The 288,358-nt window shown below is 47.0% G+C and overlaps 1 protein-coding gene and 1 pseudogene across 1 annotated transcript; one reads left to right on the top strand and one right to left on the bottom strand.

The window, feature by feature from the left end:
* The first annotated feature begins 106,009 nt into the window (after positions 1 to 106,009).
* MMP20 (matrix metallopeptidase 20) lies at positions 106,010 to 288,123 on the top strand. Its single transcript, XM_063950674.1, is given in 12 exon segments — positions 106,010 to 106,141; positions 123,166 to 123,228; positions 123,231 to 123,417; positions 174,675 to 174,824; positions 178,972 to 179,097; positions 179,188 to 179,293; positions 180,717 to 180,799; positions 248,940 to 249,066; positions 250,352 to 250,485; positions 252,386 to 252,542; positions 259,597 to 259,700; positions 288,023 to 288,123. Coding segments are annotated over 12 exon segments (1,470 nt in total).
* LOC135052759 (5S ribosomal RNA) lies at positions 109,832 to 109,950 on the bottom strand (annotated as a pseudogene).
* Positions 288,124 to 288,358: the final 235 nt, after the last annotated feature.

The following is a 288,358-nucleotide window of genomic DNA, read 5'->3' as shown; positions in this document are numbered from 1 at the left end:
AGGCAGAGAACGGATTAATTAAACTGGTGGTCAATGGTAACTGGTCACACTATCAGCAAGTAGTAGTACTCCAGTCCTAATATGCTCCCCAAAATTAGTAAATAGTGTCTCTAACTCTCTACTCTCTTCTCTATAAACGGAGAGGACGCCAGCCACGTCCTCTCCCTATCAATCTCAATGCACGTGTGAAAATGGCGGCGACGCGCGGCTCCTTATATAGAATCCGAGTCTCGCGATAGAATCCGAGCCTCGCGAGAATCCGACAGCGGGATGATGACGTTCGGGCGCGCTCGGGTTAACCGAGCAAGGCGGGAAGATCCGAGTCTGCCTCGGACCCGTGTAAAAAGGCTGAAGTTCGGGGGGGTTCGGATTCCGAGGAACCGAACCCGCTCATCACTATTGCAAAGTAAAGTGACTTACCGTATCCTCTGTCTTTCCTGGGGGCGTATGTGCCGCTGGACCCTGCGCCTCTTGCGGTCCGTGTTCGGGAAGGGCCACCTCTGTGAGCTCTGGGAGCGCCTCTGTAGTCTCGGGTCGAGCTGCTGGCTCCTGCAGGACGACCCTCCTGATGAAAGGGCCGCCTGGAAGGCTGAGGTCCTTTAAGGTCCGCAAAGGATTTGCGAGCTTTATAGCGGACCTTCACTCTGTCTATGAAATCGGGTCCGAAAAGGTCAGAATCTATCATATTGGGGACATCTACTGGTCTGGGTGCTAGGTTAGTTTGCCCTGCATTAGCTAGCCAGCGAGTTCTACGTGAGTTCGATATGAAATCAAATGTCTGACCAATTATTAAGGTAGCCCTACTAATAGCCTTTATGAGTGCCATTTTAGAAGCTACCATGGAATTTAGGGAGACCCCTGAGACGCCATCTTTTTCTGCTTTGTCAAGGACAAATAATAAAGGACCGGTGGCGTCTGAAACCTTAAATTGGATTTTTCTTAGCAATTTATCCATAGTGTCACTCTGGACTTTTTCCCCCACGAGTGAAGTTAAGGCCGGATCGATGTCTGGGGCAAATAGGGCCGGAATATCTGGGATGCCAGTGTGGTTACGGAGAACCATGTCATCCTCCTTAACTAATGCCGTTCTAAAGGCTAACTGGGCAAAATTGTATACTTGGGAGCGTTCGCTCAGAGCCAAGTGGGCTGAATATATTTTAGAAGGTGGCATTCTACCCGCTAAGGCTACACGGGCCATCTGCAAGTCAGTATATTCGCCTCTGCGAGAGGATGCGTGTTATGATTCCTGTACTCCAGACCGGAGGAGATCTTATGGCAGGGATCTGAGTACAGGAAAATAAGCTGGTTGTGGGAGCTGGATAGCCTAGTAACCCCTGGCGCCCTAACTCCGTTGTCTCGCCCGTGTTATCAGAAATCCCCTGCGAGACTATGGTTGCTTGAGCCCATGGCAGCCGCGTTCGAAGGGCGGATTATGTCTGCCCAACCCCGATGCCCCCGCAGGTCTTAATGGGAGACAAGGGGAAGTCCGAGACAGGGTGATAACAAGGGGCCCTCTGACTAAGCAACCAGGCCAGGGGTTACAAGCTAACTAACTAAATCAAAAGGTATGTGCGGACTAGCCGCCAGGAAAAAGGACAACCAAGGATCCACTGATCCGACACTCCTATCCGGCTCCGCCGGACACCAGAGTGGATCTGTGGAAGCGGAATCCTCCGCAAAGCTCCAGAACACAATTAAACAAAATAATAAACAGAAGCGGACAAGCCGCAACACACGGCTGCGCCGCGACTCACGAACACCACCAGATGTTAACGGTGCTCGGTCAGACTCCAGGAACAGATGGTAACTTCCGAGTACAGGATCTCTGAGGACAGGAACAACCGAAAAGACCGGGACTAGGAACTCTCTGCAGTAGACACAGGCAAACAGGAAGCTCAGGAACTAGCAGGAACCAAGCTCAGAACTCAAGCAGACTGAAAACCCAGAAATATCACCAGCGTCTGTGAACTGCAATCAGCCAGCATATAACAGAGAGGCCTAATTAATAATCCAGAGCAGCTGGCCTATTGCATGATTCCAGCTGACAAGATGCAATTAGCAGCCAGGTGAGGCTGAACACATGGAACAAGCTGCAATTACACAGACTAACCAGCGGCAGCAGACAAGAGCATACTAAAACAGAGCAACAGGAAATCCTGGCATGCAAGACAACTTAATAACATAAAATAGAAATGAACCACTACCTGTGGTTCATAACAGTATCCCCTCCTTAAGGGTGAGCTCCGAGCACCCCATGATACCCACGGGGAACATAAACAGAAGTATAACATAAAATACAGAACCAAAATGCAAAACAGGAATGAGCCACAGCCGTGGCTCATAACATTACCCCCCTCTTGAGGAGGGGTCAAAAGACCCCAAAATTCAGACTATCCAGAACAAGGGATACAAAAAAAAAAAAAACACCTGACACATTGGTCAAACAGACACGAAAACAGAAACAAGCTGCAACCACAGCTTGTAACAGTGCCCTCCCCCTGACGGTGGCCACTGGACACAAGATAAAAAAAAAAAAAAAAAAAAAAAGATTTTTTTTTTCCTTATCAAGGCAAGAGTCAAAAATTATTTCTTTTTCTTCTTCTTCTTTTTACAAAGCTCTTTAGGTCTGACCAAGGTAATTCCCCAAACATTGTCTGAACTGATGGTACCACCCAACAAGGCTGCGTTCAAATCAGAGACAGGTTTCTTACCCTTGGGAGCTGAACTTTCTGGCAAAGTACTATTATTAGAAGAAGAAGAAGTCAGAAAAGCACATCCTGCAGTCAAAACAACGGGCTGGGACTCTTGTGCCGAGTTTACAGTATTTGGTGGAATCTCAGAAGACAAGACGGGTGACTTAGAGGAACCTGAACCAATTTCTTTGGAACCATATCTTTTAATAATTGCATCACTGAATGCTGGGGGATCCTGAAGAATGGGATCTTCAGCTTTCATTAGGCTGGTCACCCACTCAAAAGGCTCTCCTTTAAAAGAATAAATAAGATAGAGCACAAGGTTCTCTGGAGTGATGCCCAGAAATGGTCTAGACAACATAATAATGTAATAGTGCTTGTAAAGCGCCAGAAATTGGGCTAAGTCCCCATCAAAGATTATGGATGTTGAGATATCAGAGTCAGGATCTGTTTCCTTCCCATCTGACTGACTGAAGTGCTTTGCTAGTATCTGGTCACTATTGACCTTACTTGAGGCTGAGACTCTCTGAACCCCACCCAGGGCAGTGACTCTCTGAACCCCACCCGGGGCAGTGAGTTTCTGAACCCCACACGGGGCAGTGACTTTCTGAACCCCACACGGGGCAGTGACTTTCTGAACCCCACACGGGGCAGTGACTTTCTGAACCCCACCCGGGGCAGTGACTTTCTGAACCCCACCCGGGGCAGTGACTTTCTGAACCCCACCCGGGGCAGTGACTTTCTGAACCCCACCCGGGGCAGTGACTTTCTGAACCCCACCCGGGGCAGTGACTTTCTGAACCCCACCCGGGGCAGTGACTCTCTGAACCCCACCTGGGGCAGTGGCCTCCGGGAACCCCGCTGGGGCAGTGGCCTCCGGGAACCCCGCTGGGGCAGTGACCTCCGGGAACCCCGCTGGGGCAGTGACCTCCGGGAACCCCGCTGGGGCAGTGGCCTCCGGGAACCCCGCTGGGGCAGTGGCCTCCGGGAACCCCGCTGGGGTCAGCACCTCGGATTCTTTTACTGGGACCGGACCGTTGGCCTCCCTGACTGGGATCGGGCCATCGGCCTCCCTCTCTGAGTCGATAATTATCGAAAGTTCTCCCGGGACTATGACTTCCGGGACTTTTGCTGAAGCCATAACGTTCAGATCCTCCACTAATGCTATGCTTCTTAAGTTCTTTCCTGGGGAAGCGACTTCTAGACCCTTCTTTGGGGCTGCGTCTCTCGAGACCCCACTTGGGGATATTACTTCAAAGATCCCTTCTGGGGTTTTGCTTCTCGAGTTCCCTTCAAGAACTATGGTTTTAGATACCCTTTCTGAGATTGCGCTTTTCAAATCCCTACCTGGGGTAACAGCTTCTGAGACCCCTTCCGGTATGGACACCTGAACTATAATATTTGATGTCCCTCTATAAGCTAGGGCATCGGGTACCGCTCCAGCACTCTGGGCATCGGGTACCGCTCCAGCACTCTGGGCATCGGGTACCGCTCCAGCACTCTGGGCATCGGGCACCGCTCCAGCACTTTGGGCATCGGGCACCGCTCCAGCACTCCGGGCATCGGGCACCGCTCCAGGACCCTGGGCATCGGGCACCGCTCCAGGACCCTGGGCATCGGGCACCACTCCAGGACCCTGGGCATCGGGCACCACTCCAGGACCCTGGGCATCGGGCACCACTCCAGGACCCTGGGCATCGGGCACCACTCCAGGACCCTGGGCATCGGGCACCACTCCAGGACCCTGGGCATCGGGCACCACTCCAGGAACCTGGGCATCGGGCACCCCTCCAGGAACCTGGGCATCGGGCACCCCTCCAGGAACCTGGGCATCGGGCACCCCTCCAGGGACTTGCAACTCCGCTTCCACAGGAACCTCAAGAGAGGAGAGAAACATTCTCTTTTGATTCCTGAATCTATAATGGGGCTCCCTTGCCCAAGGACCCCAATTATAGGACAGAGAGCTTTTTTGTGTGGGTTGTGTGACAAGTACCTCTGCCACAGTAGAGACAGGAGTAGGTCTTGTATCATGACTCAACTTGGCCAGAGGGCAAGACTCGTCACCACACTTTGGCTTGCGCAACTCACAGGTCTGCAGATAATGGCCTAAACCCCCACAATATAGGCATAAGTTTAAGTTTCTGCGACGCAGACGCTCCTCTTCTGAGAGCCTGGGCCGCAGAAAACTTTTAAACCTTTTCTCTTCAATTAAACCAGAGGATTCTCTTGTCACCATACTGTGAACAAGAGTCTCTTTAGAGATAGATGTACTCTCAACGACTTCTGGCAAAATGAGCAAGATTTTAGTCAGAAGGTTTTGCAGTTGCTTTAGGGATTGCTGCCAAACTTGTAGTCGCTCTGGTCTCAAAGCACTGAATACAGAGTTCAGGGCTTCGAGAGATGCCTGCAGGGCTTGCATAGTAGACATAGGAGGATTTAAGACAAGGCAAGACAAGACTAAATTTTGCTAAACAAATCAAGACTTTTTTTTTTTTTAATTTATTTATTTTATTTTTTTTTATTTATTTTTTTAAACACCGGACTGGATTCTAAACACCGGACTGGATTCTAAACACCGGACTGGATTCTAAACACCGGACTGGATTCTAAACACCGGACTGGAATCTGCACACTGAATTCTATACAGGACTGGATTCTAGACTAGACACTGGACTGGGCCAAAAAAGAAAAAAAAGTTTTATTTCTTTTTTGTGGTATGGCTGGTGATAATGTTATGATTCCTGTACTCCAGACCGGAGGAGATCTTATGGCAGGGATCTGAGTACAGGAAAATAAGCTGGTTGTGGGAGCTGGATAGCCTAGTAACCCCTGGCGCCCTAACTCCGTTGTCTCGCCCGTGTTATCAGAAATCCCCTGCGAGACTATGGTTGCTTGAGCCCATGGCAGCCGCGTTCGAAGGGCGGATTATGTCTGCCCAACCCCGATGCCCCCGCAGGTCTTAATGGGAGACAAGGGGAAGTCCGAGACAGGGTGATAACAAGGGGCCCTCTGACTAAGCAACCAGGCCAGGGGTTACAAGCTAACTAACTAAATCAAAAGGTATGTGCGGACTAGCCGCCAGGAAAAAGGACAACCAAGGATCCACTGATCCGACACTCCTATCCGGCTCCGCCGGACACCAGAGTGGATCTGTGGAAGCGGAATCCTCCGCAAAGCTCCAGAACACAATTAAACAAAATAATAAACAGAAGCGGACAAGCCGCAACACACGGCTGCGCCGCGACTCACGAACACCACCAGATGTTAACGGTGCTCGGTCAGACTCCAGGAACAGATGGTAACTTCCGAGTACAGGATCTCTGAGGACAGGAACAACCGAAAAGACCGGGACTAGGAACTCTCTGCAGTAGACACAGGCAAACAGGAAGCTCAGGAACTAGCAGGAACCAAGCTCAGAACTCAAGCAGACTGAAAACCCAGAAATATCACCAGCGTCTGTGAACTGCAATCAGCCAGCATATAACAGAGAGGCCTAATTAATAATCCAGAGCAGCTGGCCTATTGCATGATTCCAGCTGACAAGATGCAATTAGCAGCCAGGTGAGGCTGAACACATGGAACAAGCTGCAATTACACAGACTAACCAGCGGCAGCAGACAAGAGCATACTAAAACAGAGCAACAGGAAATCCTGGCATGCAAGACAACTTAATAACATAAAATAGAAATGAACCACTACCTGTGGTTCATAACAATGCGCTAGTCCTGGTTACTTCCTCTGATTCCCAATCTACTGGAGGGTAACCAGTTTCCCTAAATGCCCCCTAAATGTCCCCTTATGAGTACGGTCCTGTGCAGGTTGCCGATCAGTGACAGGGAATGTATGTCGGCTGTGGGCAGGAGAGGGGGGTCTGCTATGGCCCTTAGAGGTATTCCAAGCACTGGCAATACCTGGGGAAGAGATATTTTTACCTGAACAGGCATCTCTAGAAGAAACATGGGGGGTGATTCTGAGTTGTTCGCTCGTTGCCGATTTTCGCTATACTGCGATTATCCGCTAACAGCGCATGCGCAATGTTCGCAGAGCGCATGCGCTTAGTTATTTTACACAAAAGAAAGGGATTTTACTCACGGCATTACAAAGCTTTTTCATCGCTGTGGTGATCGTAGTGTGATTGACAGGAAGTGGGTGTTTCTGGGCGGAAACTGGACGTTTTATGGGAGTGTGCGGAAAAACGCAGGCGTTCGAGTTCCAAAACGCGGGAGTGGCTGGATAAACGGGGGAGTGGCTGGGCGAATGCTGGGTGTGTTTGTGACGTCAAACCAGGAACGAAAAGGACTGAGCTGGTCGCAATGGCTGAGTAAGTCTGGAGCTACTCAGAAACTGCGGGGTAATCGTTACGAGAAAATTAGCAAAGCTTTCGTTCGCAATTCTGCTATGCTAAGATACACTCCCAGTAGGCGGCGGCTTAGTGTGTGCAATGTTGCTAAAAGCAGCTAGCGAGCGAACAACTCGGAATCACCCCCATGGTCAGTGTGTTTCTTTTTACTTGTGCACTTTCTCATCACTCTGTGAGAATATGCAGGAGGAGAAGGAGTCTCAGCATTCTGACTGACTTCTCCCTCCTCAGAGCTGTCCCTGTTGTCATCCGACCTGACAGGGTTAATGATTTTCCGTCTTTTAAATATGATATCTTCATCTGAGGAAGTTGTGTCAGCAGTTTCTCCTAGGCTTTTCCTAGAAGGCTGCCTGCTTCTTTTGCTGCGCTGTGGGGACACTATCAGGGTGTCTGTAGCTGACACAGACAATGTGTCCTCCATCCTGCAGCGCTGAGGTAAAATCTGAACCTGGGGGCGGGGCCTAGCGCCTTATATGGTGCGCGCGCACGTGCCCAGCATGCGTGCGCGTGCCCGGCTGAGCGCGCGCGCTCCTGGGACGCGCGCGATGCGCGCAAATGGGTCCGGGAGCGGCCGCTACCCGCGGCTCTGTCCCCGCTTCCCCCAGGCTGTGGAAAGGTAAGTGAAAGTTTTCTTTCACTATACCTTTCCAGCGATCGTCGGGAGGCTTGCACCTAACCCACCAGCTGTTGCTAGGTGGCAAGCCTCCCGACGAACAAATATCGGTTGTAACTAGAGATGAGCGGGTTCGGTTCCTCGGAATCCGAACCCGCCCGAACTTCAGGTTTTTTTACACGGGTCCGAGCGACTCGGATCTTCCCGCCTTGCTCGGTTAACCCGAGCGCGCCCGAACCTCATCATCCCGCTGTCGGATTCTCGCGAGGCTCGGATTCTATCGCGAGACTCGGATTCTATCGCGAGACTCGGATTCTATATAAGGAGCCGCGCGTCGCCGCCATTTTCACACGTGCATTGAGATTGATAGGGAGAGGACGTGGCTGGCGTCCTCTCCGTTTATAGAGAAGAGAGTGAGACTAGAGTAGAGAGAGACACAGTATTTACTTTAGTAATTTTGGGGAGCATTAGGAGGAGTACTACTACTTGCTGAAGTGATAGTGTGACTGTATATCTGACTTGTGGGGGAGACAGTGGGGAGCAGTTAGAGTCTGAGAGCAGGAGTACATATTTTAACGTACAGTGCACACTTTTGCTGCCAGAGTGCCACACTGCCATTGTGACCACACTGACCACCAGTATATATTGTGATTGTCTGCTTAGGAGTACTACTTGCAAGTTGCTGATAGTGTGACCAGTGACCTGACCACCAGTTTAATTAATCACCACCAGTTTAATATATATATATATATATATATATATATAAAATTGTATATAATATATATATAATTGTATACCACCTACCCGTGTTTTTTTTCTTTTTCTTTCTTCTTGATACATACTACTATAGTAGCTTACTGTAGCAGTCTGCGGTGCTGCTGAGCTGACAGTGTCCAGCAGGTCCGTCATCAGTCATTACATAATAAATATATATACCTGTCCGGCTGCAGTACTAGTGATATTATATATATATATATATATATATATATATTAATTTCATCTCATTATCATCCAGTCTATATTAGCAGCAGACACAGTACGGTAGTCCACGGCTGTAGCTACCTCTGTGTCGGCAGTCGCTGGTCCATCCATAATTGTATACCACCTACCCGTGTTTTTTTTTTCTTTCTTTCTTCTTGATACATACTACTATAGTAGCTTACTGTGGCAGTCTGCGGTGCTGCTGAGCTGACAGTGTCCAGCAGGTCCGTCATCAGTCATTACATAATAAATATATATACCTGTCCGGCTGCAGTACTAGTGATATTATATATATATATATTAATTTCATCTCATTATCATCCAGTCTATATTAGCAGCAGACACAGTACGGTAGTCCACGGCTGTAGCTACCTCTGTGTCGGCAGTCGCTGGTCCATCCATAATTGTATACCACCTACCCGTGTTTTTTTTCTTTTCTTTCTTCTTGATACATACTACTATAGTAGCTTACTGTAGCAGTCTGCGGTGCTGCTGAGCTGACAGTGTCCAGCAGGTCCGTCATCAGTCATTACATAATAAATATATATACCTGTCCGGCTGCAGTACTAGTGATATTATATATATATATATATATATATATATTAATTTCATCTCATTATCATCCAGTCTATATTAGCAGCAGACACAGTACGGTAGTCCACGGCTGTAGCTACCTCTGTGTCGGCAGTCGCTGGTCCATCCATAATTGTATACCACCTACCCGTGTTTTTTTTTTTTTCTTTCTTCTTGATACATACTACTATAGTAGCTTACTGTAGCAGTCTGCGGTGCTGCTGAGCTGACAGTGTCCAGCAGGTCCGTCATCAGTCATTACATAATAAATATATATACCTGTCCGGCTGCAGTACTAGTGATATTATATATATATATATTAATTTCATCTCATTATCATCCAGTCTATATTAGCAGCAGACACAGTACGGTAGTCCACGGCTGTAGCTACCTCTGTGTCGGCAGTCGCTGGTCCATCCATAATTGTATACCACCTACCCGTGTTTTTTTTTTTCTTTCTTCTTGATACATACTACTATAGTAGCTTACTGTAGCAGTCTGCGGTGCTGCTGAGCTGACAGTGTCCAGCAGGTCCGTCATCAGTCATTACATAATAAATATATATACCTGTCCGGCTGCAGTACTAGTGATATTATATATATATATTAATTTCATCTCATTATCATCCAGTCTATATTAGCAGCAGACACAGTACGGTAGTCCACGGCTGTAGCTACCTCTGTGTCGGCAGTCGCTGGTCCATCCATAAGTATACTAGTATCCATCCATCTCCATTGTTTACCTGAGGTGCCTTTTAGTTGTGCCTATTAAAATATGGAGAACAAAAATGTTGAGGTTCCAAAATTAGGGAAAGATCAAGATCCACTTCCACCTCGTGCTGAAGCTGCTGCCACTAGTCATGGCCGAGATGATGAAATGCCAGCAACGTCATCTGCCAAGGCCGATGCCCAATGTCATAGTACAGAGCATGTAAAATCCAAAACACCAAATATCAGTAAAAAAAGGACTCCAAAATCTAAAATAAAATTGTCGGAGGAGAAGCGTAAACTTGCCAATATGCCATTTACCACACGGAGTGGCAAGGAACGGCTGAGGCCCTGGCCTATGTTCATGGCTAGTGGTTCAGCTTCACATGAGGATGGAAGCACTCAGCCTCTCGCTAGAAAAATGAAAAGACTCAAGCTGGCAAAAGCACCGCAAAGAACTGTGCGTTCTTCGAAATCCCAAATCCACAAGGAGAGTCCAATTGTGTCGGTTGCGATGCCTGACCTTCCCAACACTGGACGTGAAGAGCATGCGCCTTCCACCATTTGCAGGCCCCCTGCAAGTGCTGGAAGGAGCACCCGCAGTCCAGTTCCTGATAGTCAGATTGAAGATGTCAGTGTTGAAGTACACCAGGATGAGGAGGATATGGGTGTTGCTGGCGCTGGGGAGGAAATTGACAAGGAGGATTCTGATGGTGAGGTGGTTTGTTTAAGTCAGGCACCCGGGGAGACACCTGTTGTCCGTGGGAGGAATAGGGCCGTTAACATGCCTGGTGAAAATACCAAAAAAATCAGCTCTTCGGTGTGGAAGTATTTCAACAGAAATGCGGACAACATTTGTCAAGCCGTGTGTTGCCTTTGTCAAGCTGTAATAAGTAGGGGTAAGGACGTTAACCACCTCGGAACATCCTCCCTTATACGTCACCTGCAGCGCATTCATAATAAGTCAGTGACAAGTTCAAAAACTTTGGGCGACAGCGGAAGCAGTCCACTGACCAGTAAATCCCTTCCTCTTGTAACCAAGCTCACGCAAACCACCCCACCAACTCCCTCAGTGTCAATTTCCTCCTTCCCCAGGAATGCCAATAGTCCTGCAGGCCATGTCACTGGCAATTCTGACGAGTCCTCTCCTGCCTGGGATTCCTCCGATGCATCCTTGCGTGTAACGCCTACTGCTGCTGGCGCTGCTGTTGTTGCTGCTGGGAGTCGATGGTCATCCCAGAGGGGAAGTCGTAAGCCCACTTTTACTACTTCCACCAAGCAATTGACTGTCCAACAGTCCTTTGCGAGGAAGATGAAATATCACAGCAGTCATCCTGTTGCAAAGCGGATAACTGAGGCCTTGACAACTATGTTGGTGTTAGACGTGCGTCCGGTATCCGCAGTTAGTTCACAGGGAACTAGACAATTTCTTGAGGTAGTGTGCCCCCGTTACCAAATACCATCTAGGTTCCACTTCTCTAGGCAGGCGATACCGAGAATGTACACGGACGTCAGAAAAAGACTCACCAGTGTCCTAAAAAATGCAGTTGTACCCAATGTCCACTTAACCACGGACATGTGGACAAGTGGAGCAGGGCAGGGTCAGGACTATATGACTGTGACAGCCCACTGGGTAGATGTATGGACTCCCGCCGCAAGAACAGCAGCGGCGGCACCAGTAGCAGCATCTCGCAAACGCCAACTCTTTCCTAGGCAGGCTACGCTTTGTATCACCGGTTTCCAGAATACGCACACAGCTGAAAACCTCTTACGGCAACTGAGGAAGATCATCGCGGAATGGCTTACCCCAATTGGACTCTCCTGTGGATTTGTGGCATCGGACAACGCCAGCAATATTGTGTGTGCATTAAATATGGGCAAATTCCAGCACGTCCCATGTTTTGCACATACCTTGAATTTGGTGGTGCAGAATTATTTAAAAAACGTCAGGGGCGTGCAAGAGATGCTGTCGGTGGCCAGAAGAATTGCGGGACACTTTCGGCGTACAGGCACCACGTACAGAAGACTGGAGCACCACCAAAAACGCCTGAACCTGCCCTGCCATCATCTGAAGCAAGAAGTGGTAACGAGGTGGAATTCAACCCTATATATGCTTCAGAGGTTGGAGGAGCAGCAAAAGGCCATTCAAGCCTATACAATTGAGCACGATATAGGAGGTGGAATGTACCTGTCTCAAGCGCAGTGGAGAATGATTTCAACGTTGTGCAAGGTTCTGCAACCTTTTGAACTTGCCAGCACTGAGTCAGGTCATTCCCCTCATCAGGCTTTTGCAGAAGAAGCTGGAGGCATTGAAGGAGGAGCTAAAAGGGAGCGATTCCGCTAGGCATGTGGGACTTGTGGATGGAGCCCTTAATTCGCTTAACAAGGATTCACGGGTGGTCAATCTGTTGAAATCAGAGCACTACATTTTGGCCACCGTGCTCGATCCTAGATTTAAAACCTACCTTGGATCTCTCTTTCCGGCAGACACAAGTCTGCTGGGGTTCAAAGACCTGCTGGTGACAAAATTGTCAAGTCAAGCGGAACGCGACCTGTCAACATCTCCTCCTTCACATTCTCCCGCAACTGGGGGTGCGAGGAAAAGGCTCAGAATTCCGAGCCCACCCACTGGCGGTGATGCAGGGCAGTCTGGAGCGACTGCTGATGCTGACATCTGGTCCGGACTGAAGGACCTGACAACGATTACGGACATGTCGTCTACTGTCACTGCATATGATTCTGTCACCATTGAAAGAATGGTGGAGGATTATATGAGTGACCGCATCCAAGTAGGCACGTCAGACAGTCCGTACTTATACTGGCAGGAAAAAGAGGCAATTTGGAGGCCCTTGCACAAACTGGCTTTATTCTACCTAAGTTGCCCTCCCACAAGTGTGTACTCCGAAAGAGTGTTTAGTGCCGCCGCTCACCTTGTCAGCAATCGGCGTACGAGGTTACTTCCAGAAAATGTGGAGAAGATGATGTTCATTAAAATGAATTATAATCAATTCCTCCGTGGAGACATTGACCAGCAGCAATTGCCTCCACAAAGTACACAGGGAGCTGAGATGGTGGATTCCAGTGGGGACGAATTGATAATCTGTGAGGAGCGGGATGTACACAGTGATATATCGGAGGATGATGATGAGGTGGACATCTTGCCTCTGTAGAGCCAGTTTGTGCAAGGAGAGATTAATTGCTTCTTTTTCGGTGGGGGTCCAAACCAACCCGTCATTTCAGTCACAGTCGTGTGGCAGACCCTGTCACTGAAATGATGGGTTGGTTAAAGTGTGCATGTCCTGTTTATACAACATAAGGGTGGGTGGGAGGGCCCAAGGACAATTCCATCTTGCACCTCTTTTTTCTTTCATTTTTATTTGCGTCATGTGCTGTTTGGGGAGTGTTTTTTGGAAGGGCCATCCTGCGTGACACTGCAGTGCCACTCCTAGATGGGCCAGGTGTTTGTGTCGGCCACTAGGGTCGCTTAGCTTACTCACACAGCTACCTCATTGCGCCTCTTTTTTTCTTCTTTGCGTCATGTGCTGTTTGGGGAGTGTTTTTTGGAAGGGCCATCCTGCGTGACACTGCAGTGCCACTCCTAGATGGGCCAGGTGTTTGTGTCGGCCACTAGGGTCGCTTAGCTTACTCACACAGCTACCTCATTGCGCCTCTTTTTTTCTTTGCGTCATGTGCTGTTTGGGGAGTGTTTTTTGGAAGGGCCATCCTGCGTGACACTGCAGTGCCACTCCTAGATGGGCCAGGTGTTTGTGTCGGCCACTAGGGTCGCTTATCTTACTCACACAGCTACCTCATTGCTCCTCTTTTTTTCTTTGCGTCATGTGATGTTTGGGGAGTGTTTTTTGGAAGGGCCATCCTGCGTGACACTGCAGTGCCACTCCTAGATGGGCCCGGTGTTTGTGTCGGCCACTAGGGTCGCTTATCTTACTCACACAGCTACCTCATTGCGCCTCTTTTTTTCTTTGCGTCATGTGCTGTTTGGGGAGTATTTTTTGGAAGGGCCATCCTGCGTGACACTGCAGTGCCACTCCTAGATGGGCCAGGTGTTCGTGTCGGCCACTAGGGTCGCTTATCTTACTCACACAGCTACCTCATTGCGCCTCTTTTTTTCTTTGCGTCATGTGCTGTTTGGGGAGTGTTTTTTGGAAGGGCCATCCTGCGTGACACTGCAGTGCCACTCCTAGATGGGCCAGGTGTTTGTGTCGGCCACTAGGGTCGCTTAGCTTAGTCATCCAGCGACCTCGGTGCAAATTTTAGGACTAAAAATAATATTGTGAGGTGTGAGGTATTCAGAATAGACTGAAAATGAGTGGAAATTATGGTTTTTGAGGTTAATAATACTTTGGGATCAAAATGACCCCCAAATTCTATGATTTACGCTGTTTTTTAGTGTTTTTTTTAAAAAACACCCGAATCCAAAACACACCCGAATCCGACCAAAAAAATTCGGTGAGGTTTTGCCAAAACGCGGTCGAACCCAAAACACGGCCGCGGAACCAAACCCAAAACCAAAACACAAAACCCGAAAAATTTCAAGTGCACATCTCTAGTTGTAACATGTCTGCATTTTTGCTACAACTCCCCTTAACCACTTCCAAACATTCCTGACTTTCAGTCACTTTGCTCACTAAAAATTACTTCACATACTGTAGGTAACTTGGCGCATGCACACTGCGATTGCAATGCATGTGCAGTTATTATTATTTATTATTATACTTTATTTATATGGTGCCACAAAGGTTCCGCAGCGCGCAATTACAGAGTACATAAACAGAAAATCAATCAGAAAAACAGCAACTTACAGTTGATGACAATATTGGACAAGTACAGGGTAACTAAACATAACTACATCAGCAGATGGCACTGGAATAAGTATCAGGTGGCAGAAGACTGCTGGATTTGGTGCAGTTGAAGATTATTAAAAAAAGAATAAGCACATGAGGGCAGAGGCGTAACTAGGGTTTTCGGAGCCCAGGGCAAGATGGAAAATGGCGCCCCCCCCCAAAAAAAAAAAAACCACACACACACAAAAAGAAGCATGTGCGCGCCCCAACGGGGCGCGCCTAAAAATGGGCGTGGCCACACACCAGAAGGGTGTGGCCACGCTCCAGAAGGGGTGTGGCCACTGAAAATGGCCCACAGTGCCAGTTCCATTGCCCCACAGTGACGGATATATGCCCCACAGTGCCAGTTCCATTGCCCCACAGTGCCGGATACATGCCCCACAGTACCGGATACATTGCCCCACAGTGCCGGATACATTGCCCCACAGTGCCAGATACATGCCCCATTCAGTGCCAGTTACATTGCCCCACAGTGCCAGTTACATTGCCCCACAGTGCCGGATACATGCCCCACAGTGCCAGATACATTGCCCCACAGTGCCAGATACATGCCCCATTCAGTGCCAGTTACATTGCCCCACAGTGCCAGTTACATTGCCCCACAGTGCCAGATACATGCCCCACAGTGCCAGATACATTGCCCCACAGTGCCAGATACATGCCCCACTCAGTGCCAGATACAAGCCCCACAGTGCCAGTTACATTGCCCCACAGTGCCGGATACAATGCCCCACAGTGCCGGATACATGCCCCACAGTGCCAGATACATTGCCCCACAGTGCCAGATACATGCCCCACTCAGTGCCAGATACATGCCCCACAGTGCCAGTTACATTGCCCCACAGTGCCGGATACAATGCCCCACAGTGCCGGATACATGCCCCACAGTGCCAGATACATTGCCCCACAGTGCCAGATACATGCCCCACTCAGTGCCAGATACATGCCCCACAGTGCCAGTTACATTGCCCCACAGTGCCGGATACAATGCCCCACAGTGCCGGATACATGCCCCACAGTGCCAGATACATTGCCCCACAGTGCCAGATACATGCCCCACTCAGTGCCAGATACATGCCCCACAGTGCCAGTTACATTGCCCCACAGTGCCGGATACAATGCCCCACAGTGCCGGATACATGCCCCACAGTGCCAGATACATTGCCCCACAGTGCCAAATACATTGCCCCACAGTGCCAGATACATTGCCCCACAGTGCCAGATACATGCCCCACTCAGTGCCAGTTACATTGCCCCACAGTGCCGGATACAATGCCCCACAGTGCCGGATACATGCCCCACAGTGCCGGATACATTGCCCCACAGTGCCAGTAACATTGCCCCACAGTGCCAGATACATTGCCCCACAGTGCCAGATACATGCCCCACAGTGCCAGATACATGCCCCACAGTGCCAGTTACATGCCCCACAGTGCCAGATACATTGCCCCACAGTGCCAGTTACATGCCCCACAGTGCCGGATACATGCCCCACAGTGCCAGTTACATGCCCCACAGTGCCAGATACATTGTCCCACAGTGCCAGTTACATTGCCCCACAGTGCCAGATACATTGCCCCACAGTGCCAGTTACATTGCCCCACAGTGCCAGATACATTGCCCCACAGTGCCAGTTACATGCCCCACAGTGCCAGATACATGCCCCATTTGGTGCCAGTTACATGCCCCACAGTGCCAGATACATTGCCCCACAGTGCCAGTTACATTGCCCCACAGTGCCAGATACATTGCCCCACAGTGCCAGTTACATTGCCCCACAGTGCCAGATACATTGCCCCACAGTGCCAGTTACATTGCCCCACAGTGCCAGATACATTGCCCCACAGTGCCAGTTACATGCCCCACAGTGCCAGATACATGCCCCACAGTGCCAGGCCCCACTCAGTGCCAGTTACATGCCCCATTTGGTGCCAGTTACATGCCCCACAGTGCCAGATACATTGCCCCACAGTGCCAGTTACATTGCCCCACAGTGCCAGATACATTGCCCCACAGTGCCAGTTACATTGCCCCACAGTGCCAGATACATTGCCCCACAGTGCCAGTTACATGCCCCACAGTGCCAGATACATGCCCCACTGTGCCGCCGGACCCCCCCCCCCCCCCGTGCCGCCGGACCCCCCCGTGCCGCAGCGCCTCTCCTTCCCCTCACCGCACCAAGTCTCCGGCGGCTGTCTGGCGCCGGTTCGCTAGCCAATCAGAGCTCGCGGACCGGCAGCCAATCAGGAGCTGGTCCGCAAGCTCTGATTGGCTAACGCCGGAGACCGGACACAGCAGCGCTGCTAGTGCTGGCAGCGGCGGTGAGAGGAGGGAGAGACGCTGCGCTCTCCTCCCCTGCGCTCTCCTCCCCTCACATTTAGGGTTGACGGGGGCGAGTGGGGCATGATGCCCTTGACGCCGGCGGCGCCCCCCTCTCCTGGGCCTGCCAAGGCGCCCAGGGCACGTGCCCCACTCGCCCTACCCTAGATACGCCTCTGCATGAGGGAAGAGGGCCCTGCTCATGAGAGCTTACATTCTAAGCTTATAACTGCTCAAATGTGGGAGGAAAATAAAGACTTTTCCTTAATTAAAGCTAGAAATTTAAGCTTTGGGGGGTTTCTTTGGGTGTGGGGCTCCCACACGTCTAGTTACAGCACTGGATGTACACAAAATACTGCAGCATTCTTGGTAACATTAGCTATATTCAACTCTTGCCTGAGAAGTTACACTGCAGGGACTGCAGGTGGCACTGTTGCTAATGTGTTACTGTGCTGTCTCTCTTGCAGAATGATCTAGAATCCTCCATGCTACATACATATTGTATAGAAATTGATGCCAGATAAGAACCACTTGGCCCATCTACTCTTCCATGTACACGCATAAACTTACACACTATTGTTAATTTTGTTGGGAGCCATTTAACCTACCAGTATATTTTTGGAGTGTGGTTGGGGAGCAGAGTGCCCTGAAGAAACCCACAAAAGCAACGGGAGAATATACAAACTCCACAACATTAGGGTTGTGGTGGGAATCGAACCCATGATCTCAGTGCTGTGAGGCAGTAATGTAACAGTACACCCAGGGCCGTTTCTAGACAATTTGGCTCCCAGTGTGAGATTTCAAAATGGCGCCCCCCCCCCCCCCCCCCCATATAGCCGTAAAAAGAAAAAGCATGCGCGCGCCGAAGGCGCGCGCGCTCCCGACGAGGGTGTGTGGCCTGATTAAAATGGGTGTGGTCTCATTAAAGTGCGCGCAGCCTCGTCTGATATCATCACACCCACCACAGGGGGAAAAAAATAAAAATAAAAAAAGTCCCCTTTTTACACATTACAGCAGGCAAGTGTCCCCATATTACACAGCGCGACAGGCAGGTGTCCCCATTTTACACAGCGCGGCAGGCAGGTGTCCCCATTTTACAAAGTGCGGTAGGCAGGTATCCCCATTTTACACAGTACGGTAGGCAGGTATCCCCATTTTACACAGTACGGTAGGCAGGTATCCCCATTTTACACAGTGCGGCAGGCAGATATCACCATTTTACACAGTACGCAGGCAGGTGCCCCCATTTTACACAGTGCGGCAGGTAGGTATCCCCATTTTACACAGTGCGGCAGGCAGGTGTCCCCATTTTACACAGTCCGGCAGGCAGGTGTCCCCATTTTACACAGTCCGGCAGGCAGGTGTCCCCATTTTACACAGTGCGGCAGGCAGGTGTCCCCATTTTACACAGTGCAGCAGGCAGGTGTCCCCATTTTACACAGTGCGGCAGGCAACCCCATAGGCAGGTGTCCCCATTTTATACAGTGCGGCAGGCAACCCCATAGGCAGGTGTCCCCATTTTATACAGTGCGGCAGGCAACCCCATAGGCAGGTGTCCCCATTTTATACAGTGCGGCAGGCAACCCCATAGGCAGGTGTCCCCATTTTATACAGTGCGGCAGGCATCCCCATAGGCAGGTGTCCCCATTTTATACAGTGCGGCAGGCAACCCCATATGCAGGTGTCCCCATTTTCACAGTGCGGCAGGCAACCCCATATGCAGGTGTCCCCATTTTATACAGTGCAGCAGGCAACCCCATATGCAGGTGTCCCCATTTTATACAGTGCGGCAGGCAACCCCATATGCAGGTGTCCCCATTTTATACAGTGCGGCAGGCAACCCCATAGGCAGGTGTCCCCATTTTATACAGTGCAGCAGGCAACCCCATATGCAGGTGTCCCCATTTTATACAGTACAGCAGGCAACCCCATATGCAGGTGTCCCCATTTTATACAGTGCGGCAGGCATGTATCCCCATAGGCAGGTGTCCCCATTTTACACAGTGCGGAAGTCAGGTTTCAAGTGTGGGGGAAGGAAGAGGGAGAAAGAGAGAGAGGATACTTACATCTTCCCGCTCCTCGGTCCCGCCGCCTCACGTCCCTCGCGCCGGCCGCCTCCTCCTTCCATGCGTATCTCCTTATCTCCTCTCCCCGAGCGCTCCTGCTCGGGGGGCGGAGTTTCGCGGAATGACGCGTATGCGTCGTGACATCACGACGCAAACGCGTCATTCCGCGAAACTCCGCCCCCCGAGCAGGAGCGCTCGGGAGAGGAGATAAGGAGTCACAAAGTGCCGCGGCGGGCGCCCCGTGCGATTGCACGGGTCGTCCGCCGCTAGAAACGGCACTGAGTACACCATTCGTAAATATAAATAGATATACATAATTAATAATAAAACAAAATGCCGTTGTTCATGTCTTTTTAATATTATTATTATTATTATTGTTGTTTCTGTTGTTGTTGTTGTTATTATTATTATTAATAACAAATTCACAATCTTCAACTGAGGACTCATAACCAGACAATGATAATACTAAACCTGGTAGAGGGGGCACCATTACTGTGATTCCTATGGGTACCCTAACCCTTAAATCTACCCTGCTTGCAGCAATATACAGAAAAATATTCCTCACGTTATGCATTATGTTAATATAATAGGATTTTAATTACCTACCGGTAAATACTTTTCTCGTAGTCCGTAGAGGATGTTGGGGTCCAATTAAGTACCATGGGGTATAGATGGGTCCACTAGGAGCCATGGGCACTTTAAGAGTTTAATAGTGTGGGCTGGCTCCACCCTCTATGCCCCTCCTACCAGACTCAGTCTAGAAACGGCCCAAGGAGACGCACATACTTCGAGAGAAGGAATTACACAGATAGTGGTGAGATTCACACCAGTTCACACATAACTAAAAGGAAAGCCAAGCTAACTAACTTGGAACGATTCAGCAATGGATGAAGCACCAAATTTAACCAAGTAACAATGCAGGAATACGAAGCACTCGGCAGGCATCCTCTATGGACTACAAGAAAAGGATTTATTGGTAGGTAATTAAAATCCTATTTTCTCTTATGTCCTAGAGGATACTAGGGTCCAATTTAGTACAATGGGGATGTAGCAAAGCTCCTGGTACGGGAGGGAGAGTGCTGAGGTTCCTGCAGAACAGATTGACCAAACTTTAGGTCCTCAGAGGCCAAAGTATCAAACTTGTAGAACTTAGCAAACGTGTTCAACCCTGACCAAGTAGCTGCTCGGCAAAGCTGTAAAGCCGAGACACCCCCCGGGCAGCCGCCCAGGAAGAACCCACTTTACGAGTATAGTGGGCCTTAACCGATTTTGGACTATGCAAGCCTGCCATAGAATAAACATGCTGGATAGTAAACCTGATCCAGCAAGAAATTGTCTGCTTAGAAGAAGGACACCCAACCTTGTTGGGATCATACAGGACAAACAGGGTGTCCGACTTCCTGTGACGAGAAGTTCTCTTCACATAAATCTTCAAAGCCCTCACAACATCCAAGGACTTTGAGGTAATGGAGGAGTCAGTAGCCACTGGCACCACAATAGGTTGATCGATATGAAAAGCTGACACAACCTTTGAAAGTAACTGCTGACGCGTACGGAGCTCAGCTCTATCTTCATGGAAAATCAAATAGGGGCTCTTACATGACAGTGCCCACAGTTCAGACACACGTCTAGCAGATGCAAATGCCAACAGTGTGACCGCCTTCCAAGTAAGAAACTTAACATCCACCTTCTGTAAAGGCTCGAGCCAATCCGATTGCAGGAACTGCAGCACCACATTAAGATCCCAAGGCGCCATAGGCACAAAAGGTGGTTGGGTGTGCAGAACCCCTTTCAAGAAAGTCTGAATCTCTGGGAGAGCAGCCAATTGCTTCTGGAAGAAAATGGACAAGGTCTAAATCTGGACCTTGATGGAGCCCAAGCGTAGGCCCACATCCACACCTGCTTGCAGAAAGAGGAGAAACCATCCCAGTTGAAAATCCACCGTAGGAAACCTCTTGGATTCACACCAAGACACATACTTTTTACAAATTCAATGGTAATGTTTAGACGTTACTCCCTTCCTAGCCTGTATTAGGGTAGGAATGACCCTTGTCAGAATACCCTTCCGAGCTAAGATCTGGCGTTCAACCTCCATACCGTCAAACGTAGCCACGGTAAGTCTTGATAGGCGAACGACCCCTGTTGAAAAAGGTCCTCACGAAGAGGAAGAAGCCTCGGATCCTCCAGCAGTAATTCCAGAAGATCTGCGTACCAAGCCTTTCATGGCCAGTCTGGAGCAATGAGGATCGCCTGAACTCTTGTTCTTTTTATTAGCTTGAGAATCCTTGGGTTGAGTGGAAGTGGAGGGAACATATACACTGACTGGAACACCCATGGAGTTAGCAGGGCATCCACCGCCAGTGCTTGTTGGTCTTGTGACCTGGAACAGTACCATCGAAGCTTCTTGTTGAGGCGAGAGGCCATCATGTCTATCTGAGGGACACCCCATTGGCTTGTCACGTCTGTGAACACCTCCGGGTGGAGGCCTTATTCTCCCGGATGGAGATCGTGTCTGCTGAGGAAGTCCGCTTCCCAGTTGTCCACTCCCGGAATGAAGATCGCTGACAATGCCACTGCGTGCTTTTCTGCCCAGAGGAGGATTCTTGATACCTCTGACATTGCCGCTCTGCTCTTCGTTCCGCCCTGTCGGTTTATGTAGGACACTGCCGTTACATTGTCCGTCTGAACCTGAATGTCCTGATCTTGGAGAAGATGTGCCGCTTGTAGAAGGCCGTTGTATATGGCTCTTAGTTCCAGAATGTTTGTCGGAAGGACGGATTCCAGACTTGACCACTTTCCTTGGAAGTTTTCCTCTTGGGTGACTGCTCCCCAACCTCTGAGACTTGCATCCGTGGTTAGAAGGATCCAATTCGGAATCCCGAACCTGCGGGTCTCGAGAAGGTGAGAAGTTTGCAGCCACCAGAGGAGTGAAATTCTGGCTTTCGGCGACTGGCATATCCGCTGGTGTATGTGAAGATGTGATCCCGACCATTTGTCCAGGAGATCCTGTTGGAAGGACCGTGCATGGAATCTTAAATACTGTAGAGCCTCGTAGGAGGCTACCATCTTCCCCAGAAGGCGAATGCACTGATGAAACGATACCCGGGCTGCTTTAGGACATCCCGGACTATTGATTGGATCACCAACGCTTTCTCTACCGGTAGAAACACCCTCTGCACTTCTGTGTTGAGTATCATCCCCAGGAAGGGCAGTCTCCTTGTCGGCTCCAAATGTGACTTTGGAAGGTTCAGGATCCACCCATGATCCTGGAGTAGTCGAGTTGAGAGAGCAATGTTCTGTAACAGCTTCTCCCTGGAAGATGCTTTTATCTGCAGATCGTCCAGATATGGAATTATGTTCACTCCCCGCCTGCGGAGGAGTAGCATCATCTCTGCCATGACCTTGGTGAACACCCTCGGTGCCGTGGAGAGGCCAAATGACAGTGCCTGGAACTGATAGTGACAGTCCAGCAGCGCAAATCTGAGGTAAGGGTGAGGCGACCAGATCGGAACGTGAAGGTATGCATCCTTTATATCCAGGGATACCAGGAATTCTTCCTCCTCCAGACCTGAGATCAGCACTCTCAGAGAGTCCATCTTGAATTTGAATACCTCATGTAGGGGTTCAATGACTTTGGGTTTAAGATTGGCCTTACCGAACCGTCCAGTTTAGGTACCACAAATAGGTTTGAGTAATAACCCTTGTGTTGTAGGTGAGGTGGAACAGGAACAATGACATTTGTTTGAACCAATTTTTGATTGGCATCCTGTAGGATAGCACTTTCTGTCAGCGAAGCTGGTAAGCCTGATTTGAAGAATCTGTGAGGCTGGAGTTCTTGAAACTCCAGTCTGTACCCCTGGACAACAATATCTGTTACCCAGGGGTCTAGGCATGATGACACCCAGATGTGATTGAAATTTTTAGTCTCGCTCCCACCTGCCTGATCTCTAGGCTGGGAGGTCCACCGTCATGCAGAAGATTTTGAGGAAGCAGAACTTGGTTTCTGTTCCTGAGATCCTGTTGGTGCAGGTTTTCTGGATTTTCCCCGACCTCCCCTAAAGAAGGTGGAGGGGGGTTTGGAATTTTAAAAATTTTGTGGTCAGAAAGGACTGCAGTGTAGACGTAGGATAAGAATTCCTAGTCGGTGGTGCTGCTGAGGGAAGAAAGGTCGACTTACACGCAGTTGCCATTAGCAGTGTATAGTGATTTGAGCGTAGTCTCAATCTTCCGGTCAGCCAGCTCTTTTAAAGCGGTTGAGCCAGGGACAGGTAAAACAACCTTTTTTGACAACCTAGATACAGAAGCGTCTACTATAGGGGGGTTTTCCCACTTTTTATTGTTCTCTTCAGGGAAAGGAAAAGCAATAAGAACCCATTTTGGGATCTGGAATTTTTTCTCTGGGCTTTCCCAGGATTTTTCAAACAAAGAGTTTAACTACTTAGTTAGAAGCCGGGAAGGTAAGTGAGTATTTCTTACTTTTAGTAAAATAAGATTCCTCTACCTGTTCAGGTAGCTTCTCAGTAATATGTAAAATATCCCTAATGGCTTCAATCATTAGTTGCACCCCCTTAGCAAGTGATGCATCCCGCTCTGCATATCCCCGTCACCGTCCCCTGTATCAGAGTCGGTATCAGTGTCAGCTTGCATTATCTGGGCAAGTGTACGTTTTTGTGGGCATGTAGGGGGGGTCTTAGACGAAACAGTGGGGACTGAGTATGTCAAACCCTCCACAGATTTTCTTAAAACCTGTGTCTCTTTTTCATTATGTGACATCCTAGTTGAAATCTGGGATATCATTCCCCTTAAAGAATCCACCCACGGGGGTGCGGATTCGGAAGGCTGAGAAAGCATATTGCAGTCCTGGGTACATGGTAGAGACTCTTCAGGAGAAGATAAACACTCTGCAGCACAAGACACAGAGTCCTTAGACATGTGAGATACACACCTAAACACACTCACACAGGAAAATGTCAGACACAGTTTTCCCCCAGAGTACCTTCAGAGAGTCACAGAGTATAAGGAGCCAGCCACACAGTGCCCCTGTGGGCAGTTATTATGATAAAAGCCCGGCGCTGACTAACCAACCTTAATAGATCAACTAGCACTACCAACACACCTGTCAACTAGCACTACCCCCTGTCTATAACACCCTGGTACCGCAGAGGATAGCTAGAGTTATGTGGAGGGCAGTGCTCCCTGTCAGCGTTCTGTTCCTCAGTTCTGCAGGGAGAAAATGGCACTGGTGAGTGCTGGATCTGCTCTGAGGAGAAGCCCCGCCCCCTGTGATGATGCACGGCTTCCCGCACAAATTGTATTATACTGGCCTGAGGATCTTGTTGCTAACAGCGGGATTAGCCCCTGTTAGCTGACTGACCAGTATAGGGTATCAGCGCTGGCTCAGGATGCCCATCAAGCGCTCACAACATGTGTTGCTGAGCCTGCATTGTGCCGTCATTCCCGCCGGTGACCCGCTAGCCGTGCCGCCGGCACTGTATTCACCACTCTTCTTTCTTCTGGCTCTGTTAGGGGGTGGCGGCCATGCTGTGGGAGTGAGCGGTCACCTCGTGGGCTTGCTATCAGCACCCCCAGGAGCTCAGTGTCCTGTCAGCGGAGATAGTGAACCATTAACTTCAAGAGTTGGTTCCTACTCCCCCCCAAGTCCCACGAAGCAGGGAGGCTGTTGCCAGCAGCCTCCCTGTAACCTAATAACTCTATTAAAACAAAAAAAACTAAGAAAACTCCTAGGTGCTCCCCTAGCTGTGACCAGCTCCACCGGGCACATTTTCTAAACTGAGTCTGGTAGGAGGGGCATAGACGGAGGAGCCAGCCAACACTTTTAAACTCTTAAAGTGTCCATGGCTCCTAGTGGACCTGTCTATACCCCATGGTGCTAAATTGGACCCAGCATCCTCTAGGACGTAAGAGAAATATTATTATTATCCTTTATTCATATGGTGCCACAAGTATTCTGCAGCATTTTACAAAGTACATCAAGAAATTAATTAAAACAAGAAAACCATAACACTATAAATCAATGCAGGACAAGGATAAGGTGTATTCAGGGCCGTCTTTTCGTATGGGCTCAATGGGCTCTTGCCCAAGGGCCCCAAGAGAATAAGGGCCCTATGCTGATAGCTGAGGGTCCCCTCTTTCCAGGGGTACCAGATTTTTGAAAATCGGCCCTGGGGAACCAGAGATATCTGACTTGAAAGCAGTGGTCCCCATCCAAGCCTGTTAATTGCTCTTCCCAGCCAGATATTTCAGGTTCTGTCTGACTTTGAGTATTTCTAAGGGTATAAGCCAAAAGCCGGGACTCTCCACTTTTAGTGGACACTGGCAGCTTGTTTCTACTATGCCCAGAACCAGAGATATCAGCCTTCAAGCAGCTGGTCCCTGCTCCAGCTCCACATGCCTAATATGCAGTTTTAGATTTTCGTTGGTGAATTGCTCTGGCTCCTGAACTCTGATCTCCAAGTCCTGAACTCTGATCCCCAAATATATTTTCAGGAACTTGAGATATCTGCAGTCAAGCAAGCTGCCCTCCCACCGTAAAATGATATTAAGCCCACTCCACTAGCCACCCCTCCCCTACGTATTAAACACCCCCTACCACCCTAGAAGTCATGTACCAGGGCTTCTTCATTCAGCACAATGACCCCTTCTACAGTTTAGCCCATCTGTGCAGTAAAGGAGTAATTAGCAGAAATCACTGCTTCTGGTCCTACATGCTGAGCAGAAGATAGAACACCCCCTACTGCCTGCGGGACATCAAAGCTGCTGCTGATAGCTCCTCCCACCCCTACCGCTGGAGCATGGGTAGGGGGCCCAATGCATTGCTGTGCCCAGGGGCCTACACTGCTGTTAAGACGGCTCTGGGTGTATAACCATTTGTGCATCAGCAGTGCGGCAACAACCAAGGGTTATGTGCCTTTGTAGTTAGTATGGAGTGAATGATAATAAAAGGCGATCTATAAAGAATGGAGGCAGCCATTTTTGTGAACGAATCCAATATTTCTGAAAACTGAACTCATCAACCGCAAAGCAGCTCCGTGCAGTCACTGGTTCCTGGTGAATTATAGTCTGTATTGTCATTGTGGCATCCTTTTCACCATGTAAAATACAGATACTGTACACCTATATGTATAAAATAAAACATAATGTCCTATATAGAATGCCCTGAACTCTTATGAATATCTTTACATTGTAATGCTAACTTTTATATGCTACATCCTGTTAGAATTTACTAAGAGAAATCTCTAAGAACAGCCAGTACCATGCCTCCCAACTGTCCCGATTTTGGCGGGACAGTCCCGTTTTTCACGGACTGTCCCGCTGTCCCACCCAAAGGCTTCAGTGTCCCGCAGTGAGGGGGGGGGGCAGTTGGGAGACCCTCTCTCACGCTGCTCTGCTTGGCGTGCGCACAGCGTCTATTAACTTGCAGAGAGTGACAGGGGGCGTGGCCAGCAGCTCACAGAGCACTATCCATAGTAACAAAAACAGGGGCATAGGCCACGCCCCCTTATCACATGGCCATGCCCCTAATTTCAGCAGTGCGCCTCAGACGCGTGAATATATCCCTCCTCAGACAGTTGGAAAGTTGGGAGGTATGCAGTACTACAGGTGGGACAACCCTCATCTTTGCTGCTAGTCATGGCATTTGCGAAACAATGGATGTGACTGACGTGCCTTGCAACGCATATGCACCCATGATCTATAAGGTCACATGGTGTGTATGCTCCCACAAACGGGTCGCACATGGATGCAGCAAATCGCAATTACGATGTGCACGCACGTGTAACCCATTCGCGGGTGCATTGAGGGTGGATACATCTCTACATGTACAGAACCAAGTAATGAGAAAGCACAGGGCATTATCCTCATAGTAGAATACTGAATTTATTGTAATGTCCTAAAAAAGAGAAAATGCAGCAATCATGTTTAATTATAAACAAAGAAAATGAATTCCATGTGCTTCTGCCACCTAATTCATCATGCTGTATTTGTTGCTTTTACCAAAAGGTGAATTATGTTTTACAAGGTGCTTCATCGCGCCCTACGGACGCTCTTCACACCGTCGCAAGGGGCTACGCCCCCTTAACCCTTGCATGCCTTTCTCAGGTTCAATATTTGTATTATATGGAGTATTACCTGCATTCCTTTGTTAGTGGTTAAATATTGCACAATGAAAGGGCATGCGTTGGTGAAGGAGGCGCAGCCCCTTGCGACGGCGTGAACAGCACCTGCAGGGCATGATGTACAGAATGTAGCGGGTGCGACTGCGGATGGGGGAGGGTGTCTGTAGATGCTGCGGGTGGAGGAGGGGGCGGATGCGTGGGGGGGCCCGGATAGGGAAGGGTCGGGAGGTGCTACGGATGGGGGAGGGGCAGAGGAGTGGGGGCTGCAGATGGGGGAGGGGTCCAGAGGCACTGCAGGTGGGGGAGGGGCAGGGGTGCCATGGGTGGGAGAGGGGCAGGTGCGGGGATGTTGCGGATGGGTGAAGGGTTCCAGAGCTGCTGTGGGATGGGAAGGGGCGGGGGTGGCGGGGGTGGGGTAGGGGGTCTGGAGGCACCATGGGTGGGGGAGGAGCAGGTACAGGTGGTGCGGCAGATGGGGAAGGGGGTCTCGAAGCGCTGCAGGTGGTGGAGGGGCAGGTGTAGGGGTGCCGTGGGTGGGGGAGGAGTGGGGGGGGGAACCACGGATTGAGGAGGGTGTCTGCAGATGCTGTGGGTGGAGGGGGGGCAGGTGTGGGGGGAGACATATATGGGGGGTGGATGGTGGAGGGGGCCTGGAGGTGCTGTGGGTGGTGGAGGGGCGGGGGAGTGGGAGCCGTGGGTGGTGTAGGGGGTCTGGAGGCACTGCGTATGGGGGAGGGGTGGGGTGCCGCATGTGGTGGAGGGGAAGGTGCGGAGGTGTGGTGCATTGGGGAGGGGTCTGGAGGCGCTGCGGGGACTGTACCTGCCAAAAAGGTAGTTGGAGGGTATGCAGTAACATGGCCAGGACAGGGGTGACAGGGCCAGGACAGGGGTGACAGGGTCAGAACAGGGGTGACGGGGCCAGGACAGGGGTGACGGGGCCAGGACAGGGGTGATGGGGCCAGTACAGGGGTGATGGGGCCAGGACAGGGGCAACGGGGCCAGGACAGAAATGACAGGGACAGGATAGGGGTGACATGGCCAGGGTAGGGGCGGCAGGACCAGGACAGGGGTGACAGGGCCATTATAGGGTTGACAGGGCAAGCACAGGGGTGACAGGGCCAGGATAGGGGTAACAGGGCCAGCATAAGGGTGTCAGGGCCAGGATAAGGGTGAAATGGTCAGGATAAGGGTGAAATGGCCAGGATACGGGTGAAAGGGCCAGGATAAGGGTGACAGGGCAAGGCCAGGGGTGACAGGGCAAGGCCAGGGGTGACAGGGACATGACAGAACACAGGGCACGGGAGAGATTGGTATTAGGGACAGAACAGTGGTGACAGACAGATGTGTCTTACCGGAGTCACTGTTGCTGGCTGCTGCTGTTCCACTCCAACCTGTTGGGATCTGCTGCTGGTGGAGACTTGGCATGGCTGACTCTCTCAGGCTGGAGTCCTGCTTCCTCTGCCCGTCCGCATCCCTCCCCCCCTCCTCAGTCACACACCGCAGACCTCACACAGCTGCCAGGCACTGTGGTAAGGGGAGACTGGGAGTGACTGGTTAGTCCCCGGGAGATGCTGCGGCTGGAGGGAGGAGGGGGTCATATAGCAAGCACGCGGCGCGGACCTCGCGGCTGCCAGGCACTGTGGTAAGGGGAGACTGGGAGTGACTGGTTAGCCCCCAGGAGATGCTGCGGCTGGAGGGAGGAGGGTGTCATGGCGTGCACGCGGCGCGGGCCTCGCGGCTGCCGGGCACTGTAGTAAGGGGAGACTGGGAGTGACTGGTTAGCTCCCAGGAGACGCTGCGGCTGGAGGGAGGAGGGGGTCGGAGCCTGCAATCAGCGCGGACTTCTGCAGCGCTACCCGCCGGCTAAAGTGTGTGAAGGAGCCGGGCGCACCTCACTGCGGGTGGCAGCGCTGCAGCTAGCGGTGGGGTTGCCGGGGCTGGAGATAACAGAGGCAGTACGGAACCTGCACAGCGGCAGGTACCCTACAAAACTGCAGCTAAGAAGCGTGGAGTGTGCCAGAAAGTGACACTCCTCCGCACCAGAGAGACCCTGCTGAGTTTGCTGATGTGGGGGGTCAAGCACACAGTGAGCCGGTGCCCATCTGTCTGTACGGCATACCCCCTCACACACCCCCATACCTCCCCACTGTCCCGATTTTCGCGGGACAGTCCCATTTTTTTGGGTCTGTCCTGCTGTCCCACCCGTGGCCTGCAGTGTCCCGCGGTGAGGGGGGGTCAGTTGGGAAGCTCCTGAACTCGCTGTTCTGCTTAGCAGAACAGCGGTGAATAGATGCGCACAGCGTCTATTTAGTGGAGACAGGAGGAGAGGGGGCATCAGGGGGTACGGATTAAGTGGGGGTTCCGGCAGCAGAGCCGGTTTAAGGGGGGAGGGCCAGGGGGTACGTACCATGGGCCCCACAGTTTTAGGGGCCTCCCTGGCTGGAGTAGCTCTGTCCCAGCTCTTAAGCTCCCCGTCCTGCCAGTAACAGCAGCAGCATTGTGCTACAGCCAGCGCACGCTGCTGCGTGTTGGCAGGTCTGTGGTGTTGCAGGGAGGCAGCAGTCTCCCTGCTTTCTTCTGCCTGTGCGGGTGTGTAGGGGGGAGCGACCACCCCCTCTGGATTTACCCCTAGCTGAGGGGCCAAAATCCCATTAAAAAAAAAATCTCCGGAATTTGCATAAGGGGGCGTGGCCACGCAGCCGCGATTAGGCCACGCCCCCAACCCGCAGCAGGCACAGCAATGAGATAGGGCCCCCCTGTCTCAAGTGCCCTGGGCCCCCCGGACTCATAATCCGCCCCTGGGGGCATGCCAGCAGCTCACAGAGCGCTGGGCATGTCCCCTCACTGACGAAAACGGGGGCCCTCTGGTGAAGCCACGCCCCTTTTCGTTGGCCTCGCCCCCTTTTCGCCGCATGTGTGTCCCTCTTGCCTGAAGAAAGCTGGTAGGTATGTACCCCTGCCTGTGCCATGCCCATACCATCTGCTTCTGCTCCTAGTCTCTTATAGATTTGCCCAGATCTGTGACTCATTTGACTAACTCCGCCCAGTGTTGTGACTCCACCCAGCGTTAGCAAATGAGTCACAAAGTCACAGATCTGGGCTATTATTTAGGAGATTATGTTGACATGTAATTATGCATACATACTGTATTTATTATGTATATGTATGGAGGGGATCGGTACGTATTACCGACGGTCGGGATGCCGGCCGTCAGTATAGAGACAACGGCATCTCAGCCATCAGTATGCCGGATGTGAGCTCGGTGGCTCGCTGCGCTGGCCACAGGTTCTATTCCCACTCTATAGGTATCGTGGACACCCACGAGTGGGAATAGCCCCTGTTAGTCATGATTTCGGCTGGCGGCAACGTAACTGCATCCAATATGGAGGTCACAATTTTATTATGTCATGTTACCCAGTTTGTATCATTCGTCTTTACAGCACTGCAGAGCTTTGTGTTGTGCAATACATAAATGCTAATTATAATGCTAATAATTATTTTAACTACAAAAGTCAATTACATTTATGGGGGTATCCAATAATCTGCGATAATGCCGCTGGCGCGGATAACTGATGTTTTTCACATTTTTGATCCCCCTATCCAATTAGATCCTGCAAAAGACACCGGTTTTTCATTTGAAAAATACATAGGTCCCGCAAAAAGATGCAGACTTATGTATTTTTCATGGCATTTATCGTGGGTCTAGGGAGCACTAATCGTGGATTATTCTTCACGTGCCTGCATGATCCCTGATAAATGCTGGCAACAGGGATAAACGTGGGCTTATCGGGGCTAATTTGATAGCCGCCGGTGAACCAATTAGCCGCGGTAATTTGGATACCCCCTTGATAAGGATAAAAATACAGAATGCTCCTGTTTACTTAGGGTCCACTACTGGCATGAGAAGCTTCAGTCAGGTAAAAGCACATGAGTAGCTAAGGGTTGTAGGACAATGGTTTGGTAGGTACTCCTGCCTAAGGAATGTGAAGGGGCAGAGAACTCATGGGTCCTTTACTGACTGTGCAAAAATCCAGACATGAGAAGGACTTTTTACATCGTAATGACTATTGACGAGTGCAGCATTACACTCAACCAACCGCTGCAGGTCCACGTTGTGAGTAAATGGCAGGGAAGCCTGGTGAGGAATCAAAGTCATTTTGCTTAAGGCAATAAAAATATAAACTAATAGAATGTGAACAATTCCTTTTGTCCCTGTGTTATTCTGCAGTCTTAAAATAGTACTCCTTCTTCAAAACGTCAAACTACTGTAGCAGAGATTAGGAAACATTGGGGGTCATTCCGAGTTGATCGCTAGCTGCCGTTATTCGCAGCGCAGCGTTCAGTGTAAAAAATGGCTAATCCGCGCATGCGTATGCACCGCAATGCGCACACGCAACGTAGGGGTACAAAGAGCTTTGTGGTTTTGCACAGGTTCTAGCGACGTTTTCAGTTGCACTGTCGGCCGCAAGACGATTGACAGGAAGGGGGCGTTTCTGGGTGTCAACTGACCGTTTTCAGGGAGTGCTCAGAAAAACGCAGGCGTGCCAGGGAAAACGCAGGCATGGCTGGGCTGGTGTGTGACGTCAAAAGCCATCCCTCCAACGTTAGAATCAACGCACGCGAAGAGTAAGTTCAGGGCTGGTCTTGTTTTGCACAAAATGTTTTTGCAGGCGCTCTGCTGCACAGGCGTTCACACTTCTGCACAGCGAAAATACACTCCCCAGTGGGCGGCGACAATGCGTTTGCACGGCTGCTAAAAACTGCTAGCGAGCGATCAACTCGGAATGATCCCCATTGTTTCTCCACTAAAAACTGGCTATTATAAATTTGTTAATGCTACCTTGTATTTTAACTATGGTTTTCTTATTTACATATTCCTTATTAGACATGTTAAATGGTATGTGTCATTTTGAACTATAGATGCAGTTTTACTTTGTACTACCGTCTGATGAGGCCTGTTTGAAGCCTACACAGCACCTACATATAATTTTGCAGATAATTATTTTTAGTCTTTCCTTTCATCTTTACCATGCAAACAGTGGGGGTAATTCCAAGTTGATCGCAGCAGGAATTTAGTTAGCAATTAGGCAAAACCATGGCCCTCATTCCGAGTTGGTCGGTCGCAAGGCGAATTTAGCAGAGTTGCTCACGCTAAGCCGCCGCCTACTGGGAGTGAATCTTAGCTTCTTAAAATTGCGACCGATGTATTCGCAATATTGCGATTACAAACTACTTCGCAGTTTCAGAGTAGCTCCAGACTTACTCTGCCTGTGCGATCAGTTCCAGTGCTTGTCGTTCCTGGTTGACGTCACAAACACACCCAGCGTTCGCCCAGGCACTCCCACCGTTTCTCCAGCCACTCCTGCGTTTTTTCCGGAAACGGTAGCGTTTTCAGCCACACGCCCCTAAAACGCCGTGTTTCCGCCCAGTAACACCCATTTCCTGTCAATCACATTACGATCGCCGGAGCGAAGAAAAAGCCGTGAGTAAAAATACTTTCTTCATAGTAAAGTTACTTGGCGCAGTCGCAGTGCGAACTTTGCGCATGCGTACTAAGCGGATTTTCACTGCGATGCGATGAAAAAGAACGAGCGAACAACTCGGAATGAGGGCCCATGTGTACTGCAGGGGGCCAGATATAACATGTGCAGAGGGAGTTAGATTTGGGTGGGGTGTGCTCAATCTGCAATCTAAATTGCAGTGTAAAAATAAAGCAGCCAGTATTTACCCTGCACAGAAACAAAATAACCCACCCAAATCTAACTCTCTCTGCACATGTTATATCTGCCTCCCCTGCAGTGCACAAGGTTTTGCCCAATTGCTAACTAAATTCCTGCTGCGATCAACTTGGAATTACCCCCCGTGTTGGGAATACCCTGAGCACACACAGATAGGAGAACATGTTAATTTCAAATAGGCAGTGCCTGGAGGTAATGGAACAAACACTGTCCAATGCTGTGAAGTAAACACTAACACTGCTAAACACTGTGCCTGTGAGGGTAATACAACTCTAACAATCCATAGCACATTTAGGGGGGTATTCAGTTATGGCCATTTTTTCGCCTAGGTGAAAAAAACAGCACTTTTCATTATTTTTTAGGTAGAATGGGGATTCGCTCTATTCAATAGCAGGGCCATTTTTTCACCTTGATGAGAAATTCAGCAGGAGTGAAAAACATGTGGATTATCGAATCCACGTGTTTTCGCTCCTGCACCAGCGAAAATGTGGGCCATTTTCGTCGATTTTGTGGCATTTTTTGCCAATGCCTTTTTGCTAAATAAAAAAAGAAGTGCAAAGGGATTGGCAAAAATGTCTTAAAACGGTCGAAAACAGCCTGCAGGGGGGTGAATTCGATAGCTCCGAAATTGTCGGAGCTAATTGAATACCCCCCCTTAGAGTACATAATAGAGAATTGCTTAAAAATCTTTTGGCTCTCTGGGATAATAAGATTATTTGAAAAATAGTGCAAGTAGAACATGTGCTATAACCCATAGCAACCAGTTAGTTCACATTAGTCTGCCTCAATTAAACCAAAAAGGTGCAAACTGCTTGGTTGCTGGGCATTACAGCACATCACTGAGCATTAAGTAATTTGTATGGCCCAAAGCTATTTTGTTAGTGGTTATTGAGTGGAGACCTGTGTGAGGGAGGATGTGGTATGGTCTCCATCCATAATGTCGACATGAGAATATTGTCATGGGCATAATGTCAACATGTTTGGCATGCACATTGATCACGTTGACTTTCATCACATCGACACTAATCAAATGTTGACATGGTTAGAATGTTGACCAAACGTCCAGGGCTGGCGACAGCGGGGGGGGGGGGGGGGTAAAAAGGGGACGCCTGTACCAGGCCCAAAGGCTAAGAGGGGCCCCAAGGATACGCCATTTAGTGGCCGGCAGTGAGCCGTCTTGTCCAAATAGGGCAGCGAGCTGTAGGCGGAGTGACAGGAGCCTCTCACACACAGTGACTGTGCGGCGCCAGTGTTCACCCGCTCTTCCGGGTCCAGCTCAGTTATGGGACATAGCAGCTCCCCCTGACCAGGATTCCCATGTCCTGTGCCGGCCTCTTGTGGTGGGGTGTGAGGGCTGCATGGTACCTGCTGTGCGGTGTTCGGGTCTAGGTATTGGGGAGTGCAGCGCAGGTGAGTCTTTCCCCATGTTAAGAGAGGCTTACATATAATTCTGAGGGGGCCCCAGAGATAACACTGTACTGGGCCCCAAGATTTCTGTTGCCGGCCCTGCAAACGTCCCTGGTGGTCAAATAGTGACATAACTGGTAAGGTGGGTACAGCAGCTCCAAAATTTTCTTATGGGTCTGATGATGGTGTCCTCATGACTTCTGGAGGATCCTGCATCACTTCTAGGAATAAGTATGGCTAGTACTAACCACAAACCCTTCGCTAGTGCCCAACCATAACCTCCACTTCTACAGCCTAAACCTCCCCTTAATGTGTAACCCTAGCCCTCCCCTTCTGTAGAAAATGGTATAATGGCTGCACTAACTAGAGAAATAAGTAATATAACCGTATAAAGTATGCTGCTTTCAGTGGCGTGCGGTGAGGTCAGTGGCTGATGAGGCACTACAGCCATAATGTCCACCGAATCCTGCCGATGATCCCTACCGCCACCGAGCCAATGCCCGCTACTGCCTCTGAGCCGATGCCCGCTGCCACCACCAATGGCTTACAAACTCGCCCACCATCAACTGACCCAGCCCTCCGCCACTAATTTTCATCTCAGCCCGATGCCGCCAATGCCCGCTGCCTGCCTGCTCATCATACTTGTGATATATTGTACATTTTTATAGAAAAAAAATAAGAATTAGTGTTTGGGATTGGGAAGGGATTGGAGGAGGACATGAATGCAATTTTGTTGTCCAGGGCTTCCATTAACTTAATGGAGAAGGGTCTGAATGGGTTAAAAAAAAAAATAAAAAAAAATTTGTGAGGTCCCCCCTTCTAAGTATAACCAGCCTCAGGCTCTTTGAGATGGTCCTGGTTGTTTAAATACTGGGAAAAAATTGGACAGGGGTTCCCCGTATTTAGACAACCAGCACCGGGCTCTTCGTCCGGTCCTGGTTCCAAAAATACGGGGGACAAAAGATGTAAGGGTCACCCGTATTTTTAAAACCAGCACCGGGCTCCACTAGCCAGGGACATAATGCCACAGCCGGGGCACACATTTATGTAGGTCCCTGTGGCCGTGGCATTACCCCCCCCAACTAGTCACCCCTGGCCGGGGTTCCCTGGAGGAGTGGGGAACCCTTAGATCAAGGAGTCACCCCGCCTCCAGGCACCCAAGGGCCAGGGGTGAAGCCCGAGGCTGTCCCCCCCATCCGTGGGCGGTGGATGGGAGGCTGATAGCCATGTGTGTAAAAAAAAAAGAATATTGTTTTTTGTTGTGGAGCTACAAGGCCCAGTAAGCCTCCCCCGCTTGCTGGTACTTGGAGAACCTCAAGTACCAGCATGCGGGAAATAACGGGCCCGCTGGTACCTGTAGTTCTACAACAACAAAAATACCCAAATAAAAACAACTCACACACCGTGACAGTAAAAATGTATTTACACTTACACACTCACACATACTTACCTACATCCCACGCCGGTCACGTCCACTTGTCCAGTAGAATCCAATAGGGGTACCTGTAAAAATGAGAGACAGATTACTTACCTACATCCCACGCCGGTCACGTCCACTTGTCCAGTAGAATCCAATAGGGTAGGGGTACCTGTAAAAATGAAAATTATACTTACACACTTCAATGACCTGAGAGTGCCGCTGCTATGCACACCATCCAGATTAAAACTAAATTAAAGGAAAAAAATATGTAGGGGTCCCCCCTATTTAATGGACCAGCACCAGGCCCTAGGAGCCAGCCTGATTCTAAAAAATATGGGGGGGGGGGAATTGTATGGATCCCCCATATTTTTAGAACCAGCACCAGGCTCCTCCAGTAAGGGCCAAAGCATTCAGGCCCCCCTAACTAGTCAGCAAAGGCCAGAGGTTCCTAGTGAAGTGGGGACCCCCCAATACAGGGGTCTCCCTCACCAGGGTACCCCAGGCCTTTGCTAAAGCCCGGTGCTATCCCCCACACCCCTGGGCGGTGGGTGCAGGGTTGATAGCTTACGTAAAAAGCAATATTGTCCTTTACAATGGGACTACAAGTCCCAGCAAGCCTGCCACTCATGCTGGTACTTGGAGAACCACAAGTACCATCATGCAAGGCATTAAAGGCCCGCTGGTACCTATAGTCCCCCTGTAATGGAAATATTAAAATAAAAACACAACACTGGCTTTTTAAAATATTTTATTTATCTGCAGCTTTGCCTGGTGGGTCGGCAGCCATATAGCTCTTTTGCGCGGCCGCCGACGCACCAGGGCTTCCGCCGACTTCGCCTGGCGGGACAGCGCCCACCAGGGCTTCCGCTGTCTTCGCTTGGCGGGTCGGCGGCCATATAGCTCTTTTGCGCGGCCGCCGATGCACCAGGGCTTCCGCCAACTTCGCCTGGCGGGACAGCGCACACCAGGGCTTCCGCCGTCTTCGCCTGGCAAATCGGCGGCCATATAGCTCTTTTGCGTGGCCGCCGACCCACCAAGGCTTCCGCCAACTTCGCCTGGTGGGACAGCTCCCACCAGGGCTTCCGCCGTCTTCGCCTGGAGGGTCGGCGGCCATATAGCTCTTTTGCGCGGCCGCCGACGCACCAGGGCTTCCGCCGACTTCGCCTGGCGGGACAGCGCCCACCAGGGCTTCCACTGTCTTCGCATGGCGGGTCGGCGGCCATATAGCTCTTTTGCGCGGCCGCCGATGCACCAGGGCTTCCACCGACTTCGCCTGGCGGGACAGCGCCCACCAGGGCTTCCGCTGTCTTCGCCTGGCGGGTCGGCGGCCATATAGCTCTTTTGCGCGGCCGCCGATGCACCAGGGCTTCCGCCAACTTCGCCTGGCGGGACAGCGCCCACCAGGGCTTCCGCCATCTTCGCCTGGCAAATCGGCGGCCATATAGCTCTTTTGCGTGGCCGCCGACCCACCAAGGCTTCCGCCAACTTCGCCTGGTGGGACAGCTCCCACCAGGGCTTCCGCCGTCTTCGCCTGGCGGGTCGGCGGCCATATAGCTCTTTTGCGCGGCCGCCGACGCACCAGGGCTTCCGCCGACTTCGCCTGGCGGGACAGCGCCCACCAGGGCTTCCACTGTCTTCGCCTGGCGGGTCGGCGGCCATATAGCTCTTTTGCGCGGCCGCCGATGCACCAGGGCTTCCACCGACTTCGCCTGGCGGGACAGCACCCACCAGGGCTTCCGCCGTCTTCGCTTGGCGGGTCGGTGGCCATATAGCTCTTTTGCGTGGGCGCCGACCCACCAGGGCTTCCGCCGTCTTCACCTGGCGGGTCGGCGGCCATATAGCTCTTTTGCGTGGCCGCCGACCCACCAGGGCTTACGCCAACTTCGCCTGGCGGGACAATGCCCACCAGGGCTTCCGCCGTCTTCGCCTGGCGGGTCGGCGGCCATATAGCTATTTTGTGCGGCCGCCGACCCACCAGGGCTTCCACCGTCTTCGCCTGGGTGGCAGCAGCCTGTAAGCTCTTTCATGGCTGCTGCCCTCACCCAGGGCTCCTGACGTCTTCACCTGGATGACAGCAGCCTGTAAACTCTTACATGGCTGCTGCCCTCACCCAGGACTTCTGACGTCTTCACCTGGTGGGCGGTAGCCTTTAAGCTCTTTTGCATGGCCACCGCCCACCAGGACCTCTTCTTTCTTCGGGAGCTCTTCTCTGCTCCTACTCCGCCGACGAACTGCCTGCTCCGGCCTCATGCTGGCTTCTATAAGGCTGGCTTCTATAAGCCAGCCCTGGGGGCGGGGCGATGACACAGCGAGTCGTGATTGGCTCGCGGCGGCCATCTTGGATTTCAAAAATGGCTCTGCACAGCAGCGCCATTTTTGAAAGTGGCAAAGCCCTCAACTATGTTGCCCTAATGGCTGCAGGGACTGGATCCATGATCCAGACCTGCAGCCAAAATGCCCGCAGAGTTCCGCTGCCCGCTGCAGAAGTCCCGCCGCCGCAGTGAAGTCCTGCCGCCCGCCGCCGCTGAAGTCCCGCTGCCCGCCTCCGCCGCACAAGCCCCACCGCGGCTGCCCGCCGCCGCTGCATAACTCCCGGCTCCGCTGCCGCATAAGTCCCGCCGCCGCCGCACAAGCCACGCCACCGCTGCCCGCCACCACCCAACGCCCGCAATGTGTCTGCTCATCAAACGTGATGAGCAGGCAAATGTAATGTGATGTGTAGGGAACAAGTTTGTAATGGAGTGGGGAAGGCGGGGGGGGGGGGGGGGGACATTAATGTATAATTGATGTTCAGGGCTTTCATTAACTTAGCAGTGCCGCGATTGTGGCGCTATTAAGTTACTGAAAGACCTGGACAGTGGACAATAAGGATTAAGCAGTGGTGTGACGCTGTCTGACACTGACTGCAGAAGACACTGGCTGTCACTATCTCCTCTCTCCCTGTAACAGCAGCAGCATTGACAGTGACAGCCGCATGCAGGTCACTGTCAGTGCTGCTGCTGCATCTGCTGCTGCTGCTGCCCAATCACTGTGACAGGGGCGTGCTTTCATGGCTGAAAGCACGTCCCTGCTGCACTGCGGCACCTCAGTAGGTGCCGCTTCCAATGCTTGTTTAATGGGCTTTTACAGCCCTCTGCATGGCCACGCCCCCTGCCCGCCCCCTGCTTCCGGACATTTTCTATTAGCAGCGAGAGGCACCGTTCAAGATGCCTCCGAAATTGTTTTTTTAATGCTTAAAACAGATTAGGTTACTATAAGAAGATACTTATGATGACACAGAACATGTCATAAATATCTTCTCTGTATTCTTTTAATTCCTTTAATGACAGGGGAGGCACTGCCTCCCCTGACTGCACTGTCTCCCCTGACTGCACGTCCCTGGCTGCTTTTGGAATAAAGGGATTCCCCAATCCCCTGGAAAAGTAACTATGGGGGGTCATTCCGAGTTGTTCGCTCGCAAGTGAATTTTAGCAGATTTGCTCATGCTAAGCCGTCGCCTACTGGGAGTGAATCTTAGCATCTTAAAATTGCGAACAATGTATTCGCAATATTGCGATTACACACCTCGTAGCAGTTTCTGAGTAGCTTCAGACTTACTCGGCATCTGCGATCATTTCACTGCTTGTCGTTCCTGGTTTGACGTCATAAACACACCCAGCGTTCGCCCAGACACTCCCCCGTTTCTCCAGCCACTCCTGCGTTTTTTCCGGAAACGGTAGCGTTTTTTCCCACACGCCCATAAAACGGCCTGTTTCCACCCAGTAACACCCATTTCCTGTCAATCACATTACGATCGCCAGAACGATGAAAATGCCGTGAGTAAAATTCCTAAGTGCATAGCAAATTTACTTGGCGCAGTCGCAGTGCGGACATTGCGCATGCGCATTAAGCGGAAAATCGCTGCGATGCGAAGATTTTTACCGAGCGAACAACTCGGAATGACCCCCTATATATGGAATGGTGTGTTTTCCAGTGCAAAGACTTTTTTAGGTAACAGTGTATGAAGGATAATAAAATATATATAATATAATATAATAATGATATAATACTGGTAGGTATAAAATATTTATTAGAAGACAAATCTGATTGATATATGGTACATTGACATGAAGAAAGAGAAAAAGAAAGAAGTAGAGAGGAGAAAAAAAAACAATTACAATATAAAAATATTTTTAAAAAAATGCTTTAAAAATGAGGAATCTTCCTTGATGCTTTTCAAAAAATTGTACATCAGAAAACTTTTGGAAACACCAATATAAATTTCATAGGTGTAAATGACAGTCACAATTGTTGTATCCTGGTATTGACAATTTCTCATATAGTGGATCTTTAGAATAAGTCACTTGTCCATATTAGGTTGGTAATTAATGATAGATGGTTCCGGTATGAATGGTCGACCATGTTATGGTCGACAGTCATTAGGTTGACCACTATTGGTCGACATTGACATGGTCGACATGGACACATGGTCGATACATGAAAATGGTCGACACATGAAAGGTCGACACATGAAAAGGTCGACATGAGTTTTTTAACTTTTTTGGTGTTGTTTTTTGCGTAAAGTGACTGGGAACCCCAATTAGTGCACCGCGTTCGCTCGCCATGCTTCGGGCATGGTGCTTTCGCTCCGCTACCGCTTCGCTCGGCACAGATTACCGTTCCAATCGTAGTCCATGTGGATCGTAAAGTATGGAAAAGTTCCCCAAAAGAAAAAAAAGTTATAAAACTCATGTCGACCTAATGACTGTCGACCATAACATGGTCGACCATGTGAACGGATACCATGATAGATCGGGTACCTTGTCTCAGTCGACGGATCGGTGTTTTGCCGGCAAAACTGGTTGTCCAAATGACCTAAGTCCTCAAATATCCAAGCTCCTCTCACCAACGTTTCACCTCTGCTGCCGGTTAAACTTGTAGAATGTGGGTATTTTATATGATGTCATTTTGCACATGCCAACATGTTCAATGTTGACATTTCAACAATGTCGACATCACAACTGTTAACTTTTTGAAAATCAACATTGTAAATGTCAACATTTTGACTACATCCCATGCTCAAGAACCTTAGAATTTTATGGACAATTAATTTAAAAGAATCAGATACCAGTATAACAGGCCCTCTTTCATTAGCTAAGATTATTCAAGGCCTAAAGGAAAAACATATTTCACACAGGTACTGCAAGAGTTCTAAGTACACTCATAGGCCCTCATTCCGAGTTGTTCGCTCGCTAGCAGATTTTAGCAGCATTGCACACGCTAGGCCGCCGCCCTCTGGGAGTGTATCTTAGCTTAGCAAAATTGCGAACGAAAGATTAGCAGAATTGCGAATAGAAAATTCTTAGCAGTTTCTGAGTAGCTCGAGACTTACTCCTACATTGCGATCAGCTCAGCCCGTTTCATTCCTGGTTTGACGTCACAAACATGCCCTGCGTTCGGTCAGCCACTCCCCCGTTTCTCCAGACACTCCTGCGTTTTATTCTGGCACGCCTGTGTTTTTCCGCACACTCCCAGAAAACGCTGAGTTTCCGCCCAGAAACACCCACTTCCTGTCAATCACACTCCGATCACTTCAACGATGAAAATTCTTCGTTCGGACGTGAGTAAATCTACTAAGTTTTGTGCTAAAATACTTAGCGCATGCGCACTGCGTACCATGCGCATGCGCATTTTTGCCTTAATCGCTCCGTTGCGAAAATCGGCAACGAGCGATCAACTCGGAATGACCCCCATAATGCGTAGTATTCTGTCCCTCCTCTGCCAGCATCTCCTCCACGCCAACATTTGATTGTCTGGAGCACTGACATACAGATTGTGTATGGAGCAAGAAGGAGCAATATAGGGGTAGACGACGCCCATCAAACTGATCTCAATTTAGGAGACAAGAATTTTGAATTAGTTGACATACTAAGGTCTCCCTCTCCAAATAGGTCCAGCGATTTAATAAAAAAAGAAGAAGAGGGTCATTCTACCCCAACTTACAAGGAATCTAAAACCAGAATAGATTCTCCCCTGGGATAAAAAGACATTTCCGCTCAGGAGAAGAGGAAAGAGAGGAAGAGGAAAGCTCCCCAACAAAAGAAAAGCAATGAACAATCCACAGGAGAACCATAATCCATTTTAATACCATTTATCTCATTGCAATTAAAAATATCCATAAATTTAGATTTTTCTTTTCTCCACTAATTTACACCACTTATATGTAGGAGGTCTGCTTATTATCCCTGAACCAATGTGAATCATAACTTAATATTTAAGACACAAGGGATATCATTATTTTGCCAGCTAATTTTACTTCTTAGCTGACAGCCATTTGGCAGTTACTATATACTGTAGAACGGAATAAGAAAAACAACTGATTTAATAGGAATTTATTGAATTACTACTTAGTACTGGATTCAGCTCTGAGCAAAGGAGGGATATCTTGAGTCTAGTCCTTCACACATGTGTGAAGAAGGCTGTACCTAGAGGTGTGGCTCCCATGAGCAGGAGATGGGCCAGGGAGACAGAGAGAGAGAGAGAGAGAGAGAGAGCAGCATTTTTTCATATCCAGGTAAAGCATTATACAAGGTATACGGAAGCAATTGCAGTAAGGAATCCAGCTGAAAAATGTATAGCCATCTGTGGAATACAGAAAGTGGCATGGCTGTTTCAATGTGATGAGTGCGCAGTGGAGGAATGCCAGGTGCCTGTGGAGTGTCAACTGGAAGACGTCTATGTGCAGGAGCTCACCCAGACCAACATTTACTTTACTGCACCTTTTTACCTTCCGGACATAATAACAAACAAGCTTACCTGGAACATCAGGGTGGAGGACATCAGTTATTGAACAACTATATATATAGTAGAAGACCGGAAAATCCTGGTTAATCCCACTCGTACAGTACATACCACCAGGGATCCAAGTATTCCATTCTATGTCACCATAACAGTCGCCATGGCACTGGTATTCATGATGCTGATAATACTGGTTCTGTGTCGATATATTTATGCCACAGACATCAAGAATCCAGGTTACGGAGTGTGAAGGAGCTACGCAACTGGACCCACGGAGCTGCTATATATTAGAGATGAGCGGGTTCGGTTTCTCTGAATCCGAACCCGCCAGAACTTCATGGTTTTTTTTAACGGGTCCGAGCGACTCGGATCTTCCCGCCTTGCTCGGTTAACCCGAGCGCGCCCGAACGTCATCATGACGCTGTCGGATTCTCGCGAGGCTCGGATTCTATCGCGAGACTCGGATTCTATATAAGGAGCCGCGCGTCGCCGCCATTTTCACACGTGCATTGAGATTGATAGGGAGAGGACGTGGCTGGCGTCCTCTCCGTTTAGAATAGATTAGAGAGACACTTGATTTACTAATTTTGGGGAGCATTAGGAGTACTCAGTAGTGTACAGTGCAGAGTTTTGCTGATAGTGACCAGTGACCACCAGTTTTATTTATAATCCGTTCTCTGCCTGAAAAAAGCGATACACAGCACACAGTGACTCAGTCACATACCATATCTGTGTGCACTGCTCAGGCCAGTGTGCTGCATCATCTATTATCTATATATAATATTATATATATCTGTCTGACTGCTCAGCTCACACAGCTTATAATTGTGGGGGAGACTGGGGAGCACTACTGCAGTGCCAGTTATAGGTTATAGCAGGAGCCAGGAGTACATAATATATTATATAGTGAGTGACCACCAGACACACAGTGCAGTTTATTTAATATATCCGTTCTCTGCCTGAAAAAAGCGAAACACACAGTGACTCAGTCAGTCACATACCATATCTGTGTGCACTGCTCAGGCTCAGGCCAGTGTGCTGCATCATCTATATATATTATATATCTGTCTGACTGCTCAGCTCACACAGCTTATAATTGTGGGGGAGACTGGGGAGCACTACTGCAGTGCCAGTTATAGGTTATAGCAGGAGCCAGGAGTACATAATATTATATTAAAATTAAACAGTGCACACTTTTGCTGCAGGAGTGCCACTGCCAGTGTGACTAGTGACCAGTGACCTGACCACCAGTATATATAATATTAGTAGTATACTATCTCTTTATCAACCAGTCTATATTAGCAGCAGACACAGTACAGTGCGGTAGTTCACGGCTGTGGCTACCTCTGTGTCGGCACTCGGCAGCCCGTCCATAATTGTATATACCACCTAACCGTGGTTTTTTTTTCTTTCTTTATACATACATACTAGTTACGAGTATACTATCTCTTTATCAACCAGTCTATATATTAGCAGCAGACACAGTACAGTGCGGTAGTTCACGGCTGTGGCTACCTCTGTGTCGGCACTCGGCAGCCCGTCCATAATTGTATATACCACCTAACCGTGGTTTTTTTTTCTTTCTTTATACATACATACTAGTTACGAGTATACTATCTCTTTATCAACCAGTCTATATATTAGCAGCAGACACAGTACAGTGCGGTAGTTCACGGCTGTGGCTACCTCTGTGTCGGCACTCGGCAGCCCGTCCATAATTGTATATACCACCTAACCGTGGTTTTTTTTTCTTTCTTTATACATACATACTAGTTACGAGTATACTATCTCTTTATCAACCAGTCTATATATTAGCAGCAGACACAGTACAGTGCGGTAGTTCACGGCTGTGGCTACCTCTGTGTCGGCACTCGGCAGCCCGTCCATAATTGTATATACCACCTAACCGTGGTTTTTTTTTCTTTCTTTATACATACATACTAGTTACGAGTATACTATCTCTTTATCAACCAGTCTATATATTAGCAGCAGACACAGTACAGTGCGGTAGTTCACGGCTGTGGCTACCTCTGTGTCGGCACTCGGCAGCCCGTCCATAATTGTAAACCACCTAACCTTTTTCTTTGCATCATGTGCTGATTGGGGAGGGTTTTTTGGAAGGGACATCCTGCGTGACACTGCAGTGCCACTCCTAAATGGGCCCGGTGTTTGTGTCGGCCACTAGGGTCGCTAATCTTACTCACACAGTCAGCTACCTCATTGCGCCTCTTTTTTTCTTTGCGTCATGTGCTGTTTGGGGAGGGTTTTTTGGAAGGGACATCCTGCGTGACACTGCAGTGCCACTCCTAGATGGGCCCGGTGTTTGTGTCGGCCACTAGGGTCGCTAATCTTACTCACACAGCTACCTCATTGCGCCTCTTTTTTTCTTTGCGTCATGTGCTGTTTGGGGAGGGTTTTTTGGAAGGGACATCCTGCGTGACACTGCAGTGCCACTCCTAGATGGGCCCGGTGTTTGTGTCGGCCACTAGGGTCGCTAATCTTACTCACACAGCTACCTCATTGCGCCTCTTTTTTTCTTTGTGTCATGTGCTGTTTGGGGAGGGTTTTTTGGAAGGGCCATCCTGCGTGACACTGCAGTGCCACTCCTAGATGGGCCCGGTGTTTGTGTCGGCCACTAGGGTCGCTAATCTTACTCACACAGCTACCTCATTGCGCCTCTTTTTTTCTTTGCGTCATGTGCTGTTTGGGGAGGGTTTTTTGGAAGGGACATCCTGCGTGACACTGCAGTGCCACTCCTAGATGGGCCCGGTGTTTGTGTCGGCCACTAGGGTCGCTTATCTTACTCACACAGCGACCTCGGTGCAAATTTTAGGACTAAAAATAATATTGTGAGGTGTGAGGTATTCAGAATAGACTGAAAATGAGTGTAAATTATGGTTTTTGAGGTTAATAATACTTTGGGATCAAAATGACCCCCAAATTCTATGATTTAAGCTGTTTTTTAGTGTTTTTTGAAAAAAACACCCGAATCCAAAACACACCCGAATCCGACAAAAAAAAATTCGGTGAGGTTTTGCCAAAACGCGGTCGAACCCAAAACACGGCCGCGGAACCGAACCCAAAACCAAAACACAAAACCCGAAAAATTTCAGGCGCTCATCTCTACTATATATGCTATATTCTACCATCAGTCCTAATCAATGCACAGGACTGATGGCAGCACTCACCTTTCCTTCTCCAGACAAGCGTTTTTCCAGATTCCCCAAACAATCTGATAGGGGATTCATCAGAGAAAATGACTTTACCCCAGTCCTCAGCAGTCCAATCCCTGCACCTTTTGCAGAATATCAGTCTGTCCTTGATGTTTTCCTGGAGAGAAGTGGCGACTTTGCTGCCCTTGTCCGGAGAAGGAAAGGTGAACGCTACCATCAGTCCTGTGTCATGCCAACAGTAAAGAATCCTTAGACCATTCATGTGTGGGGTTGCTTCTCAGCCAAGGGAGTGACCTCACTTACAAATTTGCCTAAGAACACAGCCATTAATAAAGAATAATACCAAAACATCCTCCAAGAGCAACTTCTCACAACCATCCAAGAACAGTTTGGTGAGTACAATGCCTTTTCCAGAATGATGGAGCACCTTCCCATAAGGCGAAAGTGATAACTAAGTAGCTCGGGGAGCAGAACATCGAAATTTTGGGTCCATGGCCAGGAAACTCCCCAGACCTTAATCCCATTGAGAACTTGTGGTCAATACTCAAAAGGCGGGTTGACAAACAAAAAAAAACATACAAATTCTGACAAGCATTGATTAGACAAGAATGGGCGGCCATCAATCAGTAGGTGGCCCAGAAATTGATTGACAGCATGCCAGGGCGAATTGCAGAGGTCTTGAAAAAGAAGGGTCAACACTGCAAATATTCACTCTTTGTATAAACGTAACCCCTTCAGTTGTATCTGTATTATTACCATGTCACACCTCCCAGGGTGGGTTTTTAAATGAATTACCTGCTCGTTGCTAGGGGTTTCATGTGTTGGGTGTCATGTTCGTTGCCAGGGGTTTCATGCGCTGGGTGTCATGCTTGTTGTCAGGGGTTTCACGTGCTGGGTGTCATGCTCGTTGCCACAGGATCATGCTCTGAGATCCATGCTCGTTGGGGGTGTTTAGTCACTGGCAGGTGCTAGCTCGCCAGCACTGAAATCCCTCTCCCCCTCCTCCCTCTTCCCTAGTACTCCGCAACAGCATCATTCCGCGAAACTCCACTCCCCGAGCGGAGTACTAGGGAAGTTGGCGGAGAGGGAGCAGAAAGCATCCACAAAGTGCCGCTGTGGGCACCCCGTGCGATCACACGGCTCGCCCACCGCTAGAAACGGCACTGCCTGTCGGATTGGCTGGACATGCCCCGGAAATTTTCCGGGATAGCCAATATCGTTAATATTAACATAATTGTTAATGAATTTATCAGCTTCACACTCGGACAACATATTTAAATTGAATATACTGTAATATAGCAGTTTATTAAGTTAATTAATTAACCACCCAGCCCTGACCATTGACAAATTGGAATAAGGATAATTAATGTCAGGAATTTAGAGTGGTATATATAATTCGTTTGAGTTATTGAGCATACATACATTTACAACAATTAATGTGGTACACAAAATAATAAAGACAAACGGAGCAGACTTTTTTTCTTTTCTTCTCTTTATTAGAAGTTTTCACATATGTCTATTTCAAGCACAATTATTGATCGTCTGTAATTGTTTTTGGTTTTTTTAACCTCAATCTTTCACTGTCTCCAAGATATCCGCCAAGACGAATATTTTTTAATATAATATTAAAAGTGATGTTTTAATATAATACGTCTGCACCTTACCGATACAAACCCTTTTTTTTTCGTCCTTCAGTATATGAATGGTTGTCATTGGTAGCACACCCATTAAGAAAGTATAATATATCAGCAATATAAGGGGTGGCTCTTTTTGGTTCCTTGTGACCAAATATCCATTCATATAATAGTGTTCAGATAATTTTGGTTTTCCATCACAGTCAGTGTCGGCAGGTTAGTGATGGAGAAATGTCACTCCACTGGGGAAGGGGCTGATGTAAATGACTGAATATTTTCTGCAGAGGTGTAGCTAGGTGCCATGGTGCCCGGAGCAAGGGTATGTTTTGGTGCCCTCCTCCCCTGTACTGAACTTGGGCCATGGACAACATGTGGTGGTGAGGTACAGCAGCAGCTGGGCTAGACAGAAAGAAGTGTTGCAGCATCTGGGCTAGACAGAGAGAGGTGCTGCTGCAGCAGCGGAGGCAGAGAGTGGTGCTGCAGCAGCGGAGGCAGAGAGTGGTGCTGCAGCAGCGGAGGCAGAGAGAGGCGCTGCAGCAGCGGAGGCAGAGAGAGGCACTGCAGCAGCGGAGGCAGAGAGTGGTGCTGCAGCAGCAGAGGCAGAGAGTGGTGCTGCAGCAGCGGAGGCAGAGAGTGGTGCTGCATCAGCGGAGGCAGAGAGTGGTGCTGCAGCAGCGGAGGCAGAGAGTGGTGCTGCAGCAGCGGAGGCAGAGAGTGGTGCTGCAGCAGTGGAGGCAGAGAGAGGTGCTGCAGCAACGGATGCAGAGAGAGGTGCTGCAGCAACGGATGCAGAGAGAGGTGCTGCAGAAGCGGAGGCAGAGAGTGGTACTGCAGCAGCGGAGGCAGAGAGAGGTGCTGCAGCACCGGAGGCAGAGAGAGGTGCTGCAGCAGCGGAGGCAGGGAGTGGTGCTGCAGGACAGACGGAACTCTGCTGCACATCTACGAGCACACAGTTAGCCATATACAGAGGACAGACAGAGCTCCAGTATATGCTGGCTTTCAGTATCAGCTGCTGTTGCCTCTGGTCTGCCCTGTTCCCTACCTAGTCTCAAAGTGTGAGTCAGTGTGCGCACCCTCTTTTATCCCTCTCCTGCTCTGCCTGTACAGCGGTCCGCAGCACAGCGGGGGAAAGCGGCGGTGCGCCCTTTAACTTTGCCAGCACCTGGAGCTTATGCTCCACTGGAGCTACCCTCGCTACACCCCTGGGTAGATGTGGTTGATAATTACAATCATAAAGATACTGATTCCACTGAGCCTTTGTGCAAGGGTGTAGCTACCATAGGTGCAGCGAGTGCAGCTGCTATGGGGCCCAGAGTTGAGAGGGGCCCACCTTCCCTGTAAAGGTTATATATATTTTTCACCATTGTGTGGATATAGGGTCCCTTACAAACTTTTGCCTGGTTATGTCCTTGGACCTGCTTATTGGGGGTCATTCCGAGTTGATCGCTCACTAGCAGTTTTTAGCAGTCGTGCAAACGCTATGCTGGGAGTGTATTTTAGCTTAGGAGAAGCGCAAACGTTTTTATCGCAGAGCGCCTGCAAAAAATATTTGTGTAGTTTCAGAGTAGCTAAAAACCTACTCAGCGCTTGCGATCACTTCAGACTATTCAGTTCCGGATTTGACGTCACACACCCGCCCAGCGTTTGCCCAGCCACGCCTGCATTTCCCTGGCACGCCTGTGTTTTTCCAAACACTCCCTGAAAACAGACAGTTGCCACCCAGAAACGCCCACTTCATGTCAATCACTCTGCGGCCAGCAGTGCGACTGAAATGCATCGCTAGACCCTGTGCAAAACTGCATCGTTCGTTGTGCCCGTACGTCGCGCGTGCACATTGCGCCGCATGCGCATGCGCAGAAATGCCGTTTTTTTAGCCTGAGCGCTGCGCTGCGAACAAATGCAGCTAGTGATCAACTCGGAATGACCACCATTGTACTGTGGTATAAAGTGAACTGGAGGGCATTATATTGATACATAATATGAACTAGGGTTCTGTAATGAGGCATACTATGAAGTGAAGGCACTATAGTATGGCATAATGTGAACTGGGGGTACTGTGAGGCATAATGTGTACTGGCAACCCTACAATGTGACATAATGTGAACTAGGATACTACTAGATTTCATAAAATAAACTAGGACATGACTATGGGGCATAACATTAACAACTGCTGCAGAGAAGTATCTCTCTAGAAGTATTCGGTCAGGTGCCCCTTCACAAATGTTGCTATGGGGTCCACAAAGTTCTGGCTACACCCCTGCCTATGTGAGTGTGTGAGTGTATGGAGGTGTGGGGGGGGGGGTGCAGTGTACCAATGCATTTGTATCACTCTGTGAAATGAGTTAAGGATACTGTGTTTAATTTGAGCAATATTGTATTTTATATATGAGGGTCTTGGGCAGGAAAATGATGTCCAAGTCTTGAGAAGAAACTCCAAATTTTTTTGTCACTAATTGGCTATTATAATAGTTTGGAAGTCATTCTGCAAATAGGACTGTCCCATTAACACATATGTTAAAATCATATTTGCCTAACCTCCTGGAAAGGTGGGCAAGTATCCCGCTTTTGCTGGCAGCCCCCCGCACTCTCCCTCGGCCGCCCACAGCAGAGAACAAGTGGGCAGTCCGATGGGGATACAATGACGCAATTTGCATCATCGTATCTCCGCCCCCCCTATACATTGCCTGTTTTCTCTGCACTGTCTGGCAGGGGCGGGGCCACGATGATGCGACTATGATGCCACAACCCAGACCGCTCACGTTACCCATCGACCACGCCCCTGGGCCGCCTACATTGCCGCCAGACACCCCCCCATTAGCCTACCACGCTACAGCCTCCAGGAGGATTGTGCAGCAAGGTAGGCACCTATGGTTAAAATATTGCAGTGAAGATCGATTAGTTTGGTCTGCAATCATACTACAAGAGTAAATATACTGAATACAAACTGAATAAAGCAATACTGTTGCACAAATTTCTTTGTATTTGTAATGGGATATTGACAAAGTTTATGAAACGCCTGTCGCTGTTTTGGTCAGTTCCCTATTTTTTTTCTAAATCTTCTTAGCCTGTTGTGGAAGTGTTTCAAATGCTATATGCAAACTTTTAAAAGTATTTCAAATAGGGTTTCTTTTTTGCGCAAAGAGAGCCATCTGGGACAGTATCATCGGTTACTCAAGAGAATTGGGCCGATATCCTATTAGCTGCCATTGCTTCTGCAGAATCCCCGATAATCAGCCCCCGGAGACCCGTTATCGGACCCGAACACATGGGTCCAAGATGTTCTCACGGATCCCATGTGTTATCGGCTGATAAGGGGTGAGTTACCGCACGGTAAAAACGGGCTGTATTAGGATAGCCCGATAGCGTTATTGGGCTAAAAAGCCCGTTATTACCATGCAGTAACTCACTGCACTTAATAGGAAATTGGCCTTAAGGGGATACCAAGGCCTAGAACATGAGATCATATACAAAGGACACATTAAACTATGGAAAATGTGAGGAGATATGTAAAAAATAGTAATTCAACAATATGGCCACATCTTCAGCCTAACATTAGTAGGAAAAAAAATTGAAAATTCTTACAGGCAATTTATTTCAGTGCAAACATTCATGAATTTGCACTGGTGCAGTACAGAAATGAGATTATCTGTAATGAGATAAAGGCATGCATGCATATTCATGGATGTCTACTCCGGGAGATACTGGAAACGAGGTCCAAGTGGCAACTATGATGACATGAATAATTCCACTTTGCCCATCATCTCCCCCACTGTGCAATTTGTGGCATCATGCATTGGAGGACTACTGTAGGTGACGATTTTGCAATTCTCTATGAATAACATCCTCCACTAATTTCATTAGGAAAGTTTGCAAAATTTGGGAGGATGGTCTTCTCGCCCGAGAATGTGGACTGATTCCCTGAAATTCAGGATTCACTGGACATTCCAGGAGAGCAGGCCAGATGAACTAGTGGAGAGGTCAGGTCTTATGAAAATCTCTGAAGTGTGGTAAGTGGCGTAAATTCGTCCCAGTTGCCCGGAGGCAAGATAAATATTGGTGCCACCTCCATATATAGGTAAATATATATATATATATATATATATATATATATATATATATATAAAGCACAACCCGAGGTACACCCATGAACTCCAAAACACTAAGCATATCATCCCAAAAAGCACTCATAACAGGACAGGTGCCAAAAGGAGCGAACTGCACTTCGGACACTTTGAGTCTGCCCTTCCACCAATTCTGAGCAGTCAGTCAGGTGTAATATAGACCCTATGAACTAGAAATAGTTGAATTTGTTGATAATGGACTGCAGTAGTGGAAATACACGGGCTCCTCAGGGCATCCTACCAGGTATCATCCAATATTGTTCCCAGGTCTATCTCCCATTGTTGCTTAAGAGATGGCACATCAGTATTACAATGCACATGCTGTAAACTGTGCAGCAAGAGCGAGATGGAAATGGAGGTACAGTAAAAATTAAATTTTTGACACGTCAAACTCTCATTGCAATTTCTGAAAATACTTAAATATTCCAGAGGAACAAAGGTGCCCCATGGATATTACTCTCCATCTCCCCCACACTTCCCTAAACTGTAACAAAGGGGTCTATTTACTAAGCCTTGGGTGGAGATAAAGTTGATGGAGATAAAGTACCAGCCAATCAGCTCCTAACTGACATTTTTCAAACCCAGCCTGTGACATGTTAGTTAGGAGCGGATTGGCTGGTACTTTGTCTCCGATGACTTTATCTCCATCCAAGGCTTAGTAAATAGACCCCAAAGAGAGTTCAGCAAGCCCGCTAGTGAGTTCCAGAGGAGTATCAGGATCCCAGCCCCTTCCTTGGAAGACATGGGAAGCCAGCAGGTTTTTCGAAGTGGAGATATTGCCTATAGCAACCAATCAGATGCTGGCTATAATCTTCAAGAAGGAGTTAGAAACATGTTAAGTAGAATCTGATTGGTTGCTATGGGCAACATCTGCACTTCTATAAACCTGTGCTTTAGAAAATATACCCCTATGAGTGGACAAGTGGTATAGTGACATCATCATCATCATCATCATCATCATCATCATCAGAAAGGACATAATCTGCATGTTCTCTAAGGATAATAAGATATCCTCCTCTGTATGATTGGCATGTTAGTAAGCCAATAACTTATCAATGCGCGATTTGCATTCAGGACAGACTATATCAGTGGTTCCCAAACTTTTTTGAGTCACAGCTCCCTAAAGTATCAGAGTTTTTTTCATGGCACCCCTAGGCCTAAAGTACGTGATACAATGACGTGATGATCACCAGAAAGGACGTAATGTAAAAGTCCTCTATATATGCAGGGTAGGGTATATGCATGGGCGGATTGGGATGCCGGAACGCCAGACCAATCCCCGTTTAGCCGGTCCCAATGTCCCCTCCGCGGCCTTCACTTTCCCCTTCCCCAGGCCGGCTGGTTGCCGTGATCGGAGCTTACCTCTGTTCGGGCAGCGCTGGGATACAGCTTCTGCGCATGTGCAGAAGTGCAAAGAGGCTCCGTTGTGCTCCGTTGCGCTACCTCCTCTCTCACTGCACAGGTGTAACCCGTGTCCACCATCATGTACAAGCTCCCCTGGACCACGCAGGGAGCGACAGGTGTGAGCTCCCAGCCTGCCCCCTGCACTCCACCACTACTACTCCCAGCCTGATACCAGCTTCCCACCAATACTACTCCCAGCCTGCCCCCTGATCTCCACCACAACTCCCAGTCTGCCCTGCACCACTACTACTCCCTTTCTGCCCCCTGCTCCTACCTCCTGTTCGGCACTTCTACTACTCCCATTCTGGTCCCTGCTTCCCACTATTACTCTCACCCAGCCTGTAGACATTGGGGGGACCATTTATAAAAAAGTATTTGCTGCTATGTCCCCGAAAACAACCATTTTCGGGGGCTAACCACAAATACTAGGTATCACCCGCAGCCTGCCCTCCGTTGTCACCTGCAGCTATATTGACCCCCGCAGCCTATAGGCTACATATCGCAGGATTACTTCCGGCAAGGTTCCACAGGAACCCTACGCCAGAAATTGCCCGTCATTGACGGGCGAATTGACGTCAGACATCCTCCCTACAAACGCTTGGACATGCCTGCGTTTTTCCAACCACTCCCTGAAAACGGTCAGTTGCCACCCACAAACTCCTTTTTCCTGTCAATCTCCTTGCGAACGGCAGTGCGAATGGATTCTTCGGAAAAACCCATCGCACAGCAACGATCTGTGCGACGCGCCAGCGCATTGCGGTGCATACGCATGCGCATTTCTGACCTGATCGCAGTACTGCAAAAAAAGCTAGCGTGCGATCAGGTCTGTTAGGTAATTCCGTTCCTTGGAGTCTAACACATCATGCCAGCATGCCTATTGCCAAATTGTAGGCCAATCCTCTAGCTTGTCAAACGTAAACGGATTCTGACATTAATAAAAAGCCTGATGTGTGAAAGTAACTTGCCAGTTAATTCCAAGCCTTTAGTTTACACAGCACGGGCAGAATGCATGATTAGCAAAACCTCAAATTTGTGTTATGGTAACGTAATCATGTTTTCAGCTGGTACATAACGTATATACAGTGTATCAATTCAAATTGACATTATATTGGGCTCTGTTAACTTGCGGCTCAGTGGTAGTTTGAAGTAGCAATCAGTCTTTATCTAATATAGTGTAAAGTTATAAATAGGAAAGGTAAATCATAGGTTTGGAGAAATAAAAGTCATATGTTTCAATTGCATAAACCAATCTAGGAGTTAGACAATTTGGTGTGAGTAAAAAAAAGGAAAGTATATATCGTCAGCAATTTACTGAGGTATAAATATAAATAAGATGGTTGATGAGCAAATGGGATAAATTGGGAAATAAAAATAATAAGAAAAGGTAAAATAAATATATATATAAATATAAAATTATAAAAATAATATAAAATGTATAATATATAATATAATATAATATTTGTAATATTAAACTGTCATGAGGTGTACTAGATGAAGAATATGATTGTAGATAAATAACATGGGCCCTCATTCCGAGTCGTTCGCTCGGTTTTTTACATCGCATCGCAGTGAAATTCCGCTTAGTGCGCATGCGCAATATTCGCACTGCGACTGCGCCAAGTATCTTTGCTATGAAGAAAGTATTTTTACTCACGGCTTTTTTATCGCTCCGGCGATCGTAATGTGATTGACAGGAAATGGGTGTTACTGGGCGGAAACACAGCGTTTTATGGGCGTGTGGCTGAAAACGCTACCGTTTCCGGAAAAAACGCAGGAGTGGCCGGAGAAACGGGGGAGTGGTTGGGCGAACGCTGGGTGTGTTTGTGACGTCAAACCAGGAACGACAAGCACTGAACTGATCGCACAGGCAGAGTAAGTGTGGAGCTACTCTAAAACTGCTAAGTAGTTTGTGATCGCAATATTGCGAATACATCGGTCGCAATTTTAAGATGCTAAGATACACTCCCAGTAGGCGGCGGCTTAGCGTGTGTAACTCTGCTAAATTCGCCTTGCGACCGATCAACTCGGAATGAGGGCCCTGGTTGTAGAGCGAAAGGGAGTATAGAGAATAAGAGGTAATTGTAATGGTGAAAGCGTTATGAGAAAGAGATGTAAGTGTGGAAGGAAGGTAATAAATAAAGGTGTCAGTGTGTTTATGCTAGGTGTATAGAAGATGAGTCTATATTTATTGAGTCGAGTGAGTTTAAGGTAAAAGGGGGTGAGGTGTCCCTTAATATAAAGTAGAGGGAAAATAATTAAACAGGGATAACTAAACAAGGGTTGGGTAAAAGGGGTTTAGTGTATAGTATATGCATAGAATAATTTGAAGATAGTTCACATTAGTATTTCAGAATAAAACCAGGGATTATGTGTAGGTGAAGAGGGAGTGAAAAGAAAAATCAATAAAATAAAATATATGTATATATATTCAAATAATATAAAAAAAAATTAAAAAAATATTGAGAAAGACTAAGACACTCACTGCAGTATAATCGAAAAGGTTATCACAAGACCGGTAGATGTTTGGGATAGCAAGTTGGAAGTCAATTAAATGTGTATTATGAAAGAGTTGAAAAGGGTATTATGTTGAATGTAGATGAAATTACAGGAAAACAGAATACTTAATAATCGCCAGTCTGTTTTCAGAGAAACAAATGCACGAGGTGTTGTCTGAGAAACAAATGCACGAGGTGTCTGAGAAACAAATGTACGAGGTGTTGTCTGAGAAACAAATGCATCAGTGTATTGTCAGAGAAACAAATGCACGAGGTGTTGTCTGAGAAACAAATGCACGAGGTGTTGTCTGAGAAACAAATGCACCAGGTGTTGTCTGAGAAACAAATGCATCAGTGTATTGTCAGAGAAACAAATGCGTCAGTGTATTGTCAGAGAAACAAATGCGTCAGTGATTTTCAGAGAAACAAATGCATCAGTGTATTGCCAGAGAATCAAATACATCAGTGTATTGTCAGAGAAACAAATTCATCAGTGTATTGTCAGAGAAACAAATGCGTCAGTGTATTGTCAGAGAAACAAATGCATCAGTGATTTTCAGAGAAACAAATGCATCAGTGTATTGCCAGAGAATCAAATACATCAGTGTATTGTCAGAGAAACAAATGCATCAGTGTATTGCCAGAGAAACAAAAGCGTCAGTGTATTGTCAGAGAAACAAATGCGTCAGTGTATTGTCAGAGAAACAAATGCGTCAGTGTATTGCCAGAGAATCAAATACATCAGTGTATTGCCAGAGAAACAAATGCATCAGTGTATTGCCAGAGAAACAAAAGCATCAGTGTATTGCCAGAGAAAAAAGCGTCAGTGTATTGTCAGAGAAACAAATGCGTCAGTGTATTGCCAGAGAAACAAAAGCGTCAGTGTATTGTCAGAGAAACAAATGCATCAGTATATTGCCAGAGAAACAAATACATAAGTGTATTGCCAGAGAAACAAATGCGTCAATGTATTGTCAGAGAAACAAATGCGTCAATGTATTGTCAGAGAAACCAATGCGTCAGTGTATTGTCAGAGAAACAAATGCGTCAGTGTATTGCCAGAGAAACAAATGCGTCAGTGTATTGCCAGAGAAACAAATGCTTAGTGTATTGTCAGAAAAACAAATGCGTCAATATATTGCCAGAAAAACTAATGCGTCAGTGCATTGCCAGAGAAACAAATGCATCAGTGTATTGCCAGAGAAATAAATGTGTCAGTGTATTGCCAGAAAAACAAATGCGTCAGTGTATTGTCAGAGAAACAAATGCATCAGTGTATTGTCAGAGAAACAAATGCATCAGTATATTGCCAGAGATACAAATACATAAGTGTATTGCCAGAGAAACAAATGCGTCAGTGTATTGTCAGAGAAACCAATGCGTCAGTGTATTGTCAGAGAAACAAATGCATCAGGGTATTGCCAGAGAAACAAATGCGTCAGTGTATTGCGAGAGAAACAAATGCTTAGTGTATTGTAAGAGAACCAAATACATAAGTGTATTGTCAGAGAAACAAATGCGTCAGTGTATTGTCAGAGAAACAAATGCGTCAGTTTATTGCCAGAGAAACAAATGCGTCAGTGTATTGTCAGAGAAACAAATGCGTCAATGTATTGTCAGTAAAAACACGTGTCAGTGTAATGCTAGAAAAACAAAAAGTTCCAGTGTGTCAAGCCGTCACAACAGCTTCATGTCAGTGGTTGTGAACTTAATAATGAAATACCAAAAAAACTGTCAAAAACGAAAGCGCACTCTAATAACCCTTTTACACCACCGCTAAAAACTCAGGTTATTGTCGTGATAACCCAGGAGCGGCTCGGTGTAAAAGTGTTTACACGGGTCTAGTTATCCGGGAATCCAACCCTGTCAGCTTGCAGAGGGTTGGTCCCGGGAAGGACCTGAGTTGCGGTACAGTGTGAACAGGTTAGCCGAGTCGATGCAACTCGGCACCCGTTCACTGCATAGAGAAGACGCAGTGCTTGGAGAATTATCTGACCTCCAAACACCGCCTCAGAACACATTGGGCTGCCTGTCTGGATGGGGTCTCGTCGAGTTGCACCCAGGAAGGACCCATGCACAAACCCCGAGTGCGACTCTGAATTTTAGCATAAAAGCGGTATTAGAAAAAGAGAAAATCTATTTTGATCAGCTGAATTTCAGAATTGTCCAAATTGATGTGCCCATCTGTAATAATGGGGGTAATTCCAAGTTGATCGCAGCAGGAAATTTTTTAGCAGTTGGGCAAAACCATGTGCACTGCAGGGGGGGCAGATATAACATTTGCAGAGAGAGTTAGATTTGGGTGGGTTATTTTATTTCTGTGCAGAGTAAATACTGGCTGCTTTATTTTTACACTGCAATTTACATTGCAGATTGAACACACCACACCCAAATCTATCTCTCTCTGCACATGTTATATCTGCCCCCCCTGCAGTGCACATGGTTTTGCCCAATTGCTAACAAACTTGAAGCTGCGATCAACTCAGAATTACCCCCAATGTTGTTTATGTCTAATTAACATACACATACATAACCAGTCCCTGTGTGCAGCATGTGGATTTCACAAGAAATATCATCAGTGTAAGCAAGAATAGCTACTGTATATTGTGTTCTAGCAAGTTCGCTGGTGTAATTACAGAGCTTTAAACACTAACATTCAGCACTTTCCACTCCTGTTTGTGATTTATATACTGATAAGTGTATCACACTTTGTAATTAGTTTAATACACAGGTGCAGAATAAAACTATGTGGCTGCAAACAGAACGAACGTCAACACTTCTACATGCTGTAGCAACTTTCACTTGATATATTGATGTGAAGAATAAACTTATGAATTGTTTGTCCTTATCAAATTAAAATAATACCATTTACAGGAACACTAGACATCAATACTTCCATTTTCTGAAATGAACCATGATTGTCCCTTACTATCAGAGATTCCACTGTGGCTGTCTTTACGTGTACAATATTTCCTGCCCATTCCATGACAGACGCCTGGGAACTCCCAGTGCCAACCATTAAGAAGCAGTCAGTAATCGGTGGGTGAATAGTTTGTATAGTTATATCGCTGATGTCAGAGTCGGCCCTAGGCATAGGCAAACTAGGCAAATGCCTAGAGCATTTGTTATGCCTAGGGGCACAAGCAGCTTCTGCTGATTAAAAATAAGAATTTACTTACCGATAATTCTATTTCTCGTAGTCCGTAGTGGATGCTGGGGACTCCGTCAGGACCATGGGGGGAATAGCGGGCTCCGCAGGAGACAGGGCACATCTAAAAAGCTTTTTAGGTCACATGGTGTGTACTGGCTCCTCCCCCTATGACCCTCCTCCAAGCCTCAGTTAGGTACTGTGCCCGGACGAGCGTACACAATAAGGAAGGATCTTGAATCCCGGGTAAGACTCATACCAGCCACACCAATCACACCGTACAACTTGTGATCTGAACCCAGTTAACAGTATGATAACAAAACGAAGTAGCCTCTGAAAAAATGGCTCACAACAATAGTAATAACCCGATTTTTGTAACAATAACTATGTACAAGCATTGCAGACAATCCGCACTTGGGATGGGCGCCCAGCATCCACTACGGACTACGAGAAATAGAATTATCGGTAAGTAAATTCTTATTTTCTCTAACGTCCTAGTGGATGCTGGGGACTCCGTCAGGACCATGGGGATTATACCAAAGCTCCCAAACGGGCGGGAGAGTGCGGATGACTCTGCAGCACCGAATGAGAGAACTCCAGGTCCTCTTTAGCCAGAGTATCAAATTTGTAAAATTTTACAAACGTGTTCTCCCCTGACCACGTAGCTGCTCGGCAAAGTTATAATGCCGAGACTCCTCGGGCAGCCGCCCAGGATGAGGCCACCTTCCTTGTGGAATGGGCATCTACATATTTCGGCTGTGGCAGGCCTGCCACAGAATGTGCAAGCTGAATTGTACTACAAATCTAGCGTGCAATAGACTGCTTAGAAGCAGGAGCACCCAGCTTGTTGGGTGCATACAATATAAACAGCAAGTCAGACTTTCTGACTCCAGCCGTCCTAACTATATATATATATATATATATTTTTAGGGCCCTGACAACGTCTAGTAACTTGGAGTCCCCCAAGTCCCCAGTAGCCGCAGGCACCACAATAGGTTGTTTCAGGTGACAACGCTGACACCCCTTTAGGAAGAAACTGGAGACGAGTCCCAGTTCTGCCCTGTTCAAATGGAAAATTCTAATATGGGCTTTTGTAAAACAAAACCGCCCATTCTTTTTGACAATCGCCTGGCCGAGGCCAGGACTAACAACATGGTCACTTTCCATGTGAGATATTGGTCAACAGCATGGTCACTTTCCATGTGAGATATTTCAAATCCACAGATTTGAGCGGTTCAAACCAATATGATTTTAAGGAATCCCAACACTATGTTGAGATCTCACGGTGCCCCTAGAGGCACAAAAGAACTGTATATGGAATACACCCTTTACAATCTGGACTTCAGGAACTGAAGTCAATTTTTTCTGGAAGAAAATCTACAGGGCCGAAATTTAAATCTTAATGAACCCCAATTTGAGGCTCAAAACACTCCTGTTTTCAGGAAGTGCAGAATCGACCTAGTTGAATTTCCTTCGTGGAGCCTTCCTGGCCTTACCCACGCAACATATTTTCACCACATGTGGTGATGACGTTGTGCGGTCACCTCCTTCCTGGCTTTGACCAAGGTAGGTATGACCTCTTATGGAATGCCTTTTTCCCTTCAGAATCCGGTATTCAACCGCCATGCCGTCAAACGCAGCCGCGGTAATTCTTGGAAAAGACATGGTACTTGCTGAAGCAAGTCCCTTCTTAGCTCCCCAGGCCCTTAGTCCTCTGTGAGCATCTCTTGAAGCTCCGGGTACCAAGTCCCTCTTGGCCCATCCGGAGCCACTAGTATAGTTCATACTCCTCTATGTCTTATAATTCTCAATACCTTGGTTATGAGAAACAGAGGAGGGAACCCATACACTGACTGGTACACCCACGGTGTTACCAGAACATCCACAGCTATCGCCTGAAGGTCTCATGACCTGGCGGAATACCTGTCCCGTTTTTCGGGCGGGACGCTATCATGTCCACCTTTGGTCTTTGCCAACGATCCACAATCATGCTGAAAAACTTCCCTATGAAGTTTTCACTCTCCCGGGTGGAGGTCATGCCTGCTGAGGAAGTCTGCTTCCCAGTCGTCCACTCCCGGAAAGAACACTGCTGACAGTGCTATCACATGATTTTCCGCCTAGCGAAAAATCCTTGCAGTTTTGTCACTGCCCTCCCGCTTCTTGTGCCGCCCTTTCTGTTTACGTGGGCGACTGCCGTGATGTTATCCCACTGGATCAATACCGGCTGACCTTGAAGCAGAGGTCTTGCTAAGTTTAGAGCCTTATAAATTTGCTCTAAGCTTATTTATGCAGAGAGAATTCTCCAGACTTAATCACACTTCCCTGGAAATTTTTTCCCTGTGTGACTGTTCTCCAGCCTCTCAGGCTGGCCTCCGTGGTCACCGGCATCCAATCCTGAATGCCAAATCTGCGGCCCTCTAGAAGATGAGCACTCTGTAATCACCACAGGAGAGACACCCTTGTCCTTGGATATAGGGTTATCCGCTGATGCATCTGAGGATGCGATCCGGACCATTTGTCCAGCAGATCCCACCGAAGAGTTCTTGCGGGAAATCTGCCGAATGGAATTGCTTCGTAATAAGCCACCATTTTTACCAGGACTCTTGTGCAATGATGCACTGACACTTTTCCTGGTTTTAGGAGGATCCCGATTAGCTCGGATAACTCCCTGGCTTTCTCCACTGGGAGAAACACGTTTTTCTGGACTGTGTCCAGAATCATCCCTATGAACAGTAGACGTGTCATCGGAAAAAGCTGCGATTTTGGAATATTTAGAATCCACTCGTGCTGACGTAGAACTACTTAAGATAGTGCTACTCCGACCTCCAACTGTTCTCTGGACCTTGCCCTTATCAGGAAAGCGTCCATGTTTCCTTTTAAGAAAAATCATCATTCCGGCCATTACCTTGGTAAAGACCCGGGGCGCCGTGGACAACCCAAACGGCAGCGTCTGAACTGATAGTGACAGTTCTGTACCAGGAACCTGAAGTACCCTTGGAGAGAAGGGCAAATTTGGACCTGTAGGTAAGCGTCCCTGATATCCAGTGACACCATATCGTCCCCTTCTTCCTGGTTCGCTATCACTGCTCTGAGTGACTCCATCTTGATTTGAACGCTTGTATGTAAGTGTTCAAATATTTCAGATCTCACCGAGCCGGTTGGCTTCAGTACCACAATATAGTGTGGAATACTACCCCCTTCCATGTTGTAAGAGGGGTACTTTGATTATCACCTGCTGGGAATACAGCCTGTGAATTGTGTGAGGGGGAGATGTCTCGAATTTCCAATGTACACCAGGGATACTACATGTAGGATCCCGGAGTTCCCTTGCGAGTGAGCCCCCTGCGTACTGAAACTCTTGAGATGACCCCCTACCGCACCTGAGTCCGCTTGTACGGCCCCAGCGTTATGCTGCGGACTTGGCAGAAGCTGTGAGGGGCTTCTGTTCCTGGGAATGGGCTGCTTGCTGCAGTCTTCTTCCCTTTCCTCTACCCCTGGGCAGATATGACTGGCCTTTGCCCGCCTGCCCCTATGGGGACGAAAGGACTGAGACTGAAAAGACTGTGTCCTTTTTTGCCGATATGTGATTCGGGGTAACAAAAAGTGGATTTTTCAGCTGTTGCCATGGCCACCAGGTCCGATGGACCGCCCCTTTATACGGCAATACTTCCACATGCCGTCTGGAATCTGCCTCACCTGACCACTGTCGTGTCTTCGTCTGGCAGATATGTAAATCACATTTACTCTTGATGCCAGAATGCAAATATCCCTCTGCGCATCACGCATATATAGAAATGCATCCTTAAAATGCTCTATAGTCAATAAAATCTTGTCCCTGTCAAGGGTATCAAAATTTTCAGTCAGGAAATCCGACCAAGCCCCCTCAGCGCTGCACATCCAGGCTGAGGCGATTGCTGGTCGTAGTATAACACCAGTATGTGTGTATATACTGTCATGATATTTTTCAGCTTCCTATCAGCTGGCTTCTTGAGGGCGGCCGTATCTAGAGACGGTAACGCCATGTTTTTATAAGCGTGTGAGCGCCTTATCCACCCTAAGGTGTGTTTCCCAACTCGCCCTTACTTCTGGCGGGAAAGGGTATACCGCCCATAACTTTCTATCGGAGGAACCCCACGTATCATCACACACTTCATTTAATTTATCTGATTCAGGCAAAACTACAAGTAGTTTATTCACACCCTACAAAATACCCTTATTTGTGGTACTTGTAGTATCAGAAATATGTAACAGCTCCTTCATTGCCCTTAACATGTAACTCGTGGCCCTAAAGGAAAATTACGTATGTTTCTTCACCGTCGACACTGGGGTCAGTGTCCATGTCTGTGTCTGTCGACCGACTGAGGTAAATGGGCGTTTTTACAAGCCCCTGACGGTGTCTGAGACGCCTGGACCGGTACTAATTTGTCCGCCGGCCATCTCATGTCGTCAACCGTCTTGCAGCGTGTTGACATTATCACGTAATTCCATAAGTAGACCATCCATTCCGGTGTCGACTCCCTAGAGAGTGACATCAACATTACAGGCAATTTGCTCCGCCTCCTCACCAACATTTTCCTCATACATGTCGACACACACGTACCGACATACAGCACACACACAGGGAATGCTCTGATAGAGGACAGGACCCACTAGCCCTTTGGGGAGACAGAGGGAGAGTTTGCCAGCACACACCAAAAGCGCTATAATGTATATAACAACCCTAGAAGGTGTTGTTTCTATATATGCGCTCTTAATATATCATTATATCGCCAATTTATGCCCCCCTTCTCTTTTAACCCTGTTTCTGTAGTGCAGTGCAGGGGAGAGTGGGAGCCTTCCTCACCAGCGGAGCTGATCAGGAAAATGGCGCTGAGTGCTGAGGAGAATAAGCTCCGCCCCCTTTTCGGCGGGCTTTTCCTCCCGGTTTTTTAATAACTGGCCTGGGTTAAAATACATACATATAGCCTTAATGGCTATATGTGATGTATTTATTTGCCAAATAGGTATTTATATTGCTGCCCAGGGCGCCCCCAGCAGCGCCCTGCACCCTCCGTGACCGTGTCAGTGAGCCGTGTGACAACAATGGCGCACAGCTGCAGTGCTGTGCGCTACCTCTCTGAAGACTGTGAAGTCTTCTGCCGCCTGTTTCCGGACCTCCGTTCCGCCGTCTTTCTTCAGCGTCTGTAAGAGGGATCGGCGGCGCGGCTCCGGGACGAACCCCAGGCTGACCTGTGTTCCGACTCCCTCTGGAGCTCAGTGTCCAGTAGCCTAAGACTTCAATCCTCCTGCACGCAGGTGAGTTGCCAGTCTCTCCCCTAAGTCCCTCGTTGCAGTGATCCTGTCGCCAGCAGGAATCACTGATTAGAAACCTAAAAAAAAACTTTACTAAATAGCTCCTTAAGAGAGCCATCCAGTTTGCACCCTTCTCGGACGGGCACAAAAACCTAACTGAGGCTTGGAGGAGGGTCATAGGGGGAGGAGCCAGTACACACCATGTGACCTAAAAAGCTTTTTAGATGTGCCCTGTCTCCTGCGGAGCCCGCTATTCCCCCCATGGTCCTGACGGAGTCCCCAGCATCCACTAGGACGTTAGAGAAATGTTATGCGACATGCCTATATTCTGTGTGTGACTGCGGCTGTATCTGCATACGAAATGCTATGTTACCGTGTATTCCTGGAATCACTGGAATGTAGCATTTCCTATGCAGATACAGCCACAATTGCACGCAGAATATAGGCATGCCACATATCATTTTATTCAGCAGAAGCTTTTTGTGCATCCTAGCCATATAGTAATGCGCATAAGACACATTTTCATCATAAAAGGTGCCCGATGCTAGCAGAGCTGCCAGCTGACTCATGCCAGGCATCTCCTTCTGCATGGCATATTGAGGCAAGATGTATGAGGACACATCTGTATCCAAGCAGAGGCAGAGGTCACAGTGTTAGTGGCCATGTGAGTGCTGTGTGTGCGGGTGGGTTGGTTGTGCAGTAGTGTTCGGCATATGTGTATGTGGCACTATGTGTGTCATGTGTATAGATACTGTACATTAATAATGTGTGGCATATGTGTAAGGAGCACTATGTGTGTCATTAAGTGTATAAGGGCATTAACAATGTGCAGCATACTGTATGTGTAAGGGCCATTATGTGTATAAGGGCATTAATAAAGGTTGGCATAATGTGCAAGTTGCATTATGTTTATAAGGACATTAATAAAGTGTGTCATATGTGTAAGGGGCATTACTGTGTGGTATTATGGGTATAAAGGCATTACTAATGTGTGGCATTATGTGTGTTAGGTGCTCTACTGTGTGGCGTAACATATAGAAAGGGCACTACTGTGTGCTCTAATGTGAATAAAGAGCAATATGGTGTGGTGTTATGTGAATAAGGAGCAATTCAATGTAATGTTAGGAAAACCATATATAAGGTAATATATGTGAGGAGTAACATATATAAGGTAAAGTGGTACTACTGTGTGAAGTTATGTGAATAAGGGACACTATCGCATGATAAAATATGAGTAAAGTTGCACTACTGTGTGGCGTAATTTGAATTGGGGGCACTATTGTGTGGCCATGCCCCTACCCAGCAAGAACACGCCCCTTTTTGAGCTGTGCGCTGAATGTGCGCACTGTTCCTCTTTAAAATATACGGGAGAGGAGCACCAAAATGAGGACTGCTATGGGTGAGGGGTGACGATGCTGGGAAAGGAGTGAAGGGTCAGAGGCGGAACTAGCGGCATGCTAGGGAGAAACAGCCCAAATCTTGCCTATGGCATCATATTGGTTAGGGCCGACTCTGGCTGATCTACTGTAGTCCAAATGGGGAAAATTTTTTAGAAATCCCAAAAGTTACTTTTAAAAAAAGCCCATCCAAAATCAGCACTTTTCTATAGCAAATCACAAGTGACCAGTGGGGGAAAAGTCTTGTCATGGAATCTAGAGACTGTATATACTTAATCCTTTTCTCAGTTTCAGGGCCTGATTCTGAGTATATATACAGTGGCATCAATGTATGAGTCTTGTGCCAGTTGGACACCTGCGTCTTTTTTCTCTCTCCAAAATTAATTTTATTGAAACAGTATAAGACAATACAATAGGATATGCACAACAGGAAAATAATCATTTAATACAAATAAAACGATAGCACTAATCCAAAAAATAAAACAACAACAAAAATAATAAAAATAATAAGGAAAGATGGAGGGAGGGAAAAGTCAAAAAGATAAAACACAGCACGATATGAATACTGAAAAAAAAGAAACAATCATGGATCAATTAAATATTTTAAAGGACAAATACAATCTTAAGGTTATAGAGCTTGTTACATAAAAAGCCAATATCAATATTTGGAGACTAAAGCAAATTTAAATTCTATTTAAATAAAGCCAGAGATAGATTGGCTGCACAAACTGTTGTCTAAGAAATAGCTCTATAGCAGTGATGCAAGTAGAAAAAAATGTCTTATAGGTACTCGTTAAAAAAAGGGTGTGGCCACATGCCACATGGGGCGTGGCCAATGAAAATGGGGGCGTGATACACATAAGGGGGAGGGGGAGATACACATATGACCCCAATAGTGCCAGATACACGTTGCCCCACAGTGCCAGATACACGTTGCCGCACATTGCCAGATATACATTGCCTCACTGTGCCAGATACACAAATGCCCCCAGAGTGCCAGATATACATTGCCTCACAGTGCCAGATACACGTTGCCGCACAGTGCCAGATATACATTGCCCCACAGTGCCAGATACACATTGCCTCACTGTGCCAGATATACATTGCCCCACAGTGCCAGATATGCATTGCCTCCCAGTGCCAGATACATGTTGCCGCACAGTGCCAGATATACATTGCCCCACAGTGCCAGATACACATTGCCTCACTGTGCCAGATACACATTGCCTCACTGTGCCAGATACACGTTTCCCCACAGTGCCAGATATACGTTGCCCCACAGTGCCAGATACACGTTGCCCCACAGTGCCAGATACACGTTGCCCCACAGTGCCAGATACACGTTGCCCCACAGTGCCAGATACACGTTGCCGCACAGTGCCAGATATACATTGCCCCACAGTGCCAGATACACATTGCCTCACTGTGCCAGATACACATTGCCTCACTGTGCCAGATACACATTGCCTCACTGTGCCAGATACACGTTGCCGCACAGTGCCAGATATACATTGCCCCACAGTGCCAGATACACATTGCTTCACTGTGCCAGATACACATTGCCTCACTGTGCCAGATACACAAATGCCCCCAGAGTGCCAGATATACATTGCCTCACAGTGCCAGATACACAAATGCCCCCACTGTGTCAGATATAAATTGCCCCCCAGTGCCAGATATGCCCCCAGTGCCAGATATGCCCCTAGTGCCAGATACAGAGATGCCCCCAGTGCCAGATACACATGTTCCCCCAGTGCCAGATATGCCCTCAGTGTCAGATATGCCCCCAGTGCCAGATACACATGTCCCCCAGTGTCAGATATGCCCCCAGTGCCAGATACACATGTCCCCAGTGTCAGATACACATGTCCCCGCAGTGCCAGATATGCCTCCAGTGCCAGATACACATGTCCCACTAGTGCCAGATATGTCCTCACTGTCAGATATGCCCCCAGTGGCAGATACACGTCCCCCGCAGTGCCAGATATGCCCCCAGTGCCAGATACATGTCCCTCTAGTGCCAGATATGCCCTCAGTGTCAGATATGCCCACAGTGCCAGATATGCCCTCAGTGTCAGATATGCCCACAGTGTCAGATATGCCCACAGTGTCAGATATGCCCACAGTGCCGGATACACATGTCCCCCCAGTGCCAGATATGCCCCCAGTGCCAGATACACATGTCCCCCAGTGCCAGATATGCCCCCAGTGCCAAATACACATGTCCCCGCAGTGCCAGATATACCCCCAGTGCCAGATACACATGTCCCCCCAGTGCCAGATATGCCCCCAGTGCCATATACACATGTCCCCCTAGTGCCAGATATGCCCCCAGTGCCAGATATGCCCCCAGTGCCAGATACACATGTCCCCCTAGTGCCAGATATGCCCCCAGTGCCAGATATGCCCCCAGTGCCAGATACACATGTCCCCCCAGTGCCAGATATGCCCCCAGTGCCAGATATGCCCCCAGTGCCAGGTATACATGCCCCCCCTTCCCCTGCTGCTCACCGCTGCTGCTGCTGTCCTGTGTGTGTCTGTGTGTGTGTGAGGGGAGCACAGCGCGCGCCTCTCCTGCCCCTCAGTCTCCGGCGGCGGTGCGGGTGTCTTCCTTCAATTCAGCGCCGATCCATGAGCCAATCAAAGCTTGCAGTCCGGTAGCCTTGGCTGCTGGTCCGCGAGCTCTGATTGGCTCACGGGCCGGCGCTGAATTGAAGGAAGCAACTGAGGGGCAGGAGAGGCGAACGCTGCCTCTCCTCCCCTCGTAGCAGCGGTGGTGAGCAGCGGAGGGAGGGAGCAGCGAGGAGCGACGGCCTGTCGGTGGTGGGTACAGGGTACCAATGGCTAAATTCTTAAGGGTACGCCGTACCCACCCGTACCTGCCCACTTGCACCACTGCTCTATAGTCACTCCACCCAAACTGTTTTACCAGTGGGTTAGTAGCTGGCAAAGAGTAAGGAATTCCAGCTGTATCAAAATCACAATGGGCTTGGACCTTAGCTTCAATGGCTTCAGTGCGTGGAATAATGTATGAACACCAATGATGAGCTACAGTATGAGGGCTTTAAGATATGTCCCATTAGATATGTCCCATTACATATCTATCTCCTGAAGCTACATTCCTGTACTGGAGATTAAATAAAGCCACAGGTGGGTCTGGGGTCACAGATATCCCTGTTGCCTGGGACATTAATATGAAGACCTGACACCACAAAGCGGATCTTTGGATATTTCCAAAATATGTGAAACAGGTATCCCACCACAGAATCAGAATCAGCTTTATTGGCCAGGTATATGTGCATATACTAGGACTTTGTCTTCGGTTTGCTATACAACAGCCAAGTAGGTAACAGATAAGCGGGGGGGGGGCAAGTAGAGTCATATATATAGGTATACCGTAGGGACACAAGTGAGTTACATGTACATGTCAGTCAATGTTCAGGAGTTCAGCAGGCAGAACGCTTGGGGAAAGAAACTTTTGAGGCTTCTGTTGAACCCGGCGGGGACGGCCCTGTAACGCCTGCCTGAAGGAAGTAAGTTAAACATGCTGTGGCTGGGGTTTAGCTGGTCCTTTACTATCTTCGTTGGCTGCTTTTTAGCTCTGGAGGGAAGGGCGGCCACAATTATCTTCTCTGCGGTTCTGACCACCTTTTTTAGCCTGCATCTGTCCCTCGCGCTGATGGAACCGTACCATACCAGTATCAAGGAGCACAGAACCAACTTCACAATTGCGGAGTAGAAGAGGAGCAGAAGCTTCTGTGGGATGTTGAACTTCCTTAGTTGCCTGAGGAAGAACAACCTCTGCTATGCTTTCCTGTCAGTGGCATCAGCGTTGGACCACTATTTAAGGTCCCAGGAGATTGTGGTCCCTAGGAACTTGAAGGAGTCCACTATCAATACCACACTGTCAACAATCGTTAGCAGAGGTACACTAGCTGACTTCTTCCTGAAGTCCACTATCATCTCGATAGTATTCAGGGGGTTTAGCTCAATGTTGTTATGGCTGCACCACTGGGCCAACCGGTCCATTTCCCGTCTATAGGCCGATTCGTCCCCGTCCTTGATGAGGCCGATGATGGTGGTGTCGTCGGCGAATTTGATGATCTTTACTGATTGCGCCTCTGAGGTGCAGTCATTTGTGTACAGGAAGAAGAGGTACCTCACCTGGCCTCAATTTTGCCAGCAGTGACTGGAGACTGAAGGCCATATTTTATGTAACCTATCAGGAGTCAAATACAGTTGATTTATAAGTTTATACAGAATTTTGCTCCGGAGAATACACTTATAGGCCCTACACAATGGCCGATACCACTGAAAGATATGAACGATCTCGTTCATTAATGAACAAGATATCGTTCATATCTTTGGATAATAATATAAGTAATGTTTATAACCCTTTTATTTGGAGTAAATAATATACAGCACAGGACACCACCACTGGACTTATGGCAGCACAAGACACCACCACTGGACTGATGCATCACAAGACAGCACCACTGGACTGGACTTTTACGGCAGTACTCCTGGACTTATATGGCAGTACCCCTGGAGTTCTACGGCAGTGTCAGACAGGATGGCACTTTAAAAAACTAGTCCCCAAACAGCACATGATGCAAAGAAGAAAAAGAGGTGCAAAATGAAATTGTCCTTGGGCCCTCCCACCCACCCTTATGTTGTATAAACAGGACATGCACACTTTAACAAACCAATCATTTCAGCTACAGGGTCTGCCACACAACTGTGGCTGAAATGACTGTTTTTTGTGGGCCCCCACCAAATAAGAAGCAATCAATCTCTCCTTGCACAAACTGGCTCTACAAAGGCAAGATGTCGACCTCATCCTCCGATTCCTCACCCCTTTCACTGTGCACATCCTCCTCCTTACAGAGTATTAATTCGTCCTCACTGGAATCCACCTTCACAGGCCCCTGTGTACTTTCTGGAGGCAATTGCTGGTAAAGGTCTGCCCGGAGGAATTTATAATTCATTTTGATGAACATCATCTTCTCCACATTTTGTGGAAGTAACCTCGTACGCCGATTGCTGACAAGGTTACCGGCTGCACTAAACACTCTTTCAGAGTACACACTGGAGGGGGGGGGGGGGGGGCAACTTAGGTAAAATAAAGCCAGTTTGTGCAAGGGCATCCAAATTGCCTCTTTTTCCTGCCAGTATACGTACAGACTGTCTGACATGCCTACTTGGATGCTGTCACTCATATAATCCTCCACCATTCTTTCAATGGTGACAGAATCATATGCAGTGACAGTAGACATGCCAGTAAACGTTAGCAGGTCCTTCAGTCCGGACTAGATGTTAGCACTCGCTCCTAACTGTCCTGCATCACCGCCAGCGGGTGGGCTCGGAAATCTTATCCTTTTCCTCGCAGCCCCAGTTGAGGGAGAAAGTGAAGGAGGAGCTGTTGACGGGTCACATTCCGCTTGAGTTGACAATTTTCTCACCAGCAGGTCTTTCAACATCTGCAGACTTGTGTCTGCCGGAAAGAGAGATACAACATAGGCTTTAAACCTAGGATCGAGCATGGTGGCCAAAATGTAGTGCTCTGATTTCAACAGATTGACCACCCTTGAATCCTGGCAAAGCGAATGAAGGGCTCCATCCACAATTCCCACATACTTTGCGGAATCGCTCCATCTTAGCTCCTCCTTCAATTTCTCCAGCTGCTTCTGCAAAAGCCTGATGAGGGGAATGACCTGACTCAAGCTGGCAGTGTCTGAACTGACTTCACGTGTGGCAAGTTTGAAGGGTTAGAGAACCTTGCACAAGATGGAAATCATTCTCCACTGTGCTTGAGTCAGGTGCATTCCCCCTCCTTTGCCTATATCGTAGGTGGATGTATAGGCTTGAATGGCCTTTTGCTGCTCCTCCATCCTCTGAAGCATATAGAGTGTTGAATTCCACCTCGTTACCACCTCTTGCTTCAGGTGATGGCAGGGCAGGTTCAGGGGTGTTTGATGGCGCTCCAGTCTTCGGCACGCGGTGGCTGAATGCCGAGAGTGGCCTGCAATTTTTCGTGCCACCGACAGCATCTCCTGCACACCCCTGTCATTTTTAAAAAAATTCTGCACCATCAAATTAATTGTATGTGCAAAACATGGGACGTGCTGGAATTTGCCCAGATGTAATGCACGCACAATATTGGTGGCTTTGTCTGATATCACAAATCCCCAGGAGAGTCTATTTGGGGTAAGCCAATGTGCGATGATGTCCCTCAGTTTCCATAAGAGGTTGTCAGCGGTGTGCCTCTTACGGAAAGCGGTGATACATAGCGTAGCCTGCCTAGGAACGAGTTGGTGTTTGCGAGATGCTGCTACTGGTGCCGCTGCTGTTGTTGCTGCGGGAGGCCATACATCCAGAGCCGGCCATAGGCATAGGCAAACTAGGCAATTGCCTAGGGCATTTGATATGCCTAGGGGCATCAGCAGCTTCTGCTGATTAAAATGATATGTGGCATGCCTATATTCTGTGTTTAGCATTTCTTATGCAGATACAGCCACAGTCTCACACAATATATAGGCATGCCGCATATCATTTTAATCAGCAGAATCTGCTTGTGCATCCTAGCCGCATAGCAATGCAAATAAGATGCATTTTCATAAAAAAAGGTGCCCGACGTTAGCATTGAAGCAAGATTTATGAGGACACATCTGTATCCAAGCAGAGGCAGAGGTCACAGTGTTATTGGTAGTGTGAGTGCTGTGTGCATGTGAGTGGGTTGGTTGTGCAGTAGTGTTCGGAATATGTGTAAGGAGCATTATGTGTGTCATGTAAAAATGCATTAATAATGTGCAAAATATGTGTAAGGGGCACTATGTGTGTCGTGTATAAGGGCATTAATAATGTGTGGCATATGTGTAACAGGGTACTACTGTATGTGTGTCATTATGTGTATAGGGGCACTAATAATGTGCAGCAAATGTGTAGGGGGCACTATGTGTGTCATTATGTGTATTAATAATGTGCGGCATATATCTAAGGGACATTATGTGTAAAAGGGCATTAATAAAGGTTGTCATAATGTGAAAGGCGCATTATGTTTATAAGTACATTAATATTGTGTAAGGGGCATTACTGTGTGGAATTATGTGTATAAATGCATTACTAATGTGTGGCATTATGTGTATAAGGTGCTCTACTATGTGACGTTGCGTATAGAAAGGGCACTACTGTGTTGTCTAATATGAATAAAGAGCAATAGGGTGTGGTGTAATGTGAATAAGGAGCAATTCAGTGTGATGTAATGTGAATAAGGGGCTCTACTGTGAGGAGTAATGTTTATAAGGTAAAGTAATACTACTGTGGGATGTAATATGAATTATGGACACTATCGCACAATCAAATGTGAATAAAGTTGCAGTACTGTGTGGCGTAATTGGAATTGGGGTTACTATTGTGTGGTCATGCCCCTTGCCAGCAAAAACACACCCCTTTTTGGGCTGTGAGCCAAATGTGCAAACTGTTCCTATTTAAAATATAGTGGGTACAAACACCAAAATAAGGACTGCTATGGGTGAGGGGTGATGGTGCTGGGAAAGAGGTGCAAGGTCAGAGGTGGAACCAGCGATGGTGCTAGGGGGCACCAGCCAAAATCTTGCCTATGGCATCATATTGGCTAGGGCCGGCTCTGCATACATCTACCCAGTGGGCTGTCACAGTCATATAGTCCTTAGTCTGCCCTGTTCCACTTGTCCACATGTTCGTGGTTTAAGTGGACACTGGGTACAACTGCATTTTGTAGGACACTGAGGACACATTTTCTGACGTCTCTGTACATTCTCGGTATCGCCTGCCTAGAGAAGTGGAACCTAGATGGGATTTGATACCGGGGACACAGTACCTCAAAAAATTCTCTACGTCCCACTGAACTAATGGCGGATACCAGATGCATGTCTAACACCAACATAGCTGTCAAGGCCTAAGTTATCCGCTTTGCAAAAGGATGACTGCTGTCATATTTCATCTTCCTCACAAAGGACTGTTGGACAGTCAACAGCTTACTGGAAGTAGTACAAGTGGTCTTTCGACTTCCCCTCTGGGATGACGATCGACTCCCAGCAGCAACAACAGCAGCGGCAGCAACAACAGGCGTACCACTCAAGGATCCTCCGGAGGAGTCCCAGTTAGGAGAGGACTCCTCAGTCTTGACAGTGACATGGCCTGCAGGACTATGGACGTTCCTGACTGAGGAGGAAGTTGACATTGAGGGAGCTGGTGGTGTGGCTTGCAGGAGCTTGGGTACAAGAGGAAGAAGGGATTTAGGTGTCATTGGACTGCTTACGCTCTTACCCAAGGTTTCACAACTTGACACTGACTTTTGATGAATGCGCTGCAGGTGACGTATAAGGGAGGATGTTCCTAGGTGGTTAACATCCTTACCCCTACTTATTACAGATTGACAGAGGCAACACACGGCTTGACACCTGTTGTCTGGATTTGTGGAGAAATAATTCCACACCGAATAGGTGGCTTTTTGGTATTTTGCCCAGGCATAACAATGGGCTTCTTCATCCCACGGAAAGCAGGTGTCTTCCCGGTGCCTCATTTAAACAAACCACATCACCATCAGAATCCTCATCGTCAACTTCCTCCTCAGTACTTGCAGAGGGCGTGCAAATGGTGGAAGGAGCCACCTCTTCCCGTCCAGTGTTGGGAAGGTCAGGCATCGCAACCGCCGACACACTTGGACTCTCCTTGGGGATTTGTGATACCATCTTAGAACACGGGAGAATGAAGGCTTCCATTGTCATGTGAAGCTGAACCACTAGTCATGTACATAGGCCAGGGCCTTAGCCGTTCCTTGTCACTCCGTGTCGTAAATGGCATATTGGCAAGTTTACGTTTCTTCTCAGACCATTTCAATTTCTTTTTTGGAGTCTTTTTACTGAACTTTGGCTTTTTGGATTCTACATGCCCTCTACTATCACATTGGGCATTGGCCTTGGCAGACGACGTTGATGGCATTTCATCGTCTATGTCATGACTAGTGGCAGCAGCTTCAGCACTAGGAGGAAGTGGTTCTTGATCTTTCCCTATTTTATCCTCCAAATTTTTGTTCTCCATTATTTTTCTGGAGTTATATAACACAATATGCGGCACAGGAGAGCTTACCCCTACACCTCACAGGGCAAACCCTGTAAAAATTATTTGGATTAAATATTAATAACCCCTTTATTTGGAGTAAATAATATACAGCACAGGACAGCACCACTGAACTTATATGGCAGCACTACTGGACTGGACTTATACGGAATTATATGGACTTATATGGAATTATACGGCAGGATCACTGTAATTATACGGCAGGATCACTGGACTTATACACCAGTACCACTGTAATTATACGGCAGGATCACTGAACTTATACGGCAGTATCAATGGACATATACGGCAGGATCAATGGACATTTACGTCAGTATCACTGGACATGTACGGCAGGATCAATGACATATACGGCAGGATCACTAGACATATACGGAAGGATCACTGGACATATACGGCAGTATCAATGGACATTTACGGCAGGATCACTGGACTTATACGCAGGATCACTGGACTTATACGGCAGGATCACTGGACATATACGGCAGTACCGCTGGACATATACGGCAGTACCGATGGACATATACAGCAGTACCACTGGACATGCAGATGTGTCCACATACATCTTTGCTATATCCCGCCATGTATGGCACAGTTTTGCATGCCATAGACTCAGAGATTTAGCCATGCCTTCTGATTTTTCTTAATTTGCTTCTATAATATGTTACTTTATACATTTTCTATTATGGCAAACAAAAATAAGATTTTAAACCTACCGGTAAATCTTTTTCTCGTAGTCCGTAGAGGATGCTGGGGACTCCGTACGGACCATGGGGATAGACGGGCTCCGCAGGAGACATGGGCACCCTAAGAAAGACTTTAGGTATGGGTGTGCACTGGCTCCTCCCTCTATGCCCCTCCTCCAGACCTCAGTTAGAGAAACTGTGCCCAGAGGAGACGGACAGTACGAGGAAAGGATTTTTGTTAAACCAAGGTCAAGATTCATACCAGCCACACCAATCACACCGTACAACTTGTGATAAACTAACCAGTTAACAGTATGAAAAAACAACATAGCATCAGTCGGAAACCGATGAAACTATAACATAACCCTTATGTAAGCAAAACTAGATACAAGTCTTGCAGAAGTAGTCCGCACTTGGGACGGGCGCCCAGCATCCTCTACGGACTACGAGAAAAAGATTTACCGGTAGGTTTAAAATCTTATTTTCTCTTACGTCCTAGAGGATGCTGGGGACTCCGTTAGGACCATGGGGATTATACCAAAGCTTCCAAACGGGCGGGAGAGTGCGGATGACTCTGCAGCACCGATTGAGCAAACAGGAGGTCCTCCTCAGCCAGGGTATCAAACTTATAGAACTTTGCAAAGGTGTTTGAACCTGACCAAGTGGCAGCTCGGCATAGTTGTAGTGCCGAGACCCCTCGGGCAGCCGCCCAAGACGAGCCCACCTTCCTAGTGGAATGGGCCTTGACCGATTTTGGTAACGGCAATCCAGCCGTAGAATGCGCCTGCTGAATCGAATCCAGCGAGCAATAGTCTGCTTTGAAGCAGGGGCGCCAACCTTGTTGGCTGCAAATAGGACAAACAGTGCTTCTATTTTCTGACTCTAGCCATTCTGGCCACGTAAATTTTCAAAGCCCTGACTACATCAAGGGACTCGGAAGCCTCCAAGTCTCGCATAGCCACAGGCAGATTGGTTTATATGAAAAGATGACACCACCTTAGGCAAGAATTGAGGACGGCTCCGCAATTCCATATGGAAAACCAGATAGGGGCTTTTATGAGACAAAGCCGCCAATTCCGACACTCGCCCAGCCGAAGCCAAGGCTAATAACATGACCACCTTCCAAGTGAGATATTTTAACTCCATTGTTTGAAGTGGTTCAAACCAGTGCGACTTAAGGAAACTCAACACCACGTTAAGGTCCCGAGGCGCCACCGGAGGTATAAAAGGAGGCTGAATATGCAGCACTCCCTTCACAAAAGTCTGTACTTCTGGGAGAGAAGCCAATTATTTTTGAAAGAAAATGGATAAGGCCAAAATCTGAACCTTAATGGAGCCTAATTTTAGGCCCAAATTCACTCCAGTCTGTAGGAAGTGAAGGAAACGGCCCAGATGGAATTCTTCCGTAGGAGCATTCCTGGCCTCACACCAAGAAACATATTTTCACCATATACGGTGATAATGTTTAGCTGTCACATCCTTCCTAGCCTTTATCAGCGTAGGAATGACCTCATCCGGAATGCCTATTTCCGCCAGGATCCTGCGTTCAACCGCCATGCCGTCAAATGCAGCCGCGGTAAGTCTTGGAACAGACAGGGCCCCTGTTGCAACAGGTCCTGTCGTAGAGGAAGAGGCCACGGATCTTCTGTGAGCCTTTCCAGCAGATCCGGATACCATGTCCTTCGTGGCCAATCTGGAACAATGAGAATTGTTCTCACTCCTCTTTTTCTTATTATTCTCAACACCTTGGGTATGAGAGGAAGAGTAGGAAACACATAGACCGACTGGAACACCTACGGTGTCACTAGGGTGTCTACAGCTACCGCCTGAGGGTCTTTTGATCTGGCGCAATACCTCTGTAGCTTTTTGTTGAGGCGGGACGCCCTCATGTCTATCTGGGGCAGTCCGAAGACTTCCTGATGAAGTCCCCACTCTCCTGGATGCAGGTCGTGTCTGCTGAGGAAGTCTGCTTCCCAGTTGTCCACTCCCGGAATGAACACTGCTGACAGTGCGCTTACATGATTTTCCGCCCAGCGAAGAATCCTGGTGGCTTCCGCCATTGCCACTCTGCTCCTTGTTCCGCCTTGGCGGTTTACATGAGCCACTGCGGTGATGTTGTCTGACTGGATCAGAACTGGTTGGTCGCGAAGTAAGGTCACCGCTTAACGTAGGGCATTGTATATGGCCCTCATTTCCAGATGTTGATGTGAAGACAAGTCTCTTGACTTGAACAAAGACCTTGGAAGTTTCTTCCCTGTGTGACTGCTCCCCAACCTCGGAGGCTCGCGTCCGTGGTCACCAGGATCCAGTCCTGAATGCCGAACCTGCGGCCTTCTAGAAGGTGAGCACTCTGCAGCCACCACAGGAGAGATACCCTGGCTCTGGGGGACAGGGTGATCAACTGATGAATTTGTAGATGTGACCCGGACCACTTGTCCAGTAGGTCCCATTGGAAAGTCCTCGCATGGAACCTGCCGAAGGGAATGGCTTCGTATGATGCCACCATCTTTCCCAGGACTCGAGTGCAGTGATGTACTGACACCTGTTTTGGCTTCAATGGGTTCCTGACTAGAGTCATGAGTTCCTGAGCTTTTTCTATCGGAAGATAAACCCTTTTCTGGTCTGTATCCAGAATCATGCCCAAGATGGTCAGACGAGTCGTAGGAACCAACTGCGACTTCGGGATATTGAGAATCCAGCCGTGTTGCAGTAACACCTTCAGTGAAAGTGAGACGCTGTTCAGCAACTGCTCTCTTGATCTCGCTTTTATGAGGAGATCGTCCAAGTACGGGATAATTGTGACACCTTGCTTGCGCAGGAGCACCATCATTTCCGCCATTACCTTGGTGAAAATCCTCTGGGCCGTGGAAAGCCCAAATGGCAACATCTGAAATTGGTAATGACAATCCTGTACCGCAAATCTCAGGTACGCCTGATGAGGTGGATAAATGGGAACATGAAGGTATGCATCCTTTATGTCCAGAGATACCATAAAATCCCCCCCATCCAGGCTGGCGATGACCGCTCTTAGCGATTCCATCTTCAACTTGAACCTTTTCAAGTATAGGTTCAGGGATTTTAAATTTAAAATGGGTCTGACCGAACCGTCCGGTTTTGGGACTACAAACAGGGTTGAGTAATATCCCCTCCCTTGTTGAAGCAGGGGATCCTTGATCACCACCTGTTCAAGATACAATTTGTGAATTGCATTTAACACTATCTCCCTTTCCGGGGGAGAAGCTGGTAGGGCTGATTTGAAAAACCAGCGAGGAGGCACCTCTTCGAATTCCAGCTTGTAACCCTGAGAAACAATTTCTATTGCCCAGGGATCCACCTGTGAGTGAACCCAGATGTGGCTGAAAACTCGAAGACGTGCCCCCACTGGGGTGGACTCCTTTAGCGGAGCCCCAGCGTCATGCGGTGGATTTTGTAGAGGCCGGGGAGGACTTCTGTTCCTGGGAACTAGCTGTGTTGTGCAGCTTTTTCCCTCTGCCCTTACCTCTGGCAAGAATGGACGCACCTCGTACTTTCTTGTTTCTTTGTGATCGAAAGGACTGCATTTGATACTGTGGCGCTTTCTTAGGCTGTGAGGGAATATAAGGCAAAAAATTTGATTTACCAGCTGTAGCTGTGGAGACCAGGTCCGAGAGACCTTCCCCATACAATTCCTCACCCTTGTAAGGTAAAACCTCCATATGCCTCTTTGAGTCGGCATCACCTGTCCATTGCCGGGTCCATAGGACTCGTCTAGCAGAAATCGACATAGCGTTGATTCTAGAACCCAGTAGACTAATGTCTCTTTGAGCATCTCTCATATATAAGACAGCATCTTTTATATGCCCTAGGGTCAATAAAATGGTATCCTTATCTAGGGTCTCAATTTCCGCTGATAAGGTATCTGTCCATGCTGCTACAGCGCTACAAACCCAGGCCGACGCAATCGCCGGTCTGAGTAAGGTACCAGAATGTGTGTAAATGGACTTCAAGGTAACCTCCTGCTTGCGGTCAGCAGGATCCCTGAGGATAGCCGTATCTTAGGATGGCAGCGCTACCTTTTTGGATAAGCGTGTCAATGCTTTGTCCACCCTAGAGGAGGATTCCCACCGTATCCTGTCCGTTGGCGGGAAAGGATACGCCATAAGAATCCTTTTGGGAATCTGCAGTTTTTTGTCTGGAGATTCCCAAGCTTTTTCACATAATTCTTCAACTCATGTGAGGGGGGAAAGGTTACCGCAGGTTTCTTTCCCTTATACATGTGTACCCTCGTGTCAGGGACAGGGGGTTCCTCTGTAATATGCAAAACATCTTTTTTTGCAATAATCATATATCGAATACATTTAGCCAATTTTGGCTGTAACTTTGCATCATCGTAGTCGACACTGGAGTCAGAATCCGTGTCGGTATCTGTGTCTACTATTTGGGATAGTGGGCGCTTTTGAGACCCCGAAGGTCCCTGCGACATAGGGACAGACATGGGTTGACTCCCTGGCTGTTCCCTAGCTTCAGCTTTGTCTAATCTTTTGTGCAATAAATTTACATTAGCACTTAAAACATTCCACATATCCATCCAGTCAGGTGTCGGCGTTGTCGACGGAGACACCACATTCATTTGCTCCCCCTCCTCCCTAGGAGAGCCTTCTACCTCAGACATGTCGACACACGCGTACCGACACACCACACACTCAGGAAATCCTCTTATCTGAAGACAGTTCCCCCACAAGGCTCTTTGGAGAGACAGAGAGAGAGTATGCCAGCACACACCCAGCGCTATATGACCCAGGAAAAAACACAATAAATATATGTTTACCCAGTAACGCTGTTTATATATATATATGCGCCAAATTATGTGTCCCCCCCTTCTTTAAAACCCTCTTTCACTGTGGAATAAGCAGGGGAAAGTCCGGGGAGCTTCCTCTCAACGCTGTGCTGTGGAGAAAATGGCGCTGGTGAGTGCTGAGGGAGAATCCCCGCCCCCTCGGCGGCGGGCATTTTGTCCCACTCAAATATACTAAAAACTGGCGGGGGCTCTTTATATATACAGTGCCCAGCTGTATATATATATATATTTTTGCCAAAGAGAGGTTCATATGCTGCCCAGGGCGCCCCCCCTGCGCCCTGCACCCTTACAGTGACTGCCGCGTGTGAGGTGTATGGGAGCAATGGCGCACAGCTTTACTGCTGTGCGTTACCTCAGTGAAGATCATGAAGTCTTCTGCCGCCTCTGAAGTCTTCTTTTCTTCTCATACTCACCCGGCTTCTATCTTCCGGCTCTGCGAGGAGGACGGCGGCGCGGCTCTGGGACGGACGGCGAGGGTGAGACCTGCGTACCGATCCCTCTGGAGTTAATGGTGTCCAGTAGCCTAAGAAGCAGAGCCTTGAAACTCACAGAAGTAGATCTGCTTCTCTCTCCTCAGTCCCACGATGCAGGGAGTCTGTTGCCAGCAGGCTCCCTGAAAATAAAAAAACCTAACAAAATACTTTCTTTCAGGAAACTCAGGAGAGCTCCCTGTAATGCACCCAGTCTCCTCTGGGCACATTATTAAACTGAGGTCTGGAGGAGGGGCATACAGGGAGGAGCCAGTGCACACCCATACCTAAAGTCTTTCTTAGGGTGCCCATGTCTCCTGCGGAGCCCGTCTATCCCCATGGTCCTTATGGAGTGCCCAGCATCCTCTAGGACGTAGGAGAAATTTAAAAAATCATCCACTCGCTACAGCAGCACAGGGACACCACCACTGGACCGGTGCAGGACAACACAGCACCACTGCAATGGACTGGACTTATACAGCAGCACTGGACATATGGCAGCAGAGGACACCACTGTGACTGGTCACTGGACTGACTGATGCACAGGACACTACCACTGGTCAGATGCAGGACAAGACAGCAACACTGTAAGGGACTTGTTATTATACAGCAGCACTGAACATATAGCAGCAGTGGACACAACCACTGTGACTGGACAGATGCAGCATAAAACACGGACACTGAGGACACTGAGGACGGAGACACGTTCTCTCTCTACACTCTCCAATGCCGGAGTGAAAATGGCGGCGACGTGCGGGTCCTTATATGGAATCCAAACCCCGCGAGAATCCGACAGCGGGATGATGACGTTTTACCTCGTTCTGATTTCCGAGTCAGGCGGGAAAACCCGAGTCTGACTCAAATCTGGGCTCGAAGCGTGAAGTCCAGTAGGGTTCGGTTCTCTGAGAACTGAACCCGCTCATCTCTAACTAAAAGCAGATTATTTTACCCACATATTAGAATTTATTCCCTTTTCCATCCTGTTCCCAAAGAAGATAAGGGACAGTATTGATTAAAACAAACAAATCAATAAATAACACAAAATTAATGACTATGAAAATTTCCATATCTTCACTCTGACATGTTCTCCACTTAAGTGTGCATCTATTGCTAATAACATCCAAACTTTACTCTTACACATACAATAATTGATTTTGTAAGAAATGTAAAAAAAGTGTGTGTGTATAATCCATATTTTTGGTGTATGTTTTTAAATGACTCTCTAAGGCCGTATTGAAGACAAGTGAAAACACAAATATTTGTCTGTCAAAATGCCAAACGTGAGGAAGACGCCTATGTGCAGGAGATCACCCAAACCAACCCAAACCAACCCAACTTTACTGCACTTTTTTCCCTTCCGGACATAATAACAAGCAAGCTTACCTGGAACACCAGGGTGGCGGACATCAGTTATTGTACAACTGTATATACAGGAGAAGACCGGAACATCCTTATTAATCCCACTCGTACAGTACATACCACCAGGGATACAAGTATTCCATTCTATGTCACCATAACATTCGCCATGGCACTGGTATTCATGATGCTGATAATACTGGTTCTATGCCTATATCGTTATGCCACAGACATCAAGGATCCAGGTTATGGAGAGTGAAGGAGTTACGCAGCTGGACTCCCGGAGCTGTTATATTTTCCTGCACTGGATGCTGTGCTGCTCAGCCTCTGTCCTCCCTCACCTGAGGCTCCAGAACCATCACTACAAGCAGGCAATGCCTCCAATAAAATTGTAGAGATGAGCGGGTTCGGTTTCTCTGAATCCGAACCCGCCAGAACTTCATGTTTTTTTTCACGGGTCCGAGCGACTCGGATCTTCCCGCCTTGCTCGGTTAACCCGAGCGCGCCCGAACGTCATCATGACGCTGTCGGATTCTCGCGAGGCTCGGATTCTATCGCGAGACTCGGATTCTATATAAGGAGCCGCGCATCGCCGCCATTTTCACACGTGCATTGAGATTGATAGGGAGAGGACGTGGCTGGCGTCCTCTCCATTTAGATTATAAGAGACTGAGAGAGATTTACTGGAGCTGACTAGGAGGAGTACTGTTACTGTAGAAGTGTAGAGACTGAGTGGAGAGAGTTTACTAGTGAGGACAGTGCAGTTTACTTTATAATCCGTTCTCTGCCTGAAAAAAGCGATACACAGCACACAGTGACTCAGTCACATACCATATCTGTGTGCACTGCTCAGGCTCAGGCCAGTGTGCTGCATCATCTATTATCTATATATAATATTATATATATCTGTCTGACTGCTCAGCTCACACAGCTTATAATTGTGGGGGAGACTGGGGAGCACTACTGCAGTGCCAGTTATAGGTTATAGCAGGAGCCAGGAGTACATAATATATTATATAGTGAGTGACCACCAGACACACAGTGCAGTTTATTTAATATATCCGTTCTCTGCCTGAAAAAAGCGATACACACAGTGACTCAGTCAGTCACATACCATATCTGTGTGCACTGCTCAGGCTCAGGCCAGTGTGCTGCATCATCTATTATCTATATATAATATATATATATCTGTCTGACTGCTCAGCTCACACAGCTTATAATTGTGGGGGAGACTGGGGAGCACTACTGCAGTGCCAGTTATAGGTTATAGCAGGAGCCAGGAGTACATAATATATTATATAGTGAGTGACCACCAGACACACAGTGCAGTTTATTTAATATATCCGTTCTCTGCCTGAAAAAAGCGATACACACAGTGACTCAGTCAGTCACATACCATATCTGTGTGCACTGCTCAGGCTCAGGCCAGTGTGCTGCATCATCTATATATATTATATATCTGTCTGACTGCTCAGCTCACACAGCTTATAATTGTGGGGGAGACTGGGGAGCACTACTGCAGTGCCAGTTATAGGTTATAGCAGGAGCCAGGAGTACATAATATTATATTAAAATTAAACAGTGCACACTTTTGCTGCAGGAGTGCCACTGCCAGTGTGACTAGTGACCAGTGACCTGACCACCAGTATATATAATATTAGTAGTATACTATCTCTTTATCAACCAGTCTATATTAGCAGCAGACACAGTACAGTGCGGTAGTTCACGGCTGTGGCTACCTCTGTGTCGGCACTCGGCAGCCCATCCATAATTGTATATACCACCTAACCGTGGTTTTTTTTTCTTTCTTTATAGTCATACTAGTTACGAGTATACTATCTCTTTATCAACCAGTCTATATTAGCAGCAGACACAGTACAGTGCGGTAGTTCACGGCTGTGGCTACCTCTGTGTCGGCACTCGGCAGCCCGTCCATAATTGTATATACCACCTAACCGTGGTTTTTTTTTCTTTCTTTATACATACATACTAGTTACGAGTATACTATCTCTTTATCAACCAGTCTATATTAGCAGCAGACACAGTACAGTGCGGTAGTTCACGGCTGTGGCTACCTCTGTGTCGGCACTCGGCAGCCCGTCCATAATTGTATATACCACCTAACCGTGGTTTTTTTTTCTTTCTTTATACATACATACTAGTTACGAGTATACTATCTCTTTATCAACCAGTCTATATATTAGCAGCAGACACAGTACAGTGCTGTAGTTCACGGCGGTGGCTACCTCTGTGTCGGCACTCGGCAGCCCGTCCATAATTGTATATACCACCTAACCGTGGTTTTTTTTTCTTTCTTTATACATACATACTAGTTACGAGTATACTATCTCTTTATCAACCAGTCTATATTAGCAGCAGACACAGTACAGTGCGGTAGTTCACGGCTGTGGCTACCTCTGTGTCGGCACTCGGCAGCCCGTCCATAATTGTATATACCACCTAACCGTGGGTTTTTTTTCTTTCTTTATACATACATACTAGTTACGAGTATACTATCTCTTTATCAACCAGTCTATATTAGCAGCAGACACAGTACAGTGCGGTAGTTCACGGCTGTGGCTACCTCTGTGTCGGCACTCGGCAGCCCGTCCATAATTGTATATACCACCTAACCGTGGTTTTTTTTTCTTTTTTTATACATACATACTAGTTACGAGTATACTATCTCTTTATCAACCAGTCTATATATTAGCAGCAGACACAGTACAGTGCGGTAGTTCACGGCTGTGGCTACCTCTGTGTCGGCACTCGGCAGCCCGTCCATAATTGTATATACCACCTAACCGTGGTTTTTTTTTCTTTCTTTATAGTCATACTAGTTACGAGTATACTATCTCTTTATCAACCAGTCTATATTAGCAGCAGACACAGTACAGTGCGGTAGTTCACGGCTGTGGCTACCTCTGTGTCGGCACTCGGCAGCCCGTCCATAATTGTATATACCACCTAACCGTGGTTTTTTTTTCTTTCTTTATACATACATACTAGTTACGAGTATACTATCTCTTTATCAACCAGTCTATATATTAGCAGCAGACACAGTACAGTGCGGTAGTTCACGGCTGTGGCTACCTCTGTGTCGGCACTCGGCAGCCCGTCCATAATTGTATATACCACCTAACCGTGGTTTTTTTTTCTTTCTTTATACATACATACTAGTTACGAGTATACTATCTCTTTATCAACCAGTCTATATATTAGCAGCAGACACAGTACAGTGCGGTAGTTCACGGCTGTGGCTACCTCTGTGTCGGCACTCGGCAGCCCGTCCATAATTGTATATACCACCTAACCGTGGTTTTTTTTTCTTTCTTTATAGTCATACTAGTTACGAGTATACTATCTCTTTATCAACCAGTCTATATTAGCAGCAGACACAGTACAGTGCGGTAGTTCACGGCTGTGGCTACCTCTGTGTCGGCACTCGGCAGCCCGTCCATAATTGTATATACCACCTAACCGTGGTTTTTTTTTCTTTCTTTATACATACATACTAGTTACGAGTATACTATCTCTTTATCAACCCGTCTATATATTAGCAGCAGACACAGTACAGTGCGGTAGTTCACGGCTGTGGCTACCTCTGTGTCGGCACTCGGCAGCCCGTCCATAATTGTATATACCACCTAACCGTGGTTTTTTTTTCTTTCTTTATACATACATACTAGTTACGAGTATACTATCTCTTTATCAACCAGTCTATATATTAGCAGCAGACACAGTACAGTGCGGTAGTTCACGGCTGTGGCTACCTCTGTGTCGGCACTCGGCAGCCCGTCCATAATTGTATACTAGTATCCAATCCATCCATCTCCATTGTTTACCTGAGGTGCCTTTTAGTTGTGCCTATTAAAATATGGAGAACAAAAATGTTGAGGTTCCAAAATTAGGGAAAGATCAAGATCCACTTCCACCTCGTGCTGAAGCTGCTGCCACTAGTCATGGCCGAGACGATGAAATGCCAGCAACGTCGTCTGCCAAGGCCGATGCCCAATGTCATAGTACAGAGCATGTCAAATCCAAAACACCAAATATCAGTAAAAAAAGGACTCCAAAACCTAAAATAAAATTGTCGGAGGAGAAGCGTAAACTTGCCAATATGCCATTTACCACACAGAGTGGCAAGGAACGGCTGAGGCCCTGGCCTATGTTCATGGCTAGTGGTTCAGCTTCACATGAGGATGGAAGCACTCAGCCTCTCGCTAGAAAAATGAAAAGACTCAAGCTGGCAAAAGCAGCACAGCAAAGAACTGTGCATTCTTCGAAATCCCAAATCCACAAGGAGAGTCCAATTGTGTCGGTTGCGATGCCTGACCTTCCCAACACTGGACGTGAAGAGCATGCGCCTTCCACCATTTGCACGCCCCCTGCAAGTGCTGGAAGGAGCACCCGCAGTCCAGTTCCTGATAGATTGAAGATGTCAGTGTTGAAGTACACCAGGATGAGGAGGATATGGGTGTTGCTGGCGCTGGGGAGGAAATTGACCAGGAGGATTCTGATGGTGAGGTGGTTTGTTTAAGTCAGGCACCCGGGGAGACACCTGTTGTCCGTGGGAGGAATATGGCCGTTGACATGCCAGGTGAAAATACCAAAAAAATCAGCTCTTCGGTGTGGAGGTATTTCACCAGAAATGCGGACAACAGGTGTCAAGCCGTGTGTTCCCTTTGTCAAGCTGTAATAAGTAGGGGTAAGGACGTTAACCACCTCGGAACATCCTCCCTTATACGTCACCTGCAGCGCATTCATAATAAGTCAGTGACAAGTTCAAAAACTTTGGGTGACAGCGGAAGCAGTCCACTGACCAGTAAATCCCTTCCTCTTGTAACCAAGCTCACGCAAACCACCCCACCAACTCCCTCAGTGTCAATTTCCTCCTTCCCCAGGAATGCCAATAGTCCTGCAGGCCATGTCACTGGCAATTCTGACGAGTCCTCTCCTGCCTGGGATTCCTCCGATGCATCCTTGCGTGTAACGCCTACTGCTGCTGGCGCTGCTGTTGTTGCCGCTGGGAGTCGATGGTCATCCCAGAGGGGAAGTCGTAAGCCCACTTGTACTACTTCCAGTAAGCAATTGACTGTTCAACAGTCCTTTGCGAGGAAGATGAAATATCACAGCAGTCATCCTACTGCAAAGCGGATAACTGAGGCCTTGACAACTATGTTGGTGTTAGACGTGCGTCCGGTATCCGCCGTTAGTTCACAGGGAACTAGACAATTTATTGAGGCAGTGTGCCCCCGTTACCAAATACCATCTAGGTTCCACTTCTCTAGGCAGGCGATACCGAGAATGTACACGGACGTCAGAAAAAGACTCACCAGTGTCCTAAAAAATGCAGTTGTACCCAATGTCCACTTAACCACGGACATGTGGACAAGTGGAGCAGGGCAGGGTCAGGACTATATGACTGTGACAGCCCACTGGGTAGATGTATGGACTCCCGCCGCAAGAACAGCAGCGGCGGCACCAGTAGCAGCATCTCGCAAACGCCAACTCTTTCCTAGGCAGGCTACGCTTTGTATCACCGCTTTCCAGAATACGCACACAGCTGAAAACCTCTTACGGCAACTGAGGAAGATCATCGCGGAATGGCTTACCCCAATTGGACTCTCCTGTGGATTTGTGGCATCGGACAACGCCAGCAATATTGTGTGTGCATTAAATATGGGCAAATTCCAGCACGTCCCATGTTTTGCACATACCTTGAATTTGGTGGTGCAGAATTTTTTAAAAAACGACAGGGGCGTGCAAGAGATGCTGTCGGTGGCCAGAAAAATTGCGGGACACTTTCGGCGTACAGGCACCACGTACAGAAGACTGGAGCACCACCAAAAACTACTGAACCTGCCCTGCCATCATCTGAAGCAAGAAGTGGTAACGAGGTGGAATTCAACCCTCTATATGCTTCAGAGGTTGGAGGAGCAGCAAAAGGCCATTCAAGCCTATACAATTGAGCACGATATAGGAGGTGGAATGCACCTGTCTCAAGTGCAGTGGAGAATGATTTCAACGTTGTGCAAGGTTCTGATGCCCTTTGAACTTGCCACACGTGAAGTCAGTTCAGACACTGCCAGCCTGAGTCAGGTCATTCCCCTCATCAGGCTTTTGCAGAAGAAGCTGGAGGCATTGAAGAAGGAGCTAAAAGGGAGCGATTCCGCTAGGCATGTGGGACTTGTGGATGCAGCCCTTAATTCGCTTAACAAGGATTCACGGGTGGTCAATCTGTTGAAATCAGAGCACTACATTTTGGCCACCGTGCTCGATCCTAGATTTAAAGCCTACCTTGGATCTCTCTTTCCGGCAGACACAAGTCTGCTGGGGTTGAAAGACCTGCTGGTGACAAAATTGTCAAGTCAAGCGGAACGCGACCTGTCAACATCTCCTCCTTCACATTCTCCCGCAACTGGGGGTGCGAGGAAAAGGCTCAGAATTCCGAGCCCACCCGCTGGCGGTGATGCAGGGCAGTCTGGAGCGACTGCTGATGCTGACATCTGGTCCGGACTGAAGGACCTGACAACGATTACGGACATGTCGTCTACTGTCACTGCATATGATTCTCTCAACATTGATAGAATGGTGGAGGATTATATGAGTGACCGCATCCAAGTAGGCACGTCACACAGTCCGTACTTATACTGGCAGGAAAAAGAGGCAATTTGGAGGCCCTTGCACAAACTGGCTTTATTCTACCTAAGTTGCCCTCCCACAAGTGTGTACTCCGAAAGAGTGTTTAGTGCCGCCGCTCACCTTGTCAGCAATCGGCGTACGAGGTTACATCCAGAAAATGTGGAGAAGATGATGTTCATTAAAATGAATTATAATCAATTCCTCCGCGGAGACATTGACCAGCAGCAATTGCCTCCACAAAGTACACAGGGAGCTGAGATGGTGGATTCCAGTGGGGACGAATTGATAATCTGTGAGGAGGGGGATGTACACGGTGATATATCGGAGGGTGAAGATGAGGTGGACATCTTGCCTCTGTAGAGCCAGTTTGTGCAAGGAGAGATTAATTGCTTCTTTTTTGGGGGGGGTCCAAACCGAAACCAACCCGTCATATCAGTCACAGTCGTGTGGCAGACCCTGTCACTGAAATGATGGGTTGGTTAAAGTGTGCATGTCCTGTTTTGTTTATACAACATAAGGGTGGGTGGGAGGGCCCAAGGACAATTCCATCTTGCACCTCTTTTTTCTTTTCTTTTTCTTTGCGTCATGTGCTGTTTGGGGAGGGTTTTTTGGAAGGGACATCCTGCGTGACACTGCAGTGCCACTCCTAGATGGGCCCGGTGTTTGTGTCGGCCACTAGGGTCGCTAATCTTACTCACACAGCTACCTCATTGCGCCTCTTTTTTTCTTTGCGTCATGTGCTGTTTGGGGAGGGTTTTTTGGAAGGGACATCCTGCGTGACACTGCAGTGCCACTCCTAGATGGGCCCGGTGTTTGTGTCGGCCACTAGGGTCGCTAATCTTACTCACACAGCTACCTCATTGCGCCTCTTTTTTTCTTTGCGTCATGTGCTGTTTGGGGAGGGTTTTTTGGAAGGGCCATCCTTCGTGACACTGCAGTGCCACTCCTAGATGGGCCCGGTGTTTGTGTCGGCCACTAGGGTCGCTAATCTTACTCACACAGCTACCTCATTGCGCCTCTTTTTTTCTTTGCGTCATGTGCTGTTTGGGGAGGGTTTTTTGGAAGGGACATCCTGCGTGACACTGCAGTGCCACTCCTAGATGGGCCCGGTGTTTGTGTCGGCCACTAGGGTCGCTTATCTTACTCACACAGCGACCTCGGTGCAAATTTTAGGACTAAAAATAATATTGTGAGGTGTGAGGTATTCAGAATAGACTGAAAATGAGTGTAAATTATGGTTTTTGAGGTTAATAATACTTTGGGATCAAAATGACCCCCAAATTCTATGATTTAAGCTGTTTTTTAGTGTTTTTTGAAAAAAAACACCCGAATCCAAAACACACCCGAATCCGACAAAAAAAATTCGGTGAGGTTTTGCCAAAACGCGTTCGAACCCAAAACACGGCCGCGGAACCGAACCCAAAACCAAAACACAAAACCCGAAAAATTTCAGGCGCTCATCTCTATAAAATTGTATTAAATATTTTGCTTTTCTCATTCAGTTCTATAGAATGTGGCTGCCAAAGGGCTGACAGTTAAGTTTCAAAGTAATGATATCCCTTGCTGAGGCGCCAGGCTTAGGGAGGAAAGAGAGTGGAAACACACATCAGAACCGAACGGGTCTCACCAAGCTGAGACGGGAGGCTGCACCAGCGCAAAAGGAGCCACTACACGCTACGCCATCTCACACGTCCAGATTTGTTGTATATTATACACCACCACTAAGAAGCTAATAACTTTCAACTTCACCCACCCAGTAATCTATATAATAATGTGATCGAAGCCACTACCCACATATCACCATCTGCAGATATAATTAAGAACTGCACCATCTAAACAGGGCTGTATTACTGCAATAGCCAGCGGTTCTATGGCACCTAATCATGTGCCATGGCAAATTACTCATCACAGGCATGCTTTTGAAGTGCAACATTCATTCATATATTATCCCTGTATGTCCTGCTTATACTGTATGCCTTGATTGTTGGTACCAAATACTGTCTATCAGTAGGGTTTGTTTTACTGTGCACAGCATTTTTTAATTTCAATTATTTGATTTTATACTGTATGTCCTTATATTAGTGATGAGCGGGTTCGGTTCCTCGGAATCCGAACCCCCCCGAACTTCACTCATTTTACACGGTTCCGAGGCGGACTCGAATCTTCCCGCCTTGCTCGGTTAACCCGAGCGCGCCCGAACGTCATCATCCCGCTGTCGGATTCTCGCGAGATTCGTATTCTATATAAGGAGCCGCGCGTCGCCGCCATTTTCACTCGTGCATTGGAGATGATAGGGAGAGGACATGTGCAGCGTTCTCTCAGTTGTGTTCAGTGTGCTGCAAATATCTGTGCTCAGTGTGCTGCAAATATCTGTGCTCACTGCTCAGTGTGCTGAAAATATCTACGTTCTCTGCCTGAAAAACGCTTCATATCTGTGCTGCATTGTAGTTTATAGTAGGAGGACAGTGCAGAATTTTGCTGACCAGTGACCACCAGTATTATATCAGTACGGTACAGTAGTCCACTGCTCTACCTACCTCTGTGTCGTCAAGTATACTATCCATCCATACCTGTGGTGCATTTAAGTTTTGCGCAGTATATATAGTAGGAGGACAGTGCATAATTTTGCTGACCACCAGTATATAATATATAGCAGTACGGTACAGTAGTCCACTGCTCTACCTACCTCTGTGTCGTCAAGTATACTATCCATCCATACCTGTGGTGCATTTTAGTTGTTGTGCGCAGTATATATAGTAGGAGGACAGTGCATAATTTTGCTGACCACCAGTATATAATATATAGCAGTACGGTACAGTAGTCCACTGCTCTACCTACCTCTGTGTCATCAAGTATACTATCCATCCATACCTGTGGTGCATTTTAGTTGTTGTGCGCAGTATATATAGTAGGAGGACAGTGCATAATTTTGCTGACCACCAGTATATAATATATAGCAGTACGGTACAGTAGTCCACTGCTCTACCTACCTCTGTGTCATCAAGTATACTATCCATCCATACCTGTGGTGCATTTTAGTTGTTGTGCGCAGTATATATAGTAGGAGGACAGTGCATAATTTTGCTGACCACCAGTATATAATATATAGCAGTACGGTACAGTAATCCACTGCTCTACCTACCTCTGTGTCGTCAAGTATACTATCCATCCATACCTGTGGTGCATTTAAGTTTTGCGCAGTATATATAGTAGGAAGACAGTGCATAATTTTGCTGACCACCAGTATATAATATATAGCAGTACGGTACAGTAGGCCATTGCTATTGATATATTACTGGCATATAATTCCACACATTAAAAAAGGGAGAACAAAAATGTGGAGGGTAAAATAGGGAAAGATCAAGATCCACTTCCACCTCGTGCTGAAGCTGCTGCCACTAGTCATGGCCGAGACGTTGAAATGCCATCAACGTCGTCTGCCAAGGCCGATGCCCAATGTCATAGTAGAGAGCATTTAAAATCCAAAAAACAAAAGTTCAGTAAAATGACCCAAAAATCAAAATTAAAAGCATCTGATGAGAAGCGTAAACTTGCCAATATGCCATTTACGACACGGAGTGGCAAGGAACGGCTGAGGCCCTGGCCTATGTTCATGGCTAATGGTTCAGATTCACATGAGGATGGAAGCACTCATCCTCTCGTTAGAAAACTGCAGTGCCACTCCTAGATGGGCCAGGTGTTTGTGTCGGCCACTTGGGTCGCTTAGCTTAACCACACAGCTACCTCATTGCACCTCTTTTTTCTTTGCATCATGTGCTGTTTGGGGACTATTTTTTAAATCTGCCATCCTGTCTGACACTGCAGTGCCACTCCTAGATGGGCCGGGTGTTTGTGTCGGCCACTTGGGTCGCTTAGCTTAGCCATCCAGCGACCTTGGTGCACCTCTTTTTCTCTTTGCATCATGTGCTGTTTGGGGACTATTTTTTGAAGTGCCATCCTGTCTGACACTGCAGTGCCACTCCTAGATGGGCCAGGTGTTTGTGTCGGCCAATTGGGTCGCTTAGCTCAGTCACACAGCGACCTTGGTGCACCTCTTTTTTTCTTTGCATCATGTGCTGTTTGGGGACTATTTTTTAAATCTGCCATCCTGTCTGACACTGCAGTGCCACTCCTAGATGGGCCAGGTGTTTGTGTCGGCCAATTGGGTCGCTTAGCTCAGTCACACAGCGACCTTGGTGCACCTCTTTTTTTCTTTGCATCATGTGCTGTTTGGGGACTATTTTTTGAAGTGCCATCCTGTCTAACACTGCAGTTCCACTCCTAGATGGGCCAGGTGTTTGTGTCGGCCACTTGGGTCGCTTAGCTTAGTCACACAGCTACCTCATGGCACCTCTTTTTTTCTTTGCATCATGTGCTGTTTGGGGACTATTTTTTAAATCTGCCATCCTGTCTGACACTGCAGTGCCACTCCTAGATGGGCCAGGTGTTTGTGTCGGCCACTTGGGTCGCTTAGCTTAGTCACACAGCGACCTTGGTGCACCTCTTTTTTTCTTTGCATCATGTGCTGTTTGGGGACTTATTTTTGAAGTGCCATCCTGTCTGACACTGCAGTGCCACTCCTAGATGGGCCAGGTGTTTGTGTCGGCCATTTGGGTCGCTTAGCTTAGTCATCCAGTGACCTCGGTGCAAATTTTAGGACTAAAAATAATATTGTGAGGTGTGAGGTGTTCAGAATAGACTGGAAATGAGTAGAAATTATGGTTATTGAGGTTAATAATACTATGGGATCAAAATGACCCCCAAATTCTATGATTTAAGCTGTTTTTGAGTTTTTTTTGTAAAAAAACACCCAAATCCAAAACACACCCGAATCCGACAAAAAAATTTCAGGGAGGTTTTGCCAAAACGCGTCCGAATCCAAAACACAGCCGCGGAACCGAATCCAAAACCAAAATACAAAACCCGAAAAATGTCCGGTGCACATCACTACCTTATATACTGTATGTGTCGCTAATTAGTTTAAAAAAGTTGACTGTTTCATATATATTTAATAAACCCCACTATACCAAATTTAAGGGTTTGAGCAGCGCTTCATGTTTGGGTGGTGCCATTCTATTTAATTTTGTGGTTCTATAATAACAATCACATGGACGCTTGCCCGGAACATCAGGGTGGTGGACATAAGTTATAGTATAACTATATATATATATATATATATATCTCCTATATAATAGCCCAGATCTGTGACTTTGTGCCTGTGTGTATAACGCATCTCTCATTGGGTTAGTGGCAGGTCTATCACACCCAGTCCATAGCTGATTGGGTGAGAAACGCCCTCCCACACAGGTTACATCCAATGGGAGGCTCTACCCTTTGCCTGCTGTGTTTTCACAGAGCAGGATTAGCAATGGGACTGATGGAGCTGCAGCTCCAGCCCCACACCCCAAAATAGACCCACTGCATCTGCAGCAACATACCCTCCAACAATTTACACTTAAAAATTGATACAAAATCGAAAAGGGGGCGTGGCCACGTGTACAGCCGCGTGGCCACGCCCCTTTTCCATTACTTCGTTTCAATGGAAGCTTGGAGAGTCAAAAATCGGTACAGACCATAAGAAAAAGACTGTACCTGCCAAAAAGGTGCAGCTGGAGGGTATGCCACTGCATCTGCAGCAAGTCTCTGCGCTGCAGATAGGGGAGAAAAAAAAACTTTTACTGCAGCGTCCTATGTCCTGCTGCCAGTCCGCCTGCCCCCTCCAGCATCAACAATCCCCACTTCCTAGCCGCAGCGCAGGTGGAACAAAAGCTGCTGCGGCCACCGGCATACATGTGTATGAAAGCGGCGCAGCGGAAGGCTTTCATAGCCCTACCTGCGCCGCATACTCTCTGAGCCCCGGAGCCTCTCTGCGCGTGATGTCACAGAAGTGCCTCCCCTTGACAGCCGCACACAGATCCCCAGAGGCCCTGACTCCGCAACACAGCACCTGGGCTGCTGGCCTGAAAGCCCCAAGATGGCTAATGTAACGGATAGAGTGGGTGATATCATGGAGGGTAATGTCTGGACGCTGAATCAATGTAAAAGGTGACAGTGCTGTGCAGTGCAGTGGGTGTGTCGTCAAGGCCGGTGCTAGGGTGTTCGGCGCTCCCCTGTAAACTATAAATTTGCACCCTCGCATACTTTACAAAGGCACAGCGCACATAGTACCCCCTGTACCAGTGACGCTTAAACATGTAACGCCTCCCTGTACCAGTGACCATACACAAGTAACACCCCCTGTAGCAGTGATGCTTACACACATAACGCCCCCTGTACCAGTGACGCTTACACACGTAACGCCCCCTGTATCAGTGCCGCTTACACACATAACGCCCCCTGTACCAGTGCCACATACACACGTAACGCCCCCTGTACCAGTGCTGCTTACACACGTAACGCCCCCTGTACCAGTGCCACCTACACACGTAACACCCCCTGTACCAGTGCTGCTTACACATGTAACGCCCCCTGTACCAGTGACGCTTACACACGTAACGCCCCCTGTACCAGTGACGCTTACACACGTAACGCCCCCTGTACCAGCGCCACCTACACACGTAACGCCCCCTGTACCAGTGCTGCTTACACATGTAACGCCCCCCTGTACCAGTGACGCTTACAGAAGAAACACCCCCTGTACCAGTGACGCTTACACACATAACGCCCCCTGTACCAGTGACGCTTACACACGTAACGCCCCCTGTACCAGTGCCACCTACACACGTAACACCCCTTGTACCAGTGCTGCTTACACATGTAACGCCCCCCTGTACCAGTGACGCTTACAGAAGAAACACCCCCTGTACCAGTGATGCTTACACACGTAATGCCCCCCTGTACCAGTGACGCTTACACACGTAACGCCCCCCTGTACCAGTGACGCTTACAGAAGTAACGCCCCCTGTACCAGTGATGCTTACACACTTAACACCTCCTGTACCAGTGACGCTTACACATGTAACGCCCCCCTGTACCAGTGCCGCTTACACACGTAACGCCCCCTGTAGCAGTGACACTTACACATGTAACGCCCCCCCGGAGCAGTGACGCTTACACACGTAACGCCCTCTGTACCAGTGCCGCTTAGACACGTAATGCCCTGTGTACCAGTGACACTTAGACACGTAACGCCCCCTGTATATGTGCCGCTTAGACACATAACGCCCCCTGTACCAGTGATGCTTACACACGTAACGCCCCCTGTACCAGTGCCACTTACACACGTAATGCCCACTGTACCAGTGCTGCTTACACACGTAACGCCCCCTGTACCAGTGCCACTTACATACGTAACGCCCCCTGTACCAGTGCCACTTACACACGTAATGCCCCCTGTACCAGTGCCACTTACACACGTAACGCCTACTGTACCAGTGACGCATACACACATTATGCCGCAGTCACACATACACAACAGACACATATATATATACAAACACACACACACATACAGCACATACATTACACACATACACAGTCACACATATATACAGTATACACAGACACTGTATATACACACACACTCACTCTCTTTCCAGACACTAGACACTTACCTAATGATGTCTGGTTGGCCGAAGCTGTAGCAGCTCATCCTCCTGCTGCAGCATGGTCCCGTCTAGCGCCGCCCCTTATTCCCATCTAGCTCCGCCCCCTTTGGCTCCCGCCTGCCTACTGAATGTCGCACAGGGGAGGGCGAGAGGAGGCTTTTTGCTGCCTGCGCCGAGGGGGAGAGGAGATTTTGTGCTGCCGGCATGTGTGACAGCAGCCAGCAGCAGCAGGGATAGCAGCAGCAGCTCAGCACAGGGATGCGGAGCAGGGAGAACGCCTCTCCTTCCTGGCGCCTCCCTGTCCTGCATCCCTTTGCTGAGCGGCTAGCGCCGGGCCTGTGTCAGTGTCACCGACACTGACACTGCACAGCACTCTCACCTTTTACATTGATTCAGCCAGTCACTCAGTTCTGCCAGCCAGTCACTATTGTTAGCGCCGGTGTCCCAACGCGCCACTTTACAGGGAAGTAGATGCACTAAATAAACTACAGCTCCCAGCAGCCCTTAGCGCCAAAGCATTCTGGCCCTTAGGGCTGCTGGGAGCTGTAGTTTATTGAGTGCATCTTCTTCCCTGTAATGCAGCGCGTTGGGACACCGGCACTAACAATAGTGACTGGCTGCTGTGCAAGTCTCCGGGAGAGCCACTGCCAAAGGGAGGACAGCAGCTTAGCCGCCCGCCCCTCCCCCACTCGCAGTACCTCCGGGCCCCATCCGCGGCACCCCCACACACCCCCTCCAGCACCCACGCTAGCTCCGGACTCCCTCCCCCACCCGCAGCAACCCCGCACCCACCCCTCCCGCCGCACCACCGCATTCACCCCTCCCCCACCCAGGGCGACGCCGCAACTGCTCCTCCCCCACCCACGGTGGCTCCAGACCCCCACCTGCGGCACCACCGCACCACCCCCTCCCCATCCTGCTGCCCCACCGCAACCGCCCCTCCCCCTCCCACGGCACCCCAGGATACCATCTGCGTCTTCCCCGCACCCACCACTCCCCCAACTACCCCATTGCAAGGGGCTTCCACCCCTTAACCATTGCACGCCCTTTGTCCATGCAATATTTAACCACTCACACAATTATGATTGGAGGTAATACTCCCATATAATAAAAATATTGCACGCCACAAGGATGTGCAAGAGTTAAGGGGGCGTAGCCCCTTACGACGGTGTGAATAGCGCCCGTAGGGCGTGATGAATCACCTAGTATATATATATATATATATATATATATATATAGTTCAGCCGAATCATGGCACTCTACGGTCTCATTCAATCAATAAAACACAGCTCCAGAAAGCTTGTAGCGACGTTTCGGCTTTTTATGTTCTGTAATGATTTTAACATGTTTGTTTTTTGGTACACATTACTCATGGGTGTTGTATGCTCTTTTCAGACTCCATGGATCTCCTAATCCTGTTGATGGATGGGACGTCTGCCGATTCTGGGGTACTGTACCGTGACACATGGACACGATCGCTGTGGACAGTACAGGAGGACCAGCGTTTCCGGCAACGTTTGTGTGTCACCATGACAACGCGCAGCGATTGGAGGCGGTGTGAGCGGAGCGGTGCACCCGGAAGTCGGAGTGCCGCGGCCGGATACGGGAGGGAGTCCGTGGCGTCGTAGAGAGAGGTAAGGGTATTTAAATTGAGCACTTATGATTGTTAAACTGTGTTGGTTATTATGCTTGACAAAGGCTATTAAAGCCGAAACGTCGCTACAAGCTTTCTGGAGCTGTGTTTTATTGATTGAATGAGACCGCAGAGTGCCATGATTCGGCTGAACTGTTTATACATTTAATGGGCACCGCGGCAGGTGATGTTGGAAGTGAGAGTGCCGGTTGCTAGCTTGTATATATATACATATATATATATATATATATATATATATATATACATATACATATATATATAGATATAGATATATATAGCAGTAGAAGAATCAGCGGCACTCCCAAGGATTTTTCAAGCAGGTAAGGTGTATTCAATCATCAAAAGTACAACTAAGTCCACGACTCTGTCCACCATAGTGTACTCTTTTGTCAAGGTGGCAGTCGGACCATCAGAGTATAACAATAAACAAAGGTCAAACAAACAGTAATACAAAGACATTACCTTTGTGTAGGCCAGTGGTCTACCTGTTTGCAGGGGTGGTCTTCTGTATACCGGCGGTCGGGCTCCCAGCGCTCAGTATACCGGCGCCGGGAGCCCGACAGCCGGCATACCGACACTCATTTTCCCTCGTGGGGGTCCACGACCCCCATAGAGGGAGAATAAAATAGTGTGGCGCGCGTAGCGCGCCACCGTGCCCGTAGCGTGGCGAGCGCAGCGAGCCCGCAAGGGGCTCATTTGCCCTCGCCACACTGTCGTAAGCCGGCGGTCGGCCTCCCGGCGCCGGTATGCTGGTCGCCGGGAGCCCGACCGCCGGCCAGCCGTAGTGAACCCGTTTGCAGACCAGGAACAGGGATGCGTGGTGGTTGGAGTGCACGTGGGCATGGTAGAGGCTAGATCCAAGTGGCCTAAGGGACCTTTTCCGTCAGGGGGAGGAGCCACGACACAAGGGGGAGGAGCTACGCCAGCGGTACAGTTGGTCTAGTATCCACACCACCAACTATTACCTTTAGTAATTAGGTGGCGAGCGAAGCGGAGCGGAGCGAGCCACCGTGCCCGAAGCGTGGCGAGCAAAGCGAGCCAGCGAGGGTACTTTTCGGGTACCTTGTTCGGCAGCAGCTCCTCCCCCTGGTGATGGGTCTCCTCCCCTAGGTACGTCAGAAGGTCCCTTCTCCCACTCCAATATAGAACCAACCCGTGGGCATGTGCCGCAGCACGGCCTGCTCAGCCTGATTGCGTCATTGCTGGGCGCCAGTGTTGCTTAGGCAAAGCATCCAAGCTCAGCACTGTCTCACAGGTCCACAGGCAGGGGATGCTCTGCACATAAAAAAAACATGTTTAAACTACAATGTGCATAATAATGCACATTTACAGTCACAGTCACTAGTGTTGTATATATCGTGCAATAGTAACTGAGAGGAAAAAACACCATATCACATACAGTAACCGTGCATAATATCATAGAAACAACAGCTATTAATATTAAGGATTAGTCAATTGTTTATCAATGATTTTCAGGCAGTCAGTGGTCACCATAAGCAATGTTCCAGTGGAACCGCTCATTCAAACCTTTAGGAGCAATGGTGTCTAGAATGTGAATCGATTTGGATTCCAGCCTCAATAGCAAACCGTCCCGATCACCTCCTTGGAGTCGCGCTGGTACATGGTCAATCAGTTGATGTTTGAAATCTGCAAAATGATGTTTAGCCTGAATCCAATGGCGTGGAACGTGTTGATCAAATGTGCCAGTTAAAAGTGCTGCTTTTAGTTAGAGATGAGCTGGTTCGGTTCTCTGTGAACCGAACCTCCCCCGAACTTCACGTCTCGAGGCCGGATCCAATGTCGGCTCTGGTTTTCCCGCCATACTCAGAAACCAGAATGAGGCAAAACGTCATCATCCCGCTGTCGGATTCTCGTGGGTTTTGGATTACATATAAGGAGCTGCGCATCGCTGCCATTTTCACTCCAGTCCCGAAGAGTGAAGCAAGAGGACGTGTCTCTCTCCTCACTGTCTGCCTGTGTGGGAAAGTGGTGTGGCGACCTGCTCTATCTTATGTGTCATTCCAGTGCTGTCTTGTGCTGCATCAGTCCAGGTTGGTGTCTTGTGCTGCATCAGTCCAGTCACAGTGGTGGTTTCCTCTGCTGCCATATGAAGAGTGCTGCTGTATAAGTCCAGTCCATTGCAGTGGTGCTGTGTTGTCCTGCATCAGTCCAGTGGTGGTGTCCCTGTGCTGCCATAAGTCCAGTCACAGTGGTGGTGTCCTCTGCTGCCATATGTCCAGTGCTGCTGTATTAAGTCCAGTCCATTGCAGTGGTGCTGTGTTGTCCTGCATCAGTCCAGTGGTGGTGTCCCTGTGCTGCCATAAGTCCAGCAACAGTGGTGGTGTTCTCTGCTGCCATATGTCCAGTGCTGCTGTATAAGTCCAGTCCATTGCAGTGGTGCTGTGTTGTCCTGCATCAGTCCAGTGGTGGTGTCCCTGTGCTGCCATAAGTCCAGTGGTGCTGCCGAATAAGTCCAGTGGTTCTGCCGTATAAGACCAGTGGTACTGCCGTATAAGTCCAGTGATACTGATGTATAAGTCCAAGTACATTGGTACTGTCGTATAAGTCCAGTGATACTGCCATATATGTCCAGTGGTACTGTCGTATAAGTCCAGTCCAGTGGTACTGCCATATAAGTCCAGTGGTACTGCCGTATAAGTCCAGTGATACTGACGTATGAGTCCAAGTCCATTGGTACTGCCGTATAAGTCCAGTGATACTGCCGCATATGTCCAGTGATATTGCCGTATAAGTCCAAGTCCATTGGTACTGCCGTATAAGTCCAGTTATACTGCCGTATAAGTCCAGTCCAGTGGTACTGCCGGATAAGTCCAGTCCAGAGGTACTGCCATATAAGTCCAGTGGTACTGCCATATAAGTCCAGTCCAGTGGTACAGCTGTATAAGTCCAGTCCAGTGGTACTGCCGTATAAGTCCAGTGGTACTGCTATATAAGTCCAGTCCAGTGGTACTGCCGTATAAGTCCAGTGGTACTGCCGTATAAGTCCAATGGCATGCCGTATAAGTCGAGTGATACTGCCGTATAAGTCCAAGTCCGTTAGTACTGCCATATAAGTCCAGTGATACTGCCGTATAAGTCCAAGTCCGTTGGTACTGCCGTATAAGTCCAGTGATACTGCCGTATAAGTCCAGTCCAGTGGTACTGCCGTATAAATCTAGTGATACTGCCGTATAAGTACAATTCTATTGGTACTGCCGTATAAGTCCAGTGATACTGCCGTATAAGTCCAGTCCAGTGGTACTGCCGGATAAGTCCAGTCCAGAGGTACTGCCGTATAAGTCCAGTGGTACTGCCATATAAGTCCAGTCCAGTGGTACAGCTGTATAAGTCCAGTCCAGTGGTACTGCCGTATAAGTCCAGTGGTACTGCTATATAAGTCCAGTCCAGTGGTACTGCCGTATAAGTCCAGTGGTACTGCCGTATAAGTCCAATAGCATGCCGTATAAGTCAAGTGATACTGCCGTATAAGTCCAAGCCCGTTGGTACTGCCATATAAGTCCAGTGATACTGCCGTATAAGTCCAAGTCCGTTGGTACTGCCGTATAAGTCCAGTGATACTGCCGTATAAGTCCAGTCCAGTGGTACTGCCGTATAAGTCTAGTGATACTGCCGTATAAGTACAATTCTATTGGTACTGCCGTATAAGTCCAGTGATACTGCCGTATAAGTCCAGTGGTACTGCCGTATAAGTCCAGTAGTACTGCCGTATAAGTCCAGTCCACTGGTGCAGCCTTATAAGTTATGGGGTACTGCCGTATAAGTCCAGTGGTGCTGTCATGTGCTTTATTTACTTAAAATAAAGGGGTTATTAATATTTAATCCAAATAATTTTTACAGGGTTTGCCCTGTGTGGTTTAGGGGTACGCTCTTCTGTGCCGCATATTGTTATATAACTCCGTCCAAATAAAAGGGTTATTATTATCCAAATTATGTTTACAGGCTTTGCCGTGTGTGTGTGTGTGTGTGTGTGTGTGTGTGTGTGTGTAGGGGTACACTCTCCTGTGCCACCAATATTGTGCGTGTATTACATCTGGGCAAATTCCAGCATGTCCCATGTTTTGCACATATAATTAATTTGGTGGTGCAGAATTTTTTGAGAAATGACGGGCATGCAGGAGATGCTGTCGGTGGCCCGAAAAATTGCGGCCCACTTTCGACATGCAGCCACTGCAGTGCCACTCCTAGAAGGGCCAGGTGTTTATGCCGCACACTTGTGTCGCTTAGCTTAGCCATCCAGCGACCTTGGTGCACCTCTTTTTTTCTTTGCATCATGTGCTGTTTGGGGACTAGTTTTTTAAGTGCCATCCTGTCTGCCACTCCAGTGCTACTCTTAGATGGGCCAGGTGTTTGTGCCGCACACCTGTGTCGCTTACAGTAGCTTAGTCATACAGCTACCTCATTCTACCTCTTTTACTTCTTTGCATGATGTGCTGTTTAGGGCCTAGTATTTTTAAGTGCCATCCTGTCTGCCACTGCAGTGCCACTCCTAGATGGGCCAGGTGTTTGTGCCGCACACTTGTGTTGCTTAACTTAGTCATACAGCTACCTCATTGCTCTTCTTTTACTTCTTTGCATGATGTGCTGTTTGGGCCCTAGTATTTGTAAGTGCCATCCTGTCTGCCACTGCAGTGCTACTCCTAGATAGGCCAGGTGTTTGTGCCGCACACTTGTGTCGCTTAGCTTAGTCATACAGCTACCTCATTGCACCTCTTTTACTTCTTTGCATGATGTGCTGTTTGGGGCCCAGTTTTTGAAAAGTGCCATCCTGTCTGCCACTGCAGTGCTACTCCTAGATGGGCAGGTGTTTGTGCCGCACACTTGTGTCGCTTAGCTTAGTCATACAGCAACCTCATTGCTCCTCTTTTACTTCTTTGCATGATGTGCTGTTTGGGGCCTAGTTTTTGAAAAGTGGCATCCTGTGTGCCACTGCAGTGCTACTCCTAGATGGGCCAGGTGTTTGTGCCGCACACTTGTGTCGCTTAGCTTAGTCATCCAGCAACCTCATTGCTCCTCTTTTAATTCTTTGCATCATGTGCTTTTTGGGGCCTAGTTTTTGAAAAGTGCCATCCTGTGTGCCCCTACAGTGCTACTCCTAGATAGGCCAGGTGTTTGTGCTGCACACTTGTGTTGCTTAGCTTAGTCATACAGCTACCTCATTGCACCTCTTTTACTTCTTTGCATGATGTGCTGTTTGGGGCCTAGTATTTTTAAGTGCCATCCTGTCTGCCACTGCAGTGCCACTCCTAGATGGGCCAGGTGTTTGTGCCACACACTTGTGTCGCTTAGCTTAGTCATACAGCTACCTCATTGCTCCTCTTTTACTTCTTTGCATGATGTGCTGTTTAGGGACCAGTTTTTGAAAAGTGCCATCCTGTCTGCCACTGCAGTGCTACTCCTAGATGGGCAGGTGTTTGTGCTGCACACTTGTGTCGCTTAGCTTAGTCATACAGCTACCTCATTGCTCCTCTTTTACTTCTTTGCATGATGTGCTGTTTGGGTCCCAGTTTTTGAAAAGTGCCATCCTGTCTGCCACTGCGGTGCTACTCCTAGATGGGCCAGGGGTTTGTGCTGCACACTTGTGTCGCTTAGCTTAGTCATCCAGCAACCTCATTGCTCCTCTTTTACTTCTTTGCATGATGTGCTGTTTGGGGCATAGTATTTTTAAGTGCCATCCTGTGTACCACTGCAGTGCCACTCCTAGATGGGCCAGGTGTTTGTGCCGCACACTTGTGTCGCTTAGCTTAGTCATACAGCTACCTCATTGCACCTCTTTTACTTGTTTGCATGATGTGCTGTTTGGGGCCCAGTTTTTGAAAAGTGCCATCCTGTCTGCCACTGCAGTGCTACTCCTAGATGGGCCAGGTGTTTGTGCTGCTTAGTTTAGTCACCCAGCAACCTCGGTGCAACTTTTAGGCCTAAAAACAATATTGTGAGGTGTTCAGAATAGACTGGAAATGAGTGGAAATTAAATGTTATTGAGGTTAATAATACCGTAGGATCAAAATTACCCCCAAATTCTATGATTTTAGCTGTTTTTATGTTTTTCAAAAATCATCCAGATCCAAAACCAAAACCCGAAAGGGTGGTTTTGGCAAAACCTATCCAGACCAAAAACATGAGCGGGGATCCAGATCCAAAACCAAAACACGAAAAGTGCCCACCACACATCTCTACTTTTAGTGCAGATCGATGAAGAGCCATTCTTGTTCATGCTGTCCTAATGATTTTACCCACATATGTGAGGCCGCATAGTCATGTGATGGTATAAATGACATGTGTCGTTTGGCACATTAAGACGTGCTTTATAGGATACACTTTGGACTGCTGTGGATGTGGGAACGTTTTACCAGTAATACTGAGTTTGCAGTCAATACATTTATAGCTGCCTGGTTGCCATTGTAAAAAGGTATCTGATTGGGTACAACTTTTTTACAAGTTCCATTCCCAGAGGAGAACTGCGGGTGCGGCGGCCGCCATGCGCGTCATGACATCATGCGACGGACCTGCTCGTACTCCCAGAGTCTGCACACACTGAGCGGGGAGGGCAGGCCCGCCATCAGGGGAGTGCTGCAGGCACAGCTGTCCCCAGTGGCAAACGCAGGATTTGCATGGGGGGGTTTCCAGAACTGGGTGGAGCCAATCACGGGGGTGGGGACTGAGGTGACCCAGTATATGCTGGGTCCGTAAAACTAGTGTGTCTGTGTGTGTGTATATATATACATATACATATCTACACATATATAGGGTTCACTATGCTATGCCGGCGGACAGGCTCCCGGCAACCAGCATAACGGCGCCGGGAGCCTGACCGCCGGCTTACCGACAGTGTGGCGAGCGCAAATGAGCTCCTTGTGGCCTCACTGCGCTCGCCACGCTACGGGCACGGTGGCGCGCTATGCGCGCCACACTATTTTATTCTTCCTCCAGGGGGGTCTTGGACCCCCACGAGTGAGAACAATTGTCGGTATGCCGGCTGTCGGGATCCCGGCGCCGGTATACTGTGCGCCGGGATCCCGTCAGTAACATACTGAAGACCACCCCATATATATACCGTGTGTGCATATATATATATATATATATATACACACACACATACATATGCACATATACATAGCATATTAAACATGTATATATATATATATATACACACACACATACAGTACACGTATATATACACATGTGTATATATCATATGTGTGTGTGTGTTTATATGTATGTATGTATATACATGTGTATATATGTATGCACATGGATATATATCTACTATAATTAAAGTAAAGTAAACTTTTATTGCACTTACAAGTGCCACCAGGAAGACAGCAGGCTGCAGAGGACGCTAGACAGCCATTAATAATACTCATGCAGCTAAAAAAAAAAAAAATTTTTTTTTTTTTTAGTGGAGGGGGGTTTCTGGGTGCTCGGAAACCCCCCCTGGGTGCGCCACTGGTCCCGGGCCCGGACTCTCTAACATCAAGGGTTGTTTTAACTCCATACATACTCCTGTGTTCTATCTGTACATAGTATATATCATTGGCAACAAATGTTCTTATTACAACTTTGAGATGTTTTAATTGTTGCAGGAACAGTAACTTGGATGGATTGAAGTGTGAGCTTGGTTGCCTAAAAGTCATACTGTTATTTGGGTTACGGTCGTTAGGTCGACACTTATTAGGTCGACCACTGAAGGTCAATAAATGCCATTAGGCCAACATGCATTAGGTTGACATGGCCGTTAGGTCGACATGTACTAGGTCGACAGGTCAAAAGGTCAACATGAGGTTTTTTTAAACAAAATAATTTTTGGGATTTTTTTTCATACTTAACGATCCACGTGGACTACAATTGGAATGGTAATCTGTGCCGAGCAAAGCGGTAGCGGAGCCGCTCACCATGCGAGGGGACACGGTGCACTAATTTGGGTTCCCCGTCACTTTACGGAGAAAACGACACCAAAAACAGTCCAAAACATCATGTCGACCTTTTGACCTGTTGACCTAGTACATGTCGACCTAATGGCCATGTCGACCTATTGCCCCTGTCGACCTAATGCATGTCGACCTTCCATGGTCGACCTAATGACTGTCGACCTAAATTGTGTCTATCTAACGAACCATACCCCTGTTATTTCACAGGTTTCCTCATAAGAGCATGTTATTATGTTACCAGCTGCAATTATTGTTTTACTTCATTATTTACCACGCTAGCTTTGTAATTATGCTGCGCATTCAGACATGAATCATCCAGTCTGCGTCTTCATAAACACGTCTTCAATATAAAAAGATGTTCTTGAGATTTTTATTTCTTTATTCCATAACTCAGTGTCCAGTGCAGATCCTGACGCTGTACCCATCCTCGGACATGGATATGAAGAGATCCGTTCTTTTCTGGATGTTATGTTCCTGGATTAATTCCTGGAAATTCTCAGCGGCAGCTCCTGCCTTCTTTGCTTTTTCCAGACCTACAAACTGGAGGGAAGTGCACACTGCAAAGGTCTGTTGTATTAGTACTTGGAAATGGGGGAATATTTTATATGAAACTTATTGTATATATCAAATAAGCTTGTTAATTCATCGAAAAAGGAATTAAAGAGTAACTCCGCCTTCAGAGAATTCTGATGCGCAGCTAGGGTCGTTTATTTTTGTTGCAATTAGTAAATACAAGAGATATGCTGTGTAGAACAATAGAATTGGAGTTCCCCTTTAAGTAATAATAATAATAATAATAATAATAATAATTATTATTATTATTATTATATCCTGCATATATTATTTGGAGTTCTTGACTAAAATTCCTCAATGATATAATAATATATCTAAATACTTTGTCATGAAATTACAGAAAATTAAAATGGTTTAACAAGTGACAATTCAAAGAAAAATATATTGTAAAGAAGTATGTATGGTTACATTATTGCATTAGATCAGTTAAACATCCCATGTTTTAAATATATTTGCTCATCCCTGTATATCTACATAATCACTTATATAATCTATATATATATATATATATAAACGGATGTATATGTGTGTGTATATATGTTCCAGCATAACTCTGGAATGCCTGGAGCAATGTACACCAAACTTGGTACACATATGACTTACAATCTGGAAAAAAATACTGTGGGGGTAAGACACCCCTAGGGGTGGTGGTAAGAAGGGGGTGACATGTAAAAATACACAGTTTTCCGGGTCACTGAGATGAATAGTGACACTCCCGATGCCGTTTCAGTCCAAGTTCAGCCCCCATCAACATGGGGGGTGAGAAGGGGTAGTGAACTAAGGGGGACATGTACTAAGCAGTGATAAAAGTGGAGAAGTGAGCCAGTGGAGAAGTTACCCATGGCAACCAATCAGCATTGACGAATCATTTATAATTTGCATACTATAAAATTATACAGAGCAGCTGATTGGTTGCAATGGGCAACTTCTCCACTGGCTCACTTCTTTACTTTTATCTCTGCTTAGAACCATAAGGACATTTGGACAGTAGCTTGCCTTTGTGACGCAGGTACCCACTAAGAAGGGATTTTTCTCTGACGTCCTAGTGGATGCTGGGAACTCCGTAAGGACCATGGGGAATAGCGGGCTCCGAAGGAGGCTGGGCACTCTAGAAAGATCTTAGACTACCTGGTGTGCACTGGCTCCTCCCACTATGACCCTCCTCCAAGCCTCAGTTAGATTTCGTGCCCGGCCGAGGTTGGATGCACACTAGGGGCTCTCCTGAGCTCTTAGAAAGTTATAGTCTTAGAATTTGTTATTTTCAGTGAGACCTGCTGGCAACAGGCTCACTGCAGCAAGGGACTAAGGGGAGAAGAAGCGAACTCGCCTGCTTGCAGCCGGATTGGGCTTCTTAGGCTACTGGACACCATTAGCTCCAGAGGGATCGACCGCAGGCCCAGCCTTGATGTTCGGTCCCGGAGCCGCGCCGCCGTCCCCCTTACAGAGCCAGAAGCAAGAAGATGGTCCGGAAAATCGGCGTCATGAAGACATCCTGTCTTCACCAAGGTAGCGCACAGCACTGCAGCTGTGCGCCATTGCTCCTCATACACACTTCACACTCCGGTCACTGAGGGTGCAGGGCGCTGGGGGGGGCGCCCTGAGGCAGCAATAAAAACACCTTGGCTGGCTAAAATACCTCAATATATAGCCCCTGGGGCTATATATGAGGTAAATACCCCTGCCAGAATCCCATAAAAAGCGGGAGAATACGCCGCGAAAAAGGGGCGGAGCCTATCTCCTCAGCACACTGGCGCCATTTTTCCCTCACAGCTCGGCTGGAAGGAAGCTCCCTGGCTCTTCCCTGCAATTCTACAGTACAGTAAGAGGGAAAAGAGAGGGGGGGCATTAAAATTGGCACTGTATACAGTATATTATATTGAAAAGCAGCTATTAGGGACATAACTCAGTTAGTCCCTGTATATATATATAGCGCTCTGGTGTGTGCTGGCATACTCTTACTCTGTCCCCCAAAGGGTTTTTGTGGGTCCTGTCCTCTGTTGGAGCATTCCCTGTGTGTGTGGAGTGTGTCGGTACGGCTGTGTCGACATGTTTGAGGAGGATAATGATGTGGAGGGGGAGCAGATGCCTTTAGCAGGGATGTCACCCCCTGGGGGTCAGACACCTGAGTGGATGGTATTATGGCAGGAAATGAGTGCACGTATAGACTCCTTACATAAAAAATTTGACGACATGCCGACTGTGGGACAGCCGAGTCTTCAGCTCGTGCCTGTCCAGGTGTCTCAAAAGTCATCAGGCGCTCTGAAACGCCCGCTATCTCAGGTGGCACAAGTAGATGTCGACACGGATACTGACACCAGTGTCGACGACGATGAGTCAAATTTAATGCCCGTTAAGGCCATTCACTGCATGATTGAGGCAATGAAAGAGGTGTTAAATATTTCTGATTTACATCCAGGTACCACAAAAAAGGGTATTATGTTTGGGGAGAAAAAACTACCTGTAGTTTTTCCCCCGTCAGATGAATTAAATGAAGTGTGTGAAGAAGCGTGGGCTTCCCCTGATAAGAAATTGGTAATTCCTAAGAAGCTACTAATGGCGTTCCCTTTCCCGCCAGAGGATAGGTTACGTTGGGAAACACCCCCGAAGGTGGATAAAGCGCTCACACGTTTGTCTAAAAAGGTGGCACTACCGTCCCAGGATACGGCCGCCCTTAAGGAACCTGTTGATAGAAAGCAGGAGGCGATCCTGAAGTCTGTATATACACACTCAGGCATTATACTCAGACCAGCTATTGCGTCAGCATGGATGTGCAGTGCTGCCGCTGCGTGGTCAGATAAACTGTCAGAAGATATTGACACGTTAGACAGAGACACGATCCTGCTAACAATTGACCATAGTTAACAGAAATTTGGTTTGGTTCCGCACAGGAAAAATGTGGTAATGATGAACATAGATTAATACACAGATTGTAGAAAACTGTTCAGGGAATGACCAACGATACTAAGTTTAAATTTAAAGATTCTTAGTGAAGACATCTAAATAATTATTTGAGTTGGTGGTGCTCCCAGAGTCAGTAATGGTTAAGCAAAGAGAAGAAAAAAGAAAGACTCTGTGTTGGGGCACGCTTAGAAATTTGAAATAAGTTTATTAAAACTTAACATTTAATTAATAACGAATAAAAGTAATGAGGAGTTTGATACAAAAAAAATGTTCAAGAACACAAAGTAAACATATATATTGACAGAAATCAGGATAAGCCTGATACAAAATTATGGGCACCTGTGGTGAAAAATATACTGAAAAACATAAAAAATTACAAAAAATGAATATTATTAAGGTGCCTGAGTTAATCAAAATTCAAAATTGGAGTAGAGGTAAATGATATGTACATATAATCACCGCAGTGATAATTGTAGGTAAGCACCTAGTCTAAAACCTCATGAGAATAGATGAGAGGCACAAAGGTTCATAATTGAAATGTCAAATGACTGAGGGTAATCACCTGGTAGAGATTCTGTTTGCTAAAAGGCTAGATCCTTATAGATAACAAAGCATTTAAGAGAAAAGTATGATTATTAAAGATACAAAAGAGCATTGATAAATAAGCCTAAAGGCAAAGCCAATTGTAGATAAATAGAAGATTTGCGGGAAAGTTGGATAAGGAATAGGTAAGTTTCAGAAGTTGCTCTAACACTTCTGCTGTTTGTGATCAGAGGTCACAATCTTACTGCACTTGATATTCCCAAGAGGTCACCCTACTAGGTACTGATCAGGCTTATCAGCGCTTAGCTTCCAAGGTCGGATGAGATTGGGCGTTGCTGCTGAAATATGGCAGTAATAAACACTAGGACACAAATGAGAGAGTGTAATGAGTAGTGAGCAACAAGGTACTTCTGCTGTCCAGTTTCTAGCGCAGATTCTCTGTTGCTGTGAGCATTGCAGAGAGTGGTCTCGCATCTGGATGAGAGGGTACTAAAAATAGAAGTGAGATATGCTCAGAATAGGGAGGAAACCCTGCCTTCTGCTGTCCACCCCGAGGCGACTCCACCCCGCCGTTTCCTAAAATCCGCCTTGCCGATTGCTCCCTCAGACAGGGAGGCGGTGCTAGCAGCGATTCACAAGCTGTATTCCCAGCAGGTGATAATCAAGGTACCCCTACTTCAACAAGGCCGGGGTTACTATTCCACACTATTTGTGGTGCCGAAACCGGACGGTTCGGTGAGACCCATTTTAAATTTGAAATCCTTGAACACATACATAAAAAAATTCAAGTTCAAGATGGAATCGCTCAGGGCGGTTATTGCAAGCCTGGACGAGGGCGATTACATGGTATCCCTGGACATCAAGGATGCTTACCTGCATGTCCCCATTTACAATTCTCACCAGGAGTACCTCAGATTTGTGGTACAGGATTGCCATTACCAATTCCAGACGCTGCCGTTTGGACTCTCCACGGCACCGAGGGTATTTACCAAGGTTATGGCGGAAATGATGATACTCCTTCGAAAAAAGGGAGTTTTAATTATCCCATACTTGGACGATCTCCTAATAAAGGCACGATCCAAGGAACAGTTGTTAGTGGGAGTAGCACTATCTCAGGAAGTGCTGAGCCAGCACGGTTGGATTCTGAATATCCCAAAGTCACAGCTGGTCCCCACGACACGTCTAATGTTCCTGGGAATGATTCTGGACACGGCCCAGAAAAAAGTGTTTCTCCCGGAGGAGAAAGCCAGGGAGTTGTCTTCTCTAGTCAGAGACCTCCTAAAACCAAAACAGGTATCGGTGCATCACTGCACGCGGGTCCTGGGAAAGATGGTAGCTTCTTACGAAGCAATTCCATTCGGCAGGTTCCATGCCAGAATTTTTCAGTGGGACCTGTTGGACAAGTGGTCCGGATCGCATCTTCAGATGCATCGTTTAATAACCCTGTCTCCACGAACCAGGGTGTCTCTTCTGTGGTGGCTGCACAGTGCTCATCTTCTGGAGGGCCGCAGATTCGGCATACAGGACTGGGTCCTGGTGACCACGGATGCCAGCCTACGAGGCTGGGGGGCAGTCACAAAGGGAAGAAATTTCCAAGGACTATGGTCAAGTCAGGAGACTGCCCTTCACATAAATATTCTGGAACTAAGGGCCATTTACAATGCCCTAAGTCAAGCAAAATCCCTGCTCCTACACCAGCCGGTGCTGATCCAGTCAGACAACATCACGGCAGTCGCCCATGTGAATCGACAGGGCGGCACAAGAAGCAGGACGGCGATGGCAGAAGCCACAAAAATTCTCCGATGGGCGGAGAATCATGTACTAGCACTGTCAGCAGTGTTCATCCCGGGAGTGGACAACTGGGAAGCAGACTTTCTCAGCAGGCACGACCTCCACCCGGGAGAGTGGGGACTTCATCCAGAAGTCTTCCAAATGATTGTAAATCAATGGGGTCGTCCACAGGTGGACATGATGGCGTCCCGCCTAAACAAAAAACTAGAGAAGTATTGCGCCAGGTCAAGAGACCCTCAGGCGATAGCTGTGGACGCTCTAGTGACACCGTGGGTGTACCGGTCAGTTTATGTGTTCCCTCCTCTACCTCTCATACCAAAGGTATTGAGAATAATAAGAAAGCGAGGAGTAAACACAATTCTCGTGGTTCCGGATTGGCCGAGAAGAGCGTGGTACCCGGAACTTCAAGAGATGATCTCAGAGGACCCGTGGTCTCTGCCGCTCAGACAGGACCTGCTGCAGCAGGGCCCCTGTCTGTTCCAAGACTTACCGCGGCTGCGTTTGACGGCATGGCGGTTGAACGCCGGATCCTGAAGGAAAAGGGCATTCCGGAGGAAGTCATTCCTACGCTTATTAAAGCCAGGAAAGAGGTCACAGCAACTCATTATCACCGCATATGGCGGAGGTATGTTGCATGGTGTGAGGCCGAAAAGGCCCCAACGGAGGAATTTCAACTAGGTCGATTTCTGCATTTCCTGCAAGCAGGAGTGAATATGGGCCTAAAACTGGGCTCCATTAAGGTACAGATCTCGGCTCTGTCAATTTTCTTTCAAAAAGAACTAGCTTCAGTACCTGAAGTTCAGACATTTGTGAAAGGAGTGCTGCATATTCAGCCCCCATTTGTGCCTCCTGTGGCACCTTGGGATCTCAACGTGATGTTGAGTTTCTTAAAATCACATTGGTTTGAGCCACTAAAAACCGTGGATCTGAAATATCTCACGTGGAAAGTGGTCATGTTATTGGCCTTGGCTTCAGCCAGGCGAGTGTCAGAGTTGGCGGCTTTATCATGTAAAAGCCCTTATCTGATTTTCCATATGGATAGGGCAGAATTGAGGACTCGTCCCCAGTTTCTCCCTAAGGTGGTGTCAGCGTTTCACCTGAACCAGCCTATTGTGGTGCCTGCGGCTACTAAGGATTTGGAGGACTCCAAGTTGCTAGACGTTGTCAGGGCCCTGAAAATATATGTTTCCAGGACGGCTGGAGTCAGAAAATCTGACTCGCTGTTTATCCTGTATGCACCCAACAAGCTGGGTGCTCCTGCTTCTAAGCAGACTATTGCTCGTTGGATTTGTAGTACAATTCAGCTTGCACATACTGTGGCAGGCCTGCCACAGCCAAAATCTGTCAATGCCCATTCCACAAGGAAGGTGGGCTCATCTTGGGCGGCTGCCCGAGGGGTCTCGGCTTTACAACTTTGCCGAGCTGCTACTTGGTCAGGGGCAAACACGTTTGCAAAATTCTATAAATTTGATACCCTGGCTGAGGAGGACCTGGAGTTCTCTCATTCGGTGCTGCAGAGTCATCCGCACTCTCCCGCCCGTTTGGAAGCTTTGGTATAATCCCCATGGTCCTTACGGAGTTCCCAGCATCCACTAGGACGTCAGAGAAAATAAGAATTTACTCACCGGTAATTCTATTTCTCGTAGTCCGTAGTGGATGCTGGGCGCCCATCCCAAGTGCGGTTTATCTGCAATACTTGTACATAGTTATTGTTAACTAAATAGGGTTATTGTTGAGCCATCTGTTGAGAGGCTCTATTGTTTCATACTGTTAACTGTGTTTCATATCACGAGTTGTACGGTGTGATTGGTGTGGCTGGTATGAGTCTTACCCGGGATTCAAAATCCTTCCTTATTGTGTACGCTCGTCCGGGCACAGTACCTAACTGAGGCTTGGAGGAGGGTCATAGTGGGAGGAGCCAGTGCACACCAGGTAGTCTAAGATCTTTCCGCTATTCCCCATGGTCCTTACGGAGTTCCCAGCATCCACTACGGACTACGAGAAATAGAATTACCGGTGAGTAAATTCTTATTTTCTAAATTCCACCCACATAGGGCTTAAAAGGAGTGAGATGATTATTGGAAATACCCCTGTCAAAGTCGAAAAATATAGCTTGCAATAGGCTTGGTGACACAAGACTCTGCAAGGTTTTCACGCTGAAGGCTAGAGCCCTGGTCCAGGTTGCGCCGGCGAAGTCATTCCCAGTGTGTAAGTTATTCTCTGTAACCAACTTATTCTCTGTTTGTATTTGCCATACTCTCTCTCTCTCTCTCTCTGTTATTTTTACGCTGTTGTATATTGTATAATTTCTGTTATTCTGTTTAGGTGTTTATGTTAGTGCTGTAGTGTATAAGCTGTAACTGTTTTCCCCTTTTACATACTAAAATCATCTAGATAAAGGTTTTGGAACCTTACAAGGTATTGTGTGTTTATCATTACATTGCTCAGGGTACTCGGAGCGTCTCAATCGCTCAAGCGGCTTTTATATAATAGAGGTTAATCAGTGTTACATTGTGTTGCATACAAGGTTTACTGTGTGTCATCCTGTGAGCGTCTGCGCCGCTCGTGTTCCTCTTGTGGGCACAGTGTCCGCTACGCTAGTAGCGTAGCATTACGGTACTCGGACCGCCTATAGCGTGCTCGATACCCAGCGTAAGCCGTGAGCGAACGTGACGCTCATGCGTCTCGACCACGGCCTAGCGCCTGCTACGCTAAGTGCGTACCCTTACGGTACCCCGTACGCCCATTGCGTACTGAGTCTCTTACCAATATATAGTGAATGTTATAAGATAAATATTTAGCTTTATCAATCCCCTCACACAGGAGCGTCATGGTACCAGCGATACCAAGTCACGGAGGGGGGAGCACACAATGATCTGTTCCTGGAAAGCTTGATAGCCAGCAACTGCTTATCTGCTGTGTGCAGGGTACCACAGTGTTGTGCAAAAATCTTTACCGTTTTACCTCAAAGGAGGAGCCCTAAGGAGAGCGAGAAGCTAAGCAAGGAGACCTAGGGCTCTTTGAAATAGATCACAGACCTTTTTTCTGGCCCATTAAATTAACTAGTTATTGGGTGTTAACACACAGAAGAATCCAGGAAAAGTTACCAGACCGTTGTGTTAACACTTAGTTTGTACCCGATAACCGCCTGTTGGAGCAGACCGAAAAAGAAATCCCTGTTAAATACAGCCTGTGGGATGCCTTCAGGGCTAATTGAATAGCCCAGAGGATCAAGTAGCATGCAGTAAATTACCACGGCTGATTGATTTTCCCCCCATACTGAAGTTGTAAAACTATCCATCCTGAACTAACGGAGTGTGCATCAGAAATACCTATTTTCCTGCTTACAGTTTAAAGCAGGTCCTTGCTAGTAGAGTCTATAGCAGGCATGTCAAACTCAAAATCCCAACGGGGGAATAAACAAGGTCTAATGGGTACATTTATTAAGCAGTGATAAGAGCGGAGAAGTGAGCCAGTGGAGAAGTTGCCCATGGCAACCAATCAGCACTGAAGTAACATCTATAATTTGCATACTATAAAATTATACAGAGCTGCTGATTGGTTGATGGGGAAACTTCTCCACTGGCTCACTTCTCCACTCTTATCACTGCTTAGTAAATGTCCCCCTTAGTCTTGTGTGGGCCACAAGAAAAAGGAAATTCTTAAATGCAATTTTGAATTTAGAAAAACCAACAATAAAGTACGTCAAGTATCGGGAAGAAAACAACTGTAACAGTGTGAGCTGGGAGCTGTGTTATTCCCCCTCATATATCACTGTTTGGTCCCCTCTCCTCTATATATTGTATAATACCACACATGCATCAGCGTGAGCTGGGAGCTGTATTATTAGTTTATTACCCTTTATATATCACTGTGTGATCCCCTCTCCTCTATATATTAATAATACCACATACAGTATTAGTGTGAGCTGGGAGCTGTGTTATTCCCCCTCATATATCACTGTTTGGTCCCCTCTCCTCTATATATAATACCACACATCAGCGTGAGCTGGGAGCTGTATTATTACCCTTTATATATCACTGTGTGATCCCCTCTCCTCTATATATTAATAATACCACATACAGTATTAGTGTGAGCTGGGAGCTGTGTTATTCCCCCTCATATTTCAATGTGCGCTCCCGTCTTCTGTATAATACATATCAGTGTGAGCTAGTAATATGTGTCACTTCCAGCCCCACTCTGTCCCTTCAGTCCAGCCACATGCCCCCTGGTATCCCCTTGTGTCCCCTCCAGCCACAAGCCCTCTGTGCCATCCCCCTCCAATTTACCTTCTTCGTTTTTTTCTATCCAGATTCCAGAAGAATTCTCCTGCAATTAGGGTAGCTGGGTAAATAGGCCAATCGGGCACACACACATACAGGACGTGACAGCTTTAGTGCTAATGGCTTTTAGCAGGCGGGATTCGGCAGAGCTTCGCAAAGGCAGCTGGGCATGCGCAGCATCTCCCCCCGTGGACATTTACCCATCTCTATCGCTATCTTCTCCCGCATGTGCAGAACTGTCTCCTATGAGGCGGCGACCATTTTGGCAGGGACACTTACAATTGTTGCTTTCAGCTTCCTCCCCTCCTGTGACAGAGTCAGATCTCGGCACGGAAAGGGGGCGGAGCAGAGCGGCAGGCGGACGGTGGCATGAGCGGCCCGGGCCCTCTCCTCTCTGTTAGAGAGGCCGGGTCCGGGACTACTGTGCCCACAGAACCCCCCCCCCCCCCCTCCCCACCCCCACCCCCCCCCCCGATGGCGGGCCTGCAGAGAGGAATAGTAATAATAACAATGATGATAATAATTATAATGATTATAACAATAATAATAATAATAATAATAATAATAATTAGAGTAGACACAGGTAGAAAATGTAAAGAAACTCAAAGGGGTGGCACCCATGAATCCCTGTTTTTTTTAATTAATGTTCTTTTTTAACATATACCATTTTTTATTGTCACAGCTTGTGTATATATTTTGTAAATGTTTATAGGTATATTTGCAAAGCTAGGCCAGTATCATATTACGCACAAAACAGAAAACATATTGTGTGAAAAAAAACAGGCTTTTATCTCGATTTTTGCCTGATGGTCATTATCAGGCTACTCACGTGAAAAACGACTCGTTCTCACACTAAAACACATAGGACCTGGGATAAGTAAACGAACCCATGTGTTTTTCGCCGTCGCAATCATGAAAACGGATTATCTATGGGGGGGGGGGGGGGCCTCTCCTGCCTCGGGCAGGTGGGAAAAAAACTCCCCAATAACTTCTGTCTTATGGGGCTAACTGGACAGCCCCAAGTGTGGTAATTAGCCACGGTAAATTACTGCAACTATTAGGATACCGGCCTTAGGGCCTAATTCAAGGTTAATTGCTGTTACAGGCCATTTCCTCAAATCCATTTTAGAGATATATATATATATATATTTATTGGATAATGTAGAATTCTGATACAGAGCAGACGGCTTCTCCGAGAGAAACACCTCGCTGGCCGAAGGAGTATACCGTGGCGGCGGTTATCGGAGAGAGTGGCTAAGTGCTATAATCTAAACCTACATGTACGTGGATATTTACATAAGTAAATTGTTACCTTTTATTATCATTCACTGGTGCGCTCTCCTTATTTTTGACATTACCTATATATATATATATATATATATATATTTGTGATATTGTATTCTGATGTCACACATGGAGTGGGCTCTGGAGGTTGTTGGTCAGTGGCGGAACTAGTGAGTGGTGGGCCCAGGTGCGACAAAATGCTTTGCCCCCCCCCCATCCCATCCAAGTCCACCCCCTCACCCCTGGAGAGGATCTGGTGAGGGGGACCTGCTCAGGGCCAGAGTAATGGATACCTAGCAACAGTGCCGTAACTAGACATTTTAGCACTGTGTGCAAGAGACGGCATCGGAGCCCCACCCCTGCATGCAAAACAGGGGCAGTGCGTGCCGTAGGCGCGCGCAAAAATACATAGGGGCGTGGCTTCGTGGGGAAGGGGTGTGGCCACAAAATAATACCAATTCATAAAACGGTGCACAGTAGTCTCCATTATTCAAATTACGCCGCACAGTAGCACCACTACACCAGGTAGAGACCCTTTTACACCTTACGGCGGACAGATTCCCCTTTTTACACATTACGGCAGACAGCGTCCCATTTTTACACATTACGGCAGACAGCATCCCCTTTTAACACATAACGGCAGACAGCATGCCCTTTTTACACATAACGGCAGACAGCGTCCCCCTTTTTACACATAACGGCAGACAGCGTCCCCCTTTTTACACATAACTGCAGACAGCGTGCCCTTGTTACACATAGCGGCAAACAGCGTGCACTTTTTACACATAACGGCAGACAGCGTGCCCTTTTTACACATTATGGCAGACAGCGTCCGCCTTTTTACACATAACGGCAGACAGCGTGCCATTGTTACACATTATGGCAGACAGCGTCCGCCTTTTTACACATAACGGCAGACAGCGTGCCATTGTTACACATTACGGCAGACAGTGTCCCCTTTTTACACATTACATTATACATTACACATTTTTACAGCTGTCACTGGGCAATGACGCACATGTGCATTGCGGGTGCTGCGCATGCGCAGTTCCGTCCCCTTCGCACGGCATCGATGAACCGCAGCGTGCGAACGGGTCGGATTTACCCCCTTTGTATGCAGAATATCTTTGTTTTGGATTTATTATTTTTCCCTTTGGTAGCTATTGTGATACCCTGTGGGGGTATCCCTGCAGCATGTCATGCAGCCTTAATGGCAGCCAGGACTGCCTGAGGGACTTTTACGTGGCAGGCACTTTTAGGGTTAAAACCCCTTCCCTGGTGCCTGTAATAGATGGGACATTAGGACCCAGGGCCGGCCGCCGGATGCCAGAAAGCGGGAAACCTTGGAATCCTGCAGGATTGGCCGCTTTTGGCGCGGAAGCAGAGAGGGGAGGACCCATTTAAAAAGAGTAGCGTTGCCGCGCTGCCAGGAGAGCTGGACTGACCTGCGTGTGGAGGGGATCGGAGGGAGCCGCCAGGAAGAGAAGGAGCCCAGCGCCGCTGACCGCTGCAGCAGTGAGTGAGGAGAGACGCTGGTGGGGAGGCAGGACCTGACGCTGCGCACCGCCGCACTGACAGCGGCTGGAGAGAGAGAGCCGGGACCCGACTACAGCCGCCGGCCTCGCTGCTGCTGGAGAGAGCCGCCGATGTCACGTTGCCGCCGGGAGCCGGGGAGGTCACACTGCCGGGAGCCGAGAGGAGGAGGAAGCAGAGCCGCCAGCCGCAGCTGAGACCCGCGAATCAACTCCGCTTGTCAGCCGTCACCCGCTCACCAGCCGCAGACATTACCCGCGGGCCGGGACCCGCCAAGGGGGAGAGCTACACTGAAGGGAGAGCCCTGCCCGGTCGGACGCTGCAGCCGTAAGTGTGGAGCCACCTGCCTGCCTGAGACTTGGGGTAAGCCAGGGGAGTACCCCACCTACTGACACTCAAGCTAGCTAAGCCTTCATTCCTCACCCATGGGCCCTGATAAGACTGAAAACTTCTGGCCTGCCCCATAGTAGCCCATGCAGAAGGGCCTATTTGTATTACCCTCAAGGATAAAGCCAGTATTAGTGCCCTAACTATTACTGAGGCACTTCATACATACCTCCCAACTGTCCCGATTTTCGCGGGACAGTCCCGTTTTTTGGGGACTGTCCCGCTGTCCCACCCGCGGGCCGCAGTGTCCCGCGGTGGAGGGGGGCAGTTGGGAGGCTCTGTCTCTCGCTGCCCTGCTTAGCAGAGCAGCGGTGAATAGATGCTGTGCGCATGCACATAGCGTCTATTCATTGGAGACAGAGGGGGCATGCCAGCAGCTCACAGAGCGCTGGGCATGCCCCTTCAGTGACAAAAACGGGGGCGTGGCTCACGAACGCGGGTCCTCCCGCGAAGCCAAGCCCCCTTTTCGTAGGCCACGCACCCTTTTCGCCGCGCGTGTGTCCCTCTTTACAGAAGGGAAAAGTTGGAAGGTATGCTTCATATCTCATGCCTCACCCCCTGAGAGGAAACCTACACTAAAGTTATCTTAAGGCTGGTACAATCTCACCACGCTGGTCCCCCTGCAGTCGGGTCATTCACATCACATGACTCTTGTAGTCCGCCTAAACAGAGAAGCTTAATAGATCTCTCCGGATTGTGTTTCAAGTTAAAGACTGTCTTTTATTCAAGGTTCTATCGCCATCTAGTGGTGTGTTAATATATACGGTCTGGACATTCCTGCACCCTCCTAGTTAAAAGGACATTTGGGATTCTTTAGAGAGCGTTTATGCTAATTATACAACTGATATGTGATAAAGGTTATCTTGATTATGCAAATGATATGTGATCACGTGTATGCTATGATGCAAATGTTATGTGATGCGCCGCAGTGTGCCTTCTGAAGCATGATTGACTCGCTAAACGACACGCGAGGTAATTAAAAGGTGGTTGTCCTTCTTGGTTAAATAAATGTGTTGTCACCGCCCATTTGCTTTTCCTTTTATCGGTGGGGTCCTCCTTGGGGTGATCATTCTTCTGCCACAGGCTTCTAAAGAAAAAAACGGGAGAAGTCCCAGAACCGCAGGCGTCGATTGAAGAAAGCAGGTACGATTGCACTCTCACACACAGGGGGCCTATCACACTATCAATATGTATAGCAATTATTTCATCAAAATTCTCAGTGCGTAAGAATGTATGGATGACTTTGCATATTGCCACTGCACAATATTTACCATAGAATAAGTGTTTACACCTGGACACCATGGGGTTTATTTACTAATATTCGTGTTTTGTCCGTTTTGAAGGGTGTTTGAACTCGAATGGTATCGGGTGCATTTTACTGCAACTTTTTGAATCCTGATACGGTCATTCACTAAGCTGCCGAGTTTTGCTCAATCGTTTTTTCCGATGTCGATGTGATTCGTAGTATCAGGCAGTGTTTTACGGTACTGATGAGTAAAACACTGCCTGAAAAAACACAAGGAAACCCAGCCGGATCTGTGAGATCCGTGCAGGGCTTCATTGTGTACCTTAAAAAATTCATTAAAGTCTTTAAAAATCTGAAAAAAATTGCGCGGGGTCCCCCCTCCTAAGCATAACCAGCCTCGGGCTCTTTGAGCCGGTCCTGGTTGAAAAAATATGGGGGGAAAAATGACAGGGGTTCCCCCACATTTAATCAACCAGCACCGGGCTCTGCGCCTGGTCCTGGTTCCAAAAATACGGGGGACAAAAAACGTAGGGGTCCCCCGTATTTCTGAAACCAGCACCGGGCTCCACTAGCTGGGGAGATAATGCCACAGCCGGGGGACTCTTTGATATCGGTCCCTGCGGCCGTGCCATTAAAACCCCAACTAGTCACCCCTGGCCGGGGTACCCTGGAGGAGTGGGGATCCCTTCAATAAAGGGGTCCCCCCCCAGCCACCCAGTTGACCTAAAGTAACCTCACCGCTGACCACAAAGTTCCCACCATTGGTTACAATGGAGCGCATAGGCGCTACATTGTATCACTGCCGTGTGCTGCCTGACAGACACTACAGGAGCACACAGCCAATCAGGAGGGTGCCACGACGTGGCGCTCCCTGATTGGCTGAAGGGACCCTCTTTGACAGGAGTCAGGGGGGGTCCTGGCAGTCGGGGAAAGGGGTCCCATGTGTAAACATGGGACCCCTTTCAGTGCGTGGTCGGCTTTGCGTTTTATTTTTTTGCCAAGTACGTGGATTATTCAAAGGCCGGATTCTTCACTGGATTATGTGAGTATAATTTTTTTCACAGGTACCCCGAGGATTCTACATGGAGAAGAGGACCGAGCCTCGTGGGAACATAGGTAAGTATGTGTGTATGTTGGTGTGCATGTATGTAATAAAGTTGTACTGTCACGGTGTGTGTGTCCTGTTTTTATTGGGGTATTTTTTTAGTAGTAGTACTACAGGTACCAGCGGGCCCGGTTTTCCACCGCATGCTGGTACTTGTGGGTCTCCAAGTACCAGCTTGCGGGGAGGCTTGCTGGGACTTGTAGTACTGCTACTAAAAACAATATTCACACTTTCACACTTGGCTATCAGCCCCCCATCCGCCGCCCTTGGATGGGGGGGACAGCCTCGGGCATCACCCCTGGCCCTTGGGTGGCTGGAGGGGGGGGGACCCCTTGATTGAAGGGGTCCCCACTCCTCCAGGGTACCCCGGCCAGGGGTGACTAGTTGGGGTTTTAATGGCACGGCCGCAGGGACCGATATCAAAGTGTCCCCCGGCTGTGGCATTATCTCCCCAGCTAGTGGAGCCCGGTGCTGGTTTCAGAAATACGGGGGACCCCTACGCTTTTTGTCCACCGTATTTTTGGAACCAGGACCAGGCGCAGAGCCCGGTGCTGGTTGATTAAATATGGGGGAACCCCTGTCATTTTCCCCCCCATATTTTTTCAACCAGGACCGGCTCAAAGAGCCCGAGGCTGGTTTTGCTTAGGAGGGGGGACCCCACGCAATTTTTATTACTGATTGAACACTAAACAGACCCTTTCCCATAGATAACCATGCACAGATCTCACTGATCCGTGCATGGTTATCCAAACTCGACTGGAAAAAGCAGGTCTATTTTTTTTGCTGCTTTTTTTAACGATTCGAAAAAAAAACAGACCCGCACTCAGAGACTAACACCCAAATACGAATGAATAGTGAATGGCCGTATTCTATGAAATAACAGCCGCGTTTGACCGATGGTCTATTCATTCGTATTTCGGAAGGCTGTCATTCAAACCATTACGAATAGACCAGACACTGCCGAGATTGGTGCTTAGTAAATTCCCGGATTGGGACTTAGAAAAACACAAATCGGCCAAACTCGGATTTTTAGTAAATACTGGCCCATGATTGCCAATTACCCAGAAAATTACAGTCAGTATATCATGCCAAAAGACATCTAGGTGGAGAACTGAGAGGGACAAATAAGTAAGATATATTCTACTACTCCAGGCTTTTTCAACCAGTGTGCCGCGACCAGTTGCAAGGTGTGCCGCGGAGCCAGAGCAGCTTCCTACACATTCAGAGTGAACTGTTGTCCCGGGCTCTTCTTAGAGGATCAGTCTTGCTCCGGCTGTGACCTATGCCTTGAAGACGCGGCGGTGTGGTATCATAGGTCACGGCCACCGCATCTCACCACCCAGCCAGCCCATCCGCCTGCATACACATCTTCTAGTTCCTGCCTGCATCCACAGCTTTCCTTGCCTACCCACATCCACACCTGCCCGACCGCCCACTGCACAGTATTCGCAGCACTCCACTATGAACAACCCCTGCCACTGAGGGACAGGGAGGAGGACAGCTGACCAGTAGGGGCTTATATATGTTATTTTTTTTCTCCTGTGGGGAACAGTAGGATTTATGTGGGGAGGATTTATGGATTTATGGGGGGGACAATGTGAATAATTCATGTGGGGAGCAATAGGATTTATGTAGGGAGCAATGTGATTGTTTTTTTCTGTGTAGGCCAATGTATGTGTGGATTTTTTTTACTACGAGGGCCAATGTGTGTTTTTTGTTTTTTTTCTGTGGGGAACTAATGGTGTTCCTTGGCAATTTTAAAATATTGTTCGGTGTTCGGCGAGTAAAAAAAGGTTGAAAATTACTGTACTACAGTTTCCATGCATGGAACCTGGATGTATACAGAATAGCCACCAATTGTACTAATGCTCCGCTATTGTTATATTTAGTCATTTTCTCCTGTTTCAAATACAATACCCTGTCGATCTTCCTGTCAATTTTAGGAATATCTGGACAAGTATTACAGCAACAAGGGCCGAATGCAGGTGGCTGAAATGGTGACTGGAGAAGTGGAGATACCTCGTTTTCAAGGAAAATAAAGAAAATGCAAGAGTTTTTTGGTCTGCAGATTACTGGAAATTTGGATTATTCAACCATGGCCATGATGAAGAAACCACGTTGCGGCATGCCAGATGTGGCAAACTATCATCTCTTTCCGGGAGAGCCCAAATGGCAAAAGAGTACTTTAACTTACAGGTGATTATTGCGAATGAGAAAAAGTTTCATGCTGTTTGTGCTGGATACTCCAGGCGAACTCTGACCTTTTATAAAGGGGCGATCATGTAGAAGGCATGGTTTAGCTGTGTACATGATTGCCTATTTAAAAAAATGTCCGAGTTGCGGCCGGCATTCCTGCACAACCGCCAAACTCGGACTTCATCACATCCCGGCCCATTTCTATTGATCTTCTCATAGTCCCAGCCAAAAGCCAAGAGCTGTGTGCTACTGCAGCGTGGAATGTGGCCATGCAGTCAAACAGAAATACATTTATCTTTATTTATATCTAAAAAAATGGGCACTCCCCTTTAAGGGTCTAATTCAGACCTGATAGAATCAGGCTGATCAGGGCCGGAGCTGACGTCACACACCCTCCCTGAAAACGCTTGAGTTTTTCCTGACACTGCCAGAAAACGGGCAGTTACCACCCCCAAACGTCCGCTTCCTGTCAGTCAACTTACCTACGCCTAGCAATAAAAAAACGCTGAATTATTTCTCCGTTTGGCCTCGCGCGTGCACACTATGATCCGTACGCATGCGCGGTCAAAGGATAATCGACCGCCATGGGAATTCGCACAATAGCAATCAGGTCTGAATCGGACCCTAAGACAATAATCTCCTGTGCCAGTATTACCACAGTAATAGAGATAAATCAGACGACACTCCAAGAATGAGAATAAAACACCACTATTAAAGCCGCTTCAGATTCCTTACACAGCCACTTGCTTACTGCGATCTGCAAATGAAGGACTAGTAGCAGTACGGAAGCTTTTAGCTTTGCGACTCTGACTCTGACTCTGAAATATGCGTCTCGCACACGTCAAGAGGTCTCCACTCTAGAATCATTCAAATCCAGACTCAAGACTCTCACCTGTACACTCAAGCGTTTCACTAATGTCCCTTTCTCTAACGTCCTAGAGGATGCTGGGGACTCTGTAAGGACCATAGGGAATAGACAGGCTCCGCAGGAGATAGAGCACTTTAAGAAAGCTTTGGATTCTGGGTGTGCACTGGCTCCTCCCTCTATGTCCCTCCTCCAGACCTCAGTTTTACACTGTGCCCAGAGGAAGATGGGCACACTGCAGGGAGCTCTCCTGAGTTCCTTGCATTAGAAAGCATTTTTGTTTGGATTTTTCTATTTTTACAGGGAGCACTGCTGGCAACAGGCTCCCTGCATCGAGGGACTGAGGAGAGAGGAGCAGACCTACTTAAATGATAGGATCTGCTTCCTCGGCTACTGGACACCATTAGCTCCAGAGGGGGTGAACACAGGTTCGTCCTGGGCGTCCACCCCAGGAGCCACGCCGCCGTTCTCCTCACAGAGCCTGAAGAACAGAAGCAAGAAGACGTCTCAGGCGGCAGAAGCCTTCAGCGGCTTCACTGAGGTAACGCACAGCACCGCAGCTGTGCGTCATTGCTCCACACACCTCACACACTCCGGTCACTGTATGGGTGCAGGGCGCAGGGGGGGGCGCCCTGGGCAGCAATAATAACACCTCAAAACATGGCAAAAAGATATAGACATGTACAGCTGGGCATTGTACATGTATATAAAAGAGCCCCCGCCATTTTTACACAAATTTGAGCGGGACCGAAGCCCGCCACCGAGGGGGCGGGGCTTCTCCCTCAGCACTCACCCATACCTCCCAACGTTTCCCTTCTGTGAAGGGGGCGTGGTCTACGAAAAGGGGGCGTGGCTTCACGGGAGGACCCGCGATCACGAGCCACGCCCCCCTTTTCATCACTGAAGGTCATGCGCACAGCGTCTATTCACTGCTGCTCTGCTAAGCAGGGCAGCGAGAGACAGAGCCTCCCAACTGCCCCCCCCCCCACCGCGGAACACTGCGGCCCGCGGGTGGGACAGCGGGACAGTCCCAAAAAAACGGGACTGTCCCGCGAAAATCGGGACAGTTGGGAGGTATGCTCACCAGCGCCATTTTTCTCTCCACAGAATGCTGAGAGGAAGCTCCCCGGACTCTCCCCTGCTTACACACGGTGAAGGGGTGTTTAAAAGAGAGGGGGGGCACATAATTGGCGGATAAGATATTATACAGCGCTGCTGGGGAAAAACATTTTGTGTTGGTCTCCAGGGTCATTGCGCTGGGGTGTGTGCTGGCATACTCTCTCTCTGTCTCTCCAAAGGGCCTTAAAGGGGATACTGTCTTCAGAAAAGAGTTTCCCTGTGTGTATGAAGTGTGTCGTTACATGTGTGTCGACATGTTTGACGAGGAAGGCTCGCTTAATGTGGAGGGGGAGTGTTTGAATGTCAGGTCGCCGTCGGCAACGCCGACACCGGACTGGGTGGATATGCTGAATGTCTTAAATGCAAATGTGAATCTCCTGCATAAAAGGTTAGACAAGGCTGAGGCTAGGGATCAGTCAGGTAGCCAGACCGTGCCTGTCCCTGTGGCGCCAGGACCTTCAGGGTCTCAAAAGCGCCCCATATCCCAGGTCGCTGACACAGATACCGACACAGATACTGACTCTAGTGTCGACTATGAGGATGCAAAATTACAGCCGAAGGTGGCAAAGGGTATTCGATACATGATTATTGCCATAAAAGAGGTTTTGCATATCACTGAGGAACCCCCTGTCCCTGACACGAGGGTTCACATGTGTAATACCCTGAAGCTATTGCACCATGGAGATCCCCTTGTGATTTTTTTTTTTTTTTACATTGTGGAACTACAAGTCCCAGAGTAGATCGTGGGCTGAACTTTATGTGACTCTGTCAGATTGGGACAGGGATTTTGCCGCCAATTCTCTGGTCCTGTCACTTCTTACCCAGCAACATAAAAAGTCTGGGAAACATGTCCCCAGCTGATTGGGTCCCCTGGGTTGTAGGGCAGAGTGACCAGGGGGTGGTCTGTTGCTGGGGCCCCGGGAGCCAGTCATCATAGAGGAGAGGGGAGGTGGAGGAGCACCAGGACCCTTAAAAGAAGCCTCACAGCACAGGAGAGAGAGACCTGGAGGAATGGGAATATGTACCTGGGGAAGTGGAGCCATGTAGTGTCCAGAGCCTGAAGACTGGAGTATGCAGCGCTGGGAGGATCGCTGCCAGAGGAGCCCTGGAGGAATGGGAAGATTACCTGGGGAAGGTGTCGCCATGTAGCCCCAGGAGCCGCCTGCCAGTGTGTGAGGACCGTCTGCGCAGAGAAGAAGCCGAGGGGAGAACCAGCGACCGGAGCACCAGTGCCAGAAGAATGCTGGAGACCCTGCCTGAGTAGAAGAGCTGGCCGCGTCAGTGCCAGCGGGGATGGAGTGCGGAGAAGAGCCGCCGCTGCTGAGAGACTGGAGCGCTGGGCCGGAGGAACCGCAGCCCGTCCAGCAGAGCAGTGATGACATCCGTCCCCTGGATTCCAAGGAGCGGCAGATGAGAAGCGCGCAGGCACCGCGAAGGACGACCCCGGGAAGAAGACCCCAGCGAGGACCCCTGGCGGCTGGAGTACGGCGAGGACCCGAGAAGACCCCAGCGTAGAGATGACGGCGCGGACCGGAGTCTGCTGCACAAGAGGAGTGAAGACCCAGAGACGGCGCGGCGGCAGCTGAAGAGGAGTAGACCGGACCGGAGACTGAGGAGGGAGACTCCAGACAGCCACGCTGAAGATGCGGAGGATCGGAGGTGGCAGAAGCGCCGCAGCGATGGGTGAGAACTTGCAAACAACCCTTCCGCTGCCAGAAACTCTGCCCCTGTTGTGCCCTCCGCTGCAAAAACTCTGCTAAGGAGAGAGAATTGACTAACATAGGAGAGGAATGGGTTAAACATCCTGTGAGGGGTGGACCTAGCTGTGAGGTAGTACAGCCTTAGGAAAGGGGGAGGGTTAAGGTATATATAGGCTGGAGTGGCCATTTTAGGTCTCTTTGCTTGCTGAAATTTCTTGTGAGTACTGCTTGGCAGATTTTCATTTAAATTCATTCGAATTTAATTTCATTCGTTTAAATTTACAAGTTTATTTAACTTGAAAGCATGGCCTCCAGCCGCCCACGCCGGTTCGCTGGCGCCCCAGCCCGTTACCTGTCTGGTGAGGCTGGCCCCGGGGCAGGGGTGCCCGGCTCCGATGTGGCCATTTCTTCCCCTGGGGCCCCTCTGAGAGCTAGGGGTACGGAGCGTAGAACCCGCTCCGCTGGGGAGATGGACGGGTCCCCCTCTACGAGAGGGCGCACTCGGCGGTCCAGGGCGGCTGGGCAGTCTGGCCACACGGAGTGGGGCGACCAACAGCCCTCACCTCCGGGGTCGGCCAGGGGTGCCGGGTACACGGGCGCCCGCGGGCGCGCGTCGGCGCGCCCTGCCGGGCGCCTTTCGGCATCCGCTCTGGTAGCTCCCGCACCCGCTCTCTTGCCGGGCCGGGTAGAGGCCTCAGGCGGGGGGCGGGAACCGGTCGGGAGAACGCTACGATCCGGGCTGGGCCTGTTGCGGTGCCCAGCACGCGATCGACCAGGAGCCTGGGCCTGCCGGCGGGTGCTCTGGGAGAGACCGCAGCTGTGGGCGCTCAGGCAGCAAGTGGTGGGGCGCGCGCACAGCGTGCGCGCGCGCCCACACGAGGCTCCGGCGGCGTCTCTCGCGCACGAGTGCGCGCAGCGGCGCCGCAGCCCTCCGTGTCCCCCCAGCCCTCTTCGTTACGGCCGGAGTCCGGCGCGACGAGGGGGGGGGGAGGAGGCCTGGCAGGGATCAACCAGGTAGTGGGGTGATCTATAACAGTGGTGCTGGGGACCCAGTACCACGGGCAATTATTTCCTCACGGCGCGGGGCCAACCCTGCTGGCGGTGCTGGCTCCGTCAGGCGGGGGGTGGGCCTCAGTGAGGGGTTAGAGCAGAGGTCAGGCATCACTCCAGGGGGGCGGGGTGGGTCCGGAAGTATACCCGTTTTTAGAGACCCTGGCGTTATTTGCCCCCCCCCCGGGGCCGGCCTGGCCGCGGGCCAGATGGGTCTGGGTTGCCTATGCCCAGCGGTGGCTCTAATCGCCGCGTGCCCCCGGCAAGGCAGTCATCAGGTGACGACGCGGCGTTACAAGGTCACGCTGAACCGCCCGGGGCGTTCGCGGCGGCCCTTGCCACGGTGGTGGCGGCATTGGGTCCGCTCGCCGCGGCCCCGGAGCTCGAGGGCGGGTCCAGGGAGGCGGCGGACGGCGCGGGCGCAGGTGCCTTTTCAGCCGCCCAGAGGGTTGCACGCGCGTGCCGGGAGCTGGGGGCGGCCGCAGCGCAGCTGCATTTACAGCCAAGGCGGGACGAGAGTTTGCAGTCACCTCGCACGCCGGCCTTAGGTCGGGCTGGGCGCACGCCATTTTTGTTGTCCGGGTCCCCTCCCCCTTTTCTGCCCACAGATGTTCAAGCGGATGCAAGGGTGTCGGAATCGGAGGACGAGGATGTTACATATGTCGCGACTGAGGAGTCTGGATCTGACCAATCTACGGCTTCAGGTGAGGCGGAGCAATGGGGGTCGGTTTCTAGTACGCCCTCGGGTTCGCGCAGCTCTTCCCCTTCCTCTTCCTCTTCTTCCTCTGCTTCCTCCTCTTCCCTTTCTTCGGCAAAGTCCGACGTCAGTAGTGCGACAAAGGCGAAGAAAAGGGCGATTAAATACGCCAAGAAGGCGGCTGGGCAACAGGAGAGGCGTAAGAGGCGAAGGCGGCTTAGCAAAGAATCTCGCAAGGCCAGGAAGCGACGCGACTTGCCAGGCATGGTCCGCTGCGAATATACCGCTGTCATGCGGGGGCTTAGGGATAGCTGCAGCAAGAGTATTCGCAGGGGGGACTACGTAGATGTCTTCGTCTTGACTAAAGACGCTAAAAAAGAGTTTAAGGCGGCAACCGCTAAGAAGGGCATAGGGGCCGAGGCGTTCCGCACGTTTGATAACTGGCTGGCGGGGTTTTGGGTTTTCGCGGCTTGCTACCTTGAAGACAGGCCAGACGAACATATGAATGTCATTCGGTACCTGCATCTCGTGCACGATATGCAACGCACGTCGGCGGGTGACGAATGGCGTAGGTATGATGAGGAATTCAGAGAGAAGCAGGACGGGTTACACGTTATGGACTTCGGTTTCAAGGACGTGGAGGTATGGCTTAAGGTCACCAGGGCCTCGCAGCAGGCCAAGGAGCCCCGGAGCGCAGGGGCGGACGGACACCGTGCTGGGCCGTCCGCCCATGCGCCCGGCGCGGACGGCGGGTCGGCCAAGCCGGGTAGGTCGGCCGTCCGGGCTGGGAAACAGCCCGCAACGAAAGGATTATGTTTCGCGTTTAACAACGCTGCATGTTCCTACGGCAAGCAGTGTCGGTTCCGTCACGCTTGCCTCCATTGCGGGGGTTCCCACCCTGCCTCCTCCTGCTTCAAGAATACTCGGCAGGGTCCCCGTTCTAAGCAATCCTACTCGAGAGGGGCACCCGGCGGGGGCGCCCCACAGGGCGCCAACGCCAATTAGGTTAAAGGCTATGAGTAAATGGTTGGATTGGTATCCGAATAGGGAGGATGCCAGGTTTTTATATGCAGGTTTTAGTTTTGGTTTCCGCTTGCCTGTTGCGAGCGATGTTACAGTTCGGGCACAGAGGAACCTCCAGTCTGCTCGGGCCTTGCCTTTAGTGTTGCGGGAAAAGGTCGATAAGGAGGTCAGGCTGGGCAGGATGGAGGGGCCGTTTGCAACACCCCCAGTGGCGGGTCTCGTCATCTCCCCGGTGGGGGTGGTCCCCAAGAAAACACCCGGTTCCTACCGACTGATCCAACACCTTTCCTACCCAGCGGGGTCCTCGGTCAACGACGCTATACCTCCGGGTCATTGCTCGGTAGTGTATCAGTCATTTGACGAGGCGCTTAATTTGGTCCGCAGCTACGGCGCTGGGGCCCTCATGGCAAAGATTGACGTCGAATCCGCTTTTCGGTTGCTACCCCTCCATCCGGACTCATTCCGTTTTATGGGTTTCCGGATTGGATCGGAATATTTCATTGACAAATGTTTGCCGATGGGATGTTCTGTTTCATGCTCGTATTTTGAACGTTTTAGCACCTTCCTGCATTGGTGCGTGGAGTCTTCGTCGGGTGGGCACGGGGTTGCCCACTACCTCGACGATTTCCTTTGTACAGGGCCGGCGGATTCGCCACGGTGCGGCAACTTGCTTTTCAGTATACGAGCTTTGTTTTGTCACTTCGGAGTGCCAGTGGCCGAGGACAAAACGGAGGGACCGGTGTCTTGCCTCTCATTTCTGGGAATCGAGATCGACACGGTGGCAGGCGAATGTCGCCTTCCTTTGGACAAAGTGGCTAAGCTTCGCAAAGCCATTGGCCAATTCATGGGTTCGCGCAAGGTTAAGCTGCGGCAGGCACAATCCTTGCTGGGCATGTTTAACTTTGCTTGTCGGGTCATCCCGATGGGCAGGGTTTTCTGCCGGAAGTTAGAAAGAGCGACCGCGGGGTGTGCTAGGCCGCACCACTTTGTACGCTTGCCCGCTGAGTTAAAAAGGGATCTGGCTGTATGGGCCTCGTTCCTGGAGGATTTCAACGGTGTGCGCATATGGCAGGCACCAACGGTCGACAGCGCCAGATTGCAGCTTTTCACCGACGCGGCAGGAGCCTCCGGTTTTGGTTGCTATCTTGAGGGATCTTGGTGCGCGGCATCATGGCCGGCGGGCTGGCACCAGGCGGGTTTGACTAAGGACCTTCTGCTCCTGGAACTCTTTCCCATCATGGTTGCGCTGGAAATCTGGGGCGAGCGGCTAGCGCATCGCCGCATCCTGTTCAGATGCGACAATCTGGGCGTGGTGCACGCGATTAACAACCAGAGGGCAAAATCGCTGGTAGTGCTTCGGGTGCTAGGGCAGTTGCTGCTTGCTTGCCTGCGCAGGAACGTGTGGTTCCGGGCACAACACGTACCGGGTTTAGAGAATGGGGTCGCTGACGCGCTATCACGAGGGCAATGGGAGAGGTTTTACTGGTTGGCTCCTGAAGCCGAGGAACAAGGTTTTCATTGTCCCGGTTATGTCTGGCAGGTCATCGAGCCGGACTGGAAGGTCTAGCACTACGTTCGGTAGCGCCATCCACGCTTAAGGCTTACAAGCAGGCATGGGGCGAATGGGAAGAATTTGCTAGAGGACGGAAGCAACGAGGTAAGAGCGGGCATCGGATGATGCTTTCTTTTATTTGGCAGCTTTATGTTTCGGGTAGGTCTAGAGCGGTGGTGTCCCGGTACTTGGCTGGCATTGCATTCTTCTGCAGAATTAAGGGTGTTCCCGATTTGACGAAAAGTGGCATTCTGCTTAAGGCTATGAAAGGATAAGCGCGCGTGGCGCCTACGCCGCCTGACAGAAGGCGGCCCATTGATGCGGCGTTGCTGCCAGGCATCATTGGGTCGGTTGGAGCCATCGCATCATCTATGTTTGAATCGCTGCTTTTTAGATTGGCGTTCTCTATGGCTTACCACGGCGCCTTTAGGATATCGGAGTTGGTAGCGCCTTCTAAGCAAACTGATTCGCGCATGCTAGTAGAGGACGTAGTGGTGAGTGGGAGGTCCTTGCTGTGCAGATTGCGACGCTCTAAGACGGACCAGGTGGGGAAGGGCCGATGGGTCACCCTGGTTCCGGCACTTGAGGAGAGCATATGCCCAGTACGGTTGGCAGTACAATATGAGGCAGTGAGGCCCGACTGTCGGGGGTCGTGGTTGCTGCACTATGACGGGCTGCCAGTAACGAAGTTCCTATTTCGGTGGATGATGGGTCGCTGTCTGACGAGCATGGGCCTTTCCCCCTCCCACTTCGGTACACACTCCTTCCGCATTGGGGCTGCTACGGCGGCAGCGGCCGCGGGTTTTTCGGGAGCCCAAATCCAGGAGGTGGGACGATGGAAGTCGTCCTGTTATAAGCGGTACATTCGCCCCGTCGCCTGAGATACTTTGCTTAAGCGTAGCTTGCATCAATAAGTTAGAGTAAGATAATGTTTTGCTTGGTGTTATGCATATGTTATGTTCGCTGTATGTTGGTTCGTTTACCCGTGTGTGATCCTACTCAGGGATTAGCCACTTGCCGCTGCGGGCGTGAGCCGGCAGCGGGGGTCTGGAGTTATTTTGCGATTTTTGCCTGACTTGACGGACTGAATTCTAATCTTTAATTCGGCTAATCTGTTCTAATCAAAGTCCCTCAGCAGGTTTTTATGCTTTCACCTCCAGCTGAGTTATTTCATGTTTTACCCCTTTTTATACCCCCCCCCCCCCCCCCCTTGTTAATTTCGTTTTGATTCTTTTGCCTTTCCCTTAATGTCTTAATGCTTTTACTTCAAATTGGCTAGGAGCTCGGGAGATCGGCTAGGCCGTGACTACTGCGACATTAGGAAACAATAAAAAAATTTTTTCTTTTGGCAGATCCTTCAGGTTAACATAATACATGCTAGGGCGTAGAATTATAGTAACACATTTTACCCCTTTTTCCTTCCATTCAGGTTGTTTCGCTGATGGCTTGTCCGTTTGGGTGGTCGGCCACTCGTATGTCTTCTGGGCAGCAAGGTTTTTGGCCTCTGATACTTCTCAGAGGTTTCCTAGAGGTCAGGGAATCAGATGGCTTGGTTGGCGAGGTATGATGTGGACAGATCTATTGAGTAGACTAGTCAGTCAGGCCAGGAAGCATGGAGTTCCCAAGGTTTTGGTTGTCCACTTAGGTGGCAACGACCTAGGGAAGAGGACTTCCTTGGAGCTACGGTGGGCCATGATACAAGATCTGGCAAAGGTGGCCGCAGCATGGACCAATTGTATATTGGTATTTTCCCTGATGGTGCCAAGGTTGAGTTGGCGAGGTGTGGAGGACGGACGCGTAATAGATGAGGCCAGGATAAAGGTGAATGGGGCGGTGGCGAAGTGGGTCTTGGCCCACGGAGGTAAAGTCGTTCGCCACCCTAAGATTCGGTTCCGAGACAAACACCTTTTTCGGCCTGATGGTGTGCATCTATCCAATGAGGGGATGATGTTTTTCCTGGAGGATCTGTTCCTAGTGTTGCAGGAGTTAGGGTAGTTTATGGTGGCGGTGCGAGGACTCTGGGATGGAGTCCTTCGCTGTTGGCGGAAAAGAACGGCAGTTTGTAGTTGTATGGTTTTTTATAGGTAGTAAGTTTCAGTGTTATATGGTTTAGGTGCACTCACCTCCATCGACTTAATGGCCGCTCGACCACCCATCCGGGAGGCAGCGGCAGGGCACCCAGGAGCGGTGGGAAGTCACTGTGGGGGTTGTGTTGACACCTATTACCGGTTTGGATAGGGTGCTGGACGGTTCCGGTCAGTTTACCAATTTAAGTTTACCAATAGTTTAATAGAGCCGTTCTTTTTTCTGCCACCATTATGCCGGCTGATTCGGCATCTTAACAAAATTTTCCCAATTACAGGTTTTGCTATGGTTAGGGTCAAATAAATAGCTAGCAATTTTTCTGCCAAAATCATGTCTCCGTGTCTTTATTTACTGGTATAGAAGGTAACTAAGGTTTACTTCAATAAAAGGGGTCCACCAAATATCACTAGGATGTTTAGGAGAGAGAATTGACTAACATAGGAGAGGAATGGGTTAAACATCCTGTGAGGGGTGGACCTAGCTGTGAGGTAGTACAGCCTTAGGAAAGGGGGAGGGTTAAGGTATATATAGGCTGGAGTGGCCATTTTAGGTCTCTTTGCTTGCTGAAATTTCTTCCCGCCCTCCCGCCCTAAGGGTAGAGGTTGTTTTGTTTGACGCGGAGTGCATTGGCGGTTAATTGATTAGCTGTTTTCATTCGTTGGCTATTTATAGGCGGAAAAGAACGGCAGTTTGTAGTTGTATGGTTTTTTATAGGTAGTAAGTTTCAGTGTTATATGGTTTAGGTGCACTCACCTCCATCGACTTAATGGCCGCTCGACCACCCATCCGGGAGGCAGCGGCAGGGCACCCAGGAGCGGTGGGAAGTCACTGTGGGGGTTGTGTTGACACCTATTACCGGTTTGGATAGGGTGCTGGACGGTTCCGGTCAGTTTACCAATTTAAGTTTACCAATAGTTTAATAGAGCCGTTCTTTTTTCTGCCACCATTATGCCGGCTGATTCGGCATCTTAACAAAATTTTCCCAATTACAGGTTTTGCTATGGTTAGGGTCAAATAAATAGCTAGCAATTTTTCTGCCAAAATCATGTCTCCGTGTCTTTATTTACTGGTATAGAAGGTAACTAAGGTTTACTTCAATAAAAGGGGTCCACCAAATATCACTAGGATGTTTATAGGGGACATAGTATTTGAAAAAAAGGTGTAGACACCCCTAAGATCCCCTGTGTCCGGTATTTAACCCCTTCCGCTGCATGAACTCTGCATTTGGGGAACATATTTACTAAGTGGGTAGGTTGCCCTTCATGAGTGCCCCGGTGAGACAATTAATAATAAAAGGGGTGGGCTCCCCTCATCACAGTACCCCCGCAAGTTTAGATAATTAGGAGTTGCGCTCCCCTCATTTGTATGTGCCCGGCTTAACCCCTTCTGCTGCAAAGACTCTGTAATCTGGGGGCAATATATTGTATTCCAGGGGAAGAGGCTCCCCACTAGTGCTGTGCCCCGCATATTTGTTTTGGAATGTTGTAAAAGGGGGTAGACTGCCCTTATATATTTGTGAATGTATTTATCTGCTATTAAGGAATGCTGGTACTGATAGTTCTTTTTATGCAAGTTCCGCCCAGCAGTGTGAAAGCTAATGTTAATGCATTTATCTGCTATTAAGGAATGCTGGTACTGATAGTTCTTTTTATGCAAGCTCCGCCCAGCAGTGTGAAAGCTAATGTTAATGCATTTATCTGCTATTAAGGAATGCTGGTACTGATAGTTCTTTTTATGCAAGCTCCGCCCAGCAGTGTGAAAGCTAATGTTAATGCATTTATCTGCTATTAAGGAATGCTGGTACTGATAGTTCTATTATTGCAAGTTCCGCCAAGCAGTGTGAAAGCTAATGTTAATGCATTTATCTGCTATTAAGGAATGCTGGTACTGATAGTTCTTTTTATGCAAGCTCCGCCCAGCAGTGTGAAAGCTAATGTTAATGCATTTATCTGCTATTAAGGAATGCTGGTACTGATAGTTCTTTTATTGCAAGTTCCGCCAAGCAGTGTGAAAGCTAATGTTAATGCATTTATCTGCTATTAAGGAATGCTGGTACTGATAGTTCTTTTTATGCATGCTCCGCCCAGCAGTGTGAAAGCTAATGTTAATGCATTTGTCTGCTATTAAGGAATGCTGGTACTGATAGTTCTTTTTATGCAAGCTCCGCCCAGCAGTGTGAAAGCTAATGTTAATGCATTTATCTGCTATTAAGGAATGCTGGTACTGATAGTTCTTTTTATGCAAGCTCCGCCCAGCAGTATGAAAGCTAATGTTAATGCATTTATCTGCTATTAAGGAATGCTGGTACTGATAGTTCTTTTTATGCAAGCTCCGCCCAGCAGTGTGAAAGCTAATGTTAATGCATTTGTCTGCTATTAAGGAATGCTGGTACTGATAGTTCTTTTTATGCAAGCTCCGCCCAGCAGTGTGAAAGCTAATGTTAATGCATTTATCTGCTATTAAGGAATGCTGGTACTGATAGTTATTTTTATGCAAGCTCCGCCCAGCAGTGTGAAAGCTAATGTTAATGCATTTATCTGCTATTAAGGAATGCTGGTACTGATAGTTCTTTTTATGCAAGCTCCGCCCAGCAGTATGAAAGCTAATGTTAATGCATTTATCTGCTATTAAGGAATGCTGGTACTGATAGTTCTTTTTTTTATGCAAGCTCCGCCCAGCAGTGTGAAAGCTAATGTTAATGCATTTATCTGCTATTAAGGAATGCTGGTACTGATAGTTCTTTTATTGCAAGCTCCGCCCAGCAGTGTGAAAGCTAATGTTAATGCATTTATCTGCTATTAAGGAATGCTGGTACTGATAGTTCTTTTTATGCAAGCTCCGCCCAGCAGTGTGAAAGCTAATGTTAATGCATTTGTCTGCTATTAAGGAATGCTGGTACTGATAGTTCTTTTTTATGCAAGCTCCGCCCAGCAGTGTGAAAGCTAATGTTAATGCATTTATCTGCTATTAAGGAATGCTGGTACTGATAGTTCTTTTTATGCAAGCTTCGCCCAGCAGTGTGAAAGCTAATGTTAATGCATTTATCTGCTATTAAGGAATGCTGGTACTGATAGTTCTTTTTTATGCAAGCTCCGCCCAGCAGTGTGAAAGCTAATGTTAATGCATTTATCCGCTACTAAGGAACGCTGGTTACCTGAGACTGTTGTTTACAAGCCATAACCAGCCTGCTTTAATTGTGCACAAGTTACCTGCTTACCTGCTACTTGTATTGATAACGCTGGTTACCTGAGACTGTCGTTTAATAGCCATAACCAGCCTGCTTTAATCGTGCACAAGTTCCTGCTTACCTGCTACCTGTATTGCTGACGCTGGTTACCTGAGACTGTCGTTTAATAGCCATAACCAGCCTGCTTTAATCGTGCACAAGTTCCTGCTTACCTGCTACTTGTATTGCTAACGCTGGTTACCTGAGACTGTTGTTTAGTAGCCATAACCAGCCTGCTTTAATTGTGCACAAGTTACCTGCTTACCTGCTACTTGTATTGCTAACGCTGGTTACCTGAGACTGTCGTTTAATAGCCATAACCAGCCGGCTTTAATCGTGCACAAGTTCCTGCTTACCTGCTACCTGTATTGCTGACGCTGGTTACCTGAGACTGTTGTTTAGTAGCCATAACCAGCCTGCTTTAATTGTGCACAAGTTCCTGCTTACCTGCTACCTGTATTGCTAACGCTGGTTACCTGAGACTGTCGTTTAATAGCCATAACCAGCCTGCTTTAATCGTGCACAAGTTCCTGCTTACCTGCTACTTGTATTGCTAACGCTGGTTACCTGAGACTGTCGTTTAATAGCCATAACCAGCCTGCTTTAATCGTGCACAAGTTCCTGCTTACCTGCTACCTGTATTGCTGACGCTGGTTACCTGAGACTGTTGTTTAGTAGCCATAACCAGCCTGCTTTAATTGTGCACAAGTTACCTGCTTACCTGCTACTTGTATTGCTAACGCTGGTTACCTGAGACTGTCGTTTAATAGCCATAACCAGCCTGCTTTAATCGTGCACAAGTTCCTGCTTACCTGCTACCTGTATTGCTGACGCTGGTTACCTGAGACTGTTGTTTAGTAGCCATAACCAGCCTGCTTTAATTGTGCACAAGTTACCTGCTGACCTGCTACTTGTATTGCTAACGCTGGTTACCTGAGACTGTCGTTTAATAGCCATAACCAGCCTGCTTTAATCGTGCACAAGTTCCTGCTTACCTGCTACCTGTATTGCTGACGCTGGTTACCTGAGACTGTTATTTAGAAGCCATAACCAGCCTGCTTCAATTGTGCGCCAGTTTCCTGTTTACCTGCCACTTGTAAATTTTGTTAGGATAATAAAATGGAGTTGGATACTATATTATGTTTGTGTTGTCATTGTGTCTGAGAGGTAAAGCAGGTCTGCCGCTCTGATCACCCGAACCTGATTCACACTAGCACCCCACAATTTAGTTCAAGTTTTCGGCACCGTAAATGTCATGTGTTTGTTTGTGGGTGGACATTACATGAATTTTGGCGTCACGAACAGGATCAGAGAATCGCAGGCGGGCCTGTGCTCCAGACACAATGACTTGTTTGCCAACAGAGCTGTACCCAGTTCAAGGCTTATGTTAACCGATGTATAATGTTTAAGTGTATACGTGAGGACACGTATAATTTTAGGGGGGAAGAATGTAATACCCTGAAGCTATTGCACCATGGAGATCCCCTTGTGATTTTTTTTTTTTTTTACATTGTGGAACTACAAGTCCCAGAGTAGATCGTGGGCTGAACTTTATGTGACTCTGTCAGATTGGGACAGGGATTTTGCCGCCAATTCTCTGGTCCTGTCACTTCTTACCCAGCAACATAAAAAGTCTGGGAAACATGTCCCCAGCTGATTGGGTCCCCTGGGTTGTAGGGCAGAGTGACCAGGGGGTGGTCTGTTGCTGGGGCCCCGGGAGCCAGTCATCATAGAGGAGAGGGGAGGTGGAGGAGCACCAGGACCCTTAAAAGAAGCCTCACAGCACAGGAGAGAGAGACCTGGAGGAATGGGAATATGTACCTGGGGAAGTGGAGCCATGTAGTGTCCAGAGCCTGAAGACTGGAGTATGCAGCGCTGGGAGGATCGCTGCCAGAGGAGCCCTGGAGGAATGGGAAGATTACCTGGGGAAGGTGTCGCCATGTAGCCCCAGGAGCCGCCTGCCAGTGTGTGAGGACCGTCTGCGCAGAGAAGAAGCCGAGGGGAGAACCAGCGACCGGAGCACCAGTGCCAGAAGAATGCCGGAGACCCTGCCTGAGGAGAAGAGCTGGCCGCGTCAGTGCCAGCGGGGATGGAGTGCGGAGAAGAGCCGCCGCTGCTGAGAGACTGGAGCGCTGGGCCGGAGGAACCGCAGCCCGTCCAGCAGAGCAGTGATGACATCCGTCCCCTGGATTCCAAGGAGCGGCAGATGAGAAGCGCGCAGGCACCGCGAAGGACGACCCCGGGAAGAAGACCCCAGCGAGGACCCCTGGCGGCTGGAGTACGGCGAGGACCCGAGAAGACCCCAGCGTAGAGATGACGGCGCGGACCGGAGTCTGCTGCACAAGAGGAGTGAAGACCCGGAGACGGCGCGGCGGCAGCTGAAGAGGAGTAGACCGGACCGGAGACTGAGGAGGGAGACTCCAGACAGCCACGCTGAAGATGCGGAGGATCGGAGGTGGCAGAAGTGCCGCAGCGATGGGTGAGAACTTGCAAACAACCCTTCCGCTGCCAGAAACTCTGCCCCTGTTGTGCCCTCCGCTGCAAAAACTCTGCTAATAGGGGACATAGTATTTGAAAAAAGGTGTAGACACCCCTAAGATCCCCTGTGTCCGGTATTTAACCCCTTCCGCTGCATGAACTCTGCATTTGGGGAACATATTTACTAAGTGGGTAGGTTGCCCTTCATGAGTGCCCCGGTGAGACAATTAATAATAAAAGGGGTGTGCTCCCCTCATCACAGTACCCCCGCAAGTTTAGATAATTAGGAGTTGCGCTCCCCTCATTTGTATGTGCCCGGCTTAACCCCTTCTGCTGCAAAGACTCTGTAATCTGGGGGCAATATATTGTATTCCAGGGGAAGAGGCTCCCCACTAGTGCTGTGCCCCGCATATTTGTTTTGGAATGTTGTAAAAGGGGGTAGACTGCCCTTATATATTTGTGAATGTATTTATCTGCTATTAAGGAATGCTGGTACTGATAGTTCTTTTTATGCAAGTTCCGCCCAGCAGTGTGAAAGCTAATGTTAATGCATTTATCTGCTATTAAGGAATGCTGGTACTGATAGTTCTTTTTATGCAAGCTCCGCCCAGCAGTGTGAAAGCTAATGTTAATGCATTTATCTGCTATTAAGGAATGCTGGTACTGATAGTTCTTTTTATGCAAGCTCCGCCCAGCAGTGTGAAAGCTAATGTTAATGCATTTATCTGCTATTAAGGAATGCTGGTACTGATAGTTCTATTATTGCAAGTTCCGCCAAGCAGTGTGAAAGCTAATGTTAATGCATTTATCTGCTATTAAGGAATGCTGGTACTGATAGTTCTTTTTATGCAAGCTCCGCCCAGCAGTGTGAAAGCTAATGTTAATGCATTTATCTGCTATTAAGGAATGCTGGTACTGATAGTTCTTTTATTGCAAGTTCCGCCAAGCAGTGTGAAAGCTAATGTTAATGCATTTATCTGCTATTAAGGAATGCTGGTACTGATAGTTCTTTTTATGCAAGCTCCGCCCAGCAGTGTGAAAGCTAATGTTAATGCATTTGTCTGCTATTAAGGAATGCTGGTACTGATAGTTCTTTTTATGCAAGCTCCGCCCAGCAGTGTGAAAGCTAATGTTAATGCATTTATCTGCTATTAAGGAATGCTGGTACTGATAGTTCTTTTTATGCAAGCTCCGCCCAGCAGTGTGAAAGCTAATGTTAATGCATTTATCTGCTATTAAGGAATGCTGGTACTGATAGTTCTTTTTATGCAAGCTCCGCCCAGCAGTGTGAAAGCTAATGTTAATGCATTTATCTGCTATTAAGGAATGCTGGTACTGATAGTTCTTTTTATGCAAGCTCCGCCCAGCAGTGTGAAAGCTAATGTTAATGCATTTGTCTGCTATTAAGGAATGCTGGTACTGATAGTTCTTTTTATGCAAGCTCCGCCCAGCAGTGTGAAAGCTAATGTTAATGCATTTATCTGCTATTAAGGAATGCTGGTACTGATAGTTATTTTTATGCAAGCTCCGCCCAGCAGTGTGAAAGCTAATGTTAATGCATTTATCTGCTATTAAGGAATGCTGGTACTGATAGTTCTGTTCATGCAAGCTCCGCCCAGCAGTATGAAAGCTAATGTTAATGCATTTATCTGCTATTAAGGAATGCTGGTACTGATAGTTCTTTTTTTTATGCAAGCTCCGCCCAGCAGTGTGAAAGCTAATGTTAATGCATTTATCTGCTATTAAGGAATGCTGGTACTGATAGTTCTTTTATTGCAAGCTCCGCCCAGCAGTGTGAAAGCTAATGTTAATGCATTTATCTGCTATTAAGGAATGCTGGTACTGATAGTTCTTTTTATGCAAGCTCCGCCCAGCAGTGTGAAAGCTAATGTTAATGCATTTGTCTGCTATTAAGGAATGCTGGTACTGATAGTTCTTTTTTATGCAAGCTCCGCCCAGCAGTGTGAAAGCTAATGTTAATGCATTTATCTGCTATTAAGGAATGCTGGTACTGATAGTTCTTTTTATGCAAGCTTCGCCCAGCAGTGTGAAAGCTAATGTTAATGCATTTATCTGCTATTAAGGAATGCTGGTACTGATAGTTCTTTTTTATGCAAGCTCCGCCCAGCAGTGTGAAAGCTAATGTTAATGCATTTATCCGCTACTAAGGAACGCTGGTTACCTGAGACTGTTGTTTACAAGCCATAACCAGCCTGCTTTAATTGTGCACAAGTTACCTGCTTACCTGCTACTTGTATTGATAACGCTGGTTACCTGAGACTGTCGTTTAATAGCCATAACCAGCCTGCTTTAATCGTGCACAAGTTCCTGCTTACCTGCTACCTGTATTGCTGACGCTGGTTACCTGAGACTGTCGTTTAATAGCCATAACCAGCCTGCTTTAATCGTGCACAAGTTCCTGCTTACCTGCTACTTGTATTGCTAACGCTGGTTACCTGAGACTGTTGTTTAGTAGCCATAACCAGCCTGCTTTAATTGTGCACAAGTTACCTGCTTACCTGCTACTTGTATTGCTAACGCTGGTTACCTGAGACTGTCGTTTAATAGCCATAACCAGCCGGCTTTAATCGTGCACAAGTTCCTGCTTACCTGCTACCTGTATTGCTGACGCTGGTTACCTGAGACTGTTGTTTAGTAGCCATAACCAGCCTGCTTTAATTGTGCACAAGTTCCTGCTTACCTGCTACCTGTATTGCTAACGCTGGTTACCTGAGACTGTCGTTTAATAGCCATAACCAGCCTGCTTTAATCGTGCACAAGTTCCTGCTTACCTGCTACTTGTATTGCTAACGCTGGTTACCTGAGACTGTCGTTTAATAGCCATAACCAGCCTGCTTTAATCGTGCACAAGTTCCTGCTTACCTGCTACCTGTATTGCTGACGCTGGTTACCTGAGACTGTTGTTTAGTAGCCATAACCAGCCTGCTTTAATTGTGCACAAGTTACCTGCTTACCTGCTACTTGTATTGCTAACGCTGGTTACCTGAGACTGTCGTTTAATAGCCATAACCAGCCTGCTTTAATCGTGCACAAGTTCCTGCTTACCTGCTACCTGTATTGCTGACGCTGGTTACCTGAGACTGTTGTTTAGTAGCCATAACCAGCCTGCTTTAATTGTGCACAAGTTACCTGCTTACCTGCTACTTGTATTGCTAACGCTGGTTACCTGAGACTGTCGTTTAATAGCCATAACCAGCCTGCTTTAATCGTGCACAAGTTCCTGCTTACCTGCTACCTGTATTGCTGACGCTGGTTACCTGAGACTGTTATTTAGAAGCCATAACCAGCCTGCTTCAATTGTACGCCAGTTTCCTGTTTACCTGCCACTTGTAAATTTTGTTAGGATAATAAAATGGAGTTGGATACTATATTATGTTTGTGTTGTCATTGTGTCTGAGAGGTAAAGCAGGTCTGCCGCTCTGATCACCCGAACCTGACTCACACTAGCACCCCACAATTTAGTTCAAGTTTTCGGCACCGTAAATGTCATGTGTTTGTTTGTGGGTGGACATTACACATGTATAAAGGGAAAAAGCCTGAGGTCACGTTTCCGTCCTCATTTGAGCTAAGCGAATTGTGCGAAAAGGCTTGGGAGTCTCCGGATAGGAGACTACATGTTCCCAAAAGGATTCTTATGGCGTATCCTTTTCCACAGAAGGATAGGATACGATGGGAATCTTCGCCTAAAGTAGACAAGGCACTGACACGCTTATCCAAGAAGGTGGCACTGCCTTCTCCGGATACTGCTTCCCTCAAGGATCCTGCTGATCGCAAGCAGGAAATTACCATGAAGCACATTTACACACATTCAGGAACTATCATTAGACCGGCCATGGCGTCGGCCTGGGTTTGTAGTGCTGTCGTGGCATGGGCAGACTCCTTATCTACGGAGATTGACACCTTAGATAGGGATACCATTCTAATGACCATTGAGCATATCAGAGATGCTGCCTTGTATATGAGGGATGCTCAGAGAGACATTTGTTTACTAAGCTCCAGAATAAACGCTATGTCTATTTCTGCTAGGCGACTCTTGTGGACCCGACAGTGGACTGGAGACGCCGACTCAAAGCGGCATATGACGTCATTGCCTTACAAGGGGGAGGAGTTGTTTGGAGAAGGCCTCTCGGACCTTGTCTCTACTGCTACGGCCGGTAAATCGAATTTTTTACCTTATGTTCCCCCGCAGCATGCTAAGAAGGTACCGCATTATCAAATGCAGTCCTGTCGTTCCAATAAAAGCAAGAAGGTACGAGGATCGTCCTTTGTTGCCAGAGGTAAAGGCAAGGGAAAAAAGCTGCACTCGGCTAGTTCCCAAGAGCAGTAGTCCTCCCCTACTTCCGCAAAGTCCACCGCATGACGCTGGGGCTTTCCGGGGGGGGGGGGGTCAGATCAAGTGGGGGCACGTATTCGTCTGTTCAGCCACGTCTGGGTTCTCTCACAGGTGGATCCCTGGGCAATAGAGATTGTTTCCCAGGGATACAGACTGGAATTCGAAGACATGCCTCCTCGCCGGTTTTTCAAATCGGCTCTGCCTGCTTCTCCGTCGGAGAGGGAGCTGGTGTTAGCTGCAATTCACAAATTGTACATTCAACAGGTGATAGTCAAAGTTCCTCATCTCCAGCAAGGAGAGGGTTATTATTCATCCCTGTTTGTGGTACCGAAACCAGACGGTTTGGTCAGACCCATTTTAAATCTAAAATCCCTGAACCTGTACTTGAAGAGGTTCAAGTTCAAAATGGAATCGCTCAGAGCGGTCATCGCCAGCCTGGAGGGAGGGGATTGGATGGTGTCCCTGGACATAAAGGATGCGTACCTTCGTGTTCCGATTTTCCCTCCTCACCAGGCGTTCCTGAGATTTGCAGTACAGGACTGTCACTACCAATTTCAGACGTTGCCGTTTGGTCTTTCCACGGCCCCGAGAACTTTCACCAAGGTAATGGCGGAAATGATGGTGCTCCTGCGCAGGCAGTGCGTCACAATTATCCCGTACTTGAACGATCTCCTCATAAAGGCGAGATCTCGGGAGAAGTTGCTGGACAGCGTGTCTCTGTCCGTGAAGACGTTGCAGACGCACGGCTGGATTCTCAATTTACCGAAATCCCAGCTAGTCCCTGCAATGCGTCTGACCTTTTTGGGCCTGATTCTAGACACAGACCAAACAAGAGTTTTTCTTCCACTGGAGAAGGCTCAGGAGCTCGTAGCTCTGGTCAGGAACCTGTTGAAGCCAAAAAAGGTTTCAGTGCATCATTGCACGAGGGTTCTGGGGAAGATGGTGGCTTCATATGAGGCCATCCCCTTGGCAGGTTCCATGCAAGGACCTTTCAATGGGACCTATTGGACAAATGGTCCGGGTCCCATCTACACATGCAAAAACGGATCACTCTGTCTCCCAGGGCCAGGGTGTCTCTCCTGTGGTGGCTGCGCAGTGCTCACCCCTTGGAGGGTCGCAGGTTCGGCATTCAGGACTGGGTCCTGGTGACCACGGACGTGAGCCTCCGAGGTTGGGGAGCTGTCGCACTAGGAAGAAATTTCCAGAGTCTCTGGTCAAGCCTAGAGACTAGTCTCCACATCAAGGTCCTGGAGTTGAGGGCCATATACAACGCCCTACGCCAAGCGGAGGAATGGCTTCGGAACAAACCGGTTCTGATTCAGTCAGACAATGTCACGTCAGTGGCTCATGTAAACCGCCAAGGCGGCACAAGGAGCAGAGTGGCCATGGCAGAGGCGACCAGGATTCTACGCTGGGTGGAAGGCCATGTAAGCGCACTATCAGCAGTGTTCATCCTGGGGGTGGACAACTGGGAGGCGGACTTTCTCAGCAGGCACGACCTGCATCCGGGAGAGTGGGGACTTCATCAAGAAGTCTTCACACAGATCACGGATCGGTGGGGACTGCCTCAGATAGACATGATGGCGTCCCGCCTCAACAAAAAGCTAATTTGGTATTGCACCAGGTCAAGAGACCCTCAGGCGGTTGCGGTAGACGCTATGGTGACACCTTGGGTGTTCAGATCGGTCTATGTGTTTCCTCCTCTACCTCTCATACCCAAGGTGTTGAGGATAATACGAATAAGAAGGGTCAGAACAATCCTCATTGTTCCAGATTGGCCAAGGAGGACTTGGTATCCGGATCTGCAAGAGTTGCTCACAGAATATCCGTGGCCTCTTCCTCTAAGGCAGGACCTGCTGCAGCAGGGGCTCTGTCTGTTCCAAGACTTACCGCGGCTGCGTTTGACGGCATGGCGGTTGAACGCCGAATCCTAGCGGAAAAAGGGATTCCGGAGGAGGTCATTCCTACCCTGATAAAGGCTAGGAAGGACGTGACGTCGAAACATTATCACCGTATATGGCGAAAATATGTTTCTTGGTGTGAGGCCAGAACTGCTCCTACAGAGGAGTTCCAGTTGGGCCGTCTGCTTCACTTCCTTCAAACGGGAGTGAATTTGGGCCTAAAATTAGGGTCCATAAAGGTTCAAATTTCGGCCTTATCCATTTTCTTTCAAAGAGAATTGGCTTCTCTTCCTGAAGTACAGACTTTTGTGAAGGGCGTGCTGCATATTCAGCCTTCCTTTGTACCTCCGGTGGCGCCTTGGGACCTTAACGTGGTATTAAGTTTCCTCAAGTCACCTTGGTTTGAGTAGAGTTGAAATACCTCACTTGGAAAGTGGTCATGTTGTTGGCCTTAGCTTCTGCAAGGCGGGTTTCGGAATTGGCGGCTTTATCATATAAAAGCCCATACCTGATTTTTCACGTGGATAGGGCAGAGTTGAGGACTCGTCCTCAATTTCTGCCCAAGGTGGTCTCATCTTTTCATATGAACCAACCTATTGTCGTGCCTGTGGCTACACGGGACTTGGAGGATTCCGAGTCCCTGGATGTGGTCAGGGCTTTGAAGATTTATGTGACCAGAACGGCTAGGATCAGGAAGACCGAAGCTCTGTTTGTTCTGTATGCGGCCAACAAGGTTGGCGCTCCTGCTTCAAAGCAGACTATTGCTCGCTGGATCTGTAACACGATTCAGCAGGCGCATTCTTCGGCAGGATTGCCATTGCCTAAATCGGTTAAGGCCCATTCCACTAGGAAGGGGGGCTCTTCTTGGGCGGCCGCCCGAGGGGTCTCGGCACTACAACTGTGCCGAGCTGCTACTTGGTCGGGGTCAAACACCTTTGCAAAGTTCTATAAATTTGATACCCTGGCTGAGGAGGACCTCCTGTTTGCTCAATCGGTGCTGCAGAGTCATCCACACTCTCCCGCCCGTTTGGGAGCTTTGGTATAATCCCCATGGTCCTTACGGAGTCCCCAGCATCCTCTAGGACGTTAGAGAAAATAAGATTTTACTTACCGGTAAATCTATTTCTCGTAGTCCGTAGAGGATGCTGGGCGCCCGTCCCAATTGCGGACCTCTTCTGCAAGACTTGTATATAGTTATTGCTTACATAAGGGTTATGTTATAGTTGATCGTGTTTGAACCGAGGCTATGTTATTGTTCATACTGTTAACTGGGTAGTTTATCACAAGTTATACGGTGTGATTGGTGTGGCTGGTATGAATCTTGCCCTTAGATTTACAAAAATCCTTTCCTCGTACTGTTCATCTCCTCAGGGCACAGTTTCTCTAACTGAGGTCTGGAGGAGGGACATAGAGGGAGGAGCCAGTGCACACCCAGAATGCAAAGCTTTCTTAAAGTGCCCTATCTCCTGCGGAGCCCGTCTATTCCCCATGGTCCTTACGGAGTCCCCAGCATCCTCTACGGACTACGAGAAATAGATTTACCGGTAAGTAAAATCTTATTTTAGTTCCTTTAGAAAATACAACCCAGATACAGTATTTAGTTCTCTTTTTTCGTCGATAAATACTCGTTTATTTTGTATCGTGAGGTTTTTAAAATGCAAATAAAAAGCATTTATAAAATATCGGGTTTTTGATCTGATAATTATAATTTCTTATCACCGATATTCACGTCAATAAGATATTATTTATTAAAGAACACATAAAGGGACACATCTCTATGGACACATTATTGATAATGTGACTATGGGCTAAATATAACAGCCAGCGGGAATCCGGAGATGCTGGACTTTGTACGAGAATGCCCTTATTTTTAAAGCGGCAATCATTTTACAAGGCAAAACCAACCTGGTTTTTGCTTTGTAAATGAGTGTCGCTTTGAAATTGCCAGGCATGCACATGCACAAAGTCCCGCACCTGTGGCTTCTCACAGGCTATTATATTAAGTGCTATAGGTGGTTTTCTAGGGCTGCAATAAGTAGTGATAGAAATCAGCCTTATTACCATAGACTGTATTGATAAATAGACCCATAGAGAGAAGGATGATGTCCGAGTAGCATTTTGTGCATGTGGTTGGTTTTAAGGTTAAATGTGACATATTACCCATGAAAAAATTGTGCAATGAGAATTTTTAGTTTTTAATTCTCACTGCATTCTCTCACAATTTTTTTATGATTTATCAGGCCACCATGGGAAAATGATCACTTCCAAAAAACTGGTATTTTTGAGAAGACAGTTTTTCTGAAAAAAGTGATAACTTACCCCTCTACAGCTAGCCCCCCCCCCCCTTCCCTGCCGGCTATGCCCTGCCCCCCCCCCCCCCCCCTTCCCTGCCGGCTATGCTCTGCCCCCCCCCCCCCCCCCCCTTCCCTGCCGGGACATCAATGAGGGTCTCCGGCTGCAGAGTTAACCCACACAATCCCGCCGGAGATCATTGCCGGTCTCCGGCTGCACCCCACTGCTCTGCAGCCACGCCCCCCCTGCGCAGGCATGTTACAGTAGCTGCAGTGGTGCCGCAACCCCCCTTCCCCAGCCGGTATGTTATTTCGGGGTCCCCCGCTGAGACATTGGCCACAGCCGCTGCCTCCCCTGCCCCCGCCGCCGGCACCTTAGATCGTTCTGCAACCGTGACCCCCTGCAGGGACATTAGACTTTGCCAAAGCTTTCGACACAGTACCACACATGCGTCTTATCTACAAGCTACAAGAAATAGGGCTAGGGAGCACAATATGCACTTGGGTCAGTAATTGGTTAGATAATAGGGAGCAGCGCATTGTGGTCAATGGATCATTTTCAAATTGGACTAAAGTACTAAGTGGTGTGCCACAAGGGCCTGTACTTGGACCACTTTTGTTCAACATTTTCATCAACGACCTAACAGTAGGTCTAGAAAGCATGGTATCAATTTTCGCAGACGATACCAAATTGTGTAAGGTTATAAATACAGAGGGGGTATGCTGAGTCTCTTCAGAATGACTTAACGAAACTGGAAGCATGGGCAGCAAAATGGAGAATGAGATTCAACACAGACAAGTGCAAGGTAATGCACTGTGGGGGCAAGACCAAAAATAACACCTACATACTATTAGGGGATTCTGTACTGGAAAAAGACTTAGGGGTTCACATAGATAACAAATTAAGCAGCAGTACCCAAAGTAGGAGTGCAGCAAAGAAGGCTAATAAGATATTAGCATGCATAAAACGGGGAATTGATGCAAGGGACGAGAGTGTTATACTCCCATTATATAAATCAATAGTGAGGCCTCATCTTGAATACTGTGTGCAATTTTAGGCACCATATTACAAAAAGGATATCCTGGAGCTAGAAAAGGTTCAGAGGCGGGTGACCAAACTAATCAAGGGCATGGAGTCGCTGGAATACGAGGAAAGGCTTGCAAGGCTAGGCATGTTTACATTGGAAAAGAGGAGACTAAGAGGAGACATGATCAACATCTACAAATATATATGGGGTCAATACACAGAGCTTGGGAGGGACCTGTTTTCTATAAGATCAGCACAGAGGACACGTGGTCACTCGCTTAGGTTAGAGGAGAGGAGTTTCCGCACATTGGGGGTGATTCCGAGTTGTTCGCTCGCTAGCTGCTTTTAGCAGCATTGCACACGCTAAGCCGCCGCCCTCTTGGAGTGTATCTTAGCTTAGCAGAATTGCGAATGAAAGATTAGCAGAATTGCGAATAGAAATTTCTTAGCAGTTTCTGAGTAGCTCGAGACTTACACATAGCGATCAGTTCAGTCAGTTTCGTTCCTGGTGTGACGTCACACACACGCCCAGCGTTCGGCCAGCCACTCCCCCGTTTCTCCAGACACTCCCGCGTTTTTCCGCACACTCCCAGAAAACGGTCAGTTTCCGCCCAGAAACACCCACTTCCTGTCAATCACACTATGATCAGCAGAACGATGAAAAAATGTTGTTACGCCATGAGTAAAATACCAAACTTTTGTGCTAATTTACTTGGCGCAGGCGCACTGCGTACATTGCGCATGCACAGTTTGCGACTAATCGCTCCGTAGCGGAAAAAAATAACGAGCGAACAACTCGGAATGACCCCCATTGAGGCGAGAAGATTTTTTCACAGTAAGGACAATTCGTGTTTGAAATTCCCTGCCTGAGAGAGCAGTAACTGCAGACTCAGTCAACACCTTTAAGAATGCGTTAGATAAATTCCTATTGGATAAAGATATTAAGGGTTATGGTGTGTAGGCACGCATTATAGTTAATATAACTAGTCCTAACATAAAAATAACTAGTCCTATAATAAGACTGCATAGGAGACCACAAATAGTTTGAACTCGATGGACAATTGTCTTTTTTCAACCTTAGTTACTATGTTACTATGTTATGTTAATATGTTACCTCCCCTTTCCCTGCCCTTCCCGCCGGCATGTTAGAACCGGGGTTTCCTGGCTGCAGACAACGCTCTGCAGCCATGGCCCCTGCAGCCGTTCACCGCTGGGACATTAGATGCTGCCTCCCCTGCCCCCGCCACTGGCATCTAAATCCCCCCCCTGCCAAGACATGGATCTTGACATAGCCACCACCCCCACCCGCCGATGGCACCACCTTAGTGCCAGGGTTGCACAAGTCTCCACCCTATTCATCCACTTACGACCACCACTAGCCCTTCCCTTGGTGCAGGAAATCTGTCTGACATCAGATGGACCTCTGTGAACTGTCACCACTGAATAGCCCTCAATTCTGTCTACAGACCAGCAACACGCCCACGGAACACAACCTACCTGTGTACGGCCCACTGCCATCCAGTAATTTTGCTCCTACAGTATTATTAACCTCAATAACAATCATTTCCACTCATTTCCTGTCTATTCTGAACAACTCACAATATTGTTTTTAGGCCTAAAAGTTGCACCGAGGTGGCTGTATGACTAAGCTAAGCGGCACAAACACCTGGCCCATCTAGGAGTGGCATTGCAGTTACAGACAGGATGGCACAAAAAGAAAACTAATCCCCAAACAGCACATGATGCAAAGAAGAAAAAGAGGAGCAATGAGGTAGCTGGATGGCAAAGCTAAACGACACAAGTGTGCGGCACAAACACCTGGCCCATCTAGGAGTGGCACTGCAGTTACAGATAGGATGGCACAAAAAAAAACTAGTTCCCTAACAGCACATGATGCAAAGAAGAAAAAGAGGTGCAGTGAGGTAGCTGGATGGCCAAGCTAAGCAACACAAGTGTGCGGCACAAACACCTGGCCCATCTAGGAGTGGCACTGCAGTTACAGACAGGATGGCACTTTAAAAAACTAGTCCCCAAACAGAACATGATGCAAAGAAGAAAAAGAGGTGCAAGATGGAGTTGTCCTTGGGCCCTCCCACCCACCCTTATATTGTATAAGCATTGCAGTTACAGACAGGATGGCACAAAAAGAAAACTAATCCCCAAACAGCACATTATGCAAAGAAGAAAAAGAGGAGCAATGAGGTAGCTGGATGGCAAAGCTAAACGACACAAGTGTGCGGCACAAACACCTGGCCCATCTAGGAGTGGCACTGCAGTTACAGATAGGATGGCACAAAAAAAACTAGTTCCCTAACAGCACATGATGCAAAGAAGAAAAAGAGGTGCAGTGAGGTAGCTGGATGGCCAAGCTAAGCAACACAAGTGTGCGGCACAAACACCTGGCCCATCTAGGAGTGGCACTGCAGTTACAGACAGTATGGCACTTTAAAAAACTAGTCCCCAAACAGTACATGATGCAAAGAAGAAAAAGAGGTGCAAGATGGAGTTGTCCTTGGGCCCTCCCACCCACCCTTATATTGTATAAACAGGACATGCACACTTTAACAAACCAATCATTTCAGCGACAGGGTCTGCCACATGACTGTGGCTGAAATGACTGGTTTGTTTGGACCCCCACCAAAAAAGAAGCAATCAATCTCTCCTTGCACAAACTGGCTCTACAGAGGCAAGATGTCCACCTCATCATCATCCTCCGATTCCTCACCCCTTTCACCGTGTACATCCTCCTTACTGAGTATTAATTCGTCCCCACTGGAATCCACCATCACAGGTTCCTGTGTACTTTCTGGAGGCAATTGCTGGTAAAGGTCTTTCCGGAAGACTTTATAATTCATTTTGATGAACATCATCTTCTCCACATTTTGTGGAAGTAACCTCCTACTCCGATTGCTGACAAGGTTACCAGCTGCACTAAACACTCTTTCGGAGTACACACTGGAGGGGGGGCAACTTAGGTAAAATAAAGCCAGTTTGTGCAAGGGCCTCCAAATTGCCTCTTTTTCCTGCCAGTATACGTACGGACTGTCTGACATGTCTACTTGGATGCTGTCACTCATATAATCCTCCACCATTCTTTCAATGGTGACAGAATCATATGCAGTGACAGTAGACATGTCAGTAATCGTTGGCAGGTCCTTCAGTCCGGACCAGATGTCGGCTTTCACTTCTGACTTCCCTGCATCACCGCCAGTGGGTGGGCTAGGAAATGTTATCCTTTTACTTGCATCCCCAGTGGCGGGAGAATTGAAGGAGGAGCTGTTGATGGGTCATGTTCCGCTTGAGTTGACAATTTACTAACCAGCAGGTCTTTGCACCTCTGCACACTTGTGTATGCTGGAAAGAGAGATACAACGTAGGCTTTAAACCTAGGTTCGAGCATGGTGGCCAAAATGTAGTGCTCTGATTTCAACTGATTGACCACCCGTGAATCCTGGCAAAGCGAAATAAGGACTCCATCCACAAGTCCCACATACTTTGCGGAATCGCTCCGTCTTAGCTCCTCCTTCAATTTATCCAGCTGCTTCTGCAAAAGCCTGATGAGGGGAATGACCTGACTCAAGCTGGCAGTGTCTGAACTGACTTCACATGTGGCAAGTTCGAAGGGTTTGAGAACCTTGCACAAGACGGAAATCATTCTCCACTGCGCTTGAGTGAGTTGCAGTACCCCTCCTTAACCTATATTGTAGGTGGATGTATAGGCTTGAATGACCTTTTGCTGCTCCTCCATCCTCTGAAGCATATAGAGTGTTGAATTCCACCTCGTTACCACCTCTTGCTTCAGTTGATGGCGGGGCAGGTTCAGGAGTGTTTGCTGGCGCTCCAGTCTTCGGCACGCAGTGGCAGAATGCCGAAAGTGGCCCGCAATTTTTCAGTCCACCGACAGCATTTTCTGCACCACCAAATTAATTGTATGTGCAAAACATGGGACGTGCTGGAATTTGCCCAGTTGTAATGCACGCACAATATTGGTGGCGTTGTCCGATATCACAAATCCCCAGGAGAGTCCAATTGGGGTAAGCCATTCTGCGATGATGTTCCTCAGTTTCCGTAAGAGGTTGTCAGCTGTGTGCCTCTTATGGAAAGCGGTGATACACAGCGTAACCTGCCTAGGAATGAGTTGGCGTTTGCAAGATGCTGCTACTGGTGCCACTGCGGGAGGCCATACATCTACCCAGTGGGCTGTTACAGTCATATAGTCCATAGTCTGCCCTGCCACTTGTCCACATGTCCGTGGTTAAGTGGACACTGGATACAACCACATTTTTTAGGACACTGGTGACTCTTTTTCTGACGTCTGTGTACATTCTCGGTATCGCCTGCCTAGAGAAGTGGAACCTAGATGGGATTTGATACCGGGGACACAGTACCTCAAACAAATCTTTAAGTGACTCTGAACTAATGGTGGATACCGTACGCACCTCTAACACCAACATAGCTGTCAAGGCCTCGGTTATCTGCTTTGCAAAAGGATGACTGCTGTCATATTTTATCTTCCTCACATAGGACTGTTGGACAGTCAATTGCTTACTGGAAGTAGTACAAGTGGTCTTCCGACTTAACCTCTGGGATGACGATCGACCCCCAGCAGCAACAACAGCAGCGGCAGCAACAGCAGGCGAACCACTCAAGGATCCTATGGAGGAATCCCGGTTTGGAGAGGACTCTTCAGTCTTGACAGTGACGTGGCCTGCAGGACTACGGACGTTCCTGACTGAGGAGGAAGTTGACGTTGAGGGAGTTGGTGGTGTGGCTTGCAGGAGCTTGGGAACAGGAGGAAGAAGGGATTTAGGTGTCAGTGTACTGCTTACGCTCTTACCCAAAGTTTCTGAACTTGACAGTGACTTCTGATGAATGCACAGCAGGTGACGTATAAGGGAGGATGTTCCTAGGTGGTTAACATCCTTAACCCTACTTATTACAGATTGACAGAGGCAACAGATAGCTTGACACCTGTTGGGGGTAATTCCAAGTTGATCGCAGCAGGATTTTTGTTAGCAGTTGGGCAAAACCATGTGAGATATAACTATACAAACTATTCACCCACCGATTACTGACTGCTTCTCAATGGTTCGCACTGGGAGTTCCCAGGCGTCTGTCATGGAATGGGCAGGTAATATTGAACACGTAAAGACAGCCACAGTAGAATCTCTGATAGTAAGGGACAAGCATGGTTCATTTCAGAAAATGGAAGTATTGATGTCTAGTGTTCCTGTAAATGGTATTATTTTAATTTGATAAGGCAAACAATTCATAAGTTTATTCTTCACATCAATATATCAAGTGAAAGTTGCTACAGCATGTAGAAGTGTTGACGCTCGTTCAGCCACATACTGTAGTTTTATTCTGCACCTGTGTATTAAACTAATTACAAAGTGTAATACACTTATCAGTATATAAATCACAAACAGGAGTGGAAAGTGCTGAATGTTAGTGTTTAAAGCTCTGTAATTACTCCAGCGAACTTGCTAGAACACAATATACAGTAGCTATTCTTGCTTACACCGATGATATTTCTTGTGAAATCCACATGCTGCACACAGGGACTGGTTGTGTATGTTACTTAGACATAAACAACATTGGGGGTAATTCTGAGTTGATCGCAGCTTCAAGTTTGTTAGCAATTGGGCAAAACCATGTGCACTGCAGGGGGGGCAGATATAACATGTGCAGAGAGAGTTTGATTTGGGTGTGGTGTGTTCAACATGCAATCTAATTTACAGTGTAAAAATAAAGAAGCCAATATTTACCCTGCACAGAAACAAAATACCCCACCCAAATCTAACTCTCTCTACACATGTTATATCTGCCTCCCCTGCAGTGCACATGGTTTTGCCCAACTGCTAAAAAATTTCCTGCTGCGATCAACTTGGAATTACCCCCGTTGTCCAGATCTGAGGAGAAATAATTCCACACCGAAGAGGTGGCTTATTTGGTAGTTTGCCCAGGCATCACAATGGGCTTCTTCATCCCAAGGACAACAGGTGTCTCCCCCGGTGCCTGACTTAAACAAACCACATCACCATCAGAATCCTCATCGTCAACTTCCTCCTCAGCGCCAGCAATACCCATATCCTCATCCTGGTGTACTTCAACAGTGACATCTTCAATTTGAATATCAGGAACTGGACTGTGGGTGCTCCTTCTAGCACCTGCAGGGGGCGTACAAATGGTGGAAGGAGCCACCTCTTCCCGTCCAGTGTTGGGAAGGTCCGGCATCACAACCGCCGACATACTTGGACTCTCCTTGGGGATTTGTGATACCATCTCAGAGCGCTCAGTTCTTTTCTGTGCTCTTTCCAGCTTAACTCTTTTAATTTTTATAGCGGCAGGATGAGGGCTTCCATCGTCATGTGAAGCTGAACCACTAGCCATGAATTTAGGCCAGGGCCTCAGCCGTTCCTTGCCACTCCGTGTCGTAAATGGCATATTAGCAAGTTTACGTTTGTCCTCAGACGATTTAAATTTCTTTTTTTTAGTTATTTTTACTGAACTTTGGCTTTTTGGATTTTACACGCCCTCTACTATCACATTGGGCATCGGTCTTGGCAGACGACGCTGATGGCATTTTTATCGTCTATGTCATGGCTAGTGGCAGCAGCTTCAGCACTAGGAGGAAGTGGTTCTTCTTGATCTTTCCCTATTTTCTCCTCAAAGTTTTTGTTCTCCATTATTTTTTGGGAGTTATATGAGACAATGGGGGTCATTCCGAGTTGTTTGCTCATTGACAATTTTCGCTATGCTGCATGCAGGGCGCATGCGCTTAGTTATTTAACTAAAAACTTAGCAGTTTTGCTGTGGATCCTGCGGCGCTTTTCAGTCGCACTGCTGATCGGTGAATGATTGACAGGAAAGGGGCGTATCTGGGTGGTAACTGAGCGTTTTCCGGGAGTGTGCTAAAAAACGCAGGCGTGTCAGGGAAAAACGCGGGAGTGTCTGGAGAAATGGGGGAGTGGCTGGCCGAACGCAAGGCGTGTTTGTGACGTCAAACCAGGAACTAAACGGACTGAGCTGATCGCAATCTGTGAGTAGGTCTGGAGCTACTCAGAAACTGCAAAGAATTATTATTAGTAGTTCTGCTACTCTTTCGTTCGCTATTCTGCTAAGTTAAGATACACTCCCAGAGGGCGGCGGCCTAGCATGTGCAATGCTGCTAAAAGCAGCTAGCGAGCGAACACTCAGAATGAGGGCCCATATGCGTCACAGGAATGACTGGAATTACTGATGACACAGGACACTACCACTGGTCTGATGCAGCCCAACAGGTTGTTAATAATAAGAATTTACTTACCGATAATTCTATTTCTCGTAGTCCGTAGTGGATGCTGGGAACTCCGTAAGGACCATGTTGAATAGCGGCTCCGCAGGAGACTGGGCACAAAAGTAAAAGCTTTAGGACTACCTGGTGTGCACTGGCTCCTCCCCCTATGACCCTCCTCCAAGCCTCAGTTAGGATACTGTGCCCGGACGAGCGTACACAATAAGGAAGGATTTTGAATCCCGGGTAAGACTCATACCAGCCACACCAATCACACCGTACAACCTGTGATCTGAACCCAGTTAACAGCATGATAACAAAGGAGCCTCTGAAAAGATGGCTCACAACAATAATAACCCGATTTTTGTAACAATAACTATGTACAAGTATTGCAGACAATCCGCACTTGGGATGGGCGCCCAGCATCCACTACGGACTACGAGAAATAGAATTATCGGTAAGTAAATTCTTATTTTCTCTGACGACCTAGTGGATGCTGGGAACTCCGTAAGGACCATGGGGATTATACCAAAGCTCCCAAACGGGCGGGAGAGTGCGGATGACTCTGCAGCACCGAATGAGAGAACTCCAGGTCCTCCTCAGCCAGGGTATCAAATTTGTATAATTTAGCAAACGTGTTTGCCCCTGACCAAGTAGCTGCTCGGCAAAGTTGTAAAGCCGAGACCCCTCGGGCAGCCGCCCAAGATGAGCCCACTTTCCTTGTGGAATGGGCTTTTACAGATTTTGGCTGTGGCAGGCCTGCCACAGAATGTGCAAGCTGAATTGTACTACAAATCCAACGAGCAATAGTCTGCTTAGAAGCAGGAGCACCCAGCTTGTCGGGTGCATACAGGATAAACAGCGAGTCAGATTTTCTGACTCCAGCCGTCCTGGAAACATATATTTTCAGGGCCCTGACTACGTCCAGCAACTTGGAGTCCTCCAAGTCCCTAGTAGCCGCAGGTACCACAATAGGCTGGTTCAAGTGAAACGCTGAAACCACCTTAGGGAGAAATTGAGGTCGAGTCCTCAATTCTGCCCTGTCCGTATGAAAAATTAGATAAGGGCTTTTATAGGATAAAGCCGCCAATTCTGAGACACGCCTGGCTGAAGCCAGGGCTAACAGCATTACCACTTTCCATGTGAGATATTTTAAGTCCACAGTGGTGAGTGGTTCAAACCAATGTGATTTTAGGAACCCCAAAACTACATTGAGATCCCAAGGTGCCACTGGAGGCACAAAAGGAGGCTGTATATGCAGTACCCCCTTGACAAACGTCTGAACTTCAGGAACTGAAGCCAGTTCTTTCTGGAAGAAAATCGACAGGGCCGAAATTTGAACCTTAATGGACCCTAATTTTAGGCCCATAGACAGTCCTAGACAATTTACAAGATGCAGAAGGGCGCACCCCGGGGTAATAGAGGTTGTCCAAATAAATTTTTTTGTGTTCAGAGATTCTCCCTTTTTAAAACAGAACAGGGTTCCTCAGAATATGAGGGGTCCCCAAGCAATGGTTACCCTAGTGTTGTGGGACAGACTGCGACAGATCCAGCAATAGTGAGAGTACCAAGGATTACCACGGCGAGAGGAGTAGCAGTACTGAGATCCCGGGAGGTATCTGTTTACCACCTCACAAACGCTATAGGGTAACCATTGCTTGGGGACCCCTCATATTCTGAGGAACCCTGTTCTGTTTTAAAAAGGGAGAATCTCTGAACACAAAAAAATGTATTTGGACAACCTCTATTACCCCGGGGTGCGCCCTTCTGCATCTTGTAAATTGTCTAGATACGTTTTTGGAAGTGGGGGTGACCACTTCGGCTGACGGTGCAGCACTGCTGACTTGGAGCGCTGGTTGGAAAACGTTTTCTAAACACCATAGACAGTCCTGTTTGCAGGAAATGCAGGAAACGACCCAGTTGAAATTCCTCTGTAGGGGCCTTCCTGGCCTCACACCACGCAACATATTTACGCCAAATACGGTGATAATGTTGCACGGTTACATCCTTCCTGGCTTTGATCAGGGTAGGGATGACTTCATCCGGAATGCCTTTTTCCTTCAGGATCCGGCGTTCAACCGCCATGCCGTCAAACGCAGCCGCGGTAAGTCTTGGAACAGACAGGGTCCCTGCTGGAGCAGGTCCTTTCTTAGAGGTAGAGGCCACGGGTCCTCCGTGAGCATCTCTTGAAGTTCCGGGTACCAAGTCCTTCTTGGCCAATCCGGAGCCACGAGTATAGTCCTTACTTCTCTCCTTCTAATGATTCTCAGTACCTTGGGTATGAGAGGCAGAGGAGGGAACACATACACTGACTGGTACACCCACGGTGTTACCAGAGCGTCCACAGCTATTGCCTGAGGGTCCCTTGACCTGGCGCAATATCTGTCTAGTTTTTTGTTGAGGCGGGACGCCATCATGTCCACCTTTGGTTTTTCCCAACGGTTCACAATCATGTGGAAGACTTCTGGGTGAAGTCCCCACTCCCCCGGGTGGAGGTCGTGTCTGCTGAGGAAGTCTGCTTCCCAGTTGTCCACTCCCGGAATGAACACTGCTGACAGTGCTATCACATGATTTTCCGCCCAGCGAAGAATCCTTGCAGCTTCTGCCATTGCCCTCCTGCTTCTTGTGCCGCCCTGTCTGTTTACGTGGGCGACTGCCGTGATGTTGTCCGACTGGATCAACACCGGCTGACACTGAAGCAGAGGCCTTGCTTGACTTAGGGCATTGTAAATGGCCCTTAGTTCCAGGATATTTATGTGAAATGACGTTTCCATGCTTGACCACAAGCCCTGGAAATTTTTTCCCTGTGTGACTGCTCCCCAGCCTCTCAGGCTGGCATCCGTGGTCACCAGGACCCAGTCCTGAATGCCGAATCTGCGGCCCTCTAGAAGATGAGCACTCTGCAACCACCACAGGAGAGACACCCTTGTCCTTGGAGACAGGGTTATCCGCTGATGCATCTGAAGATGCGATCCGGACCATTTGTCCAGCAGATCCCACTGAAAAGTTCTTGCGTGGAATCTACCGAATGGAATCGCTTCGTAAGAAGCCACCATTTTTCCCAGGACCCTTGTGCATTGATGCACTGACACTTGGCCTGGTTTTAGGAGGTTCCTGACTAGCTCGGATAACTCCCTGGCTTTCTCCTCCGGGAGAAACACCTTTTTCTGGACTGTGTCCAGAATCATCCCTAGGAACAGCAGACGTGTCGTCGGAATCAGCTGCGATTTTGGAATATTTAGAATCCACCCGTGCTGTCGTAGTACTACTTGAGATAGTGCTACTCCGACCTCTAACTGTTCCCTGGACCTTGCCCTTATCAGGAGATCGTCCAAGTAAGGGATAATTAAGACGCCTTTTCTTCGAAGAAGAATCATCATTTCGGCCATTACCTTGGTAAAGACCCGGGGTGCCGTGGACAATCCAAACGGCAACGTCTGAAACTGATAGTGACAGTTCTGTACCACAAACCTGAGGTACCCTTGGTGAGAAGGGCAAATTGGGACATGGAGGTAAGCATCCTTGATGTCCAGAGACACCATATAGTCCCCTTCTTCCAGGTTCGCTATCACTGCTCTGAGTGACTCCATCTTGAATTTGAACCTTTGTATGTAAGTGTTCAAGGATTTCAGATTTAAAATAGGTCTCACCGAGCCGTCCGGCTTCGGTACCACAAACAGCGTGGAATAATACCCCTTTCCCTGTTGTAGGAGGGGTACCTTGATTATCACCTGCTGGGAATACAGCTTGTGAATGGCATCCAATACCGCCTCCCTGTCGGAGGGAGACGTTGGTAAAGCAGACTTCAGGAACCGGCGAGGGGGAGACGTCTCGAATTCCAATTTGTACCCCTGAGATACTACCTGCAGGATCCAGGGGTCCACTTGCGAGTGAGCCCACTGCGCGCTGAAATTCTTGAGATGACCCCCCACCGTACCTGAGTCCGCTTGTAAGGCCCCAGCGTCATGCTGAGGACTTGGCAGAAGCGGGGGAGGGCTTCTGTTCCTGGGAAGAGGCTGCCTGCTGCAGTCTTTTTCCCCTTCCTCTGCCCCGGGGCAGATATGAGTGGCCTTTTGCCCGCTTGCCCTTATGGGGACAAAAGGACTGAGCCTGAAAAGACGGTGTCTTTTTCTGCTGAGAGGTGACCTGGGGTAAAAAGGTGGATTTCCCAGCCGTTGCCGTGGCCACCAGGTCCGATAGGCCGACCCCAAATAACTCCTCCCCTTTATACGGCAATACTTCCATATGCCGTTTGGAATCCGCATCACCTGACCACTGTCGCGTCCTTAACCCTCTTCTGGCAGAAATGGACAGCGCACTTACTCTTGATGCCAGAGTGCAAATATCCCTCTGTGCATCTCGCATATATAGAAATGCATCCTTTAAATGCTCTATAGTCAATAATATACTGTCCCTGTCCAGGGTATCAATATTTTCAGTCAGGGAATCCGACCAAGCCACCCCAGCACTGCACATCCAGGCTGAGGCGATTGCTGGTCGCAGTATAACACCAGTATGTGTGTATATACTTTTTAGGATATTTTCCAGCTTCCTATCAGCTGGCTCCTTGAGGGCGGCCGTATCAGGAGACGGTAACGCCACTTGTTTTGATAAGCGTGTGAGCGCCTTATCTACCCTAGGGGGTGTTTCCCAACGCGCCCTAACCTCTGGCGGGAAAGGGTATAATGCCAATAATTTTTTAGAAATTAGCAGTTTTTTATCGGGGGAAACCCACGCTTCATCACACACCTCATTTAATTCATCTGATTCAGGAAAAACTACGGGTAGTTTTTTCACACCCCACATAATACCCTTTTTTGTGGTACTTGTAGTATCAGAAATGTTCAAAACCTCCTTCATTGCCGTGATCATGTAACGTGTGGCCCTACTGGAAAATACGTTTGTTTCCTCACCGTCGACACTGGAGTCAGTGTCCGTGTCTGGGTCTGTGTCGACCATCTGAGGTAACGGGCGCTTTAGAGCCCCTGACGGTGTTTGAGACGCCTGGACAGATACTAACTGATTTGCCGGCTGTCTCATGTCGTCAACAGTCTTTTGTAAAGTGCTGACGCTATCACGTAATTCCTTCCATAAGACCATCCAGTCAGGTGTCGACTCCCTAGGGGGTGACATCACTATTACAGGCAATTGCTCCGCCTCCATACCATTTTCCTCCTCATACATGTCGACACAACGTACCGACACACAGCACACACACAGGGAATGCTCTGATAGAGGACAGGACCCCACTAGCCCTTTGGGGAGACAGAGGGAGAGTTTGCCAGCACACACCAGAGCGCTATATATATACAGGGATAACCTTATATAAGTGTTTTTCCCTTATATAGCTGCTGTATTGATTAATCTGCCAAATTAGTGCCCCCCCTCTCTTGTTTTACCCTGTTTCTGTAGTGCAGGACTGCAGGGGAGAGTCAGGGAGACGTCCTTCCAGCGGAGCTGTGAGGGAAAATGGCGCCTGTGTGCTGAGGAGATAGGCTCCGCCCCCTTCTCGGCGGCCTTTCTCCCGCTTTTTTAAGGAAAAACTGGCAGGGGTTAAATGCATCCATATAGCCCAGGAGCTATATGTGATGTATTTTTCGCCATCTAAGGTGTTTTTATTGCATCTCAGGGCGCCCCCCCCCCAGCGCCCTGCACCCTCAGTGACCGGAGTGTGAAGTGTGCTGAGAGCAATGGCGCACAGCTGCGGTGCTGTGCGCTACCTTATTGAAGACAGGACGTCTTCTGCCGCCGATTTCCCGGACCTCTTCTGTCTTCTGGCTCTGTAAGGGGGCCGGCGGCGCGGCTCTGGGACCCATCCATGGCTGGGCCTGTGATCGTCCCTCTGGAGCTAATGTCCAGTAGCCTAAGAAGCCCAATCCACTCTGCACGCAGGTGAGTTTGCTTCTTCTCCCCTTAGTCCCTCGGTGCAGTAAACCTGTTGCCAGCAGGACTCACTGAAAATAAAAAACCTATACTTAAACTTTTTCACTAAGCAGCTCAGGAGAGCCACCTAGTGTGCACCCTTCTCGTTCGGGCACAAAAATCTAACTGAGGCTTGGAGGAGGGTCATAGGGGGAGGAGCCAGTGCACACCAGGTAGTCCTAAAGCTTTTACTTTTGTGCCCAGTCTCCTGCGGAGCCGCTATTCCCCATGGTCCTTACGGAGTTCCCAGCATCCACTAGGACGTCAGAGAAAATAATATAATTGTAATTTGTTATACTGCAGCAGTGGATATATATAGCAGCAGCGTATATTGTCACTGGAATTACTGATGACACAGGACACTACCGCTGATCTGATGCAGCCTAACAGGTTGTTAATAATAATATAATTGTAATTTGTAATACTGCAGCAGTGGATATATATATAGCAGAAGCGTATATCGTCACTGGAATTACTGATGACACAGAACACTACCACTGGTCTGATGCAGCCCAACAGGTTGTTAATAATAATATCATTGTAATTTGTTATACTGCAGCAGTGGATATATATAGTTCAGCGTATATCGTCACTGGAATTACTGATGACACAGGACACTACCGCTGATCTGATGCAGCCTAACAGGTTGTTAATAATAATATAATTGTAATTTGTTATACTGCAGCAGTGGATATATATATAGCAGAAGCGTATATCGTCACTGGAATTACTGATGACACAGAACCCTACCACTGGTCTGATGCAGCCCAACAGGTTGTTAATAATAATATAATTGTAATTTGTTATACTTGAGCAGTGGATATATATACAGAGCCGGCCCTAACCAATATGATGCCCTAGGCAAGATTTTGGCTGGCGGCCCCTATCACCGCCGCTAGTTCTGCAAGAGATGCCTGGCATGAGTCAGCTGGCAGCTCTGCTAACGTTGGACGCCTTTTGTTTATGAAAATGCATCTTATTTGCATTACTATGTGGCTAGGATGCACCAGCAGCTTCTGCTGATTAAAGTGATATGCAGCATGCCTATATTCTGTGTGTGACTGCAGCTGTATCTGCATACAGAATTCTACTGTACAGTGATTTCCAGGAATACACACAGAATATAGGCTTGCCGCATATCATTTTAATCAGCAGAAGCTGCTGGTGCCCCTAAGCTTACCAAATGCCCTAGGCATTTGCCTAGTTTGCCTATGCCTAAGGCCGACTCTGTATATGTATATGTATATGTATATGTATGTATATATATATATATATATATACATAGCAGAAGCGTATATCGTCACTGGAATTACTGATGACACAGGACACTACCACTGGTCTGATGCAGCACAACAGGTTGTTAATAATAATATAATTGTAATTTGTTATACTGCAGCAGTGGATATATAGAGCAGCAGCGTATATCGTCACTGGAATTACTGATGACACAGGACACTGGATATATGGCAGCAGAGAACACCAACACTGTGAATGGCTGGACTGATACAGCACAATACACTGAGTGACTACACTGGACTGGTCTGCACAACACAGCACCACTTTACAGCTACACTGGATATACGGACTGGACTGAGCAGCACAACACTTGTCACCCCACTTTCCCGCCCCAATAAACAGAGACTGAGCACACTGAATACACGTCCTCTCACTCTCCGAGACTGGAGTGAAAATGGGCGCGACGCGCGGCTCCTTATATGGAATCCAAATCCCGTGAGAATCCGACAGCGGGATGATGACGTTTTGCCGAGTTCGGGTTTCCGAGTCAAGAGGGAAAATCCGAGCCTGACTCGGATCCGGACTCGGAAGGCAAAGTTCGGAGGGGTTCGGTTCTCTGAGAACTGAACCCACTCATCTCTAGTGTAATGTACTTTGATATTTGGATTACTGTCAATTCTTATGTCTCTGTTTACATGTGTCCTTATAAGCCCAGAAGCAGAAACCAAATAAATGTAATAAATAAAGGATCTGTGCACAGAATAGAGATCTTGCACCAGTTGTCATTTTTCCTCTGTGTTGTGTTGTGCAATTTACTGGGGTTTGTGCAACATGTGGTTATGTGGTATGGAGAAGTTATTCTCAAAATCTCCCTCATAAACAAGTAATTATTTCTAAAGATTACACTCTTCTGTTTTACCAAAACCACAACCCACAGACCCAGACATGCAACGTGAAGACTTAGAAGCTGATTCAGAGACTGGCGACTGCATGCTCGGAAATAAGTGCTGGTCTTAGCTTGCATTCAGAGTTGGCCACATTTATGCAGCTGTGCCACCCTATTCATCCACTTATGACCACCACTATCCCTTCCCTTGGTGAAGGAAATCTGTCTGACATCAGATGGACCTCTGTGTACTGTCACCACTGAATAGCCCTCAATTCTGTCTACAGACCAGCAACACGCCCAAGGAACACAACCTACAGGTGTACGGCCCACTGCCATCCAGTTAAACCTATTTGGCCACAAGTGGAGATGCAGCTGAGATCCGCTTGTACAGCTGCTATAAAAAGTTTCATCTGCAAAGCAGAATTGTGAGCACCTTTGAATCACCCTGATATTGTATATTGTAAGTCAAAGCATGGGATCATGTATTACATTGCGATACATCCCGCCCCTATTTGCACGCGTGCTGACATTTTTTCCCCTCAATATGAAGCAATCCTCACCTGCTGGGACAGCTCTTCCAATATAGAATTGTCCCAAGGAAGAATTGGTTTACAGTGTTATGAATGAGGTAGTGCCAGATTTCCCACTATACACGTGAGGCACGTGCCTAGGGGCGGCACCTGATGGGGGAGGCCCAGCAGTCTCCCCAAACCAGAGGAGCAACACAGCAGCCCCCCCCCCCCCTCCTCGTGGCAGTTTTAAGTGTGGCTGGGCTAGCAGGCCGGGCAGTCAACCCGCTGCGCTGTTGGTCACCAGCGCCGTTGCGCTGTTGGTCACCAGCGCCATTGCGCTGTTGGTCACCAGCGCCATTGCGCTGTTGGTCACCCACCCAGGCAGACTCCCGCTGCTCGCATCCCCCTGCTGCTACTCACTTCATGTTAGGCCATAAGAGCCGGGAGTAGTGGGATAGGAGCCAGCGTGGATGGCGGTGAGTCTCACACACACACACACACACACACACACACACACTCACTCTCTCTTTCTCACCTGGTACAATGTGTATAATGTGCTACCCGCTGCAATGTGTATAATGAGCTACCTGGTGCAATGTGTATAAGGGGCTACCTGGTGCAATGTGTATAAGGGACTACCTGGTGCAATGTGTATAATGGGCTACCTGGTGCAATGTGTATAAGGGGCTACCTGGTGCAATGTGTATAAGGGGCTACCTGGTGCAATGTGAATAAGGGGCTATCTGGTGCAATGTGAATAAGGGGCTACCTGGTGCAATGTGTATAAAGGGCTCTAACTGGTGTAACGTGTAAAAAATGGGCTCTGCCTGGCGTAAAATGTATAAGGGGCTCTACCTAGTGCAATATGTATAAGGGGCTCTTTCTGGTGTGTATAAGGGGTACTACTGTGTGGTGTAATGTGACTGATGGACACTATTGTGTGGTGTAATGTGAATTTGTACTATTCTGTAGCCATGCCCTTTCCTGTGGTGCTTGGGGGGGCAATATCATTGTGCCTAGGGGCGGCCAGACCCCTAAATTTGGCTCGGGAACCAGGACAGGGGTGATTTAAGAGAAGAGGGGGCCCATGTACAGTTTTCAGTCTCTTGCTGCTCTCCCTCAATGGTGCAGTTGCAAAGTAGACTCTGGCAGTGTGCCAGACTCTACTGCGCAGGTTTCCGAGAACATGACGCTCGTGCCTTGATCCTTGGGATTATTCTATTCCGCATGCACAAGTCTTCAGGAACATGGTGCCCATGTCATGTACCTGCAGATTTCTCTAGACTCTGCAGAGGTAAGTGCAAAGTATGTGTGCAGTGTGGGCCCCAATACTCTGCACCCATTATAGATACGCCCTTGACCTGAAAATCCTAACGTGGACATCCGCAAGTGTATGCGAAAAGAAGCCCATAGGTTTCTCTAGGCAACATTGTCTATTGAAAAACCAGGAGCTTGATGAATATCGGCACATCAGTCCCATAGAATTCCACAGTAGATGTCTCCAATTACCCTACAGTTGTTCTTCCATGCAGCTCTTTTGTGAGCTATGGACATATATGAGGCACCAGTGCTCAGAGTTCTAAGACGCATACCTGGGTTGTTCTTTTGCCTGTCAGGGTGGTGCCTATAAAGGTCCCTGGAAAATGTTAATCAGTCAGCATTTGTCTTGCCCTAGAGGCTCCTCCCTTAACGACACTAAGGCAGATGAGCTTTGTCGAGTGGTTTATCAATCGTTTGATGATGCTTTCAGCATGGTTCATCGTTGTGGTGTCAGGGTCTTGATATGCAAGCTGGATGTTGAATCGGCTTTCCAGCTGCTACTGCTTCACCCATCGGCTTTTCGGTTTATGCGGTTACCAATGGATTATGCCATTTCTTGTGCGTATATTGAGAGGTTTAGCTTCTTTCTTCATTGGTGCTTAGAGGCAAGATCTAAAGGCAGGGGTATTGCCCATTATTTAGATAATTTTTTTTAGAGGGTCTCACGGGTCACCAGCTTGAGCATGTCTACTGGGATTGATTTGTTTTTGGAGTTGGGTTTACCGATAGCCAGTGACAAGATGAAGAGGTTGTCTAGTCAGTTAGCATTCTTTGGAATAGATTTGAAAAAGTGGTTGATCTTTGCCAGCAGACAAAATCAAGAGGTTGCGCAATATAGTGTTATAGGGTTAGTTAGACTTATTAACTTAACCTCATCTGGGTCAGCAGAATTAAAATAGTGTTAAATGCAGATTAGTGTAAGAATTCTAAAAAAGGTTGAACTAGATGGACGTTTTGTCTTTTTTCACCTCAATAACTATGTTACTATGCAATGAGATTGTTATGGCACGGGTATCTGGTAAAGTTAGCAAGAAAATGGGGGACTCGAAATGTGCGCAGGGCAGCTTTAACTAGTGATGATTGTCTAACAGGATGTCACCACACCCCACTGAAACAAGAATTGCAGAAAAGAAGACAATCTTTCCCAGTATAAGCGCCCTAATATACAATAAAGCATAAGTAACATATATGTTCCTTATTGGTATAGATGTGTTGTTTCTTCAATATCTCAGTCGTCGGGAGTTTCAATTGTGATGATTTGGTCTCAGCAATGTTATGTAAAGACAAAAAGTAAATAAACATACAATGTGTAATATCGTTTTATATAGTCCTCTTTTTTGTTCAAAACAATCCTTGTCCCATCAAAAATGGAAGGAAACACCAAATAGAGATCTGTATGAGGCACGTACCCAAACTCACACTAGAAGCAAGTGTTCGTGCGTATAAAGGTTTCTTTATATTTCTTCACCCTTTCCGTGTAACCTTCACTAGATAGCATACAAAGAAACGCATACCTAAACTCACTTAGAGATATAAATAAATCAAGTGCATAAAGGTATCTTTTTCCTCTATGGTTATACTGTAGCAATTATGGTGCGTACCACACTCACGGGAAATGAAGCAAAGATATTCCTATCTGGGTTTCTTTTAGGATCCACAACCATCTCAGACTTGGGAACCCGACATATAGTTTGATGTCCACAGCAGTTTTTATGGGGAAATAGAAAGCAAATAAGCATGCAATGTGTAGTATAGTTTTATATGGTACGCTTTATTGTTTAAAACTGTCCTTGTCCCATCATAATAGAAGGAAAATAGATCAAGGTCTATACGAGTGTATACAAAAAAGAATAGAGTAGTCCACAAGCACTACTATAGCTAGGGAGATCTCTGCCCAAATGTTTTCTCTATCTGGATGCAGAATTATTTTCCCTTAGTGTTGTAGAATTTTTTTCCCTCCACACTTAGGTTCGCACCTTTGGACTGACCTCCAATCGGTGCGGGATGTACATCAAAAGGTTTCTTTACACTTTTTCACAGCATCTCAAATTGCATCAATTGGACATAACCACGTCCCTTGTAGGGGACACTCACCTCTACTAGGTTCCCTATGTTCCTTGAAAGGTTTCTTTAGCCGTGACACCATCCCGGTTTTCTCAGAGGTCAAAATGTCATTCACCACATCGATTGGTTGAACAAGAGGCCAAAAAACCAGATAGTAATAAAGTTCTTTCCAAAAAAGGGGATTGTTTTTATTCAAACAATTCAAACATAAAAAACAATGAAGATCCCACTGATCCTGTGTTTGTTCTGCTCTATACCCTCAGGAACCACTTGCATAAAAAATAATATCTTAAAACAATGGACCTTAATAACGGGTAAGGGCTTTGATGAACACTTACAGGCAGGGGTCAGCACAGGTACCAACGCGTTTCGGATAGGTTATCCTTCCTCAGGGCAAGGAACATAGGGAACCTATGGGCAGAGATCTCCCTAGCTATAGTAGCGCTTGTGGACTACTCTATTCTTTTTTGTATACACATGTTTGTCAAAGAGTGGTGCTCTTTGAGAGTATAGTACAAAGCTGCAACTAAGGCGCAAGTTACTCTTCTCTGTTTTTGGTTATAATACAAGGTCTATACGAGGTGCGTACCCCAACTCACACTCGAGGTAAGTATTTGTGCGTATAAAGGTTTCTTTTTACTTCTTCACCCTTTCCGTGTAACTTTCACCAAATAGTATGCAACGAGGAGCATACCTAAACTCACTTAAAGATATAGATGAGTCAAGTGTATATAGGTATCTTTTTCCTCTATTGTTACAGCAAGAAAAGTGCGTACCACACTAACGGGAAAGAAAGTGGAGATATTCCCATCTGGGTTTCTTTTGAATCCGCACCTGTCTCAGACTAAGGAACCAGGCATATATTTTGATGGTCCCAAAACAAAATGAAAAGGATATGCCACTCAATCCGTATCTTTTAAAAGTTTATTGTACAAAAATTCCCATAATTGGGATGTATAAAAAATTCAGACAGAAAAAAATCGACAACCGTCCATACAAAAAAGACCAACAAATTACTTCTTTTGAAAAAAAACATTAAAAGCATGGTCTGCACCAATATAGACGTCTTGAGGAAGGCTCCCGTTGATCCGAAACGTGTTGACAACCACTGGGCACTGTGAAACCTCTCCTTACTTCAAAAGACAGCTATTGAGGTATTTTTTATTATTACTTGCACTTTATGAAGTCCGGACCTCTATATTGGTGCAGACCATGTTTTTAATGTTTTTTTTCTAAAGAAGTAATTTGTTGGTCTTTTTTGTATGGATGGTTGTCGATTTTTTTCTGTCTGAATTTTTTTATACATCCCAAATTATGGGAATTTTTGTACAATAAACTTCTAAAAGATACGGATTGAGTGGCATATCCTTTTCATTCTGTTTTGGGACCATCAAAATATATGCCTGGTTCCTGAGTCTGAGACAGGTGCGGATTCAAAAGAAACCCAGATGGGAATATCTCCACTTTCTTTCCCGTGAGTGTGGTACGCACTTTTCTTGCTGTAACAATGGAGGAAAAAGATACCTATATACACTTGACTCATCTATATCTTTAAGTGAGTTTAGGTATACTCCTCGTTGCATACTATTTGGTGAAAGTTACACGGAAAGGGTGAAGAAGTAAAAAGAAACCTTTATACGCACAAATACTTACCTCGAGTGTGAGTTGGGGTACGCACTTCATATAGACCTTGATCTATTTTCCTTCTATTATGATGGGACAAGGACAGTTTTAAACAATAAAGCATACCATATAAAACAATACTACACATTGCATGCTTATTTGCTTTCTGTTTCCACATAAAAACTGCTGAGAATATCAACTATATGTCGGGTTCCCAAGTCTGAGACGGTTGTGGATCCTAAAGAAACCCAGATAGGAATATCTTTGCTTCATTTCCCGTGAGTGTGGTACGCACCATAATTGCTACAGTATAACCATAGAGGAAAAAGATACCTTTATGCACTTGATTTATTTATATCTCTAAGTGAGTTTAGGTATGCGTTTCTTTGCATGCTATCTAGTGAAGGTTACACGGAAAGGGTGAAGAAATATAAAGAAACCTTTATACGCACGAACACTTGCTTCTAGTGTGAGTTGGGGTACGCGCCTCATACAGATCTCTATTTGGTGTTTCCTTCCATTTTTGATGGGACAAGGACTGTTTTGAACAAAAAAGAGGACTATATAAAAAGATATTACACATTGTATGTCTATTTACTTTTTGTCTTTACATAACATTGCTGAGACCAAATCATCTCAATTGAAACTCCCGATGACTGAGAAATTGAAGAAACAACACATCTATACCAATAAGGAACATATATGTTACTTATGCTTTATTGTATATCTGGTAAAGTTACTCTGAGGCAAGCGCAGCCTCTGCTAGGCCTCTTTAATTTTGCTTGCAGGGTGATTCCCATAGGGAGGATTTTTGGCATAAAATTGGAGAGGTTGACCACTGGGGTGTGGAGATTGGGTCATTTTATCAGATTGTTGGCCGGGTGCATTGGATTTGTTAGTGCGGGAGTTTTTGTTGAGTTTTAACAGAATGCAAATTAGGGTAATGCCCCTGGTCTCCATTGTAGTAATTCAATTATTCACCAATGAGACTGAATCCCCCAGTTTTGGTGTCTTTTTGGGAGGTAGTTGGTGCATGTTGCCCTGGCTGGAGAATTTGGTCATCAAGGTTGTGACGTGGAATTTGCTGTTGATAGAGCTATTTCCATTTATCATCACCCTTGAACTGTGGGCTTTCAGGCTGGAGAACCGGTTGGTGGCTGTTTGGTACAATAATATGGGAGTGGTCCAGGCGATTAACAGGCAGAAGTCTACATCTTTGCCAGCCACTTGTTTAATCACACAAATTGTACTTCTTTGTTTGCAATTTACTGTCTCCTTCTGCGCAAACCATGTGCTGGGGTTTGACAATGGGATTTCTGACCCATCCCGATTTGATTGGGGGAGGTTTAGGAGATTGGCCACACATGCAAACCTGATTGGTGCGTTGTTCCCTGATTATATCTGGCAGGTTGTCCGCAGACATAGAGGGCTTAACCAGGCTCTGACTCCTTCAATGTATTCTACCTACATGGCCTTATGGGAGCATTGGAAGCAGTTCCTTTTGGGAAAGGAGGACAGAAGTAAGAGTTTAGAATCTTTCATTCTTGCCTTTTTATGGCGGTTGTACTCGTCGGGGAAACCGAGGGTATATGCAAACAAAGTCTTGGCAGGGATTTCGTTTTTTCTGTCAAGGGTGCTCAAAGGGTGGTGTAGAAACACTCCGACTCATCCCAACTCTATAAGAGGTTTTGATGGTCTGCTTTATCCTGGCAGTATTGTCACATGTTTGCTCGTCGCGTTATGAAGTCATTCTCTTTAGACTAGCCTTCGCCATGGCTTTTTATGGTGCATTGCGTGTGGCTGAGATTGCCGCTTCTTCTAGAATGTCAGCCTCTCCATTACTGGAATTGCTTGTCTCCGCAAGGTGCAATGTTCCAAGACTGATTAGCTAGTTGGATTCAATCGTCCGTTCCTCAGATTGTAGGATATGTCCTGTGGCTTTGGCAGCAGCTTACTTGGTACTCCATCCTAACATTCATGATGCTTGGTTTATGCATATGGATGGGTCACCGGTTACCCGCTATCAGTTTGGTTGGATTTTGAAGTGTTGCATCTCAGCACTTGGTCTGTCGCCTGTCAACTATGGAATGCTCTAGTTCTGCATTGTCACTAACCGCTGTGGCAGGGTGGGCTATGGGCAACATTCAGGTGGTTAGCAGATGGAAGTCTGGTGTGTACAAGAGATACATAAAACTTAGGTCTGGCAATTCATCCGTACTTGAGAACTAGCTACTACAGTAGCTAACTTTGGTGGGGTGCTATGAGGAATTTTTGGTTTACCACAAGTTTTCAATCCAGGCATCAAGCCGGCTGGTGGAAGTTTTGTGTTTTCGTCTTGAGTCAAGTTAGGATGCTATTCCCCATTTGTTTCACTGTGAGGGCCCTATTTCTTTTTCCTAGTACGTTAGGCCCCATTAGCCTTGTTATTGCTTTGTGCTTGGCTGTTTCGCTTTGAATTTTTATCTGCAAGTTATCTTTATTAATGTTATTTGTTCCATTTTTTGACAGGTGGTCTTTGGATAGCTCATTTATTTGGGTGCTGGGACACTCATATTTATTTGTTGGCTCTTTCAGAGATGACTGAGTTATGGAGAGTTGCCTGATCTTGCTTTTGTGCGCTGGATAGAATCTTGCTTTTGTGCGCTGGATAGAGCACCGTGAGTTATGGAGGGTGTTGGCTGAGTCAGTGGAGAGATTTGGTTACCCCCTGTTCTTAATCATCCATCTTTAGGGAAATAACCTCACCTCTCAGTCATGCTTGGATCTGCGGATATCCATTATGGGGGACTTGCTTGTTTTGATGGAACGGTGGCCTTTCTGCAGGGTGCTGTGGTCAGACATTTTGCCATGGCTGGTTTGGCACGTGGCAATCAGGTTTGGCACAGTAGGAAGGTTAATATGGTTGTGGGCAGGGCTGTAGCTGAGAGAGGTGGTGTGGTTATTGCTCATCCAGTGATTCTGTATACTGAGAGGCACCTCTTTGGTCAAGATGGGGTGCATTTGTCAGGATTTTTCGTGAGAGATCTGTTTAGGGGTCTGACGTCATGTTAGATTGGTATGGTGGCAGCTGCGGTTCCTGGAACCTTGTTGTTGGGTTCAGAATGGCCATTTACTTGGGGGGTTAGGTTTGTGCCCTGGAATGTTGCTCATGCGGTGGGGAGATGTGACGCATGAGATCAGGCAGCAGTAATGTGCTTAATTGGTCCAGGTGGGTCCTACCTTCTTGGATGCATGGGTGGCATACTAAGTTGATTCCATGGGGACAATCTGCCTCATTTAAGGTACTGGCAGTCCCTGCAAGGGTAGGACATGGGGCCCTTTTCCCTTGCAAGTTGTTTTTAATGCAAGGATGTTGAGAAGTTGGCTCATCCTTGTATTGTTGAAGGCAGTGACGTGCGGTGAGCTCAGTGGCTGGGGAGGCACTGGAAGCTACCCCCCACCACCCCCCCCCCCCCTATAGAGGGGAGAAAAAAAGTGTCCAGGGGGGATAATACCAGAGCAGGGGAGACACTCAGTGTGGGGTCCCCCTGCCATAACATTAATCAGCCCCCCAGCCAGTCAGCCCAGGGCTGGAATTCCTTGGAAAGTGGGGACCCCAAAAAATAAAAATGGGGTCCCCCCTCCCGAGCAACAACCAGCACTGGGCTGATAGCCCAGTGCTATGCCCCGCATACCTGGTGGCGGTGTGTGCGGGGTTCATTGTATGCTAATATTGTTCTTTACAGGTGACCTACAGGTCCCAGCAGGCCTGCTCCAGCATGCCGGCACTTGGAGAACCACAAGTGCCAGCATGCCTGGACATAAAGGGCCCGCTGGCACCTGTAGTCCGCCTGTAAAGAGAATATTAAAACACCACACATTTTAAAAAAAAAAAGTTTTATTAGTTAGGGTCTTCACCTGGGGGGTGGAGGCCTTTAAGCTCTTTTGCATGGCCGCTGGCTCCCCAGGGCTTCCAGCGTCTTCACCTGGTGGGCGGCGGCTGTTAGGCTCTTCTGCATAGCCTCCGCCCATCCAGAACTTCCACGGCATCTTCTATCTTCAGGAGCTCTTCACTGCTCCTCCTCCGCCGTCGGACTGATGCCGCTGCCTCGCACTGACTTATATAAGTCAGCCGGAGAGGGTGGGGCAATTATGCGGAAAGCCGTGATTGGCTCGCGGCGGCCATCTTGAATTTCAAAAATTACGCTGAGGCGCCATTTTTGAAACTGGTACCGCTCGACTGCTAAACTCTGAAAAAATGGCAGGCAGGGATCTCGGATCCCTGCCTGCAGCTAATACTATCACCTCTGCCGAGTCCTGCTGCCACCTCTGCTGCGTCCCACCGCCCCTACCTCCGCCACCTCCGCCCGCACCTCCGCCGTGCCCACACAGTGATGACAGCGGATCCAGTGACAGATCCGCCGGCAAATCACTCTGGCCTCACTGACAGGGGCGTGCTTTCATGGGTTGAAAGCACGTCCCTGTATCAAGGCGGCACTTTAGTAGGTGCCGCTTTGCCCTTGATTTTCAATGGGCTTTTACAGCCCATAGCATGGCCCCGCCTCCGCCCGCCCCCCCCCCGCTCCTGCCCCTGTCCCTTTGAAAACGGGAGGCATTACTATTGGTGCCTCCCAAACTCATTTTAAGTGTAGAAATGATTCGATTAATATAAAGGAGATATTTATGACACAGAATATGTGTCATAAATGTCTTCTTTGTATTATTTTAATCATTAATGACAGGGGAGGCACTGCCTCCCCTGACTGCACATCCCTGGTTGAAGGGTAGTTGTCCCTGGTTTTGCTTGCTATGCTTTGCTGTATCTAGGCCGTTCATCTCCTCACCACCATACCCTAGTTTAATCTTAGGTTAACTTCCCAAAAATGAAAGCTTAACCCTTTTCACAACATTTATGGTTGTACGAATGGTTATTTTATTTGGATAAGCTGAGATGTGGTGTGAATGGAGCATGGAGAGTGCCTGTCGATAGAGCGTTGAATTGGATTCCAAAAGCAAGTAACTGAAAATATCACCAAATGACAATAAATCTTTCTTCTATTTCTTCTGGGATTGCAAAATATACAACCAGCATGAGTAAACTAGAAGTTGATCAAGCTATAGATATGGGCCTAAAAGCTTGGAGTGATGCTACACCTCTACATTTTGTGAAAACAAATCAAGGGGAAGCAGACATCATGATTTCCTTTGAATCTGGAGGTATTATAGCTTTGCAAGTAGGACATGTATGTTGCTTTTCTTTCATTACAGAAGGCAGTGAAGCAATAGTAAACCTTAATGCTCCATAAGTAGTCTTAGTTAAAGGGGATCTCCAAACGGAATATTTCATGTTTATAGACTAGTCCATGTAAACTAATAAAACTTATGGTATATGTGTACCATACTCCCCGCTTCCCCCTACAGCCTGGTCCAGTGATGCGTCACTGCAATGCTCTGTGACTTCCATAAAGAGTCACCAGGGTAAGTTGTTCAGGCAAAATGCTGTTTGCACCCATTCCTTTTGCGTGCAATGCTTTATTGGGGCAGCTGATAAGCATTTACTATCTTGGCAAGAGGTGGTCTTTTTTTGGGGGTCACTTGCAATTTCAACAAAGCACAAAATCCTGTTATGATGCATCACAACTTCTGTGCTCAGGTGTACACAGGTGCAAATAGTGTCTTACTGTATGTCTATTGTGAAGGAGCATTTTTTTTTGCTTTGGTGGATGGCCAAATGGAGGAGCACTGGGGCTTTCCTTTGGATGGCGAGCTAGTTAAAACTAGGGATGAGCTGGTTCGGTTCCCTGAGAACCAAATCCCTTCGAACATCACGTCCCGATCCCGGATCCGAGCCTGGCTCGGGACTTCCCGCCAGACTCGGAAATCAGAACAAGGCAAAACATCATCATCCCGCTGTCGGATTCTCGTGGGTTTTGGATTTCATATAAGGAGCTGCGAGTCGCCGCCATTTTCACTCCAGTCCTGGAGAGTGTAGTGAGAGGACGCGTCTCCTCAGTGTCTGTGCGGGAAAGTGGTGTGGTGCGTGGGGTGGCGACCTGCTCTTTTGTGTCATTCCAGTGTGGTCTTGTGCTGCATCAGTCCAGTGGTGGTGTCTTGTGCTGCATCAGTCCCGTCACAGTGGTGGTGTCCTGTGCTGCCATAAGTCCAGTGGTGGTGTCCTGTGCTGCTGTATACGTCCAGTCCAGTGGTGCTGTGTTGTGCTGCCATAAGTCCAGGGGTGCAGCCGTATAAGTCCAGTCCAGTGGTGCAGCCGTATAAGTCCAGTCCAGGGGTGCAGCCGTATTAGTCCAGTCCAGGGGTGCAGCCATATAAGTCCAGTCCAGGGGTGCAGCCGTATAAGTCCAGTCCAGGGGTGCAGTCGTGTAAGTCCAGTCCAGGGGTGCAGCCGTATAAGTCCAGTCCAGGGGTGCAGCCGTATAAGTCCACCAATATTGCGCTTGTACTACATATGGGCAAATTCCAGCATGTCCCATGTTTTGCACATATAATTAATTTGGTGGTGCAGAATTTTTTTTAAAATGACAGGGGCATGCAGGAGATGCTGTCGGTGGTCGAAAAATTGCGGGCCACTTTCGACACTCAACCACTGCGTGCCACGCCTAGATGGGCCAGGTGTTTGTGCCGCATACTTGTGTCTCTTAGCAAAGTAATCCAGCTACCTCATTGCACCTCTTTTTCTTCTTTGCATGATGTGCTGTTTGGGGCTTAGTTTATAAAAGTGCCATCCTGTCTGCCACTGCAGTGCCACTCCTAGATGGGCCAGGTGTTTGTGCCGCACACTTGTGTCGCTTAGCAAAGTCATCCAGCTACCTCGGTGCAACCTTTCTCACAACCATGCGATGTAATCAATAATCGCACTGCGGATTGGGTGGGTTTTATCACCTCACATACTCGGATATGGATGGTGATAAATCGGTCCCTCTGTGAGATACTTAAATGGACTGAAACAAGTGGAGATAGGACAAAGTAGAAATAAATGTTTATTAGGGAAGATACATATGCAATTACCGTAAACCAAGTGTCATTTATAACATTGGTAGTCAATATACTTAGAAGAAATTCGGTGCACATAGAACTCTGTAAAACTCAATGTCTTAATGATGTTTCAGCTTTTTTTTCAGTGAAATTATAAAACTAAGGGGGACATTTACTAAGCAGTGATAAGAGCGGAGAAGTAAGCCAGTGGAGAAGTTGCACCATCAACCAATCAGCAGCTCTGTATCATTCTATAGTATGCAAATTATAGCTGTTACTTCAGTGCTGATAGGTTGCCATTGACAACTTCTCCACTGGTTCACTTATCTGCTCTTATCACTGCTTGGTAAATGTCCCCCTTAGTTATGTACCCCATACATTTGTGAGATATCAGGTACAATCCTTCGATTTCGACCGCATCTGTGAGATAAATCAAAGGATTGTATGCACATTTTAGGTACCATGCGACCCGCGGGCACGCCGGTCGAATCTCGCGTTGCAAGATATTGCTGCAGTTAATATTTATCGCATCGCAGTGCGATTGCATGTGTTTTAAAAAAACACATGCGATATATCGCACTGCGATGCCCGGGCTGCTCCCACTCGACGGTGACATGCCCATCACGTGATTACCATGCGATCTATCGCATGATAGCGTGGTAATCACTTTGGCAGTACAGGTGCGATTTCATGGCACCTGAGCTGCCGGTGCGATGCCCCGTAATGTTGCGCCGTGGGGCATCGCCACAAGTGTATGGGGGCCATAACTGTTGTTAGAATCAGCTGGGGGGGGGTTAACACCTCCCAAAATGCACTGCATACAGTATCAGTAAGCCAGGCAATCTACCAAGAACTAAGTTGTAGGGTTTCCAAAGACTTTGATCTCATAAAACAATGTTAAGGTTGGGCACATTGGAATACAAATTGATTTTTAAATCTCCACATGTGATAAACTGGATTACAATTGTACAGTACTATTTTGTGAACTGTTGGTGGGTGAGCATTTTCAAAATATTCCCTCCCCAAATTGGTTTCATGTTTGGAATAATTGTTTTGCTAAAAAGAACACAAATCCTTACCCTATAGGGAGCTTTTGTGCTGATAACATAAAATGTTTTTCCAAACGGTATATGTTCAAGATACTGACTGTCGGGATCCCAGCAGTCGGAATACCGACACCCGTCAGAACACTGACGCTGGAATCCAGAACAGGTCAAGATCCCGATGTCGGAATCCCAACAGCCAGGATGCCGAAGGCAAGTATAGCCAGGAGGGTTAGGGGTAGGCTGCGGTGTGTGTGTGTGTGGGGGGGGGTAGGGTGAGGCTGCGGGGAGGGGGGGATAAGGTTAGGCACCACCATGGGGGTTAGGGTTAGGCTGCGGATTGGGGGAGGTTAGGGTTAGGCACTAAGGAGGGAGGTTAGGCTGCAGTAAGAAAGGGTTAGAGTTAGGGGGTAGGGGGGGAATTTGAACACTTACCTTGCCCCTGTCGGGATCATGACCATCGGGATACCAACGTTGGTATTGTGACCATCAGCATCCCGTCTGCCAGGCTCGCATACCGATTCCTTATAAATTATCTTCCTAAACTTCCTTTGTCATCATTCCCTCAATACATTCGGGATATAGATGGGGGGAATAAGACTCTCCTGGCAGTGGCACTAAGGTCCGGTATGGCATATTTGGCCCTCGATCGTTCACTAAAACCTTCCAAGTGCTCCCCCCCAGGTTAAATAATTGCCCATCCCTTCTCTAGTGCCTATCCCTAACCCCTCCCCCCTGCAGTCTAACCTTAACCCTCCTGCTGGCGCCTTACCCTAACTGTTGGCATTCTGAGAATATTTCACATGCCAACATTTCAGATGTTGACATTATGAACATGTCATCATTCTGAGGTTGTTGACCTGGTGCATGTTGACGTGCTGATCCATGTCAACAATCTATTGTTGACATTGTGGTGTTGACATGAATGTTGACATGATGAATGTCTACCATGTTACCGGCTTCCTTTTCCCAATTCTCCAGGTAACTTAGAAGTTCCATCTGAAATTGGGCAGAGTTTCTCGGCCTGATGCAGAATTGAATGGGATCTGGGTTTATGTTGCTCTCGAACTGTGTGGAAAAAAATGCATTTAGTCACCTGTATGTTGCGGTGTGCCCGCCCCTGTATCCACGCTCAGTTTGATACTAATCATCATCATCATCAGTAATCCCTTACACCTACCCTACACTAGGTGAAAAAGACATGCCTGGAGTTTAATATTTGATCACTAATTGTTATCTATTATTTTAATTTATCTTTAAAACCCAAATTGTTTATGTTAAGGTGAGAACTAATTATTGTTAATTAAATCAATTCAATTGTTAATTAGATCATGGGGACTCCTACCCTTTTGATGGACCTCAAGGTACTTTGGCTCATGCGTTTGCACCAGGTGAAGGTCTCGGAAGAGACACCCACTTTGACAATGCGGAAAGGTGGTCATCAGGAACAAATGGTGTGTGTGTATAATACTCATGTTAATTATACTATGAGCTGTAAATGTTATATATAAAGTGAAGTAATGTTATTGTTGACCACATTGTAGGGTTTAATCTATTCACGGTTGCTGCTCATGAATTTGGACATGCCTTGGGGCTTGGACATTCCAGTGACCCATCGGCTTTGATGTATCCGACCTACAAATACCAGCTGTCACGATCCGGGTATCTGGACGCCATTACTTACCCTTCAGATGCCTCCTAAGGCTGGCTCAGTGTTCCAGGACCGGATCCCGCTGTTCCTGAGTTTCCACATGCAGAATGTCAGAGTGGTGATTTCATCAGCCGCGGCCTCCGCTGTGCCCGCGTGGTTAAATGTGCGCTTGTCAGTCTGGCGTCTCCTGTCTCCTGTGGCCGGCGTCGCCATTACTGTTTCAATTCCCACATGGATTACAAACCAAACTTCCCTCCAAGTGTCTGCATGGGCGCAGCCATCTTGGATTTTGTCATCTGATCATTTCCACCAATCTGCTGTCTGTATTGTTGATTTGCATAATTGCCTAGCCAACCCCTTCCTTGCTGCAGGTATAAGTAAGCTGTGCCTGAGCAAGGAAGGCGTCAGTGCTTTGGTTGTCTAACCTAGTTCCAGTTTGTCTCTCTCCTGTGGTTGTCTTCCAGGTTCCAGCTCCTGTCTCCAGACTTCAGCTATAGAGACCCGCACCTGCATTCCATCTGCGGTGTAGCCTGACTCTCCGATCCATTCTGGACTCACCTGTTTCCAGTTATCAATCACCTGCTTCCAGCCCAGCTTCCAGCAGTGTACAGCTTCTCTTAAAGGGCCGGTGTCCTTTCTGCAGTTTACCACTCTCCACCGGTATTATTATTTCACCGCTCTCAAACTCCAAACTTCATTATCAATCACCTGCTTCCAGCCCAGCTTCCAGCAGTGTACAGCTTCTCTTAAAGGGCCGGTGTCCTTTCTGCAGTTTACCACTCTCCACCGGTATTATTATTTCACCGCTCTCAAACAATCACCTGCTTCCAGCCCAGCTTCCAGCAGTGTATAGCTTCTCTTAAAGGGCCGGTGTCCTTTTCTGCAGTTTACCACTCTCCACCGGTATTATTATTTCACCGCTCTCAAACTCCAAACTTCATTATTATTTCATCGCTCTCAAGTTCGTTATTATTTAACTGGTTCCAGCCAGTATCCACTCCGTACCAACAACAGTCTGGTTCCAGCCAGTATCCACAGCAGCCGTTTTACCTTCAGCAGCCCAGCCTTTCCTGGAACATCAGCTGGTACGATCCTGGGTTCTCTCCATTGCTACAGTCAGGCCTGGTAAGGACTTTCCAACTAGAAGATTATAAGAACTGTCTCACACTACCAGTGCCTGTGGCCCTTGCCACCCTGTAGTACCCAGGAATTGTATTTATCCTCTGTTGACTTTTATGTTTCCTTTTACTGCTGCTGTGTTACGGAGTTTGTCATAATAAACATCATTGACTTTTATCCTGGTTGTCGTGGTCACGCCTTCGGGCAGTTATTCTACATGTTACTTACATGTCTAGGGGTCTGGTACAACCTCCCAGGTTCCGTTACATCTCAGCCCCTACAACTGAGGCTGCCTCCCGTCAGCTCAGTCCCTCAGTTGTGACACCAGCATCCTATTGGATTCCGCTTGCCCAATGATGACGTGAGAGGGATACAAGCATTGTATGGTATGTAAAACATATTGTTCAACTACTTCTACTAGCTACTTATTAATATAAAACACTTTGGGGTATACAGCACTCAGCCCCTTTTGGTGCTATGTGTTACTTCAATCTCGTCATGTAATTAAACTAAATAATTAATTCCTGGATGCTGTGATTGTAAACACAAATAGATAACATTTATTTTTATTGTAACACGTATTCACTGGGTAATATGTACCCCCAACAATGTTATTGGCTCTAAATGAATCTACAGTACAGCTCACTGTCCCTCTCAAGGGCTCCAAATCTTGACAGATTGCATATGGTCTTAGTTCATTTGGATATGTAAGTCCCAATTTAAAAGTGCTTCTGGTGAGTGTCCACAAACGAAATATCCAAGTGCCGCCAAATGTAGAAATATAAATTGAAATTAAAATTGTCAAAAAATATCAAAAAGGTTTCTGTGAACAGAATCGGACTGCGGCTTCTGTGGTTATTTCTCCAAGATGTTTGGAACAACCTCCCAGCCGAGTTCCTTTAAAAACTATGCAAATATACCTAGAAGAATTATTGATTTGATTTAGATTTCATTTCTGTTCATTCATTTTGTTAATTACTAAAAATAAACTATTAACACTTCTATTTTTTTAAAGTATTCTTACTTTGCAGCATGGTTTCCACACCTGTCTAAAACTTTTGCACAGTACTGTATATAGATCTGGGAGAAGGAAACCACTCCCCCTATCAGCGTAAACAAACATTAGCACAATTACAGGAAGAAATGGCTGGCATAATGTGTATGGTAAAACATCGTAGGAAACAAGCAGGAAATCCAGAATCATTGCTTCAAGAGGATTGTTAGAATCAGGCCATTACAACCTTATGCTTGTTTTGGTCCCTGCCATGTTTCTTGCCACACACAGTAGCTTTGACCCCTATGAGGTGACTAAAAGAACGAGAGGAGTTAATTATATAGACATCTCGGTGCACAATACAGGTATCATTCTGCTATAACCTTGGAACCTTGGAAGAGGCTATACTGTCTTTCCAGAGCTACCTAGCTGTAACCCAGATGGAAATACCTTGTTTGTGCATTTTCTGCAGTTCCTGGGAGGACATAAATATTTAAATATAAATATAATGGCAGAACCAGGGAGAAAAGTCCATCTTAAACCCTGCAGAACCCCTGGAGCCTGGAGAGAAGGTTTTAGTTAAGAAGTCATGAGAATGAATGTCTTTGGTATAACTGAGGAATCTCATAGCAAAATGAATAAACCTGTTCTGGTGTCAAAAACTGATGGCACAATATGATTTTGTAATGATTATCCTAAATTAAATGTCATGTACTGCAGATATTTGACATTAATCCTAATGTAGATAAATTGATAATACAGGTGAGATGTAATAGCATCTGAGATTGCCAGAGGTGTGGGTGTCCGACAATTTTTAAAGCAGCAGTCATTTGCAAGGCATGGTTTTCTCGGACGCTATTACATCTTGCTTTATATCTGGATAAAGCTAAACATCTCACTGCCCTGGACTTAACAGAACAGAAATGTACTGGGAAGTTCTCCTTTTACGTGCTCTATATATCAAGTCATTACTAGTGGCCCTGAACTACTTTATTTATTTATTTATTTGATAAGCAGATGTTAGGATATGCCTGAGCCAAGTTCGGGATTGGCAGAGATCCACTAGGTTAATTTACCTGGAGTATAGCAACTGGCAAGACAAGGGTTAATTGCAGACAGACTGGATGCAAGATGACTTGGCAAGGCTGGGGTTAATTGTATACTTTGGCTAGGTGATACTGGCAAGGCATGCAAGTGAAGACAGCAAGACTTGATTAAATCAGATAGCAAAGCATGGGTTTATTGCAGGTCAGGTTAACAGGATACTGAAATGGTTACTGCAGACAGGCTTGATGTTAGGTGCGGCGGCTCGCGCCAGCACCCGACCGTTGCTAAGCAATGGTCCTGGTGCATCACATCCGCCGTGCCTCCTCCTACTCCCCGCTCAGCGCCTGGCAACGCCAGGACGCTGAGCGCTCTGAGCCGCCAGGTCCTTGACAACGGGGACGCCACAGGCGGACTGCGTTCCCCGTTGCCAGATAAGTGATTGCACCTGTTAGTCTGTAGTCGTGCAGCAGGGCAGCTACACGACATTGTCAATTTAAGTTCTCTACAGCTACTGGTACAGACTCCTGATATATTCTCCCTCAGGGCCTTACACAGACGCTGGTGATAGCTTCCTGTGAGCTGTTCCTGCTCCTGAGAATTCCTTGTTCAGTGTGCTGTTATCTGGTCTACCCTGTTCCAAGTGGTCCTGAGTCCTGGTGTTCGGAAGCCGGTCGTGGGAGTCTTTTCAGCCCTCCAGTCGATTGAAACCGTGCCTGTCATCTCGGGGTTCTCGTGCACTTGTGGTTACTCTCCCATGTTGTGAGTAGCGGCTTCTGCCACGTCTTGCGGCCTAGGCCGCAGTATTCTTGGATTATACTTGTTGCTGGTGTTTTTGCAGAGGTTTCCGCCTTAGCTGTCCTCCCCAGTGTCACGAACCGGTCTCTCACCTTTGCGGGTTCTGGGGTTCATCCGTTGCCAGTGCGGTTGCTCGCGGTGCTGTGCGCCCGTGTGGGGACACGGCGTGATCAATGGCACAGGTAATGCAGAGTCTGGGAACTGTGAGTGCGGGGACCAAATGGCCTAAGGCACTGCGGTGTGTCTGCTGTATAGGAGGTGGCCATGTTGGAGACCAAATAGCTAATACTGAGCACTTGTGAAAACACCTGTGGACAGGTGTAAGCCAATCCCGTGCTTGTGCTGCCTTTAAGTAGGCTGGGTTTATGTCACTCTGGGCCAGTGCTTTGTTGTATCAAAGCTGTGCTCTAGCTCTGAACTCTCTCCGTGCATTCCTGTGTGATTCCCGTGGTCCAGATATCGCCTCCGTTCCCAGAGGTCCGTTTTGCAGCCTTCACTGCCAAAGATCTACCGGCTCTCCATTGTGCTATCAGTCAATTGCACACCTATTGGAAATACTTGGATTCCCAGTGTCCTGCATGAGGTTACCTTGTCTGTCTGCCTATCATACAAAGTCTGGAGGATTCCAATTCCCTCAGCTGTTCGTTTGTTCAACTCTGCATTTAACCCATTCATCACCTCGCCATCTACTACAGTTTCACAGTGATCTCCGGAACCCGCAAGTAACCCAATTCAGTACTTTTTCTATGTTGTCATTACAAGGCTAATTCCTCACAGTCTCTCAGTTAACTCTTAAAACTCCATTGCAAATTCTTACAGTTAATTCTCCATGTCTGCATTAACCAGTTAAACACAATCTGCAGTTCAGCATCAAAGCCTGTTTATATTTGGACAATTCAACATTTATTCTTCAGCTTGTTTTTGCATATGTTTCCATGAACATTTCTTTTATTTATTTCTGAGTTTTCTCTTGCATATTATTTCTGTCATTCCTGCAATACTTCAGTATAATGATGATTAACAACTAGTCATTTAACTCCTTACTGAACTGTTACTTTAATAAATATATGAAACGGAACTTCCTTCGTCCTCCCTGTTTTCTTCATACCCCAGCACCTACCCCTGTGGTTGGTTCCAGGTTAACGGATTCACAAAAACACCCGGACCTGACAGTAAGCACTGGCCACATGGATCCGTCAAGTGACCAATTCGCAGGAGGCGGTGCTACGTCAAATATCCTTTCCCGTCTGGAAAACCAGGAGTCTATACAGACACAAATAGTGCAGTTTATGCAAACTATGGCAGACCGTTTAGAGACTCTTCATACAGCAATTAAAACGTCTCAAGTCCAGATTCCAACTCCGGTTGTCCCAGTTACCACTACAGCTTCTCCTGTGATGCTGCCTACGTCCCGCTTGCAGTTACCCTCTCCGAGTAAGTTTGACGGAACTCCAAAACTTTGCAGGGGATTCCTGAATCAATGCGAGATCCAGTTCGAACTGATGTCCGCCAGTTTCCCATCAGCTCGTTCTAAGGTCGCATATATTATTGCCCTCCTCTCCGGTCAGGCTCTGGAGTGGGCATCACCATTATGGGAGAGAGGTGATCCTATCCTCTCTAATTACAAAGAGTTTGTATCTTCTTTCCGGAGAATCTTTGACGAACCCGGCAGGACCACCTCAGCATCTTTGGAGATTCTCCGTCTACGTCAAGGTTTACGTCCTGTCAATCAATATATTGTTCAGTTTCGCACGTTGTCTTCAGAGTTAAACTGGAATGAGGAGGCCCTGATCGCCGCGTTTTGGAATGGACTTTCTGAGAGAATCAAGGACGATTTAACTATCCGGGATGTGCCAACTAAACTGGATGAATTGATTTCTCTCTGTAACAAACTTGACCTACGCTACAGGGAGCGATGTTTAGAGAAATCCAGGGCAGAGCGATCCAGTCCACGTTATCATCCTAGGCCTCGACAAGATTCTTCATCACAGTCTCCGGTAACGACAGACGAACCTATGCAGATTGGGCGCTCTCGCCTCACAGAAGAGGAACGACTTCGTCGTCGACAGGGTAACCTCTGCATGTACTGTGGGTCCTCTGAACACTTAGTTAAATTCTGCAAACTCCGACCGGGAAATTCTCGCTCCTAGCTTATTCAAGAGAGGTTAAGCTAGGAGTTACTCTAGAATCACGTTCTGGGAAAGAGCCGACCTTGTCTATTCAATTAGAAGTGCCAAGTTCTACAGTGAAAGTTTCAGCTCTCCTAGATTCTGGGGCAGCCGAGAACTTCATCTCCTCAGCCTTTGTCATGCGGTCTAAAGTTCAAACCATGCCTCTGGAAGCAGCAGTTGCCGTTACAGCAGTGGATGGAAGTCGAATTCCAGATGGTATAATTACTCATCGAACCGTATGTCTCAAGATGAAAGTTGGTGTGCTCCATTCCGAATACCTCTCCTTCTACGTGATTCCCAAAGCCTCTCAAGATGTGATACTTGGTTTACCTTGGCTGCAGAAACATAACCCTCAACTTAATTGGCAAACCATGGAAGTCCTTTCATGGGGTAAATCTTGTACCAAGAACTGTTTAGCCTCAATTGTACCTCTCCGGTCAATCAGCCTTCCCGACCTACCTCCGGTGTATCAATCCTTTGCGGATGTTTTCAGTAAACAAGCAGCAGACTCTCTACCTCCTCATCGCGAATGGGACTGCCCAATTGTCCTGGTTCCGGGTAAAACACCTCCTAGGGGACGAATTTATCCGCTATCCATCCCAGAGACGCAAGCTATGTCTGATTATATACAAGAAAATCTAACCAAAGGATTTATCAGACCATCTTCTTCACCTGCAGGAGCCGGATTCTTTTTCGTTAAGAAGAAGGACGGTGGGTTACGACCATGCATAGATTACCGTGGACTCAATGAGATCACTGTGAAAAACAAGTATCCATTACCCTTAATTCCAGAATTATTTGACCGGGTAAAAGGAGCTACTGTGTTTACAAAACTGGATCTCCGAGGGGCCTACAATTTAATCCGCATCCGAGAAGGGGACGAGTGGAAGACTGCTTTTAATACCCGGGATGGGCATTACGAATACCTTGTAATGCCTTTCGGTCTTTGTAATGCACCTGCAGTTTTTCAAAGCTATGTGAATGAACTTTTTCGTGATCTTCTCTACAAGTGTCTAGTAGTGTACCTGGATGATATCCTAATATTCTCTAGGGATATAAAGTCTCACCGTCACCAAGTTAAAGAGGTACTGACACGTCTGAGGAAAAATCAACTTTATTGTAAGTTAGAGAAGTGCACTTTTGAAGTATCTTCCATACCGTTCCTTGGTTACATCATTTCTGGATCAGAGCTATGTATGGATCCCGGTAAGGTACAAGCTATCCGAGATTGGTCCACTCCTACAACTCTCAAGAGGATTCAGCGATTTCTCGGCTTTGCTAATTTCTATAGGAGATTCATTAAGAATTATTCTACGTTAGCTGCTCCCATCACAGCCCTAACTCGTAAGGGAGCAAATCCTACGAACTGGTCTTCAGAAGCAATCAAAGCCTTCTCTGATTTAAAGCAAGCCTTTGTGTCAGCCCCCATTCTTCGACAGCCTGATCTGAATCGTCCCTTTCTACTAGAGGTGGATGCATCTACAGAAGCAGTAGGAGCTGTGTTGTCACAAGTCTTTGAAGATAAAAAGGTCCATCCCTGCGGATATTTCTCCCGTAAGTTCCTCCCGGCAGAACGTAATTATGCAATCGGTGAGCAAGAGTTACTTGCCATCAAGTTGGCATTTGTGGAGTGGAGATACCTTCTAGAAGGAGCTCAACATCGCATTACAGTTTATACTGATCATAAGAATCTTCTGTATCTGCAGTCAGCTCAGTGTTTGAATCCACGACAAGCCCGATGGGCGCTTTTCTTCTCACGATTTGATTTCAAACTCACCTATCGTCCAGGGTCTCAGAACAAAAAGGCAGATGCCCTTTCCCGGTCCTTTGCTTCTTCTGAATTAAATGATGCTACCACGAATCAAGCCATTGTGAATCCTAGGTCCTTTTTAATGACTCGAACCTCTCCAGTTCCTCCGCCTGGCAAGACCTTTGTCGCCACAAGTCTTCGAAAACGGCTGCTTACCTGGGCTCACTCCTCTTCCTTCATGGGTCATCCTGGGGTTCTAAAGACTCTCAAGTTTATTCAACAGTCTTATTGGTGGCCACGTCTCAAAGCCGATGTCCAAGAGTTTATAGCAGCATGTCCTAAATGTGCCCAACATAAGAGTCCAAGAAGTTCTCCACCAGGTTTGTTACATCCACTATCCATACCCAAACAACCATGGACTCATATCTCAATGGATTTCGTGACCGATCTACCTCCATCAAAAGGGCGAAATACCATTTGGGTGATAGTGGATCGATTTTCGAAAATGACACATTTCATTCCATTAACTGGGTTACCATCAGCCCCTTTACTAGCCAGATTGTTCATCTCTGAAATCTTCAAGTTGCATGGCCTTCCTCGAGAAATTGTTTCTGATCGGGGAACACAGTTTGTGGCCAAGTTTTGGAGGTCGCTTTGTTCATCTTTAAATGTCAAGTTGAACTTTTCTTCTGCATATCATCCTCAGACAGATGGACAAACTGAGAGAGTCAACCAAGACCTTGAAACATTTCTCCGGCTATATATATCGTCCTCACAGGATGACTGGGTTGACTACCTTCCATTGGCAGAATTTGCTCATAATAATCTCTTCCATTCATCTTCAGAATCTACGCCCTTTTATATTAACTTCGGCTTTCATCCTCGTGTGCCAGAGTTTCATCCATTGCCAGCCCTAGAGGTCCCAGCGGCAGATCAAGAGCTTCAACGTCTATCTAGCATCTGGAGTTGTGTACGTAAGTCCTTGGTCAAAACTTCCGCTCGTTATAAATCTTTTGCAGATAAAAAACGTAAAGCTGTACCGAATTACAAAGTGGGAGACCAAGTTTGGATTTCTACGCGCAATCTCAAGTTCAAAGTTCCTTCTAAGAAATTTGCTCCCAGGTTTATTGGTCCATTTCCCATTGTAAAGGTACTCAACCCTGTGTCATACAAAGTCAAGCTGCCACCGTCTTTGAGAATTCCTAACGCCTTTCATACATCTTTACTGAAGCCTTTGATTCTCAATAAGTTCCGTACTACCCAGTCCAAATCTCCTAAAGTTCACTCTTTGCAGAATGAGGAATTTGAAGTTAAAGAGATTGTGGACTCACGTTCCCGATATGGACGTTTACAGTTTCTGGTCGACTGGAAGGGTTACGGCCCGGAGGAGAGATCCTGGGTTTTCTCTGAAGATGTTCATGCTCCAAGACTGGTACAGAAATACTTCTCCAAAAATCCTGACAAGGTTCAAAGGTGTTCGGAGACCACCCGTAGAAGAGGGGGTACTGTCACGAACCGGTCTCTCACCTTTGCGGGTTCTGGGGTTCATCCGTTGCCAGTGCGGTTGCTCGCGGTGCTGTGCGCCCGTGTGGGGACACGGCGTGATCAATGGCACAGGTAATGCAGAGTCTGGGAACTGTGAGTGCGGGGACCAAATGGCCTAAGGCACTGCGGTGTGTCTGCTGTATAGGAGGTGGCCATGTTGGAGACCAAATAGCTAATACTGAGCACTTGTGAAAACACCTGTGGACAGGTGTAAGCCAATCCCGTGCTTGTGCTGCCTTTAAGTAGGCTGGGTTTATGTCACTCTGGGCCAGTGCTTTGTTGTATCAAAGCTGTGCTCTAGCTCTGAACTCTCTCCGTGCATTCCTGTGTGATTCCCGTGGTCCAGATATCGCCTCCGTTCCCAGAGGTCCGTTTTGCAGCCTTCACTGCCAAAGATCTACCGGCTCTCCATTGTGCTATCAGTCAATTGCACACCTATTGGAAATACTTGGATTCCCAGTGTCCTGCATGAGGTTACCTTGTCTGTCTGCCTATCATACAAAGTCTGGAGGATTCCAATTCCCTCAGCTGTTCGTTTGTTCAACTCTGCATTTAACCCATTCATCACCTCGCCATCTACTACAGTTTCACAGTGATCTCCGGAACCCGCAAGTAACCCAATTCAGTACTTTTTCTATGTTGTCATTACAAGGATAATTCCTCACAGTCTCTCAGTTAACTCTTAAAACTCCATTGCAAATTCTTACAGTTAATTCTCCATGTCTGCATTAACCAGTTAAACACAATCTGCAGTTCAGCATCAAAGCCTGTTTATATTTGGACAATTCAACATTTATTCTTCAGCTTGTTTTTGCATATGTTTCCATGAACATTTCTTTTATTTATTTCTGAGTTTTCTCTTGCATATTATTTCTGTCATTCCTGCAATACTTCAGTATAATGATGATTAACAACTAGTCATTTAACTCCTTACTGAACTGTTACTTTAATAAATATATGAAACGGAACTTCCTTCGTCCTCCCTGTTTTCTTCATACCCCAGCACCTACCCCTGTGGTTGGTTCCAGGTTAACGGATTCACAAAAACACCCGGACCTGACACCCAGTACACGATGGTGCCGTGTAGGGTGTGGACAGTATTACTTTTGTTGTCCTTTTCCTTTGGCGGCGTGCCGCACATACGTTTAGTTTTTAGTTCTGTAGTAGCCCCTAGCTCTGAGTTTTGTTTAGTTAGAGGTCCCCTTGTTATCATCCCGTCTCAGTTTACGCCTTATCTCATATTAAGACCGGGGGGCATCGGAGTTGGGCAGACTTAATCCGCCCTTCAAACGCGGCTGCCGTGGGCCCAAGAACACATAGTCTCGCAGGCGTAGACTGACCACGGGGGTGGAACAACAAAGGTAGGGTCCTAGGGGTTACTGCTATACCTTGTCCTTATTGCAGCGTCCCGTTCCTGTGCTCGGAACTTACCCACTCACTAGCTTACGTTCTAAGCACAGAGAACGTAACATTATCAACGGCCAACACAAAAAAAAAAAAAAATCTGATTATTTTACCAGGGTGGCCTTGAAATTCGGTCCTCGTGAATCCGGCAGTGCTAGGACAGAATCCCAGCCAGCTTTTGGCCAATCAGATTCAGGAACTCACTCAGATGGTTCAGGATCTTACCCTTCGGGTGAGGTCGCAGGAAGATCTTTTACGAGCCTCCCCGGGTATGGTTCCTGAACCAAAGATGCACCTTCCTGATCGCTTTTCGGGTAACCGAAAAGATTTCTTTAATTTTAAGGAAGCCTGTAAACTTTATTTTCGTTTAAGGCCCCGGTCCTCAAGTACTGAGTCTCAGCGGGTGGGCATTGTGATGTCTCTGCTTCAAGGCGATCTACAAACCTGGGATTTTGGGTTGAAATCCGATGATGCAGCCTTGTTAACAGTAGATGCCTTCTTAAAGTCATTAGGCCTTTTGTATGATGAGCCAGATAGGGAAGCGTCGGCTGAGAACCACCTGCGTGCACTTAAATAGGGTAAAAATCCCGCAGAGGCATATTGGCCCTCATTCCGAGTTGTTCGCTCGGTATTTTTCATCGCATCGCAATGAAAATCCGCTTAGTACGCATGCGCAATGTTCGCACTGCGACTGCGCCAAGTAACTTTGCTATGTAGAAAGTAATTTTACTCACGGCTTTTTCATCGCTCCGGCGATCGTAATGTGATTGACAGGAAATGGGTGTTACTGGGCGGAAACACGGCGTTTCAGGGGCGTGTGGCTGAAAACGCTACCGTTTCCGGAAAAAACGCAGGAGTGGCCGGAGAAACGGTGGGAGTGCCTGGGCGAACGCTGGGTGTGTTTGTGACGTCAAACAGGAACGACAAGCACTGAACTGATCGCACAGGCAGAGTAAGTCTGAAGCTACTCTGAAACTGCTAAGTAGTTAGTAATCGCAATATTGCGAATACATCGGTCGCAATTTTAAGAAGCTAAGATTCACTCCCAGTAGGCGGCGGCTTAGCGTGTGTAACTCTGCTAAATTCGCCTTGCGACCGATCAACTCGGAATGAGGGCCCTTGTACAGAATTTCGCCGTTGGTCGAACGACTGTGGCTGGAATGATCCTGCCCTGCGCAGTCAGTTTCACCTCGGTCTGTCTGAAGAAATCAAGGATAGTCTCCTTCAGTATCCAGCTCCGGAGACTTTAGATAAGCTCATGGAGCTTGCTATTAAGATAGATCGTCATCTCCGAGAGCGGAGGGCTGAAAGAGGAGCTGATTTCAGGTCTAGTCCGTGTGTGTATGCTTTCCCTGAGGACGCCGAGGAGCCCATGCAAGTGGGTCTCTCCCGGCTGTCTCCAGAGGATAGAGCCAGAAGGCTAAATTCAGGGCTCTGCTTATATTGTGGTGACAAGGGACATGTTGCGCGTAACTGCCCAAATAAACAGGGAAACGCTCTGACCAAGTGAATTGTGAGGGGGTTCACTTGGGTCTGCAGTTAATTTCCTCAAATGATTCCTTGTTAATTCCTGTAAAAATCTCTTTTGGTAATCTCAGTTCATTTGTTTCAGCCTTCATTGACAGCGGAGCTGCCGGGAACTTTATGGATCTTGCTTGGGCTCAGGCTTTGTGCTAGATGCCGCGGTCCGCGGAGCCGCTCGGGCTGCTTCCGAGCGACGCTCACGGCCGCCGCACCTCTCTCCCTGCCCGCCCGGCGCCTAGCAATGCCAGGACGCCGTGCGTACTGTAGCCGCCGGGTCCCTGGCAACGCTAGGACGCCGGGCGTCCACAGCCGCTGGGTCCATAGCAACGGGGACGTCATTGGCGGACCGCGTTCCCCGTTGCCAGATAAAGATTGATTAGTTGCTCGTGCAGCAGGGCAGCTGCACGGCAACTAGTAATTAGGGTCTGGGGGCTGGTCTTGCTGGCCCTCCTGTCATTGGCCAGCAGGGCCTTTTTATGGGAGCCAGCACACTACAGCCTCGCCGGTGATAGCTTTCTGTATGCTGTTCCTGCCTTGCAACGTCTGTTCCTGGTCAGCTGTATCTGGTCGATCCTGCTCCCTGCGCTCCTGAGTCCTGGAGTTCTGAAGCCGGTCCTGGGAATCCTTCCTGTCCAAGTGAACCTGTTGCAGTCATCTGGGGGTTCTCGCTTGTTGGGGTTCTCTCCCGGTTTCGTGAGTAGTGGCTTCTGCCGCGGGTTGCGGCCTAGGCCGCTTAAGTCCTTGTGTTAATTTTGTATTGGTGGTTTTTGCGGAGGTTTCCGCTTTTCACTGTCCTCCCCGGTACACGGCGGTGCCGTGTGTGGGTGTGGACAGTGGTGTCTTTTGTTGTTCTTTTCCTTTGGCGGCGTGCCGCACATATATTTAGTTTTAGGGCAGTTAGTAGCCCCTAGCTTTCTGTTTGCTTTAGTTAGAGGTCCCCTTGTTATTATCCTGTCTCGGCTCACGCCTTGTCTCACTCTAAGACCTGGGGGCATCGGAGTTGGGCAGACCTAATCCGCCCTTCAAACGCGGCTGCCGTGGGCCCAAGAAACCATAGTCACTCAGGCGTGAACTGACCACACGGGTAAAACAATGGAGGTAGGGTGCTAGGGGCTATTCCCGTACCATCCCTTACTTCAGCGTCACGTCCTGGTGCTCTGGACTTACTACGCAACATCTCTCTAGTTCTGAGCATCAGGAACGTAACATTATCACCGGCCCAAAAAACAAAAAAAACAAAAAATATAAAGAGTTATTTGTTTTTGGTGGGCCTTGAAATTCGGCCTCATGAATCCGGCAGTATTAGGACCGAATCACAGCTAGCTTTTGGCCAACCAGATTCAGGAACTAACTCAGATGGTTCAGGATCTTACTCTTCGGGTGAGATCGCAGGAAGATCTTTTGCGAGCCTCCCCGAGTATGATTCCAGAACCAAAGATGCACCTTCCTGACCATTTTTCAGGTAACCAAAAGGATTTTTTTAATTTCAAGGAGGCTTGTAAGCTTTATTTTCATTTAAGGCCCCGATCCTCTGGTACTGAGTCTCAACGGGTCGGGATTGTGATGTCATTACTACAAGGCGATCCGCAAACCTGGGCTTTTGGGCTAAAAGCCGATGATGTTGCCTTGCTTTCTGTAGATGCTTTTTTTAAGTCCCTAGGCCTTTTGTACGATGACCCTGATAGGGAAGCGTTGGCTGAGAGCCACCTGCGTGCACTTAAGCAAGGGAAAAATCCAGCAGAGGCGTATTGTACCGAGTTTCGCCGTTGGTCGAACGACTGTGGCTTTAATGACCCAGCCCTGCGCAGTCAGTTTCGCCTCGGTTTGTCTGAAGTTATTAAAGACAGTCTCCTTCAGTACCCCGCTCCAGAGACTTTAGACAAACTCATGGAGCTTGCTATTAAAATTGATCGTCGTCTCCGGGAGCGGAGGGCTGAAAGAGGAGCTAGTTTCAGGCCTAGTCCACGTGTGTATACTTTCCCTGAGGACGTCAAGGAGCCCATGCAAATGGGTCTCTCCCGGCTGTCCCCAGAGGAAAGAACCAGAAGGCTAAATTCTGGTCTTTGCTTGTATTGTGGTGGCAAGGGACATATCGCGCGTAATTGCCCGAATAAGCAGGGAAACGCTCTGACCAAGTGAATTGTGAGGGGGTTCACTTGGGTCTGCAACTGACCTTCTCTTGATTCCTTATTAGTTCCTGTAAAAATTTCCTTTGGTAGTCTCAGTTCGTTGGTGTCGGCCTTTGTCGACCGTGGAGCTGCGGGAAATTTCATGGATCTTGGTTGGGCTCAGGCTTTGGGCGTTCCACAGATACCTTTGGATAAACATATCACCATCCACGGTTTGGATGGTGGTCCGCTTTCTAATGGGGAAATCACTCACCGCACACCTCCAGTACAACTGACAGTGGGGGCCCTACATTCGGAGAAAATGGAATTTTACCTTACCCATTGTCCGGCTGTCCCCGTAGTGTTGGGTCACCCCTGGCTTGCCTTTCATAATCCCACCATAGATTGGCGGTCTGGGGCAGTGACGTGCGGTGAGGTCAATGGCTGGGGAGGCACTGGCCAGTGTGGATGCGGAAATTATGATGCGATGAGTGAAAGAAAGAGAGACAAAGAGGGAGGGGGTGACTGGGGGATAGTGTTAGAGATCGGACAATGAAAGTGGGGCCACATAGGCCCTCATTCCGAGTTGGTCGCTGAGATTCATCGCATCGCAAATGTACGAAAACTAAGTGTCTGCGCATGCGCAAAAGCGTAAATACGCATGCGCGAGTACATACGTACGACATTAGTGCAAAAATGCCAAATTTAAACCAACACGTAAATGGCAAACGAAAACGAGGAGTGGCGGAGGCGTGGCGGAGGCGTGGCGGAGGCGTGGCGGAGGCGAGACTTCGCAATGCTCCGACATGGGCGTGAAAGTGGGCGTACAGTGTGGGAGTATGCAACTCGCAATGGGCGTGTTTTTCGCAATTATACCTTGTCGCTGTTAAATCTAACATAGGAAACCGTAGCAACCTTCACGCAGCAGCCGAGTAGGTCTGCAGTTACTCTACATTTGCGAAGTACTGTTACCAAGTGTGTATGCAGTAATTAGCTGTTAATTGGAGAGCACATTCATCTGATGGCCAATTACTAGCTAATTACTGCGCAGATGAAAGTTAGCAAATAGCAATTGTCTGAACCAACATTACATGTTTATTCTACTCACATATAAATCACACACACTGCCAAATAAGGTTGTTTTTAGTGTTAAAGTTGGTGTGTAAACATTTTTTTTTTTAATGTTTGTAAGAATAACAAATACAAACAAGTGAAATAAACATTTAAATTTAAAGCTGCAACATTTTTGCTAAAGAAACCGACACCCACATAATGCAGCATACCCTTTCATTTTGTCAGAAATGTAACATTAATTTTTGTTTATAATATTTGACAATGTTTTAAATGATGTCCTGTTGATCAATAGATAAATCTAAAAAGTGTTGTGTCAGTTTACTTAATATGGACATTAAAGTGTGGTGCAAAGCATACCTGTATTTGTTGGATGATGCAATTTTGTGGGAGAAATTGCAGATTGGTCCACAAGTGTCTATATGCTGACCTAATTTTTCTGGAACTAACATTTACCTAATGCATTACCTTGAATAAATTGCACAATTTTTATTTAATTTTTTTTTATTACTGTAGTAAGATTTCACAACATGAAAACAACATGGCTACACGTGAGTCTCACAGGCAGAGATGGACCAAGCAGCAAGCATATGGCACTGACACAAATGATAGAGCAGAACTTAGTACTCTGCAAAATTCAGCTTCTGACTAAATTATAATTTGTAATCAAAAATAATACATATTACACACCCTGCCACACAAAAATTTTGCCACAACTGAGAAAGAATTAGGATCCACCACACAAACACAACAATACATAGCACACTAGTAAGAGGAAGATGGCTCTGGTGTTTATACCCAAAAACTCACAGGCTACAATACCTCCAAACATAAATAATACATTTCACTAAGAGGGAGTTATCCATTCTGGCCACACAAGCCAACTCCAAAATAACATAGAGGCAACATGAAAAACATGGGTGCTGCCCATCTGGAGAGACATCACTTTCTTTTTTTTCTCCCCGCCTGAGGCTGTTCTTCTTGGCTTGGTCTGCGGAGCGACCTTCGTTGGGCCTGCCCAGTGGGCTGTTCTTCCTGGGCAGGGGCAGGGGAGGGAGCCGATGTGGGTGGCTCTCTGCCACTGTGGGCAAGGGAGACAGCGATGGCCTGGAGCCCTTGCAAGATGTTATTTGCAAGGCTTTGGAATGAGGAGGCAAGTTGTTCTTGGCCCTGCCTGATCTCTGCCAGACCTTGGCAGAGTTGAGCAACACCTTGCTCAACACTGGTTCGGTGCTCAGTGAGCCGGACAGCTATCTGGCTTACCTCCCGGAGGATCCCGTCTTGAAACGCATTTAGGCTCTCACCATACCTAGCGATTTCAAGCAGGATCTCCGGGATAGCAGAGGGTTGGGTGGGGGGGCCAGTAGGAACCTGCAGAGGTGGGATTTGTGGCCCCACACTGGCAGACCCACTAGGTCCCTCCACCTCAGCCTCAGCCACATAACCCTCCTGTGACTCAAACTGATCATCCCCCTGTGCTGTGTTTTGTGGCAAGCAAATAGAAGAATGTGTGGGAAAAGAGTACAATAAAAAATTAGATTTAATTTTATAAATACTGTTTAAATTGCAGACAAATACATGTGTAAACTTACCTGGCAAGTCATGTCCCGTCAGGATCTCAGGCAGGTCCGTGTCCATATTTGACACCCCTTGGGCCTCCTCATAACTGATACAGGGCATCGCCATCTCCTCCAAGTCTGTAAACTCCACAGCGACAGATGGTCCTCCCCCTGTAGCCCTTGAGGCATTCCACTCCGCAGACCTCTTTGCCTTCAGGCGGGATTTGAAGTCGGCCCACCTACATATGTATTGTGAAAGAGGGGCAAAGTAGAGTATTATTATTTGTGTATGTAAATATCTAGGACACATGTTCTGCTTCTGTTTGCTATACATAACATCACATGTCACTACATTTTTAAGACAACTTAGCACAGAAAAAGGACTGGCAAGATGCACTTACCGTCGTCTAACTTCCTGCGATGTTCTGACGACAGAGCCAACTTCATTCACAGAATGTGTGATGTCCCTCCAGATGCGATCTTTTGTAGCAGCACCCATGTTTTTGGGGCCTCTATGTACTTTGGACATGGCCTGCGTGACCAAGACACGCAACTCCCTCTTAGTGAATGCTGGCTGTCTTTTCTTACGTCTGGAGGTAGCCTGTGAGGTTTCTTCCTGCTGCTCCTCACCATCTTCCTCCTCACTAGCAGCTTCTGTCTGTTGTGTTTGTGTGGCTAATGCTGATTCCTCCTCAGTTTGTCCAGTATGTGTGTGTGGCAGGGTATCCCCACTCAATTGTTGGGGCTCAGAACCTGACATTTGCAGAGTACTAGGTCCTGCCCGTTCAGAATCCGCAGAGGCGTATTCCAACATCCGTTTCTGGCACTCTAGGCGTTTTTTCGCCAATGCCATCTGCTGCTGTGCAATGCGGTCCATCTCTGCTGTTAATTCCTCACGAGAAGCCATGTTGGAGATGACGTGTGTACGCCCAGGTGTGTGCCTATTTATACCTACGTGCGACGCGTTCATTCACACAGGTGTACAGTATGGTAATCTTGCTATTGATTGCACTGCTTATTTAAGGGCCTACTTTGCACGCTGTGAGTGTTGGTAGTTTGAAGTTTGTCGTAGTTGCAGTTTGGTTTGTTGGCCCGTGCGTGAAGGTGCTAAAGTACTTTTCTGAGTGAGTAATTGTCAAGCATACCTTTGTCCGTTTGTTCGCGTTTAGCATATAGACAGTATTGCATACTTTTTGCGAAATTCCGTTTGTGAGTATTCGTGCATTCGTCTTGTTCAATTTTCCTGTTTTTTTTTTTTTTTTTGGCTTTTGGATTATTAAATGTTTAATTTTGTAAATATATATTTTGATTGTACATTTTTAACACTAAACCTGTGCTTCAGTGTTGCTGTTGTGTGGACTAATGTTAAAATGTTGTTCTTACTGTAATTTTTGGTCTCTTGTAGGTGTCTTATTTGTGGTGACTTAAACCCGTTTTCTTTTAGTTCATTAGTGTGACCTCGAGCACTAATTGGCATTTATTTTCTTTCTTTGGAGCTGGTAAGTCCCATTTGCCTGTGTTGGTGCCTGTTTGTGTTAATGGTCTCTATGTTGTTCTTACTGTCATTTTTGGTCTCTTGTAGGTGTCTTATTTGTGGTGACTTAAACCCGTTTTCTTTTAGTTCATTAGTGTGACCTCGAACACTAATTGGCATTTATTTTCTTTCTTTGGAGCTGGTAAGTCCCATTTGCCTGTGTTGGTGCCTGTTTGTGTTAATGGTCTCTATGTTGTTCTTACTGTCATTTTTGGTCTCTTGTAGGTGTCTTATTTGTGGTGACTTAAACCCGTTTTCTTTTAGTTCATTAGTGTGACCTCGAACACTAATTGGCATTTATTTTCTTTCTTTGGAGCTGGTAAGTCCCATTTGCCTGTGTTGGTGCCTGTTTGTGTTAATGGTCTCTATGTTGTTCTTACTGTCATTTTTGGTCTCTTGTAGGTGTCTTATTTGTGGTGACTTAAACCCGTTTTCTTTTAGTTCATTAGTGTGACCTCGAACACTAATTGGCATTTATTTTCTTTCTTTGGAGCTGGTAAGTCCCATTTGCCTGTGTTGGTGCCTGTTTGTGTTAATGGTCTCTATGTTGTTCTTACTGTCATTTTTGGTCTCTTGTAGGTGTCTTATTTGTGGTGACTTAAACCCGTTTTCTTTTAGTTCATTAGTGTGACCTCGAACACTAATTGGCATTTATTTTCTTTCTTTGGAGCTGGTAAGTTCCATTTGCCTGTGTTGGTGCCTGTTTGTGTTTGTTCAAAGTGTTTTGCTTATGTTTGTCAGCCATCTTTATTATAATTAATCTTATTTTTCCCAGGATTGTTCTGCAAAGTAGTGCTGTTCTTGCCTGTACTAGCTACTAAAGGGCTAACTTTGTTTTTTAATTTTTTAGAGATGTCTAACCGATTTTTGTAAATTTATACTTAGGTGTTTGTGATGTCTTTGATAGTCTTATTATGTTTTTTTTTTTTTTTAAACAATATGTAGGTTTCACACTTTTAATTTGTGTTTATCCTTTTTTGTCTCAATTTCACATTTTCCCGGAATTGAACCCAGAAAAAATGTCTTATGCTCCTGCAGTAAGTTGACACCCCGTTTTTTTTTGGGTTTTTTTAAATTTAGTTTTTTGGCTTTGCATTTGTCTTATTCAACATATGTGTTAATCTTTTTTAAAGTGTGTGATGGCAGTGTTTGTGGCAGCAGAAGCCCTCCCACCCCAACCCACGGCAGCACTCCCACCCCAACCGCCAGCCCCACAACCACAACCGGCTCCTCATCAACCAAGGCAACGGAGGCGTGCTAGGCCACCAATTTTCCGAACCCGTGTCCTACTTTTTGGGATGCCAGATGATGTTGTTGTGCGTAGATACAGGCTGCCACCACATCTAATCCTAGACTCTCTCTCCATAATAGAGAGTGATCTGGAGTCTTCAATTCGGTATCCTACAGCAATACCACCATTGACACAATTCCTTGCTGTGTTACATTTTTTGGCTACAGGGTCTTTTCAGCATGTAGTTGGAGACCTGGTTGGCATGTCGCAGGGCCAGTTCAGTAAGGTCCTGCGGCGTGTCAGCCAGGCTTTCCTAAAGCGGGTTAAGCAATTTATTGCTATGCCTTTGGATGTTGGTGCCCTAGATGTGGTGAAGCGGCAATTTGAGGAAGGTGGTAGTCGCTTCCCACATGTTATTGGGGTTGTGGATGGCACACATGTAGCTATTCAGCCACCAAGACATAATGAAGAAATTTTTAGAAACAGGAAACTGTTTCATTCTCTGAATGTAATGGTTGTTTGTGGGCCATCCCTCCAGATCCTTTCCCTGAATGCCAAGTTTCCCGGAAACTCACATGATGCGTATGTCATTAGACAAACAGGGATATGGCACAGATTAAGATCAAGTCAACGAGCAGACATGTGGTTATTGGGTGAGTTGGCCAACATAATTTCCTGTAATTTTTACCAAATTATCGGAATATACTATTTCTAATTTTTACTTCTCATCAAACAGGAGACCGTGGATATCCTTGCACCCCCTGGCTCATGACTCCTTACCGTAATCCCAGGCCAGGACCACAGATGGCATTTAACTCCGCGCTTACTGCCACTAGACAGCTGGTGGAGCGCACAATTGGGGTCCTTAAAGGGCGGTTTCGTGTGCTCCACCGCACTGGTGGCGACATCATGTATTCGCCGGAGATGGCAAGTAAACTAGTGGTCCTGTGCGCTATACTACATAACATCGCGGTAAGGAGTAGCGTAGAGCTTCCTCAGACAGAGGAATTGCCTGATGATGAGCCAGGGGTTGTCCGTCACTTCGGTGGGGGGAGTGTTACACGGAGGGGAAGCCAAGTCAGGGCAAGCATTGTTGCAGAATATTTCAGGTATAGTGTTTTTTTATTTACTTTTACAAAATATTAAAAACCACAGTATGCTTATGTTCATTTTGTAATGCTGAAATTTGGCTTACTATTGTAAGGTCATTGTGTAATGATTTGGGTGTGTGGGAATCTCGAATTATTTTTTACAAAAATATCCGTCAACAGGTTAAGCTTACAATGTGTTCTTTGCAAATCTAATAATGTGATGTTGCTAAATAGTGTCCTTATTTGTTTTCTTTAATAAAATCCTGTTTTTTTTTAAAAACACACAAAAAAATGAAACTGAATGTTGACCACTTTGTGACTGTCCAGCTGAATTATCACACAAACTGTGGTGAGTACACAGATATGTTTTGAAATTTTAACAAAAGTGTGTGTGTGTCTGTGTCTGTGTTTGTGTTGGTGTTTTAGTTGGTTGTGTTTTTATTTCTATTCCGCGACTGCGTATTTCCGCTCGTGCGAAATTACCACTCTGCTCTTCACAGCATTGCAAAGATCAATAAAGTTATTTGAAATGACAGCATAGATTTAGGACCAATCACATGCTAACACACACTATAAATATATGCCCAAATAAGGAAAACGCCATTGCCATGATGCGTGCTGCACCTTTCACCAGGCGGGAGCTCCGCGTCCTGGTTGCGGTGATGGACCGCCGCGTAGGCCGCGTTGGGCGCTTCATCCCAAATCGTGTTAAGCGCGAGGCCTACGCGGAGGTCTGCCACCTACTGCGGTCTCGCGTCCGCAGCAGGCGGACCATCATCCAACTGGAGAGGAGATGGAGTGATCTCCGCAGGAGGACTCCAGAACTGTTGGCGGAGATCCGCCAGCAAATCAGGGAACTGCGTGCACGCAGTAAGTTACATTACATAACAGAGATTTTTAGCATAAATTTTGCTAATTTACACTAAGTGGTAGTCTGTAATTGCAACACTGAGTGAACAAATTTAATAAATATGACAGTGTGTGTGGTTAGGGCAAACAGTACTGACTGTAGCAAAGTGTAACCAAACAAGTGCATGTTGTACAGTATTAATACCCAGGCTGGAAACTGTACCAAAAAACTTGATCAGTGGTGTCTATATAATAAGGTGGCTTGAATAGTGATCTGGTGATGTTGCCTATACCAATCAATATGACTCAATGGAATAGATTCAGTAATGAGCATCCAAAAAATTTAGTGGAATCATTTTGGTTGCTGTGGCCAACATGAAGAGCTTTTAAAAATGATTTTTTAAAACAAAAAACAAGCCCTGTGTCTTTTACCTCTTTGACCTTATTTAGTAAACTGGTTTTTCATGGATTGTGGGCATGCTAGGATATGTAGTCCTTCTGAAGATGTTGATATGCAGTGTGATGATGCAGGACCAAACCTCCTTAAATTTAATTCTCTTCAGTACAGATGTGAATGAATGCCAACATGGTGTTACATTTACTAAGATGGTAGTTATCTTTAACATGGGATGTTGACCATAGCAACCAATAAGATTCTAAATTAAATTGTTATGCCCACTTTTACAAGATAACATGTTTAATTTGATTGGTTGCTATGGTCTACTTCCCATCTTAAATTGAACTCCCGTAGTAGTAAATGTACCACATGGTGTGGTTCACTTTCTTGTTAAAAAAACAAAACATTGCTGAGCAGGCTTGTGTGTTATGCTACTGATTTAGCCTTAAAGCAGCCATGATGTAGTCACTTAGGCATTAAAGCAGGCCTGTCCAAACTGCGGCCCTCATGCTGGTGAAAAAATACACATCCCAGCATGCACTGACACAGTTTTGGCATTCTCTGACCACAAAACTGTGAAAAGGCATGCTGGTATATGTAGTTTCACAACAGCTGGAGGCCAGCAGTTTTGACATGCCTGCATTTAAGTGTGCTTTGTGCCTTGCTTGGATAATAAGTAATGTAATTAAGTTATTAATGGTTCTGTTGCATCTTAATTTCAGATGTTGCAGTTGGAGATCCCACAAGTTTTGGTGGGATTATTGAGACAATGCGCCAACACCTGTTTGGATTAATGACTTGTCTAGATCAATTGCAAAAATTTGCATGAATTTGTTTAATTATAAAAAAAAATACTGTTTTCTAAATGTTAAAAAATAAAAAAAAGTTGTTTCAAGTTAACCGGGTGTTGTGCTTATTAATGCAAAAAAGGATCAGCAGATTGGCAGGCAGAAATTGTTTTACTAAAACATTACTCACATGTAACGTAAGTTTAAAAAAAAAAAAAAACAGTTAGGAGATTATAGTGTTAATAAACATGTAAACACCTTTATTCACAAACAACATCTTTAAAAAAATAAAAAATAAAAATAAAAAAAAATAAAAAATTTTATTTTACACTTTTACATGTTGATGGCCAATTATGGCAACAAAGTGTTAATCTGGTTTTTTTGGCTGACTTAATTGTTTTGGAACATTATCAATCATTACACTAATTGGATTCGTAATTGACAAGGGCTTGTGGACTTTAAAATGAAAGGGCTAATTTCACTTAATCACCAAAAAAAAACATTTTTGAGCGGTTTACCTTAAAAGTGTGCACTTTTCTGGAAAAATGAGTAAATCTACTACAACTTAGTATTTTTACGATGAAGTATGTGTTTTTGCGAAGGTTTCGCAATGCTGCGATGGTTTCGCATTACTGCGAGGTCATTTGGCGTACGCCCACTTTGTGTAATACTGCGTACGAATGTGCAAAAACACGTTGGGGGCGGATGTTCGCAAATTTCCGACACTAACGCAACTTTGCGAATATGTTGTGCGAACGAAAAACTTAGCGACCAACTCGGAATGAGGGCCATAGTGAGAGGATTGGAATAGGGGCAGAGAGAGGCGTAATATAGAGGGTGTCAAAAACAGTACAAAGACAAAGCAATCACAAAGGGAGAGGGGCAGAGATAGAGACAGGTGGAGAGACTGAAGGGGGCTGTGGCTGTGGGGTAATACAGTCAGAGACAGGACAATAAGGACGATATTTCATTGATATATTGCCCCCGACCTCCAGTCTAAAGTGACGGGAGATCACGGGGCGATATTCAATTGTCCCCTGTTATCACACATAAAGTGACTAAACCCGACTAAAGTCATGGGCGCGATTGCTAAAAGTCCTGTTTGGGCGCCCAAACAGGTAACTTTTACGCATTTCAGTGAAGGCAGTAATTATGTGGCTACTCAAAAGGGGGCGTGCCGTTCAATGTAGTTTACCACACCATATAACCCTCATACACATTATGCATCACAATAGTATGACCTCTTATACTATCTAGTACTGGTGCCCCTTTCACATTATACCACACTGTATGAGCCAAAAATCACATTATGCCACATGGTATGAGCCAAAAGTCAAATTATGCCACATGGTATGAGCCGAAATTCACATTATGCCACACGGTATGAGCAGAAATTCACATTATAGCACACGGTATGAGCCGAAATTCACATTATAGCACATGGTATGAGCCGAAATTCACATTATAGCACACGGTATGAGCCCAAAATTCACATTATGCCACAAGGTATGAGCCGAAATTCACATTATGCCACACGGTATGAGCCGAAATTCACATTATACTGTAGCACATGGTATGAGCCAAAATTTACATTATAGCACACAGAATGAGCCAAAATTCACATTATAGCACACAGTATGAGCCGAAATTCACATTATAGCACACGGTATAAGCCGAAATTCACATTAAAGCATACAAAATGAGCAGAAATTCACATTATAGCACACGGTATGAACCAAAATGCACATTATACCACATGGTATGAGCCGAAATTCACATTATAGCACACAGTATGAGCCAAAATTCAGGGAGAGTGTCAGCAGGGACATAGGGACAGGGAGAGTGACAGAGAGAGGGACAGCAAGAGCAAACAGTAGGGACTACGGAGAGAGAAAGGCAGCAGGGTAAAGTTACCTATTGAGCACGGCGGTGCGGAGGAGGCTGTGGTCTGCGATGCGGTGGATGAGGAGGAAGTGGTTGGAGCGGGGCATTGGAGATGATGCGGAGGAGGCTGTGGGAGTTGGCAGAGGTGCAGAGGAGACTGAGGGTGGCGGTGAGGAGGCTGAGGACGGTGGTGGTGCAGCGGATGAGGAGGCAGAGGGCGGCAGCAGTACAGCAGAGGAGGCTGTGGTCGGTGTCTTTGGTGCGGTTCCTATGACCACCACTTTTTCAAATCTGCCGCTGACCGGCAGCCAATCAGGAGCGACCTAGCCACACACCAAAAGCGCTCACAGTCACAGTGATGTGGATTTGAGAGGAGGGGTGAGGAGGGGCCAAACTTCTCACTTCAGGCTAGGCCACTATCTACTTGTTAAGGCCGGCAGCGGCGTACTACAATTAGTCAGCCGCACTCAGTATGGTTGATGAATGGCTGACTGTGGGCACAGTGTGAGGACAGCGCACCTCCTCTCATGCCACAGGGACGAGTAGAGCGGCATACACCTCACAGCGGAGGACATAGAGAGAGCGCGCCGCCGCTGATTGATAGGCAGGATGCCCCCCTCCCCTCGGACCCATACCCGGGTTGCTGACAGACCAGTTGAAGGCATGCCCCGGCAGACTGCCTGCGCAGTGTTTGTAGTGTGACAGCTACCTGCTCCGCCTCCGAGCAGGCACCCAGCAGCTGTCACCGTCGGTGGGGAGCGAGCAGCCTGGAATCAGCGGGAAGATGAAGCTGAGAGACTCAGAGTGAGCAGCGGATCTCAGCGGGAGGGATTTACGGGCCCCTTGGGACAAGTCGGGCCCTAGGCAACTGCTTAGGTTGCGCTGTCTATTCACTGAAGACAGGGGGGAGAAGGGGCATGCCAGCAGCTCACAGAGCGCTGGGCATGACCCCTCAGTGATGAAAATGGGGGGCGTGTCTCGCGATCGCGGCACTCCCGCGAAGCCACGCCCCCTTTCATAGGCCACGCCCCTTTTGAAAATCCGTTGCATCTTCGTTGCCCAAATGTCCCTCCTCACCTGTCACGAATGTTGGGAGGTATGCCTTACCCATCACTGCATGCTGTCACTGCTCCTAGCATCTGTTCTATGAACCTGCAGGGGGCCACCAGCAGCACTAGGTGGCCTGTCTAATCAAGGTTGTGAAATAGTGCAGTCGGGAGCGGGACCTGGACAGCTGGTGCCTCAGGGAGCCCCGGAGTACACTGCATTAGTAGGACAACACCGTAATGGTTCAAGAGGAGCTGCCAGCCGAGCCCCACCACCTGGACGGATGCCCAGGGAGGAAGCCGAGGACTGAGCATGAGCAATGAAAACCACTCAATCCAATCAGGGAGGTTCAGACAGCAGTGTGTCATGCCCCCTCTTGATCTGTCCCTGCAGCCCTGTCATTGAGGCAGAGAGAGAGGTGCCTCATTCACTCGTTATTTGCAATGGCCTTTTCTAGCCCGCGGCCGTGGCCCCGCCCCCCGCTTCATACAGTTTAATATTGTAAGTGGGAGGCAGCGCTCTCGCTGCCTCCCATCCACGTATGGCTACATTTTTTACAGAAAAAAATAGTAGAGTAATACAAAGAAGTTAGTTATAACACAGAATCTGTGTTATAAATATCTTTTTTGATTTATTCTTATCATCAGATCTGAATATGGCAGGGGAGGTACTGCCTCCCCTGCCTCCCCTGACTGCACATCCCTGGTCTGGGGAGATTTCACGATGGGGTCCCTTTTGTATTAAGGAATGTATTTCCCGTCCAGTCCGGGTTGCGGCAGTCACCCCAGAACTTATTCCTTTGGAATATCAGGACTTTGCCGATGTTTTCTCCAAGGGTAATGTGGATATTCTGCCCCCTCATCGGTCCTATGACTGCGCTATTGACTTAGTTCCCGGTGCCTCTTTGCCTAAAGGGAGACTATATGCCCTGTCTGGGCCGGAAACTACGGCAATGAATGATTATGTACAGGAGAGCCTGAAAAAAGGCTTCATTAGGCCCTCGAAATCTCCCTTGAGTGCAGGGTTCTTTTTTGTTGAGAAAAAAGATGGGTCGCTCAGATCATGTATTGATTATCGGGCTCTGAATAAAATTTCTGTTAAAAACACCTACCCCTTGCCACTGATTTCAGTACTATTTGATCAGCTCTGGACTGCCGTTATCTTTTCCAAGATCGATCTTAGAGGGGCTTACAATCTCATCCGAATAAAATCTGGGGATGAGTGGAAGACGGCTTTCAGCACACAGTCGGGACACTATGAATACCTGGTGATGCCGTTTGGGCTGTCTAATGCTCCTGCTGTATTTCAAGATCTCATTAACGACGTCCTTCGTGACTTTCTAGGAAAGTTCGTAGTCGTTTATTTAGACAACATTTTGATTTACTCTGAGTCTTTGGAACAACATATTACCCATGTGCGACTGGTCCTTCAGAAGTTACGGGAAAATCATTTGTACGCCAAACTGGAGAAATGTGATTTCCACATCACAGAAGTGTCCTTCCTGGGGTATATTATTTCTCCTAAGGGGTTTTTCATGGAACCAAAAAAACTCCAGGCCATCCTAAATTGGGCACAACCCCCAAACTTAAAAGCAATTCAGCGCTTTTTAGGGTTTGCAAATTACTATAGGCGTTTCATTCAAACCTTCTCAGATTTGGTTGCTCCTATTGTGGCATTGACTAAAAAAGGAGCGGACCCTTCCAATTGGTCGCCTGAAGCCAAGTCTGCCTTCCTGGCCTTAAAGCAGGCCTTTGTCTCAGCTCCAGTACTCAGACACCCTAACCCGGATCTCCCCTTTATTGTCGAGGTAGATGCCTCAGAAGTTGGAGTGGGGGCTATCCTTTCTCAGGAAGACCCGGAGTCTCAGGAATTACACCCATGTGCCTTCATGTCCAGAAAATTCTCCTCCGCAGAATCCAACTATGATGTTGGTAATCGAGAATTGTTGGCAGTTAAATGGGCTTTCGAGGAGTGGAGGCACTGGTTGGAAGGAGCAAGACATACCATTACGGTGTTTACTGACCACAAGAACCTGCAATATATTGAGTCAGCTAAATGGCTTAATGCTCGACAGGCACGTTGGGCGCTGTTTTTTTACTCGTTTCAGGTTTATAATCACCTTCAGGCCCGGTTCCAAGAATACAAAAGCCGATGCCCTGTCACGTTGTTTTCTTCCGGTTCACAATAACCACCCGGCTACTACCCCCATAGTCCCATCGTCTGTCATCTGGGCTGACCTCACACAGGATTTATTTACACAGCTAGTCCAGCTTCAGCAGCAGGCTCCCAAAGTCACTCCTGCAGATCGTCTCTTCATCCCTGAATTTCTGAGGGGCACTGTTCTAGCTGAGTTTCATGATAATAAGATTTCTGGTCATCCGGGTATCACTAAGACCTTGGAGTTAATCTCTCGCTCAGTGTGGTGGCCTAATCTTTCTAAAGATGTAAGGGAATTTGTCCGTTCCTGTCAAGTTTGTGCTCAGTACAAGGTATCTCGATCGTTGTCGGTCGGGCAACTCATGCCTCTAGCCGTTCCTCTCAGGCAATGGTCACATATATCCATGGATTTCGTGGTGGACATTCCTCTTTCAGCTGGGTTTCGAGTCATTTGGGTGGTAGTAGACCGTTTTAGTAAGATGGCCCACTTCATTGCTCTCCCCCGATTACCCTCTGCTCAAGGGTTGGCAGTTTTGTTTCTCCGCCATGTGTTCAGGCTCCATGGTTTACCCAGGGATATTGTCTCTGATCGGGGACCGCAATTCATCGCCCGTTTCTGGAAACATTTTTGTGCCTCATTAAATATGAAACTCTCTTTAACATCTGGGTACCATCCACATTCTAACGGACAAACTGAACGTGTTAATCAGTCGTTAAAACAGTATTTATGGCTATATTCGGCCAAACTTCAGAATGATTGGTCTGAATTTCTTCCTTTGGCCGAATTTGCCTATAATAACTCTTGTCATTCTTCCACCAAGGAGTCCCCATTCTTTTCTGTCTTGGGCTTTCATCCTAGAGCCAATTCTTTTTACCCTCATTCTCCAGTCTCCTCGTTGACCTTAACTTCCCGTCTCAGAATGATTTGGAAAAAGGTGCACCTTGCACTTAAGAAGGCTGCCTTCCGAGAAGAAAAAATTTCTGATAGGTTCCGACGCCCATGCACTTTTAAGGTGGGAGATAAGGTGTGGTTGTCAACCCGCAACATCAAGCTCCGACAACCCTCGGCTAGATTGGGACCCAAATGTATTGGACCGTTCCTTATCGTTAAGAAGGTCAACCCAGTTGCGTTCCGGCTACGCTTGCCTAAATCACTCAAAATTGGCAATACTTTTCACTGTTCCCTTCTGAAGCAGTATATTTCTTCCAGGAGTTTCCCTCGGAAGACTTCCCAGGGTAGACCTCCGGTGGATGTTCAGGGGCAACAAGAGTTCTTGGTGGAGAAAGTTTTAGATTCCAAAGTTTCTCGGGGCCGGCTTTATTTTTTGGTTCACTGGAAAGGCTATGGCCCGGAAGAAAGGTCTTGGGTCCTGGATAACAATTTACATGCCCCTAAAGTTAAGAGATTATTCTTTCAGGAATTTCCTCAGAAACCTGGCTTTAGGGGTTCTTTAACCCCTCCTCAAGGGGGGGGTACTGTTAGGTGCTGCGGTCCGCGGCGCCGCTCGGTCTGCTTCCTGCCGCACCTCTCTCCCTGCCCGCCCGGCGCCTAGCATCGCCAGGATGCCGTGCGTACTGTAGCCGCCGGGTCCCTGGCAACGCTAGGACGCCGGTCGTCCACAGCCGCTGGGTCCATAGCAACGGGGACGCCATTGGCGGACCACGTTCCCCGTTGCCAGATAAAGATTGATTAGTTTCTCGTGCAGCAGGGCAGCTGCACGGCAACTAGTAATTAGGGTCTGGGGGCCGGTCTTGCTGGCCCTCCTGTCATTGGCCAGCAGGGCCTTTTTATGGGAGCCAGCACACTACAGCCTCGCCGGTGATAGCTTCCTGTATGCTGTTCCTGCCTTGCAACGTCTGTTCCTGGTCAGCTGTATCTGGTCGATCCTGCTCCCTGCGCTCCTGAGTCCTGGAGTTCTGAAGCCGGTCCTGGGAATCCTTCCTGTCCAAGTGAACCTGTTGCAGTCATCTGGGGGTTCTCGCTTGTTGGGGTTCTCTCCCGGTTTCGTGAGTAGCGGCTTCTGCCGCGGGTTGCGGCCTAGGCCGCTTAAGTCCTTGTGTTAATTTTGTATTGGTGGTTTTTGCGGAGGTTTCGCTTTTCACTGTCCTCCCCGGTACACGGCGGTGCCGTGTGGGGGTGTGGATAGTGGTGTCTTTTGTTGTTCTTTTCCTTTGGCGGCGTGCCGCACATATATTTAGTTTTAGGGCAGTTAGTAGCCCCTAGCTTTCTGTTTGCTTTAGTTAGAGGTCCCCTTGTTATTATCCTGTCTCGGCTCACGCCTTGTCTCACTCTAAGACCTGGGGGCATCAGAGTTGGGCAGACCTAATCCGCCCTTCAAACGCGGCTGCCGTGGGCCCAAGAAACCATAGTCACTCAGGCGTGAACTGACCACACGGGTAAAACAATGGAGGTAGGGTGCTAGGGGCTATTCCCGTACCATCCCTTATTTCAGCGTCATGTCCTGGTGCTCTGGACTTACTACGCAACATCTCTCTAGTTCTGAGCATCAGGAACGTAACACTTTGGGAGTTCCGCAGCTTCAGTTAGATAGACCTATCACTATGCACGGACTAGATGATGGTCCACTCTCTAATGGGGTAATTACTCATCGGACCCCTCCAGTACAACTGACAGTGGGGGCCTTACATCCCGAAAAAATTGAGTTCTATCTCACTCATTGTCTGGCTGTGCCTGTCATCTTAGGTCACCCCTGGCTTGCCCTTCATAATCTCACCATAGATTGGCAGTCTGGGGAAATTTCCCGGTGGGATTCCTTCTGTGTTAGAGGATGTATTTCTCGTCCAGTCCGAGTCGCGGCTGCTACTCCGGAACTCATACCTTCAGTATATCAGGATTTTGCTGATGTTTTCTCTAAGGGTAACGCTGATATCCTACCACCCCACCGGTCATATGACTGCGCCATTGACCTTGTCCCTGGTGCCACTCTGCCAAAAGGGAGATACTATGCTTTATCTGGTCCTGAGACTAAGGCCATGGATGACTATTTGTTGTGCATAGACTATCGGGCCTTGAATAAGATTTCTATTAAAAACACCTACCCCTTGCCGTTGATTTCGGTGTTGTTTGATCAGCTCCGCACTGCGGTTGTTTTCTCCAAAATCGATCTCAGAGGAGCCTACAACCTCATCCGAATAAGATCTGGGGATGAGTGGAAGACGGCTTTCAGTACTCAGTCCCGACATTACGAATATCTTGTGATGCCGTTCGGACTATCTAACGCTCCTGCGGTATTTCAGGATCTTATTAACGACGTCCTCCGCGACTTTTTAGGGAAGTTTTAATTTACTCTGAGTCTCCTGAACAGCATGTTGTCCATGTGCAGCAAGTGCTTCAAAGGTTGCGGGAGAACCATTTGTATGCAAAATTGGAGAAGTGTGATTTCCACATCACTGAGGTATCCTTTTTAGGTTATATTATTTCTCCAAAAGGTTTTTTTTATGGAACCTAAGAAACTCCAGGCTATCCTAAACTGGACGCAGCCCACCAACTTGAAGGCTGTCCAGCGATTTTTTGGTTTTGCAAATTTGTATAGGCGTTTTATTCATGCATTTTCAGATTTAGTTGCTCCTATTGTGGCGTTAACAAGAAAAGGAGCTGATCCTTCCAACTGGTCGCCTCAAGTCGAGTCTGCCTTCCGGGCCCTAAAACAAGCCTTTGTCTCAGCTCCAGTTCTCAGACATCCCAACCCTGATCTTCCCCTTATTGTCGAGGTGGATACCTCAGAGATTGGAGTGGGAGCCATTCTTTCTCAGGAAGACCCCAAGTCACTGGTGTTACACCCTTGTGCCTTCATGTCCAGGAAATTCTCCTCTGCTGAATCCATTTATGATGTTGGTAATCGAGAGTTGCTGGCAGTCAAATGGGCTTTTGAGGAATGGAGGCACTGGCTTGAAGGAGCGAAGCATGCCATTACGGTGTTCACTGATCACAAGAATCTACAGTATATTGAATCAGCAAAATGGCTAAATGCTCGGCAGGCGCGCTGGGCGCTGTTTTTTACACGATTCAAGTTAATCATCACCTACAGGCCCGGTTCTAAGAATACTAAGGCCGATGTCCTGTCACGTTGTTTTCTTCCTGCTCACAATAACCACTCTTTCACAACTCCCATTGTCTCAGCGTCTGTCATCCGGGCCGGCCTCACACAGGATTTGTTCACACAACTCGTTCAGGCTCAGCAGCAGGCTCCCAGTGATAATCCTGAGTGCTTGAGAGGCAGTGTCCTCGCAGAGTTTCATGATAGTAAGGTTGCTGGTCATCCTGGTATTGCTAAAACCTTGGAGTTAATCTCTCGCTCTGTGTGGTGGCCTAATCTTTCCAAGGATGTTAGGGAATTTGTCCTTTCCTGTCAGGATTGTGCTAAGCACAAAGTGTCCCGATCCTTGCCGGTCGGGCAACTCATGCCTCTAGCAATTCCACTCAAGCCATGGTCACACATTTCCATGGATTTCATGGTGGATCTTCCTCTTTCATCCTGGTTCTGGGTAATTTGGGTAGTTGTGGACCATTTTAGCAAAATGGCCCACTTCATTCCTTTACCCCGATTATCCTCCGCTCAAGTTCTGGCAGTTCTGTTTCTCCGCCATGTCTTCAGGCTTCATGGTTTACCCGTGGATATAGTCTCTGACTGGGGTCCACAGTTTATTGCCCGTTTTTGGAGGCGTTTTTGTGCCTCGTTAAACATGAAACTCTGTTTAACGTCTGGATACCATCCGCAGTCTAACGGGCAGACTGAACGTGTGAATCAGTCACTAAAACAATATTTACGTAGTTATTCTGCCAAACTTCAGAACGATTGGTCAGATTTTCTTCTTCTGGCCAAGTTCGCCTACAATAACGCTTGCCATTCATCCACCAAGGAGTCTCCATTCTTTTCGGTCCTGGGCTTTCACCCTAGAGCCAATTCCTTTACTCCCCATTATCCAGCTTCTTCTTTGACCTTAACCTCCTGTCTCAGAGTTATTTGGAGAAAAGTATACTTTGCCCTTAAGAAGGCTGCTTTTCGGGAGAATTTTTTTTCTGATAGGTTCCGACGCCCATGCACATTTAGGGTAGGGGATGAGGTGTGGTTGTCAACCCGCAACATCAAGCTCTGACAGATTGTCACCCAGATTTATTGGACCGTTCCTTATTGTCAAAAAAGTCAATCCAGTGGCTTTTCGGCTACGGTTGCCAATGTCACTTAAAATCGGCAACACTTTCCATTGTTCTCTATTGAAGCCATATGTCCTTTTCAGGAGATTTCATCTGAAAAATTTTCAGTGTAGACCTCCGGTGGATGTTCAGGGTCAACAAGAATTCCTAGTGGAAAAGGTCTTAGATTCTAAATTTTCTCGTGGTCGGCTCTATTTTTTGGTTCATTGGAGGGGATACAGCCCAGAGGAAAGGTCTTGGGTCCTGGATAAGGATTTGCATGCCCCTAGCCTTAGGAGGTTGTTCTTTCAGGAATTTCCTCATAAACCCGGATATATGGGTTCTTTGACCCCTCCTCAAGTGGGGGGTACTGTTAGGCGCGGCGGCTCGCGCCAGCACCCGACCGTTGCTAAGCAACGGTCCCGGTGCATCACGTCCGCCGTGCCTCCTCCTGCTCCCCGCTCAGCACCTGGCAATGCCAGGACGCTGAGCGCTCTGAGCCGCCGGGTCCTTGGCAACGGGGATGCCAGAGGCGGACTGCGTTCCCCGTTGCCAGATAAGTGATTGCACCTGTTAGTCTGTAGTTGTGCAACAGGGCAGCTGCACGACATTGTCAATTTAAGGTCTCTACAGCTATAGGTACAGACTCCTGATATATTCTCCCTCAGGGCCTTACACAGACGCCGGTGATAGCTTCCTGTGAGCTGTTCCTGCTCCTGAGAATTCCTTGTTCAGTGTGCTGTTATCTGGTCTACCCTTTTCCAAGTGGTCCTGAGTCCTGGGGGTATATTTACAAAGATTCGTGTTTTTGCCGTTTTGAAGTGTGTTTGAACTCGAATGGTATCGGGTGCATTTTACTGCAACTTTTTGAATCCTGATACGATCATTCACTAAGCTGCCGACTTTTCCCAATTCGTATTTTCCGATTTCGATGTGATTCGTAATGTTAGGCAGTGTTTTACGGGAGTGATGAGTAAAACACTGCCTGACAAAACACAAGGAATCCCGGCCGGATCTGAGAGATCCATGCAGGGCTTCATTGTGTACCTTAAAAAGGTGTTTTAAGTAGTAAAAAATCCCAAAAAAATTGCGTGGGGTCCCCCCTCCTAAGCACAACCAGCCTCGGGCTCTTTGAGCCGGTCCTGGTTGACAAAATATGGAGAAAAAAATGACAGGGGTTCCCCCATATTTCATCAACCAGCACCGGGCTCTGTGCCTGGTCCTGGTTCCAAAAATATGGGGGACAAAAAGCGTAGGGGTCCCCCGTATTTTTGAAACCAGCACCGGGCTCCACTAGCCAGGTACATAATGCCACAGCCGGGGGACACTTTTATACTGGTCCCTGCGGCCCTGGAATTACATACCCAACTAGTCACCCCTGGCCGGGGTACCCTGGAGGAGTGGGAACCCCTTAAATCAAGGGGTCTCCCCCTCCAGCCACCCAAGGGCCAGGGTTGAAGCCCGAGGCTGTCCCCCCATCCAAGGGCGGCGGATGGGGGGCTGATAGCCATGTGTAAAAAATGTGAATATTGTTTTTAGTAGCAGTACTACAAGTCCCAGCAAGCCTCCCCCGCAAGCTGGTACTTGGAGAACCACAAGTACCAGCATGTGGTTGAAAACCTGGCCTGCTGGTACCTGTAGTACTACTACTAAAAAAATACCCCCAAAAAAACAGGACACACACACACCGTGAAAGTATAAGTTTATTACATACATGCACACCTCCATACATACATACTTACCTATGTTCTCACGAGGCTCGGTCCTCTTCTCCATGTAGAATCCTTGGGGGACCTGTGAAAAAAATTATACTCACATAATCCAGTGTAGATTGTGTCCAAAGTATAATCCACGTACTTGGCAAAACAAAAATCTGGAAACCCGACCACGCACTGAAAGGGGTCCCATGTTTACACATGGGACCCCTTTCCCCGACTGCCAGGACCCCCCCTGACTCCTGTCAAAGAGGGTCCCTTCAGCCAATCAGGGAGCGCCACGTCGTGGCACTCTCCTGAGTGGCTGTGTGCTCCTGTAGTGTCTGTGAGGCAGCACACGGCACAGATACAATGTAGCGCCTATGCGCTCCATTGTAGCCAATGGTGGGAACTTTGCGGTCAGTGGTTGACCAAAAGTAACCTCACCACTGACCGCAAAGTTCCCACCATTGGTTACAATGGAGCGCATAGGCGCTACATTGTATCTGTGCCGTGTGCTGCCTCACAGACACTACAGGAGCACACAGCCACTCAGGAGAGTGCCACGACGTGGCGCTCCCTGATTGGCTGAAGGGACCCTCTTTGACAAGAGTCAGGGTGGTCCTGGCAGTCGGGGAAAGGGGTCCCATGTGTAAACATGGGACCCCTTTCAGTGCGTGGTCGGGTTTCCGTTTTTTTGTTTTGCCAAGTACGTGGATTATACTTTGGACACAATCTACACTGGATTGTGTGAGTATAATTTTTTTCACAGGTCCCCCAAGGATTCTACATGGAGAAGAGGACCGAGCCTCGTGGGAACATAGGTAAGTATGTATGTTTGGAGGTGCGCATGTATGTAATAAACTTATACTTTCACGGTGTGTGTGTCCTGTTTTTTGGGGGGTATTTTTTTTGTAGTAGTACTACAGGTACCAGCGGGCCAGGTTTTCCACTGCATGCTGGTACTTGTAGTTCTCCAAGTACCAGCTTGCGGGGGAGGCTTGCTGGGACTTGTAGTACTGCTACTAAAAACAATATTCACATTGTTTACACATGGCTATCAGCCCCTCATCCGCCGCCCTTGGATGGGGGGGACAGCCTCGGGCTTCACCCCTAGGCCTTGGGTGGCTGGAGGGGGGGACCCCTTGATTTAAGGGGTTCCCACTCCTCCAGGGTACCCCGGCCAGGGGTGACTAGTTGGGTATGTAATGCCAGGGCCGCAGGGACCAGTATAAAAGTGTCCCCCGGCTGTGGCATTATGTACCTGGCTAGTGGAGCCCGGTGCTGGTTTCAAAAATACGGGGGACCCCTACGCTTTTTGTCCCCCATATTTTTGGAACCAGGACCAGGCACAGAGCCCGGTGCTGGTTGATTAAATATGGGGGAAGCCCTGTCATTTTTTCCCCCATATTTTTTCAACCAGGACCGGCTCAAAGAGCCCGAGGCTGGTTTTGCTTAGGAGGGGGGACCCCACGCAATTTTTATTACTGATTTAACACTAAACAAACCCTTTCCCATAGATAACCATGCACAGATCTCACTGATCCGTGCATGGTTATCCAAACTCGACTGGAAAAAGCAGGTCTATTTTTTTGCTGCTTTTTTAACGAATCGAAAAAAAACAGACCCGCACTTGAGCACTCAGAGACTAACACCCAAATACGAATGAATAGTGAATGCCCGTATTGTATGAAATAACAGCCGTGTTTGACCGATGGTCTATTCATTCGTATTTCTGAACTTTGATAATCAAACCATTACGAATAGTCCAAACACTGCCGAGATTGGTGCTTAGAGAATTCCCGGATTGGGACTTAGAAAAAAAAACACAAATCGGACAAACTCGAATTCTTAGTAAATTTTGGCCCTGGTGTTCGGAAGCCGGCCGTGGGAGTCTTTCCAGCCCTCCAGTCGATTGAAACCTGTGCCTGTCATCTCGGGGTTCTCGTGCACTTGTGGTTACTCTCCCGGTGTTGTGAGTAGCGGCTTCCGCTACGTCTTGTTGCCTAGGCCGCAGTATTCTTGGATTATACTTGTTCCTGGTGTTTTTGCGGAGGTTTCCGCCTTAGCTGACCTCCCCAGTACACGAAGGTGCCATGTAGGGTGTGGACAGTATTACTTTTGTTGTACTTTTCCTTTGGCGGCGTGCCGCACATACGTTTAGTTCTTAGTTCTGTAGTAGCCCCTAGCTCTGAGTTTTGTTTAGTTAGAGGTCTCCTTGTTATCATCCTGTCTCAGTTTACGCCTTGTCTCATATTAAGACCGGGGGGCATCGGAGTTGGGCAGACTTAATCTGCCCTTCAAACGCGGCTGCCGTGGGCCCAAGAACACATAGTCTCGCAGGCGTAGACTGACCACGCGAGTAGAACAACGGAGGTAGAGTCCTAGGGGTTACTGCTATACCTTGTCCTTATTGCAGCGTCACGTTCCTGTGCTCGGGACTTACCCACTCACTAGCTTACGTTCTAAGCACAGAGAACGTAACACTTGACAAGGTATGATAACTGGAAACCGATTAAATATGCACTGGTAACTGAACAATGGGAACTGAATGAAAGAGGTGAAAACTGCTGGGAGTAACCAGGTGACTGTGTGAGTGGAATAAAAGCAAAGTTCTGTCAGCTTGAGCAATAGTGACTAGGCTGTAATAACACACAAAGGCAGAATTGTAGCTTTGAGTACTGATACAGATATACAGAAATTGCTGCAGGCTTGTGAATACAGGTACGGCTGGAGTGAATAAAATTTGCTACCGACCACCAAGGACACACACAGGCTGGATGTTCACGAAACCGGAGGTCAGGATCCAATGAGGTACAGGTCGTAGGACTGGCAAGGAACCAGGACTCAGGAACAGATGTGGGGTTCAGACAGAGAAACCAGGGTTACAAGAACTGGGAACTGCACAGTATGCAGCGACAGTGTGGCAGGCTCACTAGGTGCAGAAATTTAGTAATATCACCGGCTTCAGGAACAGGGCACAATCCCTAATGAAAGGGAAAGAGACCAATCACAGGAGGAGTCGGGTAACAAAAGCATTTCAAACAGGTGTGCTACATACATAGCAGCCGACTTCCAAGTCGCTAGGAGACAGTCATAACACAAACAGGAATGAGTCACAGCGGTGACTCATAACAGCAGAGAGATATATCTTATGTAGGCTTGCAGCAATACTCTTCCAAGAAAATCAGGATGAAGAACACCTCAAAGCTATATTTACTGTAAGCCAAAAAAGAAACCACCAGCATATGGTGCCCAGTGTAATGTCGAGTCATGAGTGTAGGGTGGGAGGTATTATACATTACATATAGCATGCGATACATCCGGCCACTTACTGCATTAATAATTAGCAACGTGTGCATGTAGAATTCAGAATATTTGTCAAAGGATGGCTCTTCCAAAAAGCTGTCCTTTGCATTGTGAGGACTTCCTATATTATGACCCGTGAGTCCTAACATGCATTTTGGGTCTCCTCTGGGATTTATTCATAAAGAAGCCTATAAGATTTGCTTTACCATGCACACAAGAAATGGAGAAGTGTCCACTACTTACATGTATTAGGAATCTTGCAACATGTTTCATTGCTCAGCCGCTTCCTCTGCCCGAGGGAGCGATTGTTCAGAGAAACATTTTGCAAAATCCCAAAGAAGTGCAACTGATTCAGTTTTATTATTTTATATATATCTATATATATATATATATATATATATATATATAGATTTTTTTTTTACATTGAGTCACATTTTTAAGTGTTTATATTTATCTTGCTTTTTAGTGCCAACAGTCAAGTTAAATGTATGTTTTTTAATTAGTCATTATTTGTAATAGGAACTGACGAGTTCCAAGACATATTTGTGTCTTGTACTGTGTCATTTAAAATAAAATGAATTTCTTTCACACCTAAACTATCTTAATGGACAATTCACCTTCTCTTGTGTGCGCAGCTGACATAAAGTGAGTAAAGAAGGAGGTTGTTCATTAGAGAGACAAAGTTCTGGTCATACAGGGTACTATTTATCCACATTTAAGGTACATTTATATACTGTACACTAAAGTCAGTGCCGGAGAGAATCTTGTATTGTATATTGTCTGTGGGAGCCATTTGGGAAGCTTCCGTTTTATCTTGTCAGCTGTGCGGCCAGCCATTTCTGTTTCGACACTATATGAGTTGTGTTGATTGCCATGGACATAGTGTGTGTGTGTGTGTGTGTGTGTGTGTGTGTGTGTGTGTGTGTGTGTGTGTGTGTGTGTGTGTGTATATAGATGTATATAATATAGTTGATATGCCTGCGCTCGGGATCCCGGCAGTCAGCATGCCGACGCTGGAATCCCGAACGCTAACAATGCCGCCAAACGGAAGGCTGACCCACAGGTTCTATTCCCACTTGTGGGTGTCCACGACACCCATAGAGGGTCCTCCGTTGTTTATTGATGCAGTATAGATCCAATATCATTTGGAAAAAATAATATATAGCCACACAGATCAGTAATGATTCCTTTACCATCCATCTGGGGAACACTGCGTTTAGCCATTACATGTTAGTTAAAGGTCTAGGGGGGTAATTCAGACCTGATCGTAGATGTGCTAAATTTAGCACATCTACGATCAGTTTCACAGACATGCGGGGGGACGCCCAACACAGGGCTAGTCCACCCCGCATGTCTGGCTCTGCCCCCTCCCCCTGACCAGGTACAAAAGCATCGCACGGCAGCGATGCTTCTGTACCTGAAGAGTAGCTCCCTACCAGCGCAACTCCTGCACGCTGGCAGGGAGCTACCCATTGCTTTCCGGGTTGCAGTGGTTGCGTGTTACATCACGCAGCCACCGTGGCCCGCCCCCCACACGGTCCGGGTACGCCTGCCTTGCCCGAACCATGCCCCCAAAATGGCGGGCCAGCGCCACCGGCCCGCCCCTTCCTGCCCAGCGAACGCCTCTGCTTGTCAATCAGACAGAGGCGATCACTGGGCTAAGATGTTGATCACATCTCTGGCATGTGCCGGCACACTGTGGTGCATACACAGTTCAGACCTGATCGTCCGCCGTGCGAAAATGCACAGCAGCGATCAGGTCTGAATTAGCTCCTGGGTGTAGGAGTTTGGACTACCCTACATGTACTGGTTAGGCTGACCGCAATCTTCCCTAGAACACAGACTAAAAACATTTAGATTTTATATATATATATATATATATATATATAATGTCACTATTGAGTAAGATGACTGGTGTGCTCCTCATGGAGGGTGGTATTCATGTGACCGCCGGTCAGCTGACCGACAGTCACATGACCTCCTCCACCAGCCCGACGGGTCACTGTCCTGATGGTCAGCATGCTGACCAACAGGGACTATTTCCACTCGTGGGTGTCCATAGCCGTACTACACCCCTCATGGACGATAGTCCAGATAATCAGAAGTTATGTGAACCACACACATGGACAGTGGCGGATTTAGGGGGGGGGGCACCAAGGCACGTGCCCCCCCTGTCATTTTGAATAGATTTTTTGTATTGTCCGTGCTGCTGCGCGCACCCGCCCCCCGACATGTCCCCTGTGCGTACCTGCCCCGGGCACCCGACATGTCCCCGCCGCTGTGCGTACCTGCCCCGGGCACCCGACATGTCCCCCGCCGCTGTGCGCAGTTGCGCACCTGCCCCCGACACCCGACATGTCCCCCTGCTCTCCTGTCACCAGCTGCTGCTGCTCTGCTCACACGTGTGTTCCTCCTCCTGATTGGCTCCCTGGAGAAATGTGACATGTAGTCAGTGCAGAGGAGCCGAGCAGGAGGAGGAACTTCACAGATGCAGCCCGCCGCCGCTGGGGATCTCTACTACCGATCTCCGGCGTGGTGCTGTGCTCCCCACTGACACCACGCCGTGTACGCTGTGCAGTGAAAGTGTACTACTCACACTCTCACTCTTAGCCGCCGGCGCCGATCCTCCCCTGCCTAATAACCAAAGGGAACCTGGTGCCCGCAACGTAATGTGAAGACATCACGCCATCCGCAGTAGCTTTCTTCTCCTGTACCCTTAGGACCTGTACCCGCCGTGCGCTGTCGGCTCCTTCCAGTCCTCAGGTACCAGCCAGTGGGGCAAACCTGCTGTAAGGTATTTGCTCCAAAATAATCAATGCCCACTGCCTTGACTATAATATAATACTACAAGTGCGTGGACTGTAATATAATGCTACAAGTGCCTGTAATATAATGCTACAATGCACTTTATTATAGTCCATGCACTTGTAGAATTATATTATATCCCATGCATTGTAGCATTATATTACAGGCACTTGTAGCATTATATTACAGTCCATGCACTTGTAGTATTATAGTAAATGTGATGCCGGGAGGAAGGCATGGGCGTGCGATATTGTCAGGGAATGCTTCATTATTTAGATTATTTTGAATAGGAAAGTATGGTTTTTTGAGAATAGTATGTACAGTAACATCATGTGTATATAATATATTTTTCTTTCCTGAAACAAATGTTTTGTCCCTGTGTCTCCACCTCGGCCCCCTCCCTGTATCTCCCCCTCAGCCCCCTCACCCTCCCTGTAGCTCACCCTCAGTGTCCCTGTCCTCATCCTGTAACTCCCCCTCAGCGCCCTTACTCTTCCCCTCGCCCTCCCTGTATCTCCCCCTTAGCACTCCTACCCTCACCCTCGCTGTATCTCCCCTTCAGCGCCTTTACCCTCACCCTCCCTGTAACTCCCCCTCAGAGCACTCACCCTCTCTGTAACTATCCTCAGCGCCCTTACCCTCCCCATATTTCCCCCTCAATGCCCTTACCCTCACCCTCCTTGTAACTCTCCCTCAGCACCCTCACCCTCCTTGTATCTCACCCTCAGTAGTCAGTACCCTTACCCTCACTCTTCCTGTGACTATCACTAAGCACCCTCACCCTCCCTGTATCTCCCCCTCACCCTCCCTGTATCTCCCCCTCGGGGGGGAGTGGGGGTGACCTGGGGAGAGAGAATGGTGCTGCTGTGAGCGGTCTTTTGCTGGGGGGGGAGTGGGGGTGACCTTCCTGCTGTCAATCTTCATGCGATCGCCGCTGCGATCGCTTTCTTCTGTGTTCTTGTCGTTGCCCAGCAACGGGCGTCGCTGGGCAATAATGCGCCTGCGCATTGCGTCCGCCACGTATGCGCAGTTCCGACCCGTTCGCACGGCTGCGAAAACCAACAGCGTGCGAACGTTTCGGAATGATCCCCATAAGGTATAAGAACTAACTGTGGACCTGTACCCCCTCCAGCAGTGCATTTCGATCATAGACACACTCGATACTCACATTGAGCACTTGACCACACCCCCTCACACAATTGGTCACACGCACTGAAACTTGGCCACGCCCACTCCACTTCTAACTCCACCCCTCCTTAATAGCACAACCACTTATGGTGACCCCCTGTAATTCTTTTCTGGATCCGTCCCTGCACATGGAGTAGTAAGAAAGGCACTCACCATGGTGGTCCTTCCGAGTTGTTCGCTCGTTGCCGATTTTCTCTATATTGCGATTAGTCGCTTACTGCGCATGCGCAATGTTCGCAGAGCGCATGCGCTTAGTTATTTTACTCAAAAGTTAGGTATTTTACTCACGGCATTACGAGGATTTTTCTTCGTTCTGGTGATCGGAGTGTGATTGACAGGAAGTGGGTGTTTCTGGGCGGAAACTGGCCGTTTTATGGGTGTGTGTGAAAAAACGCTGGTATTTCTGGGAAAAACGCGGGAGTGTCTGGAGAAACGGGGGAGTGCCTGGGTGAACGCTGGGTGTGTTTGTGACGTCAAACCAGGAACGAAACTGACTGAACTGATCGCAATGTAGGAGTAAGTCTCCAGCTACTCAGAAACTGCTAAGAAATTTCTATTCGCAATTTTGCGAATCTTTCGTTCGCAATTCTGCAAAGCTAAGATTCACTCCCAGTAGGCGGCGGCTTAGCGTGTGTAATGCTGCTAAAAGCAGCTAGCGAGCGAACAACTCGGAATGAGGGCCCATATTTGGCAACAATCTACACATTTATTTTCTCATCAATGTAAAAGTTCAATCAGGGTTTCCGTATATACACCAATGTTTCGTCCAAATATAGCCCATTTTCAAGGTATGCAATCCATCGCAGAAAAGCACTAAATTCAAGACAGAGTCATAGAAGTTGGAGTTGGTGTTTTTTCTTCAAAGTGTCATCTCGGGAATTTACTAAAGTCAAATCTCAGCAGTGATGAGGGCATTCGTATTTTTTTTGAAGGCAGAGAAAAAAAATACGAATGAATACACCATCGGTCAAACACGCCTGTTATTTTATACAACTCGGTAAATTACTAAAAATTCATATTTACAATCACTGCCGACAATAGCCAAACACTGCCGTGAAAAAATACAAATCGTAAAAAAATGCAGTTTTCAAATAGACCTGCTTCAGTGGGAAGGGGTGTGAAATGGTTAAAAACAGAAAAAATAATTGCGTGGGGTCCCCCCTCCTAAGCATAACCAGCCTCTGGCTCTTTGAGCCGGTCCTGGTTGTAAAAATATGGGGGGGAAATTGACTGGGGTCCCCCCATATTTAAACAACCAGCACCGGGCTCTGCGCATGGTCCTGGTGCAAAAAATATGGGGGACAAAAAATGTAGGGGACCCCCGTATTTTTAACACTAGCACCGGGCTCCACTAGTCAGAGGGATAATGCCACAGCCGGGGGACACTTTTATCTTGATCCCTGCGGCCCTGGCATTAAATCCCCAACTAGTCACCCCTGGCCGGGGTACCCTGGAGGAGTGGGGAACCCTTAAATCAAGGGGTCCCCCCCTCCAGCCACCCAAGGACCAAGGGTGAAGCCCGAGGCTGTCCCCCCCATCCAAGGGCGGCGGATGGGAGGCTGATAGCCTTTTGTGTAAAAAAAGTATTGTTTTTTGTAGAGGCGTGCACCGGACATTTTTCGGGTTTTGTGTTTTGGTTTTGGATTCGGTTCCGCGGCCGTGTTTTGGATTCGGACGCGTTTTGGCAAAACTTCCCTGAAAATGTTTTGTCGGATTTGGGTGTGTTTTGGATTCGGGTGTTTTTTTTTTCAAAAAACCCTAAAAAACAGCTTAAATCATAGAATTTGGGGGTCATTTTGATCCCATAGTATTACTAACCTCAATAACCATAATTTCCACTAATTTCCAGTCTATTCTGAACACCTCACAATATTATTTTTAGTTCTAAAATTTGCACCAAGGTCGCTGGATGACTAAGCTAAGCGACCCAAGTGGCCGGCACAAACACCTGGCCCATCTAGGAGTGGCACTGCAGTGTCAGACAGGATGGCACTTAAAAAAATTGGCCCCAAACATCACATAATGCAAAGATAAATTAAAGAAAAAAGAGGTGCAAGATGGAATTGTCCTTGGGCCCTCCCACCCACCCTTATGTTGTATAAACAGGACATGCACACTTTAACAAACCCATCATTTCAGTGACAGGGTCTGCCACTCAACTGTGGCTGAAATGACTGGTTGGTTTGGGCCCCCACCAAAAAAGAATCAATCAATATCTCCTTGCACAAACTGGCTCTACAGAGGCAAGATGTCCACCTCCTCCTCATCCTCCGATTCCTCACCCCTTTCACTGTGTACATCCCCCTCCTCACAGATTATTAATTCGTCCCCACTGGAATCCACCATCTCAGGTCCCTGTGTACTTTCTGGTGGCAATTGCTGGTGAATGTCTCCACGGAGGAATTAATTATAATTAATTTTGATGAACATCATCTTCTCCACATTTTCTGGAAGTAACCTTGTACGCCGATTGCTAACAAGGTGACCGGCTGCACTAAACACTCTTTCGGAGTACACACTGGAGGGGGGGCAACTTAGGTAAAATAAAGCCAGTTTGTGCAAGGGCCTCCAAATTGCCTCTTTTTCCTGCCAGTATACGTACGGACTGTCTGACGTGCTTACTTGGATGCGGTCACTCATATAATCCTCCACCATTCTTTCAATGGTGACAGAATCATATGCAGTGACAGTAGACGACATGTCAGTAATCGTTGCCAGGTCCTTCAGTCCGGACCAGATGTCAGCACTTGCTCCAGACCGCCCTGCATCACCGCCAGCGGGTGGGCTCGGAATTCTTAGCCTTTTCCTCACAGCCCCAGTTGCGGGAGAATGTGAAGGAGGAGCTGTTGGCGGGTCACGTTCCGCTTGACTTGACAAGTGTCTCACCAGCAGGTCTTTGAACATGTGCAGACTTTTGTCTGCCGGAAAGAGAGATACAACGTAGGCTTTAAACCTAGGATCGAGCACGGTGGCCAAAATGTAGTGCTCTGATTTCAACAGATTTGTCCACCCGTGAATCCTCGTTAAGCGAATTAAGGGCTCCAACCACAAGTCCCACATGCCTAGCGGAATCGCTCTGTTTTAGCTCCTCCTTCAATCTCTCCAGCTTATTCTGCAAAAGCCTGATGGGGGGAATGACTTGACTCAGGCTGGCAGTGTCTGAACTGACTTCACGAGTGGCAAGTTCAAAGGGTTGCAGAACCTTGCACAACGTTGAAATCATTCTCCACTGCGCTTGAGTCAGGTGCATTCCCCCTCCTTTGCCTATATCGTAGGTAGATGTAAAGGCTTGAATGGCCTTTTGCTGCTCCTCCATCCTCTTAAGCATATAGAGGGTTGAATTCCACCTCGTTACCACCTCTTGCTTCAGATGATGGCGGGGCAGGTTCAGGAGTGTTTGCTGGTGCTCCAGTCTTCGGCACGTGGTGGCTGAATGCCGAAAGTGGCCCGCAATTCTTTGGGCCACCGACAGCATCTCTTGCACGCCCCTGTCATTTTTAAAAAAATTCTGCACCACCAAATTCAATGTATGCGCAAAACATGGGACGTGCTGGAATTTGCCCACATGTAATGCACGCACAATGGGGGTCATTCCGAGTTGTTCGCTCGTTATTTTTTTCTCGCAACGGAGCGATTAGTCGCTAATGCGCATGCGCAATGTCCGCAGTGCGACTGCGCCAAGTAAATTTGCTATGCAGTTAGGTATTTTACTCACGGCATTACGAGGTTTTTTCTTCATTCTGGTGATCGTCATGTGATTGACAGGAAGTGGGTGTTTCTGGGCGGAAACTGGCCGTTTTATGGGTGTGTGCGAAAAAAACACTACCGTTTCTGGGAAAAACGCGGGAGTGGCTGGAGAAACGGGGGAGTGTCTGGGTGAACGCTGGGTGTGTTTATGACATCAAACCAGGAACGAAACTGACTGAACTGATCGCAGATGCCGAGTAAGTCTGGAGCTACTCAGAAACTGCTAAGAAGTGTCTATTCGCAATTCTGCTAATCTTTCGTTCGCAATTTTGATAAGCTAAGATTTACTCCCAGTAGGCGGCGGCTTAGCGTGTGCAAAGCTGCTAAAAGCAGCTTGCGAGCGAACAACTCGGAATGACCCCCTATATTGGTGGCGTTGTCCGATGTCACAAAACCCCAGGAGAGTCCAATTGGGGTAAGCTATTCTGCGATGATGTTCCTCAGTTTCCGTAAGAGTTTGTCAGCTGTGTGCCTCTTATGGAAAGCGGTGATACAAAGCGTAACCTGCCTAGGAACGAGTTTGCGTTTGCGAGATGCTGCTACTGGTGCCGCCGCTGCTGTTCTTGCTGCGGGAGGCAATACATCTACCCAGTGGGCTGTCACAGTCATATAGTCCTGAGTCAGCCCTGCTCCACTTGTCCACATGTCCGTGGTTAAGTGGACATTGGGTAAAACTGCATTTTTTAGGACACTGGTGACTCTTTTTCTGACGTCTGTGTACATTCTCGGTATCGCATGCCTAGAGAAATGGAACCTAGATGGTATTTGGTACCGGGTACACAGTACCTCAATCAATTCTCTAATTCCCTGTGAATTAACGGTGGATACCGGACACACGTTTAACACCACCGCAGCTGTCAAGACCTGAGTTATCCGCTCTGCAGCAGGATGACTGCTGTAATATTTAATCTTCCTTGCAAAGGACTGTTGGACAGTCAATTGCTTACTGGAAGTAGTACAAGTGGTCTTCCGACTTCCCCTCTGGGATGACGATCGACTCCCAGCAGCAACAACAGCAGCACCAGCAGCAGTAGGCGTTACACTCAATGATGCATCGGAGGAATCCCAGGCAGGAGAGGACTCGTCAGATTTGCCATAGAGATGAGCGGGTTCGGTTCCTCTGAATCCGAACCCGCCCGAACTTCAGGTTTTTTACACGGGTCCGAGCAGGCTCGGATCTTCCCGCCTTGCTCGGCTAACCCGAGCGCGCCCGAACGTCATCATCACGCTGTCGGATTCTCGCGAGGCTCGGATTCTATCGTGAGACTCGGATTCTATATAAGGAGCCGCGCGTCGCCGCCATTTTCACACGTGCATTGAGAGTCATAGGGAGAGGACGTGGCTGGCGTCCTCTCCGTTTAGAGAAGAGAGAGACACAGTATTTTGGGGAGCATTATTAGGAGGAGTACTACTATACTGTATACTACTATACTTACTACTTGCTGAAGTGATATTTATAGATTAGATAGTGTGACTGTAAGTGTATTATCTGACTTGTGGGGGAGACACTGACAGTGGGGAGCAGTTAGAGTCTGAGAGCAGGACTCAGGAGTACATATAACGTACAGTGCACACTTTTGCTGCCAGAGTCAGTGCCACACTGCCATTGTTGTGACCACACTGACCACCAGTATAATAATATATTTTGTGATTGTCTGCTTAGGCCTCGGAGTACTAGTTGCAAGTTGCAATGTGACCTGAAGTGACCACCAGTTTAATAATCAATTTACCACCAGTTTAATATATATATATATATATAATTGTATATAATATATATATATATATATAATATTGTATACCACCTACCGATGTTTTTTTTTTTTTTCATTCTTCTTTATACATACTACTATAGTAGCTTACTGTAGCAGTCTGCGGTGCTGTGCTGACCTGACAGTGTCCAGCAGGTCCGTCATCAGTCATTACATAATAAATATATATAGTACCTGTCCGGCTGCAGTACTAGTGATATTATATTGATTTCATCTCATTATCAATAATTTATCATCCAGTCTAGACTCTATATTAGCAGCAGACACAGTACGTTAGTCCACGGCTGTAGCTACCTCTGTGTCGGCACTCGGCAGTCCATCCATAATTGTATACCACCTACCCGTGGTTTTTTTTCTTTCTTTCTTCTTTGTACATACTACTATAGAGTATAGTAGCTTACTGTAGCAGTCTGCGGTGCTGCTGAGCTGACAGTGTCCAGCAGGTCCGTCATCAGTCATCATTACCTAATAAATATATTATCTACCTGTCCGGCTGCAGTACTAGTGATATTATATATACATACATATATATATTGATTTCATCTCATTATCAATCATCCAGTCTATATTAGCAGCAGACACAGTACGTTAGTCCACGGCTGTAGCTACCTCTGTGTCGGCACTCGGCAGTCCATCCATAATTGTATACCACCTACCCGTGTTTTTTTTTTTTTTTCTTCTTTGTACATACTACTATAGTATAGTAGCTTACTGTAGCAGTCTGCGGTGCTGCTGAGCTGACAGTGTCCAGCAGGTCCGTCATCAGTCATCATTACCTAATAAATATATTATCTACCTGTCCGGCTGCAGTACTAGTGATATTATATATACATACATATATATATTGATTTCATCTCATTATCAATCATCCAGTCTATATTAGCAGCAGACACAGTACGTTAGTCCACGGCTGTAGCTACCTCTGTGTCGGCACTCGGCAGTCCATCCATAATTGTATACCACCTACCCGTGGTTTTTTTTTTCTTTCTTCTTTGTACATACTACTATAGAGTATAGTAGCTTACTGTAGCAGTCTGCGGTGCTGCTGAGCTGACAGTGTCCAGCAGGTCCGTCATCAGTCATCATTACCTAATAAATATATTATCTACCTGTCCGGCTGCAGTACTAGTGATATTATATATACATACATATATATATTGATTTCATCTCATTATCAATCATCCAGTCTATATTAGCAGCAGACACAGTACGTTAGTCCACGGCTGTAGCTACCTCTGTGTCGGCACTCGGCAGTCCATCCATAATTGTATACCACCTACCCGTGGTTTTTTTTTTTTCTTCTTTATACATACTACTATAGAGTATAGTAGCTTACTGTAGCAGTCTGCGGTGCTGCTGAGCTGACAGTGTCCAGCAGGTCCGTCATCAGTCATCATTACCTAATAAATATATTATCTACCTGTCCGGCTGCAGTACTAGTGATATTATATATACATACATATATATATTGATTTCATCTCATTATCAATCATCCAGTCTATATTAGCAGCAGACACAGTACGGTAGTCCACGGCTGTAGCTACCTCTGTGTCGGCACTCGGCAGTCCATCCATAAGTATACTAGTATCCATCCATCTCCATTGTTTACCTGAGGTGCCTTTTAGTTGTGCCTATTAAAATATGGAGAACAAAAATGTTGAGGTTCCAAAATTAGGGAAAGATCAAGATCCACTTCCACCTCGTGCTGAAGCTGCTGCCACTAGTCATGGCCGAGACGATGAAATGCCAGCAACGTCGTCTGCCAAGGCCGATGCCCAATGTCATAGTACAGAGCATGTCAAATCCAAAACACCAAATATCAGTAAAAAAAGGACTCCAAAACCTAAAATAAAATTGTCGGAGGAGAAGCGTAAACTTGCCAATATGCCATTTACCACACGGAGTGGCAAGGAACGGCTGAGGCCCTGGCCTATGTTCATGGCTAGTGGTTCAGCTTCACATGAGGATGGAAGCACTCAGCCTCTCGCTAGAAAACTGAAAAGACTCAAGCTGGCAAAAGCACCGCAAAGAACTGTGCATTCTTCGAAATCCCAAATCCACAAGGAGAGTCCAATTGTGTCGGTTGCGATGCCTGACCTTCCCAACACTGGACGTGAAGAGCATGCGCCTTCCACCATTTGCACGCCCCCTGCAAGTGCTGGAAGGAACACCCGCAGTCCAGTTCCTGATAGTCAGATTGAAGATGTCAGTGTTGAAGTACACCAGGATGAGGAGGATATGGGTGTTGCTGGCGCTGGGGAGGAAATTGACCAGGAGGATTCTGATGGTGAGGTGGTTTGTTTAAGTCAGGCACCCGGGGAGACACCTGTTGTCTGTGGGAGGAATATGGCCGTTGACATGCCTGGTGAAAATACCAAAAAAATCAGCTCTTCAGTGTGGAGGTATTTCAACAGAAAAGCGGACAACAGGTGTCAAGCCGTGTGTTGCCTTTGTCAAGCTGTAATAAGTAGGGGTAAGGACGTTAACCACCTCGGAACATCCTCCCTTATACGTCACCTGCAGCGCATTCATAATAAGTCAGTGACAAGTTCAAAAACTTTGGGTGACAGCGGAAGCAGTCCACTGACCAGTAAATCCCTTCCTCTTGTAACCAAGCTCACGCAAACCACCCCACCAACTCCCTCAGTGTCAATTTCCTCCTTCCCCAGGAATGCCAATAGTCCTGCAGGCCATGTCACTGGCAATTCTGACGATTCCTCTCCTGCCTGGGATTCCTCCGATGCATCCTTGCGTGTAACGCCTACTGCTGCTGGCGCTGCTGTTGTTGCTGCTGGGAGTCGATGGTCATCCCAGAGGGGAAGTCGGAAGACCACTTGTACTACTTCCAGTAAGCAATTGACTGTCCAACAGTCCTTTGCGAGGAAGATGAAATATCACAGCAGTCATCCTGCTGCAAAGCGGATAACTGAGGCCTTGACAACTATGTTGGTGTTAGACGTGCGTCCGGTATCCGCCGTTAGTTCACAGGGAACTACACAATTTCTTGAGGTAGTGTGCCCCCGTTACCAAATACCATCTAGGTTCCACTTCTCTAGGCAGGCGATACCGAAAATGTACACAGACCTCAGAAAAAGACTCACCAGTGTCCTAAAAAATGCAGCTGTACCCAATGTCCACTTAACCACGGACATGTGGACAAGTGGAGCAGGGCAGGGTCAGGACTATATGACTGTGACAGCCCACTGGGTAGATGTATGGACTCCCGCCGCAAGAACAGCAGCGGCGGCACCAGTAGCAGCATCTCGCAAACGCCAACTCTTTCCTAGGCAGGCTACGCTTTGTATCACCGCTTTCCAGAATACGCACACAGCTGAAAACCTCTTACGGCAACTGAGGAAGATCATCGCGGAATGGCTTACCCCAATTGGACTCTCCTGTGGATTTGTGGCATCGGACAACGCCAGCAATATTGTGTGTGCATTAAATATGGGCAAATTCCAGCACGTCCCATGTTTTGCACATACCTTGAATTTGGTGGTGCAGAATTTTTTAAAAAACGACAGGGGCGTGCAAGAGATGCTGTCGGTGGCCAGAAGAATTGCGGGACACTTTCGGCGTACAGGCACCACGTACAGAAGACTGGAGCACCACCAAAAACTACTGAACCTGCCCTGCCATCATCTGAAGCAAGAAGTGGTAACGAGGTGGAATTCAACCCTCTATATGCTTCAGAGGTTGGAGGAGCAGCAAAAGGCCATTCAAGCCTATACAATTGAGCACGATATAGGAGGTGGAATGCACCTGTCTCAAGCGCAGTGGAGAATGATTTCAACGTTGTGCAAGGTTCTGATGCCCTTTGAACTTGCCACACGTGAAGTCAGTTCAGACACTGCCAGCCTGAGTCAGGTCATTCCCCTCATCAGGCTTTTGCAGAAGAAGCTGGAGACACTGAAGGAGGAGCTAACACGGAGCGATTCCGCTAGGCATGTGGGACTTGTGGATGGAGCCCTTAATTCGCTTAACAAGGATTCACGGGTGGTCAATCTGTTGAAATCAGAGCACTACATTTTGGCCACCGTGCTCGATCCTAGATTTAAAGCCTACCTTGGATCTCTCTTTCCGGCAGACACAAGTCTGCTGGGGTTGAAAGACCTGCTGGTGAGAAAATTGTCAATTCAAGCGGAACGCGACCTGTCAACATCTCCTCCTTCACATTCTCCCGCAACTGGGGGTGCGAGGAAAAGGCTCAGAATTCCGAGCCCACCCGCTGGCGGTGATGCAGGGCAGTCTGGAGCGACTGCTGATGCTGACATCTGGTCCGGACTGAAGGACCTGACAACGATTACGGACATGTCGTCTACTGTCACTGCATATGATTCTCTCACCATTGAAAGAATGGTGGAGGATTATATGAGTGACCGCATCCAAGTAGGCACGTCACACAGTCCGTACTTATACTGGCAGGAAAAAGAGGCAATTTGGAGGCCCTTGCACAAACTGGCTTTATTCTACCTAAGTTGCCCTCCCACAAGTGTGTACTCCGAAAGAGTGTTTAGTGCCGCCGCTCACCTTGTCAGCAATCGGCGTACGAGGTTACATCCAGAAAATGTGGAGAAGATGATGTTCATTAAAATGAATTATAATCAATTCCTCCGTGGAGACATTGACCAGCAGCAATTGCCTCCACAAAGTACACAGGGAGCTGAGATGGTGGATTCCAGTGGGGACGAATTGATAATCTGTGAGGAGGGGGATGTACACGGTGATATATCGGAGGATGATGATGAGGTGGACATCTTGCCTCTGTAGAGCCAGTTTGTGCAAGGAGAGATTAATTGCTTCTTTTTTGGTGGGGGTCCAAACCAACCAGTCATTTCAGTCACAGTCGTGTGGCAGACCCTGTCACTGAAATGATGGGTTGGTTAAAGTGTGCATGTCCTGTTTATACAACATAAGGGTGGGTGGGAGGGCCCAAGGACAATTCCATCTTGCACCTCTTTTTTCTTTAATTTTTCTTTGCGTCATGTGCTGTTTGGGGAGGGTTTTTTGGAAGGGACATCCTGCGTGACACTGCAGTGTCACTCCTAGATGGGCCCGGTGTTTGTGTCGGCCACTAGGGTCACTTATCTTACTCACACAGCTACCTCATTGCGCCTCTTTTTTTCTTTGCGTCATGTGCTGTTTGGGGAGGGTTTTTTGGAAGGGACATCCTGCGTGACACTGCAGTGACACTCCTAGATGGGCCCGGTGTTTGTGTCGGCCACTAGGGTCGCTTATCTTACTCACACAGCTACCTCATTGCGCCTCTTTTTTTCTTTGCGTCATGTGCTGTTTGGGGAGGGTTTTTTGGAAGGGACATCCTGCGTGACACTGCAGTGCCACTCCTAGATGGGCCCGGTGTTTGTGTCTGCCACTAGGGTCGCTTATCTTACTCACACAGCTACCTCATTGCGCCTCTTTTTTTCTTTGCGTCATGTGCTGTTTGGGGAGGGTTTTTTGGAAGGGACATCCTGCGTGACACTGCAGTGACACTCCTAGATGGGCCCGGTGTTTGTGTCGGCCACTAGGGTCGCTTATCTTACTCACACAGCTACCTCATTGCGCCTCTTTTTTTCTTTGCGTCATGTGCTGTTTGGGGAGGGTTTTTTGGAAGGGACATCCTGCGTGACACTGCAGTGACACTCCTAGATGGGCCCGGTGTTTGTGTCGGCCACTAGGGTCGCTTATCTTACTCACACAGCTACCTCATTGCGCCTCTTTTTTTCTTTGCGTCATGTGCTGTTTGGGGAGGGTTTTTTGGAAGGGACATCCTGCGTGACACTGCAGTGACACTCCTAGATGGGCCCGGTGTTTGTGTCGGCCACTAGGGTCGCTTATCTTACTCACACAGCTACCTCATTGCGCCTCTTTTTTTCTTTGCGTCATGTGCTGTTTGGGGAGGGTTTTTTGGAAGGGACATCCTGCGTGACACTGCAGTGCCACTCCTAGATGGGCCCGGTGTTTGTGTCGGCCACTAGGGTCGCTTATCTTACTCACACAGCTACCTCATTGCGCCTCTTTTTTTCTTTGCGTCATGTGCTGTTTGGGGAGGGTTTTTTGGAAGGGACATCCTGCGTGACACTGCAGTGACACTCCTAGATGGGCCCGGTGTTTGTGTCGGCCACTAGGGTCGCTTATCTTACTCACACAGCTACCTCATTGCGCCTCTTTTTTTCTTTGCGTCATGTGCTGTTTGGGGAGGGTTTTTTGGAAGGGACATCCTGCGTGACACTGCAGTGACACTCCTAGATGGGCCCGGTGTTTGTGTCGGCCACTAGGGTCGCTTAGCTTAGTCATCCAGCGACCTAGGTGCAAATTTTAGGACTAAAAATAATATTGTGAGGTGTGAGGTATTCAGAATAGACTGAAAATGAGTGTAAATTATGGTTTTTGAGGTTAATAATACTTTGGGATCAAAATGACCCCCAAATTCTATGATTTAAGCTGTTTTTTAGTGTTTTTTGAAAAAAACACCCGAATCCAAAACACACCCGAATCCGACAAAAAAAATTCGGTGAGGTTTTGCCAAAACGCGGTTGAACCCAAAACACGGCCGCGGAACCGAACCCAAAACCAAAACACAAAACCCGAAAAATTTCCGGCGCTCATCTCTAATTTGCCAGTGACATGGCCTGCAGGACTATTGGCTTTCCTGTCTAAGGAGGAAATTGACACTGAGGGAGTTGGTGGTGTGGTTTGCATAAGCTTGGTTACAAGAGGAAGGGATTTAGTTGTCAGTGGACTGCTTCCGCTGTCACCTAAAGTTTTTGAACTTGTCAATGACTTCTGATGAATGCGCTCTAGGTGACGTATTAGGGAGGATGTTCCTAGGTGGTTAACGTCCTTACACCTACTTATTACAGCTTGACAAAGGCAACACACGGCTTGACACCTGTTGTCCGCATTTCTGTTAAAATAATTCCACACCGAAGAGGTGATTTTTTTTGTAATTTGACCAGGCATGTCAATGGCCATATTCGTCCCATGGACAACAGGTGTATCCCCGGGTGCCTGACTTAAACAAACCACCTCACCATCAGAATCCTCCTTGTCAATTTCCTCCTCTGCGCCAGCAACACCCATATCCTCATCCTGGTGTACTTCAACAGTGACATCTTCAATTTGACTATCAGGAACTGGACTGCAGATGCTCCTTCCAGCACTTGCAGGGGGCGTGCAAATGGTGGAAGGCACCACCTCTTCCCGTCCAGTGTTGGGAAGGTCAGGCATCGCAACCGACACAATTGGACTCTCCTTGGGGATTTGTGATTTAGAAGAACGTACAGTTCTTTGCTGTGCTTTTGCCAGCTTAAGTCTTTTCATTTTTCTAGCGGGAGGATGAGTGCTTCCATCCTCATGTGAATCTGTACCACTAGCCATGAACATAGGCCAGGGCCTCAGCCGTTCCTTGCCACTCCGTGTTGTAAATGGCATATTGGCAAGTTTACGCTTCTCATCAGACGCTTTTAATTTTGATTTTTGGGTAATTTTACTGAACTTTTGTTTTTTGGATTTTACATGCTCTCTACTATGACATTGGGCATCGGCCTTGGCAGATGACGTTGATGGCATTTCATCGTTTCGGCCATGACTAGTGGCAGCAGCTTCAGCACGAGGTGGAAGTGGATCTTGATCTTTCCCTATTTTACCCTCCACATTTTTGTTCTCCATTTTTTTATGTGTGGAATTATATGCCAGTAATATATCAATAGCAATGGCCTACTGTACTGTACTATATATGTATACTGTTGGTCAACAAAATGCTGCACTGTAATACTAGAAGCTATAGAAAAGTATATATATTATTGTATATATCAGTACAGAGCGGTGTAACTGTGACCCATGTGTCCTGACAAGCAGTATAGAAGCTATAGAAAAGTATATATATTATTGTATATATCAGTACAGAGCGGTGTAACTGTGACCCATGTGTCCTGACAAGCAGTATAGAAGCTATAGAAAAGTATATATATTATTGTATATATCAGTACAGAGCAGTGTAACTGTGACCCATGTGTGTCCTGACAAGCAGTATAGAGGCTATAGAAAAGTATTTAAAATTATTGTATATATCAGTACAGAGCAGTGTAACTGTGACCATGTGTCCTGACAAGCAGTATAGAGGCTATAGAAATTATTGTATATATCAGTACAGAGCGGTGTATCTGTGACCATGTGTCCTGACAAGCAGTATAGAAGCTATAGAAAAGTATATATATATTACTGTATATCAGTACAGAGCGGTGAAACTGTGACACATGTGTCCCGACAAGCAGTATAGAAGCTATAGAAAAGTATATATATTATTGTATATATCAGTACAGAGCGGTGTAACTGTGACCATGTGTCCTTACAAGCAGTATAGAAGCTATAGAAAAGTATATATTATATACTGGTGGTACCCAGTCCCCACAATGCAGCACACTGATCAGATATTTGCGGCACACTGAGCACAGATATGGAGCGTTTTCAGGCAGAGAACCAGAGGCGGAACTACCGGCAGGGCAAGCAGTGCGTTGCACTGGGCCCCGCCTCTGTCCAGGGGCCCAAGCATGTAATGAGTCAAACTGACTCATTACATGCCGCTGTGCGCTGCGGGCAACCGCTGCCCGCAGCGCACAGCCGCCCACAGAGGAGAAGAGCAGTGGCACGGACGGGGGAAGGAGGAGGACGGAGGTGAAGGAGGGAGCCGCAGCAGCACTTTGTTAATGGTGGAGGCGCTGCTGCTGCTGCCCCTCTGCTTCACTATAGGCTGTCTTCCAAGAACAGCCTATAGTGAAGCAGGGGGGCAGCAGCAGCAGCGCCTCCACCAATAACACAGCGCTGCTGCGGCTCCCTCCTCCACCTCGTCTACTGCCCGGGAATCGTCAAGCTGCACGAGGAGCCTGAGCCAGCGGAGAGGGTAAGTATGATTCTACTTTCTTTCTTTCTCTTTCTTTCTTTCTTTCTTTCTTTCTTTCTTTCTTTCTTTCTTTCTTTCTGTCTCTTTCTTTCTTTATTTCTTTCTGTCTCTTTATTTGTTGGGACTGCCTGCCGCTATGTGTAAAAATGGGGGACTGCCTACCGCAATGTGTAAAAAGGGTGGACTGCCTGCCGCTATGTGTAAAAATGGGGGACTGCCTGCCGCAATGTGTAAAAAGGAGGGACTGCCTGCCGCAATGTGTAAAAATGGGGAATCTGCCTGCCGCAATGTGTAAAAATGGGGAATCTGCCTGCGGCTATGTGTAAAAAGGGAGAATCTGCCTGCCGTATTGTGTAAAAATGGGGAATCTGCCTGCCGCAATGTGTAAAAACGGGGGACTGCCTGCCGCAACGTGTAAAAAGGGGGAATCTGCCTGCCGTAATGTGTAACAAGGGCACGCTGTCTGCCGTAATGTGTAACAAGGGCACGCTGTCTGCCGTAATGAGTAACAAGGGCACGCTGTCTGCCGTTATGTGTAACAAGGGCACGCTGTCTGCCGTTATGTGTAAAAAGTGTACGCTGTCTGCCGTAATGTGTAAAAAGGGGACGCTGTCTGCCGTAATGTGTAAAAAGGGGGACGCTGTCTGCCGTTATGTGTAAAAAGTGTACGCTGTCTGCCGCTATGTTTAACAAGGGCACGCTGTCTGCCGTTATGTGTAAAAAGTGTACGCTGTCTGCCGTAATGTGTAAAAAGTGCACGCTGTCTGCCGCTATGTGTAACAAGGGCACGCTGTCTGAGTTATGTGTAAAAAGGGGACGCTGTCTGCCGTAATGTATAAAAAGGGGGACGCTGTCTGCCGTAATGTGTAAAAAGGGGACGCTGTCTGCCGTAATGTGTAAAAAGAGGAATCTGCTCGCTGTAAGGTGTAAAAGGGTCTCTACCTGGTGTAGTGGTGCTACTGTGCGGCGTAATTTGAAGAATGGAGACTACTGTGCACCGTTTTAGGAATTGGTATTATTTTGTGGCCACACCCCTTCCCCGCGAAGCCACGCCACTATGTATTTTTGCACGCGCCTACGGCGCGCACTGCCCCTGTTTTGCATGCAGGGGTGGGGCTCCGATGCCGTTTCTTGCACACAGTGCTAAAATGTCTAGTTCGGCACTGTTGCTAGGTATCCATTTCTCTGGCCCTGAGCAGGTCCCCCTCACCAGATCCTCTCAAGGGGTGAGGGGGTGGACATGGGGGGGGGCCCAAAGCATTTTGTCGCACCTGGGCCCACCGCTTGCTAGTTCCGCCACTGCAGAGAACGTAGATATTTTCAGCACACTGAGCACAGATTATTTGCAGCACACTGAGTACAGATATTTTCAGCACACTGAGCACAAATTACGGAGCTATTCAGGGAGAGAACGCTGCCACGTCCTCTCCGTTCAATCTCCAATGCACAAGTGAAAATGGCGGCGACGCGCGGCTCCTTATATAGAATATGAATCTCGCGAGTATCTGACAGCGGGATGATGACGTTCGGGCGCGTTCTGGTTAACCGAGCAAGGCGGGAAGATCTGAGGCTGCCTCGGAACCGTGTAAAATAGGTGAAGTTCGGGGGGTTTTTGGATCCCGAGGAACCGAACCCGCTCATCTCTAGTTTTTTGTAGCAGAACTACAAGTCCCAGCAAGCCTTCCACGAAAGCTGGTACTTGGAGAACCACAAGTACCAGCATGTAAGGGGGAAATGGGCCCACTGGTACCTGTAGTTCTACTACCAAAAAAATACCCAAATCAAACAAAATACACACACCGTGATAGTACAATTTTATTAAACATACATGCACACTTACATACATACATACTTACCTATGTTGACACGAAGCACTTGGTCCTCTTGTCCAGTAGAATCCAGGGGTACCTGTAAATAAAATTATACTTACAAAAAATCTGGGGTAGATCGGTCCTCTTCTTAACAGTTATGATCCACGTACTTGGTAAAAAACAAACAAAAAAAAAAACGAAATACCCGGACCACGCACTGAAAGGGGTCCCATGTTGACACATGGAACCCCTTTCCCCGAATGTCAGGACCCCCTGTGACTGCTGTCAAAGAGGGTCCCTTCAGCCAATCAGGGAGTGCCACATCTTGGCACTCTCCTGCTTGGCTGTGCGCCCCTGAACTGTCAGTCAGGCGGCGCACTGTAGATACAATGAAGCGCAGAGGCGCTCCATTGTATCCAATGATGGGAACTTTGCGGTCTGCGGTAGACCGCGAGGTTAAGTGGGGCCAACCACAAGAGTGACCCCACTTAACCTAGCGGTCTACCGCAGACTGCAAAGTTCCCACCATTGGATACAATGGAGCGCCTCGGCGCTTCATTGTATCTACAGTGGGCCGCCTGACTGACAGTTCAGGCGCGCACAGCCAATCAGGAGAGTGCCATGACATGGCGCTCCCTGATTGGCTGAAGGGACCCTCTTTGACAGCAGTCACAGGGGGTCCCGACATTCGGGGAAAGGGGTTCCATGTGTAAACATGGGACCCCCTTCAGTGCGTGATCCGGGTATTTAGTTGTTTTTTCTTTAACCAAGTACGTGGATTATAACTGTTAAGAAGAGGACCGATCTACCCCAGATTTTTTGTAAGCATAATTTTATTTACAGGTACCTCGGGATTCTATTGGACAAGAGGACCGAGTGCTTTGTGTCAACATAGGTAAATATGTATGTATGTAAGTGTGCATGTATGTTTAATAAAACTGTACTATCACCGTGTGTGTGTTTTGTTTTTATTTAGGTATTTTATTGGTCGTAGAACTACAGGTACCAGCGGGCCGTTTTCCCTCCGCATGCTGATACTTGTGTTCTCCAAGTACCAGCTTGCGGGGAGGCTTGCTGGGACTTATAGTTCTGCTACAAAAAAACAATACTCTTTTTTACACAAAAGGCTATCAGCCTCCCATCCACCGCCCTTGGATGGGGGGGACAGCCTTGGGCTTCACCCCTGGTTTTTGGGTGGCTGGAGGAGGGGGACCCCTTGATTTAAGGGGTCCCCACACCTCCATGGTACCCCAGCCAGGGGTGACTAGTTGGGGATTTAATGCCAGGGCCGCCGGGACCAATATAAAAGTGTCCCCCGGCTGTGGCATTATCTCTCTGACTAGTGGAGCCCGGTGCTGGTGTTAAAAATACGGGGGACCCCTACGTTTTTTGTCCCCATATTTTCTGCACCAGGACCAGGCGCAGAGCCCGGTGCTGGTTGTTTAAATATAAGGGGACCCCAGTCAATTTCCCCCCCATATTTTTACAACCAGGACCGGCTCAAAGAGCCCTGCACGGATCTCACAGATCCGGCCGGGATTCATTGTGTTAAGTCCGGCAGTGTTTTACTAATCACTCCCGTAAAACACTGCCAGACATTATGAATGACATCGGCATCAGAAAAAACTAAAATGCAGAATACGATAGTTTAGTAAATGAGTCATTAAAAAAACAAAAAGTTGCAAATTCACACATTCGATGTCATTCATGTTTAATCTCCCTCCAAATCCCGTCAATTACGAATCTTAGTAAATATATCCCATAGACCATTTACATCGGTTAGGCAGCTACTACTCAGGGTTACCCCTGGGGAAGTCTAGAGGAGAGGACATAAACGCATTGGGTATTTGCTGTATGCTGACTTTTAGAAAAGCTGTTTTTTACCTTCTCTATTGTACGAGCATTCATTTGACCTTTGAAGCTCTGAGGCCGTAAACTAGATCACACTGATCGTAGTGTGATTGACAGGAAGTGGGTGTTTCTGGGTGGAAACTGGCCGTTTTATGGGAGTGTGCGGAAAAACGCAGGCGTTCGAGTTGCAAAACGCAGGAGTGGCTGGAGAAACGGGGGAGTAGCTGGGCGAACGCTGGGTGTGTTTGTGACGTCAAACCAGGAACGAAAAAGACTGAGCTGGTCGCAATGGCTGAGTAAGTCTGGAGCTACTCAGAAACTGCGGGGTAATCATTACGATAAAATTAGCGAAGCTTTCGTTAGCAACTCTGCTATGCTAAGATACACTCCCAGTAGGCGGGGGATTAGCGTGTGCAATGCTGCTAAAAGCAGCTAACGAGCGAACAACTCGGAATCACCCCCTTAGCCCTTTTTACACATACTGTATGGTGTTGTTACTATTTTATAGCACTAGGAGGCACCCTTGTTTTCTTATTACTTTTTATTTATTTATATATATATATATATATATATATATATATACCATGGAAAGTTCCAAAGAATTTGGAAGGTGCACTCTCACAAATAAATAATCATGGATACTTCCTCATAAAATCACCAATTGCTTTTATTGTCGACGTTTCGGTCTGAACACGTCCCAGCACTGAACTAGGTAATACAGTGTACCAATCGCGATGATCTACAAACAGCCATAAATAGAGTAAGCAATCATATTGATCGTCGCGATTGGTACACTGTATTACCTAGTTCAGTGCTGGGACGTGTTCAGCATTGCGTCCTGGTTGCTTAGCAACAGGGCAGCGACGTGTTTCCGAACACTTCCGGTTGCTGAACCGCATGGAACCGCACGGAAGTTAGCCGCTGGAACGCATGATGACGCGTTCCTGTGGCGTTCTGCACCGGGGCGCTGCGGCTGGCCGGAGCTGGCGCACATATGGCCAAGTGGCCTGTCCCGCAGGTGTGGTGTCCTCTTCAGCGTGTTGGGGTGTTATAGAGTTCATATGAGGTTTTAACTATGAGTGGAATTGTGTTTGCGGGGGGTGGCTCCCGGAACGGACGTCACTTCCGGTAATTTCTGTTTAAATAGCTCACTCGTGCACAGGGACAGCATGCAGCGATGTTTGCTTTGTCCCCTGGCTGAAGTGAGTATTGACCATCTATATTATATTATATATGATGACTTGTTCACCTTTGATCCACATTTAAATTCACTGATTGTATCCCCAACTCGGTTTTAGCAGGTTGGACTATTTTAGATGCTAAACCACCTGCACCGTTGTTCATTTATTCTATGGTGACTCTAATGAGGTATGGAGTTAATTTTCCTGATACTAGTTTTACTAGTGGAGGTCGGAGTTTGAAGTTGTTTATTATTATCTCATTATCTCTTTGGCAGAATGGAGTACGCTTTTTTAGTGTATTTTTCTATATGTTCCTATATCCCTATATGAGAGATGCCCTGTGTGGACATCTACAGGTATCCCAGGTACAGTAATTGGTATTTTTCCTTTGGATGGAAATGTTCTTGATGGCACTGTTTTAATAGGTGTTTTTTGGTGGTGGGTCCATTTTTGTAGCCAGTAGGTACCCATAGGGGCCGGTGAGGCATATTGCTTGTGACTGTATATTACTGTTCATTTGCAGATTATGCGCATGTTGTCCCTAACTGTGATTTGATGATACGATGCATCACCTGTCTTGATAAAGGCCTGTGACCAGACCGAAACGTCGACAATAAAAACAATTGGTGATTTTATGAAGAAGTATCCATGATTATTTATTTGTGAGAGTGCACCTTCCAAATTCTTTGTAACTTTCCATGGTATATGTGTGGACGTAACCGGCCCATTAGGAGCACCCACCATTTGATGAACTTCTACTGATGAGAGTGCAGGATCATCGTTGTTTGTTTATATATATATATATATATATATATATTCACAGACGGCGGCACTCGTAAATTATCAGGCAAAGACAGGGATGTGCTTCAACGTTTCGAGGACTTTATTTCCTCGTCATCAGGATAAATAAACAAACACAAAACTCACGTTTATATCCCCTCACCGCACCACGTGGATCACGGCTGGATCCGGAAGACCGAGGACGGCGCCCACATGTGACGTCATCATTCGTTCCCCGTCACCATAACAACCGATCAACAAACTTCTGTGACAAATAAAACGGCATAATGAGGGAACGAGTCACCATAAGGAGTATTCAAACAGATACACAGAATAGTTCTAATACGTCTTATGTTATAAATATAATTGTTATAATCCATTGTTGATCTCGATCTGATCACACAAAAACTAGTACATTATATGGTATTCATTAAAACTCACATAAACCCGGCAGATAACCCAGATGAACTTAATCTAGCACCATGATAACACATATCAAAATAACAATATATGCAAGCCGCACATATCCCATATTATACATTACATTATAGCATACAGATCCGCAACCATAAGATCTTTTACTCTCATAGGAAGCAATGGAACCCAAGGGTTTCATTGAGACCCTTAGGGGACAAGGTGTTTAATCTATGAATCCACCTAGATTCACAGTGCAGCAGTGCAAGAGATCTATCTCCCCCTCTGCATCTGGGGGGCACATGATCGATAATCATATACCTCAGAGCTGATAGATTATGTCCAGCTCTCACAAAGTGTCTTGCAATAGGTTGATCGCTATGGCCCTTCTCCAGAGCAGTCCTGATCGATAGTCTGTGTGTAGCCATACGTTCACGTAGGGTTCTATCTGTCTTTCCTACGTAACTAAGGCCACAGGGACAGGTGATCATGTATATAACGAATTTCGTCAGACATGTCACCCGATGCCTAATGAAAAACTTTTTACCGCTATATGGATGTCTAAAGCTGTCCCCTGCCACCATGTAGCTACAGGTGGTGCAGCTCAGACATTTATAGCAGCCGTTCTTTCTTGACAAAAAATGGGACTCGGGGGTTTCTATTTTAGTAATGTCAGTCTTGACTACCCAGTCACGTATATTCCTCCCCCTGGTATAACATGGCATCACTGTCTTACCCATTAAATTCAAATTTTTGTCAGTACTGACTATAGGCCAGAGTTTTTTTGTAATGGTTCTAATCTGATTGCTCTTATCATTATAGTGGTTAACCCACGCAATACGGTTAGTGTTATCATTTCTTTGTCTAGTGACCAGAAGTTGCTCACGGGGAATTGATAATGCTCTAGCTTTTGCTTGCTGTAGCATCGGCTCATCATAACCCCGAGACTTAAATTTAATTATCATTTGATCGATGTTATCAATAGCTAGCTCACCATCACTACAAATCCGCCTAGCACGGAGGAATTGAGAGTATGGTAACCCATACTTCAGAGGCTTAGGGTGGAAACTTGATGCATGTAGCAGGGTGTTTCGGTCTGTTTGTTTACTGAATAAATTCGTGGAAATTTTACCATCATTCAATTCTATCAGCACATCAAGAAAATGTACCGACTTACAATCAATAGAATAAGTAAATTTAATGGGACTATCGGATGTATTATGACTAGATATAAGCGACACAAATGATTCCTCCGATCCCGTCCAAATAAGGAATATGTCGTCTATATATCTAGCATAAAATAAAACCTTATTCCCAACTAATGTTCTATTGAAGAAAATGTCACGTTCTGCGCTAAACATAAACGCGTTGGCGTACGATGGGGCCACATTGGACCCCATTGCACACCCAGATGTCTGCAGGTAATACTTCCCATCATGAAGGAAATAATTTTTAGTCAATACTAGTTCCAACAGTTCTAAAACAAAATCAATATTAGGACCAGTATATAGTGGATTTGAAATAGTTAACTCCCTTACTGCACGAATACCCTCCGCATTGGGTATAATCGTGTACAGATTTGAGACATCTATACTACACAGTAAACTATTAGCTGGTATATTGTTTACTGAGTACAATCTTTTCAAAAATGCGGTAGTATCTTGAATATATAAGGGATGTCCCATAATGCACGGCTGCAATAAGCAATCGAGATATACCGAGATTGGTTGGAATAATGACCCCCTGGCAGAGATGATGGGCCTGCCAGGTGGGTCATCAAGTCCCTTATGTATCTTGGGTAACGTATAGAGCAGTGGAACAGTAGGCTTCTTACACCGCAGCATGGTGCCAAGTTCTGCTGTAATGTAGCCCTGGTCCACTGCTCTATCCAGACATCTAGACAGTGTCTGGCTAAAAACATCAGTGGGGTCATGCAGTAACAATCTGTAAACATCACCATTAGCCAGTTGGCGTTCTATCTCCTTTCTGTATGTTTCTAGATTTTGTACAACTATAGCCCCGCCCTTATCTGCGGGGCGTATAGTTATGTCGGTATATGAAGATAAATCTCTCAACGCCTTAAATTCATCAGAAGATAAGTTACTGTATGATTTATTATATGACATAGAATTAACCACACCGTCTACCTCGTGATTCAACATACGAGAGAAAGTCTTAATGGAAGTATTGTTAGTAGGGGGGTCAAATGTGGATTTTTTCTGTAACCGCCGTAAGGCCAAAGGAATATCCATGGGTGAAGAACTCTCAGTCCTCTGCACTTTATCACCATGGAAGTGTTCATGTAGTCTTAACTGCCTATTCAAGCGGTATTTCTCCACCTCCCACTTAAAACTGTCAAACTTACTGCTCGGCACAAAAGATAGGCCACGTCCCAGTACCTTAAGTTCAAGGTCGGTTAGGATCCGTGAAGAAAGATTGATTACTGTTTCCTGCGGTGGGCAAGCGGTGGTCGGCCCGGTCTTCTTCCTCTTGTTTTGCCCCCCTCTCCGCGTGTGCTTCCTCCGCCAGCCAGCTGGTTGCGGGTGCGCACCGCTAAAGGGATAAAAGGACGTCCAGCCTTTAAGTCTGAATCACTGATGTTACCACGTCCCTGTGAGGAATCAGAATCCGTATTTGCTTTATATTCAGACCTTCGTTGTCTTCTATCACCGTCACGTGAACCACTGCCAACCCAATTGTAAACTTGATTATGTTCATAATCTGCTGTTACTTTGATCAATTTCATCTTTTTAAACTGTATCAGATTACGTTTATACAGCATCAGTTGCTTTTCAAGTTTCTCTATCCAATTGGTGTCAGTATCGGAAACCAACGTTGCCTTATTGGCTGTTTCAAATTTGCTGATGGACTCCCTCGTAGCAGTTAACTCACGACCTGCCTCCTCTATAACGAGGAGCATCAGGTCGTAGCTGCATTTGTTTAGGACAGCAATCCATCGCTTACAGAATGATACATTGTGGCGACCGATCGTAGGGCAGTTTTTAACACGGAAGCCACGTGGTATCGTTTTTTCTTTGTAGTAATCACTCAGTGTTACAGTATGGTAATAATAGTCAAGTTCACGTTGTTTTAATTTAGACCATTCCCTGTACAGATGTTCATTTGTCTTAAAATCCGGTTCAGGGGTCATACTGTCTTTACTCAACATTGACTCTGCTTCAGAGTCTGAAAATGATAAAGCAGTTCCTTGTGTGATCTTAGCAAGATTCAACATATCACATAATATTTCCTCTGGTGCACTTGTGCCCTCAGCCATGATTAAAATCAACCGAACAGAGTTACTAATGCACGTAGTACACCCCAAAGAGAATGGAACAAAATACGGGTGCTATTGCCTAAGAAAGGTCAGTGCCCAGACACAATACCTTCCCATATAAACGTCCAGATAGGCAGCACACACAATCAGAGATTACAATGGTCCGGTGCCTTCCGTAGGGGTCCCGCATGCAGGGTACTCCAAACATATATTCACAGACGGCGGCACTCGTAAATTATCAGGCAAAGACAGGGATGTGCTTCAACGTTTCGAGGACTTTATTTCCTCGTCATCAGGATAAATAAACAAACACAAAACTCACGTTTATATCCCCTCACCGCACCACATGGATCACGGCTGGATCCGGAAGACCGAGGACGGCGCCCACATGTGACGTCATCATTCGTTCCCCGTCACCATAACAACCGATCAACAAACTTCTGTGACAAATAAAACGGCATAATGAGGGAACGAGTCACCATAAGGGGTATTCAAACAGATACACAGAATAGTTCTAATACGTCTTATGTTATAAATATAATTGTTATAATCCATTGTTGATCTCGATCTGATCACACAAAAACTAGTACATTATATGGTATTCATTAAAACTCACATAAACCCGGCAGATAACCCAGATGAACTTAATCTAGCACCATGATAACACATATCAAAATAACAATATATGCAAGCCGCACATATCCCATATTATACATTACATTATAGCATACAGATCCGCAACCATAAGATCTTTTACTCTCATAGGAAGCAATGGAGCCCAAGGGTTTCATTGAGACCCTTAGGGGACAAGGTGTTTAATCTATGAATCCACCTAGATTCACAGCGCAGCAGTGCAAGAGATCTATCTCCCCCTCTGCATCTGGGGGGCACATGATCGATAATCATATACCTCAGAGCTGATAGATTATGTCCAGCTCTCACAAAGTGTCTTGCAATAGGTTGATCGCTATGGCCCTTCTCCAGAGCAGTCCTGATCGATAGTCTGTGTGTAGCCATACGTTCACGTAGGGTTCTATCTGTCTTTCCTACGTAACTAAGGCCACAGGGACAGGTGATCATGTATATAACGAATTTCGTCGTACATGTCACCCGATGCCTAATGAAAAACTTTTTACCGCTATATGGATGTCTAAAGCTGTCCCCTGCCACCATGTAGCTACAGGTGGTGCAGCTCAGACATTTATAGCAGCCGTTCTTTCTTGACAAAAAATGGGACTCGGGGGTTTCTATTTTAGTAATGTCAGTCTTGACTACCCAGTCACGTATATTCCTCCCCCTGGTATAACATGGCATCACTGTCTTACCCATTAAATTCAAATTTTTGTCAGTACTGACTATAGGCCAGAGTTTTTTTGTAATGGTTCTAATCTGATTGCTCTTATCATTATAGTGGTTAACCCACGCAATACGGTTAGTGTTATCATTTCTTTGTCTAGTGACCAGAAGTTGCTCACTGTTTAGCGCAGAACGTGACATTTTCTTCAATAGAACATTAGTTGGGAATAAGGTTTTATTTTATGCTAGATATATAGACGACATATTCCTTATTTGGACGGGATTGGAGGAATCATTTGTGTCGCTTATATCTAGTCATAATACATCCGATAGTCCCATTAAATTTACTTATTCTATTGATTGTAAGTCGGTACATTTTCTTGATGTGCTGATAGAATTGAATGATGGTAAAATTTCCACGAATTTATTCAGTAAACAAACAGACCGAAACACCCTGCTACATGCATCAAGTTTCCACCCTAAGCCTCTGAAGTATGGGTTACCATACTCTCAATTCCTCCGTGCTAGGCGGATTTGTAGTGATGGTGAGCTAGCTATTGATAACATCGATCAAATGATAATTAAATTTAAGTCTCGGGGTTATGATGAGCCGATGCTACAGCAAGCAAAAGCTAGAGCATTATCAATTCCCCGTGAGCAACTTCTGGTCACTAGACAAAGAAATGATAACACTAACCGTATTGCGTGGGTTAACCACTATAATGATAAGAGCAATCAGATTAGAACCATTACAAAAAAACTCTGGCCTATAGTCAGTACTGACAAAAATTTGAATTTAATGGGTAAGACAGTGATGCCATGTTATACCAGGGGGAGGAATATACGTGACTGGGTAGTCAAGACTGACATTACTAAAATAGAAACCCCCGAGTCCCATTTTTTGTCAAGAAAGAACGGCTGCTATAAATGTCTGAGCTGCACCACCTGTAGCTACATGGTGGCAGGGGACAGCTTTAGACATCCATATAGCGGTAAAAAGTTTTTCATTAGGCATCGGGTGACATGTACGACGAAATTCGTTATATACATGATCACCTGTCCCTGTGGCCTTAGTTACGTAGGAAAGACAGATAGAACCCTACGTGAACGTATGGCTACACACAGACTATCGATCAGGACTGCTCTGGAGAAGGGCCATAGCGATCAACCTATTGCAAGACACTTTGTGAGAGCTGGACATAATCTATCAGCTCTGAGGTATATGATTATCGATCATGTGCCCCCCAGATGCAGAGGGGGAGATAGATCTCTTGCACTGCTGCGCTGTGAATCTAGGTGGATTCATAGATTAAACACCTTGTCCCCTAAGGGTCTCAATGAAACCCTTGGGCTCCATTGCTTCCTATGAGAGTAAAAGATCTTATGGTTGCGGATCTGTATGCTATAATGTAATGTATAATATGGGATATGTGCGGCTTGCATATATTGTTATTTTGATATGTGTTATCATGGTGCTAGATTAAGTTCATCTGGGTTATCTGCCGGGTTTATGTGAGTTTTAATGAATACCATATAATGTACTAGTTTTTGTGTGATCAGATCGAGATCAACAATGGATTATAACAATTATATTTATAACATAAGACGTATTAGAACTATTCTGTGTATCTGTTTGAATACTCCTTATGGTGACTCGTTCCCTCATTATGCCGTTTTATTTGTCACAGAAGTTTGTTGATCGGTTGTTATGGTGACGGGGAACGAATGATGACGTCACATGTGGGCGCCGTCCTCGGTCTTCCGGATCCAGCCGTGATCCACGTGGTGCGGTGAGGGGATATAAACGTGAGTTTTGTGTTTGTTTATTTATCCTGATGACGAGGAAATAAAGTCCTCGAAACGTTGAAGCACATCCCTGTCTTTGCCTGATAATTTACGAGTGCCGCCGTCTGTGAATATATGTTTGGAGTACCCTGCATGCGGGACCCCTACGGAAGGCACCGGACCATTGTAATCTCTGATTGTGTGTGCTGCCTATCTGGACGTTTATATATATATATATATATATATATATATATATATATTATTATTTTTTCAGGGGTACAAGAGGTGTGTGAGGAGGGTCCGGGCTCGTCTGGGGGGGGGGGGGGGGGGCTAGAAGAGGCCCAGGCTAGCCACAGAAGAGATGGAAAGCCCCCTACTAGGCGCATGTCCCCATGTATCATGGTATTTTGAATCAAAGTTTTTTGTAAAAAAAAAAAAACAACTGCGAAAAGGTTATTCACCGAAAGGCCAATGCTACGTAAAAACACAAAAAAATGTTCAATCAGTATAGTGCAAACTGCATTAGAATATAAATTGGAAATATATAAAAATGCCAAATGAGCTATTTTCTTTATATATTTGTTTTATGTTTTTAATTTTGTCAATTGTGTTTCAGGAACAAAGAAATCTGGACAAGAAAAGTCTGGAATACCCCAAACGCCTAATCCAGCATACTGTGACCCAAATTTCTCATTTGACGCTGTTACAGCTTTAGGGAACGAACTTCTATTTTTTAAAGACAGGTGGATATAATCTTACATTATCATTTTAACTATAGAAAGAAAATGTATAGATATGTCAAGATATTTAACTTTCAAGTTCTCTTCAGTTTATATACATCACATATACAATACAAAAGTAATGCGTTGGAAAGACTGTACTTGCGTATTACGGGGGTCATTCTGACCCGATCGCACGCTGCAGTTTCTCGCAGCGGTGCGATCGGGTCAGAAGTGGGGTCAGAACGATGAACGACCGCGGGGCCGCGCATCGTTGGTGCATACACACTGGCCCTCATTCCGAGTTGTTCGCTCGCAAGCTGCTTTTAGCAGCATTGCACACGCTAAACCGCCGCCTACTGGGAGTGAATCTTAGCTTAGCAGAATTGCGAACGAAAGATTCTCAAAATTGCGAATAGAAATTTCTTAGCAGTTTCTGAGTAGCTCGACACTTACTCTGCCACTGCGATCAGTTCAGTCCTTTTCGTTCCTGGTTTGACGTCACAAACACACCCAGCGTTCGCCCAGACACTCCCCCGTTTCTCCAGCCACTCCTGCGTTTTTTCCCAGAAACTGCAGCGTTTTTTCACACACACCCATAAAACGGTCAGTTTCCACCCAGAAACACCCACTTCCTGTCAATCACACTCCGATCACCAGAACGAAGAAAAAACCTCGTAATGCCGTGAGTAAAATACCAAACTTCTTAGCAAATTTACTTGACGCAGCCGCAGTGCGAACATTGCGCATGCGCAGTTAGCGGAAAATCGCACCGATGCAAAGAAAAATAACGAGCGAACAACTCGGAATGAGGGCCACTGAGCGATATCGTTCTTATCTACCTGCAACATCGCCCAGAGTGTAGGGCGCATAAGTCTAAGGGGTATATTTGGGAACCGCCAACTTTTGCAAACTGCTGCTTCTCGGAGGGTTTGACCTTAAAATTGAATGTGGGAATAATGGTAATTTCAAAATGTGCTGGACTTTGACTTAATTTTAATGCAGTGTTAAATTTTGAGGTTAAACCCACCAGGAAGCTGTGATTTGTCAAAGCCGCTGCTTAGTAAATGTAACTCAAAGTTTCACCCTCAACCTGCATAATGTCTTATCATACTAGTTGATAAGTATTGCTCAGTAACATTTGAAAGGGGGTCGTGTCATTTTCTGGGAAAGGACGCATGTGATTGGATCTGAGTTGCACCAGTCAAATCAAAATATTACCTATTACACAAGTGTCTTATCAAATTCCGAATGGTACATTTATGTTAAATACAGTGACTAGATTGTTTTCCATCTTTCTTGTTCTTAGGTCTTTCTGGAGAAGGCAGACCTATCTTGCTGATATCAGACCCTACCCCATTGCAAGTTCCTTCCCACAGCTTATGTCAAATGTGGACGCTGCTTACGAGGTTCCTGAAAAAGGAACCGCATACTTTTTTAAAGGTAAAGCAGATAAAGCAGGCCATCGCTGCTCTTAAGTTATTATTAGTTATTTTTTATATAGCACGTACAATTGTTTATTACACAATCAGGCACAGCTCCCACGGCCTAGAGAAGCTCACTATCTAATAGTTGGTGTCTGGGAAGCAGGGAGGCAAAGTCGCCTGTCCAAAATCACAAAGAACAGAATAGTCTCTCAGTATCATTGTATCGTCAGCAAGATTACCTGCTGGGTTAATACTTAGGGGTGAATGTATCAAACCTACTAAAGAAGATAAGTAAAGAAGTTGACCATAGCAACTGACCACTTTCTACCCAGTGTTGGACTGGGGCATGAAGGGCCCACCGTGGAATTCATCGGTAGGGGCCCATGTTTAGGGGCGTGGCCAGTCTCCAGAAGGGGTGTGGCCAGCCACTACGTAGGTATGTCTAACCAATAGAGAGTGTACGGAATAGTCTGGGTACCTTACCAAATATATATAGTATATACTGCTTGTCCATGCATTATAATGTACCAGATCAACAACAGTAATGCACTGTAGAAAATGCACCATAGTCTTGTGCAGTATAAGGCAATATACTGTATGTATAATGCAATTCAAGTACACAGTCTGGAACCTGATCCCTAGAAAATGAGGTGTGGCTCCAGTTTTGAAGTGGATAAGGATATAGCAACCTGGAGTTTTAGATTACTACAATGAACCGATGCAGCACATAGTATTTCAGGAGCTGAGTGGGCTGATCTTGTAGGAGGTTTTCCTTGGTCCACATGTGTGATTATGTTAGAGAGGACAGGTGGGGGAGATATATCAAGCCTTGGAGAGAGAGATACAGTGGAGAATTTGCCCATAGCAGCCAATAATCTATGAAATGACAGGAGCTGATTGGGTGCTTTGCACAACTTTAAAGTTGTTGCTCAAAAATACTGTACACCACTATTGTAGGACTTTGGTGTCCCTCACTTAGGGCGACATGTACTAAGCAGTGATACAAGTGGAGAAGTGAGCCAGTGGAGAAGTTGTCCATGGCAACCAATCAGCTGCTCTGTATACGTTTATAGTATGCAAATGTTAAATGTTACATCAATGCTGATTGGTTGCCATGGGTCACTTCTCCACTTTTATCACTGCTTAGTACATGTCCCCCTAAGTACTTTTCAATGCATACATCTCAACAAGACCCAATGTTCTTCTGATTATCCAGTTGAGTCTCAGTCAAAATTAAAAAGAGTATTTTAAGGAATCTATAATGTAATCAACTTTAACTTCAATTTCTTCAGCCCAGGTTACTGTCCTTTGGAAATAAATGGGCAACGCTTGATGAGACTATTGTGGTGAGGTGAAATTAGTCACAGTGGCGCAGCAATACAGGTTGAGTATCCCATATCCAAATATTCCGAAATACGGAATATTCTGAAATACGGACTTTTTTGAGTGAGAGTGAGATAGTGAAACCTTTATTTTTTGATGGCTCAATGTACACAAAGTTTGTTTAATACACAAAGTTATTAAAAATATTGTATTAAATGACCTTCAGGCTGTGTGTATAAGGTGTATATGAAACATAAATGAATTGTGTAAATGTACACACACTTTGTTTAATGCACAAAGTTATAAAAAATATTGTCTAAAATTACCTTCAGTCTGTGTGTGTAAGGTGTATATGTAACATAAATGCATTCTGTGCTTAGATTTAGGTCCCATCACCATGATATCTCATTATGGTATGCAATTATTCCAAAATACGGAAAAATCCCATATCCAAAATACCTCTGGTCCCAAGCATTTTGGATAAGGGAGACTCAACCTGTACTACATTATACATTAAAAAAACTCACATATTGTCACATGTTCTTCAATGATGTAGTCAGCAGAGTGACAGAACGTTTTCATGTTTTCAACAGGTCCCCATTACTGGGCTACAATAGGTCTTCGGATTTTAGGACCTCCTCGGCCTATTCATGACTTTGGGCTTCCAAATAATGTGCAAGCTGTTGATGCGGCCGTCTACCTAACGGGTTCTAAGAAAACATTGTTCTTTGTTGGGGAAGATTTTTACAGGTAGAGTTATAATAGAAGACCTCTTTCGAGGTTGATTAATTTAGATACTTGTTCACAAAAAAATGTAAAACATAAAAGAAGGCCATATCACTTACTGTGACAGTAAGTAGTATCCTAATAGCTGGAAGAGAAACTAGCATATTCGGCAATATAATTATCATTATTATTGTTATCCTTTATGTGGTGCCACAAGGGTTCCGCAGAGCTTAACAAAGTACATAAACAAATGAATTGAACAAGAAAAATGTGACTTATAGCACTAAACAATGCAGGACAAGTACATGGAACTCGTATGAACATTGCTTCATCAGCATTCATAACACTCAAATAAGCATCAGGGCGGCAGCAACCAAGCATTAGATTCCGATGTACGGAGTTTGGGGTGAATGATAATAAAAGTAAGGGAAGGAGAAACACCTAAGGAATGAGGGCCCCGCACGTGAAAGTCTTTGTAAGTGAGTGTGAGAAGCTTGAATTGGGTCCTGAAGGGGAATAGGAGCTAGTGTAGGGCTTGTAGGAGGGGCGGAATATGTAAGTGATCATATAGCTGATCATGTGATCACATGATCGCCCCATATTACATCAACAACCACCCACCCCAAACCACCACCTGGTATATTTAGAAAAAAAGGACTAGTACCCCATACTCTGTACAAATGTTTGTGTTGAATTCTCCCTATTTGTGAAACTAAATATGTGTCCTCACACTGATGCTCAAATCCCACGGCGAGAATTTTTTTCAATCAAATTGTGTGCCTTGTTTGCATAAATAAAACAATTGTGTAAGAAGTGCTACGATACAGCGGCCGCCCCTGCTCTCAGGCCAAGTTCCCCGGTGCGTCATCTGCGGCTTCGTACGTATTTAAAGCTAATTCCTGCACAGTTAGAGTTGCAGCCCGGTGTCTGTAGAACACAGTGAGTGGTGCTTCTGTGATGCGAATAAGATACAGTATTTAAAGAAAAGTGCAGCACGCCACATCTCTCTGAGCGTCTCAGTTGCAACATGTGGCGTACAGACACTAGGTTATGAGGGAACATCTGTAGTTATAGGACTGAAAATGTATATGAAAAAAAGGTGCTGGCACTGCATAGCATTGAGTACTGTACCATCACACAGCAATCACATGTTATATAATATACTCTCTGTATTGTGTACAAGATGGAGAAGGGCATTCCTTAGACAAATGTATTGTCCGAGTGCTCTACAAATGGTGGCTGTTATTGATGCAGAAAGACGGACAACAGGAAAAAAGGAATTCCAAGTTCTTGCTAGTAATGAACTTGCAATTGGTCAACTATGTAAATTAGAAAGCTATTCTCTAATATCAGCCTTTTTTGCTCCAAACAAGGCCTGTGACTGCATTTACTTTTCTCATTGGTTTTTGTTTGCTTATCACATAGTTATTGATATATCCTATACGGATGGTGGTCACAATAGGTGTCAAGCGGAACGTGAAAGTGACTGTTAGACCACACAGAGAGTTCTTATCCAGGATGCCGGTTTATTGGTATTAACAGGTATACAGGTAACAGCGGTAATGCAGGGTTTAATAGCAGTATCCAGCTGTAACACAGTAGTAGCTATAACAGCAGTATTTCTTATGTGGCTGAGACATGGTAGATGTGGTGGCCATTGAGCTCTGTGGTTATGGAGAATAGACGGTAATAGTCGCTGAGGGTAAAAAAAAGATGATATACGTGCATGTCAGGGTGGCTCACTTGGTAGGGGTTACTAAGGTAACAAGGACTCATCAGACATTGGTTATATAATGGGTTACTAAGGTGACAAGGACTCATCAGACATTGGTCATATAATGGTTTACTAAGGTGACAAGGACTCCTCAGACATTGGTTATATAATGGGTTACTAAAGTAACAAGGACTCATCAGACATTGGTTATATAATGGGTTACTAAGGTGACAAGGACTCATCAGACATTTGTCATATAATGGGTTACTAAGGTGACAAGGACTCATCAGACATTGGTCATATAATGGATTACTAAGGTGACAAGGACTCCTCAGACATTGGTTATATAATGGGTTACTAAGGTGACAAGGACTCCTCAGACATTGGTTATATAATGGGTTACTAAGGTGACAAGGACTCCTCAGACATTGGTCATATAATGGGTTACTAAGGTGACAAGGACTCATCAGACATTGGTCATATAATGGGTTACTAAGGTGACGAGGACTCATCAGACATTGGTCATATAATGGGTTACTAAGGTGACAAGGACTCATCAGACATTGGTCATATAATGGGTTACTAAGGTGACAAGGACTCATCAGACATTGGTTATATAATGGGTTACTAAGGTGACAAGGACTCATCAGACATTGGTTATATAATGGGTTACTAAGGTAACAAGGACTCATCAGAAATTGTTTATATAATGGGTTACTAAGGTAACAAGGACTCATCAGACATTGGTCATATAATGGGTTACTAAGGTGACAAGGACTCATCAGACATTGGATATACAATGGGTTACTAAGATTACAAGGACTCATCGGACATTGGCTATATGACCTTGTAACAGTGATTCCTGTGACCCATGTAAAAGGCAGTATTTGCTGTACGTAGAAAATTTTAAACAGTTTTTACACATTTAACGAGGGATTTAATATTATTTTCAGTCAATTTTGGGGAATTATTTTATTGCAGAATATGATGAAACACATGAAACTCCTCTCACTTCCACTATATTCTGATTAATAAACACCCGCTAGACGGATATAAATAATTACAGTATATTAGTTAGTCACAGTGTGACTCAAGGTGTGGGATGATTTGTTTGCAGAATGACAAAACAATATATAAATGTAGGGATAAAACTTAAAAACATTGACACCCCAGAATAACATAGCAAAGTCATATTTTAAAATGAAATCCATTGAAATAATAATATTAAACAATATGAAAAGACTGATATTAGGCATTTTACAAGTATAATGTTGACATTTAGAATGCTGACTCCAGAATGTCAACATGGTCTGGACGGGAGGTCACCATTCAACATGTAGACATTCACAATGTTGACAATAACAGAATGGGGACATTGTGAATGCCAACAGTCAATTTTGGCCAATTTTAGGGTTAGTTGTATGGTTAGGGATAGACCACCATTGAGTTAAGGTTAGTTGTAGGGTTAGGAATAGGCTGCAGTTGGGTTAGGGTTAGTAGTATGGTTAGGGATAGGCTGCAGTTCGGTTAGGGTTAGTTTTAGGGTTAGGAATAGGCTGCCGTTTGGGTTAGGGTTAGTTGTAGGGTTAGGGATAGGCCACCATTGAGTTATGGTTAGTTGTAGGGTTAGGGATAGGCTGCAGGTTGGTTAGGGTTAGTTGTAGGGTTAGGGATAGGCTGCAGTTGAGTTATGGTTAGTTGTAAGGTTAGGGATAGGCTGCCGTTGAGTTAGGGTTAGTTGTATGGTTAGGGATAGGCTGCAGTTTGGTTAGGGTTAGTTGTAGGGTTAGGGATAGGCTGCAGTTGAGTTATGGTTAGTTGTAAGGTTAGGGATAGGGTGCCGTTGAGTTAGGGTTAGTTGTATGGTTAGGGATAGGCTGCAGTTTAGTTAGGGTTAGTTGTAGGGTTAGGGATAGGCTGCAGTTGGGTTAGGGTTAGTTTTAGGATTAGGAATAGGCTGCCGTTTGGGTTAGGGTTAGTTGTAGGGTTAGGGATAGGCTGCAGTTGAGTTATGGTTAGTTGTAAGGTTAGGGATAGGGTGCCGTTGAGTTAGGGTTAGTTGTATGGTTAGGGATAGGCTGCAGTTTAGTTAGGGTTAGTTGTAGGGTTAGGGATAGGCTGCAGTTGAGTTATGGTTAGTTGTAGGGTTAGGGATAGGCCACCATTGAGTTATGGTTAGTTGTAGGGTTAGGAATAGGCTGCAGGTTGGTTAGGGTTAGTTGTAGGGTTAGGGATAGGCTGCAGTTGAGTTATGGTTAGTTGTAAGGTTAGGGATAAGCTGCCGTTGAGTTAGGGTAGTTGTATGGTTAGAGATAGGCTGCAGTTTGGTTAGGGTTAGTTGTAGGGTTAGGGATAGGATGCAGTTGAGTTATGGTTAGTTGTAAGGTTAGGGATAGGCTGCCGTTGAGTTAGGGTTAGTTGTATGGTTAGGGATAGGCTGCAGTTTAGTTAGGGTTAGTTGTAGGGTTAGGGATAGGCTGCAGTTGGGTTAGGGTTAGTTTTAGGATTAGGAATAGGCTGCCGTTTGGGTTAGGGTTAGTTGTAGGGTTAGGGATAGGCTGCAGTTTGGGTTAGGGTTAGTTGTAAGGTTAGGGATAGGCTGCAGTTGGGTTAGGGTTAGTTGTAGGGTTAGGGATAGGCTGCAGTTGGGTTAGGGTTAGTTGTAGGGTTAGGGATAGGCTGCAGTTTGGGTTAGGGTTAGTTGTAAGGTTAGTGATAGGCTGCAGTTGGGTTAGAATGCTGCTAGATTTAGTTTTAGGGTTAGTTAAGACAAATAAGGAAAACCGCAAGGTCAACATGTCGACTGTCGACATTCACAGTATGAAACATTATGTTCACTTCCCATCCATGTCAACATTCTGAACGTCAACTTTGTATACCACACCCATTTTACAAATGCCTAAGGTGCAACAATCACAATATACCAGTAGTCAAACAGGTGGACCTGGGGGTGCAAGTACAGTTCCGCGCCTGCAGAGGGGTGTGAGTGGGATAAATCACATGGTGGTTATATTTACAAATAGATGGAACTATTGTGCAAGGTAGTTAGGATACAGCACATAAAGTAAAAATGTGCAGATGTTACAGTACAGAATATAGGCCCTCATTCAGACCTGATCGCTCGCTAGCAGTTTTTTGCAGTCCTGCGATAAGATAGTCGCCGCCTACAGGGGAGTGTATTTTAGCGGAGCAAGTGTGCGATCGCATGTGCAGCCGAGCGGTACAAAACAACTTTGTGCAGTTTCTGAGTTGCCCAGAACTTACTCAGCCCCTGCGATCACTTCACCCTGTTCGGGCCCGGAATTGACGTCAGACACCCTCCCTGCAAACGCTTGGACACACCTGCGTTTTTCCAAACACACCCAGAAAACGGTCAGTTGCCACCCACAAACGCCTTCTTCCTGTCAATCACCTTGCGATCAGCTGTGCGAATGTATTCTTCATAAAACCCATCACACAGCAATGATCCGCTTTGTACCCGTGCGACGCACCTGCGCATTGCGGTGCATACGCATGCACAGTTCTGACCTGATTGCAGCAAAAAAAGCTAGCGTGCGATCAGGTCTGAATGACCCCATACTTTATAAGGATGCTAAATATATATTTATAAGGTGTGATATAAAGATTTTACATTTGCTGTAGACTAAATACATATAAAACTTACTTTTCTGTGCCACCGAGAGTTAAATGGTAAATAAATCATGGTTAAAAACAAATATACAGTCAAAATCTTAAAAGTACCACATAGAGCTAAGATAGGGGGTCATTCCGACCTGTTCGCACGCTGCGGTTCATCGCAGTTGTGCGTACGGGTTGGAACTGCGCAAGCGCGGTGGCCGCATTGCGCAGGTGCATCGTTGCCCGGCGACGGTCGCAGTGGCGATCGCAAGAAGATTGACAGGAGGAAGGCGTTCCGGGGTGTCAACTCACCGTTTTCCAGGCGCGGTGATCCGAACGCAGTCGTGTCCAGGCGTTTGGAGGGCGGATGTCTGACGTGAATTCCGGGACCTTCATCGCTGGATCCATTGCACAGGGTAAGTAACTGCAGGGTTAGTCTTGTTTTACACAAAACTTTTTAGCATAGCAGGGCTGCACAAGCGATCGCAGCCCTGCTATGCTAAAATACACTCCCCCATAGGCGGCGCCTAGTTGATCGCACGAGCAGCAAAAAGTTGCTACGTGCGATCAACTCAGAATGACCCCCATAGCCGTAACCTATGTAAGTTGGATGAATAAAACTGTAGAACTCTGGGGCCTATAAATAATGTGGAAACAGCAGGTTCTGCATTGTGAAAGTAAAATGGATATTTACATGTCAAAAGCAGGAGATACATCCCACAGTTGACACTTCGGGTATTTGAAACTGAACCCAATGTCCATTACAACTACTGTAGCTCATACTGTAAATAGAGTGCATGGACAGATTGCTGCGTGTGCACGGTAGTGAGGCTGTACCTGAAGCTGGAAATTAAATTATTTCTTAAGTGTCCCGATGTCAGTTCTCTACTTGTTGCGTCTCAGAGAAATAAGTGCGGCCGAACTAGATAGAGTCGAGCTGTTGGATCAATCGGTTGGATATGCCACGTTAATATTAGACACTACCTCAGCATCACAGTCTACAGAACGTCCATTCAATGGTCCCGATTCAGATCTGATCACTTCTGTGCATTTTAGCAGGCGATTATCGTTTGACTGCGCATGCGTATGCACCGCACTGCAAACGCACGTCGCTAAACAACTGGCATTGCCAAACAACGAGAAGCTGGTGCGAAAATTTAAATCGCACAGCCATTCACAAGCTGATTGACAGGAAGAGGCCATTTGTGGGTAGTAACTGGCCGTTTTCTGTGCGTGTCAGGGAAAACGCAGGCGTTCCCAAGCGTTTTCAGGGAGCATGTGTGATGTCAGCTCCGGCCCCGATCAGCCTGTTCTTTTCGCACTGTAGGAGTAAGTCCTGGGCTGCACACACTGCACACAGAGGAAAAACCATTCGATGGTGAGTGAGGTGCGAATGAATTTGCAGCTGTCCACTGCCTGAGGGACATTTTTGCACGGCGTACACATGCGATCGCACACTTGCACGGATGAATTGTCACTCCCTTTGGGTGGCGACTATCTGATTGCAAGACAACAAAATTAGCAGCCCAGCGATCAGGTCTGAATTGGGCCCAGTCTCCACTGTACTGTACAGGAACCTTACTCAAGTTTTGCTCATGTCATGTAAAATCTTGATAGAAATATCAGCAGTAGCGCCATGGATCCCTATAGCTTTTTGTGATGCTATCAAAGTACAGTTTGTATCTAACTGCAATACATTTGTCCTCGGTGTTTGTCAAATGCAAACAGTTTATATTCTCTCCACAGCTATGACGAGGCAAACCGAATGATGGAGAGAGATTACCCGAAAAGCGTTGACGATGAGTTTTCTGGGGTGGAAGGAAAAGTGGATGCAGCAGATGAAGTAAATGGTAATTGACCTGATAATGCTGAAATATCCTTAGGAAAGAAAGCTATACCTTAAACTAGTGATGAGCGGATTCGGTTTTACTCGGTTTTACTCGGTTCTCAAAACCGAATCTTATTGACTCACTGATGTCACGTGTTTTGGATAGCCAATAAGATTCGGTTTTGAGAACCGAGTAAAACCGAGTAAAACCGAATCCGCTCATCACTACCTTAAACACACCTTAAATACACTTTACCATGGAGCCGCTGCGGCCGCTGTACTTAACACACACTCTGCGCACTTTGTACGCTATTAGCGTACAAAGTCCCGTACTGCGTAGGGACTTCGTGTACAAACACCGTGCTGACGGTACAAAGTACTCACAGCGCGTACACACCCAGAGATACACCACAAACCCTGAACAGTTATGCAATGCAATGAAAATACGCTTTAAACCTTAGCAGGGCAATGAAGACACAACACCAATTGTGATTTTACCACTGGGTTCCGACACCACAGTGGATTATTGCTAAAAGGGGGGTTACATTACAAACAATACAATACAATATAATATAACAGAGTAAATGGCTACATTCAATGGTACCTACGTGAGTAGATTCGCTTGCGCTTCCCGGCCCGGTCCTCGGTCATCTGATAGATAACTTTGTGAGTCTTGATTCAGACTAGGCCTGCAGCAGCTCTCTTTATACAATTCTTCGAAAAAGCAATACAATAGATACTGTAATCTCTTTGTCCATTGGACACAGGAATGCACATTTACAGTACAGGAGAGGTCATAGGTCGGTTTGAATAGGTAGGCGATGTCTTTCCCAACTGCTTTTGTGGGTGGTCTACTCTGGATTCCCGCCGCATACATAATGTACAGTAAATACAGTTTATATCTATATTCTGCTCCTGCACATAACTATCCGCAGGAACATGCGATCTTTCTCAAACCAACACCGGAATGTTACCCTTAAAATACCCTTCAGCTGGATACCAAACACCACCTTATGACCTTGTTCTGTCCCCTCCTATTCTGTAAAGGTGAATCCCTTTGTTCTGTTACCATTTAAACTGTTGTTACTTTCTGATGTGGTGCAGGGATACTATGTGTACATTGTGCACTATTTGGATTAAATATATAATGTGTTTTGATAGTCTTCCGTGCGCTCACAAACTCTACCGTAAATACTCATACCACGCGCTAATGCGCAGGACTGCGGGAGCGACCATACGCAAATTGCGGATATGCGCACGCACGACAGAACAAGTGCACGCAGGGAGGCCATCTGTGTGTAGTTTGTACGTGATGTGTGTACTGCAATACTTTTCGACTTTGACAGTCCACCCTTTGGCAGTCACCAATAACTACCACTATCTAATCACTAAACAGAAAAATATCTATACAATATCTACAGAAGCTTTGATGATCGTAGAGAGTTGTAGGTGGGAAATGTATGACCTAGTGAGATAGTGAAAAGCATGTATGTATGAATCCATGTCTGAGGGGCATGTATCATCGTGTCATATATGTTCTAAATAAGCTTCGAGGTATTGCGAAGTATACATTAAATCCTTCTCATCCCATACTAAGGGTCTGTAAATGGGCCAAGAAACACTACCAAGCTCTTTTCGGCTTCTTGTTCCAACAAATGGGGTGCACATTTATTTGATGATACATGGAGGGGGAACATATGTGAGTGCTAGTATGTGGATATCACCTGTTGACTATGTGTGCCATTAACTGGAGGTTGCAGAGATGAAGATAAGTCACATATCTAAAATACATTCACATAAACATTTTGGGTAGGGCTGATGTCTTTTCCGGATGGATGTATCTGGGCAGAGGGGGAAACAAAAGAAAAACGGGTGAAAGAAACAGGCCATGAAATTCATTTGCAATCCTTATCATAACACTGTCTTTATGGATGGGTCATAAATTAAATCTGCTGCTATAACAGTGCCCTCGCTCAATAGACTCATCAACTTTGTGCCGTGCTTGCGCCGCGTCAGAATTCGAACACACCTAAATATCGAACCAATAATTATGATGACTCCCAGGATACAAAGGAGAAACTTCCCTACACTCATAATAACATTTTGAGCCCACTCTCCTAAACCTGAGAACCAATTTTGTGGGTTCAACCATGAGACCCAGCCGGTCAGTTCATTACTCACAGTCGCCAAGGTAAGGTTGTGTTTCCTCTTGAACTCCCACTTCAACTGCAAGATATCGTCCATCTTTTGATCGATAATCTCCGTTGGGTCGTCAGTACTGTTCGTAATATACGTACAGCACTTCACCCCATATTGAGTTGCCAGAGTAACAAAGTACCCACCTGTCACGGCTGTGATATAATTTAGGACCAATCTGTGCTGAATCAGTTCCTTCTTGTAAGCTTATAACTCCCTTCCCATATACCTGAAGGTGTCGTCATACATCTCAGTGATATTATCTATCAAGTTCGCTAGCGCATGGATATACCTATAATTTATAATTCCTCTGGCAGTACGGGTGATGTCTAATGCGAGAAGGAATTGAATCCTGGTGGATTCGTGGATTAAATCAGAGGCTGCGTGCTCTGTCCTATCTATGAGGTGTCTCTTGATAATGTGTTCATAGTGAGTATGAGTATAAGGAGCCTGAGCACTGCGGTGAACGTCTTTCATCTTATCATGGGTTATGGTCATGACCTCTGGCAGTACTCTCCCAATATAACACAATCCCTCTGAGCTCGGGGCAAGTCACTTGTACGCCTTCCTCCCACATATGAAATAGGCATCATCTGGGAGAACATAGGGGACAAAATATAACATCACCATATTACAAACTTTCCAAGTGAAGAAACCAATCCCTAGTTCTCCCATCTGCTCAGTACAAGTATCGGGCTGGATGATATGAGCACAGTACCCTGGCGATACTTTTCCAATCCACATGGTCTTGCTTCCACGAGTATACCTATACCGGAAATACCTCCCACTGTTGGCTATTTGGCGTACAAGTTCAGAGTCTATGGGTATCCTATCAGCTCTGTGTGAAAAAGTCATTGTCTGGTTATTCCACGTCACTTCCCAATTTCACGGTTTTCGGTAATTGGAAATATTGAAACATAATAAGGATCTGTCTACGTGATACTGGTGGAGCTTCAAACTAGGGGGCCTAGAAATATTGAATTTCTTGTCTACCGGTCTCCCACCCCGTAATTCGAGTACCTCATCTATTGCTAAAGGGTATGGTACTAATCCTGACTTGCTCTGACCTTGAGGTACCTGTGAGCACACCCAACATTCTGTCTGGTTTAAGACCTTACCCACTAGTGAGTGGTAATCACTCAACGGATGGCGGTCCATGTCGATATTAAGGTTGAACTGACATGTCTGGATGCACCCATCCTCCACTATATTCTCACAATTCCTACAAATACAATATTCATCAGACAATAACCCCTCACAGTGCCTCCGAGCTCCTTGACAACCAGAGCGCTTACTGATGCCAGCCTTTACCAAAATGATGTGCTGAGATCCTACAAATTCATACTTGCCATCAGAACCCATTCCAGATCCCTGCTCGACCTCTCTGGGACCCTCACCAAAACAAATTGTCCTTATCAAAACCAGAATTACTAACAGAACCCGAAACGCAGTCTCTTGTGATCGATCCATTTCATTAGGGGAAAGGAGGAAAATAAGAAGGAGAAAAGAAAGGAAAAATGTAGGGGGAGGTGAAAAAAGAAAGTGGTACGACAACCGTTCTAGCTCTTGTTACTCTCTGTGCTCAGATGCCCTTCAACAGTCCTGCCTCTCAACTTTCCCGGAACAAATACTCTAGTATCTCTTTGCTTTGCTCTTTGGACACACAGTTCACTTTGCTCTTTGAACACACAGTTACCAAACCACAAAAACTTGATGAAACTGCACGAGTTCTCTCCGGGTCAGCGACCTGCTTGCAGTGGGACGAGTGGATCCACGTCTCTCTTTCGGCGACCTTCAATGCTGTTGTGCTGGTTAACAAGACTTGATATGGTCCTTCCCACCTGTCTATGAGGCAACCTGAGCGTAAGAAATTTCAAAACATCACATAATTCCCAGGTTCAATGTCATGACAATTACTGTTCGGTAGGTCAGGAATCACCAGCTTTAAATTTCTCTGTTGATTTCTCAGCTGCTGGCTCATCCCAACCAAATATTTCACAGTCACTTCATTATTACATTTCAAATCATCCTGGGGGTCTATCATTACATGAGGTTGTCGATCAAAAAGGATTTCAAAGGGTGATAGGTTGAGGGGAGACCTGGGAGTGGTTCTGATGCTGTACAACACTAGTGGCAAAGCTTCTGGCCACGACAATCCAGTTTCAACCATTAATTTGCTCTGCTTGTTCTTAATAGTGCTATTCACTCTCTCCACCTTTGCACTTGCCTGTGGACGGTATGGAGTATGCAGCTTGCTATTAATTCCCATCAGTTTGCACATAACCTGAAAGACTTCACCTGTAAAATGGGTACCCCTATCACTTTCAATTATTCTAGGGATACCATATCTACACACAAATTCCTGCACAATTTTCTTTGCAGTGAACGTAGCAGTATTTGTGGCAGCAGGGAACGCTTCTACCCAATTTAAAAATACGTCAATACAAACTAACACATATTTTAAATTCCTACAGGGTGGTAACTGTATGAAATCGATTTGTATTACCTGAAAAGGGCCGTCTGTCGGAGGGATATGGGATGGCTCTGTTGGTATTGACTTTCCAATATTCTTCCTCAAGCAAGTAAAACATGTCATTGCTCTCTTATCTGCATGAGAAGAGAATCCTGGCGCACACCAGTAGGCGCTCACCAGCTTACACATACCCTCTTTACCCAGATGAGTCAGACCGTGTGCCGCCTCAGCTAAGCTTGGAAGATATGCTCTGGGGGCTACTGGCTTACCTTGTCCACCTGTCCACAGTACCGAGGATTCCTGGCCATATCCCTTTGACCTCCAGACTGCCCTTTCCTGTAATGAACACAAATCTTGCTTTTCGGTGTGTTTAACTGTTGTGTATTATCAGTTGTGTGAAGTAAACCGTCTGTGGAAAGTGAAAAGAGAGGGGAAAAAATAAAAAGAAAATTTGTCAGATTTGCGTTCACCATCAGGCTGTCACACCATCATGCATATCGGTGTCTATGCACAGTCTGCGTAAATACTGGTGTTCCTATGCTGGTGAGATATACTGGATTTGGGCAGAGCTCTGAAAGACCGAGTAGGCATGTGGCGTTTGAACTATAATCCTGTCAGTGAACGTGAGAGATGAAGAGGAAATTTTGAAGACAAATCACATAGAGTTTAGTAACAGATAAGTTTGTAGAGGCAAAGAATATTTTACAAAATTTGACATCTGGATTGGGCACTACGGGGGAATGATTCTCTACTCGGTCTGCTCCCCTAAAAGAAATTCTATGTGTGTTATATCTCTACTGGGACTATCCCAGCCATCAATCCAGTGTCCTGTCCATTCTAAGTTCATAGGGAACCCGGTATCTTTGAGATAATTTCCTCTACCTGTGATGGACATGCATCTAGAACAGTGAAATGCAACATTGGTCTTCGTGGGTATCCAACATATTTTGTGCTTCCTGGGTGGGAGCACTCTATATGTATACCATCTCTAACAAAATTCCTGTTAAGTTACTTAGAGATCAATTCTGCTAGAGAGAGAAGGAAAAGTTTAGAGACCTCCTCCTAACCCCAGCAAGTTCTGTCAAAAGGGTAAAGTTGCATTTATTCTATTCTTCCCATTAACCGAATCTGTGTTCTCTATATGGCTCGTGATTCCTTACTATATGTCCCTTGATCCCGTCTATGTGTTTAATAACGTGGCTTGTTTTCTCTGTCTAGGGGTCTATATTGGCTATGTGTTCTACTACTCCTACAATCTCTGGCAACATGCCCTTCCTTCCTACAAGTGTAACATATCCTAGGTCCTTTCTTACTATCCGTGTTTTGGGGTTTAGGTTGATGAGACTTTGGTGTAAAAGCCTGTATTCTTTCAATCCTCAGCCTCTCCTCCTGCAGTTCTCTACGCCTAGCAATATTCTTATGGTGTTCAATCGCGCACTCTCTAAGGCAAGCTACTGTGGCCCCTCTCCAATCAGGCAAAAATGTTTGTACCCTGTCCCTTACTGTCTTATTGAGTCCGTCCATTAGCACAGAAACAGCCACTTCCCTATAATTCGCATCGTTCCCTGTATCTGATACCCCAATGTATCTATCCATTCTTTGCAGGGCCCGATGGAAATATTCAGATGTCATTTAATTTTCCCTCTGTTTTATGGAGAAAATTCTTCTCCACTCAATGGGGAAACACAGCTCTAGTTGCCTATTAATTCGTTCTATATTTTCCTGATTGTTTCTGTCAGTCATAAGACTATCCGACTCTAATCTGCAATCAGTGATACATTTTTGGGTGTCAATATTAGGGGGTAGGCACGTTTTCAAAACTATCCGCCAGTGTGTGTTTGTCGGTTCATACGCATTACCCAGATCTCTGATAAATTTCTGACATCTGGTTAAATGCTTCCGAGGGTCGGGGAATTCTGAAATGATTGATCGCAGCTCATCTCTGGGCCACGGGGAATACATTGCATTATTCCTGGTGAGGATTACTCCCTGACTATCGGTTCCCCCATTGGGAGTTACTATTTCCAAGACAGGGTGTAATTCTACCATTCCGTTCCTAATCTGTTTACTGTGAGGTGTTGTTGTCTCTGTGCAATGAACTGTCTCACACTTACCGGTAGTTGTGACCTCACTAGTTCTTTCATTGGGGAATATTGTTACTGCTCTACCTGGTTGGACAGGCCCCACCTGAGTGTCCTGCAAAGTGACTGCTTGGAGGAGAGCTGGAATTTGGCTGGATCCTTCATCTTCCTGTGACCTATAACCTTGAAAAGACTTCAAAACAGGATACATCTTGCAAAAATTAGGGTTAATACATTGTTTTTGCATACTACTATCATTTACGGATATACCATTGACTGTAGCCATCTCTTCCCCTTCGACCTGTGTCGACACTGGTGTGTTTGTGTTCTCATTCCCGCTAGGTTTTGAACCTGTTTTGCGAATTTGTTCTCTTTGCATATCCCCCTCCTGTTGCCATAATTTTAAACAATCATTATGTCTAATCCTTTGTTTTCTGGATTTAAGAAGACATATTCTACTGCTTACATTCTGCAGTACCTCTGGTTCAAAACTGCCCACCCTAGGGAATGGTTCCCTATCATTGTTAGTCATACATACCCACTCATTGCATAAAACTTCTGTGTGTGAACCATATTTTTCACACATGATAAACCTTGCTGAGCCTTTTGGCCACAATTCTGCCTGAACCCTGTCTAAACGTCTCTTACTTGAGCAACTGGCTCCCATATTTGTGGGTCTCTTCTAATAATTTTAAAAAAATTCCCACAAACACCCAAATACTCAATATAAGTAGACGGTGGAAGTATACCCGAGCGTCTTCCACTCGCTCTCGCCCACGCTGGCCAGTACAACGATACACTGTTGGTAGCGGATCGCAATGTACCCAATTTAGGGCTCCTATCAGACCTTACACCGTAATTTCTTTCGGTGGAAGTTCTGTTTGGAATATTTTCCTGAGAGAGGCAGTGAAAATTTCCTTTTCGGTATCTTTCAACTGGAATTGTTTGTAGGGTGAAAAACCGAGAAGTTAGATAACTATCTTTCACCCTTTCCAGTGAAGCCCACCAGGGAGATTTCCCGAAGTTATCAAAGAAAAACCCCTTTGTCTATACAATCACGTCTGCGTATGCTCTTCCACAGCGCATATGACACAATAATATCACGTTGCGCTGTGCAGAACAAACGGACATGTGATGCAATAGCACAGCCTATAGATACTAGTTATCTATATGCCCTACGATTGCTGTAGACCACCTAGCCTAGACCACTTCAGACCACTAAGAGTTGTATGGGATACCACTCAGTCCACTAAGACCACCTAGTTAATAATGCAGGGTTGCGAACCCTACGCCACCGGGCCTCTACTAACCCAGTGTGTCCACCTAGACCACCTAGCTCACTCCTGCATTCGCTCACTCAAATACACTTTATTTTTCTGTACAGAAAATTAGGATTCATTCAAGTTGGCAGCTTTACCCCCAGAGGCAATTTAAAAAAAAATATTTATACAAAACTTTGTTTTTATACTAAATTTCTTTAGAAACCGGGTGGTTTGGTGCTATTGTAGCATGGCTACTGTCCCACCTTTAAACTAAACGAACCTATCGTGTGGTTTTATTATGCGCGCACAACCCTACGCAAGCTTGCGTAATTACGCAACCGTGCGTACCTCTATGCCACGTGTGCGGCCTTGCGCTACGTGCACGTTTTTGTATGCTGTCCTCACGTTCCGTACCACGTATACCAATGTGCGTACGCAATAAAACAGATCACACAACTTCTATAAATGTGAGCAATAAAACTACTATTGCCCACTAAACACAACACAGTTTCTTTCTGTATAAACCTTTACAACTAGGCCAGACTGTGTTTGTGCTTTACGCTTACTTCCTTAAATATTTTTTTTCTTTTTTTTTAACTATATAGCAACAAATATCTCCGGTTTCACACAAGTCTAAATGAATCTAGCAATCTGAATGTTATGGCAACAATGTGAGAGAGTATGCAAAGAGTATGGGTGCTGTGTACGGTTTTGGCGCCAAAAAGAAATTCACAGATTTTAAATAGCTTTTTTCCTGTATACCTTACGGGTTCTACCAGCATCTCTACAAACCATACAGAGCAGACGCCATCTAATCAGCAATCAAGCAGGGTTTTCAGCATCCATCGACCAAGAAAAGGATACGTAGGATACTTTCTGTCCACCCTTTTGCTGATAGATGAAGTCTGCTATGACCTGTTAGGTAGTAAGTATGTGGAAAACCGGAGAGCCCCCAATTGATAATGCTGAAATATCCTTAGGAAAGAAAGTTATACCTTAAACACACCTTAAATACACTTTACCATGGAGCCGCTGCGGCCGCTGTACTTAGCACACACTCTGCACACTTTGTACGCTATTAGCGTACAAAGTCCCGTACTGCGTAGGGACTTTGCGTACAAATGCCGCGCTGATGGTACAAAGTACTCACAGCACGTACACACCCAGAGATACACCACAAACCCTGAACAGTTATGCAATGCAATGAAAATACGCTTTAAACCTTAGCAGGGCAATGAAGACACGACACCAATTGTGATTTTACCGCTGGGTTCCGACACCACAGTGGATTATTGCTAAAAGGGGGGTTACAATACAAACAATACAATACAATATAATATAACAGAGTAAATGGCTACATTCAATGGTACCTACGTGAGTAGATTCGCTTGCGCTTCCCGGCCCGGTCCTCGGTCATCTGATAGATAACTTTGTGAGTCTTGTGTCAGACCAGGCCTGCAGCAGCTCTCTTTATACAATTCTTCGAAAAAGCAATACATTAGATACTGTAATCTCTTTGTCCATTGGACACAGGAATGCACATTTACAGTACAGGAGAGGTCATAGGTCGGTTTGAATAGGTAGGCGATGTCTTTCCCAACTACTCTTGTGGGTGGTCTCCTCTGGATTCCCGCCGCATACATAATGTACAGTAAATACAGTTTATATCTACTGTATATTCTGCTCCTGCACATAACTATCCGCAGGAACATGCGATCTTTCTCAAACCAACACCGGAATGTTACCCTTAAAATACCCTTCAGCTGGATACCAAACACCACCTTATGACCTTGTTCTGTCCCCTCCTATTCTGTAAAGGTGAATCCCTTTGTTCTGTTACCATTTAAACTGTTGTTACTTTCTGATGTGGTGCAGGGATACTATGTGTACATTGTGCACTATTTGGATTAAATATGTAATGTGTTTTGATAGTCTTCCATGCGCTCACAAACTCTACCGTAAATACTCATACCACGCGCTAATGCGCAGGACCGCGGGAGCAACCATACGCAAATTGCGGATATGCGCACGCACGACAGAACAAGTGCACGCAGGGAGGCCATCTGTGTGTAGTTTGTACGTGATGTGTGTACTGCAATATTTTTCGACTTTGACAGACCCTACTAATTACCTGGAACAATTACATTTATACTACATAGAGGTTGTGAAGTAGCATGAACATTATGATTAGTGATGAGCGGGTTCGGATCCTCGGGATCTGAACCCGCCCGAATTCACCTTTTTTTTGCACGGGTCTGAGCAACTTGGATCCTCCCGCCTTGCTCGGTTAACCCGAGTGCGCCCGAACGTCATCATCCCGCGGTCGGATTCGTATTCTATATAAGGAGCCGCGCGTCGCCGCCATTTTTCACTCGTGCATTGGAGATGATCGTGAGAGGACGTGGCTGGCGTCCTCTCAGTTTCTATGTTCAGTGGGCTGCAATTTGTGCTGCAAATATCTGTGCTCAGTGTGCTGCAAATATCTGTGCTCAGTGTGCTGCAAGTGCAAATATCTACGTTCTCTGCCTGAAAAACGCTCCATATCTAACTGTGCTCAGTGTGCTCCAAATATCTGTGCTCAGTGTGCTAATTGCTTTATTGTGGGGACTGGGGACCAGCAGTATTACATAGTAGGAGGACAGTGCAGAATTTTGCTGACCAGTGACCACCAGTATTATACGTTCTCTGCCTGAAAAACGCTCCATATCTGTGCTGCATTGTAGTATATATATACTAGTAGGAGGACAGTGCAGAATTTTGCTGACCACCAGTATAACTATATATAAAGCAGTACGGTACAGTAGTCCACTGCTCTACCTATCTCTGAGTCGTCAAGTATACTATCCATCCATACCTGTGGTGCATTTCAGTTTTGCACAGTTTGCTGACCACCAGTATATACTATATAGCAGTACGGTACAGAAGGCCACTGCTCTACCTACCTCTGTGTCGTCAAGTATACTATCCATCCATACCTGTGGTGCATTTCAGTTTTGCACAGTTTGCTGACCACCAGTATAACTATATAGCAGTACGGTACAGAAGGCCACTGCTCTACCTACCTCTGTGTCGTCAAGTATACTATCCATCCATACCAGTGGTGCATTTCAGTTTTGCACAGTTTGCTGACCACCAGTATATACTAGAGATGAGCGCCTGAAATTTTTCGGGTTTTGTGTTTTGGTTTTGGGTTCGGTTCCGCGGCCGTGTTTTGGGTTCGACCGCGTTTTGGCAAAACCTCACCGAATTTTTTTTGTCGGATTCGGGTGTGTTTTGGATTCGGGTGTTTTTTTCAAAAAACCCTAAAAAACAGCTTAAATCATAGAATTTGGGGGTCATTTTGATCCCATATTATTATTAACCTCAAAAACCATAATTTCCACTCATTTTCAGTCTATTCTGAATACCTCACACCTCACAATATTATTTTTAGTCCTAAAATTTGCACCGAGGTCGCTGGATGACTAAGCTAAGCGACCCTAGTGGCCGACACAAACACCTGGCCCATCTAGGAGTGGCACTGCAGTGTCACGCAGGATGTCCCTTCCAAAAAACCCTCCCCAAACAGCACATGACGCAAAGAAAAAAAGAGGCGCAATGAGGTAGCTGTGTGAGTAAGATTAGCGACCCTAGTGGCCGACACAAACACCGGGCCCATTTAGGAGTGGCACTGCAGTGTCACGCAGGATGTCCCTTCCAAAAAACCCTCCCCAAACAGCACATGACGCAAAGAAAAAAAGAGGCGCAATGAGGTAGCTGTGTGAGTAAGATTAGCGACCGTAGTGGCCGACACAAACACCGGGCCCATTTAGGAGTGGCACTGCAGTGTCACGCAGGATGTCCCTTCCAAAAAACCCTCCCCAAACAGCACATGACGCAAAGAAAAAAAGAGGCGCAATGAGGTAGCTGACTGTGTGAGTAAGATAAGCGACCCTAGTGGCCGACACAAACACCGGGCCCATTTAGGAGTGGCACTGCAGTGTCACGCAGGATGTCCCTTCCAAAAAACCCTCCCCAAACAGCACATGACGCAAAGAAAAATAAAAGAAAAAAGAGGTGCAAGATGGAATTGTCCTTGGGCCCTCCCACCCACCCTTATGTTGTATAAACAAAACAGGACATGCACACTTTAACCAACCCATCATTTCAGTGACAGGGTCTGCCACACGACTGTGACTGATATGACGGGTTGGTTTGGACCCCCCCCAAAAAAGAAGCAATTAATCTCTCCTTGCACAAACTGGCTCTACAGAGGCAAGATGTCCACCTCATCATCATCCTCCGATATATCACCGTGTACATCCCCCTCCTCACAGATTATCAATTCGTCCCCACTGGAATCCACCATCTCAGCTCCCTGTGTACTTTGTGGAGGCAATTGCTGCTGGTCAATGTCTCCGCGGAGGAATTGATTATAATTCATTTTAATGAACATCATCTTCTCCACATTTTCTGGATGTAACCTCGTACGCCGATTGCTGACAAGGTGAGAGGCGGCACTAAACACTCTTTCGGAGTACACACTTGTGGGAGGGCAACTTAGGTAGAATAAAGCCAGTTTGTGCAAGGGCCTCCAAATTGCCTCTTTTTCCTGCCAGTATAAGTACGGACTGTGTGACGTGCCTACTTGGATGCGGTCACTCATATAATCCTCCACCATTCTTTCAATGTTGAGAGAATCATATGCAGTGACAGTAGACGACATGTCCGTAATCGTTGTCAGATCCTTCAGTCCGGACCAGATGTCAGCATCAGCAGTCGCTCCAGACTGCCCTGCATCACCGCCAGCGGGTGGGCTCGGAATTCTGAGCCTTTTCCTCGCACCCCCAGTTGCGGGAGAATGTGAAGGAGGAGATGTTGACAGGTCGCGTTCCGCTTGACTTGACAATTTTGTCACCAGCAGGTCTTTGCACCCCAGCAGACTTGTGTCTGCCGGAAAGAGAGATCCAAGGTAGGTTTTAAATCTAGGATCGAGCACGGTGGCCAAAATGTAGTGCTCTGATTTCAACAGATTGACCACCCGTGAATCCTTGTTAAGCGAATTAAGGGCTGCATCCACAAGTCCCACATGCCTAGCGGAATCGCTCCCTTTTAGCTCCTTCTTCAATGCCTCCAGCTTCTTCTGCAAAAGCCTGATGAGGGGAATGACCTGACTCAGGCTGGCAGTGTCTGAACTGACTTCACGTGTGGCAAGTTCAAAGGGCATCAGAACCTTGCACAACGTTGAAATCATTCTCCACTGCACTTGAGACAGGTGCATTCCACCTCCTATATCGTGCTCAATTGTATAGGCTTGAATGGCCTTTTGCTGCTCCTCCAACCTCTGAAGCATATAGAGGGTTGAATTCCACCTCGTTACCACTTCTTGCTTCAGATGATGGCAGGGCAGGTTCAGTAGTTTTTGGTGGTGCTCCAGTCTTCTGTACGTGGTGCCTGTACGCCGAAAGTGTCCCGCAATTCTTCTGGCCACCGACAGCATCTCTTGCACGCCCCTGTCGTTTTTTAAAAAATTCTGCACCACCAAATTCAAGGTATGTGCAAAACATGGGACGTGCTGGAATTTGCCCATATTTAATGCACACACAATATTGCTGGCGTTGTCCGATGCCACAAATCCACAGGAGAGTCCAATTGGGGTAAGCCATTCTGTGATGATCTTCCTCAGTTGCCGTAAGAGGTTTTCAGCTGTGTGCGTATTCTGGAAAGCGGTGATACAAAGCGTAGCCTGCCTAGGAAAGAGTTGGCGTTTGCGAGATGCTGCTACTGGTGCCGCCGCTGCTGTTCTTGCGGCGGGAGTCCATACATCTACCCAGTGGGCTGTCACAGTCATATAGTCCTGACCCTGCCCTGCTCCACTTGTCCACATGTCCGTGGTTAAGTGGACATTGGGTACAACTGCATTTTTTAGGACACTGGTGAGTCTTTTTCTGACGTCCGTGTACATTCTCGGTATCGCCTGCCTACAGAAGTGGAACCTAGATGGTATTTGGTAACGGGGGCACACTGCCTCAATAAATTGTCTAGTTCCCTGTGAACTAACGGCGGATACCGGACGCACGTCTAACACCAACATAGTTGTCAAGGACTCAGTTATCCGCTTTGCAACAGGATGACTGCTGTGATATTTCATCTTCCTCGCAAAGGACTGTTGGACAGTCAATTGCTTACTGGAAGTAGTACAAGTGGGCTTACGACTTCCCCTCTGGGATGACCATCGACTCCCAGCAGCAACAACAGCAGCGCCAGCAGCAGTAGGCGTTACACGCAAGGATGCATCGGAGGAATCCCAGGCAGGAGAGGACTCATCAGAATTGCCAGTGACATGGCCTGCAGGACTATTGGCATTCCTGGGGAAGGAGGAAATTGACACTGAGGGAGTTGGTGGGGTGGTTTGCGTGAGCTTGGTTACAAGAGGAAGGGATTTACTGGTCAGTGGACTGCTTCCGCTGTCGGCCCAAGTTTTTGAACTTGTCACTGACTTATTATGAATGCGCTGCAGGTGACGTATAAGGGAGGATGTTCCGAGGTGGTTAACGTCCTTACCCCTACTTATTACAGCTTGACAAAGGGAACACACGGCTTGACACCTGTTGTCCGCATTTCTGGTGAAATACTTCCACACCGAAGAGCTGATTTTTTTTGTATTTTCACCAGGCATGTCAACGGCCCTATTCCTCCCACGGACAACAGGTGTCTCCCCGGGTGCCTGACTTAAACAAACCACCTCACCATCAGAATCCTCCTGGTCAATTTCCTCCCCAGCGCCAGCAACACCCATATCCTCCTCATCCTGGTGTACTTCAACACTGACATCTTCAATCTGACTATCAGGAACTGGACTGCGGGTGCTCCTTCCAGCACTTGCAGGGGGCGTGCAAATGGTGGAAGGCGCATGCTCTTCACGTCCAGTGTTGGGAAGGTCAGGCATCGCAACCGACACAATTGGACTCTCCTTGTGGATTTGGGATTTCGAAGAACGCACAGTTCTTTGCGGTGCTACTGCTTTTGCCAGCTTGAGTCTTTTCATTTTTCTAGCGAGAGGCTGAGTGCCTCCATCCTCATGTGAAGCTGAACCACTAGCCATGAACATAGGCCAGGGCCTCAGCCGTTCCTTGCCACTCCGTGTGGTAAATGGCATATTGGCAAGTTTACGCTTCTCCTCCGACAATTTTATTTTAGGTTTTGGAGTCCTTTTTTTACTGATATTTGGTGTTTTGGATTTGACATGCTCTGTACTATGACATTGGGCATCGGCCTTGGCAGACGACGTTGCTGGAATTTCATCGTCTCGGCCATGACTAGTGGCAGCAGCTTCAGCACGAGGTGGAAGTGGATCTTGATCTTTCCCTAATTTTGGAACCTCAACATTTTTGTTCTCCATATTTTAATAGGCACAACTAAAAGGCACCTCAGGTAAACAATGGAGATGGATGGATACTAGTATACAATTATGGATGGACTGCTGAGTGCCGACACAGCGGTAGCTACAGCCGTGGACTACCGTACTGTACTGTGTCTGCTGCTAATATAGACTGGTTGATAAAGAGATGTAGTAGTAGTATGTATGTATAAAGAAGAAAGAAAAAAAAACCACGGGTAGGTGGTATACAATTATGGACGGACTGCCCAGTGCCGACACAGAGGTAGCTACAGCCGTGGACTACCGTACTGTACTGTGTCTGCTGCTAATATAGACTGGTTGATAAAGAGATGTAGTAGTAGTAGTATGTATGTATAAAGAAGAAAGAAAAAAAAACCACGGGTAGGTGGTATACAATTATGGACGGACTGCCCAGTGCCGACACAGAGGTAGCTACAGCCGTGGACTACCGTACTGTACTGTGTCTGCTGCTAATATAGACTGGTTGATAAAGAGATGTAGTAGTAGTATGTATGTATAAAGAAGAAAGAAAAAAAAACCACGGGTAGGTGGTATACAATTATGGACGGACTGCCCAGTGCCGACACAGAGGTAGCTACAGCCGTGGACTACCGTACTGTACTGTGTCTGCTGCTAATATAGACTGGTTGATAAAGAGATGTAGTAGTAGTAGTATGTATGTATAAAGAAGAAAGAAAAAAAAACCACGGGTAGGTGGTATACAATTATGGACGGACTGCCCAGTGCCGACACAGAGGTAGCTACAGCCGTGGACTACCGTACTGTACTGTGTCTGCTGCTAATATAGACTGGTTGATAAAGAGATGTAGTAGTAGTATGTATGTATAAAGAAGAAAGAAAAAAAAACCACGGGTAGGTGGTATACAATTATGGACGGACTGCCCAGTGCCGACACAGAGGTAGCTACAGCCGTGGACTACCGTACTGTACTGTGTCTGCTGCTAATATAGACTGGTTGATAAAGAGATGTAGTAGTAGTAGTATGTATGTATAAAGAAGAAAGAAAAAAAAACCACGGGTAGGTGGTATACAATTATGGACGGACTGCCCAGTGCCGACACAGAGGTAGCTACAGCCGTGGACTACCGTACTGTACTGTGTCTGCTGCTAATATAGACTGGTTGATAAAGAGATGTAGTAGTAGTATGTATGTATAAAGAAGAAAGAAAAAAAAACCACGGGTAGGTGGTATACAATTATGGACGGACTGCCCAGTGCCGACACAGAGGTAGCTACAGCCGTGAACTACCGTACTGTGTCTGCTGCGACTGGATGATAAATAATGATATAAAAAATATATATATATCACTACTGCAGCCGGACAGGTATATATTATATAATGACGGACCTGCTGGACACTGTCTGTCAGCAGAATGAGTTTTTTATAGAATTAAAAAAAAAACACCACACAAGTGAAGTCACACGACGAGTGTTTAACTTTTTCAGGCAATCACAATATAGTATACTATACTACTAACTATACTGGTGGTCAGTGTGGTCAGGTCACTGGTCAGTCACACTGGCAGTGGCACTCCTGCAGCAAAAGTGTGCACTGTTTAATTTTAATAATAATATGTACTCCTGGCTCCTGCTATAACCTATAACTGGCACTGCAGTGCTCCCCAGTCTCCCCCACAATTATAAGATGTGTGAGCTGAGCACAGTCAGATACGAGTGTTTAACTTTTTCAGGCAATCACAATATAGTATACTATACTACTAACTATACTGGTGGTCAGTGTGGTCAGGTCACTGGTCAGTCACACTGGCAGTGGCACTCCTGCAGCAAAAGTGTGCACTGTTTAATTTTAATAATAATATGTACTCCTGGCTCCTGCTATAACCTATAACTGGTACTGCAGTGCTCCCCAGTCTCCCCCACAATTATAAGATGTGTGAGCTGAGCACAGTCAGATATATACATAGATGATGCAGCACACTGGGCTGAGCAGTGCACACAGATATGGTATGTGACTGAGTCACTGTGTATCGTTTTTTTCAGGCAGAGAACGGATATATTAAATAAAACTGCACTGTCTGGTGGTCACTGTGGTCAGTCACTAGTAAACTCTGCACTCTCTACAGTTCTACAGTACTCCTAATCTCCAGTAAATCAGGTCAATCTCTCTCTCTCTCTCTTCTAATCTAAATGGAGAGGACGCCAGCCACGTCCTCTCCCTATGAATCTCAATGCACGTGTGAAAATGGCGGCGATGCGCGGCTCCTTATATAGAATCCGAGTCTCGCGATAGAATCCGAGCCTCGCGAGAATCCGACAGCGTCATGATGACGTTCGGGCGCGCTCGGGTTAACCGAGCAAGGCGGGAAGATCCGAGTCGCTCGGACCCGTGAAAAAAAACATGAAGTTCGTGCGGGTTCGGATTCAGAGAAACCGAACCCGCTCATCTCTAGTATATACTATATAGCAGTACGGTACAGAAGGCCACTGCTCTACCTACCTCTGTGTCGTCAAGTATACTATCCATCCATACCTGTGGTGCATTTCAGTTGTACGCAGTATATATAGTAGTAGGCCATTGCTATTGATATATTACTGGCATATAATTCCACACATTACAAAATGGAGAACAAAAATGTGGAGGGTAAAATAGGGAAGGATCAAGATCCACTTCCACCTCGTGCTGAAGCTGCTGCCACTAGTCATGGCCGAGACGATGAAATGCCATCAACATCGTCTGCCAAGGCCGATGCCCAATGTCATAGTAGAGCGCATGTAAAATCCAAAAAAGGTGGTATACAATTATGGACGGACTGCCCAGTGCCAACACAGAGGTAGCTACAGCCGTGGACTACCGTACTGTACTGTGTCTGCTGCTAATATAGACTGGTTGATAAAGAGATGTAGTAGTAGTATGTATGTATAAAGAAGAAAGAAAAAAAAAACCACGGGTAGGTGGTATACAATTATGGACGGACTGCCCAGTGCCGACACAGATGTAGCTACAGCCGTGGACTACCGTACTGTACTGTGTCTGCTGCTAATATAGACTGGTTGATAAAGAGATGTAGTAGTAGTATGTATGTATAAAGAAGAAAGAAAAAAAAAAACACGGGTAGGTGGTATACAATTATGGACGGACTGCCCAGTGCCGACACAGAGGTAGCTACAGCCGTGGACTACCGTACTGTACTGTGTCTGCTGCTAATATAGACTGGTTGATAAAGAGATGTAGTAGTAGTAGTATGTATGTATAAAGAAGAAAGAAAAAAAAACCACGGGTAGGTGGTATACAATTATGGACGGACTGCCCAGTGCCGACACAGAGGTAGCTACAGCCGTGGACTACCGTACTGTACTGTGTCTGCTGCTAATATAGACTGGTTGATAAAGAGATGTAGTAGTAGTATGTATGTATAAAGAAGAAAGAAAAAAAAACCACGGGTAGGTGGTATACAATTATGGACGGACTGCCCAGTGCCGACACAGAGGTAGCTACAGCCGTGGACTACCGTACTGTACTGTGTCTGCTGCTAATATAGACTGGTTGATAAAGAGATGTAGTAGTAGTAGTATGTATGTATAAAGAAGAAAGAAAAAAAAACCACGGGTAGGTGGTATACAATTATGGACGGACTGCCCAGTGCCGACACAGAGGTAGCTACAGCCGTGGACTACCGTACTGTACTGTGTCTGCTGCTAATATAGACTGGTTGATAAAGAGATGTAGTAGTAGTATGTATGTATAAAGAAGAAAGAAAAAAAAACCACGGGTAGGTGGTATACAATTATGGACGGACTGCCCAGTGCCGACACAGAGGTAGCTACAGCCGTGAACTACCGTACTGTGTCTGCTGCGACTGGATGATAAATAATGATATAAAAAATATATATATATCACTACTGCAGCCGGACAGGTATATATTATATAATGACGGACCTGCTGGACACTGTCTGTCAGCAGAATGAGTTTTTTATAGAATTAAAAAAAAAACACCACACAAGTGAAGTCACACGACGAGTGTTTAACTTTTTCAGGCAATCACAATATAGTATACTATACTACTAACTATACTGGTGGTCAGTGTGGTCAGGTCACTGGTCAGTCACACTGGCAGTGGCACTCCTGCAGCAAAAGTGTGCACTGTTTAATTTTAATAATAATATGTACTCCTGGCTCCTGCTATAACCTATAACTGGCACTGCAGTGCTCCCCAGTCTCCCCCACAATTATAAGATGTGTGAGCTGAGCACAGTCAGATACGAGTGTTTAACTTTTTCAGGCAATCACAATATAGTATACTATACTACTAACTATACTGGTGGTCAGTGTGGTCAGGTCACTGGTCAGTCACACTGGCAGTGGCACTCCTGCAGCAAAAGTGTGCACTGTTTAATTTTAATAATAATATGTACTCCTGGCTCCTGCTATAACCTATAACTGGCACTGCAGTGCTCCCCAGTCTCCCCCACAATTATAAGATGTGTGAGCTGAGCACAGTCAGATATATACATAGATGATACAGCACACTGGGCTGAGCAGTGCACACAGATATGGTATGTGACTGAGTCACTGTGTATCGTTTTTTTCAGGCAGAGAACGGATATATTAAATAAAACTGCACTGTCTGGTGGTCACTGTGGTAAGTCACTAGTAAACTCTGCACTCTCTACAGTTCTACAGTACTCCTAATCTCCAGTAAATCAGGTCAATCTCTCTCTCTCTCTCTTCTAATCTAAATGGAGAGGACGCCAGCCACGTCCTCTCCCTATGAATCTCAATGCACGTGTGAAAATGGCGGCGACGCGCGGCTCCTTATATAGAATCCGAGTCTCGCGATAGAATCCGAGCCTCGCGAGAATCCGACAGCGTCATGATGACGTTCGGGCGCGCTCGGGTTAACCGAGCAAGGCGGGAAGATCCGAGTCGCTCGGACCCGTGAAAAAAAACATGAAGTTCGTGCGGGTTCGGATTCAGAGAAACCGAACCCGCTCATCTCTAGTATATACTATATAGCAGTACGGTACAGAAGGCCACTGCTCTACCTACCTCTGTGTCGTCAAGTATACTATACATCCATACCTGTGGTGCATTTCAGTTGTACGCAGTATATATAGTAGTAGGCCATTGCTATTGATATATTACTGGCATATAATTCCACACATTACAAAATGGAGAACAAAAATGTGGAGGGTAAAATAGGGAAGGATCAAGATCCACTTCCACCTCGTGCTGAAGCTGCTGCCACTAGTCATGGCCGAGACGATGAAATGCCATCAACATCGTCTGCCAAGGCCGATGCCCAATGTCATAGTAGAGCGCATGTAAAATCCAAAAAAATAAAGCTCAGTAAAATGACCCAAAAATCTAAATCAAAATCGTCTGAGGAGAAGCGTAAACTTACCAATGGGCAATTTACGACACGAAGTGGCAAAGAACGGCTGAGGGCCTGGCCTATGTTCATGGATAGTGGTTCAGCTTCACATGAGGATGGAAGCACTCATCCTCCTGCTAGAAAACTTAAAAGAGTTAAGATGGCAAAAGCACAGCAAAGATCTGTGCGTTCTTCTAAATCACAAATCCCTAAGGAGAGTCCAATTGTGTCGGTTGCGATGCCTGACCTTCCCAACACTGGACGGGAAGAGGTTGCACCTTCCACCATTTGCACGCCCCCTGCAAGTGCTGGAAGGAGCACCCGCAGTCCAGTTCCAGATAGTCAAATTGAAGATGTCACTGTTGAAGTACACCAGGATGAGGATATGGGTGTTGCTGGCGCTGGGGAGGAAATTGACAAGGAGGATTCTGATGGTGAGGTGGTTTGTTTAAGTCAGGCACCTCTTTTTTTCTTTGCATCATGTGCTGTTTGGGGACTATTTTTTTTAAATCTGCCATCCTGTCTGACACTGCAGTGCCACTCCTAGATGGGCCAGGTGTTTGTGTCGGCCACTTGGGTCGCTTAGCTTAGCCATCCAGCGACCTTGGTGCACCTCTTTTTTTTCTTTGCATCATGTGCTGTTTGGGGACTATTTTTTGAAGTGCCATCCTGTCTGACACTGCAGTGCCACTCCTAGATGGGCCAGGTGTTTGTGTCGGCCACTTGGGTCGCTTAGCTTAGTCACACAGCTACCTCATTGCGCCTCTTTTTTTCTTTGCATCATGTGCTGTTTGGGGACTATTTTTTTGAAGTGCCATCCTGCCTGACACTGCAGTGCCACTCCTAGATGGGCCAGGTGTTTGTGTCGGCCACTTGGGTCGCTTAGCTTAGTTACACAGCTACCTCATTGCACCTCTTTTTTTCTTTGCATCATGTGCTGTTTGGGGACTATTTTTTTGAAGTGCCATCCTGCCTGACACTGCAGTGCCACTCCTAGATGGGCCAGGTGTTTGTGTCGGCCACTTGGGTCGCTTAGCTTAGCCATCCAGCGACCTTGGTGCACCTCTTTTTTTTCTTTGCATCATGTGCTGTTTGGGGACTATTTTTTGAAGTACCATCCTGTCTGACACTGCAGTGCCACTCCTAGATGGGCCAGGTGTTTGTGTCGGCCACTTGGGTCGCTTAGCTTAGTCACACAGCTACCTCATTGCGCCTCTTTTTTTCTTTGCATCATGTGCTGTTTGGAGACTATTTTTTTTGAAGTGCCAACCTGCCTGACACTGCAGTGCCACTCCTAGATGGGCCAGGTGTTTGTGTCGGCCACTTGGGTCACTTAGCTTAGTCACACAGCTACCTCAATGCACCTCTTTTTTTCTTTGCATCATGTGCTGTTTGGGGACTATTTTTTGAAGTGCCATCCTGTCTGACACTGCAGTGCCACTCCAAGATGGGCCAGGTGTTTGTGTCGGCCACTTGGGTCGCTTAGCTTAGCCATCCAGCGACCTTGGTGCACCTCTTTTTTTTCTTTGCATCATGTGCTGTTTGGGGACTATTTTTTGAAGTGCCATCCTGTCTGACACTGCAGTGCCACTCCTAGATGGGCCAGGTGTTTGTGTCGGCCACTTGGGTCGCTTAGCTTAGTCACACAGCTACCTCATTGCGCCTCTTTTTTTCTTTGCATCATGTGCTGTTTGGGGACTATTTTTTTGAAGTGCCATCCTGCCTGACACTGCAGTGCCACTCCTAGATGGGCCAGGTGTTTGTGTCGGCCACTTGGGTCGCTTAGCTTAGTTACACAGCTACCTCATTGCACCTCTTTTTTTCTTTGCATCATGTGCTGTTTGGGGACTATTTTTTTAAAGTGCCATCCTGCCTGACACTGCAGTGCCACTCCTAGATGGGCCAGGTGTTTGTGTCGGCCACTTGGGTCGCTTAGCTTAGCCATCCAGCGACCTTGGTGCACCTCTTTTTTTTCTTTGCATCATGTGCTGTTTGGGGACTATTTTTTGAAGTACCATCCTGTCTGACACTGCAGTGCCACTCCTAGATGGGCCAGGTGTTTGTGTCGGCCACTTGGGTCGCTTAGCTTAGTCACACAGCTACCTCATTGCGCCTCTTTTTTTCTTTGCATCATGTGCTGTTTGGAGACTATTTTTTTTGAAGTGCCAACCTGCCTGACACTGCAGTGCCACTCCTAGATGGGCCAGGTGTTTGTGTCGGCCACTTGGGTCACTTAGCTTAGTCACACAGCTACCTCAATGCACCTCTTTTTTTCTTTGCATCATGTGCTGTTTGGGGACTATTTTTTGAAGTGCCATCCTGTCTGACACTGCAGTGCCACTCCTAGATGGGCCAGGTGTTTGTGTCGGCCACTTGGGTCGCTTAGCTTAGTCATCCAGCGACCTCGGTGCAAATTTTAGGACTAAAAATAATATTGTGAGGTGTGAGGTGTTCAGAATAGACTGGAAATGAGTGTAAATTATAGTTATTGAGGTTAATAATACTATGGGATCAAAATGACCCCCAAATTCTATGATTTAAGCTGTTTTTTAGGGTTTTTTGTAAAAAAAAACACCCGAATCCACAAAAAAATTTCAGGGAAGTTTTTCCAAAACGCGTACGAATCCAAAACACAGCCGCGGAACCGAATCCAAAACCAAAACACAAAACCCGAAAAATTTCCGGTGCACATCACTAATTATGATGTAATGTGAGGTAATGTAGCAGTCATGTGCCACATCTAGAGTTGCTTACTTTATCTTTGATGGTCAGCTGAAAATATAAACCCTTTCCCTATAGGGTTAGATAAATGTCTCTATGTAGGCAGCATTTCAGTGACCATATAATCTTTTTATAATGTGTCAGTAGCGCCAGGAAAAAAAAATTTTCTGATAATATAACTATATAATAACTCAGTGGTCCTGCTGTTGGAGGTTCTTTGGAGTCCAGGAGGGGGTTGGCCTATCGGAGAAGGAGAACAGACTGGGCACAATAAGGACTTGAGTCTTGGTGAGTCATAGTAGTGGCTTTGACGGATTGGGGCAGGGCTTATTTATTCTGGTTTCACTCATGACATTTATCTTAATTTTTGGAAAGCAGAACTAGATACATAAGCTTGTGTGTAGCTAGAAAAATTATGTTGTTGGGACCCGCTATGCACCATTACAGTACATACTCATTCCAGATACAATGTCTGCTCCATCCTGTGCAATATCCAATATGGCAGAATATTATTATTATTATTATTATTATTATTATTATGATTATGATTATTATTATTATTAGTAGTAGTACTACCAGTTATTTATATAGCGCACACATATTCCGCAGCGCTTTACGGAGAGTACTTGGCCATTCACATCAGTCCCTGCCCCAATGGAGCTTGCAATCTTTATTCCCTACCACATGTACACACACATTCACGCTAGGGTTAATTTTGTTGGGATCCAATTAACCTACTAGTATATTTTTGAATTGTGGGAGGAAACCAGAGTACCCGGAGGAAACCCACGCAAGTACAGGGAGAATATACAAACTCCACACAGTTAGAGCCACGGTGGGAATTGAACCCATGACCTCAGTGCTGTGAGGCAGTATTGCTAACCATTACACCATCCGTACTGTATCCGTAGAATACAGTAGTAATTGCAATAGTAGCAATTGAGCCCATTTGTCTGAATAAAATATATAGCCATTTCATAATTATCTTCCAAATCATATACCTGTCTGTACTATAAGCTATTTTTTATTTTTATGTTAAGCCCTTGCACACAAGTACAGTATTGCTGTAAACAAGCATATAGGGCAGAGGTGGGCAATTGTTTCTGTTAGGGACCACTTAACCAGTTTTGGTGAATTTCTGAGGGCAGTCCCGTAACAGGGCACCAATGCGTCCTATGCTTCACCCACTCACTGGAGGACCCTCAAGCCATCATAAATAACTAATTAAACCCAGAAGGGGGTTGGTCCACTGATCGGCTCACTTTCTGCGCCTCAGAGCGTCTCACAGATGCTCCAAGCAGCAGCACAGCTCCCGCGTCACTAGGGGACAAGACACAGCGTCTCTCCCCACACTGACCCTCATTCAGGTGCAGTCGCTAGGGCAGCTCATGCTGCAAAGTATCGATGTTTGGTACTTTGCACACGCACAGGACCCGTTATCATTGCGCAGTCAGAGACCATTCATAACTGTAGCTGTGGCTGTATGTATGGAGCAGTGTGCACTACATGGGGCTTAATGTCATTCCTTTGTGCTGCAAAAACAAAATGGCACAGATTCAGGCACATCTCCACCTGCCGCAAAAATGCCGTAGATGGTCCCAAAGGTGTTAAGGAACCAAAGAACAAACCCTAACTTAGTTTGTGAATTGTTGTTAATGAATACAGAATAAACTGTATAGAATGTAGTGGTGCTTTGGGGTGAGCACCAGGGAAAATTATATACATCAATCTCTGCTCATACTATAGTCTGAGGTAAATGTACACTGTACTATTGGGATGCGGTTATGTGACCCGACCGCCGGTCACAATACCAGCACCGGGATTCTGAACAGTTAGCAGCTTACCGGTCCAACAGGGACTATTCCCATTCTTGGGTGTTGTGGGCTTCGTTGCGCTTCCCCCCCCCCCCTTCATGGCCAACTATTCACTGGGATCCTGGCGTCGGCTGGGTGACCGCCGGTCACCCAAACCTAACCCATACTATTGTATACAACTCTACATACTGCAGATTGTCCCTGGACAAGTCTGTATTTACATCACAGTGTACCTTACAATAATAACCACCATACAGTACTTACAGACAGGAGGTGACCTAGACGATTATATATTACTTTGAGCCTTACCACAGAAGTTGGTATACTTCAATAATTAAACTTATTAACCAGGAAACTGTACAAATTCTATGAGAACTACACAAATAAACCTCCTGAAATTCCCGTAAGATTGGTTCCCATCGATAGCCCCAGTACAGACGCTGTGTCATCGACCACATCATAGATTTTTGTACAATGGTTCCTAGTGTGTGACTTATGTAATCCCCACACCTCCTCACTTGTGTTGCAATTTGGGTATTTAGTTATTTATTTAGTTAGGTGTTTGGCTGATGGCCTGATTCAGAATTGGATGCAAATCGGCTTGGTACTGTGTCTTTGGTCGCAGCGGATCCGAGAAGATACAGACGTGCCCTCGTACATCTGTGCTGCAGTCATACTAAACAACCCCTCTCAGCGCACAAGGTTCCTTGAGATGCAGCTAGTGCCGTGCGGTTTTTTTTCAAGTCTTTGTACCCAAAAATGCATCTTAGTCAAAATGCAATGCGACTAGGACGTGCTGATTAATTTGCTATATGACACTTGTATGTCTGTGTGCGACTGAGTCTCTGACTCTGTATACAGAGTGCTACAATGTAACAGCTGCAGCTTTCTCCCAATACAAGTTCTGTTCTGCTCCGTATACAGACTCAGTCACACACAATATACAAGTGGCATAGATCATATTGATCAGCACAGTCTCCTGGTGCTCGCAGTGTGATAAGAAGCATTTTTAGAAAAGATGCCCGGCAATAGCACAGTCGCATGGGACCAGCAGCTCCCTCCGCAAGGCATCACATGGCATATTGAGGCTAGTTGTATGAGGACACATCTGTATGCAATTGCCGCTGGAGCCGGCTTTTGTAAAAAGACATCTACCAGCGGCTTCTCGGATCCGCTGCTTGTGTCCGAAGATGTAGCATCGAAGGGACATCATGACTATCAGATATCTGCTTAGAATGTCCACTACAACTATGCTTCCGAGGCCAATGAATCTGCATCCGAAGACACAGTCACAGGCTTTGGTACGCTCCAAAAATGCCACCGAGATGCCTCTTTTTTGAAAAACTGTCACCCAAATGCCTGTCAACCATGCTGCAGCTTATACCACACTGCTAGCGAGCCACAACACCATTGCGGCTCTGGCATACGCACAAAATAGAAAACATAGGTCATGTGCAATCAAATCAAAACAGCGCTTAGCTCTGAATCAGGCCTTAACTTTTGTTTTATCAACATGTTCCATTTGCTGTTCTATGAACAAGGCACGTCTCATAGGGATCAATGATCTTTCCTGTCCCCAGTAAGGCAGGCAGTATTTTAAAAAAAAGAGTATCAGCGTGAAGATGTTAGTCGATTACCGAGACGCATCAGAAAAACACATTTTATCGGGAGAAAGGGGGGTGGGGATGTTAAAAAAAAAAAAATACACATTCTGAGTCATGCACAGAAGCGACCATGACTTTTGCTGCAGTTGCACCTTTGTCTTATGTTAATGCTTCAGCCAATACAGAGATGCCCACTTGCAATCCATCTCGGTGCGTCACAATCAGTGCACCATCGGATGCACCATCCATAGTTGCACCAGCCCTATGGCAGCTGCAGTTTCCCTGCTTGAACATAGCCTCCTGTGTGAGCGGCTGTGCATCTATGGATGCATCCACTGTCAATGACACACCCACGTCTGCTTAGCCACACCCCTCTCACCTCTCGGGAACGTCCTCTGAAATCCGCACTCACTGCATCCAAATCCTTTCTCCGTCTCCGTGCTGTAGCAATTGGGAGGCATGAGCTGTGCGGCTCCGATGCAAGGACAAAAGAAAAAAACATTGGCCAACTACGTGAATGTCGGCCTAGGGTGTGACTCAGAAACAGGCCTATTAGCTGCATATAATTACTCTTTCGAAATAATAATATTAAAGAGAAAGAAATGAGTCCATATAATATGTAAAATAAAATGTCACTATAATACATGCACCGGACCACTAGAGCACCAGCACCTGTTATTAATAACTTACAATATATTTAAGAAGTGTACTGCGCTCTTCTAAAGCAGCTCCATGTTGGTCTGATAATCAAAATAATAAATAATGGAACGCTACAGTGTTAAAATAATGATAATAATATGATGGTGTTATTATGATTCGGTCAAATGCTTAAAAAAAGAGATAAGGTTAAAAGTAATGTTTGAGCTCTTTTGGTGAATTTGTTTAAAAAGTCCCGATAGCACAGAGTATATCTACTTTTGTCAACACTATTGTGAGGGCCCAGACCTCCGGTCCTCTGGTTGCGGTAGCGGGTTTCCAGTTTCTGCCAGCGTCTCTCCCTTCCAGCCGGAAGTTCGGACAACGTTGCGGAACGTCACTTCCGGGTGACGTAGTTCGGGCTTCTGGTGTCCAACACGTTTCATGCACTACGGCACTTCGTCTTGGGTAACTGGTGCTTGTGCTAGAGTCCTTATTTATAGGGAATTTTGAATCAACTTTATTAAAAAAACTTTTTAGAAAAACGGAAGTTACAAAACAGGAACTTCCTAAAAAAGGCGGCAAGCACCTGTTCGTTCAGCATTTGACCTTAAATTGATATTTTTTTATACTAAAATGGATTAAAATGAATTAAAAATTACTTTCTGCAAATTATGAGTGTGTTTATCTTTTTATACTAAAAAGACGTTCAGTTCAATGTCTATATTTAATCCGTGGGGGTTATTAATAACTGGTACGGACATTGTATATGCAGACTTTAAGGTATATAAACAATTGTTTGTTTTTTCTTTTTGTTTTCAGGGTATATTTATTTCTTCTCTGGACCTCAGGCTTACAAGTATGATATGGAGAAAGAAGATGTGGTTAACGTTGTGAAATCAGGCTCCTGGGTTGGATGTTGAGGCATACTGTACGTGACCGTACTATTACACACACTATGTGTGCTGGAGATGGGAAACTGTGTGAAATATTGCATCTCTAGTCTTTACAGTATCTGGCCACACAGAAGTGTGAATAACTCAGCACCTGGTATATTGCAACAATCGTCTCATTGCAACAATCCCATTTTATAGGTGCGTCCTTGTATGCAGTTTCCCTGGCACTGGCGTCGTAGTTGCGTCTGCCATTCTGAGTAGT

The sequence above is a fragment of the Pseudophryne corroboree genome, chromosome 2 (genome assembly GCF_028390025.1).
Source record: "Pseudophryne corroboree isolate aPseCor3 chromosome 2, aPseCor3.hap2, whole genome shotgun sequence".
In the NCBI taxonomy this organism is placed as follows: domain Eukaryota; kingdom Metazoa; phylum Chordata; class Amphibia; order Anura; family Myobatrachidae; genus Pseudophryne; species Pseudophryne corroboree.
Note: the sequence above shows the minus strand (reverse complement) of the source record. Positions and strands in the feature narration are given on the sequence as shown.